At 42.4% G+C, this 288,358-nt stretch overlaps 2 protein-coding genes across 7 annotated transcripts; one reads left to right on the top strand and one right to left on the bottom strand.

The window, feature by feature from the left end:
• The first annotated feature begins 76,460 nt into the window (after positions 1 to 76,460).
• IL23A (interleukin 23 subunit alpha) lies at positions 76,461 to 85,801 on the top strand. The gene is made up of 4 exons (XM_073617900.1): positions 76,461 to 76,705; positions 78,320 to 78,406; positions 81,052 to 81,198; positions 83,678 to 85,801. The coding sequence occupies exons 1-4, from the start codon at positions 76,541 to 76,543 to the stop codon at positions 83,834 to 83,836; spliced, it is 558 nt and encodes a 185-aa protein (XP_073474001.1). The 5' UTR covers positions 76,461 to 76,540; the 3' UTR covers positions 83,837 to 85,801.
• A 27,780-nt stretch (positions 85,802 to 113,581) lies between these two features.
• STAT2 (signal transducer and activator of transcription 2) lies at positions 113,582 to 287,643 on the bottom strand. 6 transcript variants are annotated; one of them, XM_073613934.1, is made up of 25 exons: positions 287,498 to 287,578; positions 278,399 to 278,523; positions 275,725 to 275,901; positions 248,192 to 248,336; positions 235,493 to 235,588; positions 228,638 to 228,730; positions 220,278 to 220,356; positions 210,094 to 210,179; positions 204,917 to 205,065; positions 199,123 to 199,281; positions 189,943 to 190,035; positions 187,372 to 187,431; positions 171,658 to 171,678; positions 171,479 to 171,566; positions 160,528 to 160,581; positions 159,623 to 159,706; positions 157,482 to 157,580; positions 145,949 to 146,084; positions 137,494 to 137,543; positions 135,747 to 135,841; positions 130,462 to 130,601; positions 126,645 to 126,833; positions 123,225 to 123,279; positions 122,446 to 122,687; positions 113,582 to 119,281 (listed from the first exon to the last, which is right to left on the bottom strand). In XM_073613934.1, the coding sequence occupies exons 3-25, from the start codon at positions 275,853 to 275,855 to the stop codon at positions 119,178 to 119,180; spliced, it is 2,448 nt and encodes an 815-aa protein (XP_073470035.1). In that variant the 5' UTR covers positions 275,856 to 275,901; positions 278,399 to 278,523; positions 287,498 to 287,578; the 3' UTR covers positions 113,582 to 119,177. The 6 variants fall into 6 exon arrangements, with proteins under 6 accessions (XP_073470035.1, XP_073470034.1, XP_073470036.1 ...); XM_073613933.1 differs by lacking the exon at positions 278,399 to 278,523 and having other exon boundaries at positions 287,498 to 287,643; XM_073613935.1 differs by lacking the exons at positions 278,399 to 278,523; positions 287,498 to 287,578 and adding an exon at positions 276,052 to 277,334.
• Between the last annotated feature and the right edge of the window lie 715 nt (positions 287,644 to 288,358).

Here is a 288,358-nt window from a genome sequence, read left to right as displayed (position 1 = left end):
TACTATGTCTGCAGTCTCTGACCATCTCTTGTAACATGTCTGCAGTCTCTGACCATCTTCTGTAACATGTCTGCAGTCTCTGACCATCTCTTGTATCATGTCTGCAGTCTCTGACCATCTCCTGTAGTATGTCTGCAGTCTCTGACCATCTCCTGTAGCATGTCTGCAGTCTCTGACCATCTTCTGTATCATGTCTGCAGTCTCTGACCATCTCTTGTATCATGTTTACAGTCTCTGACCATCTCCTGTATTATATCTCCAGTCTCTGACTATCTCCTGTAGTATGTCTGCAGTCTCTGACCATCTCCTGTACCATGTCTGCGGTCTCTGACCATCTCCTGTAGCATGTCTGCAGTCTCTGACCATCTTCTGTATTATGTCTGCAGTCTCTGACCGTCTCTTGTATCGTGTCTACAGTCTCTGACTATCTCCTGTACTATGTCTGGGGGCTCTTTCTAACAGACTCTCTAACAGAAGCCCTCTCTGTGTGTATCAGAGAGACTCCCCTCCAGGTCTCATTAGTGTACGCTCTTCCTGTATTTTCTTTATTGTTAAAAGATCATGGGAGGATCCCAGGGTAACGAAGATTTCTTAGGGGATCATCTCTGTGTTTGAGTCGTTGCCATAGTAACATTTGTAAAGGGGAGGAGTATGTAAGATGACCATGCCCACGTGAGGGCACCAGAAATATTTCTGCACCCAGGCGTCTGTGACCCTAGGATCGGCCCTGGCCCAAGGCCCCAAGAGGGTCCACCATCACCATCCACCATTGGGCACGACCTACTGAACGGCCCTCTTCCTCTTTGCCCACACAATCACCCACCCACAGCCATCGACTTATCCAGTCAGTCCAGCGTGGTCTTCAGGAAAACCAAGTTTTAAAGTTGGGAGTTATGAACGCTGTACTGAATGGATGCTGCACCTTCAAGTACACTAAAACACTGGGATTAAAGGCACAGCAGCTAGACTCTCCATGTGCAAGGAGCTTTACTTTTTTTATTTTTTTATAACTAGCGCACCCCCAAAGGAGCCACTGAGTGAATAAGCCCTCTGAGACTAATCTGATGGACGAACTATTGATGTTAACAATTTGACCACTCTGACATACCCCCTGCTCAATAAGCTAGGCAACACCAAATGGAGAAGGAACTGTGACACTGTTAGTATCAAACAGTCCAAATTAGAGTAAAGTAACACATCCAATGAACAGAAGGAAACAATAACCTCTAAAGCCTAGTACACACGGCATTTTTTTTTTTTTTTTTCGTTTAACCCAGAGGGCTGAACAAAAAAAAAACTGACAGCCCAGGTCGGAACCACTGTTCTAACAATCCAATGTCAGTACAGCAATCTCCCCTGCTGTTCTATTGTGTTTTGACAGCCATTGGCTGAGAGCGCTGATCAGGAGCTGGTAGGCAGACCTTTTTCAGTCATGCACCTTCCCCGTGGTTGCAGGAAATAAATTTGCACTGTCTATGGGCTTCCTAAATCACAAAAGAACTCAACCTGTCCTGCAACCCCATCACGTCAAAGACCCCTCACACATTAGAGTCACTTCCTTCACATCACAGTCCCCCATCACAACAGGGTCCTCCATCCTTCCTTCACAAATAATCACTCCAGGCAGAGGGCGAGAAGCAGAGCAGGTCTGGACAGAAGCAAGACTTCCTTTTTCTTCTGAATGCCTGCCGTGGATCAATGTCATTAATTTCCTTGGTACAAGTAGGTCATCTACCAGCATCATAGCAACAAATGGTAAAGTGGTCCCTCTGCACCATAGAAATGAATGGTGTGGTGTGGTATGATGTGGTGGATAGGGCATGGCACTGTGCAGCCAAGCCAGCTCTGCATTACCAATACCCCAGTCCCTCACCAATAGCACTGGTCCTTAGGGGGGCAACCTCAGCATCCCATTAGGTCCAACTCTACAGAACAGTGGTGATTGCTCTTTATTACAGGAAGCTCCTGCATGGAGGGAAATCGTAGAACTTGTTTAATGGTGGATTAGTGCATAGATCACAAAGAACACCAAGATTTAAAGCGTAACTCCACTTTTGTTAAAAAAAAACAAACATTCCGCTTTGGATGATCCATGGACATTGCAAGGATTATAACAACCTTTGTTGCAGATTCCTACCTTTTGTTATTCTGAAGAAATCACTGTTTGTTCCTCTGTGCCTCTGTGCTCAGTGGGTCTAATATGAATGATTTCATAATTATCAGTCAGCTGTGCAGCTTCAGGGCACTAATGAGGAAAGCTGCTGGGCCTGCATTCCTTTAGACATGTTCCTATTGGGAGTATCTCACCAAAAATAACATATTTGTTGCAGGGGATGCCTGAAATCTGACTTCTATCTTAGTGTAGACTTCTGGGAAAATTGTAAGCCGATACCACAAGCAGGAAATGATGTTTCTGGGGAGTTGTCAGTACACATTCTGTGTACAGAACAACTCCAGGTAGCCATATTGCATTGCATTTTCAGAAATTTACAGTGGCTGCAGATTGAAAAGGAATGGTCATTTTTAATAACCTTCAATCACAATATGACTTGTGTCGCAATTGTATACGCTTTATTATTTTTTCTTTATTTGCTTTTTTTCTCCCACGAAAGTTGAGTAATCCTTTAAGTAAGAAAAAAGATGGTTCTTGTATTTAGTCGATAATCTTTTGCCTGGATTTCAGCTTTAAATTTGATCAATTAATATGTACTGGCCAAAAGAGATGTGTCCTGGATGGCAGGTATGCATTTCCTTTCTTTGTGCACCAGGTAATGGGCTCTTTAAGAGACACGTCAGAGTTTAATGTAGGAAGAGATAGGGAGAGAAGAAGAGTGTTGAGAGAAATTTCAAAATCAGATACCTATACCATGCCCCAGGTGGACAAACTCATTGAAAGACTCATCACACTCTGGACCTTACAAAGGGATATTATTGGCAGATGCTTTTTACAAATATTGCCTGGGTGAAAGGAGTTTTCTCCACTCCAGAGGAATACTTTCAGTACAAAAGAATGCCTTTTGGCCTTCAGAGTGATCTAGCCACATTCCAACAGGCGATGGACAGGACGTACAACCCTAATTCTATAAAAGTTGGAGCACTGTGTAAAATCTACATAAAAAAACAGAATGCAATGATTTCCATTACTGACCAATTGGTTACAACTGCTGATTGACAAAGGTTTTCCAACAGTCCCATTCAACGGAAGCTCATTATTAGATTGACTTCTGTCAAGCGGGAACGGCCACAGATGGATTACAATTCGTCCAGTCCCTGCTGAACCAGTCACATTTTGATCCATCTATGGCTGGATCTCTTGTGATTAGCTTGTTATGCCGCGTACACACAACCGGACTTTACGGCATACTTTGCCCGGCGGACTTTTCGACAGACTTTACGACGAACTTTCTGAATGAACGGACTTGCCTACACACAATCAACCAAATTGACGTACGACCGGACTAAAACAAGGAAGTTCATAGCCAGTAGCCAATAGCTGCCCTAGCGTCGGTTTTTGTCCGTCGGACTAGCATACAGACGAGCTGACTTTTCGACCGGACTCGAGTCCGTCGGATAGATTTGAAACATGTTTCAAATCTAAGTCCGTCAAACTTTTGAGAAAACAAAGTCCGCTGGAGCCCACACACAATCGAATTGTCCGACAAAATCCAGTACGCCAGACCAAGTATGCTGTAAAGTCCGATCGTGTGTACGTGGCATTAGTGTATTTAAACTTTAATTGTGGTAACACAAATTTTTAGCCAAATGTGTTTTTTTAATATCTTAATATAAATTGTAATATTCCGACTTGTTTCATGTGTTTAGCTGTCAATGTTGTGCTGTAGTTTCAATTGCCTTGTAGGAATATTTCCAAAGATTCAGTAAGAAAATCAACATGGGAGTTTTGTGAAGATCAATGATATTACTCTGGACTATATACTGCTTATCATATGTTTCTATGTATTTGGACAGGTCTGAGATTACACCTTAGGCCTAAACAGCTTTGGGAATATTCTGTGGTTACCTGGGAGACAAAGGTCACCATGGCTGTATATCCTAATGTCAGCTGAACTGGGTTCCTCATTGTGTAAACTTTCCCTGACATGAACTGTCTGTAGGTTCAAGGAAAAAAAAGTTGTTGTTCAAGCTTGGCCTCATTCATTTTACTGCTCAGTAAACTAAAGGAAACTGAAAGTGGAATGTGTATCCATAGAAGAGCTGTGAAATCACTTCCGATGATGTAAGGAAACAAGGAAATAGTATATTTTCCCAGTTCATTCCCCAGCACCGAAGCCACTGAGACTTATTTTTCCGGTCATGGCATTTCCACAACAATAGCAAGGTATTGATTAGCTGGTTAAGAAACTGCCCACATTGCAACTTTTGACATAATAAACAGCGTAGGAAGTGAGTCATAGGTACAACCACAATCAAAGATGCCTAAGTGCATTAGGACGGTTCGCAACATGTGCCATTGTGCAACAAAGAATATTTCAGTCTGTTGCAGAATAAAATCACAAGTCTTTCTGTTGTAAATTTCCCTAGATGTTTGAATAGACCCGTAAAGAAACAGTGTGGATTGTACAATATATTATGAAATATATTATGATATATAATTATATATTATGATATGTTGTAATATATTATAAAACAAATGAGGCAATTGATGTAAGGGGGCACTCTAACTGAGACGTTTGATGTAAGGAGGTACTCTGATGGGGGTAATTGATTTAAGAGGGCACTCTGCTGGAGACATTTAATGTAAGGGGCACTCCGATGGGTATATTTGTTTTAAGGGGACACTCTGATGGGGCAATTTATGTAAGGGGGCACTCTGATGGAGATTTTTGATGCAAGGGGAAACTCTGTTAGGGACAGTTAATGTAAAGGGAAATTTTAAGAGGAGCAATTGATGTAGGGGGAAACTCTGATGGGGCAGCTTATGTAAAAGGGCACTCTGATGGGGGAAAATTATGTAAGAGGAGACTCTGATTGGGTCATTTGATGTAAGGGGACACTTTGACAGGGACACCTAATGTAAGGGGGCACCCTGGTAGGGAAAGTTGATGTGAAGGGGCACTCTGATGAGGTCAATTGATGTAAAGTGAAACTCTGATGGGGACAGTTGATGTAAGGGGGTAACTGATGTAGAGGGCACTCTGATGGGGACATTTTATGTAAGTGGACACTCGCATCGAGGCAACTAATGGAAAGGGGCACTCTGATACAGAAAGTTGTTGTAAGGGGACACTCCATAAGGACAGTTGCTGTAAGGGAGCACTCTGTGATACCTAGGCACTGGAAGAAATCTGGAAGACTTTCATTTTTCCATAGTCATATCATCACAGTCACTGGGAGGAAAACATTTTGATAATCAAGGTCTTACAATAGAATTATGTATTCCAAGGTAAAAAAAAAAATTGCCAAGCAGACAATGTATTTAGAATGGAGAAACTGAAAAGCAATTATATTTCCCTCAGAAAAAGGCCAAACACTTGCAGCAACAGTCTCTGGCAAACAACAACAAAGTATACAACTAACTGTACAAACAACGACCAGGTGTGCTGGCAAGTGTACAAACTATAACCAAGTACCTGTATATAACCAAGTGTACTATTAGATTGTAAGCTCAGATAAACATGGCCTAACCCTATTGTATTGTATTGTATTTGTAGTGTCTCCTTTTATATTGTAAAGCGCAAACTGTTTGAGCTATGCAAATCATGTATAATAATAATGATAATAATAATTATAAAGTGTAAAAACTATAGCCAAGTATACAACCGAGTGTACAAACAACCAGCTACACAACCAAGTAGGTAAACAGTTGCACAAAGCAAGAATAATAATTAAATTATAACTGTGAGTATTGAAAGTTCTGTGACCAACAGCCCTTGCATTTCTCAGGTGTAGACACAGGAACGTACCAGTTGGGTGGTTGTTGAGGTGGTTGGTATAAAGAATGTCCATAGCTTTTGTTATATTTTGCTTTATTTGACTTTTATGTCATATTCCCCCTAACTACTATAATAAGTAGTTTTAGCAATAAAGGCTTCACAAGTTGCTTTTGTTATTTGGACATCTTGCTTACAGTAAGGCACCTGAAAGCATTACAGTTGTTGCTTTCTTTTTTCTGCAGGGCTACTGTTGCCTGTGCAAGGGAGGTGCTTTTAGCATCCTCCAGACTCTTCATTCTTTGCATCATTGTGGTGGTTCTGCAGGTAATGAAGCCATATTCCGTAAGCCATTCACAGTCTGCACGGAAACCACAAGTGCAGTTTGGTTCCTAGTGCGGGGAAACCGCACTATGGTTTTCAGTGCATGGGGGTGCCATTAGCATACCTCCCAACTTTCTGAGATGGGAATGAGGGAAACATATTAGCAAAAATATGTAGGCATAAGACACACCCCCTGCCTCGCCCCCTTAAAGAAGAATTATACAAAAAAATAACTGGTTGAACCCACAAGTGCTTTTTTTTTTACCAATGCTTTTCCTTTATATTGGCTTTTGGAATTTACAAATGCAGAAATGTAGAAATTGGATGAAATGTTTAGCACTGGGAAACACTTATTGATAGATAAGGAGTGCATTTTATATACAACTATATAGATCAGACCAAAATGAGGGCCAAATGAGGAAGAAAGAAGGACAGAGGGACTTTGTTCCAAATGAGGGACAGTCCCTCAAAATCAGGGACAGTTAAGAGCTATGCATTAGGATTAATGCCACCCCTATGCATCTTCTAAACTGCAGCACATTTTTGCCTGCAGGTGGTTGCGGGTGCGTGGACAGTTGCGATCCTGCAACTTCAACCACCAGCTTTACAAGTGAGAACCTAGCCTAAAAGAATGTTTCAGTTATTTATATGAAAATATAAACATACATAAACTGTGTTATTACTCTCTTGCAGTTTCCCAAAATTTCCAATGAAAGGAAAGAAATTGCTAAACAATTTGTAAAATTATGGAATTTTTTCAACTGTGGTTGTGCAGTTGATGGCATGTCAGTATCACCTCCTCTTCCCCCCCCCCCCCCGCCCCCCAAACTCTGAAACGTATTATTATGTTAAATAAAGGATTTTTCAGCATCGCAATGCCAAGTACAAGTTTATGTTTTAGGAGATTGGGAAAAAATGGAAGGAACTCTGATGATAGTATTATAGAAGGGACAATATTTGACATAGAGCTGAGAAATTGTATCTTTAAGTGCTTGTAAACCTCAAAAATGAAAAGGGAACAAAACACATCACATCCTAGTATAATGTGTACTTGCATTGATCCAAAGCATAGAGTCTGGTTCCTCTCTGATCTCTGATCACTTTGCTATCTACATGAGTCACTGATAGAACTCTCAGTCGATACCTGACAAGACCTTCCATTAACCATGAAATCCTTGAGGATAGAAATGTTTATTGAAACACAAAATGCTAATTTATGACAGTTGCAAACACACCTACTACAACTTAACAGGAATGTCCTGACAATGACTTACATCATATATATTGCCCAACTGTCTACTACTAGTCTGTTTTTTCAATAAACTATACCTAATTATACATTTAATACCTTTTCAGACAAATAAAAAAAGCAGTCTTTATAAATTCACAAATATGCAATATCTAGTAAAGTAATGATCATAGATTTTATATTCAACAATACAGTACTTGGAATAATACTGGAAAACTATTTTATTTGTGTACATGAACCTCAAGCTAGCTATGAGAATAACACGTGCATTTATAGTTTTCTTTTAAACAAATTTGTTTAATTTCTTTTAAACAAATCAGGCTTCCCTCTCCCCTGCTGCTATGCAGGGACAGAGTGGGCTGTGTGCTCCTGTGTCTGGTCTTTTCTTTCCCCTGGGCTGTGTTGAGGATCAGAGTGGCTGTGTTTCTCTGCTAGGAGCACTATACGCTGAAGAGGAATGGGGCTGCCAACATAAGAAGACCCACAAATCTCTGCAATCAGGGGAGGAGGAAGAGAGAGTTTCCTGGGCATTCAGAGTCTGAGTGGCATCTTTGTTGCTGGGAACCTGGAGCTATACACATTGATCTTGTGTGCAGGGAGCTGGAGCAGTATGGACCTGTCTTGGTGTGCTGGGATGAGCCTGTGCAGAGGCCAGAGAGCTAGAGCTAAGCCTGAGGGGACCTGTTCATGAGGACTGATTTACCAGGGCCTGGGTTCCTAAGGACAGCAGACCACCAAGCATCCAGGGCAAGGTTCGCTGTGTACCAGGACTGGTGAGCGGATTCAATTGTGCTCACTCTACCAGTAACAGTTCAGTACAATAGAAGATTGCCCTAATTGCCTTGCAGCCCAAAGCAGTATACTGCATGCAGGGACGGTAGCTAAGTGCACCACCATACAGACAGGGCCCCAACATTAGTCGACCCAAATTTGCAAATTAGTACTATACAAACACCTCCCAGGGGTACCCGGCTCAGGAAAACATACATATACCTACATCCAAGGGTATATACACCGAGTGCACTCTGGGACACCTTTCTTTATCAGTTGACAGAGGGCTACCATTAGACTTTTCATTGCCATTTATACATTTCACTTTTTATGCTGTTCTTTTTTAAGGCTGCCTATGTCAGTCTAACTTGGTTTAGTATTACTGTGGTCTAGGTTACTGCCATACAATAGAATAGCATTCACGTCAGTTAATTCATTTCATTATAAATGATTCTTTACCTGTCCATAAATGTTGGTGCATTGGCCCTTTACTTTGCCTTTTTGACAATCTACTTTCTTTATTTACAATCTAACAGCCTGACGTTTATTTCCTATATGTCAGTAGTTGTGGGTAGTGTTCTAACACCTAAGCTAATATAGGTCTTTGCAGCACACTATCATATAACCAGGTGTGTCAGAGGGGACAGAGCAGTTCACAGATTCATGGCAGAGAACAGAGAACCCATCATACCAAACGGCTCCTCGGGGGGTAAGCGCTACTAAATAAATAGTTGTTTCTGTGAATATTCTTCTTCCGTGTAAAACTTTTTCTATCACACTCACAATACAACATGTACAATTTTTCATGACCAAAAATTACATTAACCGTTTCGTTCATTCAGATAAGAAATGAAAAAAAAATCTCCATCTTGTCCCTTTTTTATTTTTCCAGCCATTAGGTCAAAATTGGTCATTGGTTTTTGAACCCATTCATTTGTCGAAAATCAAACGTACAGTTCAAAAATTAAGGTTTTCTAAGGAACATCTAACCGTGTATGGCCAGCACAAGGCCTCTTGCACACAGATATAATATTTACTGATGTTTACACGCAAGATCTTGCTGTCAGAGGCTGTCAGAAAGATTCCGAGTGAAAAAGTTATATCTTGTATATATGCATACAGGTGCATAAACGCTTCATGCATATACACATGTATGTGTAAATCACTGAACTCTGAAAATTTTCTATATTTTTTTTTTTACAGCTCAGAATGCATCATTGCATTACAGATCTTTATCTATATGTTGTTCAGTAGAAAAAAATGCACCTACAGTATGTTTAGATCTGTAAGAAAAAACACTACAGTGCTACCAATGCTGCATTTTTTTTACCTTAGTGCAAGAGGCCTTAAATGTTGACAGCAAATGTTAGCAAATGTGCAGTAAATTTCGATGAACGCAGACAAACTAATGATGGCTGCATTAGCCAAAGTTTAATAAATGGGCCCTTGAGTGTCTGTCCATATTTTTAATAACCAAGCTCCTGTGTAAAAATACATACAGTTTTTTTATTGTTTTTCAAGATTTACTGCCAAAAATTTGTGCAGTTGACAAGTGCGGTTATAATACAGTTCGATACAAGAGGGTTAAGAGGGCCCTGCTCATGAGAGCTTACAATCTAATACCCCGTACACACGATTGGACTTTCCGCCAAGACTGTGGATTTTTGTTTGAAGGATGTTGGCTCAAACTTGTCTTGCATACACACAGTCAGACATATGTTGGCCAACAATTATGAACGTAGGAAAGTGGTGACCTAAAAGACGTACGACGGGCCAAGAAAAAGGAAGTTCAATAGCCAGTGCGGCTCCTTCTGCTTGACTCCGAGCATACCAAAAAATATGTAAGAAATGGGATTTTAAAGTTACCCCTGATGTAGGAAAGAACACTATCAACTAAAAATATACCAAATATTTATTAATACGGTTTTACAAAAGAATGCGGTAAAATGTGAGAACAGTTTTACATTCACAGTCAAAGGTATACATCCTTAACCTAATATTGACAATGAAGGAACTGTGGTCACAAAATTTCAACATGTTTCGCCCGTAAGGCTTCATCAGGAAAATGGACAAGGCTTTTCAATTATTCAACAACAATATTCACGATAAAAACAACCTTGGATGTTCAAAAAGAAAAAAAGGGAAGTAAACACACAAAGAAAATACATGAAGCATTCACATTTATACAACTTGAAAGCTCTTTAGCTTGTGCAACCATAACTCCACCAAAGCCCCCCTCCAAAAACAAAAACAAAGCAACCCCACCCCCCATCCCACTCCCCCCCACCCCACACACCACCAACCCCCATCACACAGGCTCGCTCCCACCCTCCTCCCAAAACTCCCACCCAACACAACCCCCGCGTCAACTCCATACCTCTGTATAGAGTTCTGGGGAAGTCGCAGGATACGAGGCGTCAACTGAGAGAAGAAGGGAGGAGGGGTATCCCCAGAGTTGACTCCCCCCTGTAGTCCAGATGGGTGCCTGATCACCCGTATGGAGGGATGTATATTCTTATGGATGAATTTTGATTCCGAGCATGCCTGAACTTTTGTGCGTCGGACTTGTGTACACACAATTGGAAATTCCGACAACAAAGTTTTGTTGGCGGAAAATTTGAGAATCTGCTATCAAACATTTGTTGGCAGAAAGTCCGATAGCAAATGTTCGATGGAGCATACACACGGTCGGACTTTCCGACAACAAGCTCACATCCAACATTTCCCGTCGGAAAACTCGACCGTGTGTACGCGGCATTAGGCTGACCATACATTAAGCAATTTTCTTTCTTTCAACCCTGGGGTGAAGGAAAGAAAATTAGTCGATTCCCCCATCAACACATTCAGTGTTATTGGGGGAATCCCTCCCACTGGGCTATTGTATTCTGGCAGCAGTAGATTTCCCCACCCCAGAATACAATGATTACTGCGGCTGGCTATTGCCGGTGGTGGTAAAAAAAATGACAGGCCGGTTGTACTGAAGTCAATTTACTTCAGTACATCCAGCCTGCTCATAGATGGATTGAAATTTGACCAGTTATTGCTGAATCGGGTGAATTTCAATCCGTCTATGGCTGGCTTAAAGGAAAGAGGAAGATGCCTTTACAGGGATCGTCTAATGAGTAGAAAATAGCCATACAGGTTGAGGTAGGAAGCTGCAGAGGACGGCAGAAGCTTTGGATAAGTCATGATGGCAAACATAGGAGAAGATGAAGAGGGAGCTAGAGGTCTTGAAAGGAGCAAAGAGGCTAGTTTGGTTGATGTTTCCAGACAACGTTGTTGATGTAGCTTTTATTTTTTGGGTGAGCAGAAGCAAATGAAGGGATTGGCAGAGTGGGGTAGCAGACACTGTACAGTTGGTAAGTGGATGAGTCTGGCAGCAGCAATCATGATAGGCTGAAAGAGGGATAGCCTGTTTAGAGATAGGGAGTTGCAATAGTCAAGACACAAGATAGCAAAGGAGTAAATTAGTAACTTCATGGTGTCGTTGGTTAACCACTTAGAGACCAGAAGGATTTGTCCCCTTAATGACCAGGCCATTTTTTGCGATACGGCACTGCGACGCTTCAACTGACAATTGCGCGGTCATGCAACGTTTTCCCCAAAACAACATTTTTTCCCCACAAATAGAGCTTTCCTGTCGCATCATGGCAGCATACACGTTGGGTTGTGACTCCGCCTCCACAACCTGATAGGACCACATAGCTATAAATTAGAGAGTAGGCACCCGCCCCAGTATTCTCTTATTTTTCCTCACCTGTCAGGACGCACGGATCAGCACCCCCTTACCGCTTCGCCCCAGCCAGGTTCTAGCCTCTCCTGGGTGGAAGTCCTTCTTGTACAGCCTCTAAACGAGCTAAATGGAAGGAGCCCCACTCTGGTGGTCTCAGGGGCACTCATCTCATCTTAAACTGTTGCCAGAAGACAAGCCTTAAACAGGTTTCAAGTGCAACAGCCCGCAAAAGCCTTAAACAGGCTTGCTGGAGGATTGGCCAGGGAACCATCTATATGGCCTCAAGAAAGTAAGCCTTAAACAGGCTTCATTGTGTGCAGCGGTCTCCATGTCCTCCCCCTCCTCTCCCCCCCTCCCTCTCAGGCTTACCGTGGGTGTCCTGCTGGGCTCTGTGGTCCATGCAGTGCTGTGGGGGACCGCCGAGCGTTCTCGGCGTCCTCGCGCATGCGCAGTACGGCTCTTTGGGCGCTTCTAGGCGGTTTGCCAGTCTCCAAGATGGCGCCGGGCGCCTCGCGGCGCTACTGCGCATGCGCGGGCGTCCGACGCTAATGGCGGCGGTTTTAAAAACCACAGCATTGCTGTGGAGGCTGCTGATGGTTGCTGCACGCTACAGACGCCTGCCCTGCGATCCACAGCAAGAGAAAACGCTCTACAAAGGTGGGTCTTACCCCCCCCTCTCCCCCCCCCCCTTGCAGGTTTCCAATCTACTCACCATGGAGACCGCTGCCCCAGCAGATCACCGCCAGCCGACTAGGTAAGGGGGGGAAGAAGTGGGTAAGTAGAGAAGATTGAAAAAGAGAGCACTTCTAACGCTACCTAAATTGGTCAGCCCTACCAGGTCCTCAGGAACGTCTGCGTCAAGACATAGAGAGTCCTCACGTAGGAGAAGTCGCTCTAGACACAGACGGAGCCGCTCCTACCATAGGAGAAGTCGCTCAAGAGGAAGTCGCAGAAGAAGCCGCTCCAGATCACGTTCTCGGCATGGTCGATCCCGCCACAGAAGGTCGTCCTCACGTAGGCACCGCTCCCCTGCACGCCATTCCCGTCCCGCCGGGAACGCATGCTGGATCTGTGGTGCAGCGGCTCTTCCGGATAAGCTGGTTTGTCAGAGATGCCTAGAAGAGGCCACGAGAGAGAGAGCCTCAGAAGTCGGGGACTCAGCCCCTCAGGCCTCAATACCAGATGTGGATCTTTCCACCATTACCTCTCCAGCCCGGGCCAGCACATCAAAGGAGCAAGACTCCCTATCTGATAATGAAGGCCTGGAGGTGTCGGCAGGATTCGACTTTGGCCTCATAGAACCGTTTGTTAAATCGGTCAAGGAGGCAATAGGATGGGAGGAACCCCAGGAAGTCCAGCCAAAGCAGAGAAAATATTTTCCTCAGCTTAAAAAGGAGCCTGAAACCTTTCCGTTCATCGATGAGCTGGAGGATTTAATCAAAGAAGAGTGGCAGAGGCCAGAGAAAAAATCTAGTCTGAACAACAGACTCCAGAAGCTGTATCCACTCAAGGAGCCTAAAGTGAACCCTCTGGTATCCCCTCCGGTAGTGGACGCATCTTTAATGCGCCTCGCCAGGCATGTTACCCTCCCGCTAGAGGATGCGGTTACGTTTAGAGACGTTCTTGACCGGAAGATCGACACAGATCTCAAGCGGGCTTACCTTTCGGCCGGAGGTGCATGCAGGCCTGCGATAGCACTCGCGGCAGTAGGAAGGGCCATCTCGAGTTGGTTTTCAAACACGGAAAAGCTGGTATTAGAGGGGGCAGACCAAGAGAAAATTGTGAAGGCATTACAAGAGTTAAGCCTGGCTGGTGATTTCGTGGCTGAGGCCTCAGTTGACACTATTAGGTCTGCTTCAAAATCTATGTTGGCCTCAGTGATGGCCAGAAGAGCTTTGTGGCTGAAGCCCTGGACGGCGGATCCGGCATCCAAGTCCAACTGGTGCCGTATTCCGTTTGACGGTGAGCACCTTTTCGGGACAAAGTTAGATACGGCCATCTCCAAGGTAACTGGTGGAAAATCCGGGCTCATTCCCTCAGATAGGAGGCCCAAACAGAGACCCCCTCCTTTTAAGCGGAATCTCCCAGAAAGGTATAGAGACGCGAAAGCGTACAGACCAGGGAAGGAGTATAGAAGGAACTGGAAGAACCCTCAAACTTCCTTTATGAAATTCCAAAAACCTAAGACCTCCGCTCCCAGTGACCAGAAGCCTTTTTGAAGGTGCGCCCGTCCGGCCAGCAGTAGTAGGAGCAAGGCTTTTCAGTTTCAGGCTGGTCTGGACGGAAACCATACACGATACCTGGACCCTGGCCACCGTCAGTTTCGGCCACAGATGGGCCTTCAAAAATCGACCCCCAAGAGATCATTTCTACCCAACCCGTATTCCTCCTCCAGGGCAAAAAGGTTATCCCTTCTAACTTATGTCCTAGAGCTGCTTCAAAAGCAAGCGATAACAGAGGTTCCGCCAACACAACGAGGCAGAGGATTCTATTCTCCACTATTCCTTGTCAAGAAGAAGTCAGGGGATTTTCGGCCGGTTCTAGACCTGAAGAAACTCAACAGGTCCATCAAAGTAGAGTCGTTCAGGATGGAAAGCCTGCAGTCTATCCTCCAGGCCATAAACTTGGGAGACTGGATGCTCTCCATAGATCTCCAGGATGCCTACCTACACATTCCAATTCACGTGGCATTCCAAAAGTTCCTGCGGTTCTCGGTGGGCCAGGAACACTTTCAATTTCGAAGCCTCCCTTTCGGGATCTCTACGGCACCCAGAACATTTACAAAGGTTCTGCTTCCAGTAATAGCCTCCTTGAGGGAGAAGGGTCTAAGGGTCCACCATTACCTGGACGACATTCTTCTCCTCTCAAACAGCCAGGAATCACTTGTGCAACATCGCGAGATCTTAGTCTCCACCCTAACGAGTCTGGGTTGGATAATCAACTGGCAGAAGAGCAACATTCAGCCTACCCAGAGGATGGTCTTCCTGGGAGCCGAGCTGGACACCCGGGCCAACACGGTAGAACTGCCAAGGGAGAAGTTGTCCCTACTAATTCAGAAGGTGAAAGATGTGGTTCCAGCATCATACTTACCGGCCAGAGCATACCTCAGCCTGCTGGGGTCCTTATCAGCAACCATTCCAATGGTCAGGTGGGCGCAATGGAATACCAGACCTCTGCAAGCCTCCTTCCTGTGCCAGTGGGACGGATGGTCCATGTCCCAATCGATTCGCATCTCGGAAGAAGCCAGATTATCTCTACGGTGGTGGATCCACCCCGGCAACCTCAGCAGATGCAAACAGATAGTCACTCTCCATCAGGAGGTAGTGACTTCGGACGCCAGTCTGGAGGGATGGGGGGCACACTACCTACATTATGCAGCTCAGGGCCGCTGGCACTTCAGAACCAGGGATGTTGTGTCAAACGTCCTAGAGATGAAGGCAGCCTTCCAAGCCCTCTTGGCATTCAGCTCTCTTCTGAGAGGGAAACAGGTCCTCATCCAAATGGACAACCGAGTGGCTGTGGCCTACATCAACAGGCAGGGGGGTACCAAGAGCATCTCCATGATGCGGGAAGTTGGCCTGGTGATACGATGGGCTCAACTGAACCTGCAGGACCTGAAGGCGGCGTATATTCCGGGAATTCAGAACGAACTGGCGGACTCTCTCAGCAGGACATTCGTTTCCAACAGCGAGTGGTGTCTAAGCCCGCAGGCCTTCGCCCTCATATGCCAGACATGGGGTCATCCAGACATAGACCTCGCAGCAACACCGGAGAACAGGAAATGTCAAAGGTTTCTGTCGAGGAACCCCTTCCCCTCGGCGGAGGGAACGGATTGTCTCCAGCATACCTGGAACTTTCGCCTAGGTTACATTTTTCCACCAACGCCACTGATTGCCAAGTTCCTCCTGAGGCTCAAACACTCAGCAGCTCTAGTACTGGCTGTGATTCCCTTCTGGCCACGGAGGCCTTGGTTCACCACCCTCCTGCAACTGAGCACAGCGGATCCAATTCCTCTTCCGGTGACAACGGATCTACTAACCCAGGGCCAGCTGCTACATCCGAATCCAGAGAGATTGCACCTAGCGGCCTGGAGACTGAAAGGTCTAGGTTCCTAGATCAAGGCTGTTCGCAGAAGGTAGTCGAAACCCTGCTTTTAGCCAGGAAATCTTCCACGAATTATACCTACGAGAGAGTCTGGGGGAAGTTCTCTTCCTTTGCTCAGGAACAAGGTTGGGATCCGTCTTCCCCATCAGCAATACAAGTGCTTGAGTTTCTACAGTCAGGCCTAGACAAAGGCCTTAGATCTAGCACCCTAAAGGTCCAAGTCTCTGCCATCTCTGCTCTGACAGGGGTTAGATGGGCACTCAACCCTCTTGTAGTTCAATTCCAGAAAGCATGCCTGAAGCTAAGGCCTCCCAGAAAGCCTTCATTTCCAACATGGGACCTATCAACTGTCCTACAAATTCTATCCGGAGAACCATTCTCCCCTCTTGAAGATACCTCCCTCTGGGACCTGACTCTAAAAGTCTCATTCCTAATTGCCATCACTTCAGCGAAAAGGGTCTCGGAAATGCAAGCTTTACTGATCAAGGAACCATACCTGATGGTTTACCCAGACAGGCTAACCCTGAAACCTTCAGACAAATTTATCCCAAAGGTCTCCTCTGCATTCCACTTTAACCAGGAGATTGACCTCCCGGCTTTGAACACAGATCAGGGCGTTCCTCATCCCCTGGATGTTAGGGGCAACGTTCTGCATTACCTCTCGGTGACCAAGTCTTTCAGGAGATGCGAGAACCTTTTAGTCATCCCACATGGGTTCAGGAAGGGCCAGGCAGCCTCTGCCCGTACCATCGCCTCATGGCTCGTGAAAACTATCAAAAAGACCTACTCCTTAAGCACCTTGCAAATCCCGGAAGACCTTAGAGCGCATTCCACCAGGGCAATGGCTACTTCATGGGCAGCTTACTGTAAAGTTTCAGCGGAAACCATTTGTAGAGCGGCCACTTGGTCTTCAAGAAACACCTTCATTTCCCATTACAAAATAGACGCTGCACGCTTAGCAGCAGTTGAATTTGGGAGGGCCGTCATACAGGCCAATTCTTCTGTTCCTTGTCAATAAATTTGATTTTTTTTGCACTCCCACCCAGTTTGGCGAGTTACTCCCCAACGTGTATGCTGCCATGATGCGACAGGAAAACGGAAAATTGTATACTCACCTTTCCGTAATTTTCCTTTCCTGTCGCATCTTCATGGCAGCATACAATCACCCACCCTCTGTGGTGACATGTGTATATATTTACAGAGAATACTGGGGCGGGTGCCTACTCTCTAATTTATAGCTATGTGGTCCTATCAGGTTGTGGAGGCGGAGTCACAACCCAACGTGTATGCTGCCATGAAGATGCGACAGGAAAGGAAAATTACGGAAAGGTGAGTATACAATTTTCCGTTTTCTTTTGGTGGTATTTGATCACTTCTGCTTTTTTTTGCGCTATAAACAAAAAAAGACTGTCAATTTTGAAAAAAAATAAAAAATTTTTACTTTTTGCTATGATAAATAACCCCCCAAAAATGTAAAAAAAATGAATTTCTTCATCAGTTTATGCCGATATGTATTCTTCTACATATTTTTGGAAAAAATATTAATTGTTTTGCACAAAACTTATAGCGTCTATAAAATAGGGGATAGATTTATGGCATTTTTATTATTATTATTTTTTTTTTTTTACTAGTAATGGCAGTGATCAGCAATTTTTAGCAGGACTGTGGACAGATCGGACACTTGTGACACTTTTTTGGGACTATTGACATTTTTACAGCGATCAGTGCTAAAAATAGCCACTGATTACTGTATAAATGTCACTGGCAGGGAAGGGGTTAACACTAGTGGGCGATCAAGGGGTTAAGTGTTCCCTAGGAATGTGTTTCTAACTGTGGGGGCAGTGTACTGACTGGAGAAGGAGACAGAGCTACTGTTCCTAGTCACTAGGAACAGCAGCTCTGTCTCTCCTCCCCTGACAGAACGAAGATCTGTCTGTTTACATTGACAGATCCCCGTTCTATCTCTCTGAGGAGCAATCGCGGGTGGCCGGTGGACATCACAGCCGCCGGCCATGCGCAATAGGCTCCGGCGTCGCACCACTGGTGCGCGCGCATCCCCTAGTGGTTTTTTTAAGCGGCCGACTTACAAGCATCCGACGTTGGGGATTCGGAGAAACACAGGCAGGTGTGCATGCAGATTACTGAAGAGCTGGAGACCAGAATCTGATTCCTTCAGTCACTCTTGCGAGAACGACTCCCGTAATAAGGAGTCCATCAGATCTGGTAAGAAGCCATCTGGCTGCTTGTTTTGTCCCCCGCAAGGATTGATGTGCAATATCTGATATACCTGTGTAGGATGAATTTGATACGGCCACAGAGTCTGTAGGATCACACCAGCTGTTTTCATTTCCCCGCTCTGGACTTTTTTTCTATATACATATAATTTTTTTATACTTATATATTTTTTGTATGTTTTTGGACTTTTTTGAGGTTTTATCATCATATATACACATTTTCATATGCACTTGTGTGTTGAATTGTTGATCATTTATTTTTGTCTGTAGGTTGGTGTGTTTCAGAAGCTTTTTACTGTCATTATTTCACATGCAACATATATGACCCATCTTTACTTTTTTTTTTTTTTTCACATAGTCCCTTCAATTTTTATATAGATTTTTTGAATTTTTACACATAAATTATTTTTTGCATTTTTATCACAATTTTTATAAAATTACATTAATTATTTCAAGGGTGTTTTTACACACACATGTTCACTATTTGTATTTGCGCAACTTTTTGTATTTAGTAATGTCGGGGATTCGCACAGGAGAGCAAACCTGCCGCAGTACAACTGCGGCAGCTGGTCCTTACCTGGTTAAAGCAGAACTTTACCCATAACAACTTGATAAAAAATAATGTCCTTTAGCTAGGATCATACATTCCATATGAATCATTATGCTACTAAAATTAGTGTGTACTGTAAATTGCCTCCAGAATTGTTCGTGTTTCTTCTTACTGAAGGCTGCCATTTTGCTGAAGCCCAGAACTCCAGCAGTAAATCATAAAGTGGAACTAAACTCATTGATTTAACAGTCCCAAAAAATAGTTACATTCCTGAAATACCAGGATTGCTCATTGTCACATTTGCTTGTGTCCTCAACCAAACTGTTAAATCATCAAATGGCTTGTGTCATTACTGATCACATGTGCAGCATCATGGCAATTGCAGATCAAACAGAAGCAACTTCCTTGGCTGTAAAGGATAGGAGGGTTTTTTCTTCTTAAGGCTGTCAGCAGATTGGCCTCGACAATCTCAGCAGTGCCAAAAAATGGCTAAAAATGGAGAGCAACTGAGCATGTGCAGAGCAGGATGAGACAGTGTATTACTGGATTTTATACAGTATAGGCACTTATTTTTTTATGTTTTACATAGCTACACCTGCAAAAGGGGCCAGCCTGAAGTGACTAGCAGGGCTTAATTTTCGGACTAAAGTTCCATTTTAAGATGGGGCGAATTTTGGAGCTGTTATGGAGGTGAATACAGCAAAATTTGGACAGTGGTCAGATGTCGGGCCAAAAGGAGAGGTCAGAGTCCAGGATTACAACTAGCACCCTGGTATGAGAGGAGAGAATTATAGTTGTTCTCTATCAGGATTTAGCAGCACAAGCACATATACTTTACTGGTGGTTACATAGGTGTGGGAACACATTTAGTGATTGCAGCAGCTAATAGGTATTATTTTAATTTTTAATTTTATTTTTGTTAAAGGGGCAGCGCACAATTACTATTTGTCAGTATATTTAAAAACACGTGGATAGTGCTTATTACAAGGAAAGCCAGCCTTTGAAGTTTGGTTTCAATATCTCATCTATTTTATTGCTTCAATATGGGCAACTCTTTGTTAAACATACAATGTCAAAGAAAAATATGTTTTCTTCCTGGTGAAAAAAAAACACTGTGGTTGAACAAAAAATAAAGCTGAACCCACAAAGAAATTCCTCATTGGTATGTGGCAAAACTATTGTTGTGACATTGAGTTAACCTTGTTCTATGTTGTCCTTGTAAACATAAAAAACAGATGATTTGCCTCAAAGTACATCTGTATTGTTTAAAAGAAAAAAGACCGCATTGCTGCTGAATTCTAACACCATTTTGTGGCCATTGGGTTGGGCATGCTTTGTTCATTTTACATTTTAAATCAAGGTTCCCTGTAACCACTTTGGCTCTAGAGCATTTTTTTTTTAATATTTCACACATGTAAAAATCTGTGTCTCTAACTATAAAATGACCTAAACGCCCTAGAACATTATATATTTTCTGAAAGCAGGGTCCTGTAGAATAAAAATATAGTAGTTGCAATTTTTTATGTCTCATATTTGCACAACTGTTTATCAAACACTTATTTTCACAGTATGTTACTATAGAAAATCTGTTTGTATATGAAGATAATATGTATAATAATAATAATATGTAGCCAGTACTGTATCATTAAAGGTGTTGTAAACCCTCATGGTGTAAACCCTCATGGTTGTCATAGAATGCATTAAGGTGAAAAACCTTTTGTGCTGCAGCACCCCCGAGACCCCCATGGAATACGGCTATTTGTGGGGCACTCGAGAAGAGGATGAGCCAGGAGCGCCGCCAGGGGACCCTAGAAAAGAAGGATCGGGGCCACTTGGTGCAAAACCCTTGCACAGAGGAGGTAAGTATAAAATGTTTGTTATTTAAAAAGAGAACATTGAAGCTTTACAATCACTTTAAGGAATGACGAGGTTGATACAGACCCTAAACCCCCTGTGACATTGCCAATAAAGAAAAGCAAACACCAGGCATCCAAGAGAAGACTTAAAGAAGAGTCCCCCCCCCGGCAAAAAATGTAAAAGTAAGCAGCTACACATACTATAGCTGCTGACTTTTAATATTAAGACACTTACCTGTCCTGGAATCTAGCGTTGTCAGCACCACTGCTGATGTTTTCATCAGCTCTTGGGTGCTGTCACCGCCATTCGCCATTCGTCTCATTTGCGGCTGCACTGCTGGTTCTCTACTGCGCATGCGCGATGCGCGCTGCACTCTCTGAATGGCACGGCGGCGGGTGAAGGAGGAGGGGGGGCAAACTTCCAAGTGATTGCACCACAGCGCGATCTCCCGGACGTGGGGACAGGTTCCTATCAAAAACAACCGATAGAAAAACAGAAAAAGACTCCTGCGCACAAGTGGTCGACCCAATAGATCAAAGGGATACACTGGCCTTGCTGCCCTCAAGGATGGAGAATCCTAGCAGACACAGAAATAAAAAGAGAGAAGGGCGCACCGGCCATGTGTATTATCTTTTGTAAAACATTTATTTAAGTAAATGATAAAGGAAATTACTCACAAGCAGTAGAGTATCATGTGCCATGAACCTTGGACATCAGCTTGCAACAAGTGGTTAAAATGATGAACAAAGCCTTCCAAAGGTCTATCAGAGGAAAATTCATAAAACACTGCTCACTAACGCGTTTCGAAGGGCTCGTCCCTTCTTCATCAGAGCTCAGCTCTGATGAAGAAGGGACGAGCCCTTCGAAACGCGTTAGTGAGCAGTGTTTTATGAATTTTCCTCTGATAGACCTTTGGAAGGCTTTGTTCATCATTTTAACCACTTGTTGCAAGCTGATGTCCAAGGTTCATGGCACATGATACTCTACTGCTTGTGAGTAATTTCCTTTATCATTTACTTAAATAAATGTTTTACAAAAGATAATACACATGGCCGGTGCGCCCTTCTCTCTTTTTATTCCTATCAAAAACAGGTACCTGCTTCCCCTCCGAAAGGTGCCAAATGTGGCACCGGAGGGGGGGGGGGAGTCGGGTAAGTGGAGCTTCCACTTTTGGGTGGAACTTCGCTTTAAGAATCGTTGTCACTAGTCACACACACCCATTAGAAGCTGTGCACTAAGAAGGATTTGGTGAGCTCTCTTAAGGTGGCCATACATTAACAATTTTCTTATTTAATTTCCTTTAGATTTACCTTCATATTATATGGTTTTGCTAAATCTAAAGGACAATTGTACAAGAAAGTTGTATACAGGGTATGCCTGTAATGTATGGCCAGCCTTAGTGTAGATTAATTGCCCTCAGAGTTTCTGGTCATCCTGGTCAACACTGAAATTAACCCTGTATGCCTAACACAATCTTTTCCAGGCTGTAAAAATCCCAGAGTGTCTCCTCAGCTAAAAACTGACATCTGTTTCTAGTCCTGCAAAAAAGAACCCACAGCTTTATCCTCCGCGATACCGAACACTTTCACCCCCTTCCTGCCCAGGCCCAGGCCAGTTTTCAGCACGGTCTCACTTTGAATGACTATTACTCAGTCATGCAACACTGCACCCAAATTAAATTTTTATAATTTTTTAAGACAGATACGGAGAGATTTACTAAAACCAGTTTTAGTAAATCTCCCCCATGGAGCTTTTTTTTGTGGTATTTAACCGCTTGCCAACCAGCCACCGCAGTTGTACTGCGGCAACATGGTTCGGCTGAGCGAATCGCCGTTATCTTACGTCGCTTCCTTATTTGGCCACTAGGGGCACGCGTGCGCCCTTTGCTTGGCCACGGAGCCGATGCAAGTGCCCCGCGGTCGCAATCACCGCCGGGCTCCTGCGATCGCTCGGGGCACATGGAGAACCGAGATCTGTGTGTGTAAACACAGTTTCTGGTTCTCTGAGGGGAGAACAGACAGATCGTTTGTTCATTCAGAGTATGAACAGCGATCTGTCATCTCCCCTACACAGTCCCATCCCCCTTCAGTTAGAACACACACTAGGGAACACAATTAACCCACTGATCGCCCCCTAGTGTTAACCCCTTCCATGCCAGTGTCGTTTTTACAGTAATCAATGCATTTTTATAGCACTGATCACTGTATAAATTCCAATGGTCCCAAAAATGTGTCAAAATTGTCCGACGTGTCCGCCATAATGTTGCAGTCCCGATAAAAATCGCAGATCGCCGCCATTACTAGTAAAAAAAAAAAATTTATAATAAAAATGCTATAAATCTATCCCCTATTTTGTAGACGCTATAACTTTTGCGCAAACCAATTAATATACGCTTATTGCAGTTTTTTTTACCAAAATTATGTAGAAGAGTACATATCGGCCTAAACTGAGAAAAAAAATCTTTTTTTATATATTTTTGGGGGATATTTATTATAGCAAAAAGTAAAAAATATTGCGTTTTTTTCAAAATTGTCGCTCCCACCAAAAGAAAGCTCTATTTGTGAGAAAAAAAAGAAATTTTGTTTGGGTGCAACGTTGTATGACCGAGCAATTGTCAGTTAAAGCGACGCAGTGCCGAATTGCAAAAAGTGCTCTGGTCAGGAAGGGGGTAAAATCTTCCGGGGCTGAAGCGGTTAATCACCACTGTTTTTTTATTTTTTGCTATATAAACGAAAAAATACCAAAAAAATTTGAAGAAAAAACACAGTTTTCTGTTATAAATTTTTGCAAATAAATAAACATTCTTTATAAAATTAGGCCAAAATGTGTTCTGCTACATTTCTTTAGCAAAAATACCCCAAGTCAGTGTATATTTATTTAGTGCGTAAAAGTTAAAGAGTCTAGAAACTATGGTATATTATGTATATTTGAAAATGTATCATTTCTGATGTACTGACTGCCTATCTCAGCGCGCCCCCTAACATATTTTCTAAGAGGCATAATGCCAGTCTTGCCATTTGTGCCAAAATGCAATTTTTTCCACAAGTTTTTGGAAAATGTGGAAAGAAAATGAAAATGTATGAAGAAGTTGTCAAAGATATTTCTAACACAAAAGATGGACATACTTAGATTTACACCCCAAAAAACATTCTCCTACTCCTCCCGAGTATGGCAATGCCACACATGCAAGACTTCTTCACAGCCTAGCCACATAGAGAGGTCCAACTTCCAAGAAGCAGCTTCAGGCGTTCTAGGGGCATAAATTACACAGCTAATTTCATGACTACCTATCACATTTTTGGAGACCCTGGAATCCCAGAACAATGTAAACAGGCACACAATGACCACATTTTGTAACGCAAACACCCCAATGTATTTTCTAAGAGGCATCATGAGTCTTTTGGAAATGTCATTTTTTTGTCACAAGTTTTTGGAAAATGTGGAAAGAAAATAAACGTAAAGTGTCACTAAGCCCACATCATAAAAATCTATAAATGCCATATTACATGCTGGAGAGGCACAACACAGCCTGTGACTGGCAGAAATCCACTCACACCATGTTACTGCCAAAAAATAATAAAGATTTTGAATAAATCAATAATATTGATTTCAAATATATATTTGTATGACAATTTAAAACAGTTTATTGATATTAATTGTTTATTTTTACTCTGTATTCCAAAAGCTTGTTTTTTTTATTATTTTGAACATGTGATCAGCAGCAGAGGACTAGAAACTCCTCCTTCTTATGTTTTCCAGCAGACGGGCTGGGAAAGATCTGGGTCATGTGACACCTGTATATCGATTAGGAAAAAAGGTACTTAGATGTTATTTTTTATTAAAATAATTACAGTGCCATCCATATAGAGAAACAGAAGGAACAATGTAATTTGAACAATGTGTTTAGTATCACTTTAATACAAAATTGTCAAGATCTATAATATATTTTTAACACAAACCATGGACATACTTAGAATTACACCCCAAAATATATTCTACTTTTGTAGAATGTCTGGACTGATTATGTACCCAACATTGCAATCTGTGTAACACAAAAAACAACCAAAGCTGTTAAGAAAACAATGTATTGTAATAGTCGCCTTTGTACGAGTGGTCAGTGAATATAGCCTAGTGTAGTTTCACCTACAGCAGTCCCTGTTCCTAAAAGTCAAACAGGCCTAATCTGCTGGTACGTGACTGCCCCCATAGCACAAAGCTATTCACTGGCCAGGAAGTACAGGAGGCTGAACAAAGGATAAACAAAAGATTACCTGTGGTTCTAGTAGTACAGTTGACCACAGAGGATAGGTGAGACTTGTGTCTCACAGGAAAGTGGCCAGTGTGATGTGCAGATGGGTCAGTACTGATACCAGGCAGAGACATGGTCAGTAAACAGGCAAAGCATTGATCCAGGAAGCAGGCAGAGACGTAGTCAGCAACAGCCAAAGGAATCATCCAGACAACAGGCAGAGACATGGTCAGCACAGCCAAAGGACTGGTCCAGGCAGCCAGCAGGACCATGTTCCATAAACAGGCCAGGGTCAGTATAGGCAGCAGCCAGAGATGTGGTCAGCAAATCATAAAAGTATTGATACAGGCAGCTGACAGGAACATGACCCATAAACAGGCCAGGGTCAGCACTGTACAAGCAGCAGGCAGAGACAAAGACAACAAATAGCAAAAGGATTGGTCCAGGCAGCAGTCAGGAATACGGTCCATAAACAGACCAGGGTCAGTGCAGGCAGCAAGCAGAAACATTAGGCTTAGAGCCTCGGTCAGGTAAGACCTGGACAAAGGGGTACAGGCTCCCCCCCCAAAGCTCTTTGAAGACTCCTGACCCTGATCTGGGAAATACAAAACCAAGAAAACCAAAACATAGTTTTCTTCATTCAGAGACACTACTTTGGAGCCCCTCACATATATGAGACCACCGTGTTGTCTTGAATCCCACTACTAAAGTCACAGGGCAAAAGATCAGTCCAGCGGCAGGCAAAAAACATGGTTGATTAACAGGCTGAGGTCAGTTCAGGTGGAAATGAGAAACATGGTCAATAAACATTCCAGAGCCTAGTCAGGCATCAGAGGCATTGTTGATAAACAGACCAGACTTAGTCCAAGCGGCAGACAGAGGCATGGTCCATAAACAGCCAGGGTCAGTTCAGGCAGCAAGCAGAGGCATGGTTGATTAACAGGTCTAGGTCAGTTCAGGGGCAGGCAGAGGCATGGTCAGTATGAATGCAAATGGTCAGTGCAGGCAACAGGCACATGGTCAGCACAGAGAACTTTTCATACACGGAAATGGCAGGTAGTCAGAAATACATTCACCATGCTTCACTAATATCGTAGTGAAGTATGGTAATGGCGGAATCGGTCTCCTATGCATAGGCCCCATTGGGAAGAACACTGGTGCCAATGATAATGGGTGTCACGTCTTACTCCACCTGACATTCTTTGGAGGGTTTTCAGCCTGTTTCTGTGGGAGGGATCATACTTAGGAAATTACTTTTGTGCAGTCTGCTTATTAGTGGAAGGCCTTCCTGGTACACAAAGCCTTTGACAATATCCTCTTGATAACTGAGAAAGGATCTGGATCTTTCTGTGGACTTACAATAGATTACATAGAAATTATAAATTGCCAAATGAAAGCAGTATATGGAAACTTTTTTATACCAGTGACGGGATCTGCTAGTTGCTAGATAGGGCTGTATCATTTGATTATTATAGTCGACAACCCCCATGAACTGATTGTAGTTATGTACACAATCAGGTTTCTCAACTTGACCATGCCTTCCATGGATTTCCACTAAGGTGAGGATAGAGGAAAGTGCATACACATCTCGCTTATCCCTCCATTTTAGGGCCAGAACATCTTCATTACGCAAACTCACTGACTCCCACCTTTGTACCCTTGGGTCACCAGCCTTTGTGGGTAGCACTTTTGATTTGCTCTCACTGTGCAACATGCTAGAGTTTGCTTCAGCTAATGATGGAAGAAAAGGGGCAGGTTGGTGTAATAGTCATCAACGTAGAGGTGATTACCCTGATTGAATAGTGGTGTTACAAGGTCCCACACAATTCTTCCACTGCTCCCCATAGGAGGTAGAGCAGTCAGGGGTCTCCAGCTGGCTGTTCTTTCCTTCACACATGCAGGAGGCATACGTATACCCTAATTGATGCCCAGTCTGCTGGTAAAATGGATGAGGGACTTTTCAACATATATATGTTTGCCAGGAATATACTGTACACCTAAGAAATTTCTGAGAGAAAAAATAATGAAAGTGGCTGAATTTTATAAAGTTTGTTATATCCAGGGTGATTTTGGGGAGGGCACAGTATATTGTCGCTAAAATGGAAGAACCTCAGAACCATTTCATACTGTGTCCTTGGCATAACCTATGAATACATCGGCATATGATGAATGAGGTCTGTGGACCAGTAGAGTGTACTTCATTTTTTTGTGAGTTCCATATTAAGTGCCTCATGGACACTAGTATGAAACCTAACTCTCTGTGGCTGAAATGACACCCCACCACTTGTAATTGGCCTTTCATCCAGATGTACTGCACTGCTAATGCTCGCCATTTCACCAGAATGAGGTACAGCACTGCTGGTGGTTGCCTGCTTCTCTCCAGAACACCTCATCCTTTTTGTAGGCACCCTTGCCTCCTCTGATTCAGTCACATATCCACTGCTCTCCATGGGTTCATACTCAGAATCCGTCGGACAATGAGAGCTCCCCGCTGCTCTCATCTGTCATGCTAAGGATTTGAAATGTCTCCTTGCTGGTGTACATTTTTTGGACATGGCATATGCTGGTTCTGGTAACACTATACTGGTGTGACAGTGACACTGGGACAGATAAGGCTACAATCAGGGACACAGTGGATGGCTGCACTGGTGCGGTTGCAATCTGGACACCATAGGTGGCTACACTGTTGTGGCTGATTCAGGGCACATTTAGATGTCTGCACTGGTGTGGCTGAATCAGGGCACTGATGATGGCTGCACTGGTGTGGCTGAATCAGGGCACTGACAGATGCTGCACTGATGTGGCTGATCAGGTCACTGATGATGGCTGCACTTTTGATGGCTGAATCAGGGCACTGACAGTTGGCTGCACTGGTGTGGCTGAATCAGGGCACTGAAAATGGCTGCACTGGTGTAGCTGATCAGGGCACTGGTAATGGCTGCACTGTTGATGGCTGCAATAAGGAAACAGACAGCTGCTACACTGGTGTGGCTGATCAGGGCACTGATGAGGCTGCACTGGTGTGTGACAAGGCGCACAAGCAAGAGGACGTGCAGGTAAGTCCTTCTGGAGCAATAGAGCACCTTCCTGGCTGTTTATCTACATTGGCCAGGCAGGAAGCAGTTAAAGGTGAGGTAGCGTACTGGAATAGTTACATTTTTAGATTTACATATTTTTTTAATTGATTGTGCTAAGGTTTGTAAGTGTCTGTTAGACTCTTGCTTGTGGCACAGTAATAAAAGCATGTTTTGTAGGGAAAAGGACTGTGGTATATGTGTGCTGTGTATACAGTGAGTAGGCTCAGTGATTAGTTAACTATTAAGCCCCTCCCACTGGTGCAATTTGGCCATACCCCCATTCATTATGACATACTGCGTGGGCTGCTTCATTACTGACAATAATTTCTTTTGTATAGCAGGTATTAAAAAATGATTGGCCTCAGGTGCCAGATATTCTAGACATGCTGCTGCATAGATCAAGTTGCTGATTGTCAATAATTAAAGATTCCAGACTGCCACCCAGTGCAAGGACAAGAGGGGTGGGGGCATTGGCAGCAGGGGTGGCTGCCCCTGGAGCAATAAACTCATGTGAGGGAGGGGAGTGCTGTATGGTGACTTCCTGCTGCTACAGTGGTGGGAACCTGCTACAGGAGTACTAACAGTGAACTCTCTACAGGAGCAGTGGCAGCAACAGATAGGAGGAGAGAGTCAGGGGAAGGTGCTGGCTGTACTCTCTCCCCTACAGCTCCTCCCTCCTGTCAGTATACAGGAGTTATGCAGGAATGCTGTCAGATTGAGACTAGATGTGTGCTAGGAAGGGGGATTTCAGGGGGAGGGCTTGGTGCTAAGAATGGGGATTCCAGGGGGAGAATTTACACCAGGAGAGGGAATTTGAGGGGAGAGGATTTATGCTGAGAAGGGAGATTTGTTTTGGGGTGGGGTGGGGTGGGGATTTGGCTAGAAGGGGAAATTTGGGGGGGGGTTTGTGCAGGGAGTGGGGATTTGTACTGGGAGGAGGGGAATTTTGTTTGGGGAGAATATGGGCATGCTTAGGGGAGTAGGCCTGCAGAATAGTGCGAGTTATTGTGAGGGGGGGGATATTTGCTGAGACATGATGCTCACACATTGTGGGGGGGGGGGGGTTGCGCAGTTTGCCATCTCCGCACTGAGTGCTAGATGACCTTGTCCTGGCACAGCTGCCATCCTACATGTCAGTGTAATCTGTCTGGCTCCTCATTGCTATTGTATGTTCTTGTTGATGAAAGAGTGTTATCTGTACATCTAGAACACACTACCAAAAAGTAGTGTAATATAAAGGAGTCCAGAGGTGCAGGGTGCTGTGTAATGTGCAGGGGTCCAGAGCTGCAGGGGGGCTGTGTAATGTAAAGGGGTCCAGAGGTGCAGGGTGCAGTGTAATGCTAAGGGGTCCAGAGGTGCAGGGGGTTGTGTAAAGTAAAGGAGTCCAGAGGTGCAGGGTGCTGTGTTATGTAAAGGGGTCCAGAGGTGCAGGGGATTGGGTAATGTAAAGGGGTTCAGAGGTGCAGGGTGCTGTGTAATGTAAAGAAGTCCAGAGATGCAGGGTGCTGTGTAATGTAAAGGGGTCCAGAGGTGCAGGGGGGTTGTGTAAAGTGAAGGAGTCCAGAGGTGCAGGGTGCTGTGTTATGTAAAGTGGTCCAGGGGTGCAGGGGGTTGTGTAATGTAAAGGGGGTTCAGAGGTGCAGGGTGCTGTGTAATGTAAAGAAGTCCAGAGATGCAGGGTGCTGTGTAATATAAAGGGGCCCAGAGGTGCAGGGGGGGTTGTGTAAAGTAAAAGAGTCCAGAGGTGCAGGGTGCTGTGTTATATAAAGTGGTCCAGAGGTTCAGGGGGCTGTGTAATGTAAAGGAGTCCAGGGGTGCAGTGTGCTGTGTAATGTAAAGGAGTCAGAGGTGCAATGTGCTGTGTAATGTAAGGGAGTCAGAGGTGCAGGGTGCTGTGTAATGTAAAGGGGTCCAAAGGTGCAGGGTGCTGTGTAATGTAAAGGAGTCCATAGGTGTAGGGTGCTGGGTAATGTGCAGGGGTCCTGGGGGGGTTGTGTAATGTAAAGGGATCCAGTTGTGGAGAGGGGGTACAAAGTATTGACAAAGATATTGGGGGATGCAGAGGTATGCAGGGGGCACAGTCAGGGGCGTAGATAAGGGGGGGTCAGGGGTGTTCAAACCCCCCCAGAGCATCCTGGCAAAATACCCAGACAGTGTCCCTGCTGTTTAGCCTCAGCATCAGCACAGTAGAAAAATTCAGAATTTTGGAGTGCAGCAGTCAGCCCCCCTTCTATTGTGCCCAATCCCCTCAGTTTAATAAGGGGTCCCCCTAAAAAGCATGAAATTACTGCGAGGTATCAGATGCCGGCAATTGACAGTGCACAGTTGAGGGAACTCCTAGACTCCTCCTTGAGGTATCATATGACACAGCCGAAGGGAGACTGGGGAAGGCAGAAGTTTTCCTACTTCTGTGCCATGCTGAATCTGAGATCTGGTAAGTGGGGAGGCATCAATTTTCTGTTTTGGGAATGAGGAAGTGAGAATTCCAGCCTGGGGGAGTTTCTTTTGGTGGGGGGGTTAAGGAAAGGGGGTGGGTTTGCTTTTGGAGAAGGGGGGAGTTTCTTGTAGAGAAGTTTACAGGGGGTGGTTAATGGCAGGGATTTGCTTCTGGGAGGGAGTTTGATTGGATGAAGGCAGATTTTCTTCATAATTAGGAATCTTTGCTGGGGGAGAGGGTGTTGACTGAGGGAGATAGTTTTGCTTTGGGGAGTCGGTTTAGAGACAGAGGGTTTAATTTTTGGGGGGATATTTGAGGGAGGGAGATATTTTACAGTGGGAATCTTTGCTTGGGGAGGGAGGGTTCTTAGGAGGGAGAGGGGGATTTTTTTCCCTTTAAAAGAGATGTTTTTTTTTTTTTAATTATACTTACCTAGGTGGATGGAGCATCGATCCAATGTTGCATCTGTCCCCAGCTGCTTCAAGTTTAGGAGATATTCACTGTACCTAAGCGGTTTTATAGGCTTACTTGTATGTACAAGTTCAAAAGCTAGGTTTACTACAGTAAAAGCCAACCTATTGACCAGGTGCAACCATCCTCTGGTAGGCAGCGCACAATATTTTGTTTTTAAATCTCTTAAAATATTTCATAAAATTTCTTAGGACAGTTTTTTTTTTTTTCTTTTTTAAATATACGTTTTTATTAATTTTCAAAAAAACAGACAACAAACAAAAATGAATACTTGCAGCAATTAAAGAAACTATATACACAGAAAACAAAACACACACAAAAAAAAAAAAAAAAGAAAAACAAACAAACCCCACATACATACATACATACATACATACATACATACATACATTGGTCATACCTGGTTCCTATGCCAGTTTAATTTTAGAGAAAGGTGTCATCCCCTGTTACATATGTACACCTAGAGCCCAATAACTAATGGAGAGATTGCAAAGAGTCATATTCCTCATATTCCTCTAGGAGGCTATTGAGGCTGTAGAGGGGTCCATGAGCCATTTGGACCAAACCTTTTCATATTTGAGGAGACAATCCCTATTTATATATGTTTCTTTATATAATGGTAAGCTATTATTAATGAGTTGTTTCCACAAAGTCAGCGATGGGGGGGTGGTTTTCTTCCAGCTGAGAGCTATGGCTTTATGAGCATAGAACAAAAGCAGCCCCACCAAAGTGCGCCCTGCTGTCATAGGAATAAATTGCTCTGTCAGACCTAGAATACATATTGGCATTGATCGTTGCAGTTGGATATATGTTATTTTGAATATAAAAGATAGTATTTCTTCCCAATACCTTACGATAGCTGGACAAGCCCAGAATATATGGGTAAAGTCTCCGGGAATCTCCCCACATCACCAACAACCAGGAGCAGAGTCTGAGTTAATTTTATTTAATGTATGGGGGTGTAATATGCTCTGTGGACTATCTTAAACTGAATAAGTCTGTCTCTCAAGGAGACAAGAGAGTTGAAGGGAGAGTCCCATATATTATCCCAATCATCCTCATTAAGTTCAGGGATATCCTTAGACCATTTTGATCTTAATTTCTCTAAATCAGGGAGAGAGGCAGTTGTTAAGTGAAGATACAATTTAGATGTGGCATTCTTTGTGCAATCCAACCTAAGAAGGTTCTCTAAGGCAGATTGGACTAGTTGTAGAGGAGAGCCAGAGAATTGACAGCTGAAGGCATGGGAGAGTTGAAGGAAACGAAAAAAATACGACTGAGGGATATTGAAATCAGAGATTAATTGGGAAAAAGAAATCAAAGATTTATCCAAAATGATCTGTGTCATTGTTTTTATCTTAAAATTAGTCCAAGCACAGGGGTCGGGTAGTGAATAGAAATGCTCCAGAGTGGGATTTAACCAGAGGTGAGCATTAGGTGATATTGCCTGTAGGGGATATCGTTCAATTTTGAGGCTCTCTCCCCATACACGTAGCGTGGTAAGCATAAATGGTGTCAATGAATATGGAGCACGAGGGCCCCGAAAGATCAAAAATGTCAGCGCCTCTAGGGATCACAGCACTGCTGCTTCTACCTGAGTAGCAGAATTTGAGGTATCTGGGTTAAGCCACCAGGCCGTAGTTACTAGCTGAGAAGCCAAGTAATATTTATGGAAATCTGGACATGCCAGGCCACCTTGGGAGGTCGGGTGTACCAATGTTGCCCAGCTATACCTAGGGGCTTTGATCTCCATATGAATGCTGAGAAAATACGATGTAGCCTTGCAAAGAAAGATTTAGGGATCCACTGGGGAGAATGTCGAAATAAATATGTGAATTTAGGTAATACATTCATTTTTATTAAATTTATGCGTCCTAACAATGAAAGGGGTAATGACTCCCATGCCTTCAGCCGTTGTTGAGTCTCCTGGATCACAGGTGTTAAATTTAGGGATATATAGTCTGAAACCTGTCTGGAAACCACCACCCCTAGATATTTAAAATTCTCCACCCATCTTAGGGGGGTATCCATATCAGCAGTAGCACAAGCCGCAAAGTCTATAGGAAATAGAAGTGACTTTTCCCAGTTTACTTTAAGGCCTGTGACTGCGGAGAAAGAATTGAGGACCTGTAGGGCCCCCCTAAGTGATGGTCCTGCATCATTAAGAAAGAGGAGTAGATCGTCCGCATACAAGGCGACCCTTTCCTCCAGTCAGCCATGCAATCCCTTAACATGAAGGGAAGTGCGGAGAGCCTCCACCAGCGGTTCCATCGCTATGGCGAAAAGGGCTGGAGAGAGGGGGCAGCCCTGTCGAGTACCCCTTGACAGAGAAAAAGACTGTGATAAGCTACCTCCCAACTTGATAGCTGAGGTGGGGTTTTGATAAATTATCTGTATCCATTTAATAAAGATCAGGGGGAACCCCATCCTTCTAAGGACCTCCCAAAGAAAAGGCCATTCGATAGTATCAAAGGCCTTTTCAATATCTAAGGAGGCCACCACCCTAGTACCTTCATTCAAATGCTTTGCATGTATATTAGTAAACAAACGTCTCAAATTTACATTGGTTGACCTGTTGGCCATGAAGCCAGTTTGATCAATATCTACAACAGATGGTAATAGTGGTTGTAGTCTGATGGTAAGTAATTTAGTCAAAATTTTAAAATCTGTATTAAGTAGGGCAATTGGCCTATAGGAGGCACACAATGAGGGATCTTTTAGATCTTTATGAATTAGTATAACATGGGCATGGCTCATAGAAGTTGGAAGGGCTCCATCTGTCAGGCATTGAGAATAAAGTTGTGCTAGCTTGGGAGCTAATATATTCCCATGTGTCTTATAAAACTCTATGGGGAGGCCATCCGGACCCGGAGACTTCCCCCGCGGAAATGATTCGATTGCTCTCAGTACCTCCTCCGGGGTTATTGGCCCCACCAGAGATTCTCTTTCTTTATCTGAAAGCCAGCCTAATGCCAATGGGTCTAGCCAGGATGCCAAATCCTTGGGCTGAAAGTCAGAAGGCAACACAGAGGTATAAAGAGTACAGTTTTTTAAGGTTTAAATAAATCTGTGAATTTACTGCCTACTAAAATATGTTGCCCCTTGCACCTGCTCAACTTACACAGTAAGATTAGCTAAAATCCAGTCTTGGGTCTCATTCATACATCCTACATAACCATGGTTCAGCAAGTAAACTGCAAAGCTCCAGTTGACGTCCCTATGACGAAACGCGTAGGGCGTGGCCTATTCTGACGCTTTTGCATCATCTCCCAGAGGATCACCAACTTAAATCTGACGCTCTCCTGTTTTGATGATATTTGGTTGCCTATTATAAACTGCTTAAATGTGAGTACCATTCTGTCATCTGCGTTCAATAAAGAGTGTTTTATGGTTATGGAATCTCCTCTTTCTTCTCTTATGCCTAAAACGTCACCGTGACCCAGAAACAGCCTGTGGATTGCCGCACAGTGGCATACACTGTGACTGTGCATTACCCCCGCAGGGGTTAAAGAAGCTGCCTAAAACCTCACCGTGACCCAGAAACAGCCTGTGGATTGCCGCACAGTGGCATACACTGTGACTGCGCATTACCCCCGCAGGGGTTAAAGAAGCTGGTGAGTGTCCGCATGATCACAAGACACGAGCACCTGGTCACCAAGATTAATACAAATACCTGCCTTGTTTTACAAAGATGTCAAGTTTTTCACTTAAACTGCACTGAGCACTAGTCACGATTTAACCTATGTAATTATTCAGCAATGTTATGTTTGTCAATCACTATATGGGGTTTTTATGCGGATGGAATAGCTTTGGCTAAAGTCATTTTTTTATTTCATCCCCTGTTCCCCTTCCCCCTCCCCCAATTCAAAGGGGGCCAACCTAGCCGTTATATTTGCTATATGCGATTTTTTAAATATTTTGTTTATAATTTACATGCGATTTTACATGTGGCATCTGGCTACACACGATTTACAAACTATTTTTTAAACTAGGACAACGTTACACCTACACACTCCAAAGGGGGTTGCTTTGCTGTTTTATGTTTGGTTTTATTTTCGTTGAATTTTTTATTTGCAATTTTGGTTTATACTTTATATGCGACTTTACATATGGGATTTGGCTACACACGATTTACCAAGTATTTCTATGAATTAGGACTGTGCCACACCCACACACTAACCCTTCACTTACCTTCTGTTTTTTCCACCTTGGTGGAAATCACATTTGTGGAGGCAGCAGTCCTTTATGCGATTTCTTCCATTGTTTCCATTTTTTTTCATTTTCTCCACTTTTTTCTCCACTAGGATAACGTTACACCTACACACTCCAAAGGGGGTCACTTTGCTGTTTTATGTTTGGTTTTATTTTTGTTGAATTTTTTATTTGCAATTTTGCTTTATGCGACTTTACATATGGGATTTGGCTACACACAATTTACCAAGTATTTCTATAAATTAGGACAGCGCCACACCCACACACTAACCCTTCACTTACCTTCTGTTTTTTCCACCTAGGTGGAAATCACATCTGTGGAGGCAGCAGTCCTTTATACGATTTCTTCCATTGTTTCCATTTTTTTCCATTTTTTTTCCATTTTCTCCACTTTTTTAATTTTCTGTTCCGTTGCGCGGATACACCACTCATATTTCAAAACTGCAAATACCTGCATCTGGGATCTCTGATGTTCCAATATCTGCTCAGCCTGGACACCTGAGTGATGGGCTGAAAAGAGCCAAGGCTGTCTGCTGCTGTAAACATGTATCCACCTATATCTGCACATCCAGTGATTACCTGCAGGTAGGGATACATTTTTACCCTTGGATAAAATCTCTCTGCATCCGGGGTCAGAAATTTGTCCCTAACAGTAACCACTGTGACCAACGGTTTGTTAGTGTGTCGCTTAGGCTCAATCGATGTGGGGAGTAATGTAGATGATACCGAATGTGCTGCGGGAGTTCCGGCGAGGGATGGAGCTCATCCCAGGTCCTGTAGCCACTGAGGGGAAGAAAGAAAAAAACATCCCTGGTGCCGCACATCCACAGAGTCCTATGGTAATGTAGTAGTGATGGGAGAGACTACCTCAACCCGGGTTCCCGCCAGGTCACACCCCAATGTGTTTTGTTTTGTCCCCCGGAGCTTAAACATGGGGACCACTGGATACATGTTAACAGCAGTGGCTCTTTTCAGCCCATCTCTCAGGTGAACAGGCTGAACAGCTGACAAAAATTGGAACATCTGGGATCCTGGCTGTAGCTATTCATGGTATATTTGCCATTCTATGGCCATTTAGAACATATGAATGAGATCTAAAGCCTGGTTAACACGGTGAGTTTTTTTTAGTTCAACCCAGCGGGTTGAAGGAAAAAAAAAACTTAGGCTTAGGAGGAGCTCGCTGTACTAATGAGTACACTACCGCACCACTGCGTGCATTGCATTCTATTCATTTGAATGGGGATAATCTTTGCTGCGCTGCATTGCAAAGCCTCATGGCCCCACTCTGCTGTCACATGTTTTTACCGTACCTCCCCCAACATAAGAGTATAAATGATGCCTTTGAGTTTGAAAGACCTGAACCCCCCCCCAGGAAAAAAAATTATCTATGGCCCTGGGCACAGTGGGGTGTTCTTACATTTTAAAGTTGGGGGGTGCCAGATATAGGATACGCTCCGAGTGCCAAATGTTCTAGGTACGCCCCTGCTGGGAGGTGTAGAGTGGCAGCACAAGACAGTTGATCTAGGGGCAGAAAATGTAAATCTTTGGTTGTCGTGTCCCATACACCAGCATAAAAGCCATTAATGGACTTGTTTCTTAAGAAACATTACATGTTTAAACAAATAAAAGAAAATGTTATAAGGTGCTAGAATTTTAGACCTTCAGGTGACATTTACAATTATTTCCTTATGTGATTTTTATCATATAGGTAATTTATAGTGTTTATTCTAGCCAATCAGGGATGAGAAAGCAGCTGTAACATGTGCAGCATAGCGTGACAAGATTTCATTTGTAATAAATTTACTTACTTTAGCTAAATGCTATGAACTAAAATAATGTCTTATATACAGAAATGCAATGATTAATACTGATTTGCAGATTTGTACATTGTTTACAAACAGTTTATGCCACTTGTCATAGCTCACACTCTATCTATCATAATTAGTTTTAGGCATATCAAATCTTCTTGGTTTGAACTGTTTTTTGTTATCATTGGTAATTCTTTTTTTATATAGTTTTCAGTAAGGCACAGTTGGCTTATGATGCCAATGAGCTGAATACAGTTTCAAGCTCAATAGTTTAAGGTTTTGGCTTAAGTTACTTGTGTTTATTCATAATGAGGGAGTTAAGGAGAAGTATGGCCAAAGCTATTTTTGCTATACTTCTCCTATAGGTCACAGAAGTGCAGTTTATTCTGCACTCCTATGACCCATTTTCTGCCAACAGCCAGCTGTCAGCTGACTTCACTCAGCTGGTTCAGGTTTGGGAAGGAACCTGACTTTACAGTCAGGATCCACCCAGATACCTGGACTGAAAGCTGGATCAGGCTCTCAGCAAGCCACTGGGAGACTGAGCCGGCTGCTCCCGTTCCCTTCATATCCCATCGCTCCAGTAAGCGCTGGAGGGGCAGAGCGGAGGGCCAGTGACTGACAGTCACCAGCTCCCTGCTCAGTGAAGACTGAGAATTGAACAATCAGCAGTCTTTGATCGCTCAATTCTCAGTCTTAGAAGCGGCAGGGAGCAGGTGTAGCATTGGATCAATGCTGTATATATTCAGAATGTATAATGCGCTAATATTAACCTCCCAACATAACACGGTGTAATCTCCTAATGGTTAATCAGTGAATCATGTGCAAAATAATCAAATGGAGCCTATTATAAATTTATTTATTCATTTTAGGTACTTATATAGCGCCATCAATTTACACAGTGCTTTACATATACATTGTACATTCACATCAGTCCCTACACTCAAGGAACTTACAATCTAAGGTCCCTAACTCGCATTCATACATACATACTAGGGACAATTTAGACAGAAGCCAATTAGCCTACCAGCATGTCTTTGGAGTGCGGGAGGAAACCGGAGTAACCGGAGGAAACCCACGCAGACACAGGGAGAACATGCAAACTCAAGGCAGGTAGTGTCGTGGTTGGGATTTGAACCAGCGACCCTTCTTACTGCTAGGTGAAAGTGCTATCTACTACACCACTGTGCCGCATCCTTCACCTTCATCCTTCACCATAACAAAATATATATGTATATTCGGAATGTATAATGCGCTAATATTAACTTCCCAACATAACACGGTGTAATCTCCTAACGGTTAATCAGTGAATCATGTGTAAAATAATCAAATGGAGTCTATTATAAATATTATAAGATGTTTTTCAGCAGTCGGGACAGAGTTGAGGGAAAGATGGATGGTGCTAAATACAGCAATATTCTTGAGCAAAACCTGTACCACTCTGTGTTTGATTTGAGGATAGGACGGAGGTTCACCTTCCAGCAGGACAATGACCCCAAACACACTGCTAAATCAACACTTGAGTGGTTTAAGGGGAAACATGTAAATGTGTTTGAATGGCCTAGTCAAAGCCCAGACCTCAATCCAATAGAAAATCTGCGGTCAGACTTGATCAGATTGTTGTTCACAAGCGCAAACCATCCAACTTGAAGGAGCTGGAGCAGTTTTGCAAGGAGGAATGGGCAAAAATCCCAGTGGTAAGACGTGGCAAGCTCACAGAGACTTATCCAAAGCGACTTGGAGCTGTGACCAAAAGGTGGCTCTACAAAGTATGGACTTTAGGGGAGTGAATAGTTATGCACATTGACTTTTTCTGTTATTTTGTCCTATTTGTTGTTGGCTTCACAATAATAAAAAAAAAAAATTCAAAGTTGTGGGCATGTTCTGTAAATTAAATGATGCAAATCCTCAAACAATCTATGTTAATTCTAGGTTGTGAGGCAACAAAAAACGAAAAATGCCAAGGGAGGTGAATACTTTTGCAAGGCACTGTATCTAGGGAACACTCCACAAAATACCCTAAAGCACCCACAATGTAGTATAAATGCATTTTCTCATCGTAGAGCAAGTATGTAATACAAAAAACAAATTGGAGACCTGTGGAATTAATAAACTTAAGTCCTGAGTGCTACTCTTCCAAGAAAACTTGGCAATTCGGGGGGCGTGGCTTGAAGTCCATGAGAGCGGCTGCTTGATCTCACAGCTCAGGCTCTATACATCCATGCTGCAGGCATCCTGGCTCCAATCTTTTTCAAAAAGGCACCGAAATACTCCTGAGGACGGTGGGCACCTAATCCAGGCATGATGGTGAATAAATACGGGCCACCCGCACCCCAATCCGCGGCAGAACAACTGGCCCGGTTCAGGAGGCAAGATGGCGCCGATCCCTCAGCCATGCACGAGACCACGCTGCAGTCTGCTTCACATACAGCACAGAACTTGTCTCAGGGGGTGAGTGACTCCATACCTGCTGTCTTTCACACCCAAGCAGCACACTCAGAATCCCTAGACTCCCCGGTCTGCTTAGAAGACTCTGTATCCTCAACCCCCTCCATTGCTGAGCCTACACTGGCAGAAATTATGTTAACTATACAGGACTGTAAGTCTTCCATCACTGTACAAATGGAAACCATCCATATTGATTTCTCACATCTGAAACAAGACGTTCAGAACAAAGAACGGGAGAGGTGGAGGGACGCGTTAGCTCCCTGGAAGACACAGTTCACCCTTTATCTGCGACTGTTCGTACAGCCATGAATGAATTGGAAGCCCTTAGAACCAAGTTGGACAATTTGGAGAATCGTTTCCGCCGGAACAATCTTTGTTTTGTGGGGTTCCCGGAATGCTCGGAGGGTTCCAGACCCGAAAGTTTTTTACATAAATGGCTGCATGATGAGTTGGGGGTAGAGGAATTCTCCAAAACTTTTGAGATTAAGCGGGCACATCGCACCCCCCCGCGTCCCCCACAACATGGGGCCCCCCAAAGATCTCTAATTGCCAAATTCCTTAATTTTCATGACAAAGTCGCTATCCTGCGTCTGGCCAGGGAGAAAGGCCCTCTCAAGTTCAACGGCAATAATATTTCCATTTATCCTGATTTCTCAGCTGAGGTGCAGTGTCAGCGCATGTCCTTCGCAGCAGTGAAGGATTGCCTCCGCAAAGAAGGCCTCCCTATGCGATGCTGTTCCCTGCTAAGCTGCGGATCATATATGAAGGTAAAGCTTGTTTTTGCTCTTGTCCTAAGGAAGCTATGTCTTGGTTGGACTCGCGACTTGAGAAGCAACCCAGACAACGCCCCAACTGAACCCACAAATTTCAGTCCCTGGGCTTCCACACGCCCATCCATGTTTATAGCTTGTCCCTCATGGGCATGGTCCTCTGTGGATCTACCACTACGACTGCTATTCCTTGTTCAGATACTGGACCTGCTTGAGACCTTCCTTCATTTTAAAGCAATTTTTTTTTTCGTATTTGTTTCATTCTTCAATCCTTGCACTGCTGACAAATCCTATGATCACTCCTACCAGCAATACCTTTTGAATTATTTACAGATTACTACTGATGTGCCTCACACACTTGTTGCTGTTTGTGCCTTCCGTTCAAGTTTCTTACAGATCCTGCAAGATGGACACTGCAGCTGAGAGCCCTCATGGAACTGCTACTTTTCCCATACCACGGTGTGGCAAGGCCACAGGATTTTTTACTCCCTTTCAACTTTGTTCCTGAGGGGGATACTTTTTTGTTTTGGGAACCAATGCTCACTAAGTTTGGGTTGATAGAGCAGGGAGGGGGGTGAGCGGTGGAGGGAGGAAGGTTTGTATTGCTGGTCTTCTCACAAATCCCGGTTCCGGAGAATGACTGGCCTCTTGGGTTTTTGGTTGTTAAGTTTGCTCTTATGAACAATTCTTTTCTGTTGTTACTGCATCCATAATATAGAAGGTATCATAATCAGCAATTTCTGTGGTATACTGCACCATTTAATACCTTTTGCAATGTTCCTGTACTAACTAAAACTACTTATGGCTGACATGTTAAAATTGATTTCATGGAATGTTAGGGGGTTGAACTCACCTCACAAGCGGTCCCTAATATTCTCATATTTGAAGAAATACAAACCCCATATCATTTGTCTTCAAGAGACCCACCTTACGGGTACTATGCTACGGTCTCTTAAACGTCCCTGGGTGGCCACTCAATATCACGCTACTTATACTAACTACTCTTTGGGGGGTTTTGATTCTGCTGGCGAAGTCTCTAACGGCTGAGACTCTGCTTGTTAAGTCGGACCCCACCGGACGGTTTATTATACTCACGCTTCGCATAGCCTCCACGATTTTCACGCTAACGCTGAACATATATGTTCCTCCCCTGTTCTCCCCAGATGTCCTCTCTCATTTGTCCCTACTATTACTGTCTAGATCCCCGGGTCCCCTGCTCTTTGTTGTAAATTTTAATGCTGTACTGGACCCTGCAATGGACCGCTTGAGGGGTGGGGGTAGGCCATATCCTACATTTGTTGACTGGACCCAGGTATTTGCCCTTACTGAACTGTGGCGCTGGAAACACCCAGGAGACCGCCAGTTCTCCTGCCATTATTAGGAAACAGTATAAAATAAAGGACCTAATCTATGAATCTATTATATACCCCATCTTCTTTTTGTTGTATATTATATGCAGGACCCCGTGTCCTTTCTGAAGGTTAATTTAACTTGTATTGTAGCACAGTGTATCATTAATAACCCTATATCCCTGGATTTATTTTAGCATGGCTTTTATATTGGGAGATTAAATAGATCGGGAAATAGAGTCAGCCTTTGACAGAGATGTGCCCCAATCTTTATCTAATGATGAAGAACTACGCATTAGATTTAAGGAACACAAACAATTGTTAGTTAGACATCTGAATAGGAAATTGGACATTTCTTAGAAACCTATATTAAAAATAAGATTATCCCTCAAGGTCTTAGGGACAGAGTGGTCCCGGCAGAACACCTTCACAATGATAGGTTCCTTGAGAAATGGAAAATCCATTAATCACGGTGTAGCTTTAATGAAACTCATTGTGGAAGAGGAAAAAATGCAGTTGGGAGAACTAATCAAACAGATAGAAGACAGTACTAAAGGTTTGGACCCTTTAAGTACTCTGATGAATTTTCAAGATCCAATGAGATTTTGAAAAAAGAGGTTGAAAGTACTCAGCAAAACCTCAAATTTACCAAACAATCAAAATTGAAGAGATTTAAATGACTGGGACACTGGGGAAATCTTTAATTTGACAATAAGATCAGGACGTAGTAGGTCTAGAAGATGTGGACAGAGGTCCACATCTCGTTCAGGAGGAGAGAGGTCGCAAAGTGATATTGAGGAGGAAAAATTGGTCACTTTTTTTGAACCAAAGGGCCCCCTGTCATGGTTTTGCAATAGAGTTTCTTTGTCAGCTCACCTGTCTCCATGTATTCCTCTCTAGAGACCAGCTGCCTCTCACCTGACTGCATTTGTAACCTCTCCTCTAAGCATGGCCCCACCCCAGGCCCTATCAGGAAACCCTATATTAACCTGTGCACTGCAAGCCAGCAGTGCTGATCAACCATTGTGTGTTAGCCTCCGTGTGTACTTGCTGTGTTTCCTACGTCTGATTCCTGTTACCGTCTTTGGCCTGTTCTTAACTATTCCTGTCTGCTTGTGACCCTGACCTTTGGCGTGTCCCCGACCATCCCTGTTTGCCTGTGACCCTGAACCTTGGCGTGTACTCTGTTGCCCTTGTCTGCTTGTGGCCCCGACCTTGGATTGTCCCTTACTTTCCTTGTTGTTCCAGCCTGCTGCCTCCTTCCTCTTCTCCTGTAGTCTACCGTGAGCGTGAGCTGTGAGACCCTGGGGGCCGCGACCTGGAGCCAGACTGCAGTGCAGTCCATCCTTACCATTAAAGGCTCTGGTGAACACCTGCTGGCTCTTAGACTCCGCGCCCTGGGGAATCTATGCTCTAGCTCCCAGTGGGATCTGTGTCAGTGATCCAGTAGACCTGCTTCCTGAACCTCCCAGGGTTCAATCCACAGCAGTCAGCCGTAGGGTCCACTACCTTGCAGTGCACTCCTGATCCCAACGGTGTGCATCTGTCACCCAGCCTCTAGGTGACCTGACACCCCCGCAACAATAATATACAGGGAACAGGAACATCAAAAAGAGGAAAGGGATATTGGAAAGACAGAGGGACTACAGACAGGAGGACAAGAGCTCAGAATCAAAAAACGTAGAAGAGGAAATATTCCTTAAGGAAAATCAGAGGGTGACTAACTTTTCTGACTTTCCTTTAGAAACCAGACATATACAACTACTTAGGAAAGGAATGTCTTTCTCTCCTACAGATAACATGGATGAGTTCATGGTCTATAAAGATGTGGCATCCCCTGTGATCATGTTGGACGTAACGAAACATGTTAGGGGCGTGCCTACACGGCAACTGAATCTTGACGCTGAGAGTATTATCTGCGAGTGTGAGCGGGGAGGGGTTGGAGCACGCTGGCACCCGGCATGTAACTAACATATACGAAAGGCGATTTGTTTTTATCTGTGATGTAAGAGCATTACTTTTTCATTAAAAACTGTTACCCAAGAGGTTTTTACACTATTGGAGGCTTTGTGTTGATTTTAACTCTACTTGTGGAGAGAGCTGTCATCCATTCAAATCTGAGGAGATCAGAGTGGAGATTGGTTTGATCATCTGCATAAAGCTGAAAGTGATTAAATCACACATGCAATTGAAATCTGCAATCTGAAAGCTGTCATCCATTTGAATCTGAGAAGATCTGAGTGGAGATTGGGTTGATCATCTGCATAAAGCTTAAAGTGATTTAATCACACATGCGATTGAAATCTACAATCTGGTGAGGCTCATTGTATAAGGGTGTGGATTGGCACTTGTGCACTTTGGTGAAGGATCTACGGTGTTCAAAATTTTCCACTTTATGAAGAGTTGCACTATTTTCACAACTAATTCTTTTTTGGATATTTGAATTTATTTCTGATGGAAAATTATTTTTGATTCAATTAAGGACACTTTTGAAAAAATGTTATTGTTCTTTTGCGCTACTGTGATTGTGTAGATTTGCACTACATTGTTTTTCACCCTTTATTTTATAAAGATGGGGTGCTATTCCTACGCAAGCTTTTTTTAAAACCCTCTATGATCAAAAAGATAAACCCCAACCTTAGCCTTCCCAAAAAGAGGAAGTTGATGAGGCTGCTTTGGATATCCTTGTTTCCCTATTGGAGGAGAATGGGAAGGTACACCCCTCCCCTATGTTCTCTAGGAGAAAGGCATATTTGAAAATCAGGTTAACTGAAATTTTTAGAAAAAACAAATGGCTAAGCCTCTTTCTAGACATGGTCCAGATGGACCTAAAATCAATAGAATGGTCTAGGAATATGAAGGATAACCTCACTAAAGAGGAGTGAAAGGCTCTTAATGAACTTAGAGAAGCAAAAAACCTAATTATAAAAAGAAGTGACAAAGGGGGAAACGTCTTACTGAATGAAAGCGACTAAGAAGAAGAGGTTAAATCACAGCTTAGGGACAAATCCAGGGCCGGATTAACATAGGGGCTATTGGAGCTGCAGCTCCAGGCCCCTTACCTTAAGATATGCCCATTCGCCAAAAAAAAGATAAAGATTGAGTTTTGAATTTGGGGGGTAGGTAGCCGAAGACCTACTCCACCACTGGTCAAAATTTGGGGCTCCTAGGACCTATGGTTCCAAAGATACGGGGCTTCTTGCACAGCCTGTCAGAAGCTATATAGTGCATGGCCAGATTAAATACAAGCTGGCACACTCTGTTTGCAGCAGACTGAGAGGATGAGCTCACAGTGCCTCTCCTCACTTCTTGTCAGAGGTACTGAGCTCAATGGACAGCTTGGAGCCTTGGACCAATGGTAAAGTACTATTGGTCCCAGCTGTCCAATAAAAGACAAATGCTCCCTTCCAGCCCAGCCCTCTTAATTACAAGGAAATACATGGGTTTATGAGTATAAGGTTTACCCATAATCCCATGTTTTTCTCACACAGTTAAGAGGGAGAATGAGAATCTGCTGCTGCTGAAAAGGTACTGTTTTATTCAAGCTAAATCATATATTATTATGCTATATGTTAAGATAATATTTTATTATTTATCTATTTACTGTGAAATTACTGGTTTGAAGTTATAACTTCAAACTTCAGTAATTTCTTTGTTAAGCCACCTGTTTGAGTATAGTCTTTGAAAATATAGTAAATTACCTAAAAATAATATTTAATAATTATTTGTATATTACTTATGGTAATTAACCCCAGGCCAATTCTGACACTTCTCTCCTACATGTAAAAATCATCATGTTTTTTCTAGAAAATTACTCAGAACCCTCAAACATTATATATATTATTTTAGCAGACACCCTAGGGAATAAAATGGCAGTCATTGCAACTTTTTATGTTACACTGTATTTGCGCAGGCAATTTTTTTTTTTTAAAGAAACTGTTTCATGAATAAATAAAAAAAAAGAAAAACACCAAAGTTAGCCCGATTATTTTTGTATATATGTGAAAGATGATGTTATGCCGAGTAAATAGATACCTAACATGTCATACTTTACAATTGCGCACACTTGTGGAATGGCGCCAAACTTCAGTACTTAAAAATCTCCATAAGCGACGCTTTCAAATTTTTTACAGGTTACATGTTTAGCGTTACAGAGGAGGTCTAGTGCTAGAATTATTGCTCTCGCTCTAGCGTTTGTGGCGTATGATACTAGCTAGTGCCTCACCAGCCACTGACCTCACTGCACGTTCCTGACCCAAATCTTAAAAATACATTTGAACAGGGCTGTACGAATGCCGTAGCTGTGATGCTTTACTTCACAGCTGCAACTTTTTTTTGTAATTTCTTTAGTTGCAGCATCTTTAACTCAGCCTGCACAGTTTGACAGGCAGTACCGCCTGTCAAACTCGCCTATTGATTTCAATGGGGCCACTCTGCCACTGCAAGCCAAACTCGCTCGCAGTAGCAGCATAGTCCAACAATGTAAAAATACCATTCAGCAATGTAAAAAACAAACAAGGAGGCGGCAGTAGCACCTCATGAACGCCTGTCAGCTGCTGGTATACCACTTGTTGCAAAGCATTTCACCAAAGATCACTTTTCAGAGGGCAGTAAGTATTACCGCAAATGTGAAAGAAACTTGAAACACATCATCCATTTCACACTCCCCACCAAACAAGTAACTCCCCAGCCACTTCCCATGTTAGCCACCTCCCTTCAACTTATATCACATGTGACCATTTCCTGACCTGCAGATGACAGACCCTACTCCAAAAGATATCGCTCCCAGTTACTCCCCCCCACCCGCTGATTGATATCCCTCCATGACCACCTCACACCCCCCTGCTGACAGACCTCTCTCCCTAGCCTGTCCCCACACACCCTCTCATCTGCTGACTTGTGGATGGGGGAATCACTCCTGCAGTGTTATTGTGTTCTGCCAGTGGGGAGCCTTCGCTACCCACAGAATACAGTGATCAGTGTTGCTAACTATAGCTGGCAGCACTGATTGTTTTGGGGAAAACCTGACAGGCTGGTTGTACTCAAGTCGATTAATAGATTGACTTGTGTACAACCAGCTAGCCCATACATAGATTAACTATGGCTGGTCTCTGCTTAATTGGCTTAATTTCAATCCATGTATGGGCCACTTAACCACTATGCAGTCCCTAAACATCCTTCCACAAATCTTTACATTTTTCCTTCCTAGATTTCTTCATCCTCCTCGACTGTACAACGTGCCGGCTGTCATACCCTCCACACTCCTATACTGTTCATACTGCCCTCTGTCATACCCTCCACACTTCTCTCCTATACATAGTGCCCACTGTCATACACTTCTCTCCTGTACATAGTGCCCACTGCCATACACTTCTCTCCTGTACATAGTGCCCACTGTCATACACTTCTCTCCTGTACACAGTGCCCACTGTCATACCCTCCATACTTCTCTCCTGTATATACTGCTCACTGTCATACCCTCCAAACTCCTATCCTGTACATACAGCAAGAAGTGGACAGATGTAAATAACACAGAGCAACCAGCTTTGCATTTACATCACAGAAGTTATCTTTCCTAGGAAATCATTTAGTAGATCAACAGACATGCAACACTGTGGGGCTGATTTACGAACCATTTGCACCATGAGTTGAGGCGCACCGTATGTTTTGGTATTTACAAAACACAGCGCTATTCCCCATTTACTGTAGTAATCTCGGTGCATGGGAGGAGGCGATCAGTGCGCCACTATGGACATGGCGCAGGGCATCTTCAACTCAAAATTAAAAGAAGCTGGAAGTGCCAATATTATGGGGTGATGTGAGGAAGTATAGTAATAGCTGCCCAAGTAACAAATATGCCCAAAATAGAATGAGAAAGTAACTTTTTTCTGAACAAGCCTGCTGTGCCTGCAATTATGTTTAGAACTGCATGAGGTCAATTTATGCACTGCGCATGCGCAAACAGCATTTGAGCACATTCCAATGCGTTGGCTCACTGCGGCGGCAAAATCTTAGTAAATGTCAAGCAATGTAAATGCATTTGTGTGGGTTGAACGGGCACACCTCTAAACTTGACATTTTTTTTTTTCTTTATGCTGGTTCACTTTTATGTGCTTTTTTAAGGATTTTTTTTTTTTTTTTTAGTTTTTTTTTAGTGCTTTTTGTGTGTGAACAGCACTTGCATGTTTCTGGGCATGCTCAGAGAGTGTGTTTTTTGGGTTAGTAATTTAAGGACATCCTTAACAGGTGTACCCACTTTGAAGTTCAGTCTCTACATTGGGTGAACTTGCATTTTGTGTGTTTCATGGACTGTGCATGTGTTTTCAATTGCCTCATTAACACACAAACCTATGTTATATAAAGTTTGCAGATAGCATTCTTTACCTTGCCCTGAAAAGATATCCATTTGTGGGTGCAGTACTTTTAACTCATGTTAACCATATTCTGTGTCTCAAATTAACATACATGTGTTTTTTTTTTTTGCTTTCCTTGCTCTTTTGCAAGTCCTGTTTTGTTGACCAATAAAATTTTTGTAGCAAATTTTTATGTTTTGTGTTTTTTTTGTTACTTTTCATGCAAGACATTTCCCAGCTGCAGCTTAACTAGGCTGATTGGCATGGCAAATCCTAAAAATGTGTGATTTGTCTGTTACTTTCCTACTGCCTTCATGGTAGCATATACATGGATTGTGTGTATGCTGCCATGGATAGGCACCAGGAAAGAACTTACAGAGAGGTAAGTATTCAATTTTCCATTTTAGTGCAGTGGTTCTCAGCCTCAGTTCTCAAGTACCTCCGACACGACATGTTTTGGCAATTTTATCTTGGCTAAACTAGCTGTCCAAAATACCAAGTCATTGACTCTGATTTAAAGTACCTGTGCAAGATGAAGGAAAACCTGCAAACATGGCCTCTTGAGGGTACTTGAGGACAGGGTTGAGAAGCACTGATTTAGAGCACTGAGCTAAAATGTAGCTCAAGACAATCCTATTTTATTTTTGGGCATTTGAGGGAAACCAAGTGAGTGTTAGAACCCCTGCTTGTCTTTTTTAGGCTGGGCTTTGTGTCCCTTTTCTTGAAATTGGCTTCACTTCCTGTCACATAGCCAAATGGGAAGTGAGGGTAAAACCCTACCAATGCCTTTCCTTGGGGACACACAGGTCAATCTAACTAGTGTCCCCATTAGGCAAATTGCACTCTAGCACTTTGTGTACAACTCAAATTCTTAGGTATTTTTGGGTTTATTAAAGGCAAATCCACTCTGCAATACAAGTGTACTCGTTGAAAATCTGAGGGGAAGCAATGGTGATTTTAACATTCAATCATCTAGAAGCAAAGATGGTGTTTTTTTTCCTTGCATGTCCCCCCTCGGATCTCCACCAACTGCACTTGTAGTGCAAAGTGGATTTACCTTTAGTAAATAAACCCCAAAGTCCAAGATACCTAATAATTTGGGGTGTACACAGCAAAATGCTACAGTGCAATTTACCTTATGGGGAAAATATTTATATTGACTTGTGTGTCCTCAAGGAAAGACATTGGTAGGGTTTTACCCTCACTTCCTGTTTGGCTATGTGACAGGAAGTGAATAAATTTGAAGGAGAAAGTGGCAACATTTGGGAGGTATCTTCACCCTATCAGGGGTGCAGACATCCCCAAAAACTGACAAGACTTCTAATGCCTCTGCACTCTATCCCCAAGCAAAACTAAGAGGATTTAATTTAGTTTAACTTTGCAAAGACTCATTCCTAAGTACGACTGTGATGCATGTCAATGGCCCATTTAGACCTTGTTTAATAGAAAACACCAGTTGCCTTTCACTAGAAACATTTGTTAGTCCAGTCCTGAAAATCTGCATTTGCTTTACTATTAATTTCCATAAAAATTGGGTTTCTGCAGCTAGATACGCAACCGCTGTGTGCGCAGAGGTATGCGCATATGTGGTTCTCGGAAAGCGGTGGCCAGAATGACATCACGCCCCTACAGGAAGTTGCTTGTACTGCTGCTAAGTTCTCTGAGGATCCTTATTTGCACATTAGGAAAAAAAAATATTTTTTTAACATGGGGTGGTGTTTGTGTGGGTGCCTAACACACATTTATACATATTAGGGCCAATTTAGACAGGATCTGATTTACAGCATGTTTTTAGATTGTGGGAGGAAACCCACACAGGCCCAGGGAGAACATGCAAACTCCAGATAGATGGTATCACAGGCGGGATTGCGAACCAGCGACCCTTTTTGCTGCTAGGTGAAAGTGCTAACCACTACACCACTGTGCTGCACAAATATGTAGCTATAGATGGAGGTTCTTAAGTGCCCACTTGTGAAAATGCACATGGGTCATGGCACATCTACATTCCAAATGTGGCACTTAAGATGGTCATGCACTATGCAATCTGATTGTCCAATCTCTGTACAACTTGATATTTCTGAAAAATAGATAATAGGAATATGCACTTGAACACTTAATTCAATTTTTTGGAAATCAAACAGGCTCTTGCCTAATCTAATTTGTCTAATTTTTTATTTTTTTTTAAGATTGCAGTGTATGGTCACCTTTAAAGATCAAGATCTGAAAATATTATTTTTTTGTGTTTAGAAACACTTCTCTGTTCTTTGTAATGTATTGAAATATTTGTGTAAAAATAGAAAAAAAAACATGTCAAAGATATATTAGAAGTAATAGTAATGAGATTAGCATCAAAAGGGTTAATTAAGTGAGAACACCTACTAATTGCCTAACAAGACACATCCAATGAGATGGCTGTGCGCTATTATCAGTGAGAAAACAGCAGTAACCCTGGCACCAGTTTCCATCTACATATCAAGTATCGTTTTGTGCATCTGTGTGCGCCGGTTCGCACGCTCAATCAATGATTTATGTGGCGCAACAATTAAGGTATGAACCGGCACAACGCACTGTTCTTAGTAAATCAGCCCCTGTGTAAGATGATGAGTGTCCATTTTCCAAGTTTACCTAAAATATCAGTTTCATTCTCCTGTAACTCATAATAACTGCATAAAGAGGAACATTTTAAATCGAAATAAAACAGATATATCGTAATAATAGTAAGGTATTTCTAAAACAGAAAGAGTTCCTTATTCTCACACTGAAATTTCCTGGTTATGTAAGGGTGATGTTACTATGGTCACTTTCTGTACCGTCACATTCAAAGGCATGCAATTTTGGGGTTTTTGAATAGTTTTAATCCACATTTTATGCATTTTCAAGGGAGATTAAAAGCATGTAAAATGTGTGTTTTTGCACGTTTTCCACGTGGTTCCAATCATCTCTGTAGCAGATCTGTTTTTTGTCAAAATGCTGCAAGCAAAGCTTGTAAAAAATGCAAAACATGAATATGCAGGGATGAAAACAGAACCCCTGATTATAACAACACAGAACCTTTCATACATTTTTTGCAGTTTCTCCTGTATATAAAGTATAGTCAAAGCCCTATGAAGAAGGTTGGCCAAACACCACACTAGCGATGCTAAATCCTTTATTCGATGCATCGCGTGAAGACGGCACAAAAGAAAGAGTATGCTGGAACTGTTGTTAACGCGTTTCACACATATACTAGTACTTAATCATAGGTCTTCATCCGATACATGGAATAAAGGATTTAGCATCTCTACAGTGTGGTGTGCGGTCAACCTTTTTCATATTGCTGTATAATGGTGGTGAGCCAGGGTGAACACCCACCATGCATTATACTAGTGACAGTCCCACCTGGGGCGGTATAGCTTCTGTTTGTATATTCAATGCCCTGTTTGGAAGTTTTTGACTCTATTGCTGTTCTTTGGAAAGTCAGAATTTTGGATTTTTCCTCACATTCACCCCTGATGTCATTGGTCAAACAGAAATCTCCTAGCCTGGGACACAAACAGCATTAAAAGCATTTAGATGAAAAAAAGTCAGCGCTTAGCGGAAAAAGTAAAGAAATCAGCAGCTAGCACTAAAAAGGTATCACTAAAAGATCAATAAACAAAACTATCCTGGTAAAATAGTAAAAGCAGTGCTGCAGACAAACACAACAATAAATAAAATCAACAAAAACTATGTCACAAAACATAAATATATCAAGTAAAGAATCCAAGCAAATAAATGGTTACTGTCCCTTTAAATGACATGGGACAATAATGTGTGAATGGTCTATGTGCAATTGAAAAACAAAACAAATAAATAATATCTGTCCCTTTTAAGTAACATGAAGTGGAGCAGCAGCTGTGACCCTGCCATGTATGTATACACTAATAACTAATAATGATTTTAGTGTATTTTTAGTGAAAATAGAGATTTGATGAACATTTGCAAAACTGCTGCCATCAATTTCAAAATGACCTTATTTTTTTCCTAAAATGGTAGTGTTTTTTTAATTTAAACTTTGATGTGTTTTCTATTGTCTATTGTGAATAAAATATGGGTTTGTGAGATTTGAAAATCATTACAGTGTGTTTTTATATAGATTTAAAGCAGTTGTAAACCTCAGACATGAAATTTGAACAAACCATATCCCTCTATAGTGTGTACTTGTCTTGAGCCAGAGCACTAAGTGTCATTTCTGTCTGCTGCTTCTTTCCTCTGCTATCAGCATGAATCACTTCTGACAAGATTTTCTGACACCAAGAGAAAAATGGTGACAGGGGAGATTGACAACCTCAGCAGATTGACAACCTCAGCTCTGTTCCTTTGTGCTGTGTGAAGGAGGAGTGCCCCCATCTCCTCCAATCAGCTCTCAGAGCTCTCCTCACTGAGCTCTGCAGAATGTAATTTCAGCTCTCCGCCCCCTTTTTTCTGAACTCTCCGACCAGCTCTATAAATTCTGCACTTTGAGTGGCTGTAGAGAAGAGAAGGCTGCAGATAGACATATACAACTTATGTAAGAGGATTTGTTTCATCTCTGTGTATCACCTGATGATAGTCCCTTCACTGATATGGAACAGTTTACACCCACTTTAACGCAGCATCCCAAATTTTTGGGAATTGGGGTTGTATACTCACTCCACTTCCACACCATTCAAAGTGGAGTGGGTTGTCAGTCACACATCTGATCTGCCTAGGGAGAGGAGCACATGCCTCATTGACAGTTCACTCTGTTCTTGAAACAGAGGGCGTGGATCAGCTAAAGTGATATCACAGGACATATGACTTCCTGTTGTGTAGCTCAGCCCCCTCCCAGGCCATTCTGTGATGATAATAGGGATGGGGATTACAGTATTTCACAAAAGTGAGTACACCCCTCGCATTTTTGTAAATATTTTATTATATCTTTTCATGTGACAACACTGAAGAAATGACACTTTGTTACAATGTAAAGAAGTGAATGTACAGCTTGTATAACAGTGTAAATTTGCTGTCCCCTCAAAATAATTCAACACACAGCCATTAATGTCTAAACCGCTGGCCACAAAGGGGAAAATGTCCATATTGGGCCCAATGTGTAAAAATTTTGTGTGGCCACCATTATTTTCCAGCACTGCCTTAACCCTCTTGAGCATGGAGTTCACCAGAGCTTCACAGGTTACCACTGGAGTCCTCTTCCACTCCTCCATGACGACATCACAGAGCTGGTGGATGTTAGAAACCTTGCGCTCCTCCACCTTTCCGTTCGAGGATGCCCCACAGATGCTCAGTAGGGTTTAGGTCTAATTTAAAATTTAAAATTTAACACACCTGCTCCCTATTCACACCTGAGACCTTGTAACACTAACGAGTCACATGACACCAGGGAGGGAAAATGGCTAACTGGGCCCAATTTGGATTTTTCACTTAGGGGTGTACTCACTTTTGTTGCCAGCAGTGTAGACATTATTGGCTGTGTGTTGAGTTATTTTGAGGGGACAGCAAATTTACACTGTTATACAAGCTGTACACTCACTACTTTACATTGTAGCAAAGTGTCATTTCTTCAGTGTTGTCACATGAAAAGATATAATAAAATATTTACAAAAATGTGAGGGGTGTACTCACTTTTGTGAGACAATGTATGTAAAAAAATTGGAGTCTTTTGACAAGTGATCCAATCCTCAATAAATACGTTGGTAGTTCCCCTGAAATTGTTTACAGACGTCATACTTCTCTTCGTGACCGCATGGTCACAAGTAATTATACAAGATCTTAAACTACTATATAAAATGTGGGAGATGCTCATTCTGTCCATGGGTGTTGGAATGTTCCTCTTTTAGATTACCAAACGGTAAGACATTAACAATCAAGCAACACATCACATGCCAAACACGGGGGTGGTCTATATTATGCTAGTGCGTTCTATGTGGGGAAAACAATTAGACCCTTTTGGAAAAGTCTTTCTGTGAGCGTTGGGTTCACACATTCGGCTAAGCCGAGTCAATAGGGATGGGACCACTTGCTGACTCTACCCTCCCCTGCTCCCTGCCATCTCTTTTGAGGTGGCTTAGGAGGTAGCTTGGGATGCAATGACCTGGGCAGGTGCCCTTGCGCAAGTGCAATGTCTCATCCCGTCCATCCGGCAGTGGGTGGCTGGGACTGATGACGTTGGGCATGCGTATTGGGCTGCGCATGCCCAATCATGTGAACCGCTCCGCCTGGCCCCCATGCGTGCTGTGCTCTTGTGCTGACACTAATGCACCTGAAGTGGCTCACACCCTCCACCATCAGGGCACCGTCATGTACACGCCCACATGGGCATTGTTGCCGGGCGGAGGGAGCAATTAAGGAATGGCGGTGGAAACGCCGCCAGACCCACCGGGGAGTCTGCATAGTAGGACACGAGGACAACACAGCTACATGGTATGTGGATCTATGACTATAATTAGCAACACTAGAGAAGTAGCTTGTGGATAGGTACAATGATCTCTTATCATGTGTTTTTTTCTTGGTGGTTGGCATTAGAAAACGCTGGATGTTCGCCTACTTGCCTCTATGGATATGTAATGCGGATGTTATATGTTTCATCTGGGAATTGAACATATCTTATAAGCCTTGGAAGTAAGTCTATTTACGCTAAAATGGGAGGAACGTGGGACACACATATTTTAGAATACATATACAAACTGGCCTTTATTTATATAATATATTGCAGGTATGACAGTTAACCAAACTGATTACTATAGTTCAACTGTTTCCAATATTAACCATCTTTAAGGGAATATATGCAAATGAACAGACCTATTTAAAGTATGAATTTATAATATCTATCCCCTTGATGGAGATATATATTGATTAATTTATATAGATGAGGGAATATTTTGGCAACACATTATCCTCATTTGCTTCCTTCCCACCTTTTAGAACAGACATTCAGGATTCGTGTATCTCTTCCTGGATGATGAACCTAGTGCTTCCACAATAAAGCCCGTTCATATAGATACAGATCCCAAGTAGGTATCTGTTATCCAGAGTATATTTTATATAGATTTGCAGTTTTAAAATGCATGTCACATATATTGTCATTTTTTTTTTTTATATTTAGCGACCCCTTAAGGTATATAGTCCCCCAGTCAGGTGTTCTTGATTCTCCAGCACCTGCCCAGCAGTTCTTTGGTGCTGGTGCTGCTCTGTGCTGAGGCTGGTCCCGCATGACAAATGCATGACCACAGTATATGCTAGATGTTTGTAAATTATATGTAAATACTCAAATATATTTGTAAATAATACTGTTTCTCTTTAGATGAGTGCTGTATGTTTTTCATGAGCCCTAATGAAAATAATTTGGCGAAACGCGTTACCACATGACGATCTACAATATCAGCATTCAATTCTTGGTGTATGATTGTATACAGTGAACTCTATCAACACTGTTTGTTTTTGTTTTTCCTCACCTAGATAGGTACATGTTGTATGATCTTTTTAACAATTATTACTCAATAAATTGTATACTTCTAAAAAATACCTTGTCTGGCCTGTACAGTCCGAAATGTTTTTTGTTCTTCTTTTCCCAGATTATGTGACCTAGTATGTAGGCCATGTATAATAATGCACATCTTACTTTTACTCAAACATTTATATAAAAAAAAGGGTACTGTTAGTTAATAAATGTAATCAGGAAGGTATATATATATATATATATATATATATATATATATATATATATATATATATATATATATATATATATATACACATATATATATATATATATATATATACACATATATATATATATATATATATATATATATATATATATACATATATATATGAGTATATATGTGTGTATATGTATAAATATATATAATATTTTTTTGGGGGGGGGGCGGGGGGATTTGGGTAAAGGCTACAGCAAGTCCGATAGAACTGCCTCATTTTCTGGCTGGAGTACATCATTTAGTGTTTTGTTCCTCAGCCTTGCTGTCCTTTGCCTGCCCCTTTAAAGTAATTTGATTTTTATTGTTTCATTAATGAAGACTCAGAATTTGGCCATTACCTAGGGCAGTCTGTATGCAATTTCTTTCTGTCTAGAAATGCCCACTCCTACAGACTTACACCCATCCATCAAGACATTTTTATATTTGCATAATGCTTCCCACTGCTGCTCAGGGTTCAGGACGCTGGAGAAAAGTACCAAGTCAAGGAAGCTATGTACAGCAACCCTGTTGACCCCTCCCACCAACCGTGATCTACCTGCATTCTATAGAGAAGTACAGAGACTCCGTGATATCACTGGGTCTAAAATAAGTTATGTAATGTAAATGGAAAGGTTTTATTTAAAAATGTCATTAGCATGTTGATGGGGGAAGGGAGAGCCAGGAGAGGCAAAATTTAAGAAGATTAAACTTTAACTTCAACATGTAAACCCATTTTGTATACATTTTGTATGCATCTTCCATGTGGCAGAAATTCATTTTTAGTTTTGGACAGGAAGGGTTACAGACCCTATCAGGCTAAATGATTTTAATAGCAAAAACATATATATAGAATTGATTCATGTGTGGTGTGATTTCCAGCATGCTACATACAGTATATGAGCATGTGAAAAGTTACCATTCGCATCCAATCTGTATTTCGGTAGCTTAAGGAAGAGCAAGGAACGTGTAGTTGTTGCCATTGCATTTGCAATGTAAGCTGGACCAATGTTTTTTTTTAATAAAACCATACACCCTTTATGAATTTGGATGATATTTGTTGGTATCCTTATATTGATAACATATTTGCCTTATGGGGGAGCAATAGCAAGACCCCTAAATATAGAAGGGGCGAGGATCATGAGCCTATTTTTTTTCTCAGACCTGGATTTGCATTAGTCTTTATGAACGCAGCCTTTATGTTTTGTATTTTAAAGTGATTGCAAATTCTTGTTTTTTTTTTTTTTTTTTTTTAAATAACATACATGTTATACTTACCTCCTATGTGCAGTTGGTTTTGCACAGAGCAACCCGGATCCTCCTCTTCTCGGGTCCCTCTTCTGTGATCCTGGCATCTCCCTCCTATCGAGTGCCCCCTTAACCAGCAGCTTCCTATGGGGCACCTGAGCTGAGGGGCACCCGAGCTGAGTCAGAATTCTGTGTATCCATTCAGACACGGAGCCTCGACCTGGCCCTGCCCCTCTCTCCCTATTGGCTGACTGACCTTGATCGACAGCTGCGGGAGCCAATGGTGCCGCTGCTGTGTCTCAGCCAATCAGGAGGAGTGTCCCGGACGGCTTAGACACTCGCGGACATCGCTGGATAGAGATGGACTCAGGTAGGTAATTAGGGGGTGCTGTCGAGGCTGCTACACAGAGAAGATTTTTTTTATCTTAATGCATAGAATGTATTAAGATAAAAAAAACTTCTGCCTTAACAACTCCTTTAATTTTTGGGTCTTTTTTTTTTTTTTTTATAATTTTCTTTTTAGGAAGAAGTTTTGAACTTTATTAGTGCTTTGGTTGCTTTTGCTACTATGTATCCTCAATTGTTTCACTTTGTATCTTTTTTCTGTATACATATTACTGCCTATGTATATACTAACCTTGGTACCCCCTGTTATTTCTGGGTAATGTTTTTATAAATTAACTTGCTTGTTAAATTGTTACTAGACAGGTTTCATTGGCTGAGGAAGTGCTGACTCAAGCTTTGTGTGAAATCAGTAATCTGTCCTGCAACCATTAGACATAGGGGTTGATTTACTAAAGGTAAATGCACTTTGCACTACAAGTGTACTTGGAAGTGCAGTCGCTGTAGATTTGAGGGGAAGATCTGAAATCAGGGGAGGCTCTGCTGATTTTATCATGCAATCATGTGCAAGCTAAAATGCTGTTTTTTATTTTCCTTGCATGTCCCCCTCGGACCTACAGCGACTGCACTTCCAAGTGCACTTTCAGTGCACTTGTAGTGCAAAGTGGATTTGCCTTTAGTAAATAACCCCAATTATCAAAGAAGAAATGATGAGCCTTTAAAATATTAAAAGAATCCTAAAGCTCCTCCTGTTGGCTCAAAAAAGAAGGCAAAGTGTTTATATGCTGTATCACATATTTATCTGTCAAAAATGCATTTCTTAGTTCTGACTATAGTAAATAAGGGAATAAATGGCATATAAAAGCAATTTTTATTCCACTTAATGTTCAGGATTTTAATGGTTTCAGAAAATGTTAAAGAAATATAATATTGTTAATGAAACCAGAAACTTTCTTTTATAGGCCAGGTCTATATGTGCAACAGCAACCATTTTATTTTCCAGGGCCTCTGCCAGAAAATATATAATTTTTAAGGGTTCTAAGTAATTTTCTAGCATAAAATGATGATTTTAACATGTGTATAAAAAATTTAAAAACTGCCTTGGTAGGTAAGCAGTTAAAGTAGAATTCCAGACAAAATCTCTTTAAGTATTAGATAGAATGGAGAAGGCTTAGAACCTCTGGCAGGTTTCCATTTGGTGTATACAGTATCTCACAAAAGTGAGTACATCCCTCACAATTTTGTAAATATTTTATTACATCTTTTCATGTGACAACACTGAAGAAATGACACTTTGCTACAATGTAAAGTAGTGAGTGTACAGCTTGTATAACAGTGTAAATTTGCTGTCCCCTCAAAATAACTCAACACACAGCCATTAATGTCTAAACCGCTGGCAACAAAAGTTGAAAATGTCCAAATTGGGCACGATTAGCCATTTTCCCTCCCCGGTGTCATGTGACTCGTTAGTGTTACAAAGTCTCAGGTATGAATGGGGAGCAGGTGTGTTAAATTTGGTGTTATCGCTCTCACTCTCTCATACTGAGAAGTTCAACATGACAACTCATGGCAAAGAACTCTCTGAGGATCTGAAAAAAAGAATTGTTGCTCTACATAAACATGGCCTAGGCTATAAGAAGATTGCCAAGACCCTGAAACTGAGCTGCAGAAAGGTGGCTAAGACCATTCAGCGGTTTAACAGGACAAGTTCCACTCAGAACAGGCCTCTCCATGAGCGACCAAAGAAGTTGAGTGCACGTGCGAAGCGTCATATCCAGAGGTTGTCTTTGGGAAATAGACATATGAGAGCTGCCAGCATTGCTGCAGAGAATAAAGGGGTGGGAGGTCAGCCTGTCAGTGCTCAGACCATACGCCGCACGCTGCATCAAATTGGTCTGTATGGCTGTTGTCCCAGAAAGAAGCCTCTTCTAAAGATGATGCACAAGAAAGCCGGCAATTTGCTGAAGACAAGCAGACTAAGGATATGGATTATTGGAACTATGTCCTGTGGTCTGATGAGACCAAGATAAACTTATTTGGCTCAGATGGTGTCAAGTGTGTGTGGTGGAAACCAGGTGAGGAGTACGAAGACAAGTGTGTCATGCCTACAGTCAAGCATGGTGGTGGGAGTGTCATGGTTTGGAGCTGTATGAGTGCTGCTGGCACTGGGGAGCTACAGTTCATTGAGAGAACCATGAATGCCAACATGTACTGTGACATACTGGAGCAGAGCATGATCCCCTCCCTTCAGAGACTGGGCCACAGGGCAGTATTCCAACATGATAACGACCCCAAACGCACCTCCAAGATGACCACTGCCTTGCTAAAGAATCTGAGGGTAAAGGTGATGGACTGGCTAAGCATGTCTCCAGACCTAAACCCTATTGAGTATCTGTGGGGCATCCTTAAACAGAAGGTGGATGAGCGCAAGGTCTCTAACATCCACTATCTCTGTGATGTCGTCATGGAGAAGTGGAAAAGGACTCCAGTGGCAACCTGTGAAGCTCCATGCCCAAGAGGGTTAAGGCAGTGTTGGAAAAAAATGGTGGCCACACAAAATATTGACACTTTGGGCCCAATTTGGACATTTTCACTTAGGGGTGTACTCACTTTTGTTGCCAGCAGTTTAGACATTAATGGCTGTGTGTTGAGTTATTTTGAGGGGACAGCAAATTTACACTGTTATACAAGCTGTACACTCACTACTTTACATTGTAGCAAAGTGTCATTTCTTCAGTGTTGTCACATGAAAAGATATAATAAAATATTTACAAAAATGTGAGGGGTGTATTCACTTTTGTGAGATACTGTATGTCCCTGTTAGAAGATTTTCTTTGCTTCTTGTTGTGTTACTAAGACAGGATGTGGTGGGGAAATCCCCTCAATAGGGGCACTGACAACAAAAACATGAATGAGGTTCCAACCTTTCCTGTGGTTCCAAAGCTAATAAAAATATGTTTGGGTCAAAGTTCTACTTTAAGTCACTGATTAACAATGTACATCGAATTGTTTTGTTATAAAACATATCAACTGTTTCTGTGCCACTTTCTAGTAAATTCAAAAACTTTGTACTGTCATATCAGAGGATTTCGCCAGTGATGTAAACATTTTACTCATGCTTTTACTCATATGCTGGGCCATTTCTGCGTTACTGTCAAATGCACGTAAATGATGTAAAACATCAGATAAGGCCATGGGAGGTTTTAGAGATAAACATTATAGTATTACAACATACCAGTAGTTAAGTATAGGTTATCTATTTGAAGCTGAGCTGGTAATTATGATTTGTAATTTAACTGATACACACTTCACTTTCACTTGTAGCTGTATACAAGGTAGCATAATTTCATAGAAACTTCTGTTAAAAAAGAGAAATGATCTTGCAAATAACAATGAACTTAAAAAAATATATAAAAACTCACAGTCCAATAACAAATATCGAAAAGACATACACTCACTGGCCACTTTATTAGGTACACCTGTTCAATTGCTTGGTAACACAAATTGCTAATCAGCCAATCATATGGCAGCTACTTAATGCATTTAGGCATCTAGATGTGGTGATGATAAACTTTCTGAAGTTCAAACCGAGCATCAGAATGGGGAAGAAAGGGGTTTTAAGTGACTTTGAATGTGGCATGGTTGTTGGTGCCAGACGGGCTGGTCTGAGTATTTCAAAAACTGCTGATCTTCTGGGATTTTCATGCACAATCATCTCTAGGGTTTACAGAGAATGGTCCGAAAAAGAGAAAAATATCCAGTGAGCGGCAGTTATGTGGGCGAAAATGCCTTGTTGATGTCATAAGTCAAAGGAGAATGGGCAGACTGATTCGAGATGATAGAAAGGCAACAGTAACTCAAATAACCACTCATTACAACCAAGGTATGTAGAATACCATCTCTGAATGCACAACACATCGAACCTTGAAGCAGATGGGCTACAGCAGCAGAAGACCCCACTGGGTGCCACGCCTGTCAACTAAGGATAGGAACCTGGGGCTACAATTCGCACAGGCTCAACAAAATTGGACAACAGAAGATTGAAAAAATGTTGCCTGGTCTGATGAGTCTCGATTTCAGCTGCAATACTGAGATGATAGGGTCAGACTTTGGCTTAAACAACATGAATGCATGAATCCATCCTGGCTTGTATCAACAGGCTGATGGTGGTGGTGTAATAGTGTGGGGGATATTTTATTGGCACACTTTGGGCCTCTTAGTACCAACTGAGCATTGTTTAAACACCACGGCCTACCTGAGTATTGTTGCTGACCATGTCCATCCCTTTATGACTACAGTGTACCCATCTTCTGATGGCCACTTCCAGCAGGATAATGCACCCTGTCACAAAGCTCAAATCATGTCAAACTGGTTTCTTGAACATAAAAGGGTTTTATGGCCTCACATAACAAGGTAGGATGTGTTAAAAAGGGTAGAATGTACCATCATCTGAGTTTAGTTGAGGTGCATGTAACGCTCAGGCATGCCCGGCAGAGTCTCCCGCGGCGACTGGGGAGGACACATATAAGGCCGCCAGGAAACTAACGTCTAGATAAGGTGATAAGGAAAAAATATAAAATCAAGCCCATGGTCCAAGCAATAAAGATAAGTGTGTGAAACACCAGTCAAAATGATGTGCAAAAATCCGACAACAAGCAAAAAGAGTAAAACGAGACCAAATGCCAGAAAGGAAGCCAGAAAAAGGGTCATGAAGTCTAGATATCCTCTAGCTGCACCCTGTTTTTTCTGGATGGTCTCTTTTGTTGAGCTCTAATATCCATTATTATTACTTTTATTACCACACTGTGGCCTTCAAATTTTGCAGACCAATATCACCATCACCCCCTCACACATCTCCCTCTTTCTACTTCATGACCCTTTTTCTGGCTTACTTTCTGGCATTTGGTCTCATTTTACTCTCTTTTTGCTTCTTGTCGGGTTTTCGCACATCATTTTGACTGGTGTTTCACACACTTATCTTTATTTATTTATTTTTTTAATTCTTTATTTTTAGAAAGGCATACATGTGAAAACACAGATACAATCCCAATGAAATGTACAGAAATAACTGTAGACTCCCCAAGGGCATTCAATAATACAAACAGTGTAATTATATAGTAAAGTTACACCCCCCGTGGGTTATCATCAGGTTGTAGAAGAATAGGGAGGTTCTGTATCCCACATGTCCACCTTTAAATGGCAATCACCATATTTTATGTAAAAAAGAGAAAAAATAACGGGGAACACAGTGGTGCCGGGGTCAAATGACCCAAAATAATTAAAAGATTAGTAGCTTAGGTAGAGAAACAGAGAGTAGGACAGGGGAGAATGGGAGACAGGGGGGGGGAAAGGGGGGGGGGATCTCCCCTCCATGAGGGAAGAAGACTAGGGGAGGATGTCCTTGTCTGCGTCCAGCCTTACCCACCCCCTCCGGTGGCGAGAAAAACATCACAGCACTGAAAAGTTAGACCAACAGCTCGGTATATTCCTCGGAATAGACAAATTCGTGTCAGTAAAACCATTTTTTTGAGAATTGCTCACTAAGGCCTTTCTCCGTGGCCATCAAGTCTTCCATTGCCTTTATCTCTGAAACTTTTATCAACCATACGGCCACCGATGGGAGCTGTGTCTACTTCCAAAACAAGGGGATGCAGCTCTTCGCCGCTGTAAGCAGGAGAGCGATAATGGATTTCCTGTAGGCTTTAGTGGGGATCTTGTGATGGTGAAGAAGGAAGAATTCAGGTGTCTCTGGCACCTCTTGGTCTGTAAACGTTTTAACTATGTGGTGCACTTTCGTCCAAAAAGGCCGGAGGGCTCTACAGGACCAGAAGACATGCAGAAGCGAACCGGGTTCCTCCCCACATCTCCAACAAAGATCCGAGCTCTGGGGGAACATCTTGTGTAATCTTTCAGGGGTATAGTACCACCGGGATAGTAGCTTGTATCCCGCTTCCTGGTGTCTGGCACAAATAGAAGTTTTATGGGCGAAAAGGAAGAGCCGATCTATTTGTTTCTCTGTGAATTGCACTCACAGGCGTGCGCACGTGGTGTGCCAGGTGTGCCTGGGCACACCCTAATCACCTTGTGTGCTGTGGATGCCCCCTGTTAAGACCCATGATATTTTACCAAAGCCCCCCTACCGGGGCTCCAAAAAAAAAATTGAAAAAACGAATTAAAAAAAAAAAATTGTTAAAAATAATAGTAAATAAAATGTTAAAAAATAATTTAAAAATTAAAATTTAAAAAAATAATGAAATAACAAAAATAAAAACTACTGACCCCTACCTCTGCCCTACTGACATTGTCCATGGCTCTACTGACACCGGCAATAGGCTGCGCACACCTATGATTGCACTCCTAGGTCACTTTCCACCTGGATATGTAGGGAGGTCTGAAGACTGGGAGTTGGGCTACTAGTAGTTGGTAGGTTTGGGAAATAGCGTGTTTCAGCGGAGTTCGTTCCTGGCTGAACTGTTCGAAGGAGGTTAATTGCCTCCCAAAGCCTCTGGTGAGGGCAGGGAGCCAATGAAATGGGCTAACTGTATCTTTTGCCAGAACGACAGTCCCGCCAGGGCTGGATCGTCCGTGATTTGTTGCCTGTTTTTCCACTGACCATTGATAAGGAAGTGTCTCACCTGTGATCTTTTGACCTCCAGCAACTCTAGGAATCTAGAGTCCTCGAGTCCCGGGACAAAGGCCGGATTTCCGACAATGGGAGTGAGCGGAGATGGAAGCGGTGCGACCAAGAAGTCACGGAAAGCTTTGCGGGCCATTTGCAACGTTTCCCCCAACGTAGGGTGGTGTGTTATTCGGTTTGGCAGGGGCTTTTGGCACCAAGGAAGCGAATCCAACCTGGTCTTTGTTAGGGTGTTTTCTATTTGTACCCACTGCTTTTGGGCTCCATGACGACACCAGTCCAGAACCCGAGTCAGGTGGCATGCCAACAGGTAGAGGTTAGCATCTGGCAACGCAATACTCAACTTGGGGAGTTGAAAGATGGTCTGGGCCAAGCGAGGGGGTTTTTGGGCCCAGACAAACCTGATAAAGGTACTGTTAACCGTTTTGAGGAAAGAGGCAGGAATTTGGGATGTGGTGGAATGGGAGATTTGCATCACGGATGTGCAGCCGACAAATCTGCAGCAACTGCGTGATGCTATCATGTCAATATGGACCAAAATCTCTGATGGATTGTTTTCAACACCTTGTTTAATCTATGGCACGAAGAATTAAGGCAGTTCTGAAGGCAAAAGGGGGACCAACCCGGTACTAGCAAGGTGTACCTAATAAAGTGGCCGGTGAGTGTATATGTGAAAATTGTTTAACAGTCCCAGCTATGTTCAGAACCAGTGCTGTTGAAAATATTATCTTGAGCCAGTACGTGTGATCACCACGAGCACCGTCACCTCCATTAAAAAGGACTCTCACTGGAACAGATGGACCCTATTACAGAGTTAAATTAGCCTGTGGGACTGGGGGGGGGGGACTATACAATTTTCACATATATGCCTTTTCTATATTTGTTATTGGATTGTATGTTTTTATATTTTTTTGCATTTCATTATTTGCAAGATCATTTCTCTTTTTTTAACACGAGCTTCTAAAGTATCATGCATAGCGCAGCAATTTACATTTTACTCTGATACACAGTTTGTCTGACAGTTTTTTGTGCCAGCAGCTAATTTTGCACCTGCGCAAATTCTATTATATTTTTTTAGCATAATTACATTTGTTTTTCTATAAATGTACACATACAGTATGTGAAAATGCAGTTTCCTAAACTTTTTATAGCTGCAACAAAAAGGAAAGATCGAAATCTTTTAGCCAACATATATATATATATATATATATATATATATATCATATCAGCCTCAGCACAGTTTACAGAATAAAAGAAGACAAAAAAAAACACTTAGGACCATGGAAATGTTGTTTTAAAAGGAGTGAATCTCATTTAAAAATATGATAAATAGCGTTAATACAAAAAAAGTGGTCAAAAAACCTTGGGCCATACATAAAAGCATATAAATAATTTGCTGCCATTAATTCTTTAAAACCTTGAAAATCTTTATACCTGTAAATCTGAGACAACTCTCATCTTAATTTATTGCTAGCAATCTAGCAATCTCAGGCAACGCTTCTAAGTATGACTACTAATTGTATTTCTTCTCCAAAGTAAAATGTAATGTGTGGGATAGTTGAAGCCTGTATGTTAGTCCCCCAAAATTTTGTAGGATTCCCATCAATGTCCTAGAGCAGGGGTCTCCAAACTATGGCCCTCCAGTTGCTTAGGAACTACAATTCCCATCATGCCTAGTCATATCTAAGAATGTCAGAGTTTTACAATGCCCCATGGGACTTGTAGTTCTGAAACAGCTGGAGGGCCGTAGTTTGGAGATCCCTGTCCTAGAGCAATGTTCCACAAACTGTGGCCCACTGGTTGCCATAGCTGTCCCCTGCAATGTGAAGGCCCTATACAATAAGAAACCTTCTTACGAATTAGTTCAGTTCCGTGAGCTTGTTTGTAAGTTAAAGTTGTTTGCAAATACAGCAAAGATCAGCGCTTGCAGACAAAGGCCGCAAACGGGGATCAGTGTGTTCTGGCAGGGGGAGCCCCCCTGTCATAACACAAAGGCACAGAAGGGGAGATCGCTGCACCAACACTGCTTGTATTTATACAGCGATCTGTCAGGTTTTTTTTTCGTTCAGCCCGCTGGGTTCAATGAAAAAAATAAAGTGAGTGTACCCACCTTTACAGGATTGGTCATGCGAACACATGTTCGCATCTTTGAAAGTTTGCAAGTTGAATGTTTGTATGTAGAGGACTTACTGACTGACTCACTTTCTCATTGCAAGCCATAAGAAGACAGTGAATGTACAATTTGTTCCAGTACCTGACAATTATTTAGTAGGTTGTCAGGCAGAGTTGTGCATGTATTGTTCTGGGCATGACATCATCATAAAAGTTTCTCCTGCAACAACAATGCAGGGGAAACTTTCTGAATCCTACTGGCACTGATGATGGGGCATTTTTTGCTCTCACTGACACCAATAATGATACATTTATTACTCTTACTGGTGACTTACACTGATGACAAAACAGGGGCATTTTTCTTTTCCAAGTGGTCACCGATGTAGGGGCATTTTTTACTCCCACTAATTCCAAGGAATTTTTTTAGACTCAATGACTTTGGAGGCCAGGGGATTTGTTTTACTACTACTGGCCATAATCTGGCCTCTCAAAAGACTGACGGTGAAATAGTCCTTTGCTTAAAAAGTTTGAGAACTTTGTAAAACTGATGTAATGCTGATTTTTTTTTTAGCTAAAAACTGCTACAAAAATAATCAGCATTACATCATGACGTGCTTTGGTAGAAAGGCTTGTTCATTGAAAGAAGTTCCACAATATCATCAAAAGAGGAAGTAATGAGTCAGTGAACATACTTGTTTTTAATGTTAGCGAAGACAGAATTGGAGTTACTAAACAGCATACTTGAAACGATAGGAATTATTACAGCTTATGATGCGTTGTTTTAAGTAGGATGTTTTTTTTTAACCACTTAAGGACCGAGCCTCTTTTTGAGATTAGTTGTTTACAAGTTAAAAACAGTCTTATTTGCTAGAAAATTACTTAGAACCCCCAAACAATATACTTTTTTTTCGAACACCATATAGAATAAAATGGCGGTCGTTGCAATACTCACACCGTATTTGCGCAGCAGTCTTACAAGCACACTTTTTTTGGAAAAAATACACTTTTTTGAATGCAAAAATAAGACAACAGTAAAGTTAGCCCAATTTTTTTTTTATATTGTGAAAGATCATGTTATGCCGAGTAAATTGATACCCAACATGTCATGCTTCAAAATTACGCCCGCTCGTGGAATGGAGTCAAACTTTTACCCTTAAAAATCTCCATAGGCGACGTTTAAAAAATTATACAGGTTGCATGTTTTGAGTTACAGAGGAGGTCTAGGGCTAGAATAATTGCTTTAACTCTACCGATATGTGGGCCCTACTCACGTATGTGTTCACTTCTGCACGAGAGCGCGGCGGGACGGGGCACGTTTAAAAATTTATTTTTTTTCTTATTTATTTTACCTTTTATTTTTTATTTTTACACTGTTCTTTAAAAAAAAATGTGTCACTTTTATTCCTATTGCAAGGAATGTAAACATCCCTTGTAATAGAAAAAAAGCATGACCCTTTAAGAGCTATGGGTAGAAGTGATGTTTTGACGTCGCTTCTGCCCTGCATCTTCCCCATCTTCTCCCATCTTCCCCTCGCTAGTATCCATACCACAGAGGAGAAAGGATCCGATCGCCTCTGCCGCTGCCGACAGTTCCAGTAAGCGGCGGAGGGCACTGGAGCGCGGCGGGAGGGGGGGGACCCCTCTCCCACCGCCAATAAAAGTGATCTTGCGGCGAATCCGCCGCAGAGACCACTTTTATCTGAAAGCGGACTGCCAGCCGAAGAAGAGAATACCGGGGTTATGGAAGCTAGCTGCTGCCATAACAACAATATTCCTCTTCAAACTTAGGACGTATATCGTCGTACGGCGGTCCGTAAGTGGTTAAAGTTGCACTATAATAATAAAAAAAAGTAATGTAAAGAAAACCTTTTATTTACATGCAAAAATCCCTTGCAACAGAGCTATAATACTTGTCACGGACAATTTTGCTGCATTATGACAAAAACAAACATGCAAAAGAAATAAATGGAATTGCACTGCATCACATGCATAATATAGGAATATAAATATGTGAAATATTATTATTATTATTATTATTATACAGGATCTATATAGTGCCAACAGTTTGCACAGCTCAGGTTTGTGGTGTTTTTTAAGAAAGCAATTTGTTTCAAACTACTTCAAACCTAGGACAATTCTGACATTTCTCACATGCATGTAAACATTTTCTTTTCTAGTGGGAAAATTACTTAGAACCCCCAAAAATGTTATATTTTCTGAAAGCAAAGGTTCTGGAGAATACAATGGTGGCCATTACAATTTTAAATATAAATGATAACTAACTAATATAAAATAATATAAAATATAAAATATATAAAAAAACCTACTAATTTAAGTGCTCTCCAACTATGAATCTCCAACCCAGCTGCAGATCCTCAATAATATCAAAATTAAACTTTGATATAAACAATAAAATTATTGCAAGCTGTGCTATTAATCATACACATGCCAATAAATACTGGAAAACATACATAACTCCTTTGTTTCAATGTGCAAACAAAAATTAATAAATTATAAACATAATGTGCAACATATATCCTCTCTTAATAATAATTAGTTTTATCTTTCAAACAATATAATAATTATGCCCAATTCAACAATGAATATCTTCTTCCCTCGACTTTTTGGGTGTTAAAAGTGGAACTCCAGAAAGAAATTTTTTTATAGACCACAAGTGAAATAATTTTAATGAAGAGTATGCCAGGTCCTCAACACTACTGGTTACTGTATTTTATTCACAGAAAAAAAAGCGTTCTGTAAATGGACAAAGGGATCCTGTCATTTACCTTCCCCTCCTCTCCTCTTACCCATACATATGTTTTCTGGTATTAACTGGAGAGTATGATTAATGGTACAGCTTGTGATATTATTTTTATAAATGTGTATAAAAAGCATGCAAAAATGCATCTATTTTGAAATGTTAAAGTATAAACCATTTCTAACATACTGTAGGTAACATGTTAAGGTCTGACAGTGCTCTGCAACATATCACAAATCACATGCAGGCAACCAAGGGGTTTCAACAGGAAAGAGCAGTGAGTGAAAAGTGAGTACATTATGACCCACAGTGTCTTTCATCACCAAAATGTTGTTACATCATGGTGGCTTTCATGGTGGCTTTCATCCAGGCATTACAAACTGTATAGCTAGTACTATGCATCCATTCATTCAAATAAATAAATATACATGTTTAGTAATTTAACAATGGAGTCTTAATTCACTCACTTAACCCCAATTTAAATATATATCTATAGCCAACTTTTATTTTCTTTTAATAAATTTGTATAGAATATAGAATTAAACCTTGTCAGTTTTTTTTTTTTTGTAAATAAGGGAGTAAATAACTCAATAGGCAACCCCACTAGATCTAAACCAAAATAGCAAACAGCAAATAGAAAGGCAACATTCCTAATGTACTGCACTGATCTTTGCCAGCCCTCCTCTCGCATCTAACCCAGGTGCTTACAGTGTCTTCAAAAAGTATTCATACCCTTTGAAATTTTCCACATTTTGTCATGTTACAACCACAAATGCAAATATATTTTATTGGGATTTTATATGATAGACCAACACAAAGTGGCACATAATTGTGAAGTGAAAGGAAAATGATAAATGGTTTTCAATTTTTTTTTAGAAATTAATATCTGAAAAGTGTGGCCGCGGTGTGCATTTGTATTTAGCTCCCTTTACTCTGGATACCCCTAACTAAAATCTAGTGGACAAAATTGCCTTCAGAAGTCGCCGAATTAGTAAATAGAGTCCACCTGTGTGTAATTTAATCTCAGTATAAATACGGCTGTTCTGTGAAGCCCTCAGAGGTTTGTTAGAGAACCTTAGTGAACAAACAGTATCATGAAGGCCAAGGAACACACTAGACGGGTCAGGGATAAAGTTGTGGAGAAGTTTAAAGCAGGGTTAGGTTATAAAAAAAATATCTCAAGCTTTGAACATCTCACGGAGGAGCACTGTTCAATCCATCATCCGAAATGGAAAGAATATAGCACAACTGCAAACCTACCAAGACATGGCCGTCCACCTAAACTGACAGGCTGGGCAAGGAGAGCATTCATCAGAGAAGCAGCCAATAGTCACATGATAACTCCAGAGGAGGTGCAGCAAAGACCTTGCTTTGAGTGTGCTTGTGCTAGAGGGGATCTAAGTATCAGAGGTTGCTACAAGGACTGGGGCTGCTCTGGTAGAGTCCTAGATATACTGGCCATTCCCTGTTACCTCCCGGAACAGTTTCTGTAAGAAGATTAGTGAGATGTTTGTACTCCTGTTTTTGCTATTGATCATTTTGAAATATCCTGTGACCCGAAATCCCACTCCTGTTAAGGTTTTTCAAGCAATACATACTCAAAAGACATTCCCTATCCTGGGAATGGACTGGTACTTTTGGGGAAGAGTCAGTTATTACCCTTACAGGTGTAGCGCTAACAATGGCTTAATTTATTCCACTGGTACCAAGAATACATGGCTTATTTTATCCCAATGACACCAACATTTCTGTGTAAATACAGCAGCTATAATAGCGTCTGCATTTGTATTTACTCACTTTTTTTAATCTTTAGAGTTGAGCTTCAAACTGCATATGATGTCAGTTTTAACAACGTAACAAATAAAAAAAAATGCCTCTAAAACTCTATTTTCCCCTTTTTGCCATAAATATTTTTTTCCTGCTAATTTTCTATTTTTCTGAACATTAATAGATAACCTTTTTGGTTAGTATTTATTTTGTTTGGTAATTTTTTTTACTGTTGCATTAGAAAAAGAACAGGATATTAACAAAAAAGCTTTTATTTCATTTGTAAATAACTTTGTAATACTTTGTATCAGATTAACAATTTTAGTGTAAAAAAGGATAAATTACAGAATAAATTCGACGTTTTTTTCTTCACAGTAAAACAGCTTTTTTAAATTAACACTGATCAAAGTAGAAAAATGTTTGTGTGTGTGTTTTTTTTGTCTATGGATCGCAAAAAAAATATATATAAAGACAATATAGCCAATAAAAAAACTATGTTTGTCCTAAAAAAAAAAGTACAAATAAAAAATTAGTTTTACATTATCTTAAAAAATGCCAAAGTTATTGCAAAGAAACAAACAAAAAAACAAAAACAGACACATAGCAGAAATGTAAAACTTGCTTCATAGGGGATGTACAGGTATGGGAGCTGAAGTGGCTAATTTCCATTATTTTCTTGTATATGTTTTTCTGCATTCCTCTGCATATTAGAAATATAGGTATGAAAGGGTCCATATAATTTGTTCTTTTATGAATGTATTTCAGTACTTGTTGATAAAAATAAGTTAATTGTAGTCATTACAATCATTAAATCATTTGCTGCTGTACAAATTCCATGGAAAGTTACTAATGGATGATCATAGGCACTGTTTAGCAATATACATCAGATACTATGATGTCGAATTTGTGGTATACACCTTTCTTGCCTGTAAATGTCCTTTATGACTGATTCAAATTAGTACATTTATGGAAAATCCCATAATTAAATAGAAAATATATTAATAGTGTTTTTTAATGAAGTTATCATGGGTGTAATTTCCCCAACTAGTACACAAAGTCTAATGAAGAACACATGATAGTCAAGGAAACATAAAGAATAATTATCTATCTATATTAAATTAGGAATTGTGTTTCCATGGCAACTTGTGCATCCACATTTCTGGTAATGTGCAGTTTTATTGGACAATTCAGTGTTACATCATAATGACCACAATCAACCTCGTTAACTGTGGTAAATATTGTTATATATTATATTTATATATTTTAAATAAACAGTGTAGTAATCCAAAAATTATACTGTATATAATGGATCAAAACTGCACCATTTGCCCATACTAAAAATCTAGCGGGCAGCACAGTGGTTAGGTGGTTAGCACTTCCACCTGGCAGCAATAGGGTTTTTAGGTATGAATCCCAACCATGGTACTATCTGCATGGAGTTTGCATGTTCTCCCTCTGCCTGTGTGGGTTTCCTCTGGGTACCTTTCTATATGGGTCCTAATATGTATATGTATGAATGTGATATAGGAATCTTAGATTGCAGGCTGCTTGAGGGTGGGTACTGAATTGACAGTATCTAAAGCACAGTGTAAATTGTTGGTGCTATATATATTAATCCACAGACTCCCTTATAACCCCATATGCAATAACCAAAGAGTCTGCTAAAGATGTCATGCAGCAAGATTTTCTCTTTGTCTATGTTTTGAAATTGCCCTTCGTTGCATTTACCAAAAATAATTTTATGGACAAATGTGCACCTGCAACTGTGCAAACTGTCAATTCAAACTGTGTGTATGCAAATGTACCTCCCTTTGCCATGACTGGCTGAGATGGAGCATGCATCCCTTCACCTTCAATTACCATTTGAACCTGGATAATGAAACTGTGAAAATAACAGTGTTTAAATGTACTGTGGACTGTACGCTTAGTCATTTTCTAAACATATCTTTATTTATTTATAAGTGAGAATAGCGTTAAAAAAATATTGCCAACTTGGATTTAATTTGGATTGGCCACCACCACCAATATTGTTACTTTTGGTAATAGAGTGTAGCTTGATTCAAAAATAACTTTTCCAGCATTGTTTGAATGTACAGCCTGGCCGTAAGGCTTGACAAGCTTGATTAGGCTTGGGGTGGGCACAAAGGGGTTGATTTACTAAAGGCAAAAAGCCTGTACACTTTGCAGTAGAAGCTCTGCTGACTTCAAACCATGTGCAAGCAAAAATGCTGTTTGTTTTATTTTCCTTGCATGTGATTGGGTATTCTCTGCAAAGTCAAGCTTTACCTCATTTACTAAACTCTGGAGCAACTACACGTGCAGAGTGCAACTAAACTTTGCAAAGTGCACAGTATATTTGCCTTTAGTAAATCAACCCCAAAGCATGCAGGCCTTTGAAAATCTTTGTAAGAAAGTCAATAGAGCCAGCAGTCAGCTGCTAACCTTCATCATAAAACATCTTAGCTACCGTATATACTCGAGTATAGGCCGACCCGAATATAAGTCGAGGCACCTAATTTTACCACAAAAACTGGGAAAACGTATTGACTCCAGTATAAGCCTAGGGTGGGAAAATGCAGCAGCTACTGGGTAAACAATGCCCATCTGCAGCCTCACTGTGCCCATTTGCAGCCTAATTGTGCCTATCTGTAGTCTCACTGTGCCCATTTGTAGTCTCACTGTGTCCAACTGTAGTCTCACTGTACCCATCTGTAGTATCACTGTGCCCATCTGCAGCCGTACCTTTCATTACTAAAACAGCATGTGTCTCCCGCTGTGTTATGCAGTCTGTTCGGCCGTCCATTGTAACAAAGCCCCGCCTCCTCCTCGTCTGTGATAGACAGCATTGTATCAGTGTTCCTCTTTCCTGGACGAGGAGGAGGCGGGGCTTTGTTACAATGGACGGCCGAACAGACTGCATAGCACGGCGGGAGACACATGCTGTTTTAGTAATGAAAGGTACAGCTCACTTAAGTATAAGCCGAGGGGGGTTTTCAGCCAAAAAAATGGGCTGAAAAACTCGTATTATACTCGAGTATATACGGTATTACTATTATTTTTAAGTAAAAATTCAACAATACATTTGGTGTTGAAAGTGGGAGAAGGCATTCATTTTGAATTGCATTTTATGTTTAATCTCTTTTTAATTAAGATTTACTTATAACAAAGTTACAACATAAGGCACTGAGACATATACACGATCAGTACAATATCTGCAAAAGTACATTGTGAATACTGATATAGAGAACATAATGAAAGAAACCCGTGAAAACACTCCATGGGGTTAATAACAATCAAGCCCAACTAGTCCATTGCCTGTGTTGAATTGAATTTTAATTCTCAATTAGGGATGAGCACATTTGTGGGTTAAATTCTCAGCCAGTTTCATGGAAGGTTTGCAAAATTCAGAGAATCCCAAAACAAACTATTGTCAAAAAAGAGTTAATCTGGGCTCTGCCATGGGGATGTGTTTTGATAGCAAAATGGTAAAAACAAATTAACACAAAGCAGTGCAAGGTCCTTTTCATGTGGCCTCGGGGGCTACATTGAAGATACATAATCCTTTACACACAGGGAGGAGAGGAGGAGAGGGAAGAGGTTCCATTATTAACACAACTAGCTGCTCTGCACCTGAAAGAATGTAGGTGTAGAAGGATTTGTCAGTCAGTCAACTTTATGCTGGGTGTTCTATAACTGTATTGGTTGGCCACTTTGGCACCCGAGCCCTACCTCTAGTTTGTGCAGCCCTACCACTACTATGTCCTGCAGGAAATGCTCACCCCTACTAGATATGTTTGTTTCGTTACAATTCATTTTTTTTACTAAAATTTTGTTTTTGGAGATTCAGATGTATAAGAATCTCTGAATGGACATAGTAACAAATGTCAAAAAATCAGAAAAATGGAAGGAATCCGCCAAAAAATGTGATAAAAATAAGTGCCCAACACCTCTAACAAATCTTAAAGTGCAAAGTAAGTCTAAATATGTTTATAATTAACATATCTTAAAACAATGTGTATAAGAGCCGATACCCAGTGAAGTCTGAATATAAGGGACTCAAATGGTAAAGTAAAACTGACCGGGTGCACTTCTCAATTAGTAACCAATATTCACAGTTAAGTATCTGAAATCTATATAAAATCAACATATAAAATTTTTAACTTAAGTCCATCAAAATGAAACATAAACTCCAAAAAATAATAGTAAATAAACATCCATATAAACAATAAATCCTGATGACTGAGACCCCTTTTACACCGAGGCAGTTTTCAGGCATTTTAGCGCCTGTAAAGCACCTGAAACCTGCCTCCCATTCTCTGAAATGGGTGCTTTCACACCCGGGCGGTGCGCTACCGGGACGTTCGGAAAAGTCCTGCAAGCAGCATCTTTTTTTGGGGGGGGGGGTTGGGGGTTGGGAGCGCTGCCAAAATGCCCCTGCCCATTGAAATGAATGGGCAGTGCTTCCGTAGCACGGCAACACGGGAGTTTTTAACCCTTTTTTTGGGAGTTTTCAATCCTCTTAAACAGTGCTAAAGCGCCGCTAAAACAAGCGGCTCTTTAGTGTGAATGCTGGTGCTTTCAGTGGGAAAGCAGCCTGAGTGTGCAGAAATTACAAAACATACAGTGGCAGGGTGCTCACACAAATCCTTTCCCACGGTAAATCACACCACTTACCAGAGACTGTGGATCTCAAGTTATAGAGATCATAGAGGATAGACTGCCATCCACAGGTAGAGTTCAGCATTGTTAAGCGAACACTTTTTACACTGGAAATCCCAGCATGTATGGAACAGCAATCCTCAACATTTATCATGTGGTGGAAGAGGTGGGCAATTCATAGTGTAGTATTTAAAACAATCTGATTTATTAAAAGATAGTTGCATTTACAATCAGGATGATAAAAACCAGCAGTTGGTATAAGAAACACGGCTGCGGACCTCACCAGCCTGCTCATGTGCACAGATGTCTCAAATTTGGCTCCAACATGATTACGACCCCAAACACATCTCCAAGACGAAAACTGCCTTGCTAAAGAAGCTGAGGGTAAAGGTGATGGACTGGCCAAGCATGTCTCCAGACCCAAACCCTACCCAAACCCTATTGAGCATCTGTGGGGCAATCTCAAACGAAAGGTGGAGGAGCGCAAGGTTTCTAACATCCACCAGATCCGTGATTCGTCATCATTAAGGAGTGGAAGAGGACTCCAGTGGCAACCTGTGAAGCTCTGGTGAACTCCATTCCCAAGAGGATTAAGGCAGTGCTGGAAAATAATGGTGGCCACACAAAATATTAACACTTTGGTCCCAGTTTGGACATTTTCACTTAGGGGTGTACTCACTTTTGTTGCCAGCGGTTTAGACATTAATGGCTGTGTGTTGAGTTATTTTGAGGGGACAGCAAATTTACACTGTTATACAAGCTGTACACTCACTACTTTACATTGTAGCAAAGTATCATTTCTTCAGTGTTGTCACATGAAAAGATATAATAAAATATTTACAAAAATGTGAGGGGTGTACTCACTTTTGTAAGATACATTAGAAATATTATATTTTTATTATTATAATTAATCTATTTTTTTTCTTTCAGTTTCTCTACAATTTCTCACATTTCACAATATTACATTGTACTGCACTAAATAACTGTTACTTTCTATCAGAAGTGGCATATGTCGTCAGCTCTTGTTTCTATTAAAACAATAGGAGCCCCAGGATATCTCTGGATTTTACAGAGGATCATTGTACAGGTTTGTCCCTCACTACCACACAATAAAAGAAAAAAAGGCCATGAAACTGAAATATGTCTCAGGTGAGTAAACAAGAATGGAATTTCTGGACCGTTGTGTAATTCAATTTAAGAAAAAGGTATTCCCTGACAACTGATTTAGCCTCCTCCTCCTCTTTCTGTAGTAAGCACACAGTGTCTGTCCCATAGCTGAAACGTAAACAGTAGGGGATGCCCCATGCTACACTGAGTCAGCAGGACACTATATATACAGGACACTATATATACAGTTATCACAGTACACTGGAGACAGATCTACTAGTTCTCTCAAGGAAATTCTATCCATCACTTTAACACAACACAAACCCTTGAAAATGCCTTCCAGCTACTGTGGGCTCTTAGTGGTCTTGCTAGCCCTGTTCCAGGATATGGCTGTCTCGTCTCCCATCCATCATCCCCACCACCACTGCAAATGGGAAGATATCAAAGTCAATGCAAGAAACCTGAGTGACCTTGCAATGAAGTTTTACAACAGCACAGTAAGTATATAATTTTTTGCAATAGTAAATCCATATAACTGTGCATAGTAACAATGACAAACAAGGACTCTTTGGTGGTGATACAGTATTTATTTATTATTATGTTTCTTGATTTAATTATTACATATATACTGTACATATCAAATATGATCCAAAACAAAAATCAAAGCACAGCAAAGCTTTTTTTCATATTTGCCAGGTGAATAGAATTAAGGTAAGTGTTTTTGTCAGGTGTGGGACTACTTGCATCTTCTCTATACAAGCTAGTTTTAATCACAGACCTTTCTGCATAACCTGGAGTGAAAATCTAGATTAGCAGATTCATTCATTCATTCATTCAGTCCTCTTTCCATTGCATATAAATACACAGGATGAAGCGATGCCAGATATTTTATCTGCTATACCTAAAGCATGCAAAAATAATGAAAACAAAGGTAAACATTAGAGCATACATGTTTACTGATTTTGTTTCATGGTTTTTCATTTTCTTGTCTACATTTGTTTATATTTATCAAGATCTTCCCTACCTTTTTGAATTTTACAATTTTTTGGCAACAGTTTTGCTATTCCAGAGCACTATGGAGATACCCATGGACAGATGTGGCTACAGCATGATCATTTTATAGAATGTGCATTGCATAAGCATGCACTATCATATTGATCGAGCATGCATGTTAATGCCCTGTGCAGACACCCTTGGCCTTGCTTGTTTCTCAGGGAATAACGGTGATCAAAATCTAATCTTACACCCAATATTGGTCAGCCCAGGGGGTGAATTGGCTAAAGACATTAGACCATTCCTCATACCAACCACCATCAGCCAAACTGAGCAACAGTTATGTCTTGTTTTTTAATGATTTTTCCCCAATATTGCTCATCCTAGGAGTAGCAAGCCTATGATATTAGATTGTTTCCAACACCAACCATTACTGGCCAAATTGAACCACAGTCATCTTATGTCTATGGCTTTTGATTGACAGAAAATGTTGGTAGACTTCTTTATCATGTTCTACAGATCACCTTATTCATTTATATTTTTTTCTCCCTGTACATGGAAACACAAGAAGTTTTTTTTTTTTTAAATGAGCACATGTAATGCCAGCATTAGCCTTGGAGCAAATCTCTGAATAAATTCAAACCGTACGTTCATCATAGGACCCTGTTGAGTAGCAAACTTCCATCGATGACATTAATGGAGACCACCAATACCTGCTAGTTCCAGGGCAATGACTGCTCCATTAATTATTAATTTCACTGCCCCAAAATTATAATATAGGGGCAAAGGTTATTTCTATAGGAATCTAGTTGCACAGGTTTTTTCCTTCGTGATAGTCTATCTTTAAACTACAGATTTGTTTTTGGACTTAAACAAAATTACAATGCTGTCTCAGGAGCACATGAAATGAATAAATGTATTGATTTATGAAAAAAAAATTCCAGGTAATGTTAAGCCATTGGTGTTCTAATTTATTTTGATTTTATTCCTGGCTTGTTATCCCATGTGTAATATCTCTTCATTGCTATTCACTGTAATGCACTCTCCTGAGTTTCACTTTTGTGTGTGGTAAAAGGCTCATAAACATCATTACCTTACCCTTTTGTGATCTTTTACAGCAAGCCAATGACAACGTTGATCTGGTTATCCCCAGGATTCAGTGTGAACATCGATGTGGACCCCAAGACCTTTCATCAAATAAAATGGTATGCAAGAGCCTTAGAACAAGTCATTATCCAGCCACTACGAGTGCTTTTACTATCTGTCAGTGCCAGTGTGTACACATAGAGGAAGTAGACATTTAATTCACAAGTTACTAGAGAGTGACATCACTGAAACACCTACCACAAGCACAAGTATTTATTCAGGAACTCTGCTCATCAGCAGAATTTCCCACAGATCCAGGAAGCAAATATGTTCTAGTAGAAACACATAGCACATCAAATGTGAATTCCAACAATTATCCCTTCAAATGACCTTTTCATGTGTCAAATTCAAAAAGCTGTTTAACATTCCTGAACTAGATTAATAGCAGCTTGGCACTTGGGGCATATGTACTGCTGTACTGGATACCACTCCTTTCATGTGTGATGTCTAAAGCCAGAAGAAAAACATGTATCAGCACAAATAAAATAAAAATTGTCAAGTTCTAGAACAGATCTGGAAATTTAGAGATATTTGGGATTGATTACAGCAATTAAATTTTACATGGGTGCTCAACCTGTGGCACTCCAGCTGTTGTGGAATTACAGGTCCCATGAGGATTTGCCAGGCTTACAGTTACAAGCATGAATCCCAAAGGCATAGGTATGATGGGACTTGTAGTTTCACAACAGCTTGGGGGCCACAGGTTGGTCACTCATGTTAAATGTAGCAGGTGTCAGACGATACAAACATAACATTGGTTGCTGTTTATTAATGGGATTCAAAATGAATGAAGAGATCAGATTATATGGAGTTACAGTGTGAGTAAAAGATGCAGTGTATTCCTTTCTCTGTTGTTTGCAGTTGCCACAGGGATTTATTAAAGTGTCACTTAGCCCTCGTTCACACTGAGGGTGGGTTTGAATTCGTGCAAGTTCAGCTGAACTCGGACGATTTCAAACTCAAATTTCATTGCGAGTACGGGGGCGATTTGACTGACATCTCTGCGGGTTCGTGCACAGATGTCTATTGAAATCGCCCCCCGAAGTCGCCAAAAGTAGTGCAGAAACTACTTTTGGGAATCAGTGCGACGCCGACTTTGCGGACGGTGCTGTTGCCAGCAATAGGCTCTGATTTGGCATACGATTTTTTTTTGTTTTGTATAGGGTCAAGAGAGATTAGAACAATGGTTTTCATTGCTGTCTGTGCCCCCGTTAGGGAGATTCACCCTCTCTACTTGTTTACTATTATGAATTATTATTAAGTGAAAGTAAAAGTATATCCCAAATTTTGGGATGACAGAACAGTAATAGAGGGGAAATCTTCCATTGGGGACACTAGTTTTAGTGACCTTGATGACACCCAGGGATTACCTTACTATGGAGGGGTTTTCTCCCACTTCCTGTTTTGGCTATGAGACAGGAAGTGAAGAGAAATCTCCCCAATGGGACACAGATGGCAAAAAAACCCAAAAACTAACAGGGATTATAACCCTTCCTTACCCTTACGCTATCCAAAAAAAAAAAATGCTTTTAGTGACACTTTAATGTAGAACTGGGGTAGATTTAGAACTTGTACTTTATTGCTACCAGTTTCCCCCTATTGGATAAATTCTCTTTTTCCTAACCAAAAGCAGAGGGTGCACAGGAAATAAGGGTAAATCTCCCTAACCCAGACATAGAGAGCAAAAGCAAAAAAAGAAGGGTTCTAAGCCTCCCCCAGTCTTTCCAAAGCAAAAAGAAAATGTTTTGCCCGGAGTTCTTCTTTAATCCTCTGATTCTTCTCTCAACAAACAGAATGCCGTTTAGAGAAAAAGTTAATGCAGTGGCCTCCGATAAGTTTGGGGTCGGTTTTGGAATGTTTACAAAATGTGTTTTGTTGCCCATAGCATTAGTTCATCTGTCAATTCAACAGTCCATAGTTTGAGAATTGAAGTAGAACTATAGGTAAAACTTTTTTTTTTTCATTTTGGATAGAGTAGGGGAGGGTTATAACCCTTGTGAATTTTTTTTCGCCATCTGTGTCCCATTGCGGAGAATTTTCTTCACTTCCTGTCCCATAGCCAAACAGGAAGTGAGAAGAAATCCCTCCAAATTAAGGAAATTCCTTGGGGACCCCCAACTAGTGTCACCATTGGAAGATTTCCCCTCTATTACTTTTCTGGGGACAACCCAAAATTTTGGATTTTCTTTTACTTTCAATGATAATGGTAAACAGGACAAATAGAGAGGGCGATACTCCCTAATTGGGGGCACAGACAGCAATAAACTCCGACAGGTGTTCTCATCCCTCTCCACTTTATCCAGAACTTTGCCTTTAGTTATACTTTAAGGATTTTAAATGTTTGTTTTGGGCAAGAAATGTTCCTATTAGCACACTATTAACCATGGAACATTTCAGCGAACAAAGGCCAGCAACATATTTAGGTAGTTAATAATGAAAAGTCCCCTATTTACCACATTGGCTAGTTAAGCTCAGACCTAGGAAATTACTTTTTCAAGGGGAAAGCATGAATTAATTACTGGTTTCATCATAAAATAATGATGATATTGAGATTTGCCCAATTAGTAATGGAGGAGTTGTCCGTTTTACTATGCTGATATTTTAGAGAAGGTGTGGTAAAAGTCTGTTTTAGGTTATCAATTCCAATCATGCTATACAAAGTACTTTGACGGTTTCATAACTTACCACGTCGTCTCTCCCACAGACATGTCTGCAGCAAATCCACCATGTACTGTCATTTTACAAGACCGTTTTGGATACATTAACAGAAGATGACCTAAAGAACTATGACAAGAAAAATGACATCTTCCACATCAAAAAGGTCTTATCCGATTTAGTGCGATGCTTAGAGGTAAAAGTTAATAAACACCATTATTCAAAGTAAATTTGTTTTTATCGTTTTTAGTCTTTAAAAGTCTATGAATAAAGTAATGCTAATCTGATGCTGGCAGGGTTTCAATCTTATCAAAGTCATGCTTGGAGAGTATAAGGTGCCAGTTGTGACACCTAGTGGCGAGAGTACGTTTTGAAAGAGACCATTCGGTTGAGCGCTGTTCTTTTTTGCACTGATTTTTCAGGATAAGCTTTGGGGGGTCTAAAGACTACCCCAAAGCAGCTCTGCTTGGACCAAGAAGAAGGGGGTAGACCCCCAAAAGCTTGTCCTGAAAAATTAGTTGTTAGTGGAAATGAAAAACTGTTTTGTTGCAAGTGTACTAATAGAGCTAGAATCACCTTGACCTGACACTGTTGTAGTGTGAATATACACTAATTTTGTATAAATACTATGTTTTTTAAGAGATCGTATTAAAAATGTATTTGATTTAGGCATTTTTCCAGTTCATTTGCAGAAACAGACAGCACAACCTGATTGTGTTTTTTATGGCTGTCTTTTTTCTCTTTAACCCAGAATAGCGAAAATAAGAACATCCTTAGGATCTGATCAAATTGAATTCTTTAAAAAACAGACATAAAGGCAGAACTAGAGTTATTTAATGTAATGCGGTGTCTTAAGCCTTGTCTTCTACCTAAAGTACAACTCTGTGTGGCTCTAGTATATAGAATATAAAATCTTAATAGATGATTTTCCATTGTTGACTAAAAATATAATATTCACGTAACATAGTCCTTCTTTCTCATTTAAAAAAAAAAGTATCTAAAGACCTCAATTTTTTTCTTTCTTTCTTATACCCCAAAGCCCCACCACCCCCAACCTTTCCTCCTCATTACCCATACTTCCCCCAACTTTTTGAGATGGGAACGAAGAACACCTCTTAGCAAATGTATGTAGGCATAGATAGGACACACACCCTGCCACGCCCCTTAAAAAAGAATTATACAAAAAATGATTAGCTTAAAGGCCAGCCTCATTTTGGAATTTAGGTGTTTACATGTTTAAAACAGTTTTTGCTAAAAAATTACTTAGAACCCCCAAACATTATATATTGTTTTTTTCGAACACCCTAGAGAATAAAATCTCGGTCATTGCAATACTTTTTTTCATACCGTATATGCGCAGTGGTCTTACAAGCGCGCTTTTTTTTGGAAAAAATTCACTTTTTTGAATAAAAAAATAAGACAACAGTAAAGTTAGAGCAATTTTTTTTACATTGTGAAAGATAATGTTATGCCGAGTAAATTGACACCCAACATGTCATGCTTTATTTATTTTTACACTGTTTTTAAAAAAAAAAAATTGTGTCACTTTTATTCCTATTACAAGGAATGTAAACATGTAATAGAAAAAAGTATGACAGGTCCTCTTAAATATGAGATCTGGGGTCAAAAAGTCCTCAGATCTCATATTTGGACTTAAATGCAAAAAAAAAAAAGAAAAAAAAGTAATTTGAAAAACTGACATTGAAAAAATGTGGCTTTAAGACGTATGGGCAGAAGTGACGTTTTGACGTCGCTTCCGCCCTGCAGTGTCATGGAGACGGGTGGAGGCCATCTTCCCCTCACTCGTCTCCATGCACAGCTAGGGAACGGACGAGATCGCCTCCGCCGCTGCTGACGGCTCCGGTAAGTGGCGGAGGGCACCGGATCTCGGCGGGAGGGGGACCCCTCTCTTGCCACCGATAAAAAGTGATCTCGCAGCGAATCCACCGCAGAGCACACTTTTATCTTGTAGCCGACCGCCGCACAAAAACGGGCATATCGGGGTTATGGCAGCTAGCTGCTGCCATAACAACGATATCCGCCCCTAAAGTCAGGACGTATATGTACATGCGGTGGTCGGCAAGTGGTTAAACCCACAAGTGCTTTTTTTTTTTTTTTTTTACCACTATTATTCATTTATTCTGGCTTTTAAAATTTACAAATGCAACAATTTAGAAATTGGATGAAAGGTTTAGCACTGGGAAACACTTTTTGAAAGATAAATAGTGCATTTTCTATACAACTATATAGATCAGACCAAAATGAGGGATAAATGAGGATGAAAGAGGGACAGAGGGACTTTGTTCCAAATCAGGGACAGCCCCTCGAAATCAGGGACGGTCCCTCAAAATCAGGGACAGTTGGGAGCTATGTCATTACCTCTCTGCTGTTTCTCAATTTGTGGTGACATCTTATGATACTACCATCACAACTTAGTGCCTATTTCTCCAGCTGATATCTTTATAACTGCAATGTTTATACGCAAGCTTATGTTATTAGACTATGCAACATTTGTACTACTTTCTTCAATAAAAAAATTGAACCAGAAAAAAAGCTTTTTCATTAAAACAATTAGAAAATGACACTAGCTACAGCAATATCCCTGTATCTCTGATACAGTATATGTCAATACAGCTGTATATTGTAGTCTTACATTTATTTTTTCTTGGTAATAGGCTCACAGAGTCAAAACCACAACCATCCCACCGATTGAGGCAACAAGTGACTTTATCAAAAAGAAGTTTGGAACACCTCTTGCATCTTCCAGCTCACTGATCGCTCGAGTTTTTGCAGTCGGGGATCCATCCAATCACTGGCCAGTGAAGAAGCAATAACACCCCATCTCCTTTTCCATATTGTTAAATATTATATATTTAATAGAACATGCCTCCAGTGCAGGCTGTAGGAAATTTACATTTATCTGTATTGTAAAGTACCAAAATGTGCATCTTTTCAAGTGTGCACCTTTTCCGTACAGAGGCAAACTAAGCTGCACAAACTATATGTATATCTATACATCTATAGTATCTATGTGTATATAAGTCATGTGTATATCTATACAGGTGTTTAGATTGATTGAGTTATTTATATATTATTTATATATTTATTGAATTATATGCCATGCCTAACTTATATTTGAAATTCAAAAAAACATTTTGTACAACATCTACTATGTAATATTGAAGGGGATGTCCACTTTTTAAAAAAGTGGACCCCTGGTTTGTGTTCTCATTTAGCAGCACTGAGTGGTCTCCTCTGCCAATATCTTGACTTTCTTCTGATATGCATCCTTCATAATCAGTACCCAACTGCACTAGCAGTGTATATACAGTAATAATTCTATGAGCATTAGCTAATCTGTGTAATACATGCAGGAAAAGGTCCACAGTTGTCTGCAATAGAGATAGAAAGGGGCACAGGAAAATTAAATTTGAATGAATGCCAATGGGTTGAATCAGCTTTCTGTATCTTAGGACATTGGTTGATGGTGCCTTTGGGTCCAGCCAATATTGATAAGACAGCAGCTTGTTCGTTTTATAGGAACTCCTGTCATTATTAGGACAAGGGGTTTTCTGTCTTTAGGCTCAACTCACTAAGTTATGAAATGAGTTAATGCCATTATTTCAGCCATGTAACTGTCATTTAAAAATTAAAATACACTAGTGGTCCTCACAAAATGACTTCCTTCAAAGCATGGAGTTGTCAGGTTCTACCAAGCTTGGAGTATTTGCAGTGTTTTTTTTGTCAGGTGAGGGTTTGACATTTAAAGAAGGAAGCCTGGGAAATTCTGCTTTCAGACATTTGCTGTTCTTGATGAAAAGATATATATATATCTTGGTCACTAAGTTCAACTCTGTCAGCTAATGCTACTAGTTTATTTAGAATACATATTAGTCTAATAGAATTAGCTTATCCACAGGAACGGCAGATTTTGTAGGACCATGTCAAAATATAATGTGGTAAGTGTAGCTACAAATTGGACCCATCATTTGTCTTTTACTGGTCCGGCCTTAGCAGACATAGTGCTTGCTTTGGCTTACAGCACTTTACAAATTACACATTTACATGTCTTTACCTAATTAGACCTTATTAGCAATTATAAGGGACTGTCAAAACCTTTTTTAGAACTCTATGGGAAGGATGTGTAAACACTATAGGAAACTTGCAATGGGTGAAATATAGAGGTTGCCACCACTGAACCTTCCTTCTGGAAATGCTAGTTTTTAAGTCACTGACCAGTGTAAGTATGCAGATCAGGAGTTCTGACTTCAGTTTGACCTCACATACTGCATTCTTGTTTCAGGTTAGCAACTCCGAAAGTACTGAAGCAAGTATAAAGTGTGGCATCCGTTCAACTAGCATTTACACAAGGACTGAGATGGCAATTTCTATATTTCTTTCTATACAATTTTTCTTAAAAATTTGCCACTTTACTTCCCTGCTGCTTTCCATTAAACCTTGATTCGTTTTGAAAGGTATGGGCAATGGAGAAGCAGTACAAGGCTGAATCATTTCACTGCATCCACTGTGTCTATATTAGCATGAGTAGAAGGATGACTAGCAGGCACAGTGAGAGCCACTTAACACTTAATTAAAAAAAGGAAATACTTTAAATTGTATTTAACAAATGTACTTTATTCTTTAGGTATTTCTAAGAAATTATATTTATTTATTTAATTTAAGATTTGTTTGTTTTTTCTATGACAACAGCATCGCCCAACTTTTAGCTTCTCCCTAACACTTATCTTATCCCTAAGGATTAACCTTTTAACACTTCAAATTAAAAAAAAAGTACTTTAAAGTGCATTTTTAAATTGTATTTTATACTCTATTGATTGTTAATGTGTCTATGTATTTATTTATTTATTTATTTATATATTTATTTGTTTAAAATGTATTTTATGTATGGTAAACTGTTGGCATTATATAAATCCTGTATAATAATATTAATAATAATAATAATAATAATATTTATTTATTTTGACAACATTTTGTTCTTTTATTTTGTAAGTAAATAAAATAATGTATTCAAATTCTATGTGTCTTGAAAGCTTGAAAATTAATTGTTCTGTTACATATCAATAAAGTAGAATAACTAGATAAGTATACAGTGCATCCGGAAAGTATTCACAGCACTTCACTTTTTCCACATTTTGTTATGTTATAGTCTTATTCCAAAATGCATTCAATTCATTATTTTCCTAAAAATTCTACAAACAATACCCCATAATGACAACGTGAAAGGAGTTTGTTTGAAATCTTTGCAAATTTATTAAAGATAAAAAAACGAAAAAAATGTACATAAGTATTCACAGCCTTTGCCTTGACACTCCTGTTTCCACTGATCCTTGAGATGTTTCTACAAACATCCACCTGTCCACCTGTGGTAAATTTAGTTGATTGGACATGATTTGGAAGGGCACACACCTGTCTATAAGGGCCCACGGTTAACAGTGCATGTCAGAAAACAAACCAAGCCATGAAGTCCAAGGAATTGTCTGTAGACCTCCGAGACAAGATTGTATTGAGGCACATATCTGGGGAAGGGTACAAAAAAAATTTCTGCAGCAGTGGGCTGCATCATCTGTAAATGGAAGAAGTTTGGAACCACCAGGACTCTTCCTAGAGCGGGCCACCTGGCCAAATTGAGTGATTGGGGGTGAAGAGCCTTAGTCAGGGAGGTGACCTAGAACTTGATGGTCACTCTGACAGAGCTCCAGTGTTTCTCTGTGGAGAGAGGAGAGCCTTCCATAAGAACAACCATCTCTGCAGCACTCCACCAATCAGGCCTGTGTCAGAGGGTTAACACAGTCAGAGCCTGTCAGTATCGCCACGTCCCGGTGCACCTGCGCAGTAGAGCTGCACATCAACACGTACGGGCACACAATCGGCGGGTATGACCGCGTGACCCGAATGGGTTAGCACATGTGGGCACACGAATGCATGCACGTACAGCGGGACGTCCCCTTGGCAGGCCTATATAAAGGTAGCTATGCCTTGTGCTCATTGCTGGTTTGTCTTCTCAGCTTCCAGTGTTCCCGTTTATTCTCTGCATACCTGTTCCTGCCTATAGTGACCCGGACCGTTTGACTACTCTGCTTATACTCTCTCCAGTGTTTGACCCTCGGCTTGATTAAGGACTCCTCTGCTTATCTTCTCTCCAGTGTTTGACCCTCGGCTTGATTAACGGCTCCTCTGCTTATACTCTCTCCGGTGTTTGACCCTTGGCCTGCTAGACGGATTCGTCTTGCTTAACCCTGTGCTTGCTACTACGATTACCTGGTGTTTGACCCTCGGCCTGCTTAAGGACTTGCCTTGCTTAACCCTGTGCTTGCTACTACGATTACCTGGTGTTTGACCCTCGGCCTGCTAAAAGGACTTGTCTTGCTTAACCCTGTGCTTCTCTTCAGCTCTGTTCCTGGTTCCAGGTCAAGCGTTGGAGTCTCTGCCAGGCTTCTCTCCAGCTTAGCAACCAGTCCACGTTACACGGGTTCTACGCGTCTAGAGACACCTTGGTGACCTGCACACCTGCTGGCAACCCGTGCCTCTCCGTGCCTGATACCCTCTGTGCCACCTTCAGGGGTATCTCGCACCTAGTTGCTAGGGAAGCCGCTCTCAGCATTCTGGCCTTGGTGAGTACCTGACAGCCTGTATGGTAGAGTGGCCAGATGGAAGCCACTCCTCAGTAAAAGGCACATGACAGTCCACCTGGCATTTGCCAAAGGGCACCTGAAGGACTCTCAGACCATGAGAAACATAATTCTCTGGTCTGATGAAACAAAGATTGAACTCTCTGGCCTGAATGGCAAGCATCATGTCTGGAGGAAACCAGACAGCCTTAATCACCTGGCCAATACCATCCCTACAGTGAAGCATGGTGGTGGCAGAATCATGCTGTGGGGATGTTTTTCAGCAGCAGGAACTGGGAGAATAGTCAGGATTGAGAGAAAGATGAATGTAGTAATGTACAGGGACATTGTTGATGAAAACCTGCTCCAGAGCACTCTGGACCTCAGACTGGAGCAAAGGTTCATCTTCCATCAGGACAATGACCGTAAGCAAACAGCCAAGATAATAGAGTGGCTATGGAACAGCTCTGTGAATGTCCTTGAATGGCCCAGCCAGAGACCAGACTTGAACATCTCTGGAAAGATCTGTGTCAGAAACCATGAAATCAGGCCGAGACAGAAGTACAGTTAAATCACACTTGTTTAATAATAAAAGTAAAAAGAACAAACATAGTCAAAACATAGCCAAAGTTCAGTAACCAGAACGGAAAGTCAGCCAAGCCAGAAGTCAGGGATCAATGTAGTGGAACAGCAAGCAGGATCTGGAGCCAGAAGGGATGTCAGCAAAGCAAGTCTTGAACAGGATTGCAGGCGATAGTTTCTGTGATGTTGACAAAGGCGAAGGCAGAGATCCACTGGGCTGAATAGCTTAAGTAGGCAGGACTGACGAGCAGGATATCATCAACAGCTGAGTAACTATGTAGAAATACCTGTAAGAGCTGGCAATTAGCCGACAGCTGAGCGGCCAGCTCAGAGAAGGAAGGGCTGAGCCCAGCCCTGACAATCTGAAAATGGCTGTGCACTGATGCTCCCCATCCAACCTGATGGAGCTTGAGAGGTCCTACAAAGAAGAATGGGTGAAACTGGCCAAAAATAGGTGTGCCAAGCTTGCAACATCATACTCAAAAAGACTTGAGGCTGTAATTGGTGCCAAAGGTGTTTCAACAAAGTATTGAGCAAAGGCTGTGAATACTTATGTACATGTGATTTTTTTCGTATTTTATTTTTAATAAATTTGCAAAGATTTCAAACAAACTTCTTTCACATTGTCATTATGGGGTATTGTTTGTAGAATTTTGAGAAAAATAATGAATTTAATCCATTTTGGAATAAGGCTGTAACATAACAAAATGTGGAAAAAGTGAAACACTGTTAATACTTACTAGATGCACTGTATATAAGTAAATATATTTCTATATCCCAGGCCATTCTGATTCGGCAAAGCTCCAAAGCTTCCTGCAAGTGTTGAAGATTAGCCTTCCTTTCCTGTATCCCTGGTATTCCATGTAGTCCAACACTATGATGGGCTATCTAACTGACCAAGAGGAACATGCATGAGGCATAATGGGGTGGCCAAATTCCAACACTGCCAGGATATCCTGGACCTTTCCCTATTCAGAACAACCTGGGATTCAGCAGGTGGCTTTCATTGTCCTCTTAGCTGGGGAAGATGAAAGCTGCTGTACACATATGCCTCGAATTGCCTGTGCTTTTATCTGATAGCAGTGTATTTTTTTGTTGTTAAAGTGACAGAGTAATTTTTACCACTTGCCGACCAGCTGCCGTCATTTTACTGCAGCAGGTCGGGTTGTTCCCGCAAATCACCATAGCTGTACGTCAGCCCTTTAAACATCTATAGCAAACGCAAGCTGCATGGCAGGGGAGCTGGTGTGCGTGGCCGGCGGCTGCAATGTCCGCTGGCCACCCGTGATAGCTCCACAGAGAGGCAGAACAGGGATTTGTCAGTGTAAACAAACAGATCCCCCTTCTGTCAGGGGAGTAGAGAGTGATCGTCTGTTCCTAGTGATTAGGAACAGTGATTTCTCTCCTGCTCCAGTCAGTACACTGCTCCCACAGTTAGAAACAACTCCCAGGGAACACATTTAACCCCTTGATCGCCCTCTAGTGTTAACCCCATCAGTGCATTTTTATAGCACTGATCGCTGTATAAATGTCAAGGGTCCCAAAAATGTGTCAAAAGTGTCCGATCTGTCCGCCGCAATGTCGCAGTCCTGCTAAAAATCGCTGATCAACGCCATTACTAGTAAAAAAAAAAAAAAAATACCATGAATCTATTCTATATTTTCTAGACGATATAACTTTTACGCAAACCAATCAAAATACGCTTATTGTGATTTTTTTTTACCAAAAATATGTGGGAGAATACATATTGACCTAAACTGATGAAGAAATTCGTTTTTTTTTAATTTGGGATATTTATTATAGCAAAAAGTTAAAAATTATTGTTTTTTTTTTTCAAAATTGTCGGTCTTTTCTTGTTTATAGCCCAAAAAAATTAAAAACCGCAGGGGTGATCACGACCGTGCAATTGTTAGATTGTGAAGAGGCAGTTGTAAAATGATGCAGTGCCGCATCGCAAAAAATGGCCTGGTCATTAAGGGGGAAAATCTTCCGGTCCTTAAGTGGTTAAAGGACACCTTGTACACATAAAAATACACCCAACCTACATAGCCAAGCCGTATCCCGGGCCACCATGACAAACCATAAAAAATTATTTAAATACTATTAGGCATGGTCCTAAGTACCATGCAGGGAAAAACAACTTGTTCACTTCAATGTGGGCTCATGCAGGATTTTTTTACTTATATTCCCCTTTTCTCCCATTCAGACCATAAGAGACAAAGAGGAAGATAACAAAAAACAATACATTCGGGTATGGGGGAAGCATGTTACTTTCCTTTCTCCCAGGGCAGCCATGAGAAAATGTGGGGCCCCTCAGACAGTTTTAGGCCTGGGCCCCCCTGGGCCTGACCACCAGCATTCCCCAGGGCCTGCCCACTAGCCGTCCCACTGAATCCGCCCACTAGCTATCCCACCAAGTCCTTCAGTGCACACACTTTTATTTTAACATTCATACAATGTCATATATGAAAATGCACAGTGTATTAGAAGTCATTAGTGCTGTCAAGGTTTAACAGTAGGAAATTATATTTTGCCCAAAAGAGACATCCCAATCCAGCAGCTGTACGCTTGCAGCCCCCCTTACACCTGTATGCTCTCAGCTCCCCCTCAAAACTGTATGCTCTCAGCCCCCTCACATGTGTATATATGAAACACACAGACAGAATACACACACAGACACACGTACACAGGCACACACACACATACACAGACACACACACACAGACTAACACATGTACACAGACACACACACACACATATGTACACAGACACACATTTACACAGACACACACATGTACACAGGTACACAACCACCCCCTCCCCTTCACTTGTACAACAGCCCTTACTTGTAAGGTGGTGTTCCTGGTCCCAGCTCTTGTGCAGCACACACGAGGAGTGCCCATGCAGGAATTTGCCAGAGGTGGCAGCAAAGAGCCCGATGCAAGCGCAATGACACAAAGCAGCACCAGCTGCTGGCTCACACTAATTCTGAAAGCCAGCGCAGCCACGGAGCTCCCCTACACCCGCCCCTGCCTTCTCCCATCAGGCCAGGCCCGTCCAGACCCTCTGGCCCCTTACAGGTGTATGGGTTGTACCCCCTTTTTTGCGACCCTGCTTTCTCCCACATGACAATGTTGGTGGTTGATGATTGATGATGGGAAGCTCTGGCAACCAGCAATGTCACATGGGTTATAAGAAAGTGCCCTCAACACTGTGGAAGCTAGAAGCCATCATTAGCTCCAAAGTGAAACTTGAAGCTTGAACTGAGATTTTTCTTGTAGCTCCCACAGGTAAACAAAGCTGCAGGGAAGCTAACAGAATATATATGTAAACTGCTGTGGGGGCCACTTTTAAAGAGATGCTGTGCAGTGCCTTGTGTGTGGTTGTAGAATACGTTCACTTAAGGCATAAAGCTTGTATGAATAGAAGTTAGGAGAACACAGCAGGTTTTTACTTCAGGTATCTGCCGTGCTTATGAGAATAATTCTTCTGCACGGTAAATTATAATTGAGTAAATTTTACATAATATTTTTTTTAAGATACAGGATCAATCAATATGAACACAGACAAAAAATAAGAGATTTATTCACCCAACATGTATTCATAAAAAATAGTTATATATAGATTGGTTGACAGAAGTAAATGTTACATAAAATCAAGAAAATTAATTGAAACACCCATTAATGAGAGTGTTGTACTTTTTAAATCACACAGAAATGATAAAACTTCCCTGAATAACCATGTATATATGACGATTAGACAGAACGTCTGTATTTTATGGATTCAACCGTTACTATACTACAGGTAAGTGATCAACAGCATGAAATAAAATAGATGTTTGCTATGTCAACAGAAAGAGAAACTACAAAAATTATAAATGTAAAAATGAAGCTTACAGAAAAATCTACAAGGTGGTTATCAACTATAGAGAAATAGTTATCCAACTGTTTATAATAATCAATTAATCAATATTTTAAAAGTAATACAATTGAATATAAGGTAAAATCAATGCAATATAATTACCCTTTCTAAAATGGCCGCTGGTCTAAAATGATGGTTACCAGAGTTCTAAAATGGCTGCTGTGGTTTCCAAGATGGGTCTGTTTAATGAGGAATTGCGTCTTCAGAGTTTCAGAGTATAAAGTGTTAAGGAATCTTCATGAATGTGGGTGGGGTTATGAGTTGATGGATGAAGTGTGTGTGTGTGTGTCTGATTGAGTGTCCCTTGGGTAATGGTCAGTGGTCTTAAATACCACTGTGAACAATGAACTCATAAAACATTTCATAACCTAACCCATCACATATGTCTTCATTTTCAGTGGTGGAAAGATCTATTGATTACTTTTTTGTAGGTTTAGGTAATACCTCTTTCAACCACCAAGCGTGTCCTAGGGCAGAAATATTTAACCTGATATATTTTCTAAGTAATATTTTGTAGACAATGTTCAATCTTCATAATGTGTATCCGATTGTATAGTGTTGCTAGTATCAGTCACAACAATAATAGGTAATTCGTCTTCATTGCTGAGTTTGATTACGTTCACTCAAGGGTTTTTCTTTTGCTGTATCCTTATGCACTTGTATGGAAGTCTGGTGTCCTCATTACATCTTTTCAGCCATGGTGTATGCAGTTTAAGTGTACCATCTGGATTCTCTATACCAAGACGAGATACAGGCTGTTGTTCGCTTGCCTTGTGATAAGCGCATTAATTGTGTGTTTGCGGATACTGTATGGTGTGTCACTCATATTTTCACTATTGACTCTGGCCGGGTTTACCCAAGGGTCTCTTTTGGACTGATTTCAGAACATCACCTTACATTTGATTTTATTTATTATATATGGACATTAATTTCTGATTCATAGATTATATATGGAGACTTATTCTTTATTCATAGGTACATGTATAGACCCATATATTTTTCATATTTCAATTTTCATATTTTAAGGTTTTGCAAACATATATGTACTTTCCAACGTAAGCTTTCTAGATTACTTCACGTGTTTTACTAATAATTTAGCGCGGTTATTTCTTTTTTATTTTGTCATTCTGGTGCACATCTCACTGTTTAACTGCTGCTTTTGGGGGGGTTAGTTTTTATGGGTAGCGCAGTATTTTTTTGTTCTTTTTTGTTCTTTTATATGATAAATGATGTATGAAAGCTACAGTCAGGTTTTTTTAAGGGAAAGAAGTGGAATGTTATGCAATGGCCAAGGCAATCACCTGACCTGAATCCGATTGAGCATGCATTTCACTTGCTGAAGACAAAACTGAAGGGAAAATGCCCCAAGAACAAGCAGGAACTGAAGACAGTTGCAGTAGAGGCCTGGCAGAGCATAACCAGGGATGAAGCCCAACGTCTGGTGATGTCTATGCGTTCCAAACTTCAGGCTGTAATTGACTGCAAAGGATTTGCAACCAAGTATTAAAAAGTGAAAGTTTGATGGATGATTGTTAATCTGTCCCATTACTTTTGGTCCCTTAAAAAGTGTGAGGCACATATACAAACTGTTGTAATTCCTACACCGTTCACCTGATTTGGATGTAAATACCCTCAAAAGCTGCCCCTAAAGCTGAAAGTCTGCAATTAAAGCACATCTTGTTCGTTTCATTTCAAATCCATTGTGGTGGTGTATAGAGCCAAAAAGATTAGAATTGTGTCGATGTCCCAATATTTATGGACCCGACTGTATATATTTGTGACAAGAGAGAGAGGGGAAAAAATCAAAAAAAGAAAACATTTCTTTCTATGAGGAGTTTATCTCTCAGTATTTATTCTGCTCAAGGCGAGACAATGGCGGGTTACTTAATAACCAGCTTTGCAGACAATTGGAATCATAGGTTTTATCCGAGTCCACCTGGGGCCTTCATACCCCACCGATGTTATGTAAACATCAGGCCAGTTTGTTTATTACCCCAGGTCTGTGAGCAAGCCATAAACCATTGTTTCTGTCTTCAGCTCTGTATGCAAGCTTGTTTGTAGATCTCTAACAAGGTTTATAAAAATTCAAGTTGTTCTGTTTTGAATGGAAAAAAATAACTAATTAGGGGGCGTGGCGAGGTGAGGACGCTTTCACTCTGAGCTCCCGGCTTTATCCCGGCTAGCCGAGCCTATTATGATCTAAAACCCACCCTTTGAGCGAGGCATGTACTCTAAGAAGAGGAGAACAAAAGGGAGAGCTAAACAAGCAAGAACGAGAGACTCGGGGGGAACTATAGACCACTTTTTAACTCAACCCTGGACTCCCCCCTGGACTCTAAGATGGCGGAGCCACATGGAGAGACGAGCGAAGCTCAGGGGAGCCGGCCGGCATCCCCAGCCGCTTCAATGGACCTGGACTCCTACTCAGATGTCCCTGCTGCTCTGCAATCTGGATCGGGGGCCCCTCTGCTAAGTTCTAGAGGTGCCAGAGGAGATGCGGAGATATGGGCACTTCTTAAAGCCCTCCCCACTAAGGCGGATATAGAGTCCCTTATCAGCCGTTTGGAAGCACAGCATCGCACAGATATGCAGGAGGTGAGAGGAGAACTGAGCTCATTGACTACCAGATTGACGGCGGGCGAGACCTCAGTGACGGACTTGGAGAGAAGGGTCTCGGAATTGGAACATCTCCAAGATGCACGTGGACGCTGCTACGATGCTACAACTGCACCAGGAGGAAATGGAGGACCGAAGCAGACGTAACAACCTTCGTCTGCGCGGCCTCCCAGAAGCGACAGGACCAGAGGATCTAGCCGCCACTGCAGTAGCCATCTTTCTCAAACTTCCGGGTGACCCGCTCCCTCAGAATCTGGAGTTCGACCGCATACACCGAGCTCTAGGTCCGAGACCACAAGATCCTAACAGGCCGAGAGACGTTATATGCCGCCTTCATCATTACTCACATAAGGAAACAATCATCCGCCGAGCATGGGAGGCGGGGGATTTGACTTTGACGGGCAATAATTAAAATCCTGACGGATGTTTCCCGAGCCACCTTGCAGAGGAGAGCCGTGCTCCGCCCGGTGCTAGAGACGGCCCGCCGGCAGGGAGCTACATACCGCTAGGGATACCCACTCTCAGTGCTATTCAAGAGAGGACAGCGATCATTTCAGCTCCGCTCTCCGAGGGAACTACCAGCCCTCTCTACATTCCTATTCCGGATTCCGAATTGGCTGACATTCCTTCCACAGTCGGGAGGACGATCCGGCCCACAGCCTTCACAGAGGAATCTCTAACCGAGACCATAGAGACAACGCCGGAGGTCTCGCCCGCCTACACCAGACGGAACAGGTGAGTCATGAGGGGTTACTCCCTTTCCCTGATATAAGACTTCCAATGTCACTGTTTACCTTTGTCCTGCTGAAACCCCCTCTCCCGAGCCCCTATGTGCCCCACTGCCAGAAATCTGGAATAACTGTCCCCTACCATGGAATTTCAAGGAATGGGGGGAACGATCCCCCTCTACCCCATCCCCGCCCCTGGAGGTGACAAGCCCCACATATACCATGCCTAGACTGGGATCGTCGGGTCTGCCACTGGGGTAGATGAGACTGCTGATGAAACACCCCCTTCCCATGGACTTACGCCAGACGATCCTAGATGGTCGGGGAACCTGACTACTAGAAGATCCAGAAGAGTAGGGGATCTTTTTTGGGGACAATGCTGGGGAGGGGAGGTGGACTTGACTTCTGGATGTGTCGGGTTGGGGGGGTGAAACCTTCACCCTTTTGATCAGTGAGAGTGATAACCGATCCCGCTTGCCTTCTACAAATACCATGCACATGGTTAACAGTTCTATCGTTGGATTTTGTTTTATGTTTTCTTTATGTTCCTTTTCTCATACAGCTGATTACACAGGTGTATGTTATAATGCCTCAAGAAATGTGTTGCATAAGTTTAAATGTACGCATAGGATGATCATTCTGTCAGTCATTTCTTTACATATGGTATTCTATGTTCCACCATGACAAGCAGGCTTTCTCATCTGTCCAACGGCAGCAAGCTGAGCGGCAACCCATATTAAGATGTGCTGAACACATAGCTTTTTACGGGGTAGCCCGAACACCGCTACAAATCGGAGGGCCGAAGTCCATTCAATTAACCCTTGGTAATCCCTAGATAGAAACGCTAGGTTGTTTTTTCTTCTTGTTTCGTTTTGGTTTTTATTTTGGCTCTCTGAAACTGCTTGTGGATTTACTACATATGTGCCTGCCCACGAAGCTTATATATGACCCACTGTACTTTCTCAACCGACCCTACCTAGTCTATAGTCTCCAGAGTAAAGGTATTTTTATGTAAGAAGAAAACACAAGTGGAGACCTTGGGTGCGGGATTGAGGCTCCTCTCTCTCCTCTCCTCCCCTCCTCCAAGCCCCTTTTACCAGGGGTCGGGGGGTGGGGGCGGACGGAGAGGATCTTGTGGACAAGATGAGGGGGGGCCATACTTGTGCAGCTCCCAAGGCTTGGGCTGGGCGGGATGAGTCGGGAGCACCTCTCCGCGGCCTTCTCCAGTTACTTCCCCACATAGGCCAGCACGTCTCTTAGCTGTTCTAGGTGGAGACGTGCAAACGCAAGCATATTGCTTGCCTTGGTAGTTACCCCCCCTCTTCCCCCTGTACTGAATCCTATTATTTGTTTCCCCTGCTCTTTCTATACTAACATACCTTACTAGCTGCATTCCCTCAGATAAAGAAATCGTTTATAAGATCACATTGTAGAGACCTCTTACAACACACCCGCAGTTCCCCCCCACGGTCCCTTTCTTTCTCCCCTATCCTGTCCCTTGCTCTGGTTGAGGATGGACGACTTGAAAATATTTTCGATAAATGCGAAAGGCCTTAATACGCCAGAGAAACGGCGTATTTTGATGAATGACTTAAGGCGGGCTAAGGTTGATATAGCCTTTATTCAGGAAACTCATTTTAAAGAAGACCGTCTGCCAGTCCTCAAGAATAGATTCTTCCCTCTGACATACCATTCCACCAACAAAACTAAATCTAGAGGAACCTCTATCCTCCTGTCAAGTAAAATACAATGGACCCCTCACGCTTCTTTGGTAGATAAGGAGGGCAGGTATGCATTTATTAAGGGTCTTATTGGAGACGTGCTCTTGACACTGGCGACCGAATATGCCCCGAATGACTGTCAGGATACCTTTATGCAACACACTCTCTCTAAACTAGCTAATTTTCGAGAGGGCCAGCTGATACTGGGGGGCGACTTTAACGCACCTCTAGCCCCTAATGTAGACACCTCCTCAGGATCGTCCTCCATATCGATAAGGGCCCGTAAACGAATCACCAGAACCTTACACGAAACACAGCTGATCGACGCATGGCGCCTCCAACATCCGGGTGAAAGGGACTATACGTTCTACTCCCCCCCCCCATAAACTACATACAAGAATAGACTATTTCCTTATTCCTCATGGCCAACTACATGCTGTTAGGGAATCCACTATAGGCCAGAGGACATGGTCAGATCATGCTCCTATAACATTGACCTATGCACTATCCGATAACCCCTCTGATAGGACTTCCTTCTGGCGCCTGAACGAAAGCCTCTTGCAAAGACCGGAAGTCCTAGAGGAAGTGAACAGAGAACTGAAATTTTACTTTCGCACGAACACGACAGCGGACTGCGCTCCGGGATCGGTGTGGGGGGCTCACAAGGTGGTTATCAGGGGTATATTCATAAAACACGGCGCACGGTTAAAAAGAGAGAATAGAAAACAGTTGGAGCTACTTCTCAACAAACTCCACACCACTGCGTCACAACACAAAATCTCACCCGACCCCCTGGTGGAGGCAGAACTCAATTCCATCCGCAGTCAAATAAATGACCTCCTCGGATATAAAGCAAAAGCAGCGTTACAAAGATGTCGCCTCATAGCTTATGAATCAGGAGACAAATGCGGACGTATTCTTGCCAGAGCAGTCAAAGACCTTAAGATGCAAACTTACATTCCCCATATTAAAACATTAACAGATACAAAAGTCAGCCTACCACGTCAAATAGCTAACTCCTTTAAAGAATATTGCATAACTCTATACAATTTACCGATCCCACCACGTGCGCGACCCCGGATGGAGGCATATCTGTCCTCCAGCCAGATCCTTACATTACCACCAGAAAGTATAGTGGAATTAGAGACTCCGATAACGCCAGAAGAACTGACATTAGCACTGAATTCGGCCAAACCTGGTAAAGCCCCTGGACCAGATGGTCTCACCCTTCCATACTACAAAGCGCTATTCCCGTCTCTTAGCCCTCACATGGTAACCTTTTTAATGAAATAGGACGCAAGGCAGCCTTTTCGAATGACACCACGCGGGCACATATTACGGTCATTCCAAAAGATGGCAAAGATCACCTAGTTTGCAACAGTTATAGACCCATCTCCCTGTTAAACACAGATCTCAAGCTGTTTACCAAGATTCTGGCGACTCGTTTAGCTCGCCATGTGCAGTCTCTAGTTCACTTAGAACAGGTGGGCTTTATTCCCACTAGGGAGGCTATCTGATATATGTAGCCAACCAGACCCATACGCCCTCAGTCTTTATAAACAATGACGCAGAAAAAGCATTTGATAGGGTCAATTTGGAGTATATGTTTGCAGTCCTCAGACATATAGGACTAGGAGAAAAGATGATGGGATGGATTGCCCAAATATACAATACCCCCACAGCACCGCCCTTTCATTGGAACCATTCTTGTGGAAAATCAGAAATAACCCAGACATTCGGGGCCTAACGGTTGGGAGTGCCCAGTACAAGGTCTCCGCATACGTGGACGACATGATGTTTTCCCTTTCGAACCCAGCAATCTCCCTCCCAAACCTTCTTCGGGAATTTGAGGAATACGGAAATATATCCAATCTTAAAATTAATTACAAGTCGGAAGCCATGGGTATAGAGATACTGCAACCTACAATGCAAACACTTCGCTCCAGTTTTAATTTTAAATGGACATCTACAGCTCTGACATATTTGGGTACTTCTGTCCCAGCGAGAATCTAAACCATACTTTTAATTTGAATTTTCCTCCCCTACTAACCAAAACTCGAAATCTACTGACATCTTGGCGTAAAGGCCTTCATTCTTGGTTCGGTAGATGCAATCTTATTAAGATGTGCATCTTACCCAAAGACACCCACTGATAGGGACGACGCTTCGTGTAGGGTCACAAACTTGTCTCCTGCAGTCATTATCCATGCCTAATTCTCCGCTCTATCCCATTATAGGGAATCCGCAATTTCCTCCATGATTAGACCCCCAGGTTAAGAACGCCTTTACTAACATAAAGCGCACACAAGCACGACACTTTCTGATAAATGATTCCTGGCCCTCCGTAGAGACACTAAGCAATCAAACGGGTCCCTTTAAACTACCATTCTGGACAGCCGTACAGTTGAGACACTTTCTCACGTCTATACCTAACCCGCAAGGGTTTGCCAAATCTTTGACCATATTTGAAGACTACTGCTCTGATGAGGGTGTACTCGCGAGAACGCTGTCCGTAATGTATAACCTCCTAATTACCCCGACGGATGATGCACATCTAACCTTCCTAAGCAAGTGGGAGAGGGATCTGAACTGTACATTCACTTCAGGCCAGACGCAACGTATTGTAACATTTGCACTAAAACCCTCGTACAAAAGTACAGGAAACTAATTATAAGCTCCTAACGAGGTGGTATCTAACCCCCAAGCCTTGCATACTTACTACCCGAACACCTCGGCACTTTGCTGGAGATGGGTGGAGAGGGGTACGTTGTTGCACATATTTTGGTCCTGCTCGAAGTTATCATATTTCTGGTCTACAATCAGGGCAACCATTCAGAGGTTTACGGAATATAACATCCCAGATGACCCGGGCTTTTTCCTTTTACATGTAAATACGATATCAACTAAAAGATATAAAAAGTCCCTTGTACGCCACTTGGTTAATGCTGCTAAATCTTGTTTCCCACTTCAATGGAAAAGTCAAATTCCACCAACGGTGGCAAGTTGGGTCAGGAGGGTGGAGGATATTAGTAGAATGGAAGACGTGGTGCTCACTGCGAGACACCAACAGGAAAAATATAAAAAGACATGGGCACTGTGGCATCAATTCATTCTGTCTTCAGAGGGCATTACCCTTAGAACTTCCTAATAAGATCAATTCTCCAATTAACGCAGAATTCAGAGCCGTCCTGAATCAACCAGAGCTCTTCCCATCCCCTCCTTCCCCATAACCGCCCCATACCCTTCCTTCCACCTTTCCTCCTCTTCCTATCCCTCCTTCCCCTTGTGTATTGTCTAGGGTCCTTCTGTTGCCCCTCCCCCTTAGCCACTGAGGTTTCGCCTGGGTGGGGTGGGGGGTGATTGGAGGTTAGTGGAGGAGAGGGATAACTGAGGCTTTTCTTTGTTTACCTTCTCCTGATGGAGATTCTCTGATGTACACTAATAATTTTGAAATGTGGATGAACTTGCTTCTCCTTCCCTTCATATGATGGGTCACTGTGTCCCTTCCCTTCCCTTCCTAGTTGCTCCCAATGTATGTATGTATTGTATTGTATTGTCTAAGCCCATGTTGGGCATTTCTAAAAATAAATAAAAAATTATATTTGAAAAAAAAAAAATAAATAAAAAAAAAACGAATTTGTCTAACCTGAGGTTTATTTTGTTATGGGGCCTATTCCACAATAGAATAAAAAAATAAAATACGTTATTATTTCTTCTCCAAAAGTCTAACATATCTTTTAACCATTAAATTTTACTGAGACCTTGAGTTACCTCCTCATTATTTTCCTGCTAACTTTTTGATTTCACAACACAACATTTTAGAATGGTCCTACTTACTGAGAATTCTCTGCCTAAAAGTTATTTGGTGAAACCTCAATATTTCCTTATCTACGTTTTTAGAAATTAACAACCAAAATCGAAACTAAGAGTCCAGCTTCAATTGCACAATTTATATATGTTTTTCTGTTTCCCAGCTTGTCAGTTGCAACATTATTTCTGAAACTGGCATCGGATGAAGCCTGCACTTCTTGTAAAACTTAAATGTGTGAAGAGATGACCAGGTGACACTCCTGAAAATCAGAAAAACAGATGTCTAATGCTGAAAGACCCATGAAGACTCACATATCTAATACAGTTCATTTTAACAGGGAAGGTAGAAACCCTATCCTATCAGAATGTAGGTTTAAAGCAAAACTTTTGTTCAGTTTGGATGGAGTAAGGGAGGGTTAGATACCCTGTATTTAAAAAAAAAATTGCCATCTGTGTCCCATTGTGGAGTTTGTGAAAAAAATATATAATCATCACAATAATCAATATAATATTATGAAATCAATATGTAATGTAATTAGTCTACTAATAGACGTAACGTGATTGCTGCCCACACCACTTAGAGTGTATCCACATGCGACTCTCAATATATCAAACAAAACAAAATATAGTGTAGCGCAACCAAAAACAAACACAAATAAAACAAGTCCAAACATAACAAAATTCCACCGTTGTGCAACTTTCAGTGACAGTTCATAAATTTCCAGTTACTTCAGTGACCACCACCTCTAGCTGGAATGCCTGCTCACCCCCAAAAGTTGACTCCACTACAGAGTCACACACGTCTGTGATTATATCTCTCAGTATGCCTTGGGAAAACAACTCCTCCTCCTGATGTTCCTGGACAAAACAGACCTCCTCCCAGGGTTCTCACTATATAGACCCCACTGCAGAGTCGCACACGCTTAGTGTAATATCTCTCAGGACTTTGAGAACACGAATCCTCATCACAGTGCACCTAGACAGCTCAGATATCCTCCCGGGATCTCATTCAGTCATGTGTGGCCATATAAAACAAAGGTAAATCATAGTGCTCTCTGCAAATAACATTTATTAATACTGTAACTTAGGGATAAAATACTCACATACAAATGTGAAAAACATACATATCATCAATCATGATGTGAATGGAGAAAATGTCCTGAATGGCGAAATCTCACACCTGTACGTGTTACGCTATCTAATGAGCTTCTTCAGCGGGTGTGGAGCCATCAGAAATGAGAGGAATAAATAAACTTCTACCTTAACATCAATCATCACACAAGTGTGGACAACTGTACATTCAGCTGAGGGGGATCATCATTAGTGACACTGGATTCTGTGTCACATGGCATCATATCCACTTCCGCCCCACTCCTAAACAGGAAGTGACATATCCTAGGTGTAGGGGGCTAGGATTCTGTGTCACATGACAGCATATACTCTTCCTCCCTGCTTGATGTATAACATGTGGGCACGTCCGCCTCACTCCTAAACAGGAAGTGACATATCCCAAATGTAAACCTATCACTTGGGGCTAGGATTCTGTGTCACATGAGATCATATCCTCTTCCTCCCTGCTTGATGTATAACGTGTGGGCACTTCTGCCCCACTCCGAAACAGGAAGTGACATATCTTAGGTGTAAACCTATCACTTTGGGCTAAGAAAACCGGAAATGATGAGGCCAGAGGTGGCGTTCCAGACCCTACTGGAAAACAGAAATGGCGTTCCGAACTGTACTCTATTCCTTCCTTATGTATACTTCTGCCCTAAGAGGTTAACCCATTCCAATAACTGGAATATGTATCTAAAAACTATCTGACATTGTGCAAATCTACTCACTCTGAGTGTCCCTCACCAACTGAAGGACACCAGAGACAGGGAAATATATTGCTTTTAATATGAACATACTATTATTATTAATTTATAGGATTTATATAGCACCAACCGCTTGCGCAGAGCTTTACAACATAAGAGCAGACAGTACACTTACAATACAAATCAATACAGGAGGGATCAGAGGGCCCTGCTCGTTAGAGCTTACAATCTAGAAGGGAGGGTCAAGTGTAAAAACAAAAGGTAATAACTGTGGTGGATGAGCTGATGGAGAAAATGAAAATACAGTTGTTAAGTGTGGGTAGGGTAGGCTTCTCTGAAAAGAAGGGTTTTCAGGGATCGTCTAAAAACTAATAAAGTAGGAGATAATGTGGACAGATTGGGGTAGGGCATCCCATAGGATTGGAGAGGCTTTGGAAAAGACATGGAGGCGAGCATTGCAGGAGGTGACGAGGGAGCTAGAGAGCAGGAGGTCTTGAGAGGAATGAAGAGAACGAGTAGGTTGGTATTTAGAGACTAGGCTAGTGATGTAGCTGGGGGCGAAATTGTGGATGGCTTTGTATGTAGTTGTTAGTATTTTGAATTTAATTCTTTGGCTGAGCGGAAGCTGGAGGGATTGACAGAGAGGAGTGGCAGACAGAGCAATTGGTAAGGTGGATGAGTCTGGCAGCAGCATTCATGATGGATTGAAGAGGTGATAGACTATGTAGAGGTAAGCCAATGAGAAGGGAGTTACAGTAGTCGAGGCGAGAGATGACCAGCGAGTGAATTAAGAGCTTTGTAGTGTCATTGGTTAGAAAGGGGCATATTTTGCTAGCCCATAAGCTGTGCTCACAAGATGTCCGCACCCCTGGGAGTGATTAACATAATCAAAAAATAACCAATAAAATACAATGTTGAATCCATTAACTAAAATATTAATAAATATCTCCCACCCTAATAAAGAATCTCTAAAAAGCTCACCATATTACTATGCTGCCTATTAGAATCCACCTCCTACATATACAGTATATCTTTAAAGACCACTCATATTAAAACTATAATAGTTATTTCATACTAATAAAACAATTGAGAACAAATTCTATATTAATACCAAAAGGAGCTAAAAGCTTAATCTCATAGATCCAGAATGATTCACATTGGCTAATCTGTCTAGTGTAATTACCGCCTCACCAGTGTTTGGTGAACTTCTTGATACCCCAAAATCTGACTCTCGATGGGTCTTTTTGATGTGCTATCCTAAAATGTTCTTTTTTGCTTCTTTTAATATTGGCCATATGTTCCCTCACTCTCACCTGCAACTCCCTGGGGGTACGTCCCACATATTGTTTACCACAATCACACTCCAACATGTAGATGACCCCTTTGGTGGAGCAGGTGATGAAGAAAGAAATGAGAGTTTATAGCCTTGGCCACGGGGAAAACCCACGTGATTAGAGACTTCATCATCTGCTCCTCTGTGCTTTCCCACTTCTATGAATGAAGAACCCTGTCCTGTCTTCCTCCTTTATTGCACATTTGTATATGTGTTAACATTGATTCAGAGTAGGTCCATCACTGCTCTATGGCATTCCGTAATGCATGTTTTACAATCATGTGTCTATACATACATTTATATGCACATATACAATATTGGAGATGTTGGTTACCTTCTATGTATTAGGCATATATCTCTCTATATGATCATAGCTCCTGTGCGACTTTATCTTGTGCGATTTCATCTTGTGAAATAATCCTAATTTCTTTGAGTCATCTAAATTTCTTGTTTTTAGTCCTCCACTTTGTGTGGGGGGGTCTGTTGGTTTTTATTTTTTGTTTGTTCTGTTTTATTCATCTTTGATGTGTTCTTGGTTTGTTGGGAGATGTATTTGAATACTTATAATTGACACATTGTAGATTGTTGCGATTCAGGCGTCCCTCCAAACACAGCCTTTGATGTGTGTGTCAGTTTGCCGGAATTGTCATCAGTTTATCCCTATCACTCCTGGAATGCATCACATTTTGTATTTTTAGTATAGTTTGTATATCTTGCATGTATGTGTATATACACATACATGCATGCATTTACTCCTATGATATATAATGCATTTTATTGATTTTGTCATGTTATCCATTTATTTATACATTAATGGATTTTCCTCCTTTTTCGACTTCTTATCAATATTTTGTGTTTTTCTTTTTATTGTTTGCATGCATATGTGTATCATCTTAGGTAATTGCGTATATATATATATATATATATATATATATATATATATATATATATATATATATCTATCTATCTATATCACACACACACACATACACCATTTCTCTTATATATACACATTTTCTATGACATATATACTTTGGTTTAGTTTCTTTATGCTCCTCTACACTCTATTTATATATTTTTATACAATTTTTAAAACTTTTTTTGGCAAGAGTGTGTATCTTTTGGCATACCAAGAGTTACAGGGCGTTCTGCCTGCACCTCTCCTTTGGTGCAATTGCTTCAGCTGCCCTGATTGCCTTTTTGAATTTTTCATTGGTTAAATCTGTAGGTTCAATGCAGATAGGCTCAATCTTTGAATATTATTTGTATATATACACACACATACATACACAGTGGGGACGGAAAGTATTTAGACCCCCTTAAATTTTTCACTCTCTGTTATATTGCAGCCATTTGCTAAAATCATTTAAGTTCATTTTTTCCTCATTAATGTACACACAGCACCCCATATTGACAGAAAAACACAGAATTGTTGACATTTTTGCAGTTTTATTAAAAAAGAAAAACTGAACTATCACATGGTCCTAAGTATTCAGACCCTTTGCTGTGACACTCATATATTTTACTCAGGTGCTGTCCATTTCTTCTGATCATCCTTGAGATGGTTCTACACCTTCATTTGAGTTCAGCTGTTTTTGATTATACTTATTGGACTTGATTAGGAATGCCACACACCTGTCTATATAAGACCTTAAAGCTCACAGTGCATGTCAGAGCAAATGAGAATCATGAGGTCAAAAGGAACTGCCTGAAGAGCTCAGAGACAGAATTGTGGCAAGGCACAGATTTGGCCAAGGTTACAAAAAAATTCTGCTGCACTTAAGGTTCCTAAGAGCACAGTGGCCTCCATAATCCTTAAATGGAAGACGTTTGGGACGACCAACACCCTTCCTAGAGCTGGCCGTCTGGCCAAACTGAGCTATCGGGGGAGAAGAGCCATGGTGAGAGGGGTAAAGAAGAACCCAAAGATCACTGTGGCTGAGCTCCAGACATGCAGTCGGGAGATGGGAGAAAGTTGTAGAAAGTCAACCATCACTGCAGCCCTCCACCAGTTGGGGCTTTATGGCAGAGTGGGCCCTCCTCAGTGCAAGACACATAAAAGCCCGCATGGAGTTTGCTAAAAAACACCTGAAGGACTCCAAAGATGTTGAGAAATAAGATTCTTTGGTCTGATGAGACCAAGATAGAACTTTTTGGCCTTAATACTAAGCGGTATGTGGAGAAAACCAGGCACTGCTCATCACCTGTCCAATACAGTCCCAACAGTGAAGCATGGTGGTGGCAGCATCATGCTGTGGGGGGCGTTTTTCAACTGCAGGGACAGGATGACTGGTTGCAATCGAGGGAAAGATGAATGCGGCCAAGTACAGGGATATCCTGGATGAAAACCTTCACCAGAGTGCTCAGGACCTCAGACTGGGCCGAAGGTTTACCTTCCAACAAGACAATGACCCTAAGCACACAGCTAAAATAACAAAGGAGTGGCTTCACAACAACTCTGCGACTGTTCTTGAATGGCCCAGCCAGAGCCCTGACTTAAACCCAATTGAGCATCTCTGGAGAGACCTAAAAATGGCTGTCCACCAATGTTTACCATCCAACCTGACAGAACTGGAGAGGATCTGCAAGGAGGAATGGCAGAGGATCCCCAAATCCAGGTGTGAAAAACTTGTTGCATCTTTCCCAAAAAGACTCATGGATGTATTAGATCAAAAGGGTGCTTCTACTAAATACTGACCAAAGGGTCTGAATACTTAGGACCCTGTGATATTTCAGTTTTTCTTTTTTAATAAATCTGCAAAAATGTCAACAATTCTGTGTTTTTCTGTCAATATGGGGTGCTGTGTGTACATTAATGAGGAAAAAGAATTAACTTAAATTATTTTAGCAATTGGCTGCAATATAACAGAGTGAAAAATTTAAGGGGGTCTGAATACTCTCCGTCCCCATTGTATATATATATTTATATATATATTTTGTTTAGACATGTACCTTCAGCTATGACTAAGCACCAGTAAGGGGTGTGAAACATGTCAGCTGATTCGACCACTGTCCTTGATTACTGTATGGACTGATTTTATTCAATAAAGACATTTTTCACTGGAGTGCAGCTGTCCTGATTTCTTCTATTGCATATGCAATGCAGGTACTCCAAGAATTAGAAGACCACATATAAGAAAGCAGTGAAAAAAAATAGCAAACAGCAGGACTGTTATAATGAGCTAGACCCTAATTTACTAGGGACAAAAAGAGCACAGGGTCTACTAGGAGAATGTAGATACTGCAAAAGATATGGCAGTGTAAAATTTCCCAGTAAGCATGACAGATTACATCAGGGTTAATAAGCCAAAATACTAGCGATGAGTACAAGCAGGTGTTTCAGTAAAATAAATTAGGAGACTGCAGATATTATGCATTGCATCGATGGGAAGTCACAGGTTTATAATCATGCAGCGGTCCCTCCCTCAGATACAATTTTCTACAAGTATTAGTATATTGAAAGCGTTACAGGTTACATTTTGGTAACTTGTATATTATTGACCAGCATGAAATTTCCATACTGATACTATTAGCTAGGACAGATATCTGCGTGCTTTTCTAAATACTTAAAGTGATTGTAAAGTCTTGTTTTTTTCATATAAAAATAACAAAACATGTTATACTTACCCGCAGTTGCAGTGGATTTGCACAGAGCAACCCGGGTCCCTTTTCTGTGCTCCTTGCCCCTCCCTTGTATTCAGTGCCCCCACAGCAAGCACCTTGCTATGGGGGCACCTGAGCTGAGTCACAGCTCCCTGTGTCCATTCAGACACAGAGCCCTGACCCAGCCCCTTCTCTCCTGATTGGCTAGCTGACTTTGATTGACAGCAGTGTCAATCAATGGCGCTGCTGCTGTGTCTCAGCCAATCAGGAGGGAGAATCTTGGAATGCTGAGACACTAGTGGACATCACCGGACAGCGATGGACCTCAGGTAAGTATTAGGGGGGCTGCTGCATACAGAAGGTTTTTTATCTTAATGCATAGAATGCGTTCAGATAAAAAAACCTTCTGCCTTTACAACCCCTTTAAGCTTGGACTCAAAGGGTTTATGAAAGGCTATTAGAGCCAGACTCAGATGTGTATTGTGTTAGGTTCTGTTAATGGGGCTTATGATGGCTAAATGAAAGGTTATCCGTTTTTCATGCTTTGTTTTGATGTTAGTTAACCGCTTCAGCCCCAGAAGATTTTACCCCCTTCTTGACCAGAGCACTTTTTGTGATTCAGCACTGCATTGTTTAACTGACAATTGCGCAGTCGTGCGATGTTGCACCCAAACAAAATTGACGTCCTTTTTTCCCCACAAATAGAGCTTTTTTTTGGTGGTATTTGATCACCTCTGTGGTTTTTATTTCTTGCGCTATAAACAAAAAAAGAGCGACAATTTTGAAAAAAAACGCTTTATTTTTTACTTTTTGCTATAATAAATATCCCCAAAAATATATAAAAAAAACTATTTTTTTCCTCAGTTTAGGCCGATATGTTTTCTTCTACATATTTTTGGTAAAAAAAAAAAAACAAAACACAATAAGCGTATATTGATTGGTTTGCGCAAAAGTTATAGTCTACAAAATAGGGGATAGTTTTATGACATTTTTATTATTGATTGTTTTTTTTTTTTAACTAATAATGGCTGAGACCTGCGATTTTTATATTCGGGACTGCGACATTATGGCGGACACATCGGACAGTTTTGACACATTTATGGGACCATTGGCATTAATACAGCAATCAATGCTATAAAAATGCATTGATTACTGTAAAAATGTCACTGGCAGTGAAGGTGTTAACACTAGGGCTTAATGTGTTCCTTAGTGTGTTCTAGCTGAAGGGGGGAGGGGACTGTCCAGGGGAGATGACAGATTGCTGTTCATACTCTTATGAACAGATGATCTGTCTGTTCTCCCCTCAGAGAAGCGGAAACTGTGTTTACACACACAGATCCCGGTTCTCTGTGTGTCAGCACTGATCGCTGGAGTCCGGCGGTGATCGTGACCGCCGGGCACTCGCATCCGCTTGGGGGGCGAGCGCGCTTGCCTCCTAGTGGCCACAGGGCGAAGCAACAGTACATAACGTTGTTTTGCCCAGCCGTGCCATTCTGCCGCAGTACGACTGCGGCGGCTGGTCAGCAAGTGGTTAATATGGTAGTGGTTAATATGGTAGTGGTTAATATGGTTCAGAGGCTCTTCTGTGTCATATCAATAGACTGATAAGGATGTTTTGCAATGCAGCTAGAAGTTTGTTAATTGTAGAGGATGCCCTCCTGGGATTATGGAAAGGGGATCACTGCGGTTATGTGTTTCCTATCCTACAAAATGTAATGGCTGACTTATGTTATTCTGAACAATATGACTGCCCCTTTTCTTCTCACACAGTTTTTGGGGTGCCTAGTTTGAATTATCATCATCACGTGGGAATACAATCACCATGTGGTGACCTCCACCTTATCAACCCACTCATCAGATATCTAGACCCACTGAATCCTGGGTCAATGGGGATTTCATCAGGTGGCTAATAAACCAGACTCTGCCATACAAAAAGCAGGCCATGATAAAACAAACAGCTATCTGTTCAGGACAGAAAAAAAAAAGCCGGCACCTGCATGGGTGACATGTAAGAACAAAAAGCAAAATCATACTGATCAATGTATGGCTATCTGGTCTAAGGAGTGGAGTGGTGAAAACCCTTGGGGAGACTGAACAGAGGAGTGGTATAAACCCCTGATATTACTGAGTGGAAGAGTGGTGGGACCCCCTGATGATATGGAGCGTGTACTGACCCAGGATTCAGTGGTCTAGATATCTAGTGAGTGGATTGTAAGGTGGAGGTCATTACATGTTGATTGAATTAAGATTTGGGCAAAAGCACTATGGTGTAAATTCAAGTGGTGGACTTGAATAACCTTTGTGAAACCTTGGACATTCTGGACACTAAGCACTTTTTCACTGGGCACTTTATTTTAAATTGATTTGTTTAAGCACAAAGCACTTTATATTAACAATTTATGCTTGAATTGAAAGGGTATATGAATGTATGTGTTTATTGGGAAGATTACACTTTATACATAAATGGCATTAATGCACTTTATAGGTATATAGTAGATACAGTTGAGTGCTGTACAAGAACTGAGCATGGAATGCTGTACTTTACTTTACAATTTTTAAACTCAAGGTGGCAGTGAGCTCCTGATTTGTGAAATATGGTCACCAGTGGAATTTTTTTTTTTTGAGGAACTAAGACAGCAGGGGAAAGCTCAGTAAACTCCAAGCCAACATTCTTCATAGATTAGGCAGTGAGAGTATGTGTATAATATATGTATAATATAAACACTTAACACAAGAATGTCAGGCTTTAGTGCTGTTCCTGAATAGCTGGTAGAGCATATGGCAGGTTACGTACTTTCAGGCTTGCTAATTAGATCAAAGATGTTCACAATACAGAAAACAGAAGTACCTATAATAGTGGCTTTTATACTGCTGTGGAAATCTAAATCCCAACAGGTCACAGGCATACTAGGAAGGAACTAGAAGTCATTAGGCTGAAAGCATAACAAAAAGGCAAAACTTTTTCTTTTTAGTTTTGGACAGAGTGGAGAGGGATTAGGGCACCTGTCTGGTTTTTATTGCTGTCTGCGCCCCTGTCAGGGAGATTCACCCTCTCTATTTGCCCTGTTTGCCATTATCAACGAAAGAGAAAGTAAAAAAAAAAAAAAAAAATCCCCAGTTTTGGGTTGTCCCCAGAAAAGTAATAGAAGGGAAATCTTCCAATGGGAAAACTAGTAATGGTGACCTGTGGGCCCTAATTCACTTATTTTCCAGGGATTTCCTCTCACTTCCCATTTGATTATGGGACAGGAAGTGAAGGTAAATCTCTTCAATAGGGCACAGATTGCAAAAAAAAAAAAAAAATCTGACGGGTTATAACCCTACTTTATCCAAAATGAAAAAAAAAGTTTTGCCAAGTTCTACTTTAAAATAACATTTTACACCCATAGAGTCCTTGAACAGAAAAGACAGAGGTAAGGGGGTTTAAGTGTTGTAAACCCTTGTAGTGTCTCCTTCAGCAGCACCTGTAGTACTAAGGCATGACAGGTAACCTGTCTCTGATCCATGTCTTTTTGAACCATGCTCCAGAAATATAGAACGCAGACATCATTAGTACAAACAGCAAGCTCTTTCAGGCTGGAAAATAAGGATGTGACCGTTGTTATATGTGTGTGGTAGGGGGAATGTATGAACCCATTAGATGGATATCACTTATGTAAAGTTTTTTTTTTTTATGGATGTATTTGAAGGCCTGAACTATATCAATCTCAAAGAAAATGCTGGGACCAATAATGATGTATTGATAAGAAGGGAGGACTGGAAACTTTTGGCTAAGTGAGAAATCACAAAAAATGTACCTTGTGTCCCTTGGTGGGCATCATGAAAGACGAATGTTCCTAAAGGACATGGGTTATTGACACACTTTTTTCATATCTTCAAACATCAGTCTTTGCCGCTCTCAGCATTCATGCACATGACATGTCAGAACTGCAAAGGAAGACGGAGCTGAAGGCTTTCCCCAGACACTGTAACCACAGGTCTGAACAAGAAGCAGTTAGCTATATAATGCCCAGCATGTGTCAATGACAGCAGATCGATATTGGAGTTGTGAAGTATCTGCATTCAGGGCAAACAAACCAAAGTATCTTACTGGTACTGGCCCAAGTGGCAAATGTCCACCTGTCCCCAGCTCAGATCTCCCCTGATTGATAATACCACAGAAAATAAGATTACTTGTATAAATACAGTGTGTAGCTGGTTCAGCATATAGTGTAGGCAGACCATTTAGCTATCTTTGTAATTTAATACCATGTTAGAACTCCTGTTTAAAGGGACAACGCAATGTATTTTCATTGATATCACAGTATTGCATTATTTAGCTCAAAGTAATGTTTTAAATTGCAGCTTATATATATATATTTTTTAAAGATGATTACTTACAGTTTTGTGTGTCATCAATTATTGTCTTATGCTTTACATCACAGGACTTTGCCAGGGGCTCCTTGGCCAGGAAGGGGTTATAAGATTGAGTGCCATATTGGTATACATTTTAAGTGTACTTCATTTGTAAGTAAGATTTTAATTTTATGGTTTAATAATTTTAATTTTTTTTTGAGTTACGCTATGTGCTGCTCTGTTTCATTCTTTTTAGCCATGCTGGGATGTGCCCTGGAGGGGGTTGCCCAGTGGGTGTTGCACCCATCTACCCTGAAAGGGGGCAAGTTTGTTTGACTTATCTAACATATGTTAGTTTATTTCATATACAGAAGGTGAGTGCCAGTCCCGTGGAGTGGGTTGACACAAGGGTGTGCTCAAAGTGGGGAAGAGTTTGTGCATAGACACCAGTGACTGCGAACACTTTGTTTATATGCACTTTCACTATTACTGATGGACCTGGAATGTTATTATTATTTATTATTGTTCACACTTATTTATTATTATCATTGTTCACACTTTGTTATTGGAATTTTTGCACTTTACATTGTATTTGATGAGTTTAGGTTATATTATTATATTATTATTATTATTATTATTATTTAGCGCTGCACTACATAAGTATTATTTCTTATTTGTTTTATTTTTAGTATGCATCACGTTTAAAATCTTCAAGTGGGTTAATACATATTGATAGGATTTACATAAAAGCTAAAAACTTTTCTACTTGTATTAAAGTTTTAATGTATCCTATGCATCAAGGTAAAAAAAAAAAAAACCTTCTGTGTCACAGGACCACCCCCCCCCCCAAGCATTCTTACCTGAGCCCAATTTTGATCCAGTGCTGTGCATGAGAGCAGCAGCTCTCTCTACTCTCTCCCTCCTCACAGGGCAGATTGATAGCAGTGGGAGGAAGCTATCGGCTCCTGCTGCTGTCAATCAAATTCTGTGATGAGGTAGCGGGGCTGAGCCACGCTGTCTGTGTCAACAGATGCAGACAGGGCGGCTCTGGAGCGAACCCGCACAAGTGTCCCCCCTAGAAAGGAGCTTTCTATGGAGGCACTTGCTGTAGAGGAGGAGCCAGGAGTGCTGGTGGGGGATCCCAGAAGAGGAGGATCGGGGGTGTTCCATGCAAAACCATTGCACAGAGCAGGCAAGTAAGACATTTTTATTATTTTATTAAGAAAAAAATATCAAAGCTTGACAATCACTTTAAAAACACATTGAAAAGACCCCTTAAGATCTCACCTTGATCTGTAACCTTTGACTGGCAGCCCCACGTTAGTGAGATCTTCATCCTACCTATGTAAACAGTTCTCGCACACAAGTCTCCGTAGACAGCCGTGTCATGTGATGACAAAATGGATCAGGCTTGTATTGACACAGCACACAAATATAATTTACCCCAATAAGAGCTTATAAATGAAATAAGACATAAAAAAGGCAACATTTAAATGATGTCTTTATTTAAACATTTTACATAACTTAAACTGCAAACAATCATGTGCCCAATGATATTGTACTATATAATGGATAGTAAAAACCAGCTCTCTAAAAAGTTATATATTTTCTGCAGTAAAGGTGGGTAATGGTATTTTTCTATGTTTTACTGTATAGCATTTTAAGAAATAACACTTAATACATACAACCAAATTCAAATTCACAACTATTAAAAAAATAACATTGGGTTAGAGTATTGCCATGCTACCACACAAAATCGGAATCATAAGGCATTATAGTTTTTTTCAGTTTTGCACATTGATTAGGATACTCACTGGAATTAGCTGTGGCATACAGAGGCCATTGGCAATTTAAAAAAAGGACAGGTCAATAGAGAAAAAAATTCAAACAACAGGACAAATGTTAGCAACAAGTGTAAAAGAGTACAGCGAACAGCACAGCTGCATATATTGAGTAGTATGGTCTGTGACTAGTATCATACCATAAGTAACCAAAGCAACACAAAAAGAACAGGATACTTTCTCATACGAATACATGGTACAGCAGGCACATATCAGGAATATGAAGTATTGGGGTAACAAACGCTTTAACATCAGGGTAAAAGGAGAACCATGACTTTTACAAAACCAAAAATTTAGTCCATCAAATAATATCCAGCATTTCTCACATTTCCATTCTTACTATTTTGACATCATATGTTTCTGGATCTTGTTGCTGTATGCTAGGCCCAAGATACATTTTGTTTGGTACAACTAGGAAAAGTTCTTTTTTTCCCCATCACAAACAGGAATTTCTTTTAGTAGCCTTATAAGTATATAATTCGTTGGATTATGCACACTACATTAACCGCTTCAGATCCGCGCTATAGCTGAAAGACGGCTACAGCGTGGACCTACTTTGCTGGGAGTGCGTCAATAGATATCCTCCCGTGCTCGAGCGGCCTGTGCGCCCCCTGCAGGGCACGCTCTATGATCAGCGAGATCAGAGTGAGGGGTCGATTCTGACCCCTTACCACGTGATCAGCTGTCAGCCAATGACAGCTGATCGTGTGATGTAAACAGAGCCGGTAATCGGCAATTTTTTTCTCCTCATACTGATAGCGCGAGGAGAAAAAAAAAATTCGATCACCGGTGGCTGTCAGAGGGACATTGGTCCTGATCAAGGAGAGCAGCCGCCAGCTCATCTGTGCCCACCTGTGCCACCTACCAGTGTACAACAGTGCCGCCTACCAGTGCCCACCAGCACCACCTACCAATGCCACCCATCAGTTCCACCTATAAGTGCCCACAGTGCCACCTATCAATGTCACCAATCAGTGCCTCATCAACAGTGCTGTCCATCAGTGCCACCTACAAGACCCATCTATCAGTGGCACCCATCAGTAACACCTATAAGTGCCCTTCAGTGCCCCCTTATCAGTGGCCATCAGTGCCGCCTTATCTGTGCCTATCAGTACCGCCTTATCTGTGCCGCCTCATCAGCGTATATCAATGAAGGAGAAAAATTACCTGTTTGCAAAATTTTATAACAAAAATTTTTTTCAAAATTTTCTGTCTTGTTTTGTTTAGCTTAGCAAAAAATAAAAACCCCAGTGGTGATTAAATACCATCAAAAGAAAGCTCTGTTTGTGTGAAAAAAAAGATAAAAATTTAATTTGGGTACAGTGTTGCATGACTGCGCAATTGTCATTCAAAGAGTGACAGCGCTGAAAGCTGAAAATTGGTCTGGGCAGGAGGGGGGTTTAAGTGCCCAGTAAGAAAGTGGTTAAAGATAAAATGCATGTGAATTGTTAATGATTATTTTTAGATAAAATGTATTTTCTAATTCAATTTATAGGAATGAATAAAGTAAATCCTAAGATATACAAATTTTTTTCACTTTTATACAAGACGAAGAGATATTCCTATGTCAGGTAACATTTTAAATACACCTTAGGCCCCTTACACATGGGGCGGGGCTCCGCTGGAGTCCACCTGCTCAGCGGGGAATCTGTCTGTTGATCCCCGGTGGGCATGTGGATGGCTGGTCCATGTTGCTCCGCTTATGCAGAGCGGACACAGACACAGCCCGCTCTCCTCTATGGGCGGTCAGATGTACACCCAACTGCCATCTGATCCGATCTCCCAGGTGGATGTTTTTAGTGGATAAGATTGGATGTGGGCGGGTGTCGATGGACCTAAAGTTAATACGTTTCAGCACTCTTTAACTGGAATATTTATAACCCAGCTGCAGCCCTTAAATAACACCATAATTAAACCTTGATTTAAAACATAATACAAATATTATCACAAGATACATTAATAATCATATCGCCCAATTAATAAAATAATATATATCCTCTTTGTTTGAATGTGTCAATGTTTTTAAATTATAAATCAAACAAATCATAAAACACAGTGTGCAACATACATCATTTCACTAGATTTAGTTTCATTTTTCAAACAAAATACCAATAATGTCCATTCAGCAAATATCTTCTTTCCACAAATTTTCCGTGTTTAAAGGGGTTGTAAACCCTCATGTTTTTTCACCTTAATGCATCCTCTTGATTGGATAGATTGATAGCAGCGCAGCCACTGGCTCCCGCTGCTGTCAATCAAATCCAATGACGCAGGGGGTGGGGCCGAGTCCGGCATTCTGTGTCAACAGATGCAAATGCTGGATTTGGGAGTGCGCTCGCAAGGTAACCCCCCCCGGGAGTGCGCTTCTCTGATGTGGGGAGGAGCCGCCAAGGGACCCCAGAAGGCGGTGATCGGGGCCACTCTGTGCAAAACGAACTGCACAGTGGAGGTAAGTATGACATGTTTATTATTTTATTTATTTAATTAAATGAGGGTTTGAGGGTTTACAAACCCTTTCATATGAAAATGGTTTTCCAGCACCCTTCTAAACTATTTGCAGTGATATCCTTTCACCATCTACTCCCCATGGACAAAACCTCATTATTTTTAGTTACCTCCCCAATATGGAAGGGTAATCACGTTTGTGGTCTCACACCTAATTTTTTGGCTGTAACATCATCTACTCAACATGTAGAATCTTCTTCCCACAACTTTTTCAGTGTTTAACCACTTGCTGACTGTGTCACGCAGATATACTGTGGCACAATGGCTCTCCTGGGTGAAATTTTTTTTGTTTTTTTTCCCCTGATTTTCAGGGGAAAAAAGTGCGTGTTATATGCCGATAAATACGGTATATACATACACACACACACCATAGTTTGTAAACTATACCTTTTGCATAGACTAGTTACCAAACACTTACTTTGTTTTTGTGCAGCAAAATACACTGTGGCCTAAATTTATGAAGAAAGATTATTTAATCAATGTGTTTTATATCAGAAATGAAATGTTCCTTTTGATAATAAAAGATACAAAAGACTACTAAAAAGGTAGCTACATCTGTATATAAAAAATTTTTTTTATTAATCTGGAGTACAGTGTTGCATTACAGGTTGTCAGACTATTGCAGGACTGAAAAATGTCCAGGTAATGAGGTGGATAGAACATTCTGGTAATGGGTTAGTGGGTTAGGATTATTAAAGGTGGGTAAAATAAGTATTAAAAATCCACTCACTTTTTTAAATTTACAAAAGCACTACTGATCACAGCAAATGATCTCAAAAGCAATCCAGACTGTCCATCCTTGCAGTAAAGGCAATCCTAGTACGTGTGACTAAGCTCCACTCTAACGGGTTTCATCGTGTAACTTCATCAGGGAGAGATTTAACCAAAAGATGTTTTGTTCATGAGGATTGGATGGTGAAGGAATATACTTGCATATGAATTGGAAGAGTGCTGGGAAACCGTTTGCATATTAAACACAGAAAAAGTCAGAGAAGGAAGATATTAAATTGTTGAATGGACATTATTAGTAGATTGTTTGAAAGATAAAACAAAATATTGTGTGGGGAATATACAGAGTGCAAACTGTGTTTTATGATGGAGTGGGTGACTAATATTGCATCATGTGATATTCCTTGTATCTTTAAATCTGACCCATGACACTAAGGCAAGTGTGCTCAAATGTTCCACCCCACCTAATTTACAGCCACGTACATTAGGGAGTCATATTGATCAATGATCAACCCCACCCAGAAGCACAATAAAAAGCCTAAATAATCTAGTTGTAGCTAGATTATTTAGACTTTTTATTATGCTTCTGGGTGAGGTTGATCATTGATCACTCTCAGAAGGACGGAGAAGCTAAGTGGACTTGCTGACTGGTATAACAGTTCCTGGTGGAAGGTGCAGCTCACCAGCTGTATTTTTTGCTGTCCCAAGTTGGTCTAAGGTTGAACTATGTAGAATATCATACATTTCTTCAGTTTCTCTTTCAGCACATTTTCCCAGTACATTAGACAAGCTTCAGCCAATAGTAAATGTTAGAACCGGGAAATTAAACATGGAAATAGAAATAAAAAAATGGAAATACAAATAAAGTTACACTTAATTAAGTCCAGTTGATAACCACACAGTGTAGGGCCACTAACCGGCTTATTATTGGACCATCTCTACAATCAGTTAATATGCCAATTAGTGTTTGTATTCTTTTTGTAAGCTTCTGCACATGGCGAGAATTTTATACAAATATATATAAAGTGCATTTAAATTAATAGGCTTCTTTATTAATGTAGAACAAAAAAATCTTATAAGCAAGTAGTATTGAATCACATTGTCCGAACAGATTTCAGTTTCTGCAGTTAGAATAGTGAAATCCTGCTAACTGGAACACAGCATGGATTGCAAAGCCTTTTACCTTAATAAACGAAGTCACTACAGGGGACCCCAAGTTGATCGATTGTTTGACTGTGTGATTGGTCAGGGCAGTAATTTCTACTGAGGCATGTATATGGATAATGCTGCTAAGAAGCTACTCTCTAGCCAGGTCTTTAAAAAAAAAAATAAAAAAAAATATATATATATACTAACGTACTTTTTCTCATTCAAAAATTTTATACAAAACCCCCTAAAATAATAATCCACATGTTTCTCCTCCATGATGCATTCAAGAAACAGGCAAAAGAGAAAAATCAACTTTCTTGCAAAAAAAAAAAAAAAAAAAAAAGAATAACCTATTAGCCAACTGCAATTAGCCTTCTCAGATCATTAGAAGCCATCCCAGGTCCCTGTACAACAGGGCTGGAGGAAGGCTCTATCCAATTTGTATCAGCTTTAATATAAAGTCACTCTGTGTCTATTCCTTATCAATTACATGTGCCTACGATCATGGAAGGTAAATCACTTATAAAGCCAGCGCTGCTGTGCAGTTTCCAATCGCAATGAACCTGAATTATTCTGACTACACAACTGTTAAAAGACGATAACAGACTGGTTCCTATTAACTACTGAACTTCATTCTGAGTGTCTCTTATTACCTTTTTTTTTTATTTAATCGATTTTACAGTTTTAATACCCAAAGCCCTCTAACTATAAAGCTTTTTTCACTTAACTGCTTATAATGTAATAAGTTACCGCACTGGTCATCACTTGGAATGTGACATTACTGTAAACAGTGTGCATGTATACAGGAGAAGTGCACTTCCATTGTACAAACCAAGGATGCAGTAAACACATTGCATTACTGGTAAGCACGAAATATTTCCTGGAACAACTCGCTAGATTCCCCTTGCGGTCCTGAAAGCATAGGGTCACTGCTTTGATCTATAAGGAAATGTGTGGAACCTAGAAGGACAAAAAGGTTTCAGATGTTAGTGCCACATTCATAAAATTGAATCCTAAAGCTGAACTATGTTTCTTTTAATTCTTGAATCGTGTGTTTGAATAACTGAAACCAGTAAATGTTAGAATACTATACAATACATATTAGGCATAATATTTGTTGGTAATACAATGCTCCAGAGAGTGGTTGGAGAAGGGGTTAGTAGGATGGGAAAATATTCTTGCGGGGGGGGGGGGGGGGGGTTGGGGAGTACAAACCTCTAGATTTTGCAGAATCTGGATTCCTTGAGCTGTATGTGTAAGACCTCATAGAGGTCAGGGGCAAACAGAAAAGTTACAGGTTGTTAGTGGGTTGAGTGTGAGCATAAAGCTGTGTTCCTTAATTCTATGATGAACCTATAGCAGTCAACCACATTCTGTAGAATACATTTTCCTTTATTATAGTAGCAGTTAGGGTGAAGTGGGTAGAATTAGGATAAGGGAAGATGTGAGGATAGACTACTAGAGGATTGTGGAGCTGGCGCCGAGGGGAAGGAGGGGTGCAATATCTAGCCATGGGGTAAGCTGCAGGTCGCAGTGAGGGGACTATTGGTTGGTTATGTCAGCAGTCAATGAGGTCCAGAATTCCCATGTAGTATGTTTTTCTATAGTGTTATCTAGATGCTAAAAGCTCCATTGTTATTATGTTTACATGCAACTGGGGTAAGTACCGAAATTTGTTTTAGCCTCTCCTCTGTACAGTAAAACTCACTCTAGGAAAGCAAGCAGCAGCAGAAGACATGCTGACAGAAGGAGAGAGTAAAGTGATGACCTAGTCCAGTGGTTCTCAACCTTACTAGTGCCGTGACCCCTTGATAAAATTTCTCAAGTTTTGGGGACCCCTAACAGTAAAATTATTTTCATAGCGTGGGTTGTCAGCACCCAAGGCAAGACAAGTAATTTGAGCCCCTAACCCACGGACATTTCGCGCTCCCTGAGTCCCTTCCACTCGTACAGTATTAAAAGCCTTTATGGTACATTTTAGGATGTACCACTCTCTCTTTGTTCTCCTTTATTTCCCTTTTATCTCTCTCTATCCTAATTTCTAGTTTTTTCCCCATCCCTCTCTCTAGCCGATTTTCTTGTTCTTTCTCTTATACTTTCTCCCCCTTTTTCATTTGTTCCTCCCCCTCTTTTCTTCTCCCTTCCATGTATTCTCTATTTTTATTCCTTCTCTTACTCCTTGGTGGGGGGAATGGGACAAGTGGCAGTGCTGGCAGCTGCCAAGAGGGTGAGTGGGCGGCTGCAGGCTCCAGGAACAGCCCTGCTGGGAAAAGCCCGGGCTTTGGGAACATCCCAGGATTTGGTGACCCCTGGCAAATTGTCATTCGACCCCCGAGGGGGTACCGACCCCAGGTTGAGAACCACTGACCTAGTCAGTCTGCTACTGTTCCTTCAATGTTTAATTACTATTACTGTGTAGGGGCAGGAAGGTGATGTACCTGCATTGCTTTAACTGCATAAGATAAAATTCAGGTGACCAAACTGCTTGTGCCATCCTGCTGATCTGAATCTCGGGATTAGATGGACAGAAATTAAAAAGTTTTCATTAAAACGCACAAAGATTTCTCATAAGACATCGTGCGTAGATTTAATATTCAAGGTATTATTATCTGTCGAGCTTACAAAAAAAGCATCTGGGTTACCACCACATTTACTGCCAGAAGCTTTCTGTATAAGAATTAAAAAAATAAGGGTCAATTTATCCTGCAAAATACTCATGCACAGATGTTCTTGTATTCATAATGTTAACTCTCTAATTGTCTGGCTGACATATGTTCATGCAGTCTGTTTTTGGCACAGAGAGAGACTAATGGACAGAGCGCGCATGTTATAGTGTAGTAAAAACAGTGGGATTTATTATTGAATCAAATACAGTATTGCACCTAGAAATGTACGAGTGATAGAGCTCATCAGTCCTCCCTGAAGGGTATGGTGGAGACGCCATTCATGACCATCAGCAGTAACACTAGTAGAAGAGGAGGATCAGGTTGATTTACAACTTAAGAAGACACTCAAAACAGATGTATTTCCTATGTATGCAAAGCAGCTTGATCAACCTGATAGGAATGTCAATGAGTTACCTTGCTAATGCATGTTCCCATCTATTCTTAGACTGATGGCAACCATACACCATAAACGTTTTTTGGACAATCTCTTTTAAATTTACCAAAAACTAACCGGCTTGAGGGCCTGCCTAAATTTTTTTACAAACTGAATGGATTGTCTAGGTCTGTCTAGTTTTAGTAAATGTGAAGTGAATTGTACAATCATGTATGGCCAGCTTAATTAATGCAATTGCACTCTCCATTAAGACACTAAAGTGATTGTAAAGTCTCGCTTTTTTCCACTATAAAAATAACAAACATGTTATACTTTCCTGCTCTGTTGCAGTAGATTTGCACTGAGCAGCCAGGATCCTCCTCTCGGGTCCCTTTTCTGTGATCCTGGCCCCTCCCTCCTGTTCAGTGCCCCCACAGCAAGCAGCTTGCTATGGGGGCACCCGAGCCAAGTCACAGCTCCCTGTTTCCCTTCAGACACGGAGCCCCAACCCGGCCCCCCGCCCCCTCTCTCCCCTGATTGGCTAGCTGACTTTGATGACAGCAGTGGCAGCCATTGGCACCGATGCTGTCTCTCAGCCAATCAGGAGAGAGAATCTCTAATGGCTGAGACACTCGTGGACACCACTGTCCAGAGAGGGACCTCAGATAAGTATTAAGGGGAGCTGAGGGGGGATGCTGCATATAGAATGCTTTTTATTTTAATGCATACAATGCATTAAAATAAAAAAAACTGCCTTTACAACCACTTTAAAGTGATTGTAAAGTCTTGTTTTAAAAAACAAAACAAAAAAAAACATGTTATACTTACCTGCCCAGTGCAGTGGATTTGCACAGAGCAGCCCGGATCCTCCTCTTCTCGGGTCCACCCCCCCTCCAAACTGCTGTTGGGGCAGCAGAAAGGCAAGCTCAATGGATCATGGGGAATGTTTATCAGCTTTTGTTTCGCTATTGTTTTGTAGAGTACAGCTTCAACACTAGAAGCTATTTTGCCGCACCTATCACAAGCTCACCATAAGTAAGCTGTTTTTATCATTAATATCACTTTTCAGTTACAAGAATACTTACTATGTGGTATTCCAGATTCATAATTTTGTACTTCTGCTTCGGGGTACTGTGCCCCACCAGAAGCAATATTGTCCTGTGGACCAAGACTACTATTGATAAAGTTCAGATCCATGCCCACCAAATCATTTTGAAGTGCTTCAAAGTCATCAAAGCTCAAGGGTGTTTCAGGGTCATACTGAGGTGTTTCAGCAGAGCGTTGTGGGGTTCCAGAAGCAATACTGCTCTGTGAATCATCTATGTTCCTAGAATTAAGAAAGAAAATATTCACTTATAAATACAAAGGATAGGATTGCAAGATATCATCACAATTATTGGAGTAAACTTATAATGCTGGCTGAACTCCAATTAAATGCATCTTTTCATGGCAAGTTGGGTACACCCCGACACTATACACTATATTGATTTGGAATTTGGAGGGCTTGATGCTAAACCTTGCTACTACATTTTGCTGCTAAACCTGCCCCCACGTGTTACTATTGGCCGAACACTATGATGGGCAACCTTTATGGCTAATAGGAATGTGCAAAGGCAGGAAGGGCTGACCTATACCCAATAGAGCACCCGGAGATTTAGCTGTGGGTGTATATCCAGCGGCTTTCTAGAAGCCTTGTGTGCAATGGGTGGCAACAGCAGCAGGCAATAACATTGTTTCATTGGGGCAGCTGCACCCTCCAGAAGGGCAGAGAATGAGCGGATAGATGGGCCCGTTGTATACTTGGGACATCCATAGCTGTTTACTACTACAGTCACTCTCCTGTCTTTCCAATTCAGTAGCTTACCGTTCAGAAACAATGATTAGCCTTCGCTTCATGTACTTCTGATATTCCAGTGTTACTGAAAAAAAAAAAAAAGTATCTTCATGATAAAACTAGCAGAGGAATCAGGCAGAGTTAATTTTTACTTTAGAATAATAGCTACACAAATGTCATGTAACAGGATACAAAATACTGAACAGACAGTTCAGGTTCATCAGGAAATGTCTTTTTTTAATGTTTTGCTTTGAAAACCTTTTCCTTAAATCAAAGATCTAAATCTTGGACTGCTATGATATGTTGTTTAAAGCAGGTCTAAACCTTTAACTAGATGACATTAGTTTGCTAAAGCACCGTGTATCTTAAACAATTGCAATAATTTTTGTTTTTCATAAAATACTCTTTTGACCTTTTTTTAATCTCTGTGCTGTTGGGTTTCCTCCAGTCTCCTTCAGCCATTTCCTGTCTATATGTACTCACTGCAGAGACAGCTGCACATCATTGCAATGGTCCGGCTTGCTGATAGTGACAACGATGAACAACCTGCGCAATGTAGCAGCACAGCCTCCACCACAGGTGGCAGGTTGACAGGAGACAGTTTTCACCCTGCAACAGGAAGCGCCTGAAAAAGGGCAGTTTTAGATTACAGAAGTGTAAAACCCTAGTACGTTATGTATTGCTGTCTGTGTTCCCGTTAGGATTTCTTCTATCTGTCCTGGAGATCCAACAGGAAATAGGAAGAAATCCCTCTGAAGTAGATGCAATGTTATTGGAACAGGTGTCCCCATTGGAAGACCTTCCCTCACCTTTTGCTCTGAAATAACTCAAAAGATTTGATCTACTCCTCACGTTCTGTTCAAGTGAAAATGGTCATCAGGACAAATGGAGGGGTGAATACCTCCAGCAGATACACAGCCAGCAATAAAGACCTGACAAAGGGTCTAATCCGCCCATACTCTATTCAAAACGTTAAAGAAAAAAACAAAACAAAACAAAAAAAAAAACACACGTTTGCCCTTACATACACTTTTAAGCTTAAATGAGATTTTACTGATTGGGCTTACATGTTCTTGAAGCACAAATGTATTGAGGGGCAGCACAATGTCTAAGTGGTTTGCACTTCCACCTGGCACCACTAGGGTCATCGGTTCAAATCCCAACCACGGCAAAACCTGCCTGGAGTTTGCATGTTCTCCCTGTGCCTGCATGGGTTTCCTCCAGGTACTCCGGTTTCCTTCCATACTCCAGAGACATGCTGAAAGGATAATTGGCTCCTGTTTAAATTGGCACTACTATATGTATGAATGTGAGTTAGGGACCTTAGATTGTAAGCTCCTTGAGGACAGGGACTGATGCAAATGTACAATATACTGTATATGTAAAGCGCTGTGTATATTGATGACGCTAGACAAGTATCTGTAATAAAAAAATTGTTATCCTAAAGGTGGGTGTTGTGTACACTCAAGAGTAGGTTTTGTGTGGTCATTTCCCCATCAACATCTGGTTGATGGGGAGATGTCATATTTCCTTATTAAAGTTGTCTCACAATATCCAAGAAAGCCTCCAAAGCCTAGTTACCTTTGCTGACTTTATACCAAAGGAATGTCATTACAAACTCACCAAGTCCTTAAAAGGTTATGTTGCTTGCAAGAGGGATTGGTAATGTCCTTACATACAAGCCCTGTTTATAACACAGCTAAAAACTTACTAAGAACAGTTTGGAACTTTATAGAGGCAAATGTAAGCACCTTAAATGCAAGCATTCACTTTTGATTTTGGTTCCCAGTTTTATGTGAACCAACAAGGTAAATCATCATAGGTTTCACCTATACTCATAGCACTATGTCTTTCTTGGTTTCTATATCATCTCACCTAGGGGGTGTTTCTTTTCTTTCTTTCTTTGTATCTGTTCTTTCATTCATGCTTAGTTTTTCCCTCAATCTGACCTGGTATATGGGTTCTTCACACTTCTCATCAATACTATTATACATTCAATATATACCACTAATTTTAATCCACAGAAGTGTTTGCTCACTGTTACCTATACCTTTCACCTGCACATTGTCTTTAGGGAATCCACAGTGCTCCCGGCTTGTTCATGTTACTCTACCTCAGCTCCCATGCCAGACATCTCGAGCATCTCTGATTTTCTGTTCACATCTATGCAGTTGATGTGAGTATTTATAGGGATGCCCATTCTGTCCCCTATACCCACTACTTACCCTTATTATTTAGCTACAACATTATACCATATGGTTATGTCTCTTTAAAGATCACCATTGCATTTGCCCCTGAAGAGTTGGTATCCCAAAGAAACACGTCGGGCTTACATAGATGCATGATGTCCATACAGATGCTTTTATATGTGCAGGACCTGTCTTCACCCCATGATGTTAATATGCATATGTGGTTTTTAGCATGCCTTGCATTTATGCGATCTTGTGTATGCATTTTTTGTCATTGAGTATGCTGTATATGACCTCATAAGGCAAAGTAATAAAATGTTCTTTGCAACGATTGTTTTTTGGTATACATCTGTCATTTAAAGTCCCAAAACCCCCTTTTTGTGACAGCTAAAAACTTGTGAGGGTTAAGTCTCTATCAGGGCGAGCATGCGGCTGGGCCTGATCATCTGTGCCATGTTGTATAAGACGGGAGGACTTTGCGGCAGAAAAGTAATCTATAGTCTTCTTGTTATAATTTCTAATATTATTACATTTGTTATCTGGATTTGTCATTACTTAATAAATGTTATACCCTTCAAGTGTTTGTGTGATCTCTCTTTGCACATCTCGAATACAAGCCTAAAAACCTAAAACTATCACATAACCGTGATAAAACATTTGGTACCAGAAGTGGGGGGGGGGGGGGTGTGTGTGTAAAATAACTAGGTGCTTTCCATCCACTGTTGACATGTAGCCCTTATGTACAGTTGGAGGCATTACTTTATATGTGTTAGCCAGGGGGTGGAGTGATAATGAAATTTAATTTGTTCTTATTAAAGTTGTCTCATAATATCTAAGAAAAGCCTCCAAAGCCTGGTTACCCTAGCTGACTTCATACCACAATAATGTCATTACAAACTGACCAAGTCCTTAAAAGGTCATGTTGCTTGCAAGGGGGTTGGTCATTTCCTTAAATACAAGTCCTGTCTCTAACACAGCTAAAACGTTTTAAGAGTTGAGTTTCATCTCAGAGCTACTATCATGCATGCATCTGATTTTGATCATAAAGGCATCTATAGCTAAGTATTCTTGTTATATTTTCTAATATTATTACGTTTGTAATCTGTATCTGTCATTACTTAATTAAATGGTATACCTATAGGAATTTGTGTTATCTCTCTTTGCACATTTCAAATAAAACTCCAAAAACTTGAACTATCACGTAACTGTGATAAAACACTGATATAGCTGGATAAGGCAAAGTATGAAGTACTTGACTTACTCTCATTTCTCTGTTCATAGTATTTCCCAAAGGCGTCATCCTTGGGGATGTTAGGGTAGAGATATCTCAGTGGGTTCTCCGGAATGTTTTCTTCTGCTAAAAGTTGGTAGTTGCGAATAATTTCAGTGAGGGGGATGTGTGATAGCTCCTTCTTTGTATATGGCTGCACAGAGCGGACAGAGTAGCTTTCTATTGGGAGAAGGCCCAGATCAAGTTAGGGAACAGATCTACTAGTCTCTAAAAATAATAAAAACTAGGACACAAAAGTTGACAATTGTTAAAAATAATTTCCACATACATTTTTAAATAATGCCGTTTGACACATCAAATATATTACTAGGGGAGACATGGAACACTAGACAAATTTTGCCATGTTTAAAGTGTATGTAAACCTAAATATAAAAAGTTTGGGATTACATTCTTCTGTCCCACACTGAATATCTGGTGATCCTGCCAGCCCCCTTGACAAATCCTAGGCTTCCTATTACTTCCTAACCCTGCTAACTAGGGAAATGTCCAGTGACCCTTCTTTTTCCATGGGACTTACAAGACACGATGCCAACATGCCCCCGCGCCCAGCCCAGCAAAGTCATATTGACGGTGTAGGAGTCATGCGGTCAATAGCTCTTGGGATTTGAAATGTCATTTGGAATTTCTGTCCCTGACCCATGGAGCTCAAACAAGGAAAAAGCATATAGCAGTCACACGACCACAACTAAAATGAAAGAAAAAAAGGTATTATGGGTTTGGGCTTATACAGCTTTAAGCATAAGAAAGCAAATCAGCACTGAGGTGGTATGAGAGCAGTAGTAAACCCAAAATCAAAAATGTAATATATTGCAGCTTACCAATCATTAGACGTGGTGGCCGCATTAGTTCTCTTATTTTAGGCTATTTTCCCCTCTGTTTTCAATTAGTGATCCGGCCAGTAACACACCTCCTGTATTAGAGGGCCCCACTCTGGATGAAGGAGCACGGGGGCATATTTGTATATCAACATGTTTATTGAATTTTTTTGGAGCAAAACAATAGAGAAAGTGCTCCATAGGGCAAATTTCCACAGAATAAAAACGGTCATATAATAGCATGAAATTGGTTATTGCCGACCTTCTTTCTGAGCATACTAGTTCCCTAGCAGTCAAACTTATCCAATATCTTCAACACTTACCAATTTGGAATACATATGCAGATTAAGTGTTTTTGGTCTTTTCTCATGTGCATGCTGTTTCCAGGTCAATGTCTCCAAGTATTGATGTCAGAGACAGCCATGTAACCAGCATTTTCAGGGGAGGTCAGCTATGGCAGCCTCTATAATTCTCTCTATTTATAATTTCTTAACCACTTAAAGACCAGCCTCGTTTTGGATTTTAGGTGTTTACATGTTTAAAACAGTTTTTTTTGCTAGAAAATTACTTAGAACCCCCAAACATTATATATTGTTTTTTTTCTAACACCCTAGAGAATAAAATGGCGGTCATTGCAATACTTTTTTTTGCACCGTATTTGCGCAGCGGTCTTATAAGCGCACTTTTTTTGGAAAAAAATCACTTTTTTGAATAAAAAAATAAGACAACAGTAAAGTTAGCCCAATTTTTTTTTATATTGTGAAAGATAATGTTATGCCAAGTAAATTGATACCCAACATGTCACGCTTCAAAATTGCGCCCGCTCGTGGAATAGCGTCAAACTTTTACCCTTAAAAATCTCCATAGGCGACGTTTAAAAAAATTCTACAGGTTGCATGTTTGGAGTTACAGAGGAGGTCTAGGGCTAGAATTATTGCTCTCGCAATACCGGTCGCGGCGATACCTCACATGTGTGGTTTGACCACCGTTTTCATATGCGGGCGCTACTTACGTATGCGTTCGCTTCTGTGCGCGAGCTAGTTGGGACAGGGCGCTTTAAATTTTTTTTTTTTATTATTATTTATTTTACTTTATTTTATTTATTTTTTCACTGTTTTAAAAAAAAAAAAAATTTGGATCACTTTTATTCCTATTACAAGGAATGTAAACATCCCTTGTAATAGAAAAAAGCATGATAGGTCCTCTTAAATATGAGATCTGGGGTCAAAAAGTCCTCAGATCTCATATTTAGACTAAAATGCAAAAAAAAAAAAAAAAAAAAAAGTCGTTTAAAAAAAATGACACAAAAAAAATTGTGCCTTTAAGAGAAGTGGGCGGAGCCGTCGTAATGACGTCGCTCCGGCCGTCACATGGTATAGAGACGGGTGGGGGCCATCTTGGCCTCACTCGTCTCAGTACCTCGGCGGTGACAGGTCCCGATCTCCTCCGCCGCTACCGACGGCTCCGGTAAGCGGCGGAGGGTGCGGGAGAGCGGCGGGTGGCACCTCTCCCGCCGCCGATAACGGTGATCTCGCGGCGAACCCGCCGCTGAGACCACCATTATCGTGTACAGAACCGCTCGCTGTAAAGATGGATATCTCGGTTGTGGCAGCAGCTGCTGCCGTTACCGAGATATCCATCTTTAAAAAAATGACGTATATATACAGTGAGCGGTCGTGAAGTGGTTAAATTGTATCCAAACACACAAAAAATTACAGCTCAAGAGTTTTTTTTATAATCTGAATAATACATGCGTGCAGGGGCGCAACTACAACTCATGGTGCCCCCACCCCCAGCAACCCCTCTCAGTGATACCTGGAATGGTCAAATGAGACAATGAGTGGCCACTCTTTGCCTGATGAAGGGGCTATGTGCTCCAAAGTGCAGATCACATTGTGAAAAATAAATGGCTTTTTTGAGCCTGTGATGTGCTGGTGAGATTCGATGTTCTAAGCTTCATCTAAAACAATAGTGTAACTGGTTTTATCATAAAGTATCCCTAAATCAAGGACAGATGAATAAAATAAATATATATATTTTTAATCTTATATATTTACATAATTGTTAATGATCCTATACACAATTAACCTTAAGGCTCAGTTCACACAGGGGCAACCCGACTTACAGCGCGACTTTGCAAGGCGATTTGGAGGTGACTTCAGCGTGACTTTGCGCAACTTACAATGTGACTTCAAGTTGCCTCCAGGACAGGCGACTTTGGCTGTGGCCAATCACTGAATAATCAGCTCTGTGGGAGGGAGGGGGTTGCCTGGGTAAATGTTTGAAGTACCTGGGTAAATTATTTTATTTTTCCTGAAAAGTTTCTTCAATATAGATGGGGATCCGACTTGGAGGCAACTTCCATTGAAATCTATGGGTACAAGTTGCCTAGAAGTCGCCTTGAAGTAGTACAGGAACCTTTTCTGAAGTCGGAGCAACTTCAGTAGTGTACATTAAGACGGCTCTCATTCACTTCAATGGAATTTCTTATGTCCAGCAACTCAGGGCAACTTGAGGTCTGATAAGTCGGATCCCAAGTTGCTGTAGTGTGAACCGGCACTAATACAAACTCTTTAAATTGTTTTTTTTTTTTTTGCAGAACGATAAACATCATTAGGCCTGCAGGGTTATTATCAAAGTGATGGCCAGGCTGACGAGAAGCTCTGAAGGCAATGAATCTACTCACAGATGGGCGAAGCAAGGAAGATTAGGCTTAATAAAACAGTACTGTATCTAAGTCACCTTTACATGCACATTGATTTTCCATGTTTAAGTTGACTCAACAATCTTCTTAGGGGGGCCTGTCCTCCCAACCAGGGACTATAGTCGCATTGCACGCTTGTGATCTACAGAATGTAACATATCTAAAACCTTTTAAAAGCCCTTTTATTCACTGAATTTAAATGTGATTTGACCTATTTAGATGTCCGTAGACAATCTGACTGCTGTAGTGCTGTATCAGTATCTCATACCATCACACTGGTAGTCCACCCAGGAACATGTGATGCCACCATCACGAATGCTCTCACTAAAGCGGAGCAGGAAAGTGCCCTGTTGCATTGTCTTCAAAAGAGAGTCCTCCACGCTGCGACTCACAAATCCCATTACATGGCTGTGATAAAACACAAAACACCAGAAGAATGTTATTTGAGCAGGCAAGATTTAATTTTTTTTGTTATAAACAAGACATCAGGAGTAAAGCCGGCCATACATGGATTGAAATTCAGCTGGGACCAACTGATTTTCGATGCATGTATGGGCAGGCTGATTGAACCTTTGATGGACTTGCGTTCAACCAACCTGTGGGATTTTTCTACATGCGAATACTGCCACCAGCTATAGACGCTTGCAGTAATCACTTAATTCTGACAGCTGAGAAGGATCACCACACCCCCCCATGGCAGTATACAATAGCGCTGCGGGAGGGATTCCCCCATCAACACCGACTATGTTGATGGGGGGGTATTGTGCAATTTTCTTTCCTTCCACTTGTGGTGGAAGAAAGGAAAATTGATTCATCTATGCTAAGCTCTGAGTTAGGTGAGGCATTCCTAGGCTTCCCCGTTATCACAGGTCTCATGACAAGGAACTCCAGTCCAGACACACTTCTCTTCATACTGTTAAAGCTCTGGTCTAAGTAAGAATGTAGTTAGGAAAAACACTGAATAATAGGGCCTGAGGACTATGCAAAGGGCTGAACTAAGAGCTTAGATCAGTGGTTGTCAACTTGAAAATGATAGAGGGCCTCAAGTGCAGCCCCCCAACACTTACAGTGGGCCAAATAATACTGTGCATTGTGTCAAGTTAGGAAACCTATTTAAAATGAATAGGCTATAATGCACCCCGAAATTTCAGTCTAGAGAAGTTGGAGTACCCCAACACCCAGCATTCATGCTAGTGGCAGTAAATTAACCCACAGCATTGGTGTCTGAGAGTGCAATAATAACCCCCAGCATTGGTGTCAGTGAACGCAATACCACCTTCCATCATTAGAGTCGGTGGATGCAAAATAACCCCCCGCACTGACATCAGTGAGTGCAATAATAACCCTCAACATCAGTGGATGCAATAATAACCCTCAACATTGGTGTCAGTGGCCACAATAATGACCCTCAACAATGGTGTCAGTGAGTGCACTAACAACTCCCGACATTGGTCTCAGTGGCTGCAAATAGCCCCAATACTAATGTCAGAACTATTTAGCCCCCCCACCCCTCCTCCACAATTGATGGTCACTGTCAGTGAAATTTAACCATACATTTCCAACTCCACCCACCCTGCATTCAAGGACCTGCAGTGAGGGAAAAAAGTATTTGATCCCCTGCTTATTTTGTACGTTTGCCCATTGACAAAGAAATAATCAGTCTATAATTTTAATGGTAGGTTTATTTTAACAGTGAGAAACAAAATAACAACAAAAATATCCAGAAAAACGCATTTCAAAAACATTATAAATTGATTTGCATTTTAATGAGTGAAATAAGTATTTGACTCCTTCGCAAAACATGACTTAGTACTTGGTGTTAAAACCCTTGTTGGAAATCACAGAGGTCAGACGTTTCCTGTAGTTGGCCACCAGGTTTGCACACATCTCAGGATGAATTTTGTCCCTCTCCTCTTTGCAGATCCTCTCCAAGGTTTCCAGGCTGACGTTTGGTAACTGGAACCTTCAGCTCCCTCCACATATTTTCTATGGGATTAAGGTCTGGAGACTGGCTAGGCCACGCCAGGACCTTAATGTGCTTTTTCTTGATCCACTCCTTTGTTGCCTTGGCCATGTGTTTTTGGTCATTGTCATGATGGAATACACATCCACGGCCCATTTTCAATGCCCTGGCTGAGGGAAGGAGGTTCTCACCCAAGATTTGATGGTACATGTCCCCGTCGTCCCTTTGATGCAGTGAAGTTGTCGTCATGTCCCCTTAGCAGAAAAATACCCCCAAAGCATAATGTTTCCACCTCCATGTTTGACAGTGGGGATGGTGCTCTTAGGGTCATAGGCAGTATTCCTCTTCCTCCAAACACGGCGAGTTGAGTTGATGCCAAAGAGCTTGATTTTTGATTCTCATCTGACCACAACACTTTCACTCAGTTCTCCTCTGAATTATTCAGATGTTCATTAGCAAACTTCAGACGGGCCTGTACATGTGTTTTCTTGAGCAGGGGGACCTTGTGGGCACTGCAGGATTTCAGTCCTTCACGGTGTAGTGTGTTACCAATTGCTTTCTTGGTGACTATGGTCCCAGCTAGCTTGAGATCATTGACAAGATTCTCCTGTAGTTCTGGGCTGATTCCTCACCGTTCCCATGATCATTGAAACTCCACAAGGTGATATTTTGCATGGAGCCCCAGACCGAGGGAGAGTGACAGTTATTTTTTGTTTCTTCCATTTGAGAATAATTGCACAAACTGTTGTCACCCTCTCACCAAGCTGTTTGCCGATGGTCTTGTAGCCTATTCCAGCCTTGTGTAGGTCTACAATCTTGTCCCTCATATCTTTGGACAGCCCTTTGGCCTTGGCCATGGTGGGGAGATTGATTGCTTTCGGTGTCTTTTATACAGGTAACAAGCTGAGATTAGGAGTACTCCCTTTAAGAGAGTTCTTCTAATCTCAGCTCGTTACCTGTATAGAAAACACACGGGAGCCAGAAATCTTGCTGAGGCCAGGTTCACACTGGTGCGACACAACGCTTGTCCTACTTTGGATCCGACTTTGCCCTGCGACTTGAAGTCAAAGACACGTCCGACTTCAATGAAGGGGGATCCGACTTGGATCCCCGCCAATACCAGGCACTGTGTTTGGTATAAATCTTGAGGGGGAACTCCACGCCAAATTTGAAATAAAAAAACGGGATGGGTTTCCCCTCCAAGAGCATACCAGGCCCTTCTGACTGATATGGATTTAAAAGGGAACCCCCTACGCCGAAAAAACGGTGTGGGGGTCCCCCTAAAATCCATACCAGACCCCTGGCACTGCGCACACGGCATTACAGTGGGAGAGCATTGTGTCAACATCGGAAGAAGACCGGTGGGAAGAAGACGACAGAGAACACCGGGCCAATGCTAGAAAAAGAGCGGGCAAAAGAGCAGAAGATAGCGGAGTAGCCCGGCAGAAGACACCGGAGAGTGGGAGAAGAACCAGAGACCGGGAGAAGAGGCCGGAGACAGCGAAGTCGGAAAAGCCCCCCCAAGTCGGAAGAGACCCCTGGAGCTGCCTAATAAATTACTTTAAAAAAAAGTGTGTTTTTTTTATTGACACTTTTTTTTCCCCAAGGTGAATGGGTAGGGGTACTCCCTATTCATTCACATAGGGTGGGCGGTCGGGATCTGGGGGCCCTTATTAAAGGGGGCTCCCTGATTCTGATAAGCCCCCCACCCGCAGACCCTGAACGGCCAGGGTTGTCGGGAAGAGGCCCTTGTCTGCTCGCTCATCCCCACCCCCTTTCCTGACCGGCCAGGGCTGCGTGCTCGGATAAGGGTCTGGTATGGATCTTGGGGGGACCCCCACGCCGTTTTTCTGAGTAGGGAGGTTCACCTTAAAATCCATATCAGACCGAAGGGCCTGCTATGCTCTTGGAGGGGGAACCAATGCCGTTTTTTTATTTAAAATTTGGCGTGGAGTTCCCCCTCAAGATCATCAGAGCATAAGTTGCATGCCAAAGTCGGATCAGGCAAGACGGGATCCGACTTCAATGATATTCAATGGGCTGAAGTATGATCAAAGTCTGACCAAAGTAGTGCAGGGAGCATTTTCAAAGTCGGACCGACTTGTGTCGGACCAGTTAACCTCCCTGGCGGTATGATTCTTTCGGATTTTAGGTGCTGAAAGCGGTACAATTATTTTGCATGGAAATTTGGCGTTTTATATTGTAGGTCTGTAAATCTTAACAATAACACACTTAAATCTGTCCAAACCAGAGTCTAGTAGATATCCCGGGTATGATAAAGTTTGAAACACAAAAACATAAATTATAATATAATAAATAAAAATAAATAATTAAAAAAAATTAAAAAAAATAGTAATAAAATAAATTTCCCCACAATTCACTATCGCTCAATTCTGCAAGTGTTCTAATTTACTATCGCTGTTTTCTAGCTGGTCTAAAGCCACTTTTGACGTAAAGGGACACTTTTTGGTTGCTATGGACAATCTCCAGTTTCCAGGCAGAAAGAACAGTGTATATCATGTAAAACTGCATGCAGGGCATGGGCCAGAGCACTGGGGACAAAAGGGATGTGAAATCATTTCATACAGTACTGTAATCTGTAAGATTACAGTACTGTATGTGTTATGATTTTGACATTTTTTTGAATTTGCCGCCAGGCTCCGCCCCCGTGCGTCGCGCCGCTCGCAGGGAACGGAGCCTGGCACCGAGAGGCTTCGGAGGAGGACGGAGCCCTTGGACACTGCGGGGGACATCGCAGGATCCCGGGGACAAGGTAAGTAAAGCCGCCCCAGGATCCTGCAATGCGATCCCGAGTGTGGCTCGGGGTTACCGCTAATGGTACTGAATTTTAACCCCGAGCCACACTCGGGAATACCGCCAGGGAGGCTACGACGGCTCTCATAGGGAAACATTGATTTTCACACGTCATGCGACATGAGCTCCCAATGTCGGAGCGTTTGCCGCACCAGTGTGAACCTGGCCTGATAGGGGATTAAATATTTATTTCACTCATTAAAATACAAATCAATTTATAACTTTTTTGAAATGTGTTTTTCTGGATATTTTCGTTGTTATTCTGTCTCTCGCTGTTTAAACAAACCTACCATTAAAATTATAGATTATTATAATTATTTCTTTGTCAGTGGGCAAACGTACAAAATCAGCAGGGGATCAAATACTTTTTTCCCTCACTGTAGCACCCCACTATGAATCTTCTGCCTACTAGCTTCAGGGTCACACACAGAGGGACAGCAGGTTGTGTGTTGAACACCAGGGGCCTAGATGCTTCAGTCATTGATCCCATTGTGTGATGACAAGGTTTCATTCTGCACACAAATTACAATGAGGCTTTTGATATTTTAGGTGACTGGCAAATATGAGCGTTTGATGCTACAGTAGTGTACTTATTCAGTTTTTAGATTTACCAGTAGTACTGGTGTTATAAATCTCTCTTTTCTTTGGGAGATTACCTAGTGCTCTTTCCAAGGCAAAAAAAGGTACAAGAAAACTCAAAGGTGAGTGCATGTTCTTCATGCTGGGTTATTTATTGAAAAGTAGAATATCACATTGTACTAAAAAAGCATAATTACCCATCGTTCCAAATGTTCTCTAGATGTAATTTGACAAGTGCCACAATGGCATCAAACCATACCCAAAAGGTGAAGGAAACTCTGGGCATGGGTTCCTGTCAATAATAAACAAAAGATTTAGTTATAGAAATCCATAATTTTCTCCACAAACAAGATAACATATACAGTAACTTAACACATACTATTTAGGACATTCCCTACTGTAGGGTTCTGTAATATACAGTAATAGGAATTTTTAGTAGAATACTGACCATAAAAAAGATGGTAAATATAAAATGTAATCAAACTACATTTGTAACTTTTTTATTGTCAACTGCTAGGATGAATAGTGATTGTAAAGGTTCGTTTTTTTTTCTTTTTTTTTTAAAACAACAAACATGTTATACTTACCTGCTCTGTGCAGGGATTTTGCACAGAGCAGCCCCGATCTTCTTATTCTGTGGTGTCCCAGCGGTGCTCCAGTCTCCTCCTCTTCATCAGGTGCCCCCATGGAAAGCCGCTTTCCATGGGGGCACTCGTGCAGGTGTGCTCCCGAGTCCTGCTGCTGCGTCCATTGACACAGACAGCAGGACTCAGCCCCGCCTGCCCCTTCTAGTGTGTCACTGGATTTGATTGACAGCAACGGGAGCCAATGGCTCCTGCTGCTTTCAATCTATCCAATGAGGACGAAGACAGATGCTGGAGTTGCTGGGATCGTGCATGGCGCTGAAACGGATCGGCTCAGGTAAGAAAAAAGGGGGCTCTGAGGGCAGCTGCAGCACAGACGGTTTTTCACCTTAGTACATCTAAAGGCTCCTTCTTGACAATCATAAAAAGGTCCCAGCTCCAGTGTGATGCCATGCACAAGCTTCATAAAGTAAAACAAAAAAAAAAACAAAAAAACCCCATAAAAACAAAAACAAAGATTGCTTTTACATCTCCTGAATCAGGCCTCCTTCATTTGTGTCCAATATACACCCCCTTCCAGACACAGCAGCTCACAAAGGGAGTCAATTCAGAAAGCAGCAGGGAGGGCTAAAGCTGGCCATAGCAGGGAGCAGCCAAATTTCGATCCATCTATGGGCAGGCTGGTTGTACTGAAGTTGATAGATAGATCGACTTCAGTACAACCAGCCTGACATTTTCTTTGCATTTAAACAGTGCCGCCAGCAACACTGATCAGTGTATTCTGACAGCGAGGAAATCTACCCGGCCTCAGAACGCAATAGCTGCTGGCAAAGGATTCCCCCATCAACAAGGAGTATGCTGATGGGGAATCGAGTGATTATCTTTTGTTCAACCTGCTGGTTCAATGAAAGAAAATGTTTCATCTATGGCCAGCCTAAGTGTGGGTCACTGCTGATTGGCCAGTGTATTAGCAGGGACAATGCAGATAGCCAAGCTCCCTGCAACATATATTACTGTAGTGCAGGCACAGTCTACATTACGGGGACAACTCTGCTCTGAATTCAGAATCGATGCATCAGCATTGTCATCCCATCAAAGGAAGCTGCATGAGATAGACTTTACTGCCAGGATCAACATCTCTTTTTAAACTCTGCAGGAGACTAAGGGAAAACTGTAAATACAGAGGCAGTTACAATTAAGTGTAGCAGCACATTGTTCTTTTTAACGGGGGGCAGCGAGGATAGTTCTACATTAAAATGAAAAGATATGCAGTTTACCAGTCATTACATATTTACTTGTATTTCACTGTAACAGTTTCAAACGACGAAAATTCTTTAGTATTACAATATGTAAAGCTTACTTTTGAGAACTTGGTCCAAGTCACAGCATTCCCTTCTTTACCTACTGTGCCTTTAAGCAGAAAAAATATATGAAATTGATATTTGCATCAAGTTAACAAAATTACTTAGGAGTATTACAAGCAAAACAGGCATAGCATAGATTGCAAGGTTGTATAAATGAGACAAGGTACAAACATGTTTTAGACAATAGACCAGTACTGTAGTGTACTGAGAACCGTACTAATGAGTACTGACAAGTGTGTCCACCAAAAACATCTAATGAGTTTCTCCTATCTGTGTTCCCATTGGTAAGATTTCTCCTCATTTCCTGTTGTAGAGATACAAGGAAGTGAGAGGAAATCTCCCTGACAAGGGGGAAAACCCCATCTTTGCCAGCTGTCACAGAAAAAGTTGTCTCCACTGGAAGATTACCCCTATAATCCGGTTTCTGTTCAGATGCCTTAATTTCTGAGAAAGTGAACCATATAAAGCTCCTAGAAAAAGTATTCATACCCCTTGAAATTTTCCACATTTTGTCATGTTACAACCAAAAATGTAAATGTATTTTATTGGAATTTTATGTGATAGAACAACACAAAGTGGCACATAATTGTGAAGTGGAAGGAAAATGTTAAATGGTTTTCAATTTTTTTTACAAATATATATCTGAAAAGTGTGGTGTGCATTTGTATTCAGCCCCCCTGAGTCAATACTTTGTAGAACCACCTTTCACTGTAATTACAGCTGCAAGTCTTTTTGGGGATGTCTCTACCAGCTTTGCACATCTAGAGAGTGAAATGTTTGCTCATTCTTCTTTGCAAAACAGCTCAAGCTCTGTCAGATTGGATGGAGAACGTCTGTGAACAGCAATTTTCAAGTCTTGCCACAGATTCTCAATTGGATTTAGGTCTGGACTTTGACTGGGCCATTCTAACACATGAATATGCTTTGATCTAAACCATTCCATTGTAGCTCTGGCTGTATGTTTAGGGTCATTGTCCTGCTGAAAGACGAACCTCTGCCCCAGTCTCAAGTCTTTTGTAGACAGGTTTTCTTCTAAGACTGCCCTGTATTTGGCACCATCCATCTTCCCATCGACTCTGACCAGCTTTCCTGTCCCTGAAGAAAAGCATCTCTGCAACATGATGCTGCCACCACCATGTTTCACAGTGGGGATGGCGTGTTCAGGGTGATGTGCAGTGTTAGTTTTCCACCATACATAGGGTTTTGTCTTTAGGCCAAAAAGGTAAATGTTGGTCTCATTTGACCAGAGCACCTTCTGCCACAGGTTTTCTGTGTCCCCCAAATGGCTTCTTGTAAACTGCAAACAGGACTTCTTACGGCTTTCTTTCAACAATGGCTTTCTTCTTGCCACTCTTCCATAAAGGCCAGATTTGTGGAGTGCACGACTAATAGTTGTCCTGTGGACAGATTTTCCCAGCCGAGCTGTGGATCTCTGCAGCTCCTCCAGAGTTACCATGGGCCTCTTGGCTGCTTCTTTCAATAATGCTCTCCTTGCCCGGTCTGTCAGTTTAGAGGGACGGCCATGTCTTGGTAGGTTTGCAGTTGTGCCGTCCTCTTTACATTTTAGGATGATGGATTGAACAGTACTCCGTGAGATGTTTAAAGCTTGGGATTTTTTTTATAACCTAACTCTGCTTTAAACTTCTCTACAACTTTATCCCTGACCAGTCTGGTGTGTTCCTTGGCCTTCATAATGCTGTCTGTTCACTAAGAATCTCTAACAAACCTCTGAGGGCTTCATAGAACAGCTGTATTTATACTGCAAATAAATTACACACAAATGCATGCCACAAAATGTGGAAAATTTCAATGGGTGTGAATACTTTTTCAAGGCACTGTAGCATAACACATTTTAAAGAGAATCTTCCCATTTCTGATTCTATCCAAAGAAAAACAAAACAAAAATGTCTAGCCGGAGTTCCCCTTTAAGCCAGTAAGGCAACACAACTATTGTTGATTAACATTTGGTAATGGGAGCCTTATAAGGTCCCCAGGCTCATATTGCTCCTATATTAGCCTGAGACCATTAGAAGATGCAGGGGCTTTCAGGTTGCCCAAGTGGGTGGAGGAATCAGGGAACATCTATTCTCCACATTTCATATACTGGGAATGAACGCAGAAGTGCTCAGACCCTTGATATGTCCCATAAAATGAACCTGTCACTACTAATACATCCTAGGGGACTTATCAGCATGCTTATGATAATAGTAACTTAAGAAAAGAAAAATGTAAAAATGTTTTAAAAAAATGTAACAATAAAAAGTATCTGATTTAAAAAAAAAAAAAAAAAAATAAAATACACTTACTATTATGCACATGCCAGAGGCAGAAGAATCATTTCAGGCTGTTTCAATTTAACTTTGAAATGATAAGACAAATTTGTTTGAAAACCTAAACATGTTTAGAGTTTATGTACTACTATTTTGTTTCGTTTTGGATAGAGTGGAGAGGGATTAGAACGCCTGTCAGTTTTTATTGCTTTTTGTGCCCTGTTAGGGAGATTCGCCCTTTCTATTCGTCCTGTTTACCATTATCATTGAAAGTGAAAGTAAAAGTAAATTCCAAATTTTGGGTTGTTCGCAGAAAAGTAAGAGAGGGGAAATCTTCCAATGGGGACGCTAGTTCTGGTAGGCTGGGGGACCATAACGAATTGCCTTAATTTGCAGGGATTTCTTCTTACTTTCTGTTTTGCCTATGGGACAGGAAGTGAAGGGAAATCTCCCTGTGTCCCTATGGGACACAGATGACAAAAAATTAACTGACATGAGTTATGACCCTCCCTTATTCTATCATCAAATAAAAAAAAGTTTTGCCTATAGTTCTACTTTAAGGATTTCAAAGTTTTGCTAAACAAATTCTGTAATCTGAGAGTGCAATGGTCTAACCTTAGGGCAGTTTCAGATATGTAGATCAACCCTCTGACACTATGACATTGAGTGATGTCCCTTTCCCCATTTTGAAAAGTTGCGCTGGTGTAATTTAGACCATATGAAAGAATGGATGAGTTTGTTTCTAGCAGAGATTGTTGTGCTAAAACAGAAGGCATAAAATTCATCCCAATCCTGCTTTTCCATTTCTGGAATGTTCCTGTGCCATTGTGCCTCCACTAGAGACAGTTTAGAAAGTTTACCCTGCAATAAAGTACCATATAATCTAGAAATCAACTAGTGAGTGAGTAAGATGACTGCAAAAGTCATTTTTTAAGGGTAGAGGGATGAAAAACTATGTCTTGTAAACCAAACTGGGCCTCTGTAGCATGTTGCAGCTGCCATGTAAGAGCAAGCGTGAACTCTTGCTGTAGCACTAGGAAAGGCATAAAGAAACCTTGTGCATACAGTTGTGTATAAACTTTAAGCTCACTGTGGCCCATTGAAGGAGCCTAAAGATGTTCATAAAGTGAGCGAGCATAGGGTTGTACCAAACAGGATTATTGGGAGAGAAGACTTGGGTTGCTGGTTGAGTCATCCTCAGACAATTTTTATACATTTTCAAGGAAATGGACAAAATAGAAACACCCTCACAGACATGAAGATTTTAGATCAATGGTCTCCAAACTTTCTAAACAAAGGGCCAGTTTACTGTCCTTTGAACTGCAGAAGGGCTGGACTGTGGCCAGTGGGAAGTAGAAAATGTGCTGGCATCAGTGGGAGTAAACAATGCTTCAGGCTTAGTTGTCAGTGGAAATAAAAAATGAGTACCTGGGAACAGTAGGAGAAGGAATAGTCCCCATCATTGGCGTCAGCGGGATGAATAGTGTCCCATCGTTGGTGTTAGTGGGAGGAATAGTGACCCATCATTGGTTGTGGAAGGAATAGTGACCCATCATTGGCGTTGGTGGGAGGAATAGCACCCCATCACTGGTGTGAGGAATAGTGCCCCATCGTTGGTGTCTGATGTCAGTGGCTGAACTCAAACTTTCACAGCAAATGGGTCATATAAGGCCATTCAATATAGTCAAAAGCTTTGTGGATATTCAAATCCAGGACAGCCCTGGAGACAGAAGAGGAGGTTGAGATCTGAAGGTTAATAAAATGTCAGACAATGTTTATGGATCTCCTTGGGATAAACCCAGTCTGGGCCTGTAACTGTATAGATAACCGAATTCCACCGCCTAAAGTTTTTGCAAGATTTTTACTACTGTGTTAATTCATAAAATAGGTCTAAAGATTTCGCAGTATAGGGGGTTTTATTGGGTTTGAGAATCAGGACAATTAAAGCTTCTCATTAAAGGAGGGTGTAGGCCCTGTTTCTCTTCTTCCTTATAGAGCAGGGGTCTCAAAGTAGCGGCCCGCAGACCGGTTACAAATGGCCTGCAGGCAGGGCCGATCCTAGGCGGGTGGCAGAGGCTGGGAGCTTTCTCTCTCTGTCTTCTCTCCCCCGCATGCTGCTGCAGCTCAGCACAGGAGAGCAGAGCGTAGGGAGGATCCGCACATCGCCCCGCCCACCTGTTCTGTCGAGAAATGCCCCCATCGAATAGTGCCCGGGCTGAAGGGCGCATGCGCTGTATGTAACATCACAACAGCTGATTTTACCATCAGCTGTTGTGACAGCGAGATGGAGCAGGAGCACAATAGCCGACAGAATTTTTTTCTTCTGTCAGATTGTGCCCTGCGCTCCTGTGGCGAGTTCATGTCCATGATGGGCGGACGTTGTGGGTAGATTTATATGTCCAGTGCTGCAAAACAAAACTTTGTGATGGGCTGAGTTCTACATTTCTTGTGGACGGATTTATGGGCACTTTGGGGTGTAATTAGATGGCCAGTGCTGCAAAAAAAAAAAGTGATATTCCGCCCCAAAGTACCCATAAACCCACCCACAAGAAATGTAGAAATCCGCCCATCACAAAGTTTTGTTTTGCAGCACTGGACATGTAATTACGCCACCAAGTGCCCATAAATTCGCCAACAACGTGTAGAAATCCGCCCATCGTGGACATGAACTCGCCACGGGAGCGCGGGGCACAATCTGACAGAAAAAAAAATTCTGTCGGCTATTGTGCACCTGCGCCATCTTGCCGTCACAACACCTGATGGTAAAATCAGCTGTTATGATGTTACGTACGGTGCATGCGTTGCATGGTGTCAGCCTGGACACTATTTGATGGGGGGCATTTCTCGACAGAGCAATGAAAACATTTTTCAGTCAGATTGTGCCGAGGGACGTTCGTGTAGGTGAGGGGCAGAATTTAACATGAAGGGGGCGGATGTTTTCATTGATGGCCAGTGCTGATCTAACATGAAGGGGGTGGATGTTTTCATTGATGGCCAGTGCTGATCTAACATGAAGGGGGTGGATGTTTTCATTGATGGCCAGTGCTGATCTAACATGAAGGGGGTGGATGTTTTCATTGATGGCCAGTACTGATCTAACATGAAGGGGGTGGATGTTTTCAAGGATGGCCACTGCTGCAAAGATGGGGGCAGAATTTTAAATGTTTAGCTAGCTAAATAGGCCCTCCAGGAAGAAGAGCAGATAAAGATTTGTTTAGCAGATTTGTTTGGGCATCGTTAAAAATTCCACCCTCATCTTTGCAGCACTGGCCATCATTGAAAACATCTGCGCCCTTCATGTTAAATTCTGCCCCTCACCTACATGAACACTCCTCGGCAGCGCGAGGCACAATCTGACTGAAAAATGTCTTCAGTCGGCTATTGTGCGCAGGCGCCGTCTCAACAGCTGATCGTAAAATCAGCTGTTGTGCTATTACGTACGGCGCATGCGCAGTTTGTCCCGGGCACTATTTGATAGCGGGCACTTCTCGACAGAACACAGGCCCCGGATCTAGGGTCCTGCTGCCACCTCAGGGCAGAAGAATGTGGCGTTCTCAGGGTGCCCTGCCACTAGGCCTGTGATGAAGCCAGGACCTGACAAGAGGAGAGGACTCGGGTGGCAGAAGATCAGGCCACCAGCTGACTGCCAGGAGGAGAGATAAGTGAGCCATTACACAGAGGCTGAGCAAAGTCCTTAGTTGCATGAGACTGGGGTTGAAATTTGTGAAGAGGGTGTATTTGTGAAGTGTGTGTGGGGAGAGGTTGGTATTTGTGGAGTGTAAGAGGGGATATTTGTGAAGTGGAGTGTGGGGGGGTATTTGTGGAGTGTAGGGGGTAATACTGGGGTTTAATATTGCGTCCACTGAAACCAATGCTGGGGGTTAATAGTGCGTCCACTGACACCAGTGTGGGGGGTTAATAGTGCGTCCACTGACACCAGTGCTGGGGGTTAATATTGCGTCCGCTGACACCAGTGCTGTGGGTTAATAGTGCGTCCGCTGACACCAGTGCTGGGGGTTAATAGTCCGTCCGCTGACACCAATGCTGGTGGTTAATATTGTGTCCGCTGACACCAGTGCTGTGGGTTAATAGTCCGTCCGCTTGCACAAATGCTGGGGGTTATTAGTGCGTCTGCTGACACCAATGCTTGGAGTTAATAGTGCGTCCGCTGACACCAGTGCTGGGGGCTAATATTGCATCCGCTGACACCAGTGCTGGGGATTAATAGTGCGTCCGCTGACACCAGTGCTGGGGGTTAATAGTGCATCCGCTGACACCAATGCTGGGGGTTAATAGTGCGTCCGCTGACACCAGTGCTGGGGGTTAATATTGCGTCCGCTGACACCAGTGCAGGGGATTAATAGTGCGCCCGCTGACACCAATGCTGGGGGTTACTAGTGCGTCCGCTGACACCAATGCTGGGGGTTAATAGTGCGTCCGCTGACACCAATGCTGGGGGTTAATAGTGCGTCCGCTGAGACCAGTGCTGGGGTTAATAGTGCGTCCGCTGACACCAATGCTGGGGGTTAATAGTGCGCCCGCTGACACCAATGCTGGGGGTTAATAGTGTGTCCGCTGAGACCAGTGCTGGGGTTAATAGTGCGTCCGCTGACACCAGTGCTGGGGTTTAATAGTGCGTCCGCTGACACCAATGCTGGGGGTCAATAGTGCGTCCGCTGACACCAGTGCTGGGGGTCAATAGTGCGTCCGCTGACACCAGTGCTGGGGGTTAATAATGCGTGTGCTGACACCAATGCTGGGGGTTAATATTGCGTCCGCTGACACCAATGCTGGGGGTTAATATTGCGTCCGCTGACACCAATGCTGGGGGTTAATATTGCGTCTGCTGACACCAGTGCTGGGGGTTAATATTGCGTCTGCTGACACCAGTGCTGGGGGTTAATAGTGCGTCCACTGACACCAATGCTGGGGGTTAATAATGCGTGTGCTGACACCAATGCTGGGGGTTAATATTGTGTCCGCTGACACCAATGCTGGGGGTTAATATTGCGTCTGCTGGCACCAGTGCTGGGGGTTAATATTGCGTCTGCTGACACCAGTGCTGGGGGTTAATAGTGCGTCCGCTGACACCAATGCTGGGGGAAAGGACAGTTTGCATGCAGCCCCCATTGGATGTGAAAATTTGTCCTGTGGCCCTCAGGTGAGTTGGAGACCCCTGTTATAGAGAGACAGCAACCTGGGACCAAACGCTACTGATATTGTAAGTACCAATAAATAGGGAATGCACCTAGGCCAGGGGTTTTATATTTGGAAAAGGAGGAGAGAATGTGACCTATTTCCTCTGCTGAGATTTTTTAATCTAAGAATTCCCAATGTTCTCAATCGAGGCTAGGTAGAGAAATTAATGGAAAATAGTGTATCATCATAGTGATCATCTGGCTCGTATTAAGCAGGAGAGTTTCCAAAAGTTTAATATATGATTGTAGAAAAGCCTCCATGATAGCCTTGTTAGAAGTTTGCAAAGTCTGTTGAGCATCACAGATTCTGGGTATGGAGCACAGAACCTGTTCTGGTTTGACAAAAAGGCCAAAAACGACAGCCCGTTTTTTGTCCCTAGATTTAAAGATCTCATGTGCTTGATATAAGAGCTTCTTATAGAGTTCTGTCAGCAAGAGCAAGGTCAAATATTCTGAACCACTCCTGGTGCACTGTCCCTCTCTTGACCTCACACTATGACTGACAGGCCACTGGCAGTGATTGACAGTCTATGCAAATAAACACTAGTTCCCCACCCTCACTGACAAACACGCCTACTCATTACAGTTCCATTGCGTTATTGGAATTGTTGTGACAGCTGTGATGAACGTAGAGCGGATCTGACATATCCACATCAATAACATCTGTAGGTGTCTGATCAAAGCGGAGTTCTATGAATTAGAGCTATGACATCACAGAATTCTCAGGGGAGTTTGCAGGTCAACAGTATTGATTACCAAACTATTAAAAGCTATTATTCACACATATGTGACAACACTGATAGGTGGTTTTAACTTTCATCCTAGCGTTCAGCTTTAATGATAACAGAGCTGCATTCATTTTTTTATTACATCTAGAGTTCAGCTTTAAGCACGAGCTTAGAGTCAGTCTGTTAGAAGCCAAATGTGTTAGAATAAGATTATAGCAATTATAAAGATTTGGGAGATTAAAAAACAAACTATACCACATAGTTTCTTTTCCAACATTTGTAGCTGGTCTTTATTCAAACCTCGCTTGGTGCAGCAGGAAAACTGCCAGCTCAGGGCATTAGCTAGGAGAAGCCAAGGGGCAGCTGGAGGGTTGGAGAAAAAATTCAAATCCTAAAAAAGGAGAAGCACAGAAAAGTAATTCAGAGCTTCTACTAAAACAATATTCTCAATGTCAGTGAACTACAGTACACCCGAAAATTATTCACAGTGCTTCACTTTTTCCACATTTTGTCATGTTACAGTCTTATTCCAAAATGGATGCATTATTTTCCTCAGAATTCTACAAACAATACTCCATAATGACAACGTGAAAGATGTTTATTTGAAAACTTTGCAAATGTTTTAAAAACAAAATCACATGTACATAAGTATATAAAGCCTTTGCCATGACACTCAAAATTGAGCTCAGGAGCATCCTGTTTCCACTAATCATCATGAGAGGTTTCTACAACCTGATTGGTGTCCACCTGTGGTAAATGCAGTTGATTGGACATGATTTGGAAGGGCACACGCCTGTCTATATAAGGTCCCACAGTTAACAGTGCATGTCAGAGCAAAAACAAGACATGAAGTCCAAGGAATTGTCTGTAGACCTCCAAGACAGGATCGTATTACCGCACAGATCTGGGGAAGGGTACAGAAAAATTTCTGCAGCTTTAAAGGTCCCAATGAGCACAGTGGCCTCCATCACCGATAAATGAAAGAAGTTTGGAACCACCAGGATTCTTCCTGGAGCGGGCCGCCTGGCCAAACTGAGTGATCGGGGGAGAAGGCCCTTAGTCAGAGAAGTGCCTAAGAACCCGATGGTCACTCTGACAGAGCTCCAGCATTCCTCTGTGGAGAGAGGAGAACCTTCCAGAAAAACAACCATCTCTGCCGCACTCCATCAATCAGGCCTGTATGGTAGAGTGGCCAGACGGAAGCCACTCCTCAGTAAGAGGCACATGACAGCCCTCCTGGAGTTTGCCAAAAGGCACCTGAAGAACTCCTAGACCATGAGAAACAAAATTCACTGGGCTGATCAAACAAAAATGTAACTCTTTGGGCTGAATGGCAAGCGTCATGTCTGGAGGAAACCAGGCACCTCTCATCACCTGGCCAAAACTATCCCTACAGTGAAGCATGGTGGTGGCAGCATCATGCTGTGGGGTTGTTTTTCAGTGGCAGGGACTGGGAGACTATTCAGGATCGAGGGAAAGATGAATGCAGCAATGTACAGACATCCTTGATGAAAACCTGCTCCTGAGCACTCTGGACCTCAGACTGGAGGAAAGGTTCATCTTCCAACAGGAAAATGATCCTAAGCACACAGCCAAGATAACAAAGGAGTGGCTATGGGATAACTCTGTGAATGTCCTTGAGTGGCCCAGCCAGAGCCCAGGCTTGAACCCGATTGAACATCTCTCGAGAGATCCGAAAATGGCTGTACACCGATGCTCCCCATCCAACCTGATGGAGTTTGAGAGGTCCCGCAAAGAAGAATGAGAGAAACTGCCCAGAAATAGGTGTCTTAAGCTTGTAACATCATACTCAAAAAGACTTGAGGCTGTAATTGGTGCCAAAGGTGCTTCAACAAAGTTTTGAGCAAAGGCTGTGAATACTTATGTACATGGGATTTTTTTTTTATTTTTAATAAATGTGCAAAGATTTCAAACAAACTTTTTTCACATTTTCATTATGGGGTATTGTTTGTAGAATTTTGAAGAAAATTATGAATTTAATCCATTTTGGAAAAAGACTGTAACATAACATGTGTAAAAAGTGAAGTGCTGTGAATACTTTCCGGATTCACTGTAATTGCGTCTGTCTGGCATATTCATCTTTATCCTCTCACATTCACAGATACTGTATATATATATACACCTATCTATCTTTCTGCACTCATTGCAATATCAATTCAATAAAATAATATATATATAATTCAATAATAAGTTTCCTCTCAAGACAAAGCTGTTTGGCCAGTAAGTGCAATATTAAGTACATTAAGACCTCATTCACACCATGTGCAAAGACCACAGGTTTTCTGCACGTGTTCTGCAAGGGCACAAAGAAAACAATGCTGTTCACACCAAAATACTATTATAATGTGTGCATTTTTACTGCACAGAAATCTGCAACATGTATAAAACTCACTGAGACATGCATGAAAACTGATGTAAACTTGTGTCTCTGCAAGTGAAATTTGCGCATTTTTCCATCAGTTTTCTGCATGCATGGTGTGAATGAAGCCTAATGCCGCGTAAACACGAGCGGACTGTCCGTCAGAAAAGGTCAGACAGAACGATTCCGTTGGACATTCCGTGTGTGGGCTTCATCGAACCTTCATTGGACCTTTTCTGTCGAAAATTCTGACGGACCTAGAAATAGAACATGTTTCAAATCTTTCCGACAGACTCGAGGCCGATCGAAACATCCGTTTGTCTGTATGCTAGTCCGACTGACAAAAAAGGACGCAAGGGCAGCTATTGGCTACTGGCTATGAACTTCCTTATTCTAGTCCGGTCGTACGTCATCACATTCAAAACGATCAGACTTTGGTGTGATCGTGTGTAGGCAAGCCCGTTTCATGGAACTGCGTCGCAACTCAGTCAGAACTCAGTTGAAAAGTCCTTTGGAGTTCAGGCGGACGGAAAGTCCGCTCGTGTGTACGCGGCATAAGAGTTTTCACAAAAGCTTTTACTAAAGCAATCACTGCCAACACACTGCACACTTAAAGTGCTTGTAAAGTCACAAGTTTTTTTTATCTTAATGCATTTTATGCATTAGGATAAAAAGCCTTCTGTATGCAGCAGCCCCCCTCATACTTACCTGAGGTTCCTGTAGCTCCAGCGATGTTGTAGGAATAATTCGGCTGTCCGGGACTCCCCTCCTCATTGGCTGAGACAGCAGCGTGGCACCATTGGCTCCCGCTGCTGTCAAAGTCAATAAGCCAATTAGAATAGAAAGGGGGCGGGGCCTGGCTGCACCTCAGTGTCTGAATGGTCACAGGGAGCTATGACTCGGCTCGGGTGCTCCTATAGCAAGCTGCTTGCTATGGGGGCACCCAACAGGAGGAAGGGGCCAGGAGAGTCGAAGAGGGACCTGGGAAGAGGAGAATGGGGGCTGCTCTGTGCAAATCCACTGCAACAGAGGAGGTATAACATGTTTGTTATTTTTAATTAAAAAAAAAAAAAACTAGACTTTACAATCACTTTAATGTGAACATGTAGTCCTTTGTAGACTTTTAAAAGTCCTGCCTAGTAGACAACACTGGTTCAAATAGTTTTGAATTTTTTGAATTGCTCTGGTACGAGGACCCAGCTTTCTCTCACTTTAGTGGAACTAAACCCAACGATTTAACAGTTTCAGAAAACAGTTACATTCCCAGCACGTGCCGGGAATGTAACTGTCATATTGGTTCCGCTCATCAAATGGCTGGTGTCATAACTGATCACATGTGCAGCATCATGTCAGTTGAAGATCAAACAGAGGCCAAGATGGCAGCTTCCTTAGCTGAAAAAAATAGGGGGGTTTAGTGGTTGTAAAGCCCTACATATACCAAGTGAAGTGATTGGCCTCAGGTGATACACAGAGACAAAATAAATCCTCCAACATATGTTGTACCTGTTTATCTGCAGTCTTCTATCTATAGCCATTCAAAGTCAAGAATTTATACAGTTTGCCTGAACTGTCACAACAAAGGAGGCAGAGAGCTGAAATTACACTCGGAAGAGCTCAGTGAGGAGAGCTTTGACAGCGGATTGGAGGGAAAAGACACACCCCCTCCACACAGCACACAGGAAAAAACCTTAAGCTGTCAATCAGCAGGAGATTCTTCCCTGTCAACTTTATTCTCTTGGTGTCAACAAAACTTGTCAGAAGTGATTCATGAAGATAGCAGAGAAATGAATCATCAGACAGAAATGACACTTAGTACTCTAGAGACAGGTACTCACTATAGAGGGATATGCTTTGTTCATATTTCATGTCTAAGGTCTGAGGTTTACAACCACTTTAATGACTAAGCTTCAACTGATATTCCCATTTCTTTTTTTTTTTAATCAGAAAATAATTTTTACTGAGACAAAGATAGCATTTTAACAAACTGCAGCATACATGTGCTTTACATTACACTGTATCATATAGTGATGTTGAAGAAACACATTACACATAAATGACTTTAAACCATAGGTTATACTATGCTTATTGGATTCAACATAAAAGTAGCATACATGCTCATCCTCAAAACATATTTTGCAGCTGTATAAAGTTATACAGACAATAGAATAAAACAAAGAAAGTAACAAAAAACCTAAAGTTAACAAAATAACATTGGAAAGAAAGGAAACCATCTTCATGTACTAACCCCTCACTATCTGGATATTTCCTCTCAAGATATACCTCAACTCTCCAATAATCTGTTCAACACTAGTTGATGTGGTGCCAGACCTGGAACATCTAGCCATAGCTTCCATATTGAAAATATTTTTTTAGGAACTTTTCTATGAAGGTATGTTAATTTCTATAGAATAATCATTGAATTGTAACTCCAAAGACATGCTGGTAGGTTAATTGGATACTGTCTAAACTGGTCCTAGTATGTATATGTATGAATGTGAGTTAGGGACCTTAGATTGTAAGCTTCTTGAGGATAGGGACCGATGTGAATGCATAATATATATGTAAAGCGCTGCGTACATTGACGGCGCTATATAAGTACCTGAAATAATAATAATAACAATTGACCTGTTCTATCCATTGTTTCCTGATAGGCACTCTAGGAGAGATCCAAAACCTTGCAATTAATTTGCGCGCATAAAGTAAACGTAAAATTGCCACATATTCATTTGGAGTTAATTCATCCTCCTCCAAAGCGCCCAACAGGCAGACAACACAATCACTCTTTATCTGGAAGTTGTAAGCCTGGGATATCGTGGATATAACCTCTGCCCAATAACGAAAGAGCTTGGGGCATCTCCACAACATGTGAATTAGGTCCCCATGTTCTCGTTCGCACATCAGACAAAGAGGATTATCTCTACAACCCCATGTATGCAGATGCAGGGGCATCCTACAGTTGGGCAAAAAAGTATTTAGTCAGCCACCAATTGTGCAAGTTCTCCCACTTAAAAAGATGAGAGAGGCCTGTAATTGTCATCATAGGTATACCTCAACTATAAGAGACAAAATGTGGAAACAAATCTGCCTCTTCGAGTGGAGACAAATATATAGAACGTGTAGCGCTATGTGTATAAACAAAAAAACTTAAGTTGGAGCCATCTTTCAATGGCCAAAAAATGGAGTGAACATGAAAAATACTTCAAGAATGAGATAAAAGTGACTCTATACAAAAAGTGCACTATATAATACAAAATGATACGTAAAACAAAATAATATCAACAATACACCAGTAAAATGTGAAGACAGGACCAAATTATAATTAGATGGGAAATCAACCCAAAGAAAAGTCTATAAATAATTAAAATTGTGTTCCTGGTGAAAATCAAAAACCACCACCGACAGTCTCTGAGGATTAACTGATGAAAACAACAACGGAATGTCACTGATGGGTGAGGAGGTAAAACACCAAGTGAAATGTGACGTCTTGAATAGGTAACAGGACCATCACCAAATCATCTGCGGAGGCTTACCGGAAGTAGGGGACTTGAAAAGACATACGTCTTACAAGTCTCAAAACGCTTGTTTAGCCGCCAGGGCTGGCAGGATAAAAAATCGGGTATTCACAACTTCAATTCAAGGAGGGGGGAAGATCTCAACAGCTCGAACCGTCCAAACGTATCCACAGACCACAGGTCTGTGGATACGTTTGGACGGTTCGAGCTGTTGAGATCTTCCCCCCTCCTTGAATTGAAGTTGTGAATACCCGATTTTTTATCCTGCCAGCCCTGGCGGCTAAACAAGCGTTTTGAGACTTGTAAGACGTATGTCTTTTCAAGTCCCCTACTTCCGGTAAGCCTCCGCAGATGATTTGGTGATGGTCCTGTTACCTATTCAAGACGTCACATTTCACTTGGTGTTTTACCTCCTCACCCATCAGTGACATTCCGTTGTTGTTTTCATCAGTTAATCCTCAGAGACTGTCGGTGGTGGTTTTTGATTTTCACCAGGAACACAATTTTAATTATTTATAGACTTTTCTTTGGGTTGATTTCCCATCTAATTATAATTTGGTCCTGTCTTCACATTTTACTGGTGTATTGTTGATATTATTTTGTTTTACGTATCATTTTGTATTATATAGTGCACTTTTTGTATAGAGTCACTTTTATCTCATTCTTGAAGTATTTTTCATGTTCACTCCATTTTTTGGCCATTGAAAGATGGCTCCAACTTAAGTTTTTTTGTTTATACACATAGCGCTACACGTTATATATATTTGTTGATCTAACTACTTCTGTCTTTGTCTTAGAGGTGTGTTAGCTGCTTATTGTGTAATTACCTTCATAACATCACTGGAGTAGCGCTGTACCCACTCCCTATTTTGATTCCAATCCTCTTCGAGTGGAGAGCCGCATTCCATCATGGGGGGCACTCATGTGGGCACGCTCCCGAGTCCTGCTGCTGCATCCATTGACACAGACAGCATGATTCGGCCCACTGGATTTGATTGACAGCAGCGGGAGCCAATGGCTCCCATTGCTACCAATCTATCCATGAAGACCCGAAACAGTGCCTGGACCTGCTGTGCTCGTCCCTGTCGCTGGAACGATCAGGCCCAGGTAAGAAAAAGGGGGGGTCTGGGGGGTGCTGCAGCACAAAAGGTTTTTCACCTTAATGCATACAATGCATTAAGGTGAAAAACTGAGGGTTTACAACCCCTTTAAGTGCTTAAAGTGATTGTAAAGCGTCAAGTGCCCCCACAGCAAGCAGCTTGCTATAGGGGCACCCGAGCCGAGTCACAGCTCCGTGTGTCCATTTAGGCACGAAGCCCTGATCAGGCCCCGCCCACTCTTCTGATTGGCTAACTGGCTTTGATTGACAGCTGCGTGAGCCAATGGTGCCGCGTCTCAGGAGGAGAGTCCCGGGCGGCTAAGACACTCATGGACATCGCTGAAGAGGGATGGGGCTCAGGTAAGTGTTAAGGGGTGCTGGGGAGGCTGCCACACATATAGAATGCATTAAGATAAAAAAAACTTCTGCCTTTACCAGTGGCGTAACTAGAACATTCAGGGCCTCAATGCAAGAAACCACGAAGGGCCCCCTTAATGGGGCTCTTCCCTCCGTGCCCTTTGGTGGAATGCCAGGGCCTGGTTGCAAGTGCGAAGTTTGTGTGGTAGTTCTGCCACTGACATCAGTAGTTTTTTTATTTTAATTTTATTTTTTTACCATTTGTTTTATTCATTTTTTTTTTACAATATTATTTTTCTAAATATTTTTTACTATTTTTTTTAGGAGCTCCGTTGAGGGCTTTGGTGAGATATCAGTCTAAACCAGTGGTTCTCAACCAATCTAGTGCCGTGACCCCTTGATAAAATTTCCCAAGTTGTGGGGACCCCTAACAGTAAAATTATTTTCGTTGGTCATTTCATTGCTGTAATTTTGCCACTGTTATGAATCGAAATATAAATATCTGATATGCAGGATGTATTTTTATGCCTACAAATTTAACATCTTAGAGCGTAGTGATTAATGACAAAAACAATCTGTAATATACAGCGCAAAATATTTATTAAACATATGAATAAAATGCCTCACCGAGAGACAGGGCAAGTGCCGGGCGGCGGGGCACAGTGGGAGCATTGATATGGCACGGGGGCAGCATTTGATGGTACAGTGGGAGCATTTGATATGGCACAGTGGCTGCGTTTGATGGGCACAGTGGCTGCGCTCGATGGGCACAGTGGCAACAATTGATGGGCACAGTGGCTCCGTTTGATGGGCACAGTGGCTGCGTTTGATGTGCACAGTGGCTACAATAGATGGGCACAGTGGCTGCATTTGATGGCACAGTGGTGGCAATTGATGGGCACAGTGGTGGCAATTGATGGGCACAGTGGTGGCAATTGATGGGCACAGTGGTGGCAATTGATGGGCACAGTGGCGGCAATTGATGGGCACAGTGGCGGCAATTGATGGGCACAGTGGCGACAATTGATGGGCACAGCGGCGGCGCTTGAAGGCACAGTGGCGGCGTTTGATGGCACAGTGGCAGTGTTTGATGGCACAGTGGCGGCAATTGATGTACAAAAATGCTTTTATTAATTAGTATCTCTGACTTGCCAAATCACTGGTTTTCCGTCAGAATCAGCAAGCCGTCTGTGTTAACCGGAAAAGATGTTTCGTCGCCGCCATCTTGGTAGACTAGTCTTCAGCAAGCGGACTTCGGTGGGTGTAAAAAGATGTCCGCTTGCCGACTTCTAAGTGTAGCCTCACTGCGGATGAGAGTACCAAGATGGCGCTGACGGAACGTCACTTCCGTGCGGTCTCTCCTCTCCCGGAAGTGACATCTTGCTGGCCGAGACGGACAGACTCCGGCGTAACACAGTATCTTCGGGTCCGTCTCGGCCAGCATTCGCGACCCCCTGGCAAATCGGCAATCGACCCCTGGTCTAAACAGACCTCTGATGTTTCTGCTTTGAGACAGGAAAAGGATATGGAGGACACAGCCCCCCATCTCCTTCTCTGCAGCCTCAGCTGCACAGAATGGATGGACAGGAATAGCTCTGTACAGAGCTTCCCGTACATTAATAAAATGAAGCATGTTCAACACGGTTTACTATATTTCAGTTATGAATAGACCGAGTCAGTGATCGGTATGGATCACTGACTCTCCATTCAGAAAAGGCTCCATCCTGACAGCAGTGGCGTCTCCAGCTTTCATATTTAGGGGGGGCACATGGGGGGACAGGGACAAAAATAGGGGGGCAATATAAAATGCAGATAGATAGATAGATAGATAGATAGATAGATAGATAGATAGATCTATCTATATATTTTATCTATCCTGGGGCCCTTTACCCCTTTACTACGATCCCACAACGGCCCTTTCACATGTTCTGCAGTGAGCTCCCTTCCTACTGTATTGGGGGTCCCCCAGGGTGACAGAGAACAAGAGATATATGTCACCAGCATACCAAGAAAATATAAGGGTCCAAAGCAGTGGGAGAACTATCAGGGTTGCAAAGGTTGTCTTGCCACCCGGCCCTGGTGTTCTGTCACTGTGGGGTTCCCCAGCCTCCTCTTGCTGTCCTGCCCCTGCTATTGACAGCGCTGGTCTGGTATTTCTTGGAATTTACAGGCTCGTTCTCCTCTCCTAAGGACGGGAGAAATCAGTCTGTTTTTTCAGTAACTGAGAGTCCTGGTGGAGTCCTTCCTGCAACTCGCTCTTCTCCCTGCCAATGAGGATGCAGGGGAAGGAGCCGTGGTTGTGTGAGCGCTTGCATTATGCAGTGTCAGCGAGCAGAGGGAGGGGGGAGGAATCACCTGCAGGAGCTGACTGGGGACGTTCTCCCTCTCAATAGAGACTGTGTTACCCCAGCGGTGGCCCGAGTAAGATGCGGCACATCCGATATGAATACAAACAAAAAGAAAGTGCCTTTTTGTAAAAAAAAAAAAAAAATTTTTTTTGGGGGGGGGGGCACATGGTGGGGCCCAGCATAATGTTGGGGGGGGGGGGGGTCAGGGCCCCCTCTGACCCCCCCTAGGGTTGCCATTGCCTGACAGATCCCACGCAGCAGCTGGTGGGAGAGGGGAGAACTCTGCAGAGTTGTGGGGAAGGGGGGGGGGGAGCTGGAGAGCAAACAGGGGGCAGCAAAAAGAAGCTGCATAGGAGGAGCTGTGAGGCTGGCTGCATATAAAGGAACCGATCTCTCCATTTCCCACCCTCGCTTCTCCTCCTCTCCCTCCTTCAGGCATTCAGCGGCTGCAGGAGGAAAATGTAACTGATGTCTCCACTTTCCTCCTGAAGCCGCTGAATGCCTGCAGGAGGAAAATGTAGAGATCAGTTCCTCTATGTTGGTGTTTTGCAATATTTTTCTAGTCAGGGCACCCTTGAAGTATAGCCCTAGGTCAGTGGTTCTCAACTCCTGTCCTCAGGGCCCACTAACAGGCCAGGTTTTAAGTATTACCTTGGGGAGATGCAGACTAGAATACTGCAATCACTGAGCAGCAAATTACCATATTTATCGTCGTATATCACGCACAGGCATATAACACGCACATTCATTTTAAGAGGGAAGTTTCAGGAAAAAAACTTAAATTTTAAATAAGGAACTTTGAAGCAAAATAAGGGTCAGTGCCCATCTGCAGCCTCATCACTGCCATCAATGCCCATCTGTTGCCTCACAAGTGCCATCAATGCAGCCTCATCAGTCCACATCAATGCAGTCTCACCATTGCCTTCAATGCAGCAGCCTCACCATTGCCATCAATGCAGCAGCCTCACCATTGCCATCAATGCAGCAGCCTCACCATTGCCATCAATGCAGCAGCCTCAATATTGCCATTAGTGCAGCCTGATTGATGCCCATCTGTAGCTATCTTGCAAACCTGGCCTGTTAGTGGGTCTCGAGGACAGGGGTTGAGAACCCTGCCCTAGGTGAATGGGACTGCTCTGCAACCACTCTGCAACTGTGTGCATTGCACGCAGTTGCAGCATAGCATTGATGCATTTAGGGGGTTGAAACAGGCAGTAGGGAGGCAACATATTGCCTCTTTACCAGATGTCAAATGCCTCTGAAAAGCGATAGGAGCATGGATTGCTTTTCAGAAGAACAGCATTTTCTTGCTGGTACTGTGAAAAAGTGGTTAAAAAAAAAACTTGTACACTTATATGGGGTCAGGATTAAAAGTGCATACATAAAATGTGCATAGATACATGTAAACACACGTATGTACGCACATACATACACATTATTTAAATACACACACACATACATTATATATATACATATATATATATATATATATATATATATATATAAAAAACACACACACACATATATTGTATATATAAGCACACACACACTATGCATATATGCACACACATAAACACATACACAGACATGTATGTATGCACACATGCAAACATACATGCGAACACACAAACATGCACACACACATATACAGTGGGGATGGAAAGTATTCAGACCCCCTTAAATTTTTCACTCTTTAATGAGGAAACAAAATGAACTTAAATGATTTTAGCAAATGGCTGCAATATAACAAAGAGTGAAAAATTTAAGGGGGTCTGAATACTTTCCGTCCCCACTGTATATATAAACACACATACATAGATAGCCTTTTAAAAAAAAAACAGGACTGTACCTCTTCCTGCTGGGTACTGCACTGTAGGGGGAGGCAGAGTGCAAAGCACACACTGCTTTCATTTTACATCTAAACGGCCCTTGCTGCTTTTCCTATCCAGGCATACAAGGGGCCCACACGGGCTCCCTGCAGCATGGGGCCCAGTCGCAATGGCGACCCCTAAGACCCCTGTACGTCGGCACCTGGCCTTTACAACTCTTTTAATTAGGCTGGAATTGTATTCACCTTCAGAGAGACTCTTACCTTTGGGTTTGGGCTCAGCAAATTAAACCAAAGCACTGAGACCCATGCTCCTGAGAACTGAATGAGGTTGGAGATCACAACAAATGGTAAGGTAACAGCCTGAGGAAATAAAATACAAAAAAACACTGTATAAGAGTTTTTCATGAACAAATTGGTTAATGCACAAAGGTGAGAGAATAATATAAGTAGCAAAGCAAATTTGATGCTTGTTGTCCAACAAACATGTCTGCTTCACTTAGATAATAATCAGAGTATGAGTTATGAAAAATCATGGAAAAAAAATGAAGGGCACCTAAACTGTTCAAAAGTCAGTTTGGCTGCATATTACACAACTTCCCCATTGTTCTTATTACAAATGCAGACATAGGGTGGCTTGCGTCCACTGCCAATAAACGTGCATATCATGCAGTTGCCTTATAGTCCAGCAGCCTGGATGGGATCTAGGGTGCAACACTCCCCCCCCCCCCCCCCCCCCCGTATACATGTGCAATGGAGAGAGTCAGCACTCAGTTACAGATCCTCATTGACAACCGGCTTAGCAGTCTTGTCCTGACTGGATATTAGCCGATTGCCAATAAACTGCTGGTGAAGAGTCTGAAACAGAGTGACGTCTCTTTTCCTCGCTATACTTCCTGACAAACTGCAGGAGTCTGTGTTGGGCATCTGTGTTCCGTATGAATTACTTTGGTTGGAGGAGATTGACCGCTTTCGTGTTTTGTAAAGGTAAAGCTTCTCCCTCCTGACCTCGGCAGCATGCAAAGCTCAACCAAAGCATCATCATAGACATGAATAAAGGAACAGACTTCCCAATACCGACATTTTAGTTATGAATATTTACCAGTGGCTCAAATCATCCGCCAGTATCTACCCAAAATAAAAAGGAGTTTGTATGAGCTGACCCCTTAAAGTGTGTACATTTCTAATCAGCGGCGGCCCATGAATTATGGGCGCACAGGCGCCACCCCCCCCATCCCTGCCGCTGCCCCCCTATCCATGCGCCCGGCCCCTTTCAGGGCTCTAATAGGCTGCAAAAAAGGGTGGGATCGGGGCACAGAGAGTGCGCCCCGATCCTACCCAATTTGTGTGACCATAGCGAATGAATTTTCGCAATTTTTCACTCTACAGTGCCTCCCCACCAATCAGGAGTCAGGTCAGTGAGACCTGTTTCCCGGTTGGCCAAAGCGTCAGGTGATCCTATTGGATGCCTAGCGGCGCTTTGGCAACCAGAGGAAGCATGAGGAGCGGACACCTCTGCCGTCACTGCTGCCCGCACTGTGGGGGTGAGTGGAGCTCATTGCTGTGGTCGGGGCTGTCAGTGGAGCGAGCCCCGTACCCGACCTCCTGCGCGGGGGTGTGGGGTGCTGTCGGTGCAGCGAGCCCCACAAAGGGGAGGGGGTCTATGTACACACCTATCTGTAATGCTGGGCTATTTACCCTATCTGTAATGCTGGGCTATCTACCCTATCTGTAATGCTGGGCTATATACACCTATCTGTAATGCTGGGCTATCTACTCTATTTGCAATGCTGGGCTATATACACCTATCTGTAATGCTGGGCTATCTACCCTATTTGCAATGCTGGGCTATATACACCTATCTGTAATGCTGGGCTATATACACCCATCTGTAATGCTGAGCCATATACACCTATCTGCAATGCTGGGCCATATACACCTATATGTAATGCTGGGCTATATACACCTATCTGTAATGCTGACCTATATACCCCTATCTGTAATGCTGGGCTATATATATATACCTATCTGTAATGCCGGCTATATACCTTGATCTGTGAGGCTGAGCTATATACTCTATCCTGTGATTCTGGGGCTGTATACTCTGTCCTGTGATGCTGAGCTGTATACTCCTGACACTATGGGTGGAAGCAAGTGGAATACAGGGGACGGAGTGGGTGGATTCTATAAGGGGTGGGGCTTATGAGAAGTGGGTCTGGCGCCCCCCATCCTAAAATTTCACCAGCTGCCACTGTTTCTAATAAACGTAAGATGTTTATAAGATGGGGCCATCCCCTGCTCACGTGCATATCAAATATCTCCTTATGTTCAACGTCAGTCAGGATTAACTCACAATGAGCCAAAACACTGGACATGTAAATTACACAGAAAGGGCCAACAATCACCTCTAAAGTCAATTCAACCCCTTCGTATTTGAACTTTGTTGTAAATGTAATGTTGTGCAGCTCCTCAATTATGCTCAGTGGTCCCTAAAAAATAAAAATAAAGAAAATTACTAAAAAAATAGCAAAGAAACACAATATCACCAAGTAAAACCAGATAGGGGAAGAGCCAAACATCTATCTGTAAAACAGAAGTAAAGCTAAAACAAACCAATATGTTTACTTATATAAAGTGCCGGCAACAAATTTATATATCTGTAAATTATATCACAAGAGAGAACCTTTTTGACATGTTTGCTATGTCTCCCACATACCTTTCTGTAAAAGTTAAAACAGAATCTGGTTCTTTTTTAACCTAGAAGTGCACATTAGGGTACATTGTGTAGGCTGAAGCTGGCCATACGATCTGTATGCTCCAGCCATGTGTCCAAATCTTGGACAGGTCCTCCTTAATTAACTTAATGCAGAGTTTCTTTTTTTATCTGAAATGGGTAGGGTCTTTCCATTGGAGCACATAGGTTTCCACACATAGAAATCAAGCAAACAGAATAGGATCCTGGTATATGTGTCTTGAATAAAGGTAGCTCTCAGGAGGTGCATTATCTCTGGTAGAAATGGAACCAGGAAGCCCAGGGACTGGGTCAAAATGTAGTGTATAGATTGCCAATAGGGCTAAATCTGTGGTCAGGTCCAAAACATGTAGGGCTGAATCCGTGTTTAGATACAAAACATGTAGGACCGAATCCATGGTCAGGTCCAAAACATGAAATGAAGTTCAATAACAGGTTGTAACACCATAAAGTACTGAAAAGTCCAAGGAGTGGAGAATAACTGTACAAAACAATGCAACAATAAACTTCAGATATTTTCTAGGGCAGAATAAAAGGGCAATTATGGTCATTACTTACATTATTTGCACCTTTACTACCTTTTCCAACTCCAGCCTTTTGTTCCTTCAGCATCTATGAGAAAATAGATATTACTGAATAAGAGTCATGTTTTATTTTTCTTTTTTTAATCTAAAATGGAGCCTGGTATAGCCTAAAAAGTGTTTAACGTAAACAACACTACTAAAGTAGAACTAGGTCTCAACAGGCACTGGATATAAACGCTAAGGCTACTTTCACACTGAGGCACTTTACAGGTGCTACAGCGCTAAAAATATCGGCCGTATAGCGCCTGTAAAGAGCTTCTCCTGTCTCTCCAGTGTGAAAGCTCGAGGGCTTTCACACTGGAGCGGTGCGCTTGCAGGATGGTAAAAAAAGTCCTGCAAGCCGCATCTTTGCAGCGCTGTAGGAGCGGTCTATACACCGCTCCTAAAGCGCCCCTGCCCATTGAAAACAATGGGGCAGCGCTGCCAAACCGCCGCTGCAGCTCCAACCTCTCCATTAGGCACACACTATCTGTGTGCTGGCTGATGTGGGAGTCAGCTCAAGTTTATGGCCCTTAACTTGTAAGCAACATTCAGCACCAGCATGCAGCAATACATAGCTTGACAACTGCAGAGGTTTGTAGTGACCCCAAAGCTAGGCAATCTAGGCTCAGGTTCTGAAATTAGACAGTTGAATGACAGCTTAGCACCATGAGGGGTGGGGCTTAGCATTAATTTGGCCAAAAGTCAAGGCCCTGTGTGCCTGGTTCAAGTTTGTAGGACTTCTGCAGTATTGTTATCTTAGGTACATTTTAGGCCATGCCAGGCTCCCTTTAAGACAAATCTTCAGTGTTTTATCAGTGAGCTTATATTATTAACTTCCTTACCAGTCATTTGTATATTTCTTGCACTATTACAAGTTTCACATCTTTATTACTGTATTAGAAACACAGATTTGTAGGCTTTGGATCGACAATCTTCCTAAAGAATAATAAAAATATGCGCCACAAAATCTATTGGTTTCAGTTGATTTGGTCATTTTTAGGTGATTTATATTTATGGGTCAGAACCTTAAAAGCCGCAAATAACAGGTCTGGGGGAATTGCACTGGTTCAAAATCCCTGCTTATCCACTATGTTTCCACCCAAAAACACTTATCACAGGCATGGTCCATTGAAATCTCTTAAGGATAGTGCATGCTGGCACGTGGCAAATCATAACCACTCTGATCCATCCTGGTGCCCCTAAGAGGAAAATGGCTTTCAGATTCCCCTACTCCCTGCATCGGCAGTCAAAGCTAATCATTTAGGTAGGTAAGTGCAGCAGGGCCGGGGTGTAGTGTGTTAGTCCACCAAAAGGTGAATGTCATGGACCACCTGGCACCCAGCCTGGGTGCCTCCGCCAAGATACAGTTTCCTCCACATTGGAACTAGGAACAAAGTATTATAGCTGAGCATTGCACCCAAGAAGTAGACAACACTACCTTAAGTGAAAACTGGAACTCACTTTGATGCAAATTCACCCAGAATTTATACCACACAAAATGTGATCACTTATAAAAAAAGTGAAAAAAGGTATTTATAAATGTTTTTCTATATCTATACACAAATGTTTTGACCTTCATTTCTATTTTAAACGGAATGAGTTGTTTTACAAGGTGATCGTTTACAGTCACTTTAACATGTAGTTGGGGAAACACCATTTAAGATTAGATAGAACCTGATCTAATGGACAGCAAAGTAGAAGGCTCTGCAAACAAAGCTCAATTTTTTTTTTAAGTTTGACAACCTCTGTGGTCATAAATAAGTTGTATTATTCTCTACTTTGCCGGCGCGCGCAGAGCGGCGATCGGGGACGGCGTGTGTCCCTCGGACACAGCGCTTCCCTGATCACGGTAAACAGCCAATGAATTTGGCTGTTTACCACGTGATCGGCTGTGTCAAAGTCACAGCTGATCACCTGTCATAACAAACTCGGCGGTGCGCTCCGTGCGCGCCGCCGGAGGCATGCAGAGGAGGAATCCAGGAAAGCGAGTGTCCCTTGAAATTGGCTGTTTACCACGTGACCGGCTGTGTCCAATCACAGCCGGTCACAAATGAAAACATTGAGGAGCAGTTACCATCTGATCCCTGCTCTCTTCTCACACACCGATCGTGTGAGGAGAGAGCAGGGATCAGTGACTGAAATCAGTGTCTGTCTGACATATTGTATTGAACTGTGCACAACATGCCCCCCCCCAATAAAGAGGACCTGTCACACAGCCCAGCCAATCAGCCCATCTGTCAACCAGCCCATCTGTCACAGGCCCACCGCCATCGGTACCGCCACACAGGCTACCAGTCCCGCCATCGGTACCACCACCAGTACCGCCATCAGGCCCACCATCTATACTGCCACACAGGCCGCTACCAGTATCGCCACTAGTGCAGCCATCAGTACCACCACCACCCGTACCGCCATCACCACCCGTACCGCCACCACCACCTGTACCGCCATCGGTACCACCACCACCCGTACTGCCACCGGTACCGCCACCACCACCCGTACCGCCATTGGTACCACCACTAACCTATACCACCATCTGTACCACCACACAGGCCCGCCACTAATACCTCCATCGGTATCACTACCACCAGCAGTACCATTACACAGGCCCTCCAATAAGCATTGTCATAATGTCCCAAAGGGTTTACACACCTGAGGAGGCATATGATATTCTTGCAATGTCGGATGATGAGAGCAGCGGGGAGCTCACATCATCCAATTCTGGTTCAGAATACGAGCCAGTGGAGGATAGTGGATCAGAGTCCGAGGCCGCGGAGGAAACCGTCCCTCCCAAAAGAATGAGATCAGGACCAAGATCAGGAGATCTGCCCAACACCAGCAGCGCCAGACCTCAGAAAGAGGAGCCCAGTACAAGTACTGGAAATACACGCCCAACCTGAAGAATCCAGCCCCAGTCCTACCTTACCGATGCCCTGGCAAACCCCTTATGGTTGCCTGCCAACTCAGGGTCCGCTATCATCCCCCCTTTCACCGCACAGCCAGGTGTGCAGCCCGACACTACATATTTTTCTCAACTCAATTATTTTTCTTTATTTTTCCTGCAGAATATGGTGGATCAAACTAATTTGTATGCATCCCAATTTATTGCTGCCAACCCCAATTCTTCCTACGCCCGCATGTTCCAGTGGCGATGTGTCACACGAAATGAATTTAAATTGTTTTTGGGCCTTACTTTCAACATGGGGCTTACAAAAAAGAACAAAGTCCATGCATACTGGTCCACCAACCCCATCCAACACATGCCCATATATTCCGCTGTCATGTCCAGGACAAGATACGACATGATTATGCGTTTTCTCCACTTCAATGACAATTCACAGTGCCCTCCCCGAGATCATCCCAGTCACGACAAATTGTACAAGATACGCCCCCTAATCAATTCCTTTTTCCAGCGATTTAGAGAAGTTTTCATCCCAGACCAAAAAATTTGTGTGGACGAGTCCCTCATACATTTTACTGGCCGACTGTACTTCAAGCAGTATATACCACACAAGAGAGCTAGGTATGGGCTGAAATTAAATAAATTGTGTGATTGAGCCACTGGTTACATCTTCACATTCTGGATCTACGAAGGCAAAGACTCCCAGCTCCAACCCCGTGACTACCCCACATATATTGGAACCAGTGGGAAAATTGTCTGGGAGCTGGCATACCCCCTGTTTGAAAAAGGATACCATTTATATGTTGACAACTATTATACCAGCCTGCCCCTTTTTTGTCATCTTTACAGCAAAAAAACCCCGGCCTGGGGTACCTTAGAAAAAAAAAACGTAAGGGATTCCCACAAAATCTGGTGACAAACAAATTGCAAAATGGAGAACCGGCATTCATGAGGAACAAGGAGGTGTTGGTCATGAAGTGGAGGGACAAGAAAGATGTCCACATCCTCTCTACCATCCACAATGACACAGTGGTGGAGATCCAAACTATCAGATGCTACAGCCCTATTTATCAACCAGAAAGTCCCTTTACTGGTACAAGAAAATTGCATTTCACCTGTTTCACATGGCCCTTTTTAATTCGTTTGTCTGCTACCAAAAAGCAACTCAAAACCAACAAATCACCTACCTCAAGTATATTGAAGATATCCTCACTGCCCTCATTTACCAACAAGGTCCCGCCCCAGGAAGCATTTGCTCTGATAATGTGAGTCGACTTCACGAGCAACACTTTCCCTATAGCATTCCCCCCACAGAATCTGGAAGAAGACGCCAAAAGAAATGCAGTGTATGCAGCAGAGGAGGAGTAAGAAGAGATTCCAGCTATTATTGTCCCCAATGTCCCTCCCAACCTGGCCTGTGCATCGGAGATTGCTTCAAAAATTATCATCCATCCATCCAATATTAGTTCCCTTTATTATTACCAGACTGCCATTTCCCCATTTGCCTGCTACCATGTTAATTAACTGACCCTGGCCTGTTTACCAACGATGTCTTTGCTTGCCGATTTAAACCATGTTTCTGACTTTCACGTGCACCAACCTCAGCCTGTTTACCGACGATGCCTCTGCCTGCAGATTTAAACCACGTTTATGACTTCCATGTGCACCGACCTTGGCCTAATTGACCATGTTTTTGCCTGCCACTTGGACTGATCTTTTGGCCATCTACTTTAGTACACAGGGGTCTCACATATGTGCTTTGGCTGCGCTCTGGCTGACAGTATCTCTGCCTGTAGGAACTATGGACAGTATTCCTGCCTGCTGCCTAGTTGATTGCTTTTGCTGTCGGTGACCTCATTCCTGCCTGCTGCCTTAACCGATGCACCACGTTTCTGACTTCCACGTGCACCGACCTTGGCCTGTTAATTGACCATGTTTTTGCCTGCCACTTGGACTGATCTTTTGGCCATCTACTTTAGTACACAGGGGTCTCACATATGTGAGGGGCTTCAGAATAGCATTCTGAGTAGAGAAAACCAGTTTTTCGTTTTCTGTGCTCCCAAAACAGGGTCTGGTTGCCCGGAGGCTTCAAAGCGATTTGGGTGGGAGAAGCCTCTACCCCTGTCCCCCTGGCCCTAAGCTTGATGGTCCTTCCTGCTGCCTGGACCAATACTTTGGCTGTGCTGACCATATTGCTGCCTGTAATGACCCATGACATTATGGACCACGTTTTTTTCTGCTGTTTGGACCAATACTTTGGCTGTGTTGACCATATATCTGCCTGCTGCCTCTACTGACTTTGAACAGTATTTCTGCCTCTGCCTGCTACCTGGACCTGTGCTTTGGCTGTGCTCTGGTTGTGCTGACAGTATCTCTGCCTGTAGGAACTATGGACAGTATTCCTGCCTGCTGCCTAGTTGATTGCTTTTGCTGTCGCTGACATCATTCCTGCCTGCTGCCTGGACCGATGCTCTCCTCTGTGAACCACTACACTTCTAAAACCACAGGTAATCTTTTGTTATTTTGTATGCACCTGCTATGTGTTAGAAATATGAAGGGCCTTCAAAAATGTGATCGGTAGTCAGAGAATGATATGTGTAATTAATGCTGCTAGAATGCCTGGAGGTGGGCCTCTGTATGTGGCCAGGCTGTGTAAAAGTCTCAAACATGTGGTATCGCCATACTCAGGAGGAGTAGCAGAATGTATTTTGGGGTGTCATTTTTGCTATGTACATGCAATGCGTTATAAATATCTTTGTGTAAAAAAAATGCATTTTAATTTTTTTTCCACATTTTCCAAAAACTTCTGGAAAAAAATGAACCATTCAAAAGACTCATTATGCCTCATAGATTATACGTTGGGGTGTTTTCTTTCCAAAATGGGGTCATTTTGTGGACATTTCCATTGTCCTGGTGCTCCAGGGCCTTCAAAAATGTAATAGGTGGTTGAGAAATGAAATGTGCAATTTATGCTTGTAGAACGCCTGAAAGTGCTACTTCAATGTTGAGCCTTTGTATGTGGCCAGGCTGTGTAAAAGTCTCACACATGTGGCATCGCCATACTCAGGAGAAGTAGCAGAATGTATTTTGGGGTGTAGTTGCAATTATGCATATGCTGTGTTAGACAGATAACCTGTTAATATGACCAGTTTGTGTAAAAAAAAAAAAAAATCTTAATTTTCCCAAGAATTGTGGGAAAAAATTACAACTTCAAAAAACTCACCATGCCTCTTAGTAAATACCTTGGACTGTCTACTTTCCAAAAAGAGGTCATTTGGGGGGTATTTGTACATTCCTGGCTTGTTAGTGTCTCAAGAAATGAGATAGGCTTTCAGTACATCAGGTGTCATCAGATGTGATAAATTTTCAGTGATTGGCACCATAGTTTGTAGACTATAACTTTCACAAAGACCAAATAATATACACTAATTTGGGTTATTTTTACCAAAGATATTTAGCAGTATAAATTTTGGCACACATTTATGAAGAAAAATTACTTATTTGCAAAATTTTTACAATAGAAACTAAAAAAAAGTGTGTTTTTTTCAAAATTTTTGCTGTTTTTTCGCTTATATCGCAAAAAATAAAAAACCCAGTGGTGATTAAATACCACCAAAAGAAAGTTCTATTTGTGAGAAGAAAATGATAAACATTTTGTTTGGATACAGTGTAGCATGACTGAGTAATTGTCATTCAAAGTGTGAGAGCGCTGAAAGCTGAAAATTAGTCTGGGCGGGAAGGTGCATAAGTGCCTGGTATTAAGGTGGTTAAAAGAGAAGTATGTGTTTAGGTAAAAAAAAAAAAAAAATTATACTCACCTAGGTCCCCCACCGGCTCTAGGACCACCACTGATCGCTCAGATCTAACCTGCACTCTGAGCAAAGACTCTCTGCTCTGTCCCTTCAGTGCTCCCTGGAGAGCTGTGCTGTGGAGGGGGCAAGAGCAGCTGGTTCAATTTCTCAGTGGCTTGCTGAGAGGCTGAGCCAGCTGCCAGTCTAGGCATTTGGGTGGACCGGCTCTGTGACCTCAGCCGACAAAGAGCTTTAGCCAGCTGTCGGCTGAAAACGGGTCACAGGAGTGCAGAACACACTGCATAGGAGAACTACAGCCAAAAAAGCTTTGGCTATACTTCTTCTTTAACTAAGCTCCCCCTGGCGCACAATCCTTATAGGCACAGTTATAGGAAGAATAACGATATGTGGTGTGACTGGCAGGCTGTCTTAAAGGATGTTTAAACAATAAGGTTTATATTACAAGGTTTATATTTAAGAACACAAGCTTATTCAACATTTTGCACAAGTAAATGCTGCACATTAAAATAAAGAAAACGTATTGTACACAATCACATTGATTTTAGCCTTTGTATATGTGCCCCCTCCGTTCTCCAGAGAGGTTCTGCAGATATTAATCTCATACTTAGTTAACAAACCGGATATACCGGTACTGATAATGGGTGACTTTAATTGTTACCTGGATCCAAAATTAGACAGACACCCTCCTGTACAGCCTCCTGGGGGCGGACGAGGCACAGCTCTGAGCCGCCTACTTACAGAGGTAGGATGGATGGATATGTGGCGTAACAGAAATCCAAATAACAAACATTTCTCTTGTTTCTCTAAGACCCATGGGTCACTATCTCGTATTGATTTATGCATAGGCACCCCAAACCTGGTTGGTAGTATATCTAAAATAGAATATTTCCCACAAGGTGTCTCGGACCACTCGCCATTAGCTATATGGTTAACTACTCCACCCCCTAGTAACTTACCTAGAGCCCCTTGGAAGTTAAATGCTTTCTGGTTAAAACTTTTCACTTCACAAGAAAGAATAGCCGCCCAGATTCAGGCTTTCTTTAAAATGCATCGACATTTAACTAATGCTCATTTGAAATGGGAGACCTTTAAAGCACACTTGAGAGGGACTTTTATTCAGGAAATACAGAAGGTCGAACACAACTCCTCGGTCCTGTTAGAACAGGCGGGGGACTTGGTGCGACAACTGGAACTAACATATGTCACCAGCCCCACCGACTCCGCCAGGGAGGCATGGATGTCGGCCCAGGATTCCCTGGACCGGCTGAGATCCTCCACAGCGGAGAGAAAGAGATTTTTCTCGAAACTGGCATTCTATGAAGAGGGGGAAAGGACAGGTCGTTTACTTGCTAAAATCGCACGATCCCAACAGTAGTCACCAGCCATTGGGGCCATTAGGGCAGCCAATGGGAAAATAGTTAATTCTCCGGAGGTCGTTATTTCCGAGCTGGCATCTTTCTATGGCGACTTGTATAGATCGAGGGATGCCTACTCGGATGTAGACCTAACCGTGTATATGACAAAAATAGATTTACCCTCGTTGTCGGTGGCAGCTCGAAATCAGTTAGATGCTCCTATAACTTTGGAGGAGCTACAGACAGCGGCCTGCTCTTTTCCCACATGTAAGGCACCGGGAGAGGATGGCCTCCCCATGGAGGTGTTTAGTCAATATGGTGAACAGATACTCCCTGAACTGTTAAAGGTTTTTGATGCTTGCCTGGATGCGGGTAGACTTCCTGAGTCCATGGCAAGAGCCAACGTAATCCTACTACTCAAACAGGGGAAGGATCCGGTTGACCCCGGCTCCTACAGACCTATATCGTTACTCCAGAGTGACGTGAAGATCCTAGCCAAGGTCCTGGCGCTCCGGGTCAATGGGATCATCTCCTCCATTATACACCAGGATCAGGCAGGCTTTATGCCGCAAAAGTCAACGGCTACAAATCTTAGGAGACTGTTCCTGAATATGCAGATGCAAGCGGATAACGGGGGTCAAAGGGCACTGTTGTCTCTAGACGCCAACAAGGCCTTTGACAGCGTTAGCTGGAGATATTTATGGGCAGTTCTGGAAAAGTTTGGTTTTAGTGCACGGTTTATAGCATGGGTTAAGTTGCTGTATGCGTCCCATCAGGCCAATGTTAGAGTGACGGACAGGGTTTCGCACGCTTTTACTCTGGGTAGGTGGACAAGGCAGGGTTGTCCTCTGTACCCTCTGCTCTTTGCGATCGCGATAGAGCCCCTAGCAGCCCTGATAAGAGATAGTGCCCAGATACAGGGGTTCCAATATGGAAATCTACATGAAAAAATAATGTATGCTGACGACATGTTACTCTTTTTAGGGGACACTAGTCACTCGTTAGTGGAGGTGATGTCTATAATAAAAACGTTCGGTCACTACTCCGGGCTAACCATTAATTGGTCCAAGTCGGCCCTGATGTTGTTGGAAGGAGATCACGGGGTTGTACTCCCAGATAGCTGCCCCATTCCCCTGGTCACTGGTTTCAAATACCTGGGCATACAAGTGGCGCCCAGGATTGGAGACTACTGCGCCCTAAACATCTATCCCTTGTTATCTCGCTTTCAAAACAAAATAAATACCTGGAACAACCTGAAGATGTCCTTGGCGGGCAAAGCCAACTTAATTAAAATGATCCTAATGCCACAGTTGCTATACTTCTTACATAATACTCCGGTAGTAGTCCCACTAAAAATCTTCAGAATAGTAAATACACTCTTCCGTCGGTTACTATGGAATAACAAAAACCCCAGAATTAAGCTGGAGCAGCTGCAGCAATCAAATGACAACGGGGGTTTGGCAGTTCCCAACCCCTGGTTGTACTATATAGCGTCCCAATTGCAGCAGCTGGTCGGCTCTATGGCGTCAAAACCAAAAGGCTCGTCGGCACGGCTGATGTTGATGGCGGTGGGGGCAGAGACCATTCCCATGGGCCTTGAGGCACAGTTATTTGCACAATCCAACAAACAGACCCCAACATTGTCACTGGTACAAAAAATTTGGAATAAGGTCAGACAGCTTCAGGGGGTGCAAGGCTTCACTGATTTTAGCCCAATATGGGGCAACCGCTCTTATACTGAGCTGGATAAATTACTACAAGGGCCAAGATGGCGTAAACATGGGGTTAAACTGCTACCACATATATTCGCAAATGGTAAACTACTCTCTTTTACAGAACTGCAGGATAAATTTAACCTGCCAGATAGCATGTTCTATTCCTACCTTCAGCTGCGACATGCGATTCTTGCGCAGGGGGACGCGGGTGGTTGGACATTGTCGCCCACGCCGGTGTTTCATGTGTTGCAGTCCAGTAGTGAGACCAAGGGAATTATATCTCAATGCTACCAGATGTTATTAGTAAGGCACCTGCGAGCATACCCGTGCAATGCAATGTTGGCTTGGGAAAGGGACCTTGGTCAGATTGCACAAAAGGTTTCCCAATTGTTTATAGCGCTAAGAGTGCACTATACCCCAAAAAAGCTATTTAAAATGGACAGGACGGTAGATCCTCTGTGTTCCCGTTGTCGTCAGCATGATGGGGACCTTATCCACCTCCTGTGGAGATGCCCGAAGCTCCACCGATATTGGAGGGAGGTGATGGGTACACTCAATGAGGTATTTCAAACGAAGGTCCCCATGGACCCCATGTGCTGTATACTGGGGATCCTGGAGGACGAGATCCCTGAAGAATTGGTCAGGGTCGCGTTCTCCAGAGCTTTATTCCAGGCCAGGAAACTTATACTCATGGGTTGGAAGTCTGTGGGACCACCTACTAGTCGCTCATGGGTGGAACACATGGGACAAACCCTCATAAGAGAAAAGTATATATATCAACACAGAGGGTGCCCTACCAGGTTTGAACGAATTTGGTCCAAATGGCTGGACACACCGGGGCTAAGCCCGAGAGAGCTGGTGATGTCCAGACTCCTACAATCTCTGTAAACATAACGAGGGGATGCAGGATAGTATATATATTATAAGCTGTGCGGGTGGGGGGGTGGAGATGAGAAAAGGTGAATTTTGGTTGGCAGGAGAAGCGCAGTGGGATGGAGAGCAAAGTTGAAATAAACACTGTATGTATGTACATGAACAGAATCTGCTATAACAAATCTTATGTAATTGCAAAACCAGTGACGTTGATTGATGGATAATATGTGAATGTTCAATAAAACCTTTTTTGATTTAAAAAAAAAAAAAAAGAAAGAAAACGTACCAAATGTTTGTACTCCACCATTAGTCCTCCTTGCTGAACATTTTCTATAGACTTGTCTGACGATCCAAGCAAATTAAATTTACGAATTCTTTGGAGAAACAGAGACACTTGTCAACTGTGGCTTGCAAGTAAAATGACCATATCTAAATTTGAGAAACAGAACTGAATGACGGTCTTACCCTTTGTTATTAGGTGGATTCCTGCGGGGAGAAAAAAGACACTGTAATTACAAATTCTGTAAACCAGTCACATTAACAAATCCGGTAAATATATTCCCATTTGTATATGGATAATGAAGAGACAGGTGGGGCTACATATAGGCAGTCAAGTCCTCATAGTGTGCTGTTGAGATTGGAGGGGCTTACTGGGCACACAGGTAAGATTGCAGAACACAACAGAGATACTTCCACCACTTTAAAGAGGTTGTAAACTCAAAAAACAAAAACAAAAAAAATCCTGTAAGGCATAATGAGCTAGTATGCATTGCATACTAGCTCATTATTAAATACTTAGAACGAAGCCTTCCATTGGCGCCCACACACCGCTGAGATGGCTGACATCTTTCCCGGAGCTACTTCAGGGTTTGCAGGCTCCGGCGCGTGGGAGCCGCCATTCGCAGCACATGGCTTGGAAGGAACAGCACCCATGGCCGTTCCTTCAGAGCGCATGTGCCAGAGAGGTCACTGGCTGCATGTAATGTAAATATCTCCTAAACGGTACAGGTTTAGGAGATATTTAAACTACTTATAGGCAAGCCCTATCATAGGTAAATGTCAGCAGAGGAAGCTTACTGAGGCAGGAAGGGCTATAGCTTTGCCTCATCAAAGCAGTCCAGCATTTGAGGGTAGCGGGGACTGCAGGCTGCCTTTATTTGACGTCTGCAATTCATAGCTCAAAGCAGTTTTTGTTTTCAAGTGACAGAGTCAAGGTGCAATGAATTTACAAATGTTGGAAGCCCTACAGGGTCGCTTCACACATAGCCAACATTGGCAGGTATGTAAAGAACTTATAAATATTCATTGTGGACTGAATGAGGTTTACTAAAATTGATGCACACAGAATCTGGTGCAGCTGTGCCAATCAGGTTCTAACTTCAGCTTGTTTAATTAGAGCCCATTCACACAGGGGCAACTTTGGATCCGACTTCAAGTCGCCCCTAGTCGCTTCAAGTCGCGTTACATGAAAAAATCAATGTAAATGAATGGATCCGTCTTAATGCACACTACTGCAGTCGCTCCGACTTCAGAAAAGGTTCCTGTACTACTTCAATCCGACTTGAAGGCAACTTGTACCCATTGATTTCAATGGAAGTTGCCTCCAAGTCTGATCACTGTTCATACTGAGGCAACTTTACAGGAAGCAGAAAGGAAACAGAAAGTAATTTCCTCCACTAAACAGCCAGCCCCCTCCTTCTCACACACAGCTGATAAGCTCTGATTGGCCACTTGTAAAGTTCCCTGTCCTGGAGGCGACTTCAAGTTGTGTTGTAAGTTGCTCCAAGTCGTGCTGTGATTCATACTCGAGTCGTGTCCAAGTTGCCTCCGAAAGTCGCGCTGGAAGTCGTGTTGCCCCTGTGTGAATGGGCTCTTAGGCTTCGACAATCAAACCTGGAAGCTGATTGCTTTCTATGTAGACCTGCACCAGATTTTGCACTTCAGTTTTAGTAAATATTCCCCACAATGTGCACTATGAACAAAAAGTCAGATACAGCCTTCCTCGTTTTCTGGCTGGAGGACATCTGGCATCATCTAATACTTTCCTACCCAGCCTTACTGCCCTCACCTTTCTTTTTTCATGCACTTGATTTCAACTGTTTCAAATCATGGAAGCTCAGCAACTCATGTAGGAGTTTCCTAGGGCAAATCTGTATGCCAATACAGTCTGCCTAGGAATTTACACTTCTTCAGACTGACTGTCCATGAAAACATTTTGATATTTGCAAAACTCTTTTTAAGAACCAGTCTGCTGCTTTCGTCAGGGCTGAGGGCTCTTGAGAGGAGTACTGCAGCAGAGTTCTGTGATGTTTTCATGAAGCTATTCAAAGCACCCTGCCGGTCCCTCCCACCAGCCATGATCTGCTTGCTGTGCTTTGAAAAGCACAGAACCCCAGTTTTGATATCATTGGGCCTAAATAAAAGGTATTCAGGTGCATCTAAAAAAATTAGACTATCAAAAAAGTTGATTTATTTTAGTAATTCAAGTCAAAAAGTGAAACTCATATTATATAGATTCATTACACACAGAGTGATATACAGTGGGGACGGAAAGTATTCAGACCCCCTTAAATTTTTCACTCTTTGTTATATTGCAGCCATTTGCTAAAATCATTTAAGTTCATTTTTTTCCTCATTAATGTACACACAGCACCCCATATTGACAGAAAAACACAGAATTGTTGACATTTTTGCAGATTTATTAAAAAAGAAATACTGAAATATCACATGGTTCTAAGTATTCAGGCCCTTTGGTCAGTATTTAGTAGAAGCACCCTTTTGATCTAATACAGCCATGAGTCTTTTTGGGAAGGATGCAACAAGTTTTTCACACCTGGATTTGGGGATCCTCTGCCATTTCTCCTTGCAGATCCTCTCCAGTTCTGTCAGGTTGGATGGTAAATGTTGGTGGACAGCCATTTTTAGGTCTCTCCAGAGATGCTCAATTGGGTTTAAGTCAGGGCTCTGGCTGGGCCATTCAAGAACAGTCACTGAGTTGTGAAGCCACTCCTTCGTTATTTTAGCTGTGTGCTTAGGGTCACTGTCTTGTTGCAAGGTAAACCTTCAGCCCAGTCTGAGGTCCTGAGCACTCTGGAGAAGGTTTTCGTCCAGGATATTCCTGTACTTGGCCGCATTCATCTTTCCCTCGATTGCAACCAGTCGTCCTGTCCTTGCAGCTGAAAAACACCCCCACAGCATGATGCTGCCACCACCATGCTTCACTGTTGGGACTGTATTGGACAGGTGATGAGCAGTGCCTGGTTTTCTCCACACATACCGCTTAGAATTTAGGCCAAAAAGTTCTATCTTGGTCTCATCAGACCAGAGAATCTTGGAGTCCTTCAGGTGTTTTTTTAGCAAACTCCATGCAGGCTTTCATGTGTCTTGCACTGAGGAGAGGTTTCCGTCGGGCCACTCTGCCATAAAGCCCCGACTGGTGGAGGGCTGCAGTGATGGTTGACTTTCTACAACTTTCTCCCATCTCCCGACTGCATCTCTGGAGCTCAGCCACAATGATCTTTGGGTTCTTCTTTACCTCTCTCACCAAGGCACTTCTCCCCCGATAGCTCAGTTTGGCTGGACGACCAGCTCTAGGAAGGGTAAGCAGAACTTTTTTGTAAGCTTGGCCAGATCTGTGCCTTGCCACAATTCTGTCTCTGAGATCTTCAGGCAGTTCCTTTGACCTCATGATCCTCATTTGCTCTGATATGCACTGTGAGCTGTAAGGTCTTATATAGACAGGTGTGTGGCTTTCCTAATCAAGTCCAATCAGTATAATCAAACACAGCTGGACTGAAATGAAGGCGTAGAACCATCTCAAGGATGATCAGAAGAAATTGACAGCACCTGAGTTAAATATATGAGTGTCACAGCAAAGGGTCTGAATACTTAGGGCCATGTGATATTTCAGTTTTTCTTTTTTAATAAATCTGCAAAAATGTTAACAATTCTGTGTTTTTCTGTCAATATGGGGTGCTGTGTGTACATTAATGAGGGAAAAAATGAACTTAAATGATTTTAGCAAATGGCTGCAATATAACAAAGTGAAAAATTTAAGGGGGTCTGAATACTTTCTGTCCCCACTGTATTTCAAGCATTTATTTATTTTAATTAAGTGGTCTTGCATAGCAAGACCACTTACTGTTATCTCACATATATATTATTATAGCCAAATTTACCACCCTAACTCCTCCCACAGTTTTTACACTACATAGACAAGTAATATACCGAAACGTGCGGCTTGTTCCCGATTGGTGTGCTATTACTTTGTGGAACGTTTCACCAAATGGTTCACGAATTATCGTCGTTTTTGCGGCGAAATTGGCCCCATAGGAATGAATGGGGAAATGTTCAAAACTAGAGTGGGAGGTGACAAAAGCTGAAAAATCAGGACATGATTTCTAAACTGCCACCACTCCCTCATTTTCAAGCCCACCTACACCAATCTTATATCAAAACGTTCAGCTATCCCTGCTGCCACTAAACATGTCCACGGCTAAGCCATAGTCCTGATAGTTTTCACAATATGACCATTTGTTTGCAACTCACGCCGTCCATTGATATTCATTGAAACTACACTCTAGCCCCTTCAAATTTGAAGGGCAATATCTAAACTGCGACCGTGCCTCCATTTTTAATATTTCAGAGACATACTATGCATCAAAATCTAGGTCTGGGTCTTGTGATTCTCACAATATAAAGCTCTTCGCTGTAGGATTTATAGTTTTTAAAATACGACCGTTTGAATTACTGCACAGTTATTACATCTATCATGATCCTGTGTATTGTGTATTGAGCAGTGGTTGTGAAGCATAAACAGGGCATGAGCGTTGCTAGGAAACAGTGAATGTAAACACAAGATGCTGAGACCCCCCCAAATGCATGTGGTCATACCTTCATCTGCTAGACTTGATAATGCTTGTAGACTACTGGTGGAGGCAAGAACACTTCACACAATTTCCCCAGAAATTGTAGCTTTTCTAGTTTTGATTATTATGGCTTACAGCTAGTGAAAACCAAAAATTCAGTATCTCAGAAAATTAGAATATTGTGAAAAAGCTCAATATTGTAGACTCATGGTGTCACACTCTAATCCGCCAATTAACGCAAATCACCTGTAAAGGTTTCCTGAGCCTTTAAATGGTCTCTCAGTCTGGTTCAGTAGGTTACACAATCATGGGGAAGACTGCTGACTTGACAGTTGTTCAGAAGACAGTCACTGACACCCTCCACAAGGAGGGTAAGTCACAAAAGGGCACTGCTAAAGAAGCTGGCTGTTCTCAGAGTGCTATATCCAAGCATATTAATGGAAAGTTGAGTGAAAGGAAAAACTGTGGTAGAAAAAGATGCACAAGCCACAGGAATAAATGCAGTCTTGAGAGGATTGTGAACCAAAGGCCATTCAAAGATTTGGGGGAGATTCACAAGGAGTGGACTACGGCTGTTGTCAGTGCTTCAAGAGCCACCACACACAGACGTATACAGAACATGGGCTACAACTGTTGCATTCCTTGTGTCAAGCCACTTCTGAACCAGAGACAACATCCGAAGCATATAAAAAAATTGGTTAAAGATCAGTATTCACTATTGGTTACCACAACACTGGGTGTTCAATATACCCATGTGGTGTCCCAAGATTTGCAGGCTCACCAATAATAGGTGCAGTCTCTGTGCCTAAATACTATAGATAGAGAAAATTACAGGGGAAAGATTCCCACTGAAAAGAGACATAGGTGGACGATGCTGCTTAATAAGGGATACATTTTATTAGAAAAATATGTTTAATACAAAAAGAGCCAAGGCCAGGTACCCACCACCAACACCAAGATCATAATTAAAATAGACAACGTTGTCTGTTTAAGAGCAGCTGCATCACGCTTCAACCATGCATGCACACACCTATAGCAAGGCTATTGTTAATTGGAGTAGATAGTGTTTTATGGATCATACTGATGGTTTCAGTGACATGCACCATACATAGCAAAGTCCGTTCTGTCACTATATTTAATTAGAAACCCTTTTAACAAAAAACCCTGGTAAACGGTGGTTGATTGAGACAAGTTGCTGGTCCCACAGAGGCAGCTTTAATTAAGATTATAGCAAGACATAGCTGTCAGTGTGGAGAGATGATTACAATCCACAGTTAGTATCCAATCCGAAGGCATAGATATGCAGTTTCTCAGAATGGAATTGCATGTATTCACAGGATCTAGCTGTTTGAAAATAGCTCAATGATGCTATTATGAAGCTGGCTAATACTGGCTGAAAAGTAACAAACAGCAGGAGGTAAAGCAAAAGAAGGCAGCTAAAAGGCCTATGGTTCGCTCACCCGACCATTCATGGAGCGATATAATCACAGTCCTGTACTATCTTTCTCCGGTCCAGGGGGCTGTATGTGCCATCCTGTATGCTCCGTTTGTTAAGCGGGGTCCGTGGGGCTCCAGTGAGCAGTTTGCTGTCAGCACTATGTAAGTGTCAGGTCCTCTGGGCCACCGTACGCTTGTCTCTGCTGAGACAGTCTCCACCAGTCTCAAGCAGTCAGCTGCGTATGCACAGGCACAATGAGATACATCATCCACGACGCATATAGCTTCTCTGTTGTGATTCCAAATTCAACATGTTTCACCAGGAACTCTGTTTTTTACAAGGAAGCTTCTTACCTGGGCGAAGGAGAAAAAGGACTGGACTGTTGCTTAGTGGTCCAAAGTCCTCTTTTCGGATGAAAGTACATTTTGCATCTCATTTGGAAATTAAGGTCCCAGAGTCTAGAAGATGAGTGGAGAGGCACAGAATTCAAGTTGCATGAGGTCAAGGGTGAACTTTCCACAGTCAGTGATGATTTGGGGAGCCATGTCATCTGCTTGTGTTGGTCCACTGTGTTTTATCAAGTCCAAAGTCAGCACAGCCCTTTACCAGGAAATTCTAGAGCACTTCATGCTTCCCTCTGCTGAGCAGCTTTATGGAGATGCAGATTTCATTTTCCAGCAGGACTTGGCACCTGCCCACACAGCCAAAAGTACCAATACCTGGTTGACTGATCATGGTATCACTGTGCTTGATTTGCCAGCAAACTCGCCTGACCTAAACCCCATAGAGAATCTGTGTGGTATTGTCAAAAAGAAGATGAGACAGCAGACTCAACAATGCAGACGAGCTGAAGGGCGCTATCAAAGCAACCTGGGCTTCCATAACACCTCAGCAGTGCCACAGGTTAATCGCCTCCATGCCACTCTGCATTGATGCAGTAATTCATGCAAAAGGAGCCCTGACCAAGTATTGAGTGCATACTATGCTGTACATAGACATACTTTTCAGTAATAAAATTAAAAATAATGTGTCTGCGCTAGAAAAAAATCACTACACTCAAAGTGCAGTATTAATATGAGCAACCTGAGTGTTGAAATAAAATATAAAGTGCACAATACTATATAAACAGAGAATGTGAATAATCAAACAGAGTGACATATCAATTGAAATAGCAAATAAATACTGGAGGATATAGCAAATGGTGAATAAATAAAGTCCAAAAGCGTGAATATCCAATGATATAAAAGTGCCCGAATAAATTAGTCCAAAAGTTGGGTGATTTTCACATATTCTATCTTCCAAAATGTGCCACCAAGAAACATGCTGTAGTGTCTTCCAGCCGCCCCCACAGGTGTATATGCTCACCTTCCTGTGTGTGACACAGCGATTAAACTATGCCAAACAAAGCCTTGGAGCCACTCCTGTGCTCATTAGGAACCAGCTGTACAAACTTCCAATGTTCTCAAAATGGAGATGGTTTATGCAAGAGAAAAAAACTCCATAGCGCAATATGTAGGTATAAAGCATTTAATAAAATAATTAGCTCCCCTATTTGGGGTACTCACATATTGTGGGTGCGTGAGTGCACCAACCATATCAAGCATAAAACGGATAATCTCCCGGTGTGGCGTGCGGTGTAGCGTGTGTAACGAAAAGACTCCTTCTCTCTCTCTGCTGACAGCTCCGTCCAGGCCCCTCCCCTACGCGTGTTCGGCACCGGGACCACGTGCCTTCTTCAGGGGGATCTGATTGGACGAGAGCTTCAGAGTGAATATATATATAGCTCCGGCGGCCATTTTGCCTGAGACCGCAGACATATTTGTGTCTATGGCGGCCATTTTCCCTTAGGCCTTAAATCAGGTTGACGTACGCCGTGTCAATCATGGCAGCCATTTTGCCTAAGATTACAAAACTGAACTCTAATGGGCAATAAAGGTAAGCACAGCGGCCATTTTCCCTAAGACTACACTTCTGTTAATTAACCAGAAGTGTACTATTAATAACAGGATCTCACAATAAATGGTCCAATGGGATGTTGAGTATTAAATTCAATGTAAATTCTATATTGATATAATTCAGGACGGAGCGGTCTGGCAAAGAGAGTATCACTACACACCACACACGTTTAGATCGCCACAAACGATATCACATAATGCCCTAATTGGTAAATAACCTACAGCATTCTATACAAGGGTTGACCAAAGATAAAATTAAAATATTATTAAAATATTAAAAATAAACATAACATACTTTATTCTAAACATATATTAATCGCATAAAAAATCATAAACATCCTATAAAATATTAACTAAAAAGGTCTATTCTAAAAAATCATTCAAAATGAATAAATTATTCATAGAGTCACTGTGGGGAGGTAATAGAACTATCAAGGGGAAAGAACATCAATGTGTACAATCTATATTGGATGCCCCTACTGAGCCCAATAGATAGGGCATCCCTTATAACTCAAAATAAGAGAGAACAAAAATAATAGAAAATGTACCGCCAAAGTAAACCGTATCAGTAATTACTAAGGAAACATCTCAAATCGAAATCTCTATTCAATCCTCCAGGAATCAAAGACCCAAGCTGGTGTATCCACCAGGATTCTCTTTTGCTTATCTCTCTAACGAAATTAGAACCCCTCCAGTGGCGTTTGGGCGCCTCAATCCCCCAAAACTTCATGCCTGCGGTACTTTGGTTATGTACCCTCTTAAAGTGCACATACAAACCATGTTTATCGGACCCATTGCATATATGCCTCACATGTTCTTCCATGCGGTCTTTGAGAGCCCTGGTGGTCCGCCCCACATACAACAGGTTACATGGGCACTTTAAGGCATAGACCACCCCTACTGTATCACAGGATATAAAATCCCTAATCTTATACGAAAAATTGTTTCTAGGGTTCAAGAACTCCTTTAACCTCCTAATGTTGCCCGGGATCCTCCTGCAACTGTAACACCTGCCACAGCTGTGGAATCCTTCTAGGTCCAGGAACATTTTAGGTTTTGGAGGGGGAGGATCTACCACATTGTGTATCAGCCTGTCCCGCGGGACAGGCTGATACACAATGTGGTAGATCCTCCCCCTCCAAAACCTAAAATGTTCCTGGACCTAGAAGGATTCCACAGCTGTGGCAGGTGTTACAGTTGCAGGAGGATCCCGGGCAACATTAGGAGGTTAAAGGAGTTCTTGAACCCTAGAAACAATTTTTCGTATAAGATTAGGGATTTTATATCCTGTGATACAGTAGGGGTGGTCTATGCCTTAAAGTGCCCATGTAACCTGTTGTATGTGGGGCGGACCACCAGGGCTCTCAAAGACCGCATGGAAGAACATGTGAGGCATATATGCAATGGGTCCGATAAACATGGTTTGTATGTGCACTTTAAGAGGGTACATAACCAAAGTACCGCAGGCATGAAGTTTTGGGGGATTGAGGCGCCCAAACGCCACTGGAGGGGTTCTAATTTCGTTAGAGAGATAAGCAAAAGAGAATCCTGGTGGATACACCAGCTTGGGTCTTTGATTCCTGGAGGATTGAATAGAGATTTCGATTTGAGATGTTTCCTTAGTAATTACTGATACGGTTTACTTTGGCGGTACATTTTCTATTATTTTTGTTCTCTCTTATTTTGAGTTATAAGGGATGCCCTATCTATTGGGCTCAGTAGGGGCATCCAATATAGATTGTACACATTGATGTTCTTTCCCCTTGATAGTTCTATTACCTCCCCACAGTGACTCTATGAATAATTTATTCATTTTGAATGATTTTTTAGAATAGACCTTTTTAGTTAATATTTTATAGGATGTTTATGATTTTTTATGCGATTAATATATGTTTAGAATAAAGTATGTTATGTTTATTTTTAATATTTTAATAATATTTTAATTTTATCTTTGGTCAACCCTTGTATAGAATGCTGTAGGTTATTTACCAATTAGGGCATTATGTGATATCGTTTGTGGCGATCTAAACGTGTGTGGTGTGTAGTGATACTCTCTTTGCCAGACCGCTCCGTCCTGAATTATATCAATATAGAATTTACATTGAATTTAATACTCAACATCCCATTGGACCATTTATTGTGAGATCCTGTTATTAATAGTACACTTCTGGTTAATTAACAGAAGTGTAGTCTTAGGGAAAATGGCCGCTGTGCTTACCTTTATTGCCCATTAGAGTTCAGTTTTGTAATCTTAGGCAAAATGGCTGCCATGATTGACACGGCGTACGTCAACCTGATTTAAGGCCTAAGGGAAAATGGCCGCCATAGACACAAATATGTCTGCGGTCTCAGGCAAAATGGCCGCCGGAGCTATATATATATTCACTCTGAAGCTCTCGTCCAATCAGATCCCCCTGAAGAAGGCACGTGGTCCCGGTGCCGAACACGCGTAGGGGAGGGGCCTGGACGGAGCTGTCAGCAGAGAGAGAGAAGGAGTCTTTTCGTTACACACGCTACACCGCACGCCACACCGGGAGATTATCCGTTTTATGCTTGATATGGTTGGTGCACTCACGCACCCACAATATGTGAGTACCCCAAATAGGGGAGCTAATTATTTTATTAAATGCTTTATACCTACATATTGCGCTATGGAGTTTTTTTCTCTTGCATAAACCATCTCCATTTTGAGAACATTGGAAGTTTGTACAGCTGGTTCCTAATGAGCACAGGAGTGGCTCCAAGGCTTTGTTTGGCATAGTTTAATCGCTGTGTCACACACAGGAAGGTGAGCATATACACCTGTGGGGGCGGCTGGAAGACACTACAGCATGTTTCTTGGTGGCACATTTTGGAAGATAGAATATGTGAAAATCACCCAACTTTTGGACTAATTTATTCGGGCACTTTTATATCATTGGATATTCACGCTTTTGGACTTTATTTATTCACCATTTGCTATATCCTCCAGTATTTATTTGCTATTTCAATTGATATGTCACTCTGTTTGATTATTCACATTCTCTGTTTATATAGTATTGTGCACTTTATATTTTATTTCAACACTCAGGTTGCTCATATTAATACTGCACTTTGAGTGTAGTGATTTTTTTCTAGCGCAGACACATTATTTTTAATTTTAATACTATACACGAATATGGAACGTGATTGAGTGTTTGCAGCTGGACTCCACTGTTCACTTATTACTTTATAGGCATTTGTCCGTAAGTGGCTCGCAAGGTTTTTAGCTATTATTCTATACTTTTCAGTAAGCCAACATTTCTGTATTAAAAATCTTTTTTTTTAATTGGTTTTATGTAATATTCTAATTTTCTGAGATACTGAATTTTGGGTTTTCACTAGCTGTAAGCCTATCAAAATTAAAAGAAAAATGCTTGAAATATATCTCTCTGCGTGTAATGAATCTATATAATATATGAGTTTCACATTTTGAATTGAATTACTGAAATAAACTTTTTGATTATTGTGACAGACCTAGCCGGGAGAGAGACTTTTGGAGGGCACTGTATGCTAGCCTCTTGCCGATCGATCGTGGGCCCTTGCATTTGGGGGAACGGTGCTCTTTGTGAGCTGTATGCCTGGGGACCCTTGAGGTGGTATTACTGTGGATTCGGGTCCTGGTCCCCCAGGACACACAGACTCTGGGGACCCTGGATTTGCCATGTTGGAAATAGTGGCTGATTCATAATGCTGGGACAGATACTGTTAGGAGATGCTGATGTAAATTCCAACACCTGTCTGTCTGTTGTCTGCTAAAATGTGTATTGTAAATAAGTCTACTATGGGATCTAAGTCATTAGATCCCCATTGTTGTTTGTGTTAATTAACTCTGCTATTGTGTGAAGAAGAGTCTATGTTGATTGTGATAATGTTGATTGGATTTTCTGAACTACAAGACGGCCAGTCTGGCCTAAAGGTCATGTCTGAGTCATCTAGGCTGTCTAAAGGTATTAGTTAATTAGCTCATGTTAATTAGGTTACAGCTGTATTGTTAGCGTAATATGAGCAGGAGGTCTGCACCTCCTCTTTTATTGTATAAATAAGACTGTATTCCTGTCAATAAAGAGAGATTCCTGGTTGAACTTACATACAGCCTGCCTGGTGTTTGTTCTGAGCTATCACAACTGGACTAGAACGGCACAGAGCTGTAGTTCTAATCCCGGAGCATCGGATGACCGAACAATCAGACGTTGCAATTTGATTCAATAGCTGCAGAGGAGTGTCGGGAGAGTGGAACCGAGCGAGCAAGGGGCTCGTTACATTGGTGGCAGCGGTGGGATTTGCTCTCCAGTTACTGGGACACTCCAAACCAGCCTGCAGGAGAGCCACGCTGAAAGACTTGCTTGAGAGCCGTGGAGGGAATGGTGGGATTGTGCTTCATTGCCGTGAACACATCCAAACCATCACCTGGATCCAAGGTAGCAGGATAGCAGGAGAGGAGAGATACCAGCCACCATGGATGAGGAATTCAGAAGAAGGTTGCGAGAGAAGCAGATACAGAACAGAGGACCAGTATCAGAGCAGGTCCTGCTAGGACGGTTTGATTCTATCCGCTGCGAACTCTGGAAGGAAGCGCTAGCCCGTGAGCAGCGACACCAGGGAAAAGTTCTCCCCTCCATCCATGTGAGGTACTGGTCGCAGTATGAAGTGTGAATGCTGTTTTTGGGGTAATAGCCGAACCAGGAGTGGACAGCCGAGTTAAGCAGGCTGATCCGGGCAGAAATGCGGTTGGACGAGAGCTACAGAGCCCTCCAGTGGTATGTAGCCCAAGTATGCCCTTGGACAGCGGATGACAGCCCCAAGGAAGGCTTTGACTACGATGGCCTGGGATTGTTATACTGGAGGCTGTCCAGGCACCCTGACTTTGGGAGTGATCGGGAGTGGCGTTTGCAGGAAATAATGGAGCACAGAGAGCGGAGACTGAATGTCTCAGAAGTGCACTGGGCACTGGAAGATTTGGAGTTTCTGGCCGTTCAGGAATGGGAGCTGGAGATCGCCTACAAACAGCTGTTAGACTCTGCTCAGCAGCAGGGTGGTGCTCCCTTTGCCTGGAACTATCAGGAAATACCAGTTGACAACTCTGAAATCCTGGCTGAAGAGTTGACAATGTGGCAGAGTAACAGTGTGCTTTGCCAACCTGCCCCCGCAGCTATGGAGGCAGAGGTCTTATGGCGGATGCAGCAAGTGCTGACTGACCTGGATGAACCTGTTTCTGCATTGGATGATCTTGGATGGAGGAATGTGCCTGTCCAGCAGAATGCCAGAGAATCGGCAGTGGAAAATCTGAAGATTGCCGTCCCCAAACCTGAAGTGCTGACAACAGGGCAGAGCTCTGCTAACCTCTGCCCAGCATTGATAGCATCTTCTGGGTTCCACGGAGAGGAGATGGGGAACCTTTATCCCCAGACACCAGTTGCAGAGACAGGGGATTTGATAGACATTTCTGCTGAGGAAGAACAACCTGGTGAGCCTCCAGCAGAAGAAGAGCTGTTATTAGGGCCAAACTTCACTGTGCTCTGCCCAGCACCAACAGAAGTATCTGTGAAGTTACAAGGAACTTCCCCAGCTGAAGCGCTGGCAACCGGACAGAGGGTCCAAGACCTCTGCCCCACACCTGTGGCAGTTTCGGAGGCTCAGGGTGAGAAGGTGGCAATCACTTCCCAGCAGCAGATACAGGGGGAGAAGGGAGATGAGGTGTGTGTTGTTCCTCCCCAACAGTTAGCCGGAGCAGATGGTGTGGGGTTTCCAGCAGAAGGGCTGGCAACATTGCCGATTACTGCTGGACTCTGCCCTCAACTAACAGAGGATGGATTTCCTGTGAAGGTGGATGGGACTTCAGTCTCCACCTATATAACCCAGGGATGCTGGGCAGTCAGCCCAGATCCCCAACAGCATGACGGAGTGAGCCCAGACACCCTGTCTCCTCTCCAGCGGCAGAAAGGACTCCAGGGAGAAGGGCCAGTCCAGGCCTCTCCCCAGCGGCAGGTATGTTCTCTGAGAGAGGCAGAGGTTGGCTGGGTGAGTAATGGTTTGTTTGGAACAATTTGTTTGGGGTACTGTGTGGGTACAGGCATTAGAGGACTGGAACTACTGACTAACTTCGGAGTCAACCTGTATGGGGTCTCCTCCTGTGTTAGTCTCCTGCCGAAAGGGGAGAAATGTGACAGACCTAGCCGGGAGAGAGACTTTTGAAGGGGACTGTATGCTAGCCTCTTGCCGATCGATCGTGGGCCCTTGCATTTGGGGGGACGGTGCTCTTTGGGAGCTGTATGCCTAGGGACCCTTGAGGTGGTATTACTGTGGATTCGGGTCCTGGTCCCCCAGGGGACACAGACTCTGGGGACCCTGGATTTGCCATATTAGAAATAGTGGCTGATTCATAATGCTGGGACAGATACTGTTAGGAGATGCTGATGTAAATTCCAACACCTGTCTGTCTGTTGTCTGCTAAAATGTGTATTGTAAATAAGTCTACTATGGGATCTAAGAGTCATTAGATCCCCATTGTTGTTTGTGTTAATTAACTCTGCTATTGTGTGAAGAAGAGTCTATGTTGATTGTGATAATGTTGATTGGATTTTCTGAACTACAAGACGGCCAGTCTGGCCTAAAGGTCATGTCTGAGTCATCTAGGCAGTCTAAAGGGATTAGTTAATTAGCTCATATTAATTAGGTTAATTAGGTTACAGCTGTATTGTTAGAGTAATATAAGCAGGAGGTCTGCACCTCCCCTTTTATTGTATAAATAAGACTGTATTCCTGTCAATAAAGAGAGATTCCTGGTTTAACTTACATACAGCCTGCCTGGTGTTTGTTCTGAGCTATCACAACTGGACTAGAACGGCACAGAGCTGTAGTTCTAATCCCGGAACATCGGATGACCGAACAATCAGACGTTGCAATCTGATTCAATAGCTGCAGAGGAGTGTCGGGAGAGTGGAACCGAGCGAGCAAGGGGCTTGTTACAATTATATTCACATTTTTTCAGATGCACCTGTATAATGAAACGGAATGGTTTTAGATAAAAATTTCAGCAGCATGTTGATGAGGTAGGGGGCCAGGAAAGGCAAAAACTAGCAAAATAAACTTTGGCTTTAAGAGCCCTTTCAAACTGGGGCAGTTTGCAGGCCTTATTGCGCTAAAAATACCGCCTGCAAACCGACCCAAAACAGCCTCTACTGTTTGTTCAGTGTGAAAGCCTGAGGGCTTTCACAATGAAGCGGTGCGCTAGCAGGAGAAGAAAAAAACTCCTGCAAGCCGCATCTTTGGAGCGGTGAAGGAGCGCTGTATTCACCGCTCCTGCCCATTGAAATCAACGGGGCAGCGCGGCTATACCGCGGCAATACCGAGGCTATAGCCGCGCTATGCGAGCGGTTTTAACCCTTTTTCGGCCGCCAGCGGGGGTTAAAGCCGCCCCGCTAGCGGCCGAATACCGCCGCAAAAATGACTGTAAAACAGCGCTAAAAATAGCGCTGTTTTACCGCCAACGCCCCCACCGCCCCAGTGTGAAAGGGGCCTAAAGGTCCTATTCACACTTCACGTTTCAGCTTGTGATTTTGTGTGAGCATATTACACGTTTCTGCAAATGGGCTGCATATGCGTGTTTATCGTGCAAAAAAGCTCATGCACCTTGTATGATGAGCTTCTCACTAGGTTTAAAAGCGTGTTTTTCTGCACAACAATCACTGAAGTGAATGGCTCCTAAACATGCATTTCACATTTTGCTGTGATTTTAGCACGATTTGGAATTACTGGCAGAAAGGGGCCTAATTTGTTGTTAATAGACATTTACAATATTACAACATTTTAATCTAAAGTCCACTGTTTTTTACCTATGACCTAAAAAAAAAAATTACAATTACATGAATGTTTCTTGTTTGAGACTTGTAAAACTTACTTATCAACTGTGCATAAAACCTTCATGTTGTGCTGGAGTTCAGGAAGATTCACAAGCAGTCTAACAGGAAAAAAACATTTATATAAAAGAAAACAATAATGCAATTACACAATAACTGTATTCCTCTAAGTGCATTTAAATGTAATTTGTCTGCAAAACATCTGAGTAAAACGTTAAAATCACCAAGAATATGCTTTGCCTATCAGTGCCGGAAAAAAAGTTAATCTAGAGCCCAGGATGAACATTCCAAATTGTATCCCCCCCCCCCCCCCCCCAAGATGTATGAGCATTATGTGTCATCAAAACCCCCCCCCCCCCCCCCAAAAAAAAATTGAGCACTAATCTGCATGCTTACCCCCTAAGCATAAGTTCCCTCTCCTGCCATGAACCCCCCGCCAACTCAAATCCTCTCATTCCACATATGTTCCCAGTACAATTCCTCCCCCAAAATAAAATTCCCCCCTTCCTAGCACAAATCCTCTACCCCTCAAAAGTACCCTCCAAGCACAAATCCTCCCCCAATCCTCCATCCTAGCACAAATCTCCCTACCGCCTCAAAATGCCCCCTCCTAGCTCAAATGATGCCCCCCCAAACATCTACCTCCCAAAAAAATGTCCCCTCCTAGCACAAATCCCCCCTCATTACCTTTTTTTAGCACAACCCCCCCAAATCACACCTCCTGGGCGCAAGATATCACTCATCAAATGGTGTAAATAGATCAAAGCAGAAAACTGATGCACTCCCAGCTCGATCCTAGTAGTAAATGTATATGTGGCAGCCTCAGTTAAAGCTGCTCCATGGTTTGCGGATAAGCGTTGACTGAGGCTGCCACATGTACATGTACTACCAGGATTGGGCCAAGCATGCAGCAGTTTTTCTGCTTTAATTTCTACCTATGTGGACATCTTCAAAGCATAAACTGTCTGTGGGACTCAAAAAAGGTTTCTGAAAGATGGCATTGGCAATAAAACTTAGCAGGCTTTGACTTTGCTTTGGAGGGGAGCTGTTACACAAAATCGAAGACATGTGACCTGATGGAGCCTTCTATCCAACCCCAGCTGTAGTTTAAATTTCTGTGGGCAGTAAGGGGGCCCTCCAATGTTGCCTAATATATTTATTTTTGCACTTCAATTCCTTTCACACAGGGTGAATTCTGTTCCTATCAGCAGGGAATCTGCAAGTTGATCCCCTGCTGATCGGAGCAGAGCGGGACAGATGTTACATCCATGTCTGCTCAATTTATGCAAAGCGGACACAGAGAGACTCCGCTCTGCTCTATGGACGGGTGGGAGTAAACAGACTCTGCTTTCCATTTACACCCGGCTACCTCCAATCCAGTCCACCCAAAACAGAGGAGGATGCAGGCCTCAATGTTGTTTTAGTGGACTCGATCGGACCAGGAGGTAGGCAGATGTAAACGGACACAAGTCCATTCACATCCACCTGTCCATAGAGATGCATGGACCTTCTGATCAGGTCCACCTAAAAAACTGACAGGCAGACCTGATTGGAACACCCATGTGAAACGGGGTGACAGTATACAGTGCCTGTTCCTTTCATGATCACCAGTGTGGTACTCCTGATTACAGTTGAACCCCAGCCATCTGTTTAATTGGACAAAAGGTGGTGAAAACAAGTGCCTTTCCTTAAAAGGAAGCTAAATGCCTGTCTGTCATACTGATCCGCTGGCTTTTATAGCCTACTTATTCTATGTTCAGAGGAGTAAAACTAATAAAATGAGTGTTACATCCAGCTAAAACCAAAATGACCTGGTGTTTTATTCGATGAAACTTCTAGGCTACAATCACCTCAAGTATGTAAGTTCTAAAAAGACAAAATGTTAATCATGGATTGCCAGTCATTCAATTTACTATTCTAAGGCTCTGCACACTTGGGCATCAAAAAAGGTTTAGCCAGCACTTGCTAACAACAGGACCAAAAAGGTGTAGTGAAACTTATAAGAACCCAGCAAAAAATCTTGGAAGAACTGATCATATATATTGACCTTATAGTTAGAAACCATAATCCAATACATAAATCCCCCAGCAAAAAAAAAAAAAAAATAAATATACAGGAGAAGGAAGGTCAACACGTAAAAAGTCAAAGTATTTATTTTAAAGACAGCCCAATTTCTAAAAGGTCATTAGGACATTGGTGTGCTTTTACAATACATACTTTGTGATTTTTTACATTGCGGTGACATTCCTTCTCCTGTATCTTTTCAACTTGAGGAATATTTAAATGTTGGTTTGAATTGGGGAGGACCCTGAGCGCTTTTGGATTTTAGTGTATTGGATTATGGTTTCTGGCTTTTTGTCCCACCTCTCTGGGTGGTCACGTTAAACAGCAGCCAGGCCATACGATCCTGTAGACATCATATTTAAAACTTAGGTCCTTCCAGCTTCTGTCACTGAACATAGCGCCAGACTTTTTGTTTGTTTGACTGAATAAAAAGCTACCAAAATACAGAGACTTTGTAGCACATTTTTAGCTACTTAGAAAACAGGACCATATGTAATAAGGCTACGTGCCCTGCACAACCCATTCCAGTGAACATAACTAGGACTCACCTGGCTCTCACAGAGAATTGTTGGCTGGTCTTCAAAACCAATGCTCGCTTGCAAGGGTACGGCATAATTGGCTGTCTATCTACCACAAAACATCTAAAAGGAAGAATGCACAGAAACTTTAATTGTCATTCTGTCCAGACAAAACAAGAATTAAGAAGCATCACTAGTGAGATGTAAAACTGGCCATACATTGGTCATAATACGTCCGGTTCAGCAGATACTCAACAAATTGCATCCCAGTTTGATCAAATTCTGTTAAAGTGACATACTGGAAAACTGTTTTTGACCAGCAGCTGCAACTGCTGATCAGTGTATTCTGACAATGGTGGATGCTGCAGTCAGAATACAAGGTCTCAGGATGAAGGGGAATCAGATTTCTCCACCCCCACCTTTGCGTGAATGGAAAAAAAACAAAAAAACCCCCAAAAACTAACAGTGTATGGTTAGCTTAAAGCTCTGCTCATTTTTATCTGCTCCAGAGATGATGTTATCTTGTGATACCACAAGTGTAAATTATTGGTTGTTTGCACCTTTGACCCGAACACTGATGCTGATCTAGAGAATACCTCGATCTAGCTATTTTTTCCTTTCTTTTTTTATATACACACACTTGTTTACATTTTTCTACACTGGCAAGGAGAGGAAAATACAATGCATCTTCAGGAGCAGAAGAATTTATTTTGGGTTGTTCTTTGTTGGCAAGTTATGGTAATAAAAATAAATATACAGCTAAATTTACAAAATATTTATTTATAAATGTACCTATATACCAGTAAAGGGGTTGTAAAGTCAGAAAGTTCTTTTATCTTAAAGTAGTTGTTAACCCACAAAATAAAAATTAAAGTATCCTCTCTGTTTATTAATGTAATTTGCTCTTGTGTCTGTGCCTTATAAAACAAAAATGCAGCTATATACCTGATTTTATAGCGCCGATCGGCACTCACGTGACCCGCCGCCTCTCTCCTCTGACAGCTGCAGCAGGCGGGGCTGAGGATCCCCTGCTGACATCAGTCAAGAGGGGAGGAGGAGAGAGGCGGTAGGTCACGTGAGCCCCAATCGGCGCTCTGAAAGCATAGCTGCATTTTTTTTATAAGGCACAGACACAGGAGCAGAGACGATACAGCAAAAATGTAACAGTAATTTGAGCAGCAGGAGGGGAGGGGGTGGGCACAGACATGAAGCTGACAGGCAGAGAGAGGAGGGGGGAGAGGATGAAGGAGAGCACAGAGGAGAGAGCGGATGGCGGAGGCACGTAAACTGACCACGGTGTCAGGGCTCAGCAGCCATGATTAACCATGGTTAGTTTTACAAAGGGGAGGGCAGAACCAGGCAGGATCAGCCAGGTATTTCAGGTGATACAGGGGGCCAAATGACATAGCACAAGCACTGAGCTGTATAATATGCTTTAAAGGAACAGAATTTTTTTTTTTGGAAAACGCTTCTATTTATTATGAAAAGTTAAATTCTGCTCGAAAAGGTGACCTTAACATTTAATCTTGCCATAAATGTACACAAAGGGCCTCATCTCTATTGTATAAACTACTTGTCCTAATAATCCACCATGTAAGGGAGATGAAAAGGGGCAGACACATTTAAAGTCCAGTCTGTGTGACAACAACCTTGGCTGCCCCTTAGATACATGGGACTGAAAGGGTGTTATTTGCAGGAATACCTGGTGAAAATAAAAGAAAAAAAGTGAATGTAGGTACCTCATCTAACTGGTGCGCTGCAATAGGTTACATCTTTGTTTTTAGATTTAAACATGCTTTAGGGCTCCTCTACTACTAGTACCAGCTTAGGTAGGTTCAGGCTGTTTCATGGCATCTCAAAGCCACAATCCTCACATGAATCAATACAATAACTTCTAAAGCTGTGCTCTTTTGTGAGTGAAGAGAAGTTCAGAGAATGAACATCTATTTCATTACATTTAATTAAAATGAACCCTTAAGAGGAGCTCCAGGCTGCTTCAGAAAAAATTAAAAGTCATTAGCTACAAATACTGTAGCTGCTGACTTTTACTATAAAGACACTTACCTGTTAAAAGGATCCCGCGATGTCCTCATTCGAACTGATTATTTAACCACTTGCCGACCGCCTAACGTATATATACGTCGGCAGAATGGCACGGGCAGGCAGAATCACGTACCTGTACGTGATCTGCCTCCCGCGGGCGGGGGGTCCGATCGGACCCCCCCCCCCGGTGCCAGCGGCGGTCGGCATTTGACTGGGAGCGTCGGGAGGCGAGGGGGAGACCATCCGATCGTGGCCCCCCCCTCGCGATCGCTCCCAGCCAATCGGAATCCTCCCCTGCCTGTGTGTAGTTTCACACAGGCAGAGGATGTGATGTCATCTCTCCTCGGCTTGGCAGTTTCCGTCCAGCGCCGAGGAGAGAAGACATGTAAGTGCACAACACACACAAACACACACAGTAGAACATGCCAGGCATACTTTACACCCCCGATCCCCCCCAATCACCCCCCATCACAAACTGACAGCAAGCAGTATTTTTTTTTTTTTTTTTTCTGATTACTGCATGGTGTCAGTTTGTGACAGTTACAGTGTTAGGGCAGTGAATATTACCCCCCTTTAGGTCTAGGATACCCCCCTAACCCCCCCTAATAAAGTTTTAACCCCTTGATCACCCCCTGTCACCAGTGTCACTAAGCGATCATTTTTCTGATCGCTGTATTAGTGTCGCTGGTGACGCTAGTTAGGAACGTAAATATTTAGGTTCGCCGTCAGCGTTTTATAGCGACAGGGACCCCCATATACTACCTAATAAATGTTTTAACCCCTTGATTGCCCCCTAGTTAACCCTTTCACCACTGATCACCGTATAACCGTTACGGGTGACGCTGGTTAGTTCGTTTATTTTTTATAGTGTCAGGGCACCCGCCGTTTATTACCCAATAAAGGTTTAGCCCCCTGATCGCCCGGCGGTGATATGCGTCGCCCCAGGCAGCGTCAGATTAGCGCCAGTACCGCTAACACCCACGCACGCAGCATACGCCTCCCTTAGTGGTATAGTATCTGTACGGATCAATATCTGATCCGATCAGATCTATACTAGCGTCCCCAGCAGTTTAGGGTTCCCAAAAACGCAGTGTTAGCGGGATCAGCCCAGATACCCGCTAGCACCTGCGTTCTTCCCCTCCGCCCGGCCCAGCCCAAGTGCAGTATCGATCGATCACTGTCACTTACAAAACACTAAACGCATAACTGCAGCGTTCACAGAGTCAGGCCTGATCCCTGCGATCGCTAACAGTTTTCTTGGTAGCGTTTTGGTGAATTGGCAAGCACCAGCCCCAGGCAGCGTCAGGTTAGCGCCAGTACCGCTAACACCCACGCACGCACCGTACACCTCCCTTAGTGGTATAGTATCTGAACGCATCAATATCTGATCCGATCAGATCTATACTAGCGTCCCCAGCAGTTTAGGGTTCCCACAAACGCAGTGTTAGCGGGATCAGCCCAGATACCTGCTAGCACCTGCGTTTTCCCCTCCGCCCGGCCCAGCCCACCCAAGTGCAGTATCGATCGATCACTGACACTTACAAAACACTAAACGCATAACTGCAGCGTTCGCAGAGTCAGGCCTGATCCCTGCGATCACTAACAGTTTTTTTGGTAGCGTTTTGGTGAACTGGCAAGCACCAGCCCCAGGCAGCGTCAGGTTAGCGCCAGTACCGCTAACACCCACGCACGCACCATACACCTCCCTTAGTGGTATAGTATCTGAACGGATCAATATCTGATCTGATCAGATCTATACTAGCGTCCCCAGCAGTTTAGGGTTCCCACAAACGCAGTGTTAGCGGGATCAGCCCAGATACCTGCTAGCACCTGCGTTTTGCCCCTCCGCCCGGCCCAGCCCAGCCCAGCCCATCCAAGTGCAGTATCGATCGATCACTGTCACTTACAAAACACTAAACGCATAACTGCAGCGTTCGCAGAGTCAGGCCTGATCCCTGCGATCGCTAACAGTTTTTTTGGTAGCGTTTTGGTGAACTGGCAAGCACCAGCAGCCTAGTACACCCCGGTCGTAGTCAAACCAGCACTGCAGTAACACTTGGTGACATGGCGAGTCCCATAAATGCAGTTCAAACTGGTGAGGTGGCAAGCACAAGTAGTGTCCCGCTGCCACCAAGAAGACAAACACAGGCCCGTCGTGCCCATAGTGCCCTTCCTGCTGCATTCGCCAATCCTAATTGGGAACCCACCGCTTCTGCAGCGCCCGTACTTCCCCCATTCACATCCCCAACCAAATGCAGTCGGCTGCATGAGAGGCATTTTCTTTATGTCCTCCCGAGTACCCCTACCCAACGAACCCCCCCAAAAAAGATGTCGTGTCTGCAGCAAGCGCGGATATAGGCGTGACACCCGCTATTATTGTCCCTCCTGTCCTGACAATCCTGGTCTTTGCATTGGTGAATGTTTTGAACACTACCATTCACTAGTTGAGTATTAGCGTAGGGTACAGCATTGCACAGACTAGGACACACTTTCACAGGGTCTCCCAAGATGCCATCGCATTTTGAGAGACCCGAACCTGGAACCGGTTACAGTTATAAAAGTTAGTTACAAAAAAAAGTGTAAAAAAAAAAAAAAAACACAAACAAAAATATAAAATAAAAAAAAAATAGTTGTTGTTTTATTGTTCTCTCTCTCTATTCTCTCTCTATTGTTCTGCTCTTTTTTACTGTATTCTATTCTGCAATGTTTTATTGTTGTTATGTTTTATCATGTTTGCTTTTCAGATATGCAATTTTTTATACCTTACCGTTTACTGTGCTTTATTGTTAACCATTTTTTTGTCTTCAGGTACGCCATTCACGACTTTGAGTGGTTATACCAGAAAGATGCCTGCAGGTTTAGGTATCATCTTGGTATCATTCTTTTCAGCCAGCGATTGGCTTTCATGTAAAAGCAATCCTAGCAGCTAATTAGCCTCTAGACTGCTTTTACAAGCAGTGGGAGGGAATGCCCCCCCCCCAAACGTCTTCCGTGTTTTTCTCTGGCTCTCCTGTCTCAACAGGGAACCTGAGAATGCAGCCGGTGATTCAGCCAGCTGACCATAGAGCTGATCAGAGACCAGAGTGGCTCCAAACATCTCTATGGCCTAAGAAACCGGAAGCTACGAGCATTTTATGACTTAGATTTCGCCGGATGTAAACAGCGCCATTGGGAAATTGGGAAAGCATTTTATCACACCGATCTTGGTGTGGTCAGATGCTTTGAGGGCAGAGGAGAAATCTAGGGTCTAATAGACCCCAATTTTTGCAAAAAAGAGTACCTGTCACTACCTATTGCTATGATAGGGGATATTTACATTCCCTGAGATAACAATAAAAATGATTTAAAAAAAAAAAAAATGAAAGGAACAGTTTAAAAATAAGATAAAAAAATAATAATAATAAAGAAAAAAAAAAAAAAAAAAAAAAAGCACCCCTGTCCCCCCTGCTCTCGCGCTAAGGCGAACGCAAGCGTCGGTCTGGCGTCAAATGTAAACAGCAATTGCACCATGCATGTGAGGTATCACCGCGAACGTCAGATCGAGGGCAGTAATTTTAGCAGTAGACCTCCTCTGTAAATCTAAAGTGGTAACCTGTAAAGGCTTTTAAAAATGTATTTAGTTTGTCGCCACTGCACGTTTGTGCGCAATTTTAAAGCATGTCATGTTTGGTATCCATGTACTCGGCCTAAGATCATCTTTTTTATTTCATCAAACATTTGGGCAATATAGTGTGTTTTAGTGCATTAAACTTTAAAAAAGTGTGTTTTTTCCCCAAAAAATGCGTTTAAAAAATCGCTGCGCAAATACTGTGTGAAAAAAAAAAAATGAAACACCCACCATTTTAATCTGTAGGGCATTTGCTTTAAAAAAATATATAATGTTTGGGGGTTCAAAGTAATTTTCTTGCAAAAAAAAATTATTTTTTTATGTAATCAAAAAGTGTCAGAAAGGGCTTTGTCTTCAAGTGGTTAGAAGAGTGTGTGATGTGTGACATAAGCTTCTAGATGTTGTGCATAAAATGCCAGGACAGTTCAAAACCCCCCCAAATGACCCCATTTTGGAAAGTAGACACCCCAAGCTATTTGCTGAGAGGCATGTCGAGTCCATGGAATATTTTATATTGTGACACAAGTTGCGGGAAAGAGACAATTTTTTATTTTTTTTATTTTTTTTTGCGCAAAGTTGTCACTAAATGATATATTGCTCAAACATGCCATGGGAATATGTGAAATTACACCCCAAAATACATTCTGTTGCTTCTCCTGAGTACGGGGATACCACATGTGTGAGACTTTTTGGGAGCCTAGCCGCGTACGGGACCCCGAAAACCAAGCACCGCCTTCAGGCTTTCTAAGGCCGTAAATTTTTGATTTCACTCTTCACTGCCTATCACAGTCTCGGAGGCCATGGAATGCCCAGGTGGCAAAAAACCCCCCCAAATGACCCCATTTTGGAAAGTAGACACCCCAAGCTATTTGATGAGAGGTATAGTGAGTATTTTGCAGACCTCACTTTTTGTCACAAAGTTTTGAAAATTTAAAAAAGAAAAAAAAATTTTTTTTTCTCGTCTTTCTTTATTTTCAAAAACAAATGAGAGCTGCAAAATACTCACCATGCCTCTCAGCAAATAGCTTGGGGTGTCTACTTTCCAAAATGGGGTCATTTGGGGGGGGTTTGTGCCACCTGGGCATTCCATGGCCTCCGAAACTGTGATAGGTAGTGAGGAGTAAAATCAAAAATGTACGCCCTTAGAAATCCTGAAGGCACTGATTGGTTTTCGGGGCCCCGTACGCGGCTAGGCTCCCAAAAAGTCCCACACATGTGGTATCCCCGTACTCAGGAGAAGCAGCTAAATGTATTTTGGGGTGCAATTCCACATATGCCCATGGCCTGTGTGAGCAATATATCATTTAGTGACAACTTTGTGCAAAAAAAAAAAAAAAAAAAATTTGTCACTTTCCCGCAACTTGTGTCAAAATATAAAACATTCCATGGACTCAACATGCCTCAAAGCAAATAGCTTGGGGTGTCTACTTTCCAAAATGGGGTCATTTGGGGGGGTTTTATGCCATCTGGGCATTTTATGGCCTTCAAAACTGTGATAGGTAGTGAGGAGTAAAATCAAAAATGTACGCCCTTAGAAATCCTGAAGGCAGTGATTGGTTTTCGGGGGCCCCGTACGCGGCTAGGCTCCCAAAAAGTCCCACACATGTGGTATCCCCATACTCAGGAGAAGCAGCTAAATGTATTTTGGGGTGCAATTCCACATATGCCCATGGCCTGTGTGAGCAATATATCATTTAGTGACAACTTTTTGTAATTTTTTTTTTTTTTTTGTCATTATTCAATCACTTGGGACAAAAAAAATGAATATTCAATGGGCTCAACATGCCTCTCAGCAAATTCCTTGGGGTGTCTACTTTCCAAAATGGGGTCATTTGTGGGGGTTTTGTACTGCCCTGCCATTTTAGCACCTCAAGAAACGACATAGGCAGTCATAAATTAAAGGCTGTGTAAATTCCAGAAAATGTACCCTAGTTTGTAGGCGCTATAACTTTTGCGCAAACCAATAAATATACACTTATTGACATTTTTTCTACCAAAGACATGTGGCCGAATACATTTTGGCCTAAATGTATGACTAAAATTGAGTTTATTGGATTTTTTTTTAGAACAAAAAGTAGAAAATATCATTTTTTTTCAAAATTTTCGGTCTTTTTCCGTGTATAGCGCAAAAAATAAAAACGGCAGAGGTGATCAAATACCATCAAAAGAAAGCTCTATTTGTGGGAAGAAAAGGACGCAAATTTCGTTTGGGTACAGCATTGCATGACCGCGCAATTAGCAGTTAAAGCGACGCAGTGCCGAATTGTAAAAAGTGCTCTGGTCAGGAAGGGGGTAAAACCTTCCGGGGCTGAAGTGGTTAATCGGCTTCATGTGCAAACGCCAGCATTTCTAGTAATGGAAACAGGAAATGAAGCCTTGCGGCTTCACAGCCTATTTCCTACTGAGCATTTGTGAGTTGTGCCTTGTAAATGGTCCCATATTTCGGAAGGACGATCCTACACATAGAGGAGAGTGCAGATTGTTTGTAGCCACCTGTGGCTGCTCCTGGAACCGTGAGTTATCCCCAGTAGGGAATTGCGCCACTTACCTTCTTGTTAGACTGATGTGATTTAATGGTTACACTGCCAGTGTAAACCCGATCAGGGCACCTGGAGGCAGTGTCCCTTCATTAACAGCACTGCACGAGTTTAGCCTCAATCCACCAGGATTTGCATGTTTTAGTGGATGTTTAGCCTCAATCCACCAGGATTTGCATGCATCTACATGCACGAATATAGACTGCCATAAGCCAGACCTATAAACTGTCACTTACCTGCACAGGACTGCCGATACCTACAATGGTGACTTGTATTATCGGTTTATAGCCGTTAGATCTGGTTCATCTTATCTGCTACCCACGCTTTCCATGCGTTATATCTGACAATTGCAGGAACATCAGTGTATGCTGTGACATACAGTTCCCTGCCCAGCTGATCCAGTCTATTTGGGGAATTAAGAAGCCCAGATGTCCACTGTGAGTTGTACGGCCGTGTAAAGGTTGACACCACGGCAGTTACCTGGGACTTCTTCAGACACGACACACCCTGCTTTTCATTCTTGAGCTGACATAGTCGGTATTGTAGATTTATGCTGCATTTCAGTGTGCTTGATTTTGGATGTGCCTATACACCCAAGCATGTCTTTTAAGTATGACAACGTTGTCAACTTTTAATTATTGTCCATTGCCTATTAACTGTGATTACAATTTGTCTATTTTTATATACACTAATCAATAACATTTTTTCAAGAAGAAACTGCTGGCTGCCCTATTTCCTCTTCGCACCTTTTGAACTACTTATAGGTCCTTCCTATTTTTTTTTTCCTTCTTGACCTGTCAAAACCAGGTACTTACTCTCTCCCCCAAAGTTCCAAATGTGGCAGAAGAGAGGGGGAGGATGCAAACAAGAAGATCTTCCCCTTTTGGGTGGTGCTCCGCTTAAGTAAATGTATTGAACAGTCTCTGTTTGCTATAAATCTCATTGCTGGGATCCCAAAAGGTATTGTAACACCCACAAGTATTCACACAGGCAATAGAACATTGTGAGAATAAATATACTTACATTTGTAGCAGACTACACAACATTTCATGTAGCCTACACTGCAAGGTTTCTGGCTCAGTCTTCAGAAGGTCACCTTCATAAGTTAACGAAATTGCAAGGTCACTTAAAAGACGAAGAAGACGCCTCAGATGGAAAAATACTTCTACTGTCCCTGTGATCCTGGGTTATGAGAAGTGAAATGGAATAAGAATAATTCACTTTTTTCAGCAAACATATATTATATGGTCAAAATTAGTGGAACCTGACCATCACACCCACACTATATGTGGACAACCCTCAAAATGGTTGAGTTCAGGTGTTTTCTGATGAAGGGTACTGTTATTGATACAGCATCCAAAGACATTTTAGACAATTGTGCACTTCCAGCTTCATGGCAACAGTTTCAGGGAAATCTTTATCAATTCCAGCATGCCCCTCTATACAAACCCAAAGTCTATAAGGACACAGTTTAATATAATTCATTCGAATGAATGCAAGTGGCCTTTACAAGGGCCTGACCTCAACCATAATGAATATCTTTGGGATTAATTGGATCACAAATTGGAGGTCAGCTCATCACCCAACATCAGTACCTAACCTCACAAATTCTCTTTTGGTTGAATAGGCACAAATCCACACAGGCATACTTAAAAATCGTGCAGAAAGCTTTCCCAGAAAAGAGCAGGCTGGTATAACTGGGGAGGATAAATCCCTATTTATTTCATATTTTAACATGGTTTTAGAATGGGATGTCCACCAAGCTCAAGTAGTTGTGATGTCAGGTGTACACAAACCTTTAGCCATATAGTGGCGAGGAGATATACAGTATACTAAGTTGATTAAAATAACAGAACTAACAATTTTAACATATATTTAAAGTGGTTGTAACCCTAAATAAAAAAAAAAAAAAAAAAAGGAAGAAAAAAGAAGAAGAGCTCCTCCTGTTCCCTTATAGCAGATTAAACAGCACAGTGCTTGCGCTGTCTAATCTGCCCCTTTCTATGCTGTAAAAAAAAACTGGTTGATCCCAGTGTGTGTTGACCACGTTAATCATGGCTGCTGATCCCTGATTAGCATGGTCAGTTTACGTGCCTTCGTCATCCCGCTGCTCTACTCTGTTCCCCTTCGGCCCTGTCAGCTTCTGTGTGTGTGTCTCTCTGCCTCCCCCCTTGTGGCTATTAGCTGGCAGTAAAAGTAAAGAATAATATACACAATCTAGTTACCATTTCTTTTCTTCCCAAGACCAGACTCCCTTTTTCTTGAACCCTTTGGAATGCTCGCTCTGTCTGTAACAAACTCACCTCTCTCCATGATCTCTTTATCTCTAACTCATTTAGTCTACTCGCCATTAATGAAACATGGCTTCATGAATTCGGCACTGCGTCTTCTGCTGCCCTATCCCATGGTAGTCTTCTCTGGACTCACTCCCCCAGACCCAGTGGATGCAAGGGAGGGGGTGTTGGAATCCTTCTAGCCCCACATAGCACCACCTTTCAGGTACTTCACCCACCTCCCTCTGTGTCACTCTCCTCATTTGAGGCACACTGCATTCATCTGTTCTCCACAGTTTCTCTAAGGATAGCTGTGATCTAATGCCCGCCCCCCTGGACCAGTATTAACCTTTCTTAATTACTTCTCTGCCTGGCTACCCTACTTTCTCTCTTCTGAAATCCCAACAATCATTCTCGGGGACTTCAACATCCCTACTAATACTAACACCACTGCTACTTACAAACTTCTCAGTCTAACCTCCTCCTTTGACCTGAAGCAATGGATACATGCTTCCACTCACTCTGAAGCAATACCCTTGACCTGGGTTTCTCCCACCAATGCACTCTGTGCACCCTCTCCAACTATTCTTTGCATCTCTCTGATCACTACCTTATTAGTTTCACTTTCTCCCTCTCCTCCACCTCCTCTCCCTCCAACAACCTAACCGCTACCCGTAGAAACCTACGCCATCTCAACCCTTCTCTTCTCTGCTACTGACCACCTCTATGACAAAATCGCGTCCTGCACCGAGCTAGCCACTTCTGTCTACAACGCTTCACTTTTAGCCTCCCTGGACATACTGGCCCCTCTCACTACACACAGAATCTGGCCCGACCCCTTCAACTTTCGCAAACTGACACTAGAAGTCTGAAAAAACATAGCCGTGCTCTTGAGCACCTGTAGCTAAAGACTAAGTCTCAGAAAGATTTCAACCAGTATAAATCTGCCCTCTAAAAATACAATTCCTGCCTCCTCACTGCCAAGCAGACCTATTTTATCACTCTCATTAACAACTCATCATCCCGTCCCCGTCAACTCTTCTCTACCTTCAAATCTCTACTTTGTCCCCCACTGCCTCCACCCACTAACTCACTCACTGCCCAGGAGATCGCAAATCTCTTCAAACAGAAGATTGAAATAATTTGTGAGGAGATCTCTGCTGTTCAGATACCTTCCACGCTTTACACTTCATGCCTACAAGTACAATCATTACTTCCCTCATTCAACCCCACCAGTATAGAAGAGGTTGCTAAACTACTTGCCAACGTCCAACTAACCCCCTGCCCTCTGGATCCTGTTCCCTCGCAAATGCTACGTTCACCCTCTGACTCTATTCTACACTTTCTAACCCACATTTTCAATCTCTCCCTCTCTTCTGGAATCTTCTTCAACTCTCTAAAACACGCACTAGTCCGCCCCATACTTAAAAAGCCTTCACTGGACCCAACCAATCTTAACAACATACGCCCCATCTCCTTGCTCCCCTTTTTATCCAAACTACTTGAACGACTGGTCTACTACCGACTGAGCAACCACCTTGCCAAGAATAGCCTTCTTGATCCCATTCAGTCTGGATTTTGCCCTCAACACTCCACTGAAACTGCTCTCCTAAAACTAACAAACGATCTACTAACAACCAAATCCAATGGACACAATTCTGTACTCCTAATCTTGAACCTTTCTGCTGCTTCTGATACAGTTGACCACCCCCTCCTCCTCCAAAAACACCACGCCATTGGTCTCCGTGACTGTACTCTTCGCTTGTTCTCTTCCTACTTATCCAACTGGACCTTTAGTGTTACTTACAACTCTACTTCCTCGTCTCCTCTTCCTTTTTCTGTTAAGGTTCCCCAAGGTTCTGTTCTTGGGCCTCTCCTATTTTCAATCTACACCTCTGCCCTGGGTCAGCCGATAGCCTCCCATGACTTCAAATACCATCTCTACTCTGACCACACCCAAATATATTTCTCTACCCCTCAGCTCACTCCCTCAGTATCCTCACGTATCACTATCACTAATTTACTAACAGACATATCAGTCTGGATGTCACATCACTTCCTCAAACTCAATCTATCCAAAACCCAACTTATACGTTTTTCCTCCAGCCCTTCCCCTTTAGACTCTGTAAAAATTGATGACACAACTATCAGCCTATCACTGCATGCCAAGGTCTTAGGTGTAGTCCTGGACTCTGAACTCTCCATTAAGCCCCACATCCAATCACTGTCCAAATCTTACCCCCTCAACCTCCGCAACATCTCCAAAATACACCTCATTCTAATCAATGACACAACAAAGCTCTTAATTCACTCCCTGGTCATCTCCCACCTTGACTACTGCAACTCCCTACTCATTAGCTTACCTCTACATAGGATATCACCCATTTAATCCATCATGAATGCTGCTGCCAGACTCACCACCTTACCAATCGCTCTTTGTCTGCTACTCCTCTCTGTCAATCCCTCCACTGGCTCCCGCTCACCCAACAAATAAAATTCAAAATGCTAACAACTTTCAAAACCATCCACATTTAACCCCCAGTTACATCACTAGCCTAGTCTCAAAATACTAACCTAATCGTTCTGTTCGTTCCTCTCAGGACCTCCTCCTCTCTAGCTCCCTTGTCACCTCCACCATTGCTCGCCTCCAGGACTTTTCCAGAGCCTCTCGAATCCTATTGAACTCTTTACCCCAACTTGTCCGATTATCTCCTACTCTGTTAGCTTTTAGATGATCCCTGGAAACCCTCCTTTTCAGAGAAGCCTATCCTACCCACACCTAACAACTGCATTCCATTTTCTCCATCAGTTCATCTCCACAGTTATTACCTTTTGCTTCACCTGACCCTCCCTTCTCGATTGTAAGCTCCAACAAGCAGGGCCCTCTGATTCCGTCTGTATTGAATTGTATTGTAACTGTACTGTCTGCCCTCATGTCGTAAAGCCCTGCGCAAACTGTTGGCGCTATATAAATCCTGTATAATAATAATAATTACTGCCAGCCCCTCTGTTCTATCAATCTATCCTACACTGTGTAAATGCTTTTTTTTATGAAATAATGCCTGTAAATACCTTATCTCCAATCTGTTCTGGCCAGTCACGTGACCTCCGGACGCTCTCCTCCCCCATCTAAGGGCTACAGCGGGAGGGGTTGAGTGGCCAGCACAGCGGTCACATGACCTCCCAGATGATATCAGATGGGGATCTCGGCCCCTCCCACTGTAGCCCATAGATCGGAGAAGAGTGGTCGGAGGTCACGTTACCGGCCATAAAAGATCAGAGATAATGTATTTACAGGCATCCTTTTATCAAAACATTTACACACTGACTGTAGGATAGATTAATAGAGGAGCTGACTGTAATTTTTCTTTACCTTTACTACCACCTTAAGACAGAATGATTATCTGAAACCACTAACTGCTGTCCAAGTTTCTTTGTCAATGGTATATTCAGACTACCCAGATAGCAAGGATAACTTGCCACAAATTTGTGGCAGTGTTGAACTGTAAGTCTTAAATTGCTGCACATTTTCCCTGGCAAGTTGTACACTTGCAGATCACTTGAAGCACGGGTTTTAGCTGACACTTTTCCAATTTGTAGAAAATTTGCATGGCAAGTCTCTAGCAAGAGCAAAGTTGCAGTAGTGAGTCTACAGCAAGAGCTCTGCAAGTCTACAGCATGCAAATTCAGCCACAGTGACCACTGTATTGGGATGACTGTTGCACAACATAACCGAACCAGAACTTGCAGCAGACTTGCACAATGTTTGCAAAGAATGTTGATCTGGAGTCATGGAATGCTGGCAAGTCTAGCAATACCTTAGAAAGTCATTTTCAAACACACATTTATTGGCTAGAGGACATTTAACTGTAGGAATCTTTTTTGGCAGAAGAGATGATCTTCCAGTGCAAAAAGGTTGCAGCTTCTATCATTGTGACAATGGCTGCTTAGGATATTAGTGACAATTAAAGTGGATGTCCAAGAATTAAATAAAATCTACCCTTGCAGAGGATCCCCCTCCCCCCTGCACTGCAAGGGTTAAATGTTTGTTTCATCTAGGGGTGCAGAGATAAGGTGTATTACTTACTTTAATCCATGCTCCAGTGCTATTCTCTTTTGCCTGAAGCTCAAGGTTGTGGGTAGCCCCTCTGTGTTGTCATGTGCAGGGCTTTTAACCCTGAATTGTATGTGAGCATTAATACTGTAGAGGGATCTTGCTGGAGTGAGAAATACGGTAAGTATTATACCTTATTCATGCACCCCTAGACGAAATGAACATTTAACCCCTGCAGTGAAGTGGGGGCACACCGCAAGAGAACATTTTGCCTATATCAGCTTTTAATACTCAATTTTTTTTCACTAGGACAGAAATCGAGTGTGAAACTCTCCAAAAAAACACATTCAACCTGACAGATGCCATACACTAACCAAAACTAGAAATAAATGTTTTGACGGGAGTTCCAAGTAAACTTTGTGTATAACAAGTTACGAATAAAACAACTACTATCATTGACTCAGCATGTACTAGGCAGCACCCTGCTTACCAGCCTTCCAGATGTTTCACACAGGTGTCTGTGCTAGCTCCAATGCATTCTAACTTTTGCCTCTGAAGCCAGTCAGTCAATTCTTTCTGTAGAAAACCATGAAGGGTCTCACAAAGCCCAAGAAGCTCTTTTATCTGGCTCAGGACCTCCTTTTGTGCAGAACAACAACAAGAGTTAAACTATATGCTGCAAAGTCAAACAACTGAGACACTGACATTTTATCATCACCATTATTATTATTATTGAAAGCATTTATAAAGTGTATGAAATTAATGTAGGGGACTACATTGCTAGAATCTTATGTACATAAAAATGTCAAATTTATTAAAATAAAAGTGTATTAAATACCATTTAAATTGTTTTTTACTGCGGTCCCATGACCATGATACCTCCATGCTCAGATGTGCTAAGAAGGGTGAGGTGATTAGTCATCAAGTGACCTCACCTGCCTTTTTCTGCCTTTAAAGCAGTAGTAAACCGCAGTTTATTTATTTTTAATCCTGCAAGGCAATGCCATAATGTGCTAGTATGCATCGCATACTAGCACATTATGTGAAACTCACCTTAAATTGATGCCCACTAGGGACACGCTGTCATCATTGTAGGCACTGCCATCTTTCCCCGCTCTGACTTTTGGGTTTGCGGACTCTAGCTGTGTGAATGGCCGGAGCTATGATGACGTCACTCCTGCCCATGTGTGCGGGAGCCGCTGTTCATGGCACAGGACTCTGCAGGAACAGCACGGTATGCCGTTCCTTCAGAGCGCATGAAACAGTGACATCACCAGCTGCATCAAAAGTAAATATCTCCTAAACCGTGCAGGTATAATCAAAAATATCAAATGCGAAATAAATAATAAAGCATCATTAAAAGTGATTGTACAGTCTAGTTTTTTTCCTATAAAAATAACAAACATGTTATACTTACCTGCTCTGTTGCAGTAGATTTGCACAGAGCAGCCCGGATCCTCCTCTTCTCGGGTCCCTCTTCGCTGCTCCTGGCCCATTCCTCCTGTTGAGTGCCCCCACAGCAAGCAGCTTGCTATGGGGGGTACCTGAGCTGAGTCACAGCTCCCTGTATCCATTCAGACACTGAGCTGTGGCCTGGCCCGGCCCCCTCTCTCTCCTGATTGGCTGACTGACTTTGATTGTCAGCAGTGGGAGCCAATGGCGCTGCTGCTGTGTCTCTGCCAATCAGGAGGGAGAGTCTCGAATGGCACTCGTGGACACAGATGGGGCTCAGTAATTATTAGAGGGGCTGAGGGGGGCTGCTGCACACAGAAGGCTTTTCATCCTAATGCATAAGGATAACAAACCTTCTGACTTTACAACTCCTTTAAAGTCCAGCCACTACATTTTTTTTTAATGTTACTTATATCATGGTACGGGCATTTGATATTTTATTAATGTAGAAAATAACAAATCAGAGGAACATTGCACTGGGCAGTAAGTGAAAAAGAACAATGCATCAGTTTGAGAAGGCAGTGTTGTTAGCTCAGTGTTGTAAATATCATGTAACATTGCACCAGAGCAGCGTTTCTCAAACCTTTTTTGAGTTGTGGGACCCTTTAAAATTATGCACAATCTCAAGGCAGCCCATTTTAAAATTATGTAAAACTATTAGTTAAGTTTTTTACATAATGTAGTAGCATCAACACACGTAGGACAGCCAGCATTAGAGGTGATTTATTCTTACAAAGCAAATACACCTTTGAGCACTGGTACTGACTAGTATTCCAGCATTTCTACTTTCCCTCAGTTTCTCTCCCTCATTAGGCTAATGTGAACCCACTGACATAGAGGGGCAAGGGGATGGGCAAATAAGGATGTCCTTAGGAGCCCAACGTCCTCCTTACTAACCTATGACGTCACTGTTTTTTAGGACATAGGCTGCTGGCCTGCATGATGCCCAAGGTTGTGATGCTACACAATATAAATTGTAGACACTTTTTGGGCAATCTAGGACAGTCCTTAGGCATTTAGCCAAGGCACCTCTGAAAAACACATTAGGCACCCTGGTTGATAAAGGCTGCACCAGAAAGCGGTCATCCTGTGAACAAAGGCAAACTAAAGCCTCGTACACACGCTTAGATTTTCGGACGTCCGAACATCCGTTTTTTGTGGCATGCTAGTCTCATGTCGAAAGTGAAGCAGTTACTCACAATGCAAAATTTTTCGTATGACAGAATACGTCAGAAGTGACGTAATGTGTTGAATAGTTTTGTATGTATTCTTTGGTTTCTGAGCATGCGTAGTCTTGCTCTTACAATTTTTTTTCGCACGAAAACCGTACTATTAAAACAAAAATCGGACGTTAAGTTCACATCGGACAAAAATTTTGTACTCTGCACATCCATCTTTTGTCTGACGAAAAAGCAAAATCAGCTGTCAAAAGCACCGTACTAACGATCCGAAAATCGGCAGAGCTTGTCGTATGAATTTTTCCATATGATTTTCGTATCGTGTGTACGGGAAAACAGCCTTTAGGATGTTTTCAGAGTTTAATAATTCTTAGTGTGTCGTCATTAATCTCATTCTGGTGCAGTGCTATAGACTGTGAACAAAACAGATGAAACAAACAAAAAAATAATAATAAATTAAGTGCTAAATATTACAAAATTTGAAAATGAAACTTGTTTGTTAAGTAAGGCATGTGGATTGACTACTTCTGAGATAAATACTGCATGAATTATTTTAAGACAAAAATGAATGTGCTATTTTATTATTAGCGAGTTGACCTCAGTGTATCAATGCTCTAGTTTTTGTCAGATTGACTCCTGTTACTGTTAATCATTCCCGACAAGGCAACACATGCACATTACGAATGGGACTGCAGATTAGTCATCCTGTTGTGCCTTGCAGCTGTGGTTAGCGTGGTCAAGACAACACAGAAAGCTGGCCAACGTGAGAGACACTAGCAGGATCATCAAGTATTTAGTCTTGATTACAATTAAAAAACAATCACTACAATGCTCTATAAGCGATCATAGGGACTACGGTGTGATTAACCACTTCCCGCATGTCGGCCGTGGATAATGATGGCTGGGCGGTGCAGCTCTCGTTCTGGGTGGACGTCATATGACAGCCTCCCAGAACGACCGCTCTCGCACGGCCCCGGGTGCGCGCAGTGATCGGCCGCGCTGTGTTTCTAGGACACGGCGCGACCCCGATCTGTGTAAAGAGCTGCGGCCACGGATCTTTAACCATGTGATCGGCTGTATCCAATCACAGCCGGTCACATGTAAACACGGAAATGCCGGTAATCATCGCTCCTTGCCTCACACTGACAGAGTGTGAGGAGAGAAGAGCCGATCAGTGGCATCTCCTCACAGGGGACAGATAGGGATGTAATCAGGGCACTGATCATCAGTGCCCTGATTACAATTAAGTGCCCACCAGTGCCAGAACTGTGTACCCACCACTGCCAGCAATCAGTGCCAACCAGTGCCCACAATTGCCACCAATCTGTGCCCACAAGTGGCAGCAATCAGTGGCCATTAGTGATGCCAGTCAGTGCTGGCTATCAGTGCTGCCCAGCCATACCCATCACTGCTGCCCATCAATGCTCATCACTGCTGCTCATGAATGCCACCCATCAATGCCGCCCATCAGTGCCACCCATCCAAGCCCACCAGTGCCGCCTATCTGTGCCCACCAGTGCTGCCTATCTGTGCCCAGTGCCACCCATCAGTGTTGCCTATCAGTGCTCATCAGTGCCACATATCAGTGCCACCTATCAGTGCCCATAAGTGCCGCCTCATCAGTGCCCATAAGTGCCAACTCATCAGTGCCCATCAGTGCAGCCTATCAGTGCCCATCAGTGCAGCCTCATCAGTGCCCATCAGTGAAGGGGAAAAATTACTTATTTACAAAATTTACTGACAGAAACTAAGAAAAACTTTTATTGTTTTCAAATTTCCGGGAGTGATTAAATACCACCAAAAGAAAGCTCTATTTGTGTGAAGAAAATGATAAAAATTTCACATGGTTACAGTGTAGCATTACCACACAATTGTTATTCAAAGTGTGACAACGTAAGTGCCCTGTATTGAGGTGGTTAAAGAGATTTAGATTTTAGGATTACATACACTTTAAGTGCCCTGAAGGAGATGTTGACTACTTGGCATTTCACACAGCAGATAAAAACTATGGGGATAGAGGGGAGGCACCCTGGGAGGGTGTATCCTCAAAAGCTTGCCAGTGTCCAATCACCTGAAGGTACAAACCTATAACCACTGTACAAATAAGATAGATATAGATTTCAGGTAAAAAAGGAAGTGAATACCGCACTAAACTAGAAATAAAAATAAGTAGCTGCAGCTCAAATTTGCAAGATATATACAAACACAGTGATTATAAGAAAAAGAAAAAGCTGTGCAAATACATTAAAATAAATGTGTAGTGATAAGATATAGTGTATTGCAACAACTTAACAACAAATACTGAACACCAAATGAATATTAGATAATAAATCCTCAAAAAAATGTGAGGTGAATAAAAGTAAATGAATTCTTCTGTGCAGATAAAAAAAAATGATAATTGTGAACCTCCACCACACACAATGCGCGCTTACCAGAGGGCAAGTAATATCAAGCCTGTAATCAATTTTATGACGAAACGTACGTCCGGAGGCAGACATGCTGACGTCATCGCAGGGTGTAGCGTATATGTTGACAGTTGTCTGCAAGCTGGCCGGCATTTTTATGAGCTTTTTATCTTCTATGCAAATGTAAGTGCAATATTTTATATCTAATAAACCGATGATTTACGGATTCACACTATGGTGAGCTTCTTTTCATCTTCCCGGGACCCTGATCGTTGCCTGTTGGTCTATTTGCCGAGTTGTGATCTCCTGGCTTGTCTTCAGCGTACTCATAGTTATTTGCTGCCGCTGTTGGTCTGATGTCCGGATGCTGATCTAGATTACATTCTTGATATTGCTTGCCCTCTGGTAAGCGCGCATTGTGTGTGGTGGAGGTTCACAATTATCAGTGTTTTTTATCTGCACAGAAGGATTCATTTACTTTTATTCACCTCACTGGACTGTTTTTTAATATTTATTCATTTTTTTGAGGATTTATTATCTAATATTCATTTGGTGTTCAATATTTGTTGTTAAGTTGTTGCAATACACTAGATATAGATTTCAGATCCAGATATTTTTGTAATAGATCTGACCTTGCGTTTTCGGTCCAGCTCATTCAGTTGAGCTTGCAGCTCTTGTGTCTTTTGCTTAATATACTCAGCTGTAACTTTTGAAGACCCTATAATGAAAAAAAAAAAAAAAAAAAAAAGAGTAAATGTGTTTGTGTTAGATGAATCATTATTTGTCAGGCATTCTGACACACCTGTTAGTTCCCTATATAGCTGATTGCATTCAATTTAAAGGAGGAGTACAGCCAAAGCTTGTTTGGCTGTACTTCTCCTGTGGATCACAGGAGTGCAGTTCATTCTGCACGCCTCTGACCCATTTTACGCAGACAGCGGGCTAAAGTCTGCTGTCTGCGGACATTACAGAGCCGGTCCAGGCTCGGGAAAGATCACAACCATATAGTCGGGATCTGCTCACATGCCTGGACAGGCACGGCCTCTCAGCGAGCCACTGAGAGCCTGAGCCAGCTGCTCCCGCCCCCTCCACAGCTTAGTGCTCCAGTGAGTGCGCAGCGCAGAGAGCCATGACTTTGACTAACAGTCAGCAGCTCTCTGTTCAGGGAGCTGTTAGAACCGAGCGATTAGCAGGGGATTGATCGCTCGGTTCTCAGTGTTAGAGTTGGCGGGGGACAGATGCTGCATCCAGCTAGGTTAAGTATGATTCTACAAAAAAACGAATTCCCATAGTTCTATTTTAAAGTGAACCTATGCTTTGCCTATGGAGGGAAAAGAATCACATTTTCCCTTATTCCCCACTCCCTAGCAGCATACAGTGCCTTGAAAAAGTATTCATACCCTTTCAAATTTTCCAAATTTTGTCATGTTAAAACCAAAAACGTAAATGTATTTTATTGGGATTTTATGTGATCGTCCAACACAAAGTGGCACATAAATGTGAAGTAGAAGGAAAATGATAAATGGTTTTCAATATTTTTTACAACTAAGTATCTGAAAAGTGTGGCGTGCATTTGTATTTAACCCCCGAGTCAACACTTTGTAGAACCACCTTTCACTGCAATTACAGCAACAAGTATTTTTGGGTATGCCTCTACCAGCTTTGCACATCTAAAAAGTGACATTTTTGCCAATTCTTCTTTTCAAAATAGCTCAAGCTCTGTCAGATTGGATGGAGAGCGTCTGTGAACAGCAATTTTCTTGCCACAGATTATCAATTGGATTTAGCTCTGGACTTTGACTGGGCCATTCGAACACATGAGTATGCTTTGATCTAAACTATTCCATTGTAGCTCTGGCTGTATGTTTAGGGTTGTTGTCCTGCTGGAAGATGAACCTCCGCCCCAGTCTCAATTTTGGCCTCATCTGACCAGAGCACCTTCTTCCACATGTTTGCTGTGTCCCCCACATGGCTTCTCACAAACTGCAAATGGAACTTCTTATGGCTTTCTTTCAACAGTGGCTTTCTTCTTGCCACTCCTCCATAAAAGGCCAGATTTGTGGAGTGGTTGACTTACAGTTGTCCTGTGGACAGATTCTCCCACCTGAGCTGTGGATCTCTGCTGCTCCTCCAGATTTACCATGGGCCTCTTGGCTGCTGCCCTGATTAATGCTCTCCTTGCCTGGCCTGTCAGTCTAGTTGGACGGCCATGTCTTGGTAGGTTTGCAGTTGTGCCATACTCTTTCCATTTTCGGATGAAGGATGGAACAGTGCTTTGTGAGATGTTCATAGCTTGGGATATGTTTTTATAACCTAACCCTGCTTTAACCTTTTCGCCGCCAGGTCTGTACGTCGTACGGACCTGACAATGGGGGTATTGCAGCCACCGGGATTGTGTGTGAAACTGACAGGCAGACTCCTGCCTGTCAGGTGAGAGCATTTGTGCGGCGGCACTTCCGCCCCATTGCTCTCACACATCCCCGGTACCGGCGTCACCCCCCGCCATGCTTACCAGGCTCCGCTTGCCTATCGGCACACCCAGGAGCTCCATGGCATGTGCTGGTGGGTGGAGGGGAAGGAGAAGAGCGGACACACGTCCTCTCTCCTCCCCTTCTTCTTGTGACCCGGAAAGCGACATCTGATGTCACTTCCAGGTCAAGCTCTCAGTGTCCCCAGCTAGCTCAGCCAGGAAATAATGTTTTACAATACAATCTGCATTGCAAAATATTAAGTGGAGCACAGTCTTTTAGACCCAGCATATCTTAATATAGAGAACCTGTCACCAAAAAAACATCACATAGGGGACTTTTTGTCCCCTATGTGATGAAAGAGAAAAGCACATAAGATCCCCCACCCCCACATATACACACGCTTGAACGTAAACGCATGCATCAGGGCGCTTGTGCGTGAAAACGTTGATTGCGATACACAGGTTATATATCACCGCGTGCGCTGGAGTGAGAGCAATAATTCTAACAAAAGACCTCCTCTGTAACACTGATACCTATAGGGAGCCTTTGAAGTGTCGGCTATAGAGAATATAGGGTACTGAAGTTTGACGCCATTTAACGGGTCCACAAAAATTTAAGGTGATGGGAAAGGTGAGGCTGCAGATGGGCACTGAACAGGCTGCATTGTTGGTTAATTTAATGGCTGCAGATGGGCACTGAACAGGCTGCATTGTTGGTTAATTTAATGGCTGCAGATGGGCACTGAACAGGCTGCATTGTTGGTCAATTTAATGGCTGCAGATGGGCACTGAGCAGGGTGCATTGATGGGCAATTTAGAGGTTGCAGATGGGCACTGAGCAGGGTGCATTGATGAGCCGTGACCCTAATTTTGCTTTGAAGTTCTTTATTTAAAATGTATGTTTTTTCCCTTAAACTTCCCTCCTAAAATTGGGGTGCGTGTTATACACCGATAAATACGGGTATACACAGGTGGACTCTATTTATTAATTAGGTGACTTCTGAAGGCAATTGGTTCCACTAGATTATTTTAGTTAGGGGTATCAGAGTAAAGGGGGCTGAATACAAATGCACGCCATACTTTTCAGATATTTGTAAAAAATTTTGAAACTTATTTATCATTTTCCTTCCACTTCACAATTATGTGCCACTTTGTGTTGGTCTATCACATAAAATCCCAATAAAAGAAATTTACGTTTTTGATTTTAACATGACAAAATGTGGAAAATTTCAAGGGGTATGAATACTTTTTCAAGGCACTGTATATTAAGCTTACATTCTGTCCCACCTTGTTCAACTGCCCAGAGCAAAGACAAGTCCTGTGTAAGTTACTGCAGTCAAAGCATACATAGAATCCACACGTGGCAGCACCGATTGGCCGCAGCCTGTCACATGGAGTCAGTGACATGCTCCTCCATACCTGGAAGCACCAAGTATTTCCTCCTTCTCTCAATGCTGAACACAGCAGTTTTAATCAAAGTTTTTAGACAAGTCACTGCAGCCAGACTCCAGCAAGCACTGCACATGTGAGGTACAGCGCTTTGAAAAAGTATTCATACCCCTTGAAATTTCCCACATTCTGTCATGTTACAACCAAAAACGTAAATGTATTTTATTGGTATTTTATGTGATAGACCAACACAAAGTGGCACATAATTGTGAAGTGGAAGGAAAATGATAAATGGTTTAAATAAAAGGAAGGTCTGGTGTCACCAGTAACACACCTCCATCCCTAATAATACAATAGAAACATGGTTGACACCCTTGGGACTTTGAATGAGGGGTGCACAACTGGCCGATAAAATTGACAAATGTAAATACAGTAAAGTATTTATTACAAAAATAGTCACACATAAAAGAGTAGTAACATACAAAGGCAAAGCTGATACAATATTGCACATGATAAAGATTGCATTGCATTTAAAGTAAATGAGTGTACATGACATCTATAACACCCGATGCGTTTCACGTTTCTTTTTTTCCTTTCAGGGATTGCCTTTACTGACATCCCTTTTCACATATCTGCAGTATTGCACACATTTTTCCTTGGCCTTATCCGTCTTACCATCGCAACAGGTTGGTTTATACATGCGATCAATCATATACTCTGCTACTATTTTGCTAATTTAGCAATGTTTGATTATATACATATCACATTATATTTTAGCTGACACCTGAACAGATTATTTAGGATCTCCAAGGTCACTCATTTCTACCAATGCCATGTCCGCATTCCCATTGTTCCTTGGTCTGGGTTTTTTGGTTGGCACCGCTTCCTCAGCTTCCTTCCCAAGCATATATTGCTGCCATCATCAGTGAACATTGCCGATTGGTGAGTATGGGGTCTTTCTTTTTTCTGTGAGGTCCCTCTTACCATTTGTCCATTTATTCATGTGTTACATTACTTTTTGATTATTCATTTTCAGATATATCCCACATGCATCCACCCCTGAAGAGCGATCCAAATCTCGCGAAACGCGTCGGGTGTTATAGATGTCATGTATACTCATGTAATTTAAATGCAATGCAAAATTTAACCATATGCAATATTGTATCGGCTTTGCCTTTGTATGTTACTCTTTTATGTGTGGCTATTGTATTGTATTGTACTGTATTGTACTGTATTTACATTTGTCAATTTTATCGGCCAATTGTGGGCGACATCCATGTTTCAATGATAAATGGTTTTCAAAATGTTTTACAAATAAATATGTGAAAAATGTGGTGTGCTTTTGTATTCAGCCCCCTTTACTTTGATACCCCTAACTAAAATCTAGAGGAACCAATTGCCTTCAGAAGTCACCTAATTAGTGAATAGAGTCAATCTGTGTGTAATTTAGTCTCAGTATAAATACAGCTGTTCTGTGAAGCCCTCAGAGGTTTATTAGAGAACCTTAGTGAACAAACAGCATCATGAAGGCCAGGAATAAAGTTGTGGAGAAGTTTAAAGCAAGGTTAGCTTATAAAAAAATATCCCAAAGTTTAAACATCTCACGGAGCACTGTTCAATCCATCATCCGAAAATGGAAAGAGTATGGCAAAACTGCAAACCTACCAAGACATGGCCATCCACCTAAATTGACAGGCCGGGCAAGGAAAGCATTAATCAAAGAAGCCGCCAAGAGGCCCATGATAACTCTGGAGGAGCTTCAGAGATCCACAGCTCAGGTGGGATAATCTGCCCACAGGACAACTATTAGTCGTGCACTCCATAAAAATCTGACCTTTATGGAAGAGGCAAGAAGAAAGCTATAGTTGAAAGAAAGCCATAAGAAGTCCCCTTTGCAGTTTGTGAGAAGCCATGTGGGGGACACAGCAGACATGTGGAAGAAGGTGCTCTGGTCAGAAGAGACCAAAATTTTACTTTTTAGCCTAAAAGCAAAACGCTATGTGTGGAGGAAAACTAACACTGCACATCACCCTGAACACACCATCCCTCATGTTTTGGGGATGCTTTTCTTCAGTGGGGATAGGAAAGCTGGTCAGAGTTGATGGGAAGATGGATGGAGCAAATACAGGGCAATCTTAGAAGAAAACCTGTTAGAGAGTCTACAAAGGACTTAAGACTGGGGTGGAGGACTTTCTAGCAGTACAACGACCATAAACATACAGCCAGAGCTACAATGGAATGGTTTAGATCAAAGCATATTCATGTGTTAGAATGGCCCAGTCAAAGTCCAGACCTAAACCCAATTGAGAATCTGTGGCAAGACTTGAAGATTGCTGTTCACAGACGCTCTCCATCCAATATGACAGAGCTTGAGCTATTTTGTAAAGAAGAATGGGCAAAAATGTTACTCTCTAGATGTGCAAAGCTGGTAGAGACATAACCAAAAAGACTTGCAGCTGTAATTGCAGCGAAAGGTGGTTCTACAAAGTATTGACTCAGGGGGCTGAATACAAATGCACCCCACACTTTTCAGATATTTGTAAAAAAAAATGAAAACCATTTATCAGTTTCCTCCCACTTCACAATTATGTGCCAATTTGTGTTGGTCTATCACATAAAATCACAATTTACGTTTTTGGTTGTAACGTGACAAAATGTGAAATATTTCAGGGGGTAGGAATACTTTTTCAAGGCACTGTATATATGTGTGCTGTGCAGCTTCCTCTCTCTCCTTTCATATGTCATCAGTCATATTAAGATTTCCAAACCAGGTTTGAAATAGATTGAAGGCTGGGATAAACGCTATTGTCAATTTGATACATTAGGCTTTGCATAGCCAAAGGACATTGAAAATAATATAGTGGGTGTGTTTGGCAATACTTCTCTTGCATTACAAACAGGTCAGCAAAAGTGATTCCAAGCTCAAGGGATGGGGAGTGAGAGGTACCAAGTAGCCGCTGGTGCAGTATGAACTTTTACTTGATATACATAAATACAAAACAAATGGTACTGTACTCAAAGACGTTTGAGTATAAAATGTGTAATAGCAAGATAGTGTTCAGGGACTGGGAGCAATGGATGTGTCTTCCAGGAAGCCACTGCAAATGCCGAAGCACAGGTGGAAGCCGATGCAGATCACAAATAAATGGCAGCGGATGGTATGGTTTTTGTTTGTTCCATCCTTTCTCCATCATCGTACTTCTACTCCTACTCTACTTCTACATCGTACTTCCTTTAACACTTCTGATTGACTGAACATCTAAAAAAAAGCAATATACAATGGATATAAAAAGTCTACACACCCCTGTTAAAATGTCAGGTTTCTGTGATGTAAAAAAAAATGAGACAAAGATAAATCATTTCAGAACTTTTTCCACCTTTAATGTGACCTATTAACTGTATAACTCAATTGAAAAACAAACTGAAATCTTTTGGGGGGGAGTAAGTAATAAAAAAAATGAAAATAATGTGGTCGCAGAAGTGTGCACACCCCCTTGTAACTGGGGATGTAGTTGTGTTCAGAATTAAGCAATGACATTCAAACTCATGTTAAATAGGAGTCCGTACACACCTGCCATCATTTAAAGTGCCTGTGATTAACCTCAAATAAAGTTCAGATGTTCTAGTAGGTCTTTTCTAACATTTTCTTAGTCGCATCCTACAGCAAAAGCGACGGTCCGTAGAGAGCTTCCAAAGCATCAGAAGGATCTCATTGTTAAAAGTTATCAGTCAGGAAAAAGGTACAAAAGAATTTCCAAGGCATTAGATATACCACGGAACACAGTGAAGACAATCATCATCAATTGGAGAAAATATGGCACAACAGTGACATTACCAAGAACTGGACATCCCTCCAAAATTGATGAAAAGACGAGAAGAAAACTGGTCAGGGAGGCTGCCAAGAGGCCTACAGCAACATTAGAGGAGCTGCAGGAATATCTGGCAAGTACTGGCTGTGTGGTACATGTGACAACAATCTCCCGTATTCTTCATATGACTGGGCTATAGGGTAGAGTGGCAAGACGGAAGCCTTATCTTACCAAGAAAAACATCCAAACCCGGCTAAATTTAGCAAAAACACATTATGGTCTGATGAAACCAAGGCTGAACTTTTTGGCCATAACTCCAAAAGATATGTTTGGTGCAAAAACAACACTGCACATTACCAAAAGAACACATACCCACAATGAAGCATGGCGATGGCAGCATCATGCTTTGGGGCTGTTTTTCTTCAGCTGGAAAAGAGGCCTTGGTCAAGGTAGAGGGAATTATGAACAGTTCCTAATACCAGTCAACATTGGCACAAAACCTTCATAGTAGGTGAGGTTAAAAAAAAAAAAAACAACACAAATCCAACCTGTGTGTGTGATTATATGTCAGTATTACATTGTATATCCCTGTATGTTGCGGTCGTTCAGGTGCTTGACTAATAGTTTTTTTAAACTATTGATGCCCTCCGCTGAAACCACCGCCTGTGGAAGGGAATTCCACATCCTTGCCCCTCTTACAGTAGAGAAGCCTCTACGCAGTTTAAGTTTAAACCTCTTTTTCTCTAATTTTAATGAGTGGCTACGTGTCTTATTGAACTCCCTTCCGCAAAAAAGTTTTATCCCTATTTTGGAGTCACCAGTACGGTATTTGTACATTGAAATCATATCCCCTCTCAAGCGTCTCTTCTCCAGAGAGAATAAGTTCAGCGCTCGCAACCTTTCCTCATAACTAATATCCTCCAGACCCTTTATTAACTTTGTTGCCCTTCTTTGTACTCGCTCCATTTCCAGTACATCCTTCCTGAGGACTGGTGCCCAGAACTGGACAGCATTCTCTAGGTGAGACTGGACCAGAGTCTTGTAGAGTGGGAGAAACTATTGCTTTATCCCTGGAGATAATCCCCTTTTTAATGCATGCCAATACAGGAAGTCCCTGAGTTACGAATACAATAGGGACTGTAGGTTTGTTCGTAAGTTGAATTTGTTTGTAAGTCGCAACACTGCATTTGTAAGTGTAACTTCCGGTCGGAATACTGCATTTGTAAGTGTAACATCAGCCTGTGCATGGATGTGGGATGTTCCGGGCACTTGTTATGTTATCTGGGGCTCTTCTGGCCATGCAGTACATGTAGTACTGCAGTATGGGATGTATCCGGAGGTATCCAGGACCAGCGAGGAGCACAAGTGCCTGGCATTTGAGGCCGTTCGTAAGTAGGAGTCGTTCGTAACTTGGGGACTGCTTGTATTCGGTTTGCTTTGTTAGCAGCAGCTTGGCATTGCATAAGCCATTGCTGAGCCTATCATCTACTAGGAGCCCCAGAGGTTCGCCCCCTAGTGAGTAGATTGCATTCATATTTTTGTCACCCAAATGTATTATTTTACATTTTTCTACATTAAACCTCATTTGCCATGTAGTTGCCCACCCCATTAATTTGTTCAGATATTCTTGCAAGGTTTCCACATCCTGTGGAGAAGTTATTGCCCTGGTTAGCTTAGTGTTGTCCGCAAATACAGAGATTGAACTGTTTACCCCATCCTCCCTGTCGTTTATGAACAAATTAAATAGGATTGGTCCCAGCACAGTACCCTGGGGGACCCTACTTCCCACCCCTTACCATTCCGAGTACTCCCCATTTATCACCACCCTCTGAACTCGCCCTTGTAGCCAGTTTTTAATCCATGTACTCACCCTATGGTCCATGCCAACGGATCTTACTTTGTACAGTAAACGTTTATGGGGAACTGTGTCAAATGCTTTTGCAAAATCCAGATACAACACGCTAGCACAATCTACTAGAAAGCTGAACATGGAGAGGAACTTCTTCTTTCAGCATGACAATGATCCAAAGCATACATCCAAATCAACAAAGGAATGGCTTCACCAGAAGAAGATTAAAGTTTTGGAATGGCCCAGCCAGAGCCCAGGCCTGAATCGGATTGAAAATATGTTGGGTGATCTGAAGAGGGCTGTGCACAGGAGATGCCCTCGCAATCTGACAGATTTGGAGTGTTTTTGCAAAGAAGAGTGGGCAAATATTGCCAAGTCAAGATGTGCCATGCTGATAGACTCATACCCAAAAAGACTGAGTAAGAAAACCAAAAGGTGCTTCAACAAAGTAGTAGTTTAAGGGTGTGCACACTTATGCAACCATATTATTTTAGTTTTTCTTCCCTCCACCTAAAAGATTTCAGTTTGTTGTTCAACTGAGTTGTACAGTTTATAGGTAACATTAAAAGGTGGAAAAAGTTCTGAAATTATTTATCTTTGTCTTATTTTTTTATATCACAGAAACTTGACATTTTAACAGGGGTGTGTAGACTATTTACATCCACTGTCTAGAAAAGCTAAAGATGGCTCACAGTTTTTAATAAAAAAAAAAAAAAAAAAATTGGAGTAGCTGTCTGGGCTTTTGTACAATTTACCTATACAGTTGGACCTTCACCGCTGAACTACATGGGTTAAATGCTTGTTTAGGGGGCCAGAGGATAATAAATACGTAGAAATACTTACCTTATTCTTTGCTCTTCTGGGAGCTAGAGGTATTCTCTGTTGTCCAATGCTCCCGGAATGAGGGTAGGCCCTAGCTGTCCTCATGTATAATGCAGAACTGTGTACTGATTCTGCATTGAACCTGATGACATCAGGAATATGCAACCAGTCGAGCAGAAAAGAGGAGGTGATTTGAGAGACTATAGAGAGGAAGAAAGCTTATGGAAGCAGGTAATAAGCTAAATATGTCACCATGGTCATCATCCTGTAGCCAAAACGAGCATTTAACCAATGCAGTGTGGGGAGGGCCTAACTGCATAGCTAAGTTAATAGAAGTCCACACTGGTTCTTTAAATTAAAAACAAGAAGAGTTTGCAGCTGAAAACATCAATGCTTTACATTTTGTAAAAATTTTTTGTCATTTTCATAAATATATATTTTTTTTTATCTCATCACTAAAAATAAAATTATACTCACTTTCTGTCTGGAAAGTTTTCCATCTGAAGTCAAAAATTTCTTGCTGCTCTTCTAGAAATTTGACTTCCTGATCTACAGCCTGCAAACATATAGATCAAAGAATGCAAATATTTAGAGAACGTTAGCAGAAATCTTTACAGCAAAAATTGTATTTTCCTCAAAATTTGATTCACAAGAAAAATGGTGAAAAACCTGGCCCATTCCCTCTGGCAACACACAACTGGAATCATAGTAATGGACCAATAATGAGATGCAAATGGTGTGGGGGGCTGGGGCCTGTTTTAGACCAAGAAGCTATTCCATCTTCAATAGAACAGATTCTGCTTTGGAGCCTGTCATGTATTGTGGCTGCAATACAGGTGTGTTACAGTGGAGCACTGGAGTGCAACTTATAATGAATGACACTACAGCACATCAACAGTCATAAGGTGAGAAGTCAGACTTAAGCCTTGTACACACCACTAGTTTTTTTTTTCATTCAAACCAGCGGGTTAAACGAAAGAAAACTGACAGCTCAGATCGGAGCCGCTGTACTAACAATGCAATGTTAGTACAGTGATCTCCCCTGCTGTGCTATTGTGTTCTGATAGGGAGACTGCCCCCCTGCCAGAACACACTGGTCTGCTCTCATAGACATTGGCAGCTCTTAGTGCTCCACAAAGTGCTCAGCGCCAATGATGTGCTTCCACACACTCACCGGACCACATAAACTGTATGCTTGTTCAGCACAGAAGTAATGGTATGCTTGGGAGACAACTTTCCTGGGTACTCTGGCAGCAAGGTTTAGCCTCTCCACCTCAGCTCACCTCTCCTGAGTCTCATACAGCACTCCTGGATACTTGTGTGCCTCCAATATTAGAAAAGAAGGAGAACCCAAAAAGTGCAGTATTGTTGTTTATTAAAATATATGTATACAGACTTTATTAAACGCACATGAACCACTTGCAAAAAAATTGTATGTAAGACCCGGAAACGATGCTGCCCTGGCATGCGTTCCACAGGCTGGAAGTGACGTTACCAGATGCCCCCCCCCCCCCCCCCCAATGCATTTCACCAGCCAACAAGCATCTTCAGGAGCAGGCAGTAACTGAATGGCAAAAGGAATCAATGAACTATGAGAGCGCTCACCAGTGAAGTTCAAAGAGAGCTAAAAGCTGTCAGCCACAATGGATGATGGTACTTGTAGTCTATTCAATCACAGGAAACTATCAATGAATGATACGGCTGTGTAAGGGTAGACCTGTCAGTCACGCTGTTTTCAAACTGGGACAGCGGGTGCGGGGAGAAAATCCCACACCCGCTGTCACAGAGCAGAGAGCGCTGGCGGAGGGAGGTGGGCGGGTAGAAGCATGTTACATGTTACGCCCTAAATATAGGTGTAACATGTTCCTAAAGGTGAACTTATCCTTCAAGGTTAAAAAAAAACATTTTACCTTTATAATCATGCTAAATTGTTAGCAATGTTATATTTAAAAGGCTAGAAAGTCTTATTTATGGGTTCTTTAAATGCAGAATCTGTCTTTCTATGTGTATTGGCTTGGTCCTATTCTTGGTGCTTTTCCAGCAGGTGCTGCGAGTGCAGCGCTGGCTCCCAGCATTAAAACGGACTTAAAGGGTGGCCAGGAAGCAGCGTGAAGGGACTAAGGAAGAAATCCTTCCTTTTCTATTAAAATGGCCACTTCCACTCAAAAGAACTGTGTGGACTGAGGTATAAAAGCTCATTCCTAGGGCAAAGATTAGCTGCAGTGAACCTACCAGCAATACTGGAGACTAGTCCTTTGCCCTCGCCTTGCTTTTTTGTGTTTATGACTTATACAGCATAGATCCATAGAAAATCTGAAAAGGTGACCTAACACCAAATACCCTCACCAAGCCCTAACAGATTTTTTGTAAAGGTGAACTAACACTTAAATGTTGGGGTGTACTAGTGTCAGACTCAGTTTTTAGGTTAGGGAAACACTTTAAATGTCTGTTTTCGAAGGTGAAAGAGAAAAACAACAATACTGTGTACACTGGGTTTTCAGTTCCAAAAGCTTAAACACAGATTTTAGAAACAAGATGATGCACAAATTAATTATGGGGCCAATTGTTAACATTTAAAAAGTTATTCAGAACTTATATCTTAACCACTTCAGCCCCGGAAGGATTTACCCCCTTCCTGACCAGAGCACTTTTTACAATTTGGCACTGCGTCGCTTTAACTGCTAATTGCGCGGTTATGCAATGCTGTACCCAAACAAAATTTGCGTCCTTTTCTTCCCGCAAATAAAGCTTTCTTTTGATGGTATTTGATCACCTCTGCGGTTTTTATTTTTTGCGCTAGAAACGGAAAAAGACTGCAAATTTTGAAAAAATATGATATTTTCTACTTTTTGTTATAAAAAAAAAATCCAATAAACTCAATTTTAGTCATACATTTAGGCCAAAATGTATTCGGCCACATGTCTTTGGTAAAAAAAAATGTCAATAAGCGTATATTTATTGGTTTGGGCAAAAGTTATAGCGTCTACAAACTAGGGTACATTTTCTGGAATTTACACAGCTTTTAGTTTATGACTGCCCATGTCATTTCTTGAGGTGCTAAAATGGCAGGGCAGTACAACCCCCCCCCCCCCAAATGACCCCATCTTGGAAAGTAGACACACCAAGGAAATTGCTGAGTTGCATGTTGAATATTAATTTTTTTTGTCCCAAGTGATTGAATAATGACAAAAAAAAAAAAAAAAAATTTTACAAAAAGTTGTCACTAAATGATATATTGCTCACACAGGCCATAGGCATATGTGGAATTGCACCCCAAAATACATTCAGCTGCTTCTCCTGAGTACGGGGATACCACATGTGTGGGACTTTTTGGGAGCCTAGCCACGTACGGGGCCCTGAAAACCAATCACCGCCTTCAGGATTTCTAAGGGCGTAAATTTTTGATTTCACTCCTCACCACCTATCACAGTTTTGAAGGCCATAAAATGCCCAGATGGAACAACCCCCCCCCCCCCCCCCCCCCAAATGACCCCATTTTGGAAAGTAGACACCCCAAGCTATTTGGTGAGAGGCATGTTGAGTCCATGGAATATTTTATATTTTGACACAAGTTGCGGGAAAGTGACTTTTTTTTTTTTTTTTTGCACAAAGTTGTCACTAAATGATATATTGCTCACACAGGCCATGGGCATATGTGGAATTGCACCCCAAAATACATTTAGCTACTCCTCCTGAGTATGGGGATACCACATGTGTGAGACTTTTTGGGAGCCTAGCCGCATACGGGGCCCCGAAACCAATCACCGCCTTCAGGATTTCTAAGGGCGTAAATTTTTGATTTCACTCCTCACTGCCTATCACAGTTTCGGAGGCCATAGAATGCCCAGATGGCACAAAACCCCCAAAATGACCCCATTTTGGAAAGTAGACACCCCAAGCTATTTGCTGAGAGGAATGGTGAGTATTTTGCAGCTCTCATTTGTTTTTGAAAATGAAGAAAGACAAGAAAAAACATATTTTTTTTCTTTTTTCAATTTTCAAAACTTTGTGACAAAAAGTGAGGTCTGCAAAATAATCACTATACCTCTCAGCAAATAGCTTGGAGTGTCTACTTTCCAAAATGGGGTCATTTGGCGGGGGGGTTGGTGTTGAACTGTCCTGGCATTTTAACATTTAGAAGCTTATGTCACACATAACCCAATCTTCTAAGACAAAGCCCTTTCTGACACTATTTGTTTACATGAAAAAATTTTTTTTTTTTTGCAAGAAAATTACTTTGTACCCTCAAACATTATATATTTTTTGAAAGCAAAGGCCCTACAGATTAAAATGGTGGGTGTTTCATTTTTTTTTTTTTTTCACACAGTATTTGCGCAGCGATATTTCCAACGCATTTTTTGGGGAAAAAAACAAACTTTTTTTCATTTTAATGCACTAAAACACACTATATTGCCCAAATGTTTGATGAAATAAAAAAGATGATCTTAGACCGAGTACATGGATACCAAACATGACATGCTTTAAAACTGCGCACAAACATGCAGTGGCGACAAACTACATACATTTTTAAAAGCCTTTAAAAGCCTTTACAGGTTACCACTTTAGATTTACAGAGGAGGTCTACTGCTAAAATTACTGCCCTCGATCTGACCTTTGCGGTGATACCTCACATGCATGGTGCAATTGCTGTTTACATTTGACGCCAGACCAACACTTGTGTTCGCTTTTGCGTGAGAGCAGGGGTGGACAGGGGTGCTTTTTTTTTTTTTTTTTTTTTTTTGCTTTTTTATCTTATTTTTAAACTGTTCCTTTCATTTTTTTTTTTATTATAATTTTTATTGTTATGCCAGGGAATGTAAATATCCCCTATGATAGCAATAGGTAGTGACAGGTATTCTTTTTTTTAAAAAATGGGGTCTATTAGACCCTAGATCTCTCCTCTGCCCTCAAAGCATCTGACCACACCAAGATTGGTGTGATAAAATGCTTTCCCAATTTCCCAATGGCGCTGTTTACATTCGGCGAAATCTAAGTCATGAAATGCTCGTAGCTTCCGGTTTCTTAGGCCATAGAGATGTTTGGAGCCACTCTGGCCTCCGATCAGCTCTATGGTCAGCTGGCGGAATCACCGGCTGCATTCTCAGGTTCCCTGTTGGGACAGGAGAGCCAGAGAAAAACACGGAAGACGGTGGGGGGAGGGGGGGAGGGGGACATTCCCTCCCACTGATTGTAAAAGCAGTCTAGAGGCTAATTAGCCGCTAGGCTGAAAAGAGTGATGCCAAGATGATACCTGACCCTGCAGGCATCATTCTGGTATAACCACTCAAACTCGTGAATGGCATACCTGAAAACAAAAAAAATGGTTAACAATAAAACACAGTAAACAGTAAAGTATAATAAAAAATTACATACCTGAAACGTAAACATGATAAAACATAACAACAATAAAACATTGCAGAATAGAATACAGTAAAAAAGAGCAGAACAATAGAGAGAGAATAGAGCGAGAGAGAACAATAAAACGACAACTATTTTTGTTTTTTTTTATTTTATATATATATTTTTTTTTTTTTTTACACTTTTTTTTGTAACTTTTATAACTGTAACCGATTCTAGGTTCGGGTCTCTCAAAATGCGATGGCATCTTGGGAGACCCTGTGAAAGTGTGCCTAGTTTGTGCAATGCTGTACGCTACGCTAATAACTAGTGCATGGTAGCGTTCAAAACATTCACCAATGCAAAGACCAGGATTGTCAGGACAGGAGGGAAAATAATAGCGGGTGTCACGCCTATATCCGCGCTTGCTGCAGACACGACATCTTTTTTGGGGGGGTTCGTTGGGGAGGGGTACTCGGGAGGACATAAAAATGCCTCTCATGCAGCCGACTGCATTTGGTTGGGGATGTGAATGGGGGAAGTACGGGTACTGCAGAAGTGGTGGGTTCCCAATTAGGATTGGCGAAAGCAGCAGGAAGGGCACTATGGGCACGACGGGCCTGTGTTTGTCTTCTTCTTGGTGGCAGCGGGACACTACTTGTGCTTGCCACCTCACCAGCTGGAACTGCACTTATGGGACTTGCCACGTCACCAAGTGTTACTGCAGTGCTGGTTTGACTACGACCGGGGTGTACTAAGCCGCTGGCGCTTGCCAGTTCACCAAAACGCTACCAAAAAAACTGTTAGCGATCGCAGGGATCAGGCCTGACTCTGCGAACGCTGCAGTTATGCGTTTAGTGTTTTGTAAGTGTCAGTGATCGATCGATACTGCACTTGGGTGGGCTGGGCCAGGCAGAGGGGCAAAACGCAGGTGCTAGCAGGTATCTGGGCTGATCCCGCTAACACTGCGTTTTTGGGAACCCTAAACTGCTGGGGACGCTAGTATAGATCTGATCGGATCAGATATTGATCCGTTCAGATACTATACCACTAAGGGAGGTGTACGGTGCGTGCGTGGGTGTTAGCGGTACTGGCGCTAACCTGACGCTGCCTGGGGCTGGTGCTTGCCACTTCATCAAAATGCTACCAAAAAAACTGTTAGCAATCGCAGGGATCAGGCCTGACTCTGCGAACGCTGTAGTTATGCCTTTAGTGTTTTGTAAGTGACAGTGATCGATCGATACTGCACTTGGGTGGGCTGGGCCGGGCGGAGGGGCAAAAAGCAGGTGCTAGCAGGTATCTGGGCTGATCCCGCTAACACTGCGTTTTTGGGAACCCTAAACTGCTGGGGACACTAGTATACATCTGATCGGATCAGATATTGATCCGTATAGATACTATACCACTATGGGAGGCATATACTGCGTGCGTGGGTGTTAGCGGTATTGGCGCTAATCTGACGCTGCCTGGGGCGACGCATATCACCGCCAGGCGATCAGAGGGCTAAACCTTTATTCGGTAATAAACGGTGGGTGCCCTGACACTATAAAAAATAAACTAGCTAATCAGCGTCACCCGTAACAGTTATACGGTGATCAGTGGTGAAAGGGTTAACTAGGGGGCAATCAAGGGGTTAAAACATTTATTAGATAGTATATGGGGGTCCCTGATGCTATAAAACGCTGACGGCGAACCTAAATATTTACCTCCCTAACTAGCGTCACCAGTGACACTAATACAGCAATCAGAAAAACGATCGCTTAGCGACACTGGCGACGGGGGGTGATCAAGGGGTTAAAACTTTATTAGGGGGGGTTAGGGGGTACCCTAGACCTAAAGGGGGCTAACACTAACTGCCCTACCACACTAACTGTCACAAACTGACACCAATGCAGTAATCAGAAAAAAAAAAAAAAAAAACTGCTTGGTGTCAGTGTGACGGGGGGGGGGGGAATCGGGGGGTGTAAAGTATGCCTGGCATGTTCTACTGTGTGTGTGTGTTGGTGAAACTCACTCGGATGTCTTCTCTCCTCGGCGCCAGAACGGAAAATACTGAGCCGAGGAGAGATGACATCACTTCCTCTGCCTCTGTGTACTATACAGAGGCAGGGGAAGATTCTCACTGGCTGGGAGCGATCGCGAGGGGGGGGCCACGAATGGATGGCCTCCCCCTCATCTCTGAACGCTCCCAGTCAGAAGCCAACCGCCTCGGGCTCCATTTCCAAAACAGAACTTATTTTAGACTCAGCGACATCCTCACTGGTTCTCTCTGCAATGCAGGCAATTAATAGAGGGGCTTCCTGAGAACATCCCAGCACCCTGCCTTAATACTCCCCTTAAGGACGCTCAGCAAAGATGCAAGCAGTTGGCTAGCCTTTTGGAGGTGTTATGCAAACATTAAAATGCCAATTTTGAGGAGGAGGAGTTCCTAGGCAAGCTGCATTTGCATGCAGACTGCCCTATGTAATGCCTACATTTGATCGTGAGCCTCTAGGATTGAAAGAACTGAAATCCAGTTAATGAAAGTGATGCTAGATGGCCTTCATTCAAAAAATGAGGCAGGCGCTATCTAACTTGCTGCACACTGTGACAAGGTAAAGAGAGGGCCCTGTACAACTGGGCAAGACTGAAGGTAAGGCTGGTTCAGCTTTAAGTATACATATTTAGCTCTAGCAGCATTTGGGCACTTTCCTGATCACAGTGCCATGCACCATGGTGAGGTTCAACTTTAAATTTCCTCTTTCTTTAGAATCCAGTAAATGCCAGAGGACAACATGGTGTAAATGCCAGTTTAAATTGGTTATTAAACCCTGTTACACCACTTGTACCCACAGGTAATATAATAAGGCTTACCTGTAGGTACTGTCCACAGGTAATATAATAAGGCTTACCTGTAGGTACTGTAAATATCTCCTAAACCTGCGCGGTTTAGGAGATATTTACCATATATGCATGCGCACTGAAGAAACGGCTCGATCGTGTAAATTCTAAAGGGCATGTGCTGTGACGTTATCGAGGCTCCGGCCAATCACAGCGCTGGAGCCCACTAACCCAGAAATAACTCCGGGAGACATGTCGCAGGTCACATCGGTGTACGGAGATCGCTGCAACAGCTTCAATCTAAGGTAAGTATTTCATAATGAGCTAGTGTGCGATGTATACTAGCTCATTATGCCTTTGTCCTGCAGGTTTTTTTGTTTTTTTTCATATGTGTTTACAACCACTTTAACAATAAAATGGTTTAGTGTTCAAAAGGAGAAGTGAACAAAATGGTGATCAGTAGAATGCAAGTGGGAAACAAGCAAAGGCTAAATATGACCAAATTGCAGCAATCTCATTTGTCAAAACCTATGACCTTGATAGTGCAGCCCATTGTGCAAAACTCAAACTGCAAAGATATTTCCAGGAATGACTGGCTATACATGAAGCTACAGTATATGCTTATAATTTGTGAGCCATACATGTTAACAATTGCACTCAAAAGAATTAAGGTTACTCACCTGGATTTGTTGTTTTACTTTACTAACTCGTTGCTCAATTTCATATTGCTGTTCTGTCTCCATTGGTACTTGCACCTGTTGCCCATTTTGAGTCTGTAATGAGGACCACAAAGACCATCAGTTTCAACGTGTTTCTCTAAGATCTTTTTAACCTACAGGCTCTACTAATATTTTTATTTTTTTTGTAATAAGGCTTATGTAAATTCAGAAACAGATGGTCACACACTGTAAATAACACATTCACCATTTGGTACACTGTAAAGAAATTCTCCCATGAAAACTTGCCATTATTTATTTAAAAACTGAGTCAGTCTGAGGTTTTCAAGACTGAAAACACAACAGTGCTATGAATGTGAGTGCGAATGTCAAAGCAGGCTGAATCCAGGTGAGCCTGCTCTTAGTTTATCCAATAGTTGGGAACTCCGAATTGAGCTAGGGGCCATAAATTGCAGAGGTGCCTTGACACGGCAATGTGACTTTACATGTATTGACAAATGTATGCAACAAAAACCAGGATTTTTTTTACTTACCTTTAAAATTGTTCCTTGGAATTTATTACAGGACACAGGCATAGTCTTAGATGAATGGGTTATATGCATCTATCTTCAGATGATTGGGCACTGGCAAACAAAGCTGTAAGAACCCCCATATAACCCCTCCCGATGCCATCAATTCTAAGTTTTAGCAAGTAATGAGAGGATATACAGACAGAGGGAAGGGTCCTGTGTCCTGCACTGTACTCTAAGAAACAGATTCTAAAGGTAAGTAAAAACCCAGTTTTCTTTCTCATATAATACAGGCTGAGAACCCTAACCTCAAAGAGCGGCTTGAATCATGAACAGCCATGCTTGCCAAGCAGGACTGAGCATTCACCAGGTAAACTTAACAAACGCGGAAAAAGAAGATCATGTGCGAAACATTGCAATCTGAGATACTGATGCCCATGAAGTACCTGCAGACCTAGAAGAGTGCGTCTTAACAGGAAAAAAGGGACTCCATCTTACAGACCACAGGTTTGAAGCGTGACCAGCCTAATCCACTTAGCAAAGGTAGAGCAAGAGGCAGGGATTCTCTTGCAGGATCCCTGGGAAAGGCTGGAAAGAAATCGGGTCACTTAAAGTAAAACTGTAGTTAAGAGGAGACCCTCATGGAACATACTATGTCCAAATAATGAACAGGAACCATCTTGGGATGTTTCAGAGCAGGACATAAGGTAGAAAGAACAATGTCCTTGCAAAGGTGGAGAGTGGAAAGCACCTTGGGTAGAAAACAGAAAAACCTTATTCTTAAGCAACACTCAGAAAGGCTCCTAGCTGGACAAGGCCAGTAGCTCAGATACTTGCCGCATAGGGGTGAAAACACAGAAAAAGAGACTTTGTGAGTAAAGACAGGCAAAGAAGTATCTTTAATAGGCTCAAAAGGGCAGAGAGCTCTAGGTTAAGGTCCCACAAAAATACCAGATAATACACAGAGGGAGCAATGGGGGCAACACCTGCAAAAAAAGCTTTAACCAAGGCCAAGGCTGAAACTTGTCCCTTGATGGTAATCAAAGCCAGATACTGGACCAGACTGTAAGAAAGACAGAGTGCGTCTCAAGGGGTAATCTGAAAGGCCTCAAGTGTCGGGCTGATAAAGCAAGCGATTGTAAAGTGGGATTGTTGACCAGCCTCTGAGTCAGGAGGTTTGGGTGATCTGGAAGGGCTCAAGCACAGTCCACCAGGAGCTTGAGTATATCCGAATGTTGCAAGGTCCTGGGACAGTATTTTGCAATGAAGATCACTGAAACTCTCTCCGACATGATGCTGTAGAGCAGACCATGGAGGAGCTGTAGAAGAGGAAAACGTAGAGCAAAGGGAACCAACCACACCCACAAAGTCACTAGAGCATTCACTGCATAGGCCTCAGGGTCCCCTAGACCTGGCAACATACTGTACATGTGCATCTCAAAAAGCCTGAATATCATCAAAAAGTTAATTTATTTCAGTAATTAAATTTAAAAAGTGAAACTCATATTTTATATAGATGTTACACACCGAGTGATATAGTTCAAGCATTTCTTTTTTTAATTTTGATGAATATGGCTTACAGCTAGTGAAAACCTAAAATTCAGTATCTCAGAAAATTAGAATATTACATAAGACCTATAAAAAAAGGATTTTTAATAAAGAAATGTTGGCTTACTGAAAATGTCCATGTACAGTATAGTACACACTATACCAATACTTGGTCGGGCTCCTATCGGCCTTCAGCTCGTCTGCATTGTTGGGTCTGGTGTCTCTTCTATCTTCCTCTTGACAATACCCCACAGATTGGTAGAGGGCTGCGCTGACTTTGGACTTGATAAAATGCAGTGGACCAACACCAGTAGATGACAGATGACATGGCTCCCCAAATCATCACTGACTGTGGAAACTTCACACTGGACCTCATGCAAGTTGGATTCTGTGTATCTCCACTCTTCCTCTGACTCTGGGACCTTGATTCCCAAATCAAGTGCAACATTTTCCACAGTCCGTGATGATTTAGGGAGCCATGTTATCTGCTGGTGTTTTATCAAGTCCAAAGTCAGCGCAGCCCTCTACCAAGAAATTCTAGAGCACTTCAAGCATCCCTCTGCTGACCAGTTTTATGGGGATGCTAATTTAATTTTCCAGCAGGACTAGGCAACTGCCCACACTGCCAAAAGTACCAATACCTGGTTGAATGATCAAGGTATCACTGTGCTTGATTGGCCAGCAAACTCTCCTGACCTAAACCCCTGTGGCGTATTGTCAAGAGGAAGAAGAGAGACACCAGACCTAACAATGCATACAAACTTTTGGCTGCTATCAAAGCAACCTGGGCTTCCATAACACCTCAGCAATACCACAGGCTGATTGCCTCAATGCCACGCCGCACTGACGCAGTAATTCATGCATAAGAAGCCCCAACCAAGTATTGGCATAGTATTTATACCATACATAGACATACTTTTCAGTAAGCCAACACTTCTGTATTAAAAATCCTTTTTTTTTTTTTTTTGGCCTTATGTAATATTCTAGTTTTCTGAAATACTGAATTATGGGTTTTCACTAGCCGTAAGCCATAATCAACAAGATAAAAAAAGAAATGCTTGAAATATATCATTCTGTGTGTAACGCATCTATATACAATATATGAGTTTCACTTTTTAATTTAATTACTGAAACAAATGATATTTTGATGATATTTGAAGCTGAACCTGGACTCCATGTCTGGTGTCCCGCACTACAGGCAGGGCACTTGGGACACTTTGTGGTGCAAAGTCCATTGCCCTGGGTCCAGTCACTGATGACTTAGGAAGCCCATCTAGCAATTCTTCACGCCTAGGATGAGGCGACGGATAGGCCTGGAACATGTAGTACTCACACACACATGCGCGGGAGCCCTTCATTCTGGCATGTTCTGGCAGGATACGCCGGATCTGCAGAGCGCATGCCATCTGTCATGAGAACTGTCCACAGGCAAGGCCTTATCCAACATCCAACAGGGATGGGTACTTCAAGCTAGGAGTCAGGTCCTGCAAAGTTTTTGGAAAAGTGAGGATCTATCCGAAGCACAAGTCAACACAATCCATTGGACATTGGTCAGGTTGGGGTACTGAACCGAAATTTCGTCCGCTGAAACATATTGGCTAAAAACTGTGTTTTCGGCATTAGGCCAAAAGAAGAAAAGGTGCAGATAATTGCACTGAAAAGGGGGTGGGATCTGCCCCAGTGCAGCACATTGCGGGGGCGTCATCATGGCAGCTCAGTCCTCCCCTCCCTCCTCCCTATGCAGAGCCGCGATCTCCCTGTGTCACGGAGCTGTACGGGGCAGCCGCAGTAACAATGTCCGGCCTCCTGTGATAGACAGCACACTGATCCAATGCCGGGACATTGAATCAGTGTGAGGTTTCATAGGAGACTGCATCTAACATGCACTGGCAAGGTTGCATATAACCGGCACCAGTAGGCTGCATCTAACATGCACTGGCAAGGCTGTATATAACAATCACTGGCAAGGCTGCATATAACTGGCACCGGCGGGCTGCATATAACCGGCACCGGTGGGCTGCATCTAACAGGCACCGGTGGGCTGCATCTAACAGGCACCGGTGGGCTGCATTTAACAGGCATTAGTGAGGCTACATCTAACAGGCACTGGTAGGTTGCAGTTAACAGTCACTGGCAAGGCTGCATCTAACAGGCACTGGTAGGCTGCATCTAACAAGCACTGGTTGGCTGCATCTAACAGGCACTGGTGAGGCTGCATCTGACAGGCACTGGTGAGGCTGCATCTGACAGGCACTGGTGTGGCTGCATCTGACAGGCACTGGTGAGGCTACATCTGACAGGCACCGGTGAGGCTGCATCTGACAGGCACCGGTGAGGCTGCATCTGACAGGCACCGGTGAGGCTGCATCTGACAGGCACCGGTGAGGCTGCATCTGACAGGCACCGGTGAGGCTGCATCTGACAGGCACCGGTGAGGCTGCATCTGACAGGCACCGGTGAGGCTGCATCTGACAGGCACCGGTGAGGCTGCATCTGACAGGCACCGGTGAGGCTGCATCTGACAGGCACCGGTGAGGCTGCATCTGACAGGCACCGGTGAGGCTGCATCTGACAGGCACCGGTGAGGCTGCATCTGACAGGCACCGGTGAGGCTGCATCTGACAAGCACCGGTGAGGCTGCATCTGACAAGCACCGGTGAGGCTGCATCTGACAGGCACCGATGAGGCTGCATCTGACAGGCACCGATGAGGCTGCTTCTGACAGGCACCGATGAGGCTGCATTGATCTCTTGTATCATGTCTGCAGTCTCTGACAATCTCCTGTATCATGTCTGCTAGAGGTGCACCGAATGGAAATTTCGCTAATACTATTAGTAGTGTGTTTAAGTAAGTAATGATACAAGAGATGGTTAGAGACTGAGGACATGATACAAGAGATGACTGAGGACATGATACAAGAGATGGTTAGAGACTGAGGACATGATACAACAGATGGTTAGACACTGAGGACATGATACAAGAGATGGTTAGAGACTGAGGACATGATACAAGAGATGGTTAGAGACTGAGGACATGATACAAGAGATGACTGAGGACATGATACAAGAGATGGTTAGAGACTGAGGACATGATACAAGAGATGGTTAGAGACTGAGGACATGATACAAGAGATGGTTAGAGACTGAGGACATGATACAAGAGATGGTTAGAGACTGAGGACGTGATACAAGAGATGGTTAGATACTGCAGACTGCATTTTACTTGAGCTTTTCTTGCACTAAAGGTGCCAATAATGGCCAAAATAAACTCATATTAATTTAAATTGATGATATTAATTAAAAAAGTCGAATATAATACAATTATATATATAAAAATATAATATTTTTTAAAAACTGTCATTTTCGGCTAACTGAATCCTGCATTTTCCGTACCAAAATTTCCATTCGGTGCATCCCTACCAACAATAGATATCGGTTCTGTGTGGCGTTTACCTTTAGAAAATAGTAATTTAATGGCTATCTGTATATAATCAGATTATCAAAACAATATAAATATATACATAAACACAGCAGTACAATTTCTATTTGGAATCAGCACAATTTTATCTCTACTTTTAGTGGTTTCTCTTTGTATGCCACAGTCTTCTGCTAAAAAACAGCAAATGTTGGGTCTGAAAAAAATGTAAAACTTGGGGGAAAAAACTGCACTGTTGCCTACAGAAATTATCATCCCATTTTAACCTCCCTGGCGGTATGATTATTTCAGATTTTAGGTGCTGAAAGCGGTACAATTATTTTGCACAGAAATATGGCGTTTCATATTGTAGGCCTGTAATTCTTAGGAATAGTTCACTTAAATCTGTCCAAACAAGAGTCTAGTAGACATCCCGGGTATGATAAAGTTTGAAAAACGAAATAAAAAATTATAATATAATAAATAACTATAAATAATTATAACAAATAATAATATAATAATAATAAAAATTATATAATAATGTAATCAAATCAAAAACACTGAAATTTGCACAGTTGCAGAATTTTAGCTTTTATTACTTTTAGTGTTTGATGACGGATCTCCCCACAAATCACTATCGCTCAATTCTGCAAGTGATTATAATTTATTATCGCTTTTTTCTAGCTGGTCTAAAACCACTTTTGATGTAAAGAGACAGTTTTGGTTGCTATGGACAATCTCCAGTTTCCTGGCAGAAAGAACAGTTTTATATATATAAAACTGCATGCAGGACACTGGGCAGACCACTAGGGACAAAGGGGATGTGTCATTATTTGATACAGTACTGTAATCTGTAAGATTACAGTATGCTGTATCTATACTATGTGTTTCACTTTTGAATTTACCGCCGAACTCCGTCCCCGTGCGTCGCAACGCTCGCAGGGAACGGAGCTCGGCACTGTGAATCGAGCGAGACACAGCGGCTCGCCGATCACAGCGGGGAGACATCGCAGGAACCAGGGGACAAGGTAAGTAATCTCTTCCTGGATCCTGCGATGCAAGCCCGAGTCTGGCTCGGGGATACCGCTTTTGGTATGTAAAATCCACCCCGAGCCAGACTCGGGAATACCGCCAGGGGGGTTAAAGAAAAACAGGTTGAAACGGGATTAACTGGTTGTGGTGGACATTAAAGATGTACAATAACAATTCTCCACAAAATAAGCTTAGTTTTGTAGAGTTGAAAAGATGGGTCATATATCATGACAGCACTACAGATCATATCTTTAAAAAGAACTATTCCACTTTTCTGGCTACCAAGATAAAATAAATAAAACACGCACATGATTAGCAGTGATCCTGAGTTTTTCTACAATATTAAACAACAAACCTCCATTTCTTGGGCTTCTAAGAGAATATTTTTCTCCAGCTGCAGAATATTACGGATCTGTTCTGCAAGTTGATGTGGGTTTTCTTGGTACCGTTGCTGCAATTAAATGGGAAAAAAAGAGTTGATCATTTAAACACATTGATTTAAGGTGTATCCAAAGCCATTTTTTCATGATAGGTAGATTTACTCTCTTTATTTGTACTCAGAGTCTACTTGTGGATTGTTTTAGGAAAGGAAGAAGAAACTGAGAATTGACCTGGGGTGTGCCATGGTCATGTGGTCAGTATGCCTAAAAGGGGGCATACCCAAGTATAAAATTGAAATGGAAAGTAAAAGAAAGAAAGGGAAAGGGTGAGTGGGATATGTGAGCCACCGTTGACAGGGAAGGAGAGACGAAGGGCAGGCTTTATGCAGCCCGACTCCTCCTACAAACACAGGCTGACCTGCGGTCAGCCTTACACTTGTACTCAGAGTCTCCTTGTGGATTGTTTTAGGAAAGGAAGAAGAAACTGAGAATTGACCTGGGGTATGCCATGGTCACATGGTCAGTATGCCTAAAAGGGGGCAAAAATAAAGACAGTAGGATGAAGCTATCAAAGATTTATTGCAAAACTAAAATGTAACAATCAGTCAAAACAACAAAAGCCTGTGACATCTTGACTAGAGCATCCGGGATATATATAGAGAAGCATGATGACTTCCATCTGCCTAATTTTTTGATCACATGAACAGGGACCCCTTGGCGAGAAGCCGTGGAAGCTGCCCCAATTCTGAAAGAATGGCCACAATAAGCCTTGGGGTCCAAACCCAAATTGGACAGTAGGGTGCGGCAATGATGCATGAACTGAGCTGTAAAGAGGGAAGCACTAGGGAAAGGCAATATGGACTATTCCTAGGCCTGTCTGCTGTAGCCCTCACGAGCTGGCCTAAGACCAAAACCAGGCACCATGCATTGTTGGTCTTGAAAAATCTAATATCAGTGCCGACTCCCGTCTGCTGCTTCTTGCAAATATGCAGACGCAACTGAAAGTAGTCAGGGGTACCTGACCAGCTGATTGGCCAAAAGTATACTGGATCCTGGCCCAGAACATGTAAACTCCCCATGCCTCAAGAAACCATAAAAGGCCAGACAGATTGCTGCCTTGAGCATTAAGCTAGGTAGCAACCCAAAGGGAGACCTGGCAAATAAATCGGACATTTTCCGAAATATGTCACCTGTGATGGGAAGCCTGCTAGCTACAGCAGGAGGGCTACTCTTCTTAATCCCTTTCAGGATAGCCTTGGTGGGGTGTGCCGAAAAAATGGACGGCCTGTTGGGGTCCCGTAAAGACAAAAAGTGCTGCCTGCTAGATATGTCCTAATGGTACCATGGGTCAGTTTAAGCTGAGAGTGGCAAAAGGCAGTGAAAGCTAGTAAATACTGAATGCTGTAGCCATCAAACCTAGGATACCGTGACTGACAGGCCTGGAAAACATTCCAGGCTGTGACGTAGGCCCTTCCTGGTGTTCACCGACAACGATTTGTCAATCAAGGCTGCTGTGACGGCCCAGTGGGTATCTAGTCCATCATTAGTTGAAGAAAATGTGGGAATGGAGACCTGACGGAAAAACAATGGGTAATTAAACTGGGACAGAGCATCTGCCGCTACATTCTCTACACCACTGATGAACCTGCAGTGTATGCGGAGGTTAAATTGGAGGGACAGCCAAATGAGCCTATGCACAAATGATAAGTAAAGACCTGGATCTGCCCTTGTTGACAATTTCTGATGTGGCTTGATTATCTGTGGAAAACAACGCAGTCTGACCTGCCCACAAATGACCCCACACCTGTGTGGCCACAACTATGAGGTAGATTTCAGACAAAGCTGATGTCTCTGTGAACCCCGAAATAGACATAACCTCATCCGGCCAAGGCCCCACCAACCAGTGTGAGGCAAAAATGGCCGCACAGCCCTTTGTGGCTGCTGCATCTGTAGAAACCTGAGGGGAAAATCCTGACTCTGCAGGCATAAACATAGTAACACGATTCCAATGTTGAAGGAACTTCTTCCACATGTGTAAATCCGACAAAGCGGAAGGATCTAGCTTGACACAAGAATCAGAGTCAGGGACTGAAGGTAACAAAGCCAATAACCTAGAAATGAAAGACCTCCCCTGGGGAATAATCCTCATCGCAAAATTCAGCATACCCGGCAGAGACTGTAATTCAACCCTGGTACAGGCTAGGGAGATTGTGAACGCATGTATGCGTTCTCTGATCCTTACCAGTTTGTCTGTAGGAAGACTGGCCTGCATGGACTATGTGGCAAGCATGACCCCAGGAAAGTAAGTTTAGTAACTGGGTCTTCCATTTCCTAACTGCCAGTCGGATGTCCAATGCCGCAAAAACTGATGTCAGTTTGTGAAGGTTGGCAGGGGCCTGTTCACCACTCTCAATGAGGAGAAAATCATCCAAATAGCGGATAACAATTCTCTGTGTGTGTGAGGATCCAGCTGAGTGCTTGTGAGAAACAAACAGCCAGGGGCTACTCTAATGTCGCGTACAGACAATTGGAATTTCCAACAACAAATGTTCGATGTGAGCTTGTAGGAAATTCCTACCATGTGTAGGCTCCATCGGACATTTTTTGTCGGAATTTCCGACCAACAAAATTTGAAAGCTGGTTCTCAAATTTTCCGACAACAAAATCTGTTGTCCTAAATTCTGATCGTATGTACACAATTACGACATACAAAATTCCATGCATGCTCAGAATCAAGCAGAAGAGCAGCACTGGCTATTGAACTTAATTTTTCTCGGCTCCTCGTACGTGTTGTAACGTCACCGCGTTCTCGGTGTTCGGCATTTCTGACAACATTTGTGCGACTGTGTATATGCAAGACAAGTTTCAGCCAACATCTGTCGGAAAAAATCCACGGTTTGGTTGTCGGAAATTCTGATCGTCTGTATGCAGCATTATCGCCAAAGGTAAGTTTGGTGACAAGATAATAAAATCCCCTCCACTTAATGCCATGCCACTGCCAGAGTGATGGCAGAATTGGAAGAAGTTTAAAGGCGTCCGCGATGTCAGCTTTGGACAGCCAAGTGCCCCTCACCTACCCCAATGATACGTTGTATTGCTTGATCCACTGATGCATACTTGAGTAAAAACACCTCTGATGGAATCACAGAGTTAAATTGCGAACTGACAAGTCATAATTTAACCTTAATTTATTGGAAAAAGCCCAAGGGGTTGACCCTCCAAACCCAGGAAGGTGATGTTGGAAAAGGACCAATGATGAAACCCTTCTTGATTTCAAACTGAAGTAACAAATTCACTGTCTCTACGTCTGTGGCAGATGACCTCAGATTCCGACACTCAAAAGTGCCTAGTGGCAAGGAAACAAACCCAGTTTGGAACCCCTCAGTGAACCCTTCCACCAAAAATTTGCTCAACCATGGTGACTAAAAAAATGCACTTTAATGCGACTTAGTCACATGGACTTGTTCTATCTCAGTGTACAGGCCAACTTGGGATGAGCCCTGAAACAACTGGTACAGATATGTAAAAGACAGAACTGGCTATAATTACATGAACCAAGGTTGAAATTGTTGCAGATCTGTTATTTGCCTAGAAAATGAATGGGCCAGCCTAAGTTGTCACAAGGTGCAGGATGGACTGCGGTAGGGAGTGCATTGACTGAAGCCCTGGATATCCCTGGTAGCGCAGGGAGTTCCAAATTGGGGCACCAATAAGCAGTATGAGTGGATGATTGGCAAGTAGCACAAACTGGTGATCTAAGCCCAGAGAAATGCCGGCAAAACAATTCCATGTCTATGTTACTCCAAACCGTCACCACTTGGTATTGAGCAAAACAGGCTGCGGCCTTGGCAGAAAATGAAGGATAACAGTCGTAAAAATGTGACCCCCATACTTCTGACCTAATTCTACCACTGTATAAAAGGTAAAGGTCCAGCTCTTCCCTCCTGAGTGGACTCATAGAGCAAATGACGTCTCTGAACAAGCTAAAAGCCAGGACAATCTCTGGGATGGAGAGCTTGCGGCTGAGCCTATGATCCCTGGTCTTAACTACCACTGCAAGCGGATGATCTATTATCGGCAACATCATGGGCAGCTAGTGACAGGAATGCTAAATTAACATCTTTGCCCTCCAGAATGTCCTTCCTGATGTTCACGGGAATAAAATGTGCCGGGGTAATGGGAGGAACACCCATGCTATTACCTGGGCCTATGGGTACAGGGCTTGGTACCAACGGGGTCCCGGGACCTGCTGATGTCCCTGGAGTGGTAGACGATCTTGACACTGGGTTCGGCTAATTCTCCAAAACCTCAACCCAAGCATGTAATTCTTGGCAGGAAGTTGCCAGGGAACTCAGGGTAGCGTGAATTTGAGAGAGAGATGAGGCGACAGTCTGAAGGGTAACTTGCTCCGCGCTAGAGCCTGAAGCACAGGGGAACAGTAACCTGAACAGCTCAGCCTTGCTCGCTTAAGCCGGGTATGAAATACCCCTGTGCTGCAGTTCAGCCATGAGTCTTGGGATGGTCCAGGTTCTTAAGGAGGGTGTGCTACCATGTTCCGAACCCCCAGCCGGAGAAAGAGGGATGGATGCAAAGTCCTTAATGTCCGCTGCCTGTGACATGACCTGCATAAAACCAAGAACAACATTGTCGTAAGCCAAGAAAAATAAATCAACCGTACCCATCACCTACCTTTGACCAACCGGCTGCCCCCGCCCCCCCCCCTCTTTTTTTTTTTCTATGTGAAATGACAAAGGAACATTTGAGCAGGACTGAAAACGTGTCAGCTTCGTGAAATTACCAGGCTGAGTAACCTGAGGGGTATCAGGCAAATTAACAACGAGAACTCAGGCCTTTGAAACCTGAAAACGTGTCAGGCTACAAATGTGAGTAATGAAATGATCGTAGCGTGAGTCGTGTGAGAATAGATGAGGAGACTTGCCCCCGTCCAAGCCAATTAGAAACGACCATCTCAATCTGTATGTACCTATAAACGTGATAGATAGTGCTGCAGTGGTAACGTCATGACCTAATCGTGAAGATGTGATGCTAACATGAATGTGATAACTTAAATTAACATGAGAACCAAATGCCGGGAAGTATATGTAGAAAAGACTAACGTGTCTGCTTCGTGACACCCCTGAGGCCTAGTAGGTCACCCAAACGTGAACTCAAGCCCGAGGAGCATGAAACGTGCCCAGCCAAATTACATGAGTAGTGAAATGTGTCTGCGTGAGAAAATCTAAACGTAAGCAGCGTAGAACGGATGAGGAGACTTACCACTGTACAAGCCAATTAAAAACGATCACCTCAATCTGTTAGGCACCCATAGACGTGATGGGTGAATTCTACAGTGGTGTATGATACATGAGCCACCGTCGACAAGGAGGGAGGGACAGAGGGCAGGCTTTATGCAGCCCGACTCCTCCTACAAACACAGGCTGACCTGCGGTCAGCCTTACACTTGTCCTGGTGACCATTATCAAATCAGGCATTAAATTCAAAATTCTGAGCATTTTTTTAACAGAACAAGAAAAGAGGAGCAATATTCCGATGTTAGAGGGATGTGCCTAACTCCCGTGTCTGGGGGAGTTTTTACTATTTCCATTTTTGACCGCAATCCAATAATGGGGTTAATTTACTAAAACTGAAGCGTGCAAAATCTGGTGCAGCTATGCATAGAAACTAGGGCTGAAACAACGAATCGATTAATCGACAACTAATCGATTATGAAAATAATCGATGACTATTTTCATAATCGATTAATCGGCCAGTAACATAATGGGGTTAAAAAAATTTAAATTGAGCCTTTTATAGTACAAAAAGAGCAAATAATCGCTACTGTAAATGTTACTTTCACAGTTCTACAGTAAAAAAATGAACCCCTTACAATAGAGATTATCTGCTTTTTTTTTTTTTTGTACTATAAAGGGCTAATTTTAGTGGTTTTTTTTTTTGTTTTGTTTTGTTTTTTTTAACTCCATTATGTTACTAAACGTCTTAGACCTGGTTCACATCTATTTGTTTTTTGGTGCTTTTTGCAGAAAGGCACCACAGTTAATTTACATGGTTTCCTATGGGACACATTCACATCTATGCTTTTTTTCAGCTGCTGCATATTTGGAAAGGGTCAGGGACTTTTAACGCAAAACTGTGCTTTTTTGGTTCAATATACTTCAATGGAAAAGCTGCAGAAAAGCATGTAATGCGTTTTTGCAGCAATTTGTGTTTTTTAATCTGCCTAACCACAAATTGGCCAAAAAAATGCAAATTGCAGCCAGAACGCACAGCAAAAAGCACTGCAGAAACATATCAAAAGCAAACTGCATAGATGTGTACCGAGCCTTATGCTGGCCACACCGATCAATTTTCAGAAGACAATATTCAGACGAAAAATCTTTGTACATTCAGTGAATGTTTGAAATTTTCACTTGTTTTTAACATTGTGTTTTTAAAATGAACGAAAAAAAAAAAAATGATCTGAGTCTGATGATATTTACCAGATTCACCCTTTTAATAGTATATATCCTCTAATACAATATACAGTATATCTCTCCTCTAATAGTATATACAGTATATCTCCGCTAATAGTATATACAGTATATCTCTTCTGTCTGTTATTCTCAGAGTGGATTAGATATTTTGCTCCCTAACCATATACTTATTTATATTTACCACTGCATAGAGATATTTAAGAATAATTTGCCTTTTTTTAAAACTTTACATATTAACTAAATTATACACCACACTTTTTTTTTTTTTTTTTTTTTTTTTAAGCTTATCAACCGATTAATCGAAACAATAATCGGCCAACTAATCGATTATGAAAATAATCGTTAGTTGCAGCCCTAATAGAAACCAATCAGTCCCCAGTTTTTTTTTTTTGTCACAGCTGCACCAGATTTTGCGCTCTCCAGTTTTAGCAAATCAAGCCTAATATGTTTTAGGGCACTTTCACACTGGCAGCGCCCGGGCGTCAGTGGTAAAGTGACGATTTACCGCCGTTTTTGCGGCGCTTTTCGGCCGCTAGCGGGGCACTTTTAACCCCCGCTAACGGCCGAAAAAGGGTTAAAAGCGCCGCCTAAGCAGCGCTGCCCATTGTTTTCAATAGGCAGGAGTGCTTTAGGAACGGTGTATACCACCGCTCCTACAGCGCCTCAAAGATGCTGCTTGCAGGACTTTTTTTAGCGTCTTGCCATAGCACCGCTCCAGTGTGAAAGCACTCAGGCTTTCACATTGGAGTGACAGGAGAGGCGCTTTACAGGCGCTATTTTTAGCTCTATAGCGCCTATAAAGCACCTCAGTGTGAAAGGGGTCTTACAGCTTTTAAAGTGTACCTGTACCAGGACTATGGTCATTAGGGCTGGGTTCACACTATTGTGAACTGGATGCGGATTTCCCTGAATCCAATTTGCATGTCAGGAGATTGTGACCGGCTCTTTATGGAGCCGGTTCACACATCTCCGGAGCGGCTCCGGTGCGTCTTCTGGTCCATTTCAAGTCCGAATTCAGCCAAAAATTCAGGCTGAAATTGGACCTGAAACGGTGAACAGGGACATAACGGACCCCTGTGGTGAGCCGCTCCATGCTGCCGTGTGAACACAGTCTAAAGTATTTACATAGAGAACAAGAGAGAAATTCAGTGGGGCTTTTTTGGTTTGGCATTACTATGAACATCTTTAAATAGCTTTGACCATAGATTCAAGTGGCATTTATGCAACCGCAGGGTAAGCTTGTGGGATCAACACTATTGAACATACATGTGTGTGTTTGTATCTTTGGAATTGTGTTTATGAAATCTTATACTGTGTTTTTACAGAATACAATATCTTGACCCTAAGCGGATAATTCAACACCTGAAGAAGCCCAACAAGCGAAACAGGTCAGGATTCACCAATACTATACCGTTATGAAAATAGGGACTATAAGAATAGGGTCCATAACTGTTTATGTTTTTTTATAGACACACTATGTTAGCATACTGTTTAATAAACATTGAATTTCTAAGAAAAAAATTCTGCTTAACTTGTATGTTGCATCTAAAAAGTCCCATTGAATTTCTCTCTTGTTCTCTATGCATTGAGGGATGTGGTGCTGTAGCTAAATGACAATCCGTCCACACCAATTCATATTAAAGTATTTAGATATTCCTAGCCAGCAGTAAACAAGCTTTAATTCCTTGCTGCCCTCTTCTGGTGGCCCACTGAATTGGTGTTAACACCAAAATGAGTAGGTGACTTCTCAATCACATGATCACTGTTAGGGATGCACCAATACCCATGTTTTAAGATGAGTACCGATACTTTTGCTTGAGTACTTGCTGATACTAATTACAGATACCGTGCGTTGCGATTTGAGCCCATACAAAATGAATGGGATCAAATCACACTGTAAAGAATCGCATGTAATTTGAACAGGAATATGGTGCAATTCCGGTCCGAATCAAATGCGGATTCCCACACTGCTCCTGTGTGAACCCAGGCAAGGCAGCGCTGATATGACAGTGAAAGCCTTTTCCCTTCTCTGTCTTTGGTTGCCTCTTTAATTTCATATTCCAGAGAAGCGGGAGGGTCGCAAAAAGAACAAAGAATATGCCAAGTGCCTTGAAAATCGAGTGGCCGAGCTTGAGAACCAAAACAAGACTCTGATTGAGGAGCTGAAGGACTGGGTTCATACAGGAGCTGTGCAAGAAACCACATATGATTTGGACAGGAATTGCATCACATTTCTGTTCAAATCACATGAGATTCTTTGCAGTGCAATTTGAGCCCATTCATTTTTGTATGGGCTCAAATCGCAGCGCAGGTATTGGTTTTGGTATCGAGGCATTTGCACGAGTTCAAGTACTTATGCAAATGCTTAGTATTGGTGCAACTCTAATCACTGTGATTGGCTATCACAGTGGTCACATGATCAAGAACTTTTCCTGTTGGCTCCCAATCACAGCAGAGAATAGGAACTGCTGGTGACAGCTTGATCAGTGTGCTGGGAGTGCACAGCGACCAAGCTCTTAACACAGACACTCAGAACCACATGGAATCCCCTTCCCTTCCGGTGCCGAATATTGACCAGCAGGAAGATGTTAAAACATGCTCTCAATGGCCTCTGTAGCTGCATGTACTTTGCAGTAATTTATTTTCATATATGAAAATGCTGCAGAAATCTCCCTCCACTGAGTCTGGCTGCATCCATTTTAGCTGTGGGCAGCTGAAACTGCTGCCTGTTAAACTTCCAGAATTTACACAAACACAGACACACAGAGGCACACACACACATATACAGTATCTCACAAAAGTGAGTATACCCCCTCACAATTTTGTAAATTTTTTTTATATCTTTTCATGTGACAACACTGAAGAAATTACACTTTGCTATAATGTAAAATTGTGAGTGTACAGCTTTACAGTTGTGAGGGTACAGCTAAATTTGCTGTCCCTTCAAAATAACTCAACACACAGCCATTAACGTCTAAACCGCTGGCAACAAAAGTGAGTACTGTACACCCCTGAGTAAAAATGTCCAAATTGGGCCCAATTAGCCATTTTCCCTTCCCCGGTGTCATGTGAATAGTTAGTGTTACAAGGTCTCAGGTGGGGAGCATGTGTGTTAAATGAATGGGCTTGAATGGGGAGCATGTGTGTTAAATTTGGTGTTATCGCTCTCACTCTCTCATACTGGTCACTAAGTTCAACATGGCATCTCATGGCAAAGAACTCTCTGAGGATCTGAGAAAACAAAATTTTGCTCTACATAAAGATGGCCTAGGCTACAAGAAGATTGCCAAGACCCTGAAACTGAGCTGCAGCACGGTGACCAAGACCATACAGCGGTTTAGCAGGACAGGTTCCACTTAGAACAGGCCTCGCCATGGTTGAATAAAGAAGTTGAGTGCACGTGCACAGAGTAATATCCAGAGGTTGTCTTTGGGAAATAGATGTTCGAGTGCTGTCAGCATTGCTGCAGAGTTTTAAGGGGTGGGGGTTAGCCTGTCATTGCTCAGACCATACGCCGCACGCTGCATCAAATTGGTCTGCATGGCTGTCGCCCCAGAAGGAAGCCTCTTCTAAAGATGATATACAAGAAAGCCTGCAGTTTGCTGAAGACAAGCAGACTAAGGACATGGATTACTAGAACCATGTTCTGTGGTCTAATGAGACCGAGATAAACTTATTTGGTTCAGATGGTGTCAAGCGCGTGTGGCAGGAACCAGATGAAGGGTACAAAGACAAGTGTGTCTTGCCTACAGTGAAGCATGGTGGTGGGAGTGTCATGGTCTGGGGTTGCATGAGTGCTGCCAGCGCTGGGGAGCTACAGTTCATTGAGGGGATCTTGAATGCCAACATGTACTGTGACATACTGAAGCAGAGCACGATCCCCTCCCTTCGGAGACTGGGCTGCAGGGCAGTATTCCAACATGATAACGACCCCAAACACACCTCCAAGATGACCACTGCCTTGCTAATGAAGCTGAGGGTAAAGGTGATGGACTGGCCAAGCATGTCTCCAGATCTAAACCCTATTGAGCATCTGTGGGGCATCCTCAAACGGAAGGTGGAGGAGCGCAAGGTCTCTAACATCCACCAGCTCTGTGATGTTGTCATGGATGTCGAGTGGAAGTGGACTCAAGTGACAGCTTGTGAAGCTCTGGTGAACTCCATGCCCAAGAGGGTTAAGGCAGTGCTGGAAAATAATGGTGGCCACACAAAATATTGACACCTTGGGCCCAATGTGGACATTTTCACTTAGGGGTGTACTCACTTTTGTTGCCAGCAGTAATGGCTGTGTTGAGTTATTTTGAGGGGACAGCACATTTACACTGTTATACAAGCTGTACACTCACTACTTTACATTGTAGCAAAGTGTCATTTCGTCAGCGTTATCACATGAAAAGATAGAATAAAATATTTACAAAAATGTGAAGGGTGTACTCACTTTTGTGAGATACTGTATACAGTCACACACACATACACATATATACAGATAAACTCACACCACTGCTCGCCTGCACATTTCTCCTCTCTCGATGAATACACATGGATCTCTGCAGTCTCCTCCAGCTCTGTATAAGGCGCTCTCAAACCGCCCCAAAGATGCTGCTTTTCTAACGTCCTGCAAGCACACCGCCCCAGTGTGAAAGCACCCATTGCAATGAATGGGAGGCAGTTTTCAGGTGCTTTACAGGTGCAATTTCTAGCGCTAAAATGCTTGAAAACTGCCTCAGTGTGGGTTTACATGTACTTTAAAGGCAAACACCAGACAAACACATAATAACATAGTCTAAATGTATACAATTTACATTCATAAAAACGGTCTAAGACAAGGTCAAATTTCTATGCCTATAGCAACCAGTTTCTATTTTTTATTTCTTCCACAAAAGCTTAGAAAATTAAACTATAAGCGTCGGTGAGATTTCACTTCACATACATACATTACATTTCTTTTTTATTTTTTTTATTTTATGTCTGAAAGAGTTAAGCCTCATACACACGATTAGATTTTCGGACGACCGAACGTCCGTTTTTTGTGGAATGTTAGTCTCATGTCGAAAGTGAAGATGTTACTCACAATATGAAAATTTTCGTACGACAGAATACAAAGTCAGAAGTGGCGTAACGTGTTGAATAGTTTTGTATGTATTCTTTCGTTTCTGAGCATGCATAGTCTTGCTCTTACGATTTTTTTCGTACGAAAACCGTACTAATGAATGAAAATTGGACGTTGAGTTCACGTACAACAAAAATTTCATATAGTCTGCACATCCAGCTTTTGTCTGATGAAAAAGAGAAATCGGCTGTCAAAAGCACCGTACTAACGATCTGAAAATTGTCAGACAGCTTGTCGTACGAATTTTTCCATCCGATTTGTGGATCATGTGTACGGGCCTTTACATTTTCAGCCATGTTTTTATTTCTGTTATTGACCCAGTTTCTTAGGCTGGGTTCACACATATGCAAATTTTTCCGCATCCAATTCGCACGACAGGCGAATGTGACCGGCTTTCAATGAAGCCGGTTCATACATGTCCGGGGCGGCCGTGGTTCGGATTGAAAAAGGGCCAGTACGTGTTTGGGTATGGTCCAGGTGCTAAAATTCTGACCTGAAATCACACCTGAACCGGTGTACAGGAACAGACCAAACCCCAGGCACAAACCTGCATGTGTGTGAACCCGGCCTTAGATTTGCTTTTACTTCCTGTCCCTGTGACTCTTGCACAAAATTTGTGCGGGTGTCAACAGGACAGGAAGGCTGGGGCAACAATAAAAAAAAAACACTGTCAGACATGATATCCCTTTTACACAGATGCATTTTTATCTGTGTCCACACTGAGAACATTTCCCATCACTTCCTGTTTAGACAGGAAGTGAGGAGAAAACTCCCCAACAGTTACACAGACAGCAATAAAAACCTGAGAGAAACGCTAACCCCTCCCTACTCAATCTGAAATGAAATAAAATGTTTAGGATCGAGTTGAAATTCAAGTCCAGTAACCCATTGCAACCAATCCAAATTCACTCTTCTAAAGTCAGACTATTTAAAAAAAAAAAAAAAATTCTGCTTGGTTCCTATGGGTAATTGCAGTGGAGGCATAACATAGAAATACAAAATCTATATTGAATAAGCCCCTTATGCCTATGTGTTTATATATCACAGTTTACAAACAGAGCACCATTGGCTACCTGTATATCATACTTGAATTTGCGCAGGTTGTGCATTTGCAGCAAATCCTGCCTCTGGAAAAAATGATTATACTGCAAGTCCAGATGCTCCAAGAGATTCTGGAAGTGGACACTGGCCAACGACGGATCTTTTGCTGCCAGCTTCCTGAAAATAAAATAGAATGAGACAAACATTCTCAGTCAAAACTCTTGCAGAAAAGGCCTACTCCTTCATAAGTCCCTATCTGAAGCTGCCCAGGTTTATGAAAGATATGAAAAATGTACTGGCCTTTGAAAACAAAACATGTTTTTACCCACTCAAAACTAATATTTCAAAAGGAGGCCTGGACCTCATAAGGGAATTCCCTTTGTAGACAACTGTCCACAGATGTCCCCCTCACCTTTTCTAACCCACACATCCACAAAAATGAAAAAGCCTATACATACACTTTTAAAAACATGACTTTTAGTGAAGTTGTGCTTTGCTGCTTCCCCACTCAGTGTAACCCACATTGTAGAATTCTTATATCCAGCCCTGGTCAGTATTTTGCGCCAGTACAGTGAAACCTTGGATTACGAGCATAATCCGTTCCAGGAGAATAATTGTAATCCAAAGCCCTCGCATATCAAAGCGAGTTTCCCCATAGAAGTCAATGGAAACGAAGAGAATTCGTTCCGCATTGACTTCTATTACATGCAATACCGCCAGAGGTGGGGGGCGCCGGAGAGCCTCGGAAATACTCGGGGACAGCTCGGCTGAACTCGGAAAGGCTCGGAAATATTCCAGAACAGAGTATTTCCGAGTCATTCTGAACGGCTCTGAACCGTTCTGAGTGCCCCCGGTACTGCTAGCTTAAATTCTGCTCCTTTTGCAACAACACTCGTAAACCGAGTAAGAATTTAAAAAAAAAAAAAAAAGAAAAAAAAAAAGAAAAAAGTTCCTCGTCTTTCAAAACACTTGTTAACCGCGTTACTCGTAAACCAAGGTTCCACTGTATGTGCATATTCTATGATTTTTCATAGATTTTGCCATAAGGAATGTATTGTATGTGTGAATATGTGTAATAGAAATGCCTGAAATTACATTCAGAAGTGCTGATGCTCAAACATCAGTACTGTGCAAGAGGCCTAAAAGTGGTTTTCACTGTTTATATTCTTGCACATCTACTTTTGGCTATGATGAGGGGTCCCACTAAGTATTTTTACATTATTTTATAGATAGTGTGACAGGAGTCTTAAGAACACCACCAGGATAGGTGGAGACACTTTAAACCCCCGCGGTAGGCAAGAACAAAGCCAGGAACAATGATGAGAAATAGAATGTTAAATCGTGACCCAGACAGGAATATGACTTTTGGGTAGAGTTGTTAAAAGGAAAATTCTTATGCGATGTTATTTTTCACTATATAGTTCTAGGTATACATAGAACATAATGGCAGTTCACAATGTGAGCAAAACAGCTGCAGTCATGAACATTGCATAGTTCACCAGAAGCTACCAAATGAATTTCTTTAAAATGTGGCTTTAAAGAAAAATACAAGCCCAACGAACAAGGAGTGTACATATACAGTGCATCCTGTAAGTATTCACAGCGCTTCACTTTTTCCACATTTTGTTATGTTACAGCCTTATTCCAAAATAGATTAAATTCATTATTTTCCTCAAAATTCTACAAACAATACCCCATAATGACAACGTGAAAGAAGTTTGTTTGAAATCTTTGCACATTTATTAAAAATAAAAAACAGAAAAAATAAATAAAATCACATGTACATAAGTATTCACAGCTTTTGTCTTTACACTCAAAATAGAGCTCAGGTGCATCCTGCTTCAACTGATCATCCTTGAGATGTTTTTACAACTTGATTGGAGTCCACCTGTGGTAAATTCAGGTGATTGGACATGATTTGGAAAGGCATACACCTGTCTTTATAAGTTCCCACAGTTAACAGTGCATGTCAGAGCACAAACCAAGCCATGAAGTCCAAGGAATTGTCTGTAGATCTCAGAGACAGGACTGTATCGAGACACAGATCTGGGGATGGTTACAGAAAAATGTCTGCAAACAGCACAGTAGCCTCCATCATCTGTAAATGGAAGTTTGGAAGCACCAGGACTCTTCCTAGAGTGCGCCGCCCGGCCAAACTGAGTGATCGGGGGAGAAGGGACTTAAGACAGGGAGGTGACCAAGAAACGATGGTTACTCTGACAGGGCTCCGGCGTTTCTCTGTTGAGAGAGGAAAACCTTCCAGAAGAACAACCATCTCTGCAGCACTCCACCAATCGGCCCTGTATGGTAGCGTGGCCAGACGGAAGCCACTCCTCAGTAAAAGGCACATTACAAAATATAACAAATAATTCTGCGCTGCCCAAAAGGGTAAGCAGCTAACACAGCCAGTAGGATATGTGCAAAAATGTTAAAACTAAAAAAGTGTAGCGCTAATATGGAAAGTGAAATGGCCACATTGTACACATTATGTGGCCATTTCACTTTCCATATTAGCGCTACACTTTTTTAGTTTTCAAAGGCACATGACAGCCTGCCTGGAATTTGCCACAAGGCACCTGAAGAACTCCCAGAGAAACAAAATTCTCTGATTTGATGAAACTAAGATTGAACTCTTTGGCCTGAAAGGCAATTGTCATCCCCTGGCCTGGAGGAAACCAGGCACTACTCATCACCTTGCCAATACCATCCCTACAGTGAAGCATGGTGGTGGAAGCATCATGCTGTGGAGATGTTTTTCAGCGGCAGGAACTGGAAGACTAGTCAGGATCAAGGTATAGATGAATGCAGCAATGTACAGAGGCATCCTTGATGAAAACCTGCTCCAGAGCGCTCTGGACCTCAGACTTGGGCGAAGACTCAGCAGAGCTAACAAAGGAGTGGCTACGGGACAACTCTGTGAATGCCCTTGAGTGAACCAGCCAGAGCCCAGACTTGAACCCGATTGAACATCTCTGGAGAGATCTGAAAATAGCTGTGCACAGACGTTCCCCATCCAATCTGATGGGGCTTGAGAGGTCCTGCAAAGAAGATGAGGCTGATGAGGAAGGGGAGGCTTGCTTCCGAAACGCGTTCCCATTGGCTCTCACAGCAGACGGGCTGACAGCTTCTTTCCACACTCCGGTTGGAGACACACTCCCTGGGCAGATATCCAAACACCGGACAGACCAACACAGGGTTGCCGGACACCGGCTCCCCTTGGACAGATTCCAGGCCCATCAGGCTCCCTCCATACGGCTTGCTCTTTTCCCACCCCGGACAGAGACTCCAGCTCCCGACTCATACTTGAACAATCCACTGCGGACTGTCATCCTCACCCCCACCTGTTTGTGAGTGCTACTGATGTTTATATTGACTTTTATTTTTTAATAAACTGTACTACATTATGTCTGCTTTGCGCCTCTCTTTCCCTCCCTTCTTGTGGTCCTGCAAAGAAGAATGGGAGAAACTGCCCAAAAATAGGTGTGCCAAGCTTGTAGCATCATACTCAAAAAGACTTGAAGCTGTAATTGGTGCCAAAGGTGCTACTTATGTACATGTGATTTTTTTCTGTTTTTTATTTTTATTAAATTTGCAAAGATTTCAAACAAATTTGCTTCACCTTGCCATTATGGGGTATTGGTTGTAGAGTTTTTAAGGAAAATAATGAATTTAATTAGTTTTGGAATAGGGCTGTACCATAACAAAAATGTGAAAAAAGTGAAGTGCTGTGAATACTTTCCGGATGCAGTGTATGCATATGTGTACATACATCTTGTAAGGTAACAGATGTGTTTCACCCATGCAAATCAAAGAACATGTTCACTTTAATGCCACAGCAGCATATATTTCCCTTTCCGTCATTAAAGTGATTGTAAAGGAAAAAATGTATTTAAAAATAAATAACAAACATGTCATACCTGCCGTCAGGGCTGGGATCAGCCCTTCCTTCTCTGAGCTGGCCGCTCAGCTGTTGGCTAATTGCCAGCACCTATCTCTCCACAGTGACTCACCTGTTGATGATATCCTGCTCGTCAGTCCTGATTACTTAAGCTGTCCAGCCCAGATGATCTCTGCCTTCACCTTGGTCAACATCACAGAGACTTTCTCCTGTGCTCCTATCAAAGACTTGCTTGGATGACATTCCTTCTGGCTCCAGATCCTGCTTGCTATTCCACTACGCTGATTCCTGGCTTCCTGACTTTCTGGCTTGTCTGACTATCCGTTCTGGTTACTGAACTTTGGCTATGTTTGACTACGTTTGTTCTATTTACTTTTATTATTAAACAAGTGTGATTTAACTGTAATCCTGTCTCGGTCTGATTCATGGTTTCTGACACCTGCTCTGTGCAGTGGTTTTGCACACAGCACTGAAATTTTTTTTTTCATTTTGTGTATAGAATGCATAAAGGTAAAAAACCTTCAGCCTTTACAACCACTTTAATCTGCCTCTCAGCTGCCAAAAGTAAGGGAAAGAAAACTTGCATAAGCTTCAACTTATCTAATCAGAGCTTAGACGGGGTGAGGACCATCTCCACACTGCCATGCAACAATGCTTCGGCAATCACAACCCCACTGTCACTAGACCAAAAGGAGAGTGAACATGCTCCTCCATACATAGAAGTACCAGGTACAGTGTCTTGAAAAAGTATTCATACCCCTTGAAATATTTCACATTTTGTCATGTTACAACCAAAAATGTAAATGTATTTCATTGGGATTTTATGTGGTGGACCAACACAAAGTGGCACATAATTGTGAAGTGGAAGGAAAATGATAAATGGTTTTCATTTTTTTTTTTACAAATAAATATCTGAAAAGTGTGGTGTGCATTTGTATTCAGCAGAACCACCTTTCACTGCAATTACAGGTGCAAGTCTTTTTGGGTATGTCTCTACCAGCTTTGCACATCTAGAGAGTGCCAATTTTGCCCATTCCTCTTTGCAAAATAGCTCAAGCTCTGTCAGATTATATGGAGAGCGTATGTAAACAGCAATTTTCAAGTCTTGCCACAGATTCTCAATTGGCTTTAGGTCTGGACTTTGACTGGGCCATTCTAACACATGAATATGCTTTGATCTAAACCATTCCATTGTAGCTCTGGCTGTATCTTAAGGGTCATTGTCTTGCTGGAAGGTAAACCTCTGCCCCAGTCTCAAGTCTTTTGAAGACTCTAACAGGTTTTCTTCTAAGATTGCCCTGTATTTGCTCCATCCATCTTCCCATTAACTCTGATCAGCTTCCCTGTCCCCACTTTAGAAAAGCATCCCCACAACATGATGCTGCCACCACCACCATGTTTCACGTTGGGGATGGTGTGTTCAGGGTGATGTGCAGTGTTAGTTTTCTGCCATACATAGCTTTTTGGTTTTAGGCCAAAAAGTTCAATTTTGGTCTCATCTGACCAGAGCACCTTCTTCCACGTTTGCCGTGTCCCTCACATGGCTTCTTGCAAACTGGAAATTGGACTTCTTATGGCTTTCTTTCAACAATGGCTTTCTTCTTGCCACTCTTCCATAAAGGTAATTTTTTGGATGATGGATTGAACAGTGCTTTATGAGATGTTTAAGCTTTGGGATATTTTTTTATGACCTAACCCCGCTTTAAACTTCTCCACAACTTTATCCCTGACCTGTCTGGTGTGTTCCTTGGCCTTCATGATGCGGTTTGTTCACTAAGGTCCTCTAGTAAACCTCTGAGGGCTTCACAGAACAGCTGTATTTATACTGAGACTAAATTACACACAGGTGGACTCTATTCACCAATTAGGTGACTTCTGAAGGCAATTTCCACTAGATTTTAGTTAGGGGTATCAGAGTAAAGAGGGGTGAATACAAATGCAAGCCACACTTTTCACATATTTGTAAAACCTTTTGAAAACCATGTATCATTTTCCTTTCATTTTCCATTTTCCTTTCACTTCACAATTATGTGCCACTTTGTGTTGGTCTATCATATCAAATCCCAATAAAATACATTTACGTTTTTGGTTGTAACATGACAAAAAGTGGAAATTTTCAAGGAGGTATGAGGTAAGACTGTCTTCTTTTTGAAAGGAAGACAGTCTGCGGTATTTAGAAAGAGGCATTGCGAGTTTTTTGAAATTGTAATTTTTCTGTCACAATTTTATTGAAAATTAAGAAATGTAATACATTTGTTTTTCACTATTTTTTTTTAACATACTGTCACCAGTGTACAGTACAGTGTAATCATATGACTGATGTGTCGGTGATCATGGATTGGTGACAGTATGTTAAAAAAAATAAATCATTTTTGTTCAATTTTTTTTAAACTTTTTTTCTCTCTTTCATAGGAGTAGTTCAGTGTCCCCCTAATAACACTGTACAACTCTGGGAGGGTAAATAATCAGGGCTTTTTTTTTTACACGTACTTTGCTGTTACAATGAAGATCAACTCTCATGAATGGGTTAACCATTCATGACAGGTGTGATCGCTCTGTGATTGGCTACAGCTTATCACATGGTACAGAGTGCTGTGATTGGCCCAGGTACCATATGTAATAGCTGTGGGCCAATCACAGCATAGGAAACACAGCTGTCATAACAGCTTTGTTGACATTCTGCTCATGTAATCGTATAGCGATCACATGATGACTGGGATTCAAAATTGGGCACGCAGCACCCCTCTTAGCCCGAGCAGGCAAAATTACATACATGTGCGCGATTCTGCCTGCACATGCCGCCCCGTTGCAGTATATGTACAGTGAGGGAAAAAAGTATTTGATCCCCTGCAGATTTTGTACGTTTGCCCACTGACAAAGAGATGATCAGACTCTAAATTTTAATAGTAGGTTTATTTTAACAGTGAGAGACAGAACAACAAAAAAATCCAGAAAAACGCATTTCAAAAAAGTTATAAAATTGATTTGCATTTTAATGAGTGAAATAAGTATTTGACCCCTTCCCAAAACATGACTTTTGTACTTGGTGGCAAAACCTTTGTTGGCATTCACAGAGGTCAGACGTTTCTTGTAGTTGGGCACCAGGTTTGCACACATCTCAGGAGGGATTTTGTCCCACTCCTCTTTGCAGATCAGTCATTAAGGTTTTGAAGTTGACATCTGGTAACTCACACCTTCAGCTCCCTCCACATATTTTCTATGGAATTAAGGTCTGAAGACTGGATAGGCCACTCCAGGACCTTAATGTGCTTAATGGCCCCATCCATTGTCCCTTTGGTGCAATGAAGTTGTCCTGTCCCCTTAGCAGAAAAACACCCCAAAACATAATGTTTCCACCTCCATGTTTGACGGTGGGGATGGTGTTCTTGGGGTCATAGGCAACATTCTTCCTCCTCCAAACACGGCAAGATGAGTTGATGCCAAAGAGCCCGATTTTGGTCTTATCTGACCACAACACTTTCACCCAGTTCTCCACTGAATTATTCAGATGTTTATTAGCAAACTTCAGACGAGCCTGTACATGTGCTTTCTTGAGCAGGGGGACCTTACAGGGGCACTACAGGATTTCAGTCCTTCAAGGCGTAGTGTGTTACCATTTGTTTTCTTGGTGACTATGGTCCCAGCTGCCTTGAGATCATTTAAACTCCAAGAGGTGAGATCTTGAATGAAGCCCCAGACCGAGGGAGATTGACAGTCATTTAGTGTTTTTTCCATTTGCGAATAATCAAACCAACTGTTGTCCCCTTCTGACCAAGCTGTTTGGCGATGGTCTAATAGCCCATTCCAGCCTTGTGTAGGTCTAGAATCTTGTCCCTGACATCCTTGAAGAGCTCTTTGCCACAGCCTCTTCTTGGCCATGGTGGAGAGATTGGAATCTGATTGGTTGATTGCTTCTGTGGACAGGCGTCTTTTATACAGGTAACAAGCGGAGATTAGGAGCACTCCCTTTAAGAGAGTGCTCCTAATCCCAGCTCCTTACCTATATAAAAAGACACCTGGGAGCTAGAAATCTTGCTGATTTATAGGGGATCAAATACTTATTGCACTCTTTAAAATGCAAATCAATTTATAACTTTTTTGAAATGCGTTTTTCTGGATATTTTTGTTGTTACTGTTAAAATAAATCTACCATTCAAATTATTGACCAATCATTTCTTTGTGCACAAACGTACAAAATCAGCAGGGGATCACATTTTTTTTCCCCCTCACTGTACTGTGACTGGTCAGCAAGTGGTTAAGAATGCTTTCAGAAACAGAAGTGACAATAGTTTAATTTTATCAATAACAAAATGGAGTGTGAATGCAGAGAAGAGAAATCCAAATGAAATCAACATTTGGTGGGACTTCCCTTTGCCTTCAAGACAACATCAATTCTTCTAAGTATACTTGCACACAGTTTTTGAAAGAACTCAGGAGGTAGGTTGTTCTAAACATTTTGGAGAACTAACCATAGATCTTCTGTGGATGTAGGCTGCCTCAGATCCTTCTGTCTCTTCATGTAATCCCAGACAAACTCGATGTTCAGATCAGGGTTTTGTGGGGGCCAATCCATTACTTCCAGGACTACGTATTCTTTTTTTACGCTGAAGATAGTTCTTATTGACATTGGCTGTATGTTTGGGGTTGTGCTGCAGAATACATTTGGGGCCAAATCACACGCAACCCTAATGGTATGGCATGATGGATAAGTATCTGCCTGTGTCTCTCAGCATTGAGGACACCATTGATCCTGACCAAATCTCCAACTCCATTTACCTAAATGCAGCCCCAAACGTGCAAGGAAACGTCCACCATGCTTCACTGTTGCCTGCAGACACTCATTTTTGTACCGCTCTCCAGACCTTTAGCAAACAAACTGCCTCCTGCTACAGCCAAGTATTTCAAATTTGGACTCATCAATCCAGAACTCCTGCTGCCATTTTTATGCACCCCAGTTCATGTGTTTTCATGCATAGTTGAGTCGCTTAGCCTTGTTTCTATGTCAGAGGTATGGCCTTTTGGCCACAATTCTTTCAATCAGACCACTTCTGGCATGACTTCTCTGGGCAGTAGATAGGTGTACCTGGGTCCCATTGGTTTCTGCCAGTTCCGTGCTGATGGCACTAACGGACATCTTTCAATGTCAAAGGGAAGCAAGTATGATGTGTCTTAATTTTTTGCATTAAGTTTCCTTGGCTGACCACTGTCTACGGTCCTCAGCATTGCCCGTTTTTTGCGCAACTTCAAAAGAACAGCACATTTTAGAACCCCAGTCTGCTTTGAAATCTTTGACTGTGAGAGACCTTGCTGATGCAGTATAACTACCTTGTGTTTTGTTGCTGTGCTCAGTCTTGTCATGGTATATGTCTTGTGATATAAACTCCCCTAGCAGCAGAATTTGGCTTTTCCTCACCCAGTTTTAAGCATCCCACACAGCGGTTTCTATTTCAGTTAATGACTGTGTTTCAACCTACATATGCAATTGATGATCATTGGCATCTGCTTGGTATAATTGGTTAATCCTACAAAATCTGACTTTGTGCAAGTGTACAAAGTGTGCAATGTAAGATTTGATGCTGGTTTGCAGCCAAAGTGTAGTATTGATTTCATTTAGATTTTTATTCTGTTCGCTCACTTTGCATTTTGAAAATTTATAAAAATAAATAAAAAAATATATTTTTGAAAGCATTTTTCACACCTGCCTATAACTTTTGCACTGTACTGTATACAGTGTCTTGAAAAAGTATTCATACCCCTTGAAATTTTCCACATTTTGTCATGTTACAACCAAAAACTTAAATGTGTTTTATTGGGATTTTATGTGATAGACCAACGCAAAGTGGCACATAATTATGAATTGGAAGGAAAATGATAAATGGCTTTCCAAATGTTTTACAAATAATTATCTGAAAAGTGTGGCGTGCATTTGTATTCAGACCCCTTTACTCTGATACCCCTAACCAAAATCTAGTGGAACCAATTGCCATCAGAAGACTCCTAATAATCAGAGTCCACCTTTGTGTAAGTTCTCAGTATAAATACAGCTTTTCGGTGAAGCCCTCACAGGTTTGTTAGAGAACCTTTGTAAACAAACAGCATCATTAACCACTTCAGCCCCGGAAGGTTTTACCCCCTTCCTGACCAGAGCACTTTTTACAATTCGGCACTGCGTCGCTTTAACTGCTAATTGCGCGGTCATGCAATGCTGTACCCAAACGAAATTTGCGTCCTTTTCTTCCCACAAATAGAGCTTTCTTTTGATAGTATTTGATCACCTCTGCCGTTTTTATTTTTTGCGCTATACACGGAAAAAGACCGAAAATTTTGAAAAAAAATGATATTTTCTACTTTTTGTTCTAGAAAAAATCCAATAAACTCAATTTTAGTCATACATTTAGGCCAAAATGTATTCGGCCACATGTCTTTGGTAAAAAAAATGTCAATAAGTGTATATTTATTGGTTTGCGCAAAAGTTATAGCGTCTACAAACTAGGGTACATTTTCTGGAATTTACACAGCCTTTAATTTATGACTGCCTATGTCGTTTCTTGAGGTGCTAAAATGGCAGGGCAGTACAAAACCCCCACAAATGACCCCATTTTGGAAAGTAGACACCCCAAGGAATTTGCTGAGAGGCATGTTGAGCCCATTGAATATTCATTTTTTTTGTCCCAAGTGATTGAATAATGACAAAAAAAAAAAAAAAATTACAAAAAGTTGTCACTAAATGATATATTGCTCACACAGGCCATGGGCATATGTGGAATTGCACCCCAAAATACATTCTGCTGCTTCTCCTGAGTATGGGGATACCACATGTGTGGGACTTTTTGGGAGCCTAGCCGCGTACGGGGCCCCGAAAACCAATCACTGCCTTCAGGATTTCTAAGGGCGTACATTTTTGATTTTACTCCTCACTACCTATCACAGTTTTGAAGGCCATAAAATGCCCAGATGACATAAAACCCCCCCAAATGACCCCATTTTGGAAAGTAGACACCCCAAGCTATTTGCTTTGAGGCATGTTGAGTCCATGGAATGTTTTATATTTTGACACAAGTTGCGGGAAAGTGACAAATTTTTTTTTTTTTTTTTTTTTTTGCACAAAGTTGTCACTAAATGATATATTGCTCACACAGGCCATGGGCATATGTGGAATTGCACCCCAAAATACATTTAGCTGCTTCTCCTGAGTATGGGGATACCACATGTGTGGGACTTTTTGGGAGCCTAGCCGCGTACGGGACCCCGAAAACCAATCACCACCTTCAGGATTTCTAAGGGCGTACATTTTTGATTTTACTCCTCACTGCCTATCACAGTTTCGGAGGCCATGGAATGCCCAGGTGGCACAAACCCCCCCCAAATGACCCCATTTTGGAAAGTAGACACCCCAAGCTATTTGCTGAGAGGCATGGTGAGTATTTTGCAGCTCTCATTTGTTTTTGAAAATAAAGAAAGACGAGAAAAAAAATTTTTTTTTTTCTTTTTTCAATTTTCAAAACTTTGTGACAAAAAGTGAGGTCTGCAAAATACTCACTATACCTCTCATCAAATAGCTTGGGGTGTCTACTTTCCAAAATGGGGTCATTTGGGGGGGTTTTTTGCAACCTGGGCATTCCATGGCCTCCGAAACTGTGATAGGCAGTGAAGAGTGAAATCAAAAATTTACGGCCTTAGAAAGCCTGAAGGCGGTGCTTGGTTTTCAGGGTCCCGTACGCGGCTAGGCTCCCAAAAAGTCTCACACATGTGGTATCCCCGTACTCAGGAGAAGCAGCAGAATGTATTTTGGGGTGTAATTTCACATATTCCCATGGCATGTTTGAGCAATATATCATTTAGTGACAACTTTGCGCAAAAAAAAATAAAAAAAATAAAAAATTGTCTCTTTCCCGCAACTTGTGTCACAATATAAATTATTCCATGGACTCAACATGACTCTCAGCAAATAGCTTGGGGTGTCTACTTTCCAAAATGGGGTCATTTGGGGGGGTTTTGAACTGTCCTGGCATTTTATGCACAACATCTAGAAGCTTATGTCACACATCACCCACTCTTCTAACCACTTGAAGACAAAGCCCTTTCTGACACTTATTGTTTACATAAAAAAATAATTTTTTTTTGCAAGAAAATTACTTTGAACCCCCAAACATTATATATTTTTTTTAAAGCAAATGCCCTACAGATTAAAATGGTGGGTGTTTCATTTTTTTTTTTCACACAGTATTTGCGCAGCGATTTTTCAAACGCATTTTTTGGGGAAAAAACACACTTTTTTACATTTTAATGCACTAAAACACACTATATTGCCCAAATGTTTGATGAAATAAAAAAGATGATCTTAGGCCGAGTACATGGATACCAAACATGACATGCTTTAAAATTGCGCACAAACGTGCAGTGGCGACAAACTAAATACATTTTTAAAAGCCTTTAAAAGCCTTTACAGGTTACCACATTAGATTTACAGAGGAGGTCTACTGCTAAACTTACTGCCCTCGATCTGACCTTCGCGGCGATACCTCACATGCATGGTGCAATTGCTGTTTACATTTGACGCCAGACCGACGCTTGCGTTCGCCTAAGCGCGAGAGCAGGGGGGACAGGGGTGCTTTTTTTTTTTTTTTTTCTTTATTATTATTATTTTTTTATCTTATTTTTAAACTGTTCCTTTCATTTTTTTTTTTTTTTAATCATTTTTATTGTTATCTCAGGGAATGTAAATATCCCCTATCATAGCAATAGGTAGTGACAGGTACTCTTTTTTGCAAAAATTGGGGTCTATTAGACCCTAGATTTCTCCTCTGCCCTCAAAGCATCTGACCACACCAAGATCGGTGTGATAAAATGCTTTCCCAATTTCCCAATGGCGCTGTTTACATCCGGCGAAATCTAAGTCATAAAATGCTCGTAGCTTCCGGTTTCTTAGGCCATAGAGATGTTTGGAGCCACTCTGGTCTCTGATCAGCTCTATGGTCAGCTGGCTGAATCACCGGCTGCATTTTCAGGTTCCCTGTTGAGACAGGAGAGCCAGAGAAAAACACGGAAGACGTTGGGGGGGGGGGGGCATTCCCTCCCACTGCTTGTAAAAGCAGTCTAGAGGCTAATTAGCTGCTAGGATTGCTTTTACATGAAAGCCGACCGCTGGCTGAAAAGAATGATACCAAGATGATACCTAAACCTGCAGGCATCATTCTGGTATAACCACTCAAAGTCGTGAATGGCGTACCTGAAGACAAAAAAATGGTTAACAATAAAGCACAGTAAACGGTAAGGTATAAAAAATTGCATACCTGAAAAGCAAACATGATAAAACATAATAACAATAAAACATTGCAGAATAGAATACAGTAAAAAAGAACAGAACAATAGAGAGAGAGAATAGAGAGAGAAAGAACAATAAAACGACAACTATTTTTTTTTTATTTTATATTTTTGTATTTTTTTTTTTTTTTTTTTTTACACTTTTTTTTGTAACTAACTTTTATAACTGTAACCGGTTCCAGGTTCGGGTCTCTCAAAATGCGATGGCATCTTGGGAGACCCTGTGAAAGTGTGCCTAGTCTGTGCAGTGCTGTACCCTACGCTAATACTCAACTATTGTATGGTAGCGTTCAAAACATTCACCAATGCAAAGACCAGGATTGTCAGGACAGGAGGGACAATAATAGCGGGTGTCACGCCTATATCCGCGTTTGCTGCAGACACAACATCTTTTTTGGGGGTTCGTTGGGTAGGGGTACTCGGGAGGACATAAAGAAAATGCCTCTCATGCAGCCGACTGCATTTGGTTGGGGATGTGAATGGGGGAAGTACGGGCGCTGCAGAAGCGGTGGGTTCCCAATTAGGATTGGCGAATGCAGCAGGAAGGGCACTATGGGCACGACGGGCCTGTGTTTGTCTTCTTGGTGGCAGTGGGACACTACTTGTGCTTGCCACCTCACCAGCTTGAACTGCACTTATGGGACTCGCCACGTCACCAAGTGTTACTGCAGTGCTGGTTTGACTACGACCGGGGTGTACTAGGCCGCTGGTGCTTGCCAGTTCACCAAAACGCTACCAAAAAAACTGTTAGCGATCGCAGGGATCAGGCCTGACTCTGCGAACGCTGCAGTTATGCGTTTAGTGTTTTGTAAGTGTCAGTGATCGATCGATACTGCACTTGGGTGGGCTGGGCTGGGCCGGGCGGAGGGGCAAAACGCAGGTGCTAGCAGGTATCTGGGCTGATCCCGCTAACACTGCGTTTGTGGGAACCCTAAACTGCTGGGGACGCTAGTATAGATCTGATCGGATCAGATATTGATCAGTTCAGATACTATACCACTAAGGGAGGCGTATGCTGCGTGCGTGGGTGTTAGCGGTACTGGTGCTAACCTGACGCTGCCTGGGGCTGGTGCTTGCCAGTTCACCAAAACGCTACCAAAAAAACTGTTAGCGATCGCAGGAATCAGGCCTGACTCTGCGAACGCTGCAGTTATGCGTTTAGTGTTTTGTAAGTGTCAGTGATCGATCGATACTGCACTTGGGTGGGCTGGGCTGGGCCGGGCGGAGGGGCAAAACGCAGGTGCTAGCAGGTATCTGGGCTGATCCCGCTAACACTGCGTTTGTGGGAACCCTAAACTGCTGGGGACGCTAGTATAGATCTGATCGGATCAGATATTGATCCGATCAGATACTATAGCACTAAGGGAGGCGTATGCTGCGTGCGTGGGTGTTAGCGCTACTGGCACTAACCTGACGCTGCCTGGGGCTGGTGCTTGCCAGTTCACCAAAACGCTACCAAAAAAACTGTTAGCGATCGCAGGGATCAGGCCTGACTATGCGAACGCTGCAGTTATGCGTTTAGTGTTTTGTAAGTGACAGTGATCGATCGATACTGCACTTGGGTGGGCCGGGCGGAGGGGCAAAACGCAGGTGCTAGCAGGTATCTGGGCTGATCCCGCTAACACTGCGTTTTCGGGAACCCTAAACTGCTGGGGACGCTAGTATAGATCTGATTGGATCAGATATTGATCCGTACAGATACTATACCACTAAGGGAGGCGTATGCTGCGTGCGTGGGTGTTAGCGGTACTGGCGCTAATCTGACGCTGCCTGGGGCGACGCATATCACCACCGGGCGATCAGGGGGCTAAACCTTTATTCGGTAATAAACGGCAGGTGCCCTGACACTATAAAAAATAAACGAACTAACCAGCGTCACTCGTAACAGTTATACGGTGATCAGTGGTGAAAGGGTTAACTAGGGGGCAATCAAGGGGTTAAAACCTTTATTAGATAGTATATGGGGGTCCCTGACGCTATAAAACGCTGACGGCGAACCTAAATATTTACGTTCCTAACTAGCGTCACCAGCGACACTAATACAGCGATCAGAAAAATGATCGCTTAGTGACACTGGTGACAGGGGGTGATCAAGGGGTTAAAACTTTATTAGGGGGGGTTAGGGGGGTATCCTAGACCTAAAGGGGGGTAATATTCACTGCCCTAACACTGTAACTGTCACAAACTGACACTATGCAGTAATCAGAAAAAAAAAAAAAAAAAATACTGCTAATGTCAGTTTGTGACAGGGGGGGGGGTGATCGGGGGGGGGGATCGGGGGGCGATCGGGGGGGGATCGGGGGTGTAAGGTATGCCTGGCATGTTCTACTGTGTGTGTGTGTGTTGTGTGCACTTACATGTCTTCTCTCCTCGGCGCTGGGACGGAAACTGCCAGACCGAGGAGAGATGACATCACATCCTCTGCCTGTGTGAAACTACACACAGGCAGGGGAGGATTCCTATTGGCTGGGAGCGATCGCGAGGGGGGGGCCACGATCGGATGGTCTCCCCCTCGCCTCCCGACGCTCCTAGTCAGATGCCGACCGCCGGTGGCACCGGGGGGGGGTCCGATCGGACCCCCCGCCCGCGGGAGGCAGATCACGTACAGGTACGTGATTCTGCCTGCCCGTGCCATTCTGCCGACGTATATATACGTTAGGCGGTCGGCAAGTGGTTAAGGAACAAGGAACACACCAAACAGGTTAGGGATAAAGTTGTGGAGAAATTTAAAGCAGGGTTAGGTTATAAAAAAAATATCCCAACTTTGAACATCTCACAAAGCACTGTTCAATCCATCATCCGAAAATGGAAAGAGTATGGCACAACTGCAAACCTACCAAGACATGGCCGTCCACCTAAACTGACAGGCCGGGCAAGGAGAGCATTAATCGGGGAAGCAGCCAAGAAGCCCATGGTAACACTGGAGGAGCTGCAGAGATACACAGCTCTGGTGGGAGAATATGTCCACAGGACAACTATTAGTCGTGCACTCCACAAATCTGGCCTTTATGGAAGAGTGGCAAGAAAGCCCATGTTGAAAGAAAGCCATAAAAAGTCCCCTTTGCAGTTTGCAAGGAGACATGTGGGGGACACAGCAAACATGTGGAAGAAGGTGCTCAGGTCAGATGATACCAAAAACCTACGTTAGATTACCATAACGATATTCCTATGAACCTTCAAGGACAGCACACCTAAGAGACGAGGGCTCCTCCCTACAGGAAACACAATAAATGGACAGCTTGTTATAAGTCCCCACCCTTCCCCTTGATCACCAGTTTGTAATAAAGTAATCCCGAACCAGTTCACAAGGAGTATCCCTCCACATAGGTATTCACCACCTAGTCTTCAACTCATTTTCCCTCCTCCATAGGGCGGAAAGTAGGCCTGCCGTCCTGGAAGGATTGTAAAAATACCTTTACCGGTAAGTCTAACGTTGGTTTTCTCCTATCACCTTCCAGGATGGCACACCTGAGAGGATAATTAAGTAAACACAGGCCTACCTTCAGGGTGGGACCACAGCTTGTAGGACCTTCCAGCCGAAGGCTAAAGTCGCGTACACACGGTCGGGAAATGTTCGATGTGAGCTTGTCGGAAAGCCCGAACATGTGTATGCTCCATTGAACATTTGCTGTCGGAATTTCCACACACAAACGTTTGAGAGCAGGTTCTCAAATTTTCTGACAACAAAACTTGTCGGAAAGTCCGATCGTGTGTACACGAGTCTGTCACACAAAAGTTCACGCATGCTCTGATTCAAGCAGAAGGAGCCGCACTGGCTATTGAACTTCCTTTTTCTTGGCTCATCGTACGTGTTGTACATCATCGCGTTCTCCCGTTTGGAATTTTTGGCCAACATTTGTGTGACTGTGTGTATGCAAGACAAGTTTGAGCCAACATCCTTCGGAAAAAAATCCACAGTTTTGCTGTTGGAAAATCTTATTGTGTGTACGGAGCATTAGGCCCCTTTCACACTGGGGCGGTTTGCAGGCGTTATTGCAATAAAATTAGTGCCTGCAAACCGACCTAAAACTGCCTCTACTGTTTCTTCAGTGTGAAAGCCTGAGGGCTTTCACACTGAAGCAGTGCGCTGGCAGGAGAAAAAAAAACCTCCTGCAAACCGCATCTTTGGAGCGGTGAAGGAGCGGTGTATTCACCGCTCCTAAACTGCTCCTGCCCATTGAAATCAATGGGCTATACCGCAACTATAGCGGCGCTATGCGAGCGGTTTTAACCCTTTTTCGTCCGCCAGCGGATGTTAAAACCGCACCACTAGCGGCCGAATACCGCCGCAAAAACGACAGTAAAGCAGCGCTAAAAATAGCGATGTTTTACCGCCGACGCCCCACCGCCCCAGTGTGAAAGGGGCCTAAGTCTTGCTGTGACACACACTTCCACACAGTAGTGCTTTAGGAAGGTGTCTTGACTGGACCAGGTGGCCACACTGCAGATTTGTTCCCAGGAGGCCCCTGCTTTCTCAGCCCAGGAAGTTGCTAGTGACCTGGTTGAGTGGGCCTAAGTCTCATCCATGGTCCAGAGTATAGAACTAGTAGATGATCGGATCTCCTAAACTCTTTTGTTCTTTGTAAATAGGTAAGAAGACACCTTCTTACGTCCAGGCAATGACATTTCTTTTCTTTCTCGTTTTTTGGTTTATCGCAGAAGGACGGTAATATTATATCTTGCGTCCTATGGAATAAGGATGCTACCTTTGGTAGATATAAAGGATCTGGCCTGAGGGTGACTATCTGGCTGTATCAATAGGAAGGGTTCCTTCATGGACAACCCTTTTAGATCCCCAACCCTCCTGGCCATGGTAATTGCTAACAAAAATAATATAATTAAAGGTTAGAAACTTAAAAGGAACCTCCCCTATAGGTTCAAATGGGTGTTTAGATAAAGCCTCTAATTCTCAGGACCCATGGTGAGAAACTTCCTTTAGAGACCGGGGGAAACCCTTTCCATGGCCACCAGAAATCGCTTACCAGAAGTCTTTCTTTGCTAGTCTTGTGTCAAGGTAGTCCAAGAGCGCTGCAATCTGAACCCGAAGGGTGCTGACCGCTAGGCCCTTTTCTACTCCGTCCTGGAGAAACTCCAGGATCACCGGGACAGTGGTGGCCGTCACCTGTTTTTGTTTACCCCAGGAACAGAAAGTTTACCAAATTTTGGAGTAGATTTTTTTAGTAACTGGTTTTCTGCTCTGAAGTAGAGTATCTATCACTCTCTCTGAGCAGCTCTTCTGCTTTGGGATCTGGCACTCACTAGTCAGGCCATCAGCTGGAAAAATTCCGGCCTCGGGTGTCGCACTGGACCATGCGTGAGAAGATCTGTCCTGTCCTGGAGCTTCCACGGCTCTGCCACCACTATGGATCTTAGGCTTGCGAACCAGGCCCTCCTTGGCCACCAGGGCGCTATCAGGAGGAGCTGGCCAGGGGATTGGTTGAGCTTCTGATCGCGGGCCTGCACTGCCAAGTCTGAGTCAGAGCTTCTAAGCCTTCTGACTCTCTCTCATGGGAAATCCAGAAATATCTCTTCACCGTCCTGTTCTGTAGGTTGGCGAAAAAGTATTTTTCTGGATTTCCAAAGCACTGCACCAGGTTTGAAATACCTCGGGGTTCAGTTTCTATTCCCACTGCCTTATCAGCTGACAGCTGAGAAAGTCCGCCTCGGTGTTGCATGTCCCCTTTATGTGGACAGCTGATATGGAGAGAACCTTCCCCTCTGCACAGTCCAGTGTCATCATGAAGGCCTCCTTTAGGAGGTTTTTGCGTACAGAGTAGATACTCTCTATTGTAGATTTTTTGTATTCCAAGAACCTGTTTAGGTTTCTTAGGTTTATTATAAGCCGATACTTTCCTGACGGCTTGCGAACAATTAATACATGGGAGTAGAATCACTGGTATTGTTGTTCTTTTGGTAGAGGTATCACCACCTGTTCTACCAAATCCTGGATTCCCTCCAGAAGGGCTGATCTTTTCAGAGCATCTCTGGGGGGATGTGTGAGAGTGATCGTGGAAGGGGGTTTTGCCGAGAATTCCAGGTGATAGCCTTCTTGCAGGATCTGGCAGATGTACGCGCTGTCTGATAAAATGGGAAAGCCCCCCCCCCCCCCCTGATCTTAGCATCACTTAGTTTCATCGACCCTGGTGGAGGATAACAGTATATTGCTCCTTTGCATTCCCCTGCCGTTGCACCACTTCTTGATGGGCTGTTTTTTGGGTCTATGCTGTGGTTGTCCCGGGGGGGGGGCTACGAATTTTTTTTTTTCCTTCTTGGGCTTTACTGGAAACTTCTACCCTTTTTCCCGAGGACCTAGACAGAACCTCGTCCAGGCCCAGGCCAAACAGCAGTGATCCCTGAAAGGGAAGGCCACAAAGTTTTGCTTTCGATGTGACATCGCCTTCCCAGACCTTAATCCAGACAGCTCTTCTAGCTGAATTGATTAAGGCCCGGTTCACAATGGATTGCGATGCGGCTCCCAGCAGGGGTCCTGTGCGCCCTGGTTCACCGTCTCAGGTCCGATTTATGCCGAAAACGGACCAAAAGACGCACAGGACTCATGTGCAAATTCACACCAGAGCTGCATCAGAGATATGTGAACCGGCTCCATAGAGAGCTGGTCACATTCTCCCGCTATTGTGAATTGGATGTGGTGATACCGCATCCAATTCGCAATAGTGTGAACCCAGTCTAATGCGGCCGTCTTAGCCGAAGCTCTTGCTGATTCAACTGCAACGTCTGCAAGGTATGCGACAGCTTTTCCTATCACTGATAGTGAATGGCTCAGGGATAGTCCCCAGTCCCCACCCTTCTCAGACCCCTTGGTAACAGGGGCCTCTTACCCCCCTCCTTTTCCCAAGGTGGGTTTCTACTCACTGGGCCCCGACTTGGACTTGCCCGCAGTCGCCATCCATTAGTAGGTTGGCTTGGTGCTGGGCTTTTGGTATCGCTGAAGGGCTTGGTACAGCGTGCCGATTGCTGTCTGCCGCCTTGCTCTCTAGCTCTCCCTCACGCCATTCTCCCGCAATTTTAGAGACACTTCAGGGTCACGCTGCACCTCCGGCACCGCCCACTTCCTGTGATGCGGCCTTGACCCTGCTGCGAGTGAGGCTTGGAGCGCAGCTTCCTCTCCAGCACGAGATGCTTTTTTTCCCCAGGAGGAAAGAGGGCTTCAGGAGGAAGAGAGCAGCTGGAGTGCACTGCAGCGATGGCGTGCACTCAACTGTGGCCAGAGCGCTGGTGCAGCCTTTGGGGGCGACCTGGGAGAGGAACAAGCCTGCAGGTTAATTCACCCCTTCCTCAGCTTCCCCAAGACCTGCCTCAACAAGGGACCATCCCACGCTCCCACCCTCCCCGGTCATTTGGTCTCAAACAAAACATGCTGCTGTGTTCGGGAGAAACACAATTAATACTGGGGATCAAGGAGAAGGGTGGGGACTTATAAAAAGCTGTCAATTGATTGTGTTTCCTGTAGGGAGGAGCCCTCATTTCTCAGGTGTACCGTCCTGGAAGGGGATAGGAGAAATTTTACTTTTTGGCCTAAAAGAAAAACGCTGTGTATGGCGGAAAACTAACATTGCACATCACCCTGAACACACCATCCCCGCTGTAAAACCTGGTGGTGGTAGCATCATGTTGTGGGGATGCTTTTCTTCAGCAGGGACAGGGAAGCTGGTCAGAGTTGATGGGAAGATGGATAGAGCCAAATACAGGGCAATCTTAGAAGAAAACCTGTTAGAGTCTGCAAAAGGCCTGAGACTGGGGGGGAGGTTCACCTTCCAGCAAGACAACAACCCTAAATGTAGCTCTGGCTGTATAATGGAATGGTTTAGATCAAAGCATATTCATGTGTTAGAATGGCCCAGTCAAAGTCCAGACCTAAATCCAATTGAGAGTCTGTGGCAAGATTTGAAAATTGCTGTTCACAGATGCTCTTCATCCCATCTGACAGCCATCTGAGCTATTTTGCAAAAAAGAATTGGCAAACATGTCACTCTGTAGATGTGCAAAGCTGGTAGAGACATCCCCAAAAAGAATTGCAGCTGTAATTGCAGCGAAAGGTGGTTCTACAAAGTATTGACTAAGGGGGGCTGAATATAAATGCACGCCACACTTTTCACATATTGATTTGTAAAAGATTTTGAAAAGCATTTATCATTTTCCTTCCACTTCACAATTATGTGCCACTTTGTGTTGGTCTATCACATAAAATCCCAATAAAATACATTTACATTTTTGGTTGTAACACAACAAAATGTGGAAAATGTCAAGGGGTATGAATACTTTTTCAAGGCACTGTATATGTGCCATACCTTTGGGATCCCCTTGGAAGCTGGACATTACTGTAGTAGGCATTGCTACTGATCTCCACTAGCTTCTGGGTCCCATACTGAGCAGCTGTCCTGTTGCATTGTGAAAACCAAATTGTCGCTCGCTCCTTAGGGGTACCATTCAGGGAACACTTTGCATTTTACTCAATGAATGCAAAGCATTCTCTAATTGGAGGAGGTGGAGAGGTAGAGCAGTGATTTCACAATTTCCACCTCGTCTAGTCAGAGAACACTTTGCATTCATAGAAAAAAAATGTAAACCATTCAGACCCATGCCAAGCGAGTGATGGCCTGTGTTCAGTAAGCAGACATGCAGCCACTCATCATGGGACCCAGAAGATAGTGGGGTTCACTATAGTAGCAGTGCCTATTACAGTGATTTCACAGTTCCAGCGGGATCCCACAGGAATGGCACATCCATACTTACATTGGTCCAAGCTGGATCAATGCAGCTATGCAAAAATATTCCATACCTGGAATTCAGCTTTAATGCATGGGCAAGGCATTTGTTTGTTCAAGGAATGTTTTGGCATTATTTATTGATCAAAAATGGAGAACAAAAAAAAAAAAAAAAGAATATATTTTGGATTAGAATGAAATGAATATGTTAATGCTTTTTTTTTTCAAAGAGAAAGCCGGCCATAGACGTTTCGAACCATTTATGGGCAGGCCGAATGTACCCAAGTTGATTGATCGATCAACTTGGGTACAACCAGCCTGTTGGATGTTACATGTGATCAGTGCTAGCAATAATTACTGTGTTCTGTTGGCAGGGACAGCTTCCCCTGCCCCCCGCCGGGAGAACACAATGGCTCCACAGGAGGGATGCCCCTGTCGACACTGACTGTGTTAATGGGGCAATCAAGCAAGTTTCTTTCCTGTAACCCACGGCTGTAAGAAAAAAAATCTGCTCAATCTATGGTCGACCTTACTCATAACATTTACATAACCTGTTGTTTACACATGTCAATGCTACTCCCAATTCAATGTATGTGCCATTTTACAGACAAATCTGCAGCCTCAAGAACTGTGCCCCACATCTGCCCCAAAACAAAATAATAGCAGGACCAGAATCCAATAAGCAGTATTAGTTATAACTCACCAACACTTGAGCATTGTCTTAATGCAGGTCCAATGCAATGCAAGCTGAAATCCACTGGATTCAATAGACCTAATTCACACCATTTCCCTTTGTTAGGCACTGAGTGAAAATGCAACATGCTGCATTTACACGTAACAGGCAGCAATGCAGTGCGTGTTGAGGCAAACAAAATAAAGTACAATACCAAAATGAATATTCAGCGCAGACCCCAAACTTAGAATAAGATAAATATAGTTGCAGGCTGAACACTACAGGGTCAATACACAATACTCGATAAAAATATAAAACAAAAAACAGTGCAGCGCATAAACCAAATCAATAATACATGATTAAAAAGTCAAGTTCATAATCAACAGGAGGATATCTGCCACTGAGGATGTGTGTCCAGCCCCTCCACCAAAGACATCGGCAGCCGCTCACCTCCTTAATATGACCAGAATGGTCTAAATGCGATTTCCCACAACACAATATGGGGATATAAATCCTCCGATGGTTAATCAGTGGCACAGATGTACCCACCTTTTATTTGTTTTTTTTTTCACAAGAAATCCCACCTTTTATTTGTTACCGGAAATCCATAAAGATTCATTAAACCCCACGGGAAGACCGATCGTTTTGGGTAAAGGGTCTATTAGTGAAAATGCAAGTCGGCTTATCGACAAGCATTTAAAGCCGCATGTTGTCAGTCTAGAGTCCTATGTGAAGGACACCATTCATTTTTTAAAGATCATTGAAAAGTTAGCAGTTCCAGAGAATGCCTATTTAGTTACCATCAATGTGGAAGCTTTATACAGCTCCATTCTCCATGACCAGGGAATGGCAGCTGTTAAACACATTATCTACCAAAGAGGAGATGTAGACTGGGGATATAACAAATTTATCCTGTCTCTCTTGGAGTACATCCTACATCATAATGTCTTCACATTCAATGGCTCCCACTACCTCCAGGTGCAGGGGGTGGCGATGGGGACCTGTGCCCCATCGTATGCCAACCTATACCTGGGGGAGTGGGAGAACATGTTCCTAAATGACGAGGCCTTGTAAATATGCACGGACCACCTTTTAGTGTGGTTCAAGTATATCAAAGACATCTTCACCATTTGGGATGGCCCTCAGGAACTGCTCAATTTTTGTCTTGCTAGAATGATTAGCAATGAATTCAACCTCACTTTTACCATGTCTTCTAGTACCAGCAGTATTTCATTTCTTGATGTAGAAATGACTAGGAATGTGGATGGCACTCTCGGCAGCAGTCTGTACCGCAAGGCTACCTTAGGAAATACTATATTACATGCCTCCAGTTTTCATCCTGAGGCCTTGATTAGATCGATACCTTATAGTCAATACTTAAGCATTAGACGGAACTGCACTAGCGATGACGTCTTTCTTACTGAGGCTGGTAAATTGCGTGACAGACTGCTGCTGAGGGGCTAATCTCACACATCCCTTAAGAAGGCATTTAGACGTGCTACGTCACAGACCAGACAAGATTTACTATACTCTCAAAGACCACCAAATCGAGAGAATCCACTTAGAATTATAACAAAATATTGTAACCAGCATGTGGAAATTAGAAAAATTGTTTCTAAGATCTGGCATGTTCTCACAATGGACCCGAGTCTGGGTTGACTGATTCCTGAAGTACCCCTTTTCCCCTTTTAGGAGAGCTACCTCTATTGCCTCCAAATTGGGGAAAAGTGAATTTAAAAAGGAGACAAGGAGGTTGATCATTGTAAATACAAAGGCGCTTTTATGCGCGGCTCTTGTGGCTATTGCAAATATATGGATACTAATAAGAAATCCATTTTACCAAATCGCCACATTTTTAAACCTCGACATTTTTCAAACTGCAAGACATTTGGTGTGTGATTTATTTGCTTAATTGTGACTGTGGCTGCTTCTATGTCGGAAAGATGAAGCTCAAATTTTGGAAAAGAGCTTACCGTCATATTAGAAGCATGCAGACCTGTAACCCTGATCTTCTCTTGGGTAGACACACCTCTCTGATCCATCGGGTGTGTTTCCCAGGATCAAATTTTTGATTCTGGATCGCATCCACCCTAGTCCAAGGGGAGGGGACTGGAACAAGAGCCTCCTCCAGATCGAACTACGCTGGATATATACGTTACGAGCCACAAACCCCCCTGGGTTAAATGATGCGGTTTGCTTCAAGCCCTTTCTTGAGGGTTTTAATTCAGGTGGGATGGAGAGATAGGCATACATGCTCCCCCAATTTTACATATTGGAACATTATTATAGATATCCCCTTTTTCTTGATCATCTTTCTTCACCTTTCCCGCTTGTATAATATTTCTTTTCTCCTTTTCCTCCATTATCTCTTATCTGAGATTGTCTGTTAATTTTCATCATTTATGACAGTGTCCTGGTATATACATGTTGTTCTTTGTGATGCGCTTCTGATGTAAACATTTTCACGTACAGTTCCCGACACATCCCCTCCACGACCAATTCTATGGCCGTCTCTATGTCTCTGAATATGTATTGAGAATTGGGATCAGATTGAGATCAGGATTGATTGCTCTATGCAACCTGACTCAGCATGAGCGAACCAATTGAGCCCGTTCCCTATAATTTACCATTTTTGTTGATATTTTTATTCTAATTTTTTCTTTGACATAGATCCATCTGCCATTGGTTTGGGATTATGGCTCTGCCACACACAGTATTCACGCCTATTCACCATGTGCACCCGGCACGGCAAAGAGTTTCCTGTTTGGAGGGTCTTTGAGGAGGAGTTACGTGCTTTACCATCTGCCAATCTCCATCCCCTCCTGTACCCAGGACAACTTTCGTTGTCCTGGGATGCCTTGCCGTGCCGGTGGGATGTCGACGCGGCGTGTCTCTCCGCGGCGCGTGCTCGTGATGTCATTGCGCGAGCGCCATACGAACCATTCGGTGCAAGTGCGTGGCAGGGGTCACGCCTGCACCGTGGGGAGGCGCGGTGCGTCCACTGCTCAGGAGGCCCTTTCGGGCTAATCAGGAAGTAAACCAGTCGCACACTGCTGATTTGCATTGAGCAGATGGGTGGCGATGTATGTGGGGCTATTTAAGCCTCACATTCATTAACAGGCAGACAGGGCTTTGGAAGGGACGTTTCGGGAGAGGCTCACTATGGACCAGATTCACTGAAAGTAAGCTACTGGGGTAACCCCGTGATTTAATGCCTTTGGCCTTTGATCTACCAGCACTATGTATGTCCTAGTGCATATTTATATCTTTTTAACATATACTTTTTTGCATATTTTTCTTTTTTCCCTCTCTTTGATGACCCATTCTTTGGCAACATTGACATCAATCAGTTACCACCTCATTTAATCAGTCCATGATACATCATGCGCCCTCCATGCCCTGCCTGCAATGAATGTTACTACTTCAGATAGGTAGGTGACTCCATGTGATGTTTAGCGATTAGGGGTGTTTGTGCTCCATTTCTCCCCCTTTTTTCCAATATAGATCACATCATATTTTATTTGTTTTTTTCTTCCAGATTTTCCGTTTGTTGTGCCTCAGTACACATGGTGTTTTTCAGCTGTGTCTGGGTCTCCAGATTTCAGCTGTTTTTGGTGTGACTAGGGATCATATATCCCCTTATAACACTTGGCCCTTTATCCCACCCATATCAATTTTAAATTGAAGCAACAATCATGTGGACGGGATGTCCAGGGAACTCTGCTTGACAATGTCATTCCTTTGCTTTTAATTAATGTGGATGTTCTGAGGCATATGCAATTGGCTATGATGTAAGTTTTGACTACCCTTAATACTTTGTATATGTCTATATAGTAATACCGGTTAGGGTTTAAACATTGCTGAACATTCTGCATTTGAATTTCATAGATATCACTTCTACTGTGAAAACCCCTGATGAAGGAGACAGCATTCATCTCCGAAACGCGTTGGGTTCAGGAAGCTATATCTTCTCTTTGCATTTGTTTGTATATGTACATCCACATTTATGTGCAATATTTCATATGAGTTCTTTAATAAATACATAATATTTTTCTAATATTGTTTGTTCATGTGGTAGTGCCTTTGAAGTCCCACCCCTAGGGGGCTCTCTTTATTTCTCGGAATACTTGGGATGTGGCACATTTTTTGAGTTCTCCGTACCAGAAACTTATTTAATCAGTGGCACAGATGTTGATCGCTCCGTGAAATATATGTGGATGGATAAAAATAGAACAGGAGCTAGTGCTCTCTGCTTATATGTATATTTATTTTAAAAAGTTAAATAAACTTACAAGTAAAGCACTTGTACTAAGTGCATGTAGTGAGCGCGTTGGTTACAAACAATCAACCGAAAAGATGGCCGCGGGTGACGTCTTACATAGCTTCTCCCCCGTACGCGTTACGTCCTTGGGCGGGACGTTTGACCATTCTGGTCATATTAGGGAGGTGAGTGGCTGCTGATGTCTTTGGTGGAGGGGCTGTTCTTGCTCTAACACTTGCATGCCTGTTTTAGACACACATCCTCACAGTGGCAGGTATCCTGTTGATTATGAATTTCTCTGTAAAATTGATTTTTCTTACATGTATTATTGATTTGGTTTTTGCGCTGAACTGTTTTGTTTTATGTACAAAATAATGTTTTTTGGATTCTGCTTTGGGAAAAAAAAATCAAATAAATCACACATGAATGCAACACATGGTACAAATCATGGCTACATAGACTCAAGGATTTATTATCCATTTTATAGCAAGCAATCTTATTTAAGAAAAGTTTTTTTTCTTCTGCAAATACTGAGAGAAATACTGCAGCTGCCATTGCTGACCAGGAACGCCAAAGTGCAGAAAAGGAAAGCCAAAGTAAAGACAAAAGGTCTTTATCTGCTGCTTCCAAGTTTCCCCCAGGAATTCCCTATAAGTATTTATGAGCTTATATGTCTCCCTCACCAGTCTTGTGATTCAATCCATGGTGCCAGATACTGCCGCACCTCCACTAGTAGAATCTGGTCACTGTAGAGTCCTAGGAGGTGGTCCTTGAAGGGTCCAGGTAAGTTCAACAGGGAGTCCCATTGGCTCATGTTGTGACCCACTAAAGCACTTTCGCAAGAGGAGCGATAAAATTAGCTGGAAAGAAATATTATATAACTATAGAAATCTAAAAAAAAAATTACATTTTCTTCTGTTGACTACAGTTTTGTAAATGAGCTGAACAAGCTAAGGACATAGGAGATACATTAGGAAAACTAACGTAACACATTTGCAAGGCTTTTCTACCTTCTGTTGATGTGGAAATCGAGCCAAACACTTTTTCCTTCTTGGAAAGATAATGAGATAGATATAGGAAGGGTTGGACCTTGTCAGATTTTTTTGCGTCCTTTGTCCTCATTGGAAATATTTCCCTTTGTTTCCTGTCCTAGTCATAAGACAGGAAAGAAGAAGAAATCACATAATTTGGAGATAAAAAAAATTTAATATTTTATCTCCCCTTCTTTCCGGTGACTATTATAAAATGTGACATTTCCCCTTATTTTCTACTATCACTGACATAGGAAGTGATGTTAAATTTCTCTAGCAGGGCCATAGACAGCATCTGATATTCTTAAGGGGTAACTCCACTTTCATGGGAAAAAAAATAGCAAAAAAAAAATTAAATTACAGTATAGCGTATACAATTGCGACATAAGTCATATTGCAATTGAATGTTATTAAGAATTACCTTTCCTTTTCAGTCTGCAGAGCTGCAATTTTCTGTAAAACGCAATGCATTATGGCTACCTGGAAGTGTTCTGTACACAGAATGTGTACAGAACGCCCCCCAGAAACATAATTTCCTGCTTGTATAATTCTCTCACCAATTTTCCCAGAAATCTGCACTAAGATACATGTCAGATTTCAGGCATCCCCTGCAACAAAAATGTAATTTTTGGTAAGATACTCCCAACAGGAAACATTCAAAGGGATGCAGACCCTGCAACTTTCCTTATTAGAGTCCTGATTCTGCAGCTGCTGGTTGACAATTATGAAACCACTCCCATTAGACTCTCCAAATACAGGGGCACAGAGGAACTAACAGGGATTTCTTCAGAATAACAAAAGGTAGGAATCTGCAACAAAGTTTTTTTACAACAAAAGTGAAGTTACGCTTTAACCTTCCCCATTGTATTCAAAACATGGCTGTACTTTAAGTACAGTAAACTCAAATATATTCAACTTTTAAATAATGCAGTGCCTCAATTATTTAATCTCCTATGTCATTGCCTATTAGCAAAAAGGAAACTGGATAGCTATTCAGTTAGCTCTTTTCCATTACTCAAGATGCATATGAAAGACTTTGGCCTTGATTTACTAATGCATAGCTCTGCGATGAAGGAAAGAAGACACATTAATGCATGTTATGCTGCATAATTACATGGGCCGCATTGAAGTGTAAGTTCCCCTTTACAGAAAAAGCATACAATGTCACGTACCTAATCTCGCCCATCACTGTACAACACTACGTGCATCTCTTGCAATATAAAAAAACACTTCCCCCAGGATCTTGTAAGATCTTAGGGAGAAGTTTTTTTTTTTTTAAGCACAAAAAAAAATAAAAATAAAAAATAAATTATATATATATATATATATATATATATATATATATATATATATATATATATATGAAATTTCGTATGGCGAATATGCAAAATGAGGTTCATGACATCATGCACATCTTCTTGTACATTTACATACAAAGATCTCGCAGTTTAGGTACGTGCTTTCCCTAAAGGCAGTGGTGATCTTGCCTTTCCAAGACGCATGTATCAGCCAGGGCTATTGCACAACCATCTTCAGGGAAACCAGGAAGCTGAAAACAAAAAAGTTAAGCAAAGCAAAAAATATTGTTTAACAAAGCAGGGTTAAGCTGGTCATAAATGAACCAACATTTGTCTGGTTCAGCAAGGATCGGCGGAATTTCAATCCATCTAAGGCCATTCCCACTCGACAGACGTCAATCTAACTATCGGCTTCGATCTTACAACTCTGAAATTTTTAATTTGACCAACTGCTGCATCAGTGTATTCTGACAGCATGAGTCCCCACTGTCAGAATACAATAGCACAGCAGGGAGGGTTCCAATATCCATCTCGGCTGTGTGGATGCGGGAATCCATTCTTTTTTTTTTTTTCCAATTAGCCCATTGAATCATCTATGGCCAGCTTTGAGCAATTTCACACTAGCATGCAGAGATGCGTGCTGATGTAAATTTTAGGGAGGTGGGGGGGTCCACTTTATGGATACTATCTGCATGGAGTTTGTGTGCCCTCCAGATTTTGTGCATGCATCCCCTCCCACAATCCACAAACATTATAATAGGTTGAGTGGCTTCTACCTAAATTAGCACTTATATGTACATGCACTGCTCGTTCCGCGCAAACAGAAGTGAGGCGGGAAAAGTGGAAGTTCTGGAGCTCATGGTGCACATTACAAAGAGGAAGAAAGACACAGTAAGAAACAATTTGATGAAACATAGATTACAGGGCCATTAAGTAGTGGATATGTACGGATTAATTTTGGAGAATAAAGATATTATTTAGTGTCACTTTTGAGTTTAAAAAACAAAACATATTGCAGTTTACCCAACCTTAGATGAGATGGCTGCATTCGTTTTCTTTTTCTCAGGCTTCCTTTTGCTTTGTTTTCACCCAGTAACTCTATAAATAACACACGTCCTGTTCCCATGTGGCTAAACTCACTTCTCCACTGTATCTAGGGAAGAAGCCATAGTTTACATCTAGGTCGGAATACAAAACATGTCTGCCTTTTGTCGACTCCTACATTGGGGCTGAAGAAATGAGTAGTTTACAGAAGAAATAATTCTTTACCAGTGTATGTCCAGGCAAAACTTTTTTTTTTAGTACAGAAAAGTAAGGCAGGGTTAGAACCCCCGTCAGCTTTGTCAAAGCCCAACTCCGGGCACAAGAAAAAAAAAATAAAAAAAGAACTTACAGTAGCCCCCTCCCCCGACACATACACACTACAAGGTTATCTGCTCCACAAGTCTAGGAGTACACGGATAAGGAGCAATGCTTTCCTTACTCCTCGCAACAGTAGGCTTCCTCCATCTGTGTGACTGATTCCACAAGCACCAGGAAGAGGAGTAAAGCACCAGAGTGAGGAATAAGCTACCCAATACAGACTCTTCCTATACACCTTAAGCTACATTCACGAGGCCGAAGAGCAGATATTCTTGCCAGTCATTTAAACGCAACCTGCGCACACTTGGGGGGGGGGGGTTTACTAAAACTGGAGAGTGCAAAATCTGGTGCAGCTCCGCATAGAAACCAATCAGCTTCCAGGTTTTATTGTCAAAGCTTAAAGCAGAGTTGCGAAAAATTATTATTATTTTTTAGATTGATCCTAGCATTATTACAAATGAAATACAAAAACGATTACACAATGATCATGATCGATTTAGCATAAATATAAATTTCTTACTCAAATATTTTCTGCCTCCATTTGTGGCTGTTGTCATTATGATTGTGGGCATGAGAAGCCCAATCGAGATCTCTTCCTGGATTAGTTTTGGAGAGGTGCATGCTGGGTAACCAGCATGCGCCTCTCGATCTTGCACATGCGTGATTCACTGGCCACAGTGTCGATTGTTTCTAACGTTGCCATAACAACGGGCGGCGACGGAGGAAGGTCCCGCCCTGTTGTTATGGCAACATCACAGTACTGCCCACAGACTCCTGGGAAATGACAACACATCATTTTCCAGGAGCACAGGCCAGGGAGGAAGTGACGAGGAGCTCCGTGTACCAGGAAGTGGCAGATTAGGAGGAATACATAGCAACAGGGCAATTCTGGTAAGTATAAAAAAAAAAAAATTTCCCCAAATGTTTTTTTTTTAGGTTTAGAGGAGTCCGATTCTGAAAAAAAAATTTCAGGGTGGAACTCCACTTTAACTGAACAAGCTGAAGTTAGAAGCTGATTGGTTACTATGCACAGCTGCACCAGATTCTGAGTGATCCAGTTTTAGTAAATCTCCCTCACTGTGTATAATAAGGGGCGGCTGTCAAATTTGTACCCTGAACAAATCAATGGCCGATGCTGCTGATGTTCTCATGTAACCGCCAAGGCAAATAAAGCCTCTGACTGACCCTGGACACAGCCAGTGTGCATTACAGGGTCGGCGTTTAGTCATCTCTGAACACAGCAAACTATCCACAGATATGTGCCTGTGTGAATGTAGCCTTAGGCAATGCGACATGGGATCCAACTTGTGAGAGCACAAGTCGCATGACATGTCAAAGGACATGTTTCCCTATGAGAGCCGTCTTAACGGATCCAACACAAGTCGCTCCGACTTTAGAAAAGGTTCCTGCACTACTTTGGTCCGACTTTGACATGACTTCAATGCTTTAGAGCAGGGATATGGAATTAGTGGACCTCCAGCTGTTGCAGAACTACAAGTCCCATGAGGCATAGCAAGACTGACAGCCACAAGCATGACACCCAGAGGCAGAGGCATGATGGGACCTGTAGTTTTGCAACAGCTGGAGGTCCACTAATTGCATATCCCTGCTTTAGAGTGTAAAAAGTCACATTAAGTCGGACTGAAGTTGCAGGGCAAAGTCGTATAGAAAGTCGCATGACATTCATGTCGGAGCAGTGTGAACCTGGGCTTAGATGGAATGAGCACTGAAGCCTGTCATTGATTCGCACAAGCTCCCTGTCTGCGACTGATCAAAAACATCTAGCTGTACCCAATGCAGAAATACGCTGATCTGGGTGGGGAATGTCCCGAATTGGCTTTGTGTACGAGCCCTAATATGTAGACCAGGCTGTCCAGAAAAAGTGCCAGTAGCGGAGGTTGGGACAAGTTATAACCCTGCCAAGAGGACTAAGGCAGTTGTTTCACCAGTTACTTCAAATCTAGGCCCTGCAAGGACCACTGACCTATTCCTATACCACAGAGTAACAGCGTGTGTTGTGGGAAAGAAGAGTCACATTCTCTCTCTGATATAACCACTTCCTGTGTGCTGCACAATCTGACTTTACAGAACGGAAAACACCTTGTGCTACAAATCACAAAGTATTATCAGTAAATAAGGGCTCCATATTACTCAGCATGACACTCATTTAATACACACACCTGACTCCTCACAAATAAATCTAAAGCCAAATTGTTTTATTTGTATTGTTGTGGATGGCGATGTAAGGCCTTATTTATACAGGCGGCAGGGGGGGGGGGCAGTAAGACCAGGCGTTTGAGTCATGGTTTTACCGCCCACCTAAAAAAAAATAACATACAATCAGAGGTGTCTGTACACATGCTGCATGTGCTATGCTAATCTTTGCAGCTGCCACAAATTTACCACAGTTTGTCAGGTGTCACCACCTGGTAAAGTGTTACTCAACCCACAACAGTAAAAATCAGTCTGTATATGCAGTAAAGCATGCTTCTTATACTCACTGTGGAACCTAAGGGGTTAATCCTCTGCATTGCGTAAAACAGCTGCCTGATCCTGCCTTCTCTTACCCTCCCCTTCTTCCACAGTTCCCAATCTACCTGGTGATAGAACAGAGCCTTGGGGGCAAGCTGCACATGCTCAGTTTGGTGTGTATTGCTAGAGAGGTTTTATTTTTTTGGGAGGGTGCATGTGATCAGCACTGTCCAGACAGAGGGTCAGGGGTCCTGCAGCTTCATTGGACAGTCAGAAGAGAATGAAAACCCCTCCTACAAGCTTTGACCAGACACTGATAAAAAAAAGTTACAAGGCCGCTATATATTGCTGATGAGAAAAAGTTTTTGGCAGTTTATATTTACTAAAACAATTGCATTTCCATGTTCTGTGTACTGTGGGAGGCCAGATATAGTGAATGCAGGGTTTAGTAACACGACCATAAGCCAATCACTTGGCTCGCAGTCGCGGCATGGTAATTCCATTTCAAATCCCCGTTCAGAAAAAATAAAGCAAAAAAAAAAAAAAAAAAGAGACTAAAGTGGAACTTTACTTAGTAACGCAACATTTTTTTCCTCCCCTTCCCTCTTACACAAATGTAAAAAAAAATTATAATTTGTATCCTGCTTTTCAGGACCCCTGCCTTACCAAAGGTGCATGAATGTAGTAAGATGCAGCACATGTACAGAACAGACATAAAGCTCCTTGAAAACGTATTCATATCCCTTGAAATATTCCACATTTTGTCATGTTACAACCAAAAACTTAAATGTATTTTATTGGGATTTGATGTGATAGACCAGGGATTAGCAATTAGCGGACCTCCAGCTGTTGCAGAACTACAAGTCCCATGAGGCATAGCAAGACTGACAGCCACAAGCATGACACCCAGAGGCAGAGGCATGATGGGACTTGTAGTTTTGCAACAGCTGGAGGTCCGATAATTGCATATACCTGTGAAAGACCAACACAAAGTGGCACATAATTGTGAAGTGGAAGGAGAATGATAAATGTTTTATTTTTTACAAATAAATATCTGAAAAGTGTGGCGTGCATTTGTATTCAGCCCCCTTTACTCTGATACCCCTAACTAAAATCTAGTGGAACCAATTGCCTTCAGAAGTCATCTAATTAGTAAATAGGATCCACCTGTAAGTAATTTAACCTCAGTATAAATACAGCTGTTCTGTGAAGCCCTCAGAGGTTTGTTAGAGAACCTTAGTGAACAAACAGCATCATGAAGGCCAAGTAACACACCAGACAGGTCAGGGATACAGTTGTGGAGATGTTGAAAGCAGGGTTAGGTTATAAGAAAAAAAAAAAAAAAAGCTTTGAAAGTCTCATGGAGCACTGTTCAATCCATCATCCGAAAATGGAAAGAGTATGGCACAACTTCAAACCTACCAAGACATGGCCGTCCACCTAAACTGACAGGCCGGGCAAGGAGAGCATTAATCAGTGAAGCAGCCAAGAGGCCCATGGTAACACTGGAGGAACTGTAGAGTGCCACAACTCAGGTGGGAGAATCTGACCACAGGACAACTATTAGTCTTGCACTCCACAAATCTTGCCTTTATGGAAGAGTGGCAAGAAGAAAGCCATAAGAAGTCCCATTTGCAGTTTGTGAGAAGCCATGTGGGGGACACAGCAAACATGTGGAAGAAGGTGCTCTGGTCAGATGAGAACAAAATTTTACTTCTTGGCCTAAAAGCAAAACGTTATGTATGGCGGAAAACTAACACTGCACATCACCCCGAATACACCATTGCCACCGTGAAACATGGTGGTGGCACCATCATGTTGTGGAGATGCTTTTCTTCAGGAGGGACGGGAAAGTTGGTCAGAGTTGATGGAAAGATGGATCGAGCCAAATACAGGGCAATCTTAGAAGAAAACATGTTTGAGTCTGCAAAAGGCTTCAGACTGGGGCGGAGGTTCACCTTCCAGCAGGAAAACGACCCTAAACATACAGCCAGAGCTACAATGGAATGGTTTAGATCAAAGCATATTCATGTGTTAGAATGGCCCAGTCAAAGTCCAGACCTAAATCCAATTGAGAATCTGTGGCAAGACTTGAAAATTGATGTTCACAGACGCTCTCCATCCAATCTGACAGAGCTTGAGCCATTTTGCAAAGAAGAATGGGCAAAAATGTTACTCTGTAGATGTGCAAAGCTGGTAGAGACATACTCAAAAAGACTTTCAGGTGTAATTGCAGAGAAAGGGGGTTCTACAAAGTATTGACTCAGGGGAGCTGAATACAAATGCACGCCACACTTTTCACATATTGATTTGTAAAAGATTTTGAAAACCATTTATCATTTTCCTTCCACTTCACAATTATGTGCCACTTTGTGTTGGTCTATCACATAAAATCCCAATAAAATACATTTACATTTTTGGTTGCAACATGACGAATAGTGGCAAATTTCAAGAGGTATAAATACTTTAAGGCACTGTTATGTTTGAGGAACATCTACACATTCATGGCCGATTTCTGAACGCGCTCACAAATACTGCTGCAGACCGCTATTGTGCCCCCAGAAATGGGGGCGTTTGCGCACGAGTGGAAATTCGCTGCTGGCCTCTGTCAGGTCCAAAATACCTGGCAGAGACCGGTGGTGTATCTGCACATGAGCCAGATTTTGAAAGGGGGTAAAGGGAGAACTAAAATTCTGCTGTCATAAACTGCGAGCAGGCAGACTCTTTATTGAAGAAGAGATATGAAATGTCTCTTCTGCAATAAAATACACATACCTGCCTCCTCTCTGTCTTCTCTGGTATGTAAACTGAGTTGTGCATGCGCAGCTCAGCTTATACTGCCAGTATAGTCTCTGGTAATATGTGTGGTGGTATGACTGACTCATGCGCATGCCACTCCAGCCCCTGAAGATGGCTGAAGACCGCCACCCAGCAGAAGATGCCGGCACCAGTGCGGAAGGAAGCAAAGGTAAGTGTAGCTGCACTTTAAGGTGTCATTAAACCCACATCAATAAATGCTGTTTTAGATTCTGTTCATTCTCACTATGGGATTGTTTTTCTGTATTCTGGAAAAAAAAACCTGGCTGATCCTGCTGCTCTCTATCTCCAACTTCTATCCATGTCCCCAATTCAGCTTGGGATTTTGCAGCTATGGTGGTAACTCTGCACATGTTCAGTTTTCAGTGTATTTTCTACTCTGAGTATTTCCTCCCTATCACAATTGAGCAGCCTATGTGACTATAGAGTCACACATATGGGCATATACACAGTGGTAAATGACAGCCCACTCCCTCCCTCCTAGATGCCCACTGACCAGGCAGGATATTACATGTAGATTAATGGAGGCTTCACCTCCCTCTTATTCTAAGACAGTTAGTGTGCATGGATTTCTGACAGTCGCAATGTTATTGCCATAACATAATAAAGATTTGATTTCAAATATATATTTGTATGCCAGTTTAAAACAGTTTAACATGTGACCAGCAGTTGTATATCAATTAGGAAAAAGGTACTTAGATTTTTAAAAATTAAAATAATTACAGTTCCATCATCCAGAAATAGAAGGGACAATGTAAATGAAACGGTGTGTGTTTAGTATCCTACAAAAAAGGAGGCAGTCCTAGATCTTTGGACTGTATGTGTTTAACTTTCAATAAAAGTTTTCTGGATAAAAAAAAAAAAAAAAAAGGAGGCAGTCAAGGAAAAGGAAAGGAAATCCTCTCTAATAGTGGCTTTACATGCTTTCATTTTTTTATCTGATCGATGAGCAAATCAATCAAATCAACAGACAAGTGAATAGTCATAACTTTCCTTTTGATCATTTTAGATTAAATTCAATCAAATTGAGTCGACTGACCAGGGCAGAAAACGATTGATCGTGCGGCATTGGACATAAATTTGATTGTATCGATCAAATTACAAGAATGCATGGTGCAAAACAAAGATGCAATCGATTACTTATGAACATATCTTCCAACTATCTTCCCCATGTGTCATGTTGATCAAATAGATTGTTGTCCATATATTAATATTTCCAATCGGAGAAGATCGATTACTTGTCAAAGCATGCACTGCCACCCTAAAACACCAGAACAGGAGTTCCCATTGGAAGCTTTCCCCTCTATTCCCCCCTTTTAGTCACGGTGACAATACTCACCAGGACACAAAAAGAGGATGTACCTCTTCATAGACAGCAATAAAACCCCAACAGGGGTTCTAACACGCCCCTCCTTTCTCCAAAATGAAAAGGATTTCATTTTAAATACACAAAATAACTCAGTAGTGTGTTCACTGTTTCTTCATTGTCCATGGCAGAGGGTGTCCCCAGAATTGAGTGGAAATCTTCCAATGGGGACCATGGTTCCAGTGTCACTGTCTAAAGCCGGGTCCACACACTACAGTTTTTTTCATGCAATCCAGTAAAAAACTGTCAGCTCCAGTCAGAGACTTCAGTACGCACTACTAGTTTTTCTTTTTCCATTCAACCCAGCGGGTTGACAGTGACAGCTCAGATTGGAGCCGCTGTACTAACAATCCGACATTAGTGCAGCGATCTCCCCCCCCGCTGAGCTGTTGTGTTCTGACAAGGGGTGGCCTCCCCAGCCTCAGCGCTCTTTGCCATTGGCTGAGAGTGCTGATCTGGAGTCGGTCGGCTGCTGGTTTTCCAGCATGCACGTCTGACATAAGCTGGCCGAACAGCCGACTTCTGTTGAACGAATGAGTGACTTGTATAGCGCTACCTATGTGAACTGAATCGCCTCAGGGCGCTTTTTGCCGCCGATGTCCAACTGCGGTATAGCGCGGTCCTTTGCCCCATGAGGTCCCGACACACTTATAAACACATACACATATTTGGCCAATTTTTCGACAAGATCTAATTAACCTACCAGCATGCCTTTGGAGTGTGGGAGGAAACCGGAGTACCCGGAGGAAACCCACGCAGGCACAGGGAGAACATGCAAACTCCAGGCAGGTGGTGTCGTGGTCGGGATTTGAACCAGTGACCCTATTGCTGCTAGGTGAGAGTACTAACCACTATCGCTAGTGGCTACTATAAATAATCACTGTCTTCTCCTGATGGGGTTGGCTTCCCCTGCCCGCCGGGAGCAGACGATTGCCTGACAGGGGGATTTCCCTGTCAATAAAGTGTTGATGGGAGAATCCTGCAAATTTCTTTCCTGCAACCTGTGCTTCCAGGAAAGAAATTTGCATTGTATATGGCTGGCCTAAGGCAAGCCATGGATAATTTATTTTCTTTCCTTCAACCACGGGTGAAAGGAAAGAAAATCTCTGGATTACTGTGTTGATGGAGAAATGCCTCCCGCAGCGCTATTGTATGGGAGCGCAGGGAGCCTTCCTTGTTGCTTATAAGTTAAAAATCAGTATTTTTTTGCTAGAAAATACAAGGATTACTGCTGGGCGGCTTTACCCCTTTTTGTAACACATTGTCAGTGTTAAATGGTTTGTCTCAACCCTGTAACTGATACCTCTGCAAGAGAGCTTGATCTTTTGAAAAACAACAGACTTACTGAGTGGATCACCAGGTAAAAACAGAAAAAAGTCTAAAAAAGAAAACTAATAAGGACATCACATCTAAGAATTGGTAAGCTGCAATATAATAAATGTTTGCTTTTGGGTTTAAGGCCCGGTTCACACTGGTGCGATGCGAGAACACTGTGAATCCACTGAGGGTTCCCGCATCGCACCGACTCGCATGTCAATTCACACTTCCGTATGCGAATCGCTGGGGAGTGTCAATACATTGTTAATGACACCCCCAGTTCAGCTTGCATATCGCACTGCGAACTGACAGTTCGGATATGAATCGGATCGCATAGGTGTGAACAGACATGCGATCCGATTCTGGTCCGAACAGAAAAAAGGGTCCTGTGCGTGTTTGCACCGAATGCGGTGCGATATCAGCCATATTATCTGTATGGCTTATCTGAGATAGTATAAAAATAGAACTATTCAGAAATAAAAAGTAAACAAAGCTCCAGCCAAGCTGAAGATCCAGTATTATAACATTGTCACTCAGCTAGCTGACCTCCGATGACCCCAACAATTCAGAGACTGATCTCTTCTACATCCATATATATATATATATATATACATATACATACATGTATACAGCAGTTTACTATTACAGAAGTCAGCATGACTTGTATACAATGACGTGAAGCCATCAGAGCAATGACACATCCCTATAGGAAGACACTGCACAGAGGAGCAAGCCTCCCCCAGGGTCAGCCAGCTCTAACCTCCGTACACTTTATAGAAAGGTATTTATTTACCGAGCCTCGTCCAGGTCAACACTCTGCACAATCAGCCGCACAGCTCCTTGTCCCCAACCCAGTGCACCCTGGCTCCGCACTCATTGGCTGCAGCCAACGTCAATCATACAGCATCAGCGATCTAGGATGCTCGATGGGCGGGGCCCGAAGCAAAACGGAGACTAACCCCGCCCATCCTGAGCAGCTGAGCGGGGACGGCGGCACATGATTGGACACGCCGAAGCAGACTGGCAGCAGCAGGCGGGATCTGAAACTTTCACAAGCCTATTTCCCCGGTATGACATCACGAAGTAGGCGGTCTTATGTTTTTGTGGGTGGGATGAGCGGAATGGGAGGAAAGAGTTGCTGACGAACCTTCGGACCTCTTCTGGTGCGGATATGGCGCTGCACTAATCAATGTTATTTTTAACCACTTCCATACCGGGCCGATTCTGGCACTCCTCCTACATGTAAAAATCATAATTTTTTTTTGCTAGAAAATTATTCAGAACCCCCAAACATATTTTATATATATATATATATATATATATATATTTTAGCAGACACCTTAGGGAATAAAATGGTGGTTATTGTAACTTTTTATCTCGCACGGTATTTATGCAACAATTTTTCAAACACTTTTTTTTTGGGAAAGAAAACAGTTTCATGGTTTAAAAAAAATAACAAAACTGTAAAGTTAGCCCAATTTTTTAAATAATGTGAAAGTTGATGTTACGCTGAGTAAATAGATACCCAACATGTCACGCTTTAAAATTGTGCACTCTTGTGGAATGACGCCAAACTTCAGTAATTAAAAATCTCCATAGGCGACACTTTAAGATTTTTTACAGGTTACATATTTAGAGTTACAGAGGTGGACTA

The sequence above is a fragment of the Aquarana catesbeiana genome, linkage group LG02, assembly GCF_042186555.1.
Source record: "Aquarana catesbeiana isolate 2022-GZ linkage group LG02, ASM4218655v1, whole genome shotgun sequence".
In the NCBI taxonomy this organism is placed as follows: domain Eukaryota; kingdom Metazoa; phylum Chordata; class Amphibia; order Anura; family Ranidae; genus Aquarana; species Aquarana catesbeiana.
The sequence above is the reverse complement of the archived record's forward strand: the minus strand, read 5'-3'. Positions and strand labels throughout refer to the sequence as shown.

Excerpts from the sequence above, each read along its gene's own strand:
- IL23A (XM_073617900.1), top strand. The coding sequence starts at position 76,541 with ATGCCTTCCAGCTACTGTGGGCTCTTAGTGGTCTTGCTAGCCCTGTTC. Across the intron at positions 76,706-78,319 it reads TGAAGTTTTACAACAGCACA|CAAGCCAATGACAACGTTGA; the intron begins GTAAGTATATAA and ends GATCTTTTACAG. Across the intron at positions 81,199-83,677 it reads ATTTAGTGCGATGCTTAGAG|GCTCACAGAGTCAAAACCAC; the intron begins GTAAAAGTTAAT and ends TCTTGGTAATAG.
- STAT2 (XM_073613933.1), bottom strand. The coding sequence starts at position 275,855 with ATGAGCCAATGGGACTCCCTGTTGAACTTACCTGGACCCTTCAAGGAC. Across the intron at positions 157,581-159,622 it reads GGGTTGAATTGACTTTAGAG|GCTGTTACCTTACCATTTGT; the intron begins GTGATTGTTGGC and ends TTATTTCCTCAG. Across the intron at positions 119,282-122,445 it reads TGAATCTGGAATACCACATA|GTTCCACACATTTCCTTATA; the intron begins GTAAGTATTCTT and ends TTGTCCTTCTAG.